At 41.2% G+C, this 288,358-nt stretch overlaps 3 protein-coding genes and 2 long non-coding RNA genes across 7 annotated transcripts; 2 read left to right on the top strand and 3 right to left on the bottom strand.

Annotated features, from left to right (window-relative positions):
* Positions 1-12,236: 12,236 nt before the first annotated feature.
* On the bottom strand, positions 12,237-25,565 carry LOC128772955 (uncharacterized). Of its 2 annotated transcripts, none has more exons than XR_008417087.1 (4): positions 25,430-25,565; positions 23,977-24,093; positions 18,320-18,395; positions 12,237-12,817 (listed from the first exon to the last, which is right to left on the bottom strand). It is a non-coding gene; the product is annotated as an uncharacterized LOC128772955 (long non-coding RNA). The 2 variants fall into 2 exon arrangements; XR_008417088.1 differs by having other exon boundaries at positions 12,237-12,504; positions 25,430-25,564.
* An 82-nt stretch (positions 25,566-25,647) lies between these two features.
* AP4E1 (adaptor related protein complex 4 subunit epsilon 1) lies at positions 25,648-85,632 on the top strand. Of its 2 annotated transcripts, XM_053889069.1 has the most exons (21): positions 25,648-25,885; positions 28,478-28,549; positions 31,310-31,433; positions 35,879-35,952; positions 37,202-37,323; positions 40,956-41,115; positions 43,772-43,938; positions 47,253-47,326; positions 53,328-53,450; positions 53,554-53,663; positions 56,154-56,282; positions 58,045-58,168; positions 58,277-58,395; positions 62,977-63,279; positions 65,682-65,796; positions 68,950-69,073; positions 73,985-74,243; positions 77,335-77,889; positions 79,538-79,728; positions 81,252-81,409; positions 82,460-85,632. In XM_053889069.1, exons 1-21 carry the CDS (start codon positions 25,736-25,738, stop codon positions 82,618-82,620), a joined length of 3,414 nt encoding a protein of 1,137 aa, XP_053745044.1. In that variant the 5' UTR covers positions 25,648-25,735; the 3' UTR covers positions 82,621-85,632. The 2 variants fall into 2 exon arrangements, with proteins under 2 accessions (XP_053745044.1, XP_053745045.1); XM_053889070.1 differs by lacking the exons at positions 25,648-25,885; positions 28,478-28,549; positions 35,879-35,952 and having other exon boundaries at positions 31,331-31,433.
* Positions 85,633-106,831: 21,199 nt separating this feature from the next.
* TNFAIP8L3 (TNF alpha induced protein 8 like 3) lies at positions 106,832-120,148 on the bottom strand. Its single transcript, XM_019442128.2, has 2 exons — positions 120,015-120,148; positions 106,832-108,330 (listed from the first exon to the last, which is right to left on the bottom strand). The coding sequence occupies exons 1-2, from the start codon at positions 120,061-120,063 to the stop codon at positions 107,768-107,770; spliced, it is 612 nt and encodes a 203-aa protein (XP_019297673.1). The 5' UTR covers positions 120,064-120,148; the 3' UTR covers positions 106,832-107,767.
* Positions 120,149-153,562: 33,414 nt separating this feature from the next.
* LOC109262993 (uncharacterized) lies at positions 153,563-269,802 on the top strand. Its single transcript, XR_002078041.2, has 3 exons — positions 153,563-153,750; positions 182,796-182,917; positions 269,579-269,802. It is a non-coding gene; the product is annotated as an uncharacterized LOC109262993 (long non-coding RNA).
* CYP19A1 (cytochrome P450 family 19 subfamily A member 1) lies at positions 244,536-283,180 on the bottom strand. The gene is made up of 9 exons (XM_053889068.1): positions 282,990-283,180; positions 276,867-277,017; positions 264,764-264,918; positions 257,817-257,993; positions 254,782-254,896; positions 250,634-250,748; positions 250,032-250,194; positions 246,701-246,942; positions 244,536-245,500 (listed from the first exon to the last, which is right to left on the bottom strand). Exons 1-9 carry the CDS (start codon positions 283,132-283,134, stop codon positions 245,252-245,254), a joined length of 1,512 nt encoding a protein of 503 aa, XP_053745043.1. The 5' UTR covers positions 283,135-283,180; the 3' UTR covers positions 244,536-245,251.
* Positions 283,181-288,358: the final 5,178 nt, after the last annotated feature.

Raw genomic sequence — 288,358 nt, 5'->3', positions numbered from 1 at the left:
CCCTCCCTACCCAGGTTCCATTCACAGATCTTGTGTACATCCCCAATGTCTTTACCCCTCTCTCCTTTCATATATTTATCTGGCAAAACCCTAACTAATTATAATTAGTTCTACCGACTTCACACCTCAGAACATTGAGGAGAAACACATAACCATGGTGACTGGACTCTGTTGAAATTCGAAATCATAGGCATCCTGTAGCCCCCTCCCCCCCCCATGCTTCTTGGCTATTCCGTTGGATTGCCCTCTCCCCTAGACAGCTAGTCTACACCTGTTCCCCCTTTTTACTCTGCGGGTCACCTTGCTCACTATTGCTTTATATGAGTAATCAGAAGAAACTTCCATGTGCTCTCATCACCCCAACTGCCCCACAACTCAGATTCATTAAACTGTTGGAAGATGGCACTCAGCAGTGTCTTCATGCCCCTGCCCTAGCTGTCATTTACTTAAAGGACAGAATATTTTCTGGACTTGAAAACAATCAGAGAGCATCAAGATAGCGCTGTCCTGGGTATGCTCCCTGACAGCAGTGTCCCTTTGTCTTGTGTTGCTGCATCTCTTCCATTTGAAGCTTCAGTTTAGTGGATGCAAGCTTATCTAAACTGGGGACCAAACATTTGTCCCCTGCCTACATTTCTGGTGAACTACAAGCAGGTCACATGTCTCCCTGGGCCAGCTCTGGGAGCTTGAGAGGTATACAGTCTGCTTTTGCCCTCACTGCTGTGAATCCTGTCCAGCTGCCACCCAGAGCCCTGCCCAAGGTTTGCAGGTACGTGTCCCAGGGATAGGGTTTGACCATACAGGCCAGCACCTGCACAGGGCTGCCCACCCAGTGCTGCTTTGCTTTCTGCCACCTCCCCTGATGTCTGCCAGAAGAAGAGGCCATAGTAGGACTTAGGAACTCAATATTGGGCATACTCATAATAGCTACCATTTAACAAGTATCTTATGTGCCAAAAGGCTTACACCCATTAGCTTGTTAATTCCCACAGCCACATTCCAAAGTAAGTTTCACTGTCCTCGCTTTCTAGATGTGAACACCCTTGCCTCGACTTCAGGTTTGTGAAAAGCACCCTCTCTGGCAAGAATGCACATTTCCCCAGGCACCAGGAGCAACAGGGCTTCCCCAAGCCATTGAGATTTGTATGGAAAGAAAGGAGACATTGCCTCCACCTCAAAAGTGACAAAGCTGGCAGAGATAATCACAGGCTTAGAAGCTAACAGTTGTGTTCTCATTAAGAATACATAGCTAAGTTCTCCTCTGAGAACATTTGTGTTTAGATTTCCTCAAAGTGCTCTCCACCATCCATGATTTTTACTTTTTGTAAAGGGCGCAGTTAGGTCATCTCACCAGGACAAAAGTGACAATGAGTAGTCAAGTTTTACCACTTTCTAGACTGAAAAGCTCTCTAGCTTTGAAATAACAGCTTTTCTAGATTCTTCAGTTGTCTGCCAACCCTGCCCCCCATCTTTTTTGTTGTTGTTGTTTTATTTTTTGTTTAAAAAAATATTTTTTAATATTTATTTTTGAGAGAGAGGGAGAGTATGTGTAAGGTGGGGGAGGGGCAGAGAGAGAGGGAGACAGGATCACAAGCCAGGGCTGCACTGACAGCATAGAACCCAATGCAGGGCTTGAACTCACAAACTGTGAGATCATGACCCAAGCTGAAGTTGGTTGCTTAACTGACTGAGACACCCAGGCACACCCCTGCCCCAATCTTTTAAAAATCTTATAAGTTCTGGGCATACGTTGAAACAGCCACATTTAAAAGTTTAGAAAACTGAGATTTAGAGAGGCTTAATATCTTACTCAAAATCAGCCAGGACCTGGGCCCAGATCTTGAGATACAAATTCTACACATCCTCCATCATAGAACACTGTAAAATTAAGCTTCTGTAAACTCACAAAAACTTTGAGAGACATTCCTTAATAAGGCTCCAAGGTTGGACATGCTTGTATTTATTTTTTCTGTGGAAAAGAAACTAGCTCCATGCAACTATAGCTGGAAAAATAAATACGGATCTAGTTTGTTCCTATAATTCTGAATTCTAGATCTTAGAAGCTTAGAGTCATAAATTTTAGACATTATTTAGTTTAATTTCATCATCAATTTTAAGTATAAGGGAAAACTTGGAATAGCCTTATTTAAAACAAAAATGTGCCTTTAGATGTAATGTTATTTTTGCATTCACGTTATTGACAAATGAACCTATTGGGACAAAAATAATATTAGAGTAAGATATATTTGAGGCTACAACTGGTCCTCTTTATGTTAAAATTATGGGTTTAAAATATATATTAGGGTGCAGGTGAGAACAGCACAGCTATTTTATGAAGACTATGAAAGTACAATGGAAGTTCTGGCTTTCATACAACATTTGAGTCTGTTTTGTAGATTCTTCCTCATAATTAGATTTAGAGTTTAGATGATCTCATGTGACTCTCTTAGAAAAACAGAAGTTTTAGCCAAGCACTGACATGCAAAATAAAAACAAAAATCTTTTCCCTTCAGGGTCTAGCCTAGCTATAGTTTTAGCTGGAAGTCAGGCAATGCATCTACACATGCACAGTAATTAAATCTAACTTCTAACAAACTTGAAGTTAAATTTTAATGACCTTTTATAGCTGGCTAATAAATGGTATGTAAATGAGTCATGGATGGAGACTTTACTTTATATAAAATGCCACAAAACAGTACTGATTGATACACTGCAAAGAAAAGAGGCCTTGGAAATCTGTGTTCTGCCACCATAGATCCTTAGCCAAATCATTTAGCTTCTCTGAGCCTCAGTTTCCTCATTGGTACAATATGATGGTTGCATTCGGTCATTGTAACTAATGCACGTAGAGTTCTTAAGTCCCCAGAGCTCTTATCCATGCGTAGTCTGACTTAATTCTTACAATTCCATGAAAGAAAGAAAGTCAGGTACTGTTACCTACATTACACAAGCTCATGAAGGCTAAAATACATGACCAAAGTTACGCAGTTTGTAAATGGTGGAGCTAGGATTCAGATGCAATTTAGACACAATTCTACACAATAGGCATAGGTAGACACCATGTCTATCACCTCTAAAAGTCCGATATAATAAAGTGGTGTTTAGTCATTACTCAATTATAACCAGACGTTTAAAGTGCCTTAAACACTATTCAACAGGTACAACACGTTCTCTAGCCTGCAGGACTGAATGATCTTATGATTCCTCTGTAGGAGGATCCAATTAAGTGCTAAGTTAATAGCCAACTTTATAGCCAAGCTAATAGAAAAGCCACATTACACTGGCTCTGTTTTGCCAGACCAGCCACTTTGAAGACTTTGAGCTGATTTATGTCCCATGATATTTGTTAGAATCTCAAGGCTACTGTAAAAAAAAAAAAAAATTCTCCCATTGCTGTTACTAAAATGTGCTAAGTAAGTCACAATAGTAGCCAGAATATTTGTGAGTAAACAATGTAGAATATTCAACTAGTTTAAGAAATGATGCTAGCTATGTGTCTCCAAGCTCTTTCCTCAGATATTTGACCCCAGGCATTTGGTAAATCCTAAAAAGCCATTATTTCAGCAGGTGTTGGTTTCCACTTGAAGGCAAGCCAAATATTACATGTGCATGGCATACATTTCTATTTTTCAAAGGGTTTTCACTTTGGCTATTTCATTTTATCCTTATACAATGCTAATGTGTAGGTTGAAGTTGTTCTCTGTGATCTCCAAAACAGCTATTTATTTATTTAGTCTCTAGTTTTTTTTTGTCTGTTTTTAACCCACTGGGGCATTACTAATGTTAACGCATACAATAATATAATAGAGCACTATGTTTCAAAAGTTGTAAATCAACCTAGGTTCAGTAATCAACTTTGCAAATTTGAAAGGATAACAAAAAATTGATAGGAATTGGCAAAAATACCTTTGTAGCAGATATGCCCAAAACACTTAAGGATTCAGAAGGAGGCAAGAATAAATTAATACTATTTTTAAAACATAAAATAGGAAATAATTGAACACAACTTTACCAAAACCTATGGATGTTCAATGGAAGAGAAGAGAATGTGGAGTAAGGTTAACGGGTGTCATGATTTAATCAATGGTCCTTATAATAAACTTTAAAAGGTTATTTGAAAGTGTTAGCTTTCCTTTTTATAAAGAAGAAACATGCTAGTATGTACTTTGGAAAAAAATACCTGGAGACACGCACACCATGTTATTAGCAGCAATTATCAAGGAGAGACTATTTATTTGTATCGATTTTGATCTGATCAAAAGTTTCCAAATATTCTTGAAATATGTGCGAGAGTGTTCTCTTTAGTTAGACAGTAAGCTCAGTCTCCTTTAAAAAATTCCAGCTGGAGGGGTGCCTGGCGGGCTCAGTTGGTGGAGCATGTAACTCTTGATCTTGGGGTTGTGAGTTTGAGCCCCATGGTGGGTGTTGAGATCATTTAAAAATAAAATCTTAAAAAAAAAAAAATCAATGGAGCTATTGATCCATCTGCAAACTTAGTTTTGCTGGAGACATTTTAAATCAGTGTGTTTCAACCATAGGCCCATCAAAATTCGACTTTGTGTCTTTCTCAAAAATTCTAATTGATGAGGGAGAAGGAGGAGAGGAGAGAATGAGATCCAGAAGTCACAAGATGGAGGTTAAGGTATTATGGTCAGATTTTAATTTGTCCAGGAACAGAGTGAGTAGCATTGTAAGTCTAATGCAAGTCATAGTATATATCAGAATATTCAGGGCCTCCTAACCCTTTTATATCTGGAAAGGCTCCAAGAAAAAAGCCTAATTCGGTTTACTGACGCTTTGGGACCATCCTGGCGCTGGGGCTGGAGTGTTTTTCTTCATCTGTTCCCTCTGGGTGCAGTTAAGGGGCCACCTAGTGACTGGGCTGGGAATTGTAGCTACCCTACAGTGCCCTCCCCCCACCTCGCTCCACCACAATGCACACACTCCAGGAAGCTTCTCAGTTCACGTGTGGAATGAAAGAAATTAGGTTGGCAAACTTCTCTCTAATAGAAACCGCCTTAACAACCCACTTTGCAAGTCTGTCTCCTTGTCCAGAATCATCATCTTTCACAGAGCCTTAAATTCTCACATTACCTAACAGGATTACCGAGAGGATACACTGAAATTACATAAACTAAAACACAAAAATGCAGTTTTAAAAGTTACAGTTATTGTTTGTGTTAGCCAAATCTTGGGAATAGGTCACAGAAGAGTTTTGTTAAGTGCCAGTCTGTTATAAAATCAGAGATGTTAAGGTAGGCAAAACTTGGGAAGTCCATAGTTTTAAAACCTTCATTCTAAGAAGGAAGAAACTGAGGTTTAGAGATGTAAAGAGGAGGGACTTCATGGGGCTGTTCTACTTCCATTCATTTGTTTATTAACAGATATTGTTCACTGAATTTCTTTTTTCCTTTTTTTTTTTAATGTTTGTTTATTTTGAGAGAGAGAGAGAGAGCACAAGTGAGCAGAGGAAGGAAAGAGAGGAAGAGAGAGAATCCCAAGCAGGCTCCGTACGTCAGTGCCGAGCCTGATGTTGGGCTCAGTCTCACAAACCGTGAGATCATGACTTGAGCTGAAACCAGGAGTCAGACGCTTAATCCACTGAATCACTGAGGCGCCCTGTTCACTTAATTTTTACTAAGAGCTAGGTGCTGGGGAAGCAAAGATGGATAAGGCACAAGGAGCACTCTGTCCAGAGGAGAGCCAGATTCAGAAGCAAGTAAAAATGAGTGTGGGAGTGAAGTGGTACAGCTATACAAAGGACCTGCTTGTGTTAGACCCACCAGAGCGTGTACCCTATAAGACAACATGCTTTAAAAAGCACACAGAATAAACAAAATGTGGTATATCAATACAAAGGAATATTATTTAGTTTTAAAAAGGAAGGAAATTCTGACACATGCTACAATATGGATTAAACTTGAGGACATTATGCTAAATGAAATAAGCCAGTCACATAGGGTCAAATACTGTATGATTCCACGTATATGAGATACCTAGTCAGATTCACAGAGACAGTAAGTAGAATGGTGGTTGCCAGGGGCTGAGGGAGGGGGAGAGGGGGAGTCATTGTTTAATGGGGACTGAGTTCCAATTCAGAAAGATGAGAAAGTTCTGGAGATGGATGGTGGTGATGGTTGCACAACATTGTGAATGTCCTTAATACTGCTGAACTGTACACTTAAAACTGGTTAAGATGGTAAATTTTATGTTATATATATTTTTTACCACATTAAAACAATTACACAGAAAGCATCACCTCCCATAGTCAGAATAGCTGGTATCAAAAAGATAGAAGTGTTGGCGAGCTTGTGGAGAAAAGAGAACGCTTGTGCTCTATTGGTGGGAATGTAAATTGGTGCAGCCACTATGGGAAACAGTAGGGAGGTTCTTCAAAAAATTAAAAATAGAAATGCCAAATGAGTTGGTAATTCCACTGCTGAGTATTTACCCAAAGAAAATAAAAACACTAATTTGAAAAGATATGTGCGCCCCTATGTTTATTGCAGCATTACTTATAATAGTCAAGATATGGAAGCAACCTAAGTGTCCACTGATACCTGAATGGATAAAGGAGTTGTGGTATACATATACAATGAAATATTACTCAGCCACAAAAAAGAATGAAATCTTGCCATTTGCAACAGTATGGATGGACCTACAGGGTATTATGCTAAATGAAATAAGTCAGACAGAGAAAGACAAATACCATACAATTTCACTTATATGTGGAATTAAAACAAGCAAACAAATAAATAATAGAAGCAGACTCATAAATACAGAGACCAAACTGGTGGCTGCCAGAGTGGGGTGGAGGGATGGACAAAATAGGTGAAGGAGGTTAAGAAGTACAAACTTCCATTTATAAAATAAATAAATCATAAGGATGAAAAGTACAGCATAGGGATAGTCAATAATATTGTACTAATTTTGTATTGTGACAGATAGTAACTGTACTTATCGTGGTGAGCATTTGAGTAATGTATGGGGTTGTCAAATCACTAACGTTGTACACCCAAAACTGATATAACAGTGTAAAAAATAAAATAATAAAAAAGTTGCATCACACACAGAAAAGAACACAGAAAGCAATGAGAATGAAGCAACTATAGCTCCACACGATATGACAGGGAACGCATACTATGTTGAGCAAAGGAAGCCAGACACAAAAGGATGCAAACTGTCTGCTTTCTATATCATGTATGTGTTAAAATTCAGGGTAGTGGTCATCTCTGGGGGAGGCAGCGACGGGACAGCATGGGCTTCCAGGGATCTGGTAATGCTTCTGTTTCTCCATCCAGGAAGGAACGCTTACTTTGTAAAGATCAATTGCACTTTATACCTATAATTTGTGCAGTTTTCTGTATATATATTAAAACTCAGCTTATTGTTGTTGATTATGGGACATAGGCCAACTGAAGAGGAATCAGTAGGATAGTAAAGGGACTTCCTTCATAGGAAAGGTTGACTAGTTTCAGGATGGTCAGAGTAGTTTAGAATCTTCAAATATCTGAAAAAGTGGCATATGGAAGAAGAAGCCAGTTTCGCTTATTATACCCAGAAGGGTAGAACTTGGGGATGATGGGTGGGAGGTAGAGGAAGACAGAATTTAGCTCATTATAAAGGATGCTTCAATTGCAGGGTTAGAATGGGATCTCTCAGGAGATCATATAGTCAGATGGAATGAGCACTGACTTCCGAGCCACCGGGAAAGTGGCTTTGTCACTTTCTTGGAACTATCTATGTCACTCTATTGAGTCTCAGTTCCACAACTGTAAACTGGGGCTAGTGCTAAGTAGCTTGCTGGGTTAGTTATAGGGCTTGTGACAATGTATACAACATGCCTCAAAGAGGCCTTGGCCCATAAGAGGCACTCTATAAGTGGTAGAAACTATTTTCAGTAGAAAATTAAATAGGTAGATAATACCTTGGTAATGTGTTAGAATGTGTATTGAAGTATTGGTCTCTTTCAACCCCAAGAATCTATGGCTCTTTGTATCTTTCTTTGTAATTTTCTCAAGGTCACACAACTATTGTTGCAAGGCCTTCTGTCCCTGAGGTGGTTTTCTCTAGTGGGCTGCCTTGGGCAGGAGAGTTACTAGTAGTAAGCTATTACCCACCAGAGCTAATTAGGTATTTACATCAGCAATAGGCCCTGAGGTACAGGACCCTGTTCCTTTAAATTCTCAGTGTGCTCTGGGAAAGTTCAAAGAGGGGAAAACCTGGGAAGGTTGTTGAAGTGGTGGGCTATAAATGGGACAGTTTACAGCTTGAAGATACCATAGATCTCATGGTATCAAATTAAGCATATGACTTTGGCTCAGGTCATGATCTCATGGTTCTTGAGTTTGAGCCCTGCATTGGGCTCTGTGCTGACAGCTTAGAGCCTGGAGCCTGCTTCAGATTCTGTGTCTTCCTCTTTCTCTGCCCCTTCCCTGCTCACTCTCTCGAAAATACATAAAAACATTTAAAAAAACTTTTTTAAGTGTATTAAAGAAAAAAATGAAGACAAAATTAGCTTGTCTCATCATTTTTCAGGGTCCAGTTCTTATTGGTGGGTAAATTAATAAATCATAAGGCATAAAAAAGAGATGCCATTTTGAAAAACAGTTTCTTCATTTGTAGTCAAAAGCAGTATACTCAGTCCACAAAGACGAGAAGAACCTGGGTTAGTTAGCACTTTGGGCTGAGTTTTCCCACAGCCTCTTTCTTCCCCTGACTGTGGGCTTCTTCCAGAAGGAAATGACTTGCTGGAGTGGGACTTCTGAGATTTACTCTAGGCTCCCCGCTGATCTCTGTTGACTATTACTGCCTCAGATTTACACCCTGGAAACAAGGAGAGTCCCTGCGACAAGAGACCTGAGGAAACAAACACCTAGAAAAAGTCTCTTTTTGTCTTAGGCATTACACACTCTAGACTGACCCTTTGAACTTGCTTATTTTCTATAGCTGCTCGAATATTATATATCTTGGCCCATTCAACTTCGTGTGAAATGAAAAATAATAGGAATTTAGCTCACTATAGCTTTGGCCTTAGCCAAAGGAAAGAAATACCAGCAGCTTCCTTTTGCAAGTAGCGACTTATTTTAGCATTTGCCCTCTCCAGACTAAAGCCCTTGGTAGAAACCAACATTACAGCCCAAGCCCACACAAAAACCTCAGATTTTAGTCATAAGTCTCACAAGGATGTTGCATCAGTTCTTAGTTTACCAAACGGAAACAATGCCATGCTCAAAATGAGTAACTTGACGGGAGTATAACGAAAGGACTACTTACTAAAGTAAACAGGGTATGGGGGCGGGTGGGGAGAAGCAAAAGGGATTTGGATAGTATCCCAAGGTTAGCAGCTGCATGCAAAGGAAAGGGAGTACGGTAGTTACAGTGATGGTTCTGTATGCATCGGAATCTCCTGCAGGGCTTGTGAAAACATAGATTGCTGGGCCTTCCCTGGGAGTTTCCGCTTTGGTAGGTTTGGGGTAGGACTAGAGTATTTGTATTTTTCACACATTCCCTGGTGCTGCTGGTCTGGGGGAAAACCTCTGAAAAGGCAGTTTGGCTTGAGCTGTGCCCTCCAACCTGAAGAGACCCAGCAGAGAAGACACCAGGGAGTCTAATCCAGGCAGCCTCATGCCCTCCTGCCCTCTCTCTGTAGCTCCCCCTCCATGAAACTCAACCAGCAGCCAGCAGGCGAGGGAGCCCAATGATGCTCAGAAAGTTCAACCTCCAGAATGTGGATCAGATTGGAGAGTGGATCTGGAGGAGTAAACAGAAAATGTCCAGCTCTTCCACCCCAAAATATCTTCCAAGTACCTTCTCCTCACCATTTTTTTTCACACTATCTTATATTTCTATTTTACTTTCCAGTGTACATGTAACATTCATATGCATGATGTAATGTGATTCTCACAGCAACCCTACAGGATAGGCGGGGATGATATTTATGCTCATTTACAAGTAAGGCAACAAATGAGGCTCAAAATTGATAAAGGCTGCACATTTGGTAAGAGCTGGGATTTCACCCCAAGTTTTCTAGGTCCTAATGTGGGGTTCTTGCCACCACTTCACACTTTAGACATGAGTGAATCCGGCAGTGATGCTGGTCTCCCAACAACAGGCTCTTGGGAAGCTATGTGTTCATCCCTCACTGCCCCATATGCAAGGCCCTCAAGCTACACTCTTTTCTGGGAGAGGTGGCCTCCCTTTTTGACTGGGGAGTTCACCCCTTTCTTCAGGGCCTATGCTGAATTTAGAAATGCCAGAGCCATTTCTTTGCGTTATTCACTGTTTTTCAAATTTTTCAGTGGCAGGGCGACTCAAAGTCTTGATTTCGAGGTTCTCGCCCCCTCTGGGTTCAGAACCTTTTGAGAAACAGACACATGAATCAGACATATTGAGAGAAAAGAGTTAGCTTTGATGGTGGTGAGGCCAAAGTGGAGGAGTCACATGTCAGGGTGTACAACCGCACTTCCCAATACTCTACTCTAGACCTTCTGATGAGGCAGGGGTGGGTGCACTGAGCATGCTCAGTTCCTTCCCCAGGGCCCCAGTCAGGTAAGTCACTCCCTCTTTGGGGAGAACTGGGAGGGGACAAGCAGAAAGGCAAATGGTCTCCGCAATTTTGAAGAAGTGAAAGTTTCTATTTTATGGACCTGGGAGAGGGAGAAAATGGCTTCCCCTAGTAATAATGTCCTTTGAGGACATCTTGCTCTTAGCACTATGGAAGAAGAATTGATGTAATTAATTCTGTCATATGATCTAGGTATTGTATTTTTTAAAGATTTGACTTTCATTAGATTACTATGGCCTCAGGCCTCAATATACTCTCATTTCTTTGATATGCTACTTTGTTTCCTTTAACTAGATTCATTTCTGATCCCTTGATCATTTTTGACAATGCTCTGGACCAAGGCCCACTTGAATTTGAGAAAGTTCCCATGGTTTCCTTTTGAGAAGATCCCTGCTTATCGAATCTAGAGCCTATCTCTCTTTCTTGTCCAGGATCGGGTAGACTATTGGGAAAAGTCTTTATGAAGATTTCCTGGGAACTGGAGTTTTAAAATAAGTGTCTGTGGGAAAATACTCTCTAACTACAGAAGGGGCTCTGTTTTTGCCTCTACTTACTTCTCAAGTTCTTTGGGGAAAAGAAAGTATCATAGGTCAAATCTTTTTACAAGTAAGCTCCACTGGACTGTCCAAATACACGGTATGGATTAGAATTTTGTTTCATTGACTACGATTTGAAATAGGTTAGATATAAGCTGCGCTGTGGAGGACTCTCTTAAATAGAGATTTTCATTGCAAAGGTACTTGTAGAGGAGTTTACCTGTAAACAACAGATCTCTTCCAGCTAAGTTTTTAGCAGGCTGATTCAGACTGGGGAGCAGGAGTGGGAAAATACTGTGGACACAGTCTGCTGGCTAGCAGTCAAGGCAGAGGAAAGAAAACACAGGCAAAGGTCTGTGTGAAATGTGAATCTGAGTCACGGAGGGAGAGGAAGAAAATAGCATGTGTCATTCTGAAAAAGCTCCTCTTAGGGCAGTTTCTTTTGGCTGTAACTGCTGCCTCTCCCCTGGAGAGAGTCACAGGGCCTCTCTTGGCTCTTCCTGCCACATTTTCAGACTTAAAAGGAAGCCACCTTCAGGCAAATTCCCTCTTCCTCCCAAGAAAGAAAATAAAAGGAAATTGAGAGTCCTGCTCTCTGAAGAACCTGGGTCCGGTTTTGAAACGAACTCAGGAAAGTGCCCTGCCTTCAGGGGTTGGGAGTATCTGCAGTCACAACTGGGGCTTGCTCCTCTGGTGCCCTCTTGCGTATGAGTGTGGAACTGTTTTCTTTAAAGTGGCCTAAATCCCCACCATTGCAGTCCCCAGAACTCTACCCAGCATGTCTCCTTTTCTAGGCCTTGCCTCTCAGCCTGGAGAATTTCCTGAACAACTTCTGGTCACTCCTAAGCCTTCTCTCTTGAAATTTTTCTCTGGTAACCCTCTATAGACCCTCATCAATGTATTAAGTTTTCTAAACAAATTCTTTCTCTTTCTACTTTTGCATGCATCTCTGGTCACTAAGTCCCAGAAAGATCCTGTAGAAACTGTCAATCAATAACAGACAAGCATTTCTAAAATTCACTTAACAATTTTATAGTTTTATTGAAATATAATTTACATATCATATTCACCCATTGTAAGTGTACAGCCAATGATTTAATAAAAATCAGATTTAATAAAATCAGATTTAATAAAAATTTACAGTGCTATGCAATCACTGTTACAGTTTAGGTTTAGAACACTTCCAAAACCCCATGAAGTTCCCTCACAAGTATTTGCAGCCAATCCTCAATTTCACCTCCAATCTTGGGCGGCTACTGATCTGATTTCTGTCTGAAGATTTCCCTTTTCTGGTCATAGCATATAAATGTACACTTTATAACAAGCTTCTTTCAGTTGGCATAATGTTATCAAGGTTCATCCATGTTGTAGCATGTATCAGTGCTTCATTCCATTTTACAGCTGAAAAATTGTCCATTATATGGACATACTAGTTTTGTTTATCCATTCATCAGTTGATGGACATCTGCGTTGTTTCCAGCTTTTGGTTATTATGAATAAACAAACTGCTATGGGGGCATGTAGGTGGCTCAGTTGGTTAAGGGTCCAACTTCAGGTCAGGTCATGATCTACAGTTCGTGAGTTCAAGCTCTGCATCGGGCTCTGTGCTGACAGCTCAAAGCCTGGAGCCTGCTTTGGATTCGGTGTCTCCCTTTCTCTCTGTCCCTCCCCTGCTCATGCTCTGTCTTTCTCTGTCTCTCAAAAATGAAAAGACCTTAAAAAAACAAACAAAAAAACCAAACTTCTGTGAACATTTATGTACAAGTCTTTGTGTGAACATATAGTTTCATTTCTCTTGGGTAAATACCTAGTAGAGTTTCTAGGTCATATGGCAAATTTGTTTACCTTTTTAAAAAACTACCAAGTTGTTTTATAATGTGGCTTTTCCATTTTACATTCCCACCAGCAATATATAAAGAGTTTCCCACATCTTCTTCAACACTTGGTATTGTCTATACTTTGATTATGGCCCTAGTGGGTGTGTAATGGTATCTTCTTGTGGTTTTAATTTGAATTCTCCTAGTCACTAATAATGTTGAGTGTTTTTTCAAGTACTTGTTACCCGTTCATATATTCTCTTTGGTGAAATGTGCATTTCCTCATTTTTAAATTAGATTGTTAGTCTTCTGATTACTAAGTTATAAGAGTTCTCTGTGTATTTTGGATACAACTCCTTTACCAGATATATAGCTTATAAGTATTTTCTTTCAGTCTATGTCTTATCTTTTGAACTTATTAAGAGTTTTCTTTGAAGCCCAAAAGTTGTCACTTTGATGAAGTCCAGTTTATCAATTTTTTGTGGATTGCACTTTTGAGATCATATTTAAGAACTCTGCCTAGCCTAAGGTCATGAAGAATTTATCCTATATTTTATTCTAGAACTTTTAGTTTTACATTTACATTTAGAAGGCAGCTATGCTCACCACTATACCACCAAGGCTACACTACATTTACATTTAGGTCTAAGAGCCCTTTTGAGTTAATTTTTGGGGGGTGGTGTGATGTAAAAGTCTACGTTAACTTTTTTCCCATATGGATATCAAACTGTACCAGCATCATTTGTTGAAAAGATTGTCCTTTCTCCATTGAACTATCTTGGATACTTCACTGAAAATCAACTGACCATAGGGGTACTTGGGTGGCTCAGTCAGTTAAACGCCAACTCTTAGTTTTAGCTCAGGTCATGATTTCACAGTTTGTGGGATCAAGCCCCAGGTTGGGCTCTGAGCTGATAGCAAGGAGCCTGCTTGGGATTCTCTCTTTCCTTCTCTCTTTGACCCTCCCCTGCTTGTGTGCTCTCTCTCTCTCTCTCTCTCTCTCTCTCAAAATAAATAAACATTAAAAAAAGAAAGAAAGAAAATTGGGTGCCGGGGTGGCTTAGTCCATTAAGTGTCTGACTTTGGCTCAGGTCATAATCTCTTGGTTCAGGTCCTGAGTTCGAGTCCCGTGTCGGGCTCTGTGCTGACAGCTCAGAGCCTGGAGCCTGCTTCGAATTCTGTGTCTCCCTTTCTCTCTGTCCCTCCCCTGCTCATTCTGTCTCTGTCTCTAATGTCTCTAATGTCTCTGTCTCTAATGTCTTTAATGTTAATAAATAAACATTAAAAAATTTACATTTGGTTCTCTTTTTAAAAACAGATAATGTCTTTTTATTGAATTATATATTTGTTAAGTCACTGTTGTCATATATTGTTTTAATTATTTAAACATGATTTCCTTGGGTTCTTTGAACATATTTATAATAACTGCTTTGAAATCTTTGCTAAATCCAACATGGAGGCCCACTCAGAGACAGTTTCTACTAACTCTTTTTTCCCCTGAATATAAGTCATCTTTCCTGCTTCTTTGAAACTTCATAATTTTGTTGTTGAAAGCTGGACATTTAATTTTTTTTAAGTTTTAATTTAAACTCCAGTTAGTTAACATACAATATAATATTAGTTTCAGGTATACAATTTAGTGATTCAACACTTCTATACAACACCTGGTGCTCATCATAAGTGCACTCCTTAATACTCATCACCTATTTCAGCCATCCCCCCACCCACCTCCCCTGTGGTAGCCATCATTTTATTCTCTATAGTTAAGAGTCTGTTTCTTGGTTTGCCTCTCTCTCTTTTTTCTCTTTGCTCATTTGTTTTATTTCTTTTTTTTTTAACTTATTAAACAAATATTTTAAAATGTTTATTTACTTTTGAGAGCGAGAGCTAGTGAACATGAGTAGGAGATGGGCAGAGAGAGAAGGGGACAGAGGATCTGAAGCAGGCTCCAGGCTCCAAGCTGTCAGCACAGAGCCTGACACGGGGCTTGAATTCACAAACTGCCAGATCATGACCTGAGCCAAAGCTGGACACCTAACCAGTCACCCAGGTGCCCCTCGTTTGTTCTGTTTCTTAAATTCCCCCTATGATTGAAATCATATAGTATTTGTTTCTCTCTGACTGACTTATTTTGCTTGGCATAATACTAATACTCTTTAGCTCCATTCAGGTCATTGCAAATGGCAAGATTTCATTCTTTTTATGGCTCAGTAATATTCCACTGTATATAAGTACCACATCTTCTTTATCTATTCATGAGTTGATGGACACTTGGGCTGTTTCCATATTTTGGCTATTGTAGATATGCTGCTGTAAACATTGGGGTGCATGTATCTCTTTGTATTAGTATTTTTGTATTCTTTGGGTAAATACCTAGTAGTGCAATTGCTGGATCATAGGGTGATTCTATTTGCAACTTTTGGAGGAACCTCCATACTGTTTTCCGGAGTGGCTGCACCAGTTTGCATTTCTACCAGCAGTGCAGGAGGGTTCCCCTTTCTTTACATCCTTGCCAACACCTGTTTTTTCTTGTGTTGCTGATTTTAGGCATTTTTTTTTAAGTTTATCTATTTATTTTTGAGAGAGAGAAAGAGAGAGCACAAGTGAGGGAGAGTCAGAGAGAGAAGGAGACACAGAATCTGAAGCAGGCCCCAGGTTCTGATCTGTCAGTCCAGAGCCAGACACGAGGCTCAAACCCATGAACTGTGATATCTTGACCTGAGCTGAAGTCGGACGTTTAACCAATGAGGCACTCAGGCACCCTGATTTTGGCCATTCTGACAGATGTTAGGTGATATCTCATTGTAGTTTTGGTTTGTATTTCCCTGTTGATGAGTGATGTTGAGCATCTTTTCATGTGTCTATTGGCCATCTGTATGTCTTATTTGGAAAAATGTTTATTCAGGTCTCCTGTCCATTTTTAAATTGGATTATTCATTTTTTGGGTATTGAGTTTTAGAAGTTCTTTATATATTTCGGACACTAACCCTTTATCAGATATGTCGTTTGCAAATATCTTCTCCCGTTCCATAGGTTGCCTTTCAGTTTTATTGATGTTTTGTTTTCTTTGCTGTGCAGAAGGTTTTTATTTTGATGAAGTAAGAAGTTGCTAGTAAGAAGTTGCTACTATTGATGTAAAAAATGTTGCTGCCTGTGTTCTCCTCTATGATTTTAATGGTTTCAGGTCTCATATTTAGGTATTTAATCCATTTTGAGCTTATTTTTGTGTATGATGTAAGAAAGTGATCCAGTTTCATTCTTTTGCATGTTGCTGTCCAGTTTTTCCCAACACCATTTGTTGAAGAGACTGTCTTTTTCCCATTGGATGTTCTTTTCCACTTTGTTGAAGATTAACTGACCATGTAGTTGTAGGTTCATTTCTGGGTTTTCTATTCGGTTCCATTGACCTATGTGCCTATTTTTGTGTCAGTACCCTACTGTTTTGATCACTACGGCTTTGTAATATAACTTGAAGTTGGGATTTGAGGCCTCCAGGAAAGCTGGACATATTAGATAAAATTCTGTAGGAAATCTTGTTTCTGATTTCTACCCCTAGTGATAGTTGTTGCTGTTTTTTTCTTTGTTTGTTTAGTGCCTTGCCTGGACTAAACCTATGGATGTCTCCCTCACCTTGTGTGCTCATGATATCTCTGGATTTTTAGGGGTCATCCTGGATCTGCACAGCTTGGTGGTCAGGCAAGGATTGATCAGAGGTTGTGCTCAAACCACAGAGTCAGTAAGACTTCCATTCCTTGCTATTCGATACGTGTGTGGTTTGGAGGGAACTTTCACATTTTAGGCAGTTTTCACATCTGCCTGACTTTTACTTTCCAACAGGCCTTGTGTCTACTTGGTGCGTACACACAGCCTCGGGTTGGCCAGTGATGGATGGAGAGCCACTATCTAGGACTGTCTATTTCCTGATCTCTTTTTTAAATTATTGGCTAGTCTTTGATCCATTGGTTACCCTAGTCAGGACTGTAGCCTCAGGTTGGCAGATGCCACTGGATTTTTCACATTTGTCTCCAAATTAAATGAGTTCCCTCCATCAAGGAATGTGTAAGTTTTCATGACTTGCTCCACCCGGATAGATCACAGTACCGATCAAACTTACTGGGCAGAGGGGCCTGGAGGAGTAGCCTCAGGGAAAAACAACCTAGAACCCTCCATTCTTATCTGATGTGTGGTACTTTTTAATGAATTGATACTTTTCAATTTGTTGTGTGCTTCTGAGTGATTTCTAAAACACTGGAATGGATATTTTTGATAATTTTGCTGTATACTTGTTTTCCATAGAGAGGATTTGCTTATCTCCTTTCTTCATCATGTGAGAAGTCCTGCCCTGAAATCCATTTTTATGTTACATAAAATTGTGTTTATCAAGCAGTTATCTATAAGATGCTAGATTGTTGTTTGCTAAAAAATCTGTTTCATATTTTACAAATGTTTGGGAAATGTTGAGTTAAATAAAATTAAATAGGATTCTTTATTATAGGACTTCACAGGGTCATGAATATGCCAAGATACCTTGCACATCTCTAAGAGCAGGGCTGTGGAGTAGAGTACAAGTATGCAGCATTTTCCAATTAATTTAGCCACAGAATATCTTTTACGATGAGTATCTATTAATAAGTTAAGAAACAATGGTAAATTCTGGGACAAATGAACTGTTTAGACTTTAAGAGATGGTCATCAATGGGTACTTCTTTATATTCCCACAGATCATTGTCAGTAGTGGGGAACAAATAACCAGATGTTCTCCCAGCACCCTTTTTTCCTAATAAATCTTTCTCTGGTCCTGCTTTAATCCCTGACACTTTCAGCTTCCATTAGTTCTATCTCTGAGGCAAACCCACTTATTTTATTTAATTTTTAAAAAATTTTTTATGTTTATTTTTTTATGTTGAAAGAGAGAGACAGACAGCAAGCAGGGGAAGGGCAGAGAGAGAGGGGGAGAGAGATAATTCCAAGCAGGCTCTGCACTGCTAGCATAGAGCCCTATGTGGAACTCAAGCCCACGAACAGTGAGATCATGACCTGAGCCGAAACCAACAGTTGGATGCCTAACCAACTGAGCTACTCAGGCAGCCCCAAACCCACTTAATCTACCCTGGCAGAGAAGGTTCAGTTGGGACCTGAATGGACCTCTGAGTTCCTAGTACCTTGCTTCTTTCCTAAAATGGTTTTAATTTTCCTTATGATTATAAAATTAATGTTATCATTTTAAAAAATTCAGTAAATAGCACAAAGTATAAAGAAAAACATACAGAGTAATCATAATTTGACCATCCTAGGCAATCACCTTTAACATTTAGGTATTTATGTGTCCAGATATTTTTCTATGCTTACCCTTCCCTCCCACACACTCTTCATTTATGAAATGTAAAATGAGTGCTTACTAAGTGTCAGGCATTGTGCCAGGTGCTGGGCAAATGGCAGTGAACACTTGATCCTTGGTCTCAAGAAGCATTCAGTCTAGTGAGGGAGAAAGACACTAAGTAAATCTGGTAAATAATTTCATATTTACAAATTGTGATAAATGTGAGATTGATATGTATTTTGGCAAAGACAGACTCAAGCCACATACGCATGTTTTATAACCTGTTTTCTTCACTCATATCAATCTTTCCATGACAACAAATATAGATTCTGTGCTAGAATCAAGAATAAGAAAAACATGCTCCTATTCCTGAGGGTTTGGTTCTAACAGAGGAGAGAGACATATAAATAGATCATTTCAATTCAATTTTAGTAGAGGTTGTATAAACATGGAGCAGGGAAGGCTTCATGGGGAAGGTGACTGCATGAGTTCTGTTTTAAAGGAAAAATAGAAATTTTCTAGTTAAGAGCAGAAGGATATTCTAGGCAGTCAGCATGTGCAAAAACAAAGGGGTTAAAAGTGTGGCATATTCAGGGAACTGTTGGCTTCTTGATATCGCTAAAACAAAAAACGCTAACCTGAGCCTAGTAGGAGAAAAGGCTAGAGAGGTGGGCAATGAGAAAGCTATCAAGGCCTACATCCCCCTGGTAAGGAGTTTGCATTTTATCCATCAGACTAGTCTGAACTGAGAAAAACATGATCAGATTTCTGAGATAGAAAGCTCTCTCTAAAGGGTTGGCTGAAAGGAAAGGAAATCGGTGATAGTGGGTGATTAATTAGAAGAGTTTTATAATAATCCAGGACAGAAATGGTGGCAGGGGAAATGGAGCAAATGGGGGTGAATTAACCATGTTATTAGGGGTAAATGGAGGCAATTTAGCTAGAGTGGGAAATCAGAATTATTGGGAGGGCTGACAAGGGCTTTTCAGGGAAAACAATGCCAAATGTTAAACTCAAGAGCAAAGGGATGAAGAAAGCTAAATGGAGTTTAGAAGTTGGGGTTGGGAATAGGGTACATGCCTGGGAACCTAGGGGAGAGTCTCGTACAGGTGAGATCCTTGGAGGCAAGGATATTTGTGTGTCCTTGTAACTCCCCTTTCATGTGGTTCCCAGGCTCATTCCCAGGACAGCATGACAACCTTGCAGTAAGTGAGCATGAACAACTGTTGTTTGTCTTGAATAGTGTCATCAAATGAAGGCAGAAATTTTTGGGAAAATGTTACCCGAAAGAATGATTCCCTAGAGATACATCTTGAGAAGAAGTGGGTTGAATTCTCTGTGGGTATGGGGTGGAATCTAAGGCTTTTAAAGTGAAAGCTAATATTTATATATCAAATATTTCTGAAGAAATAGATGGTATCAGTTGTTTCTAGGGAAGGGAAGGGGGCAGCTGGGGGATGGGAGGGGCAAAAGATTTTGCTCAGCATAACGTTTTGTACATTTTGAGCTTTGAATGGAGGGAATTTAATGTCTATTCAAAATGAAAGTTTTTAAAAATTTTTTTTTAACGTTTATTTATTTTTGAGACAGAGAGAGACAGAGCATGAACGGGGGCGGGGTGGGGGGCAGAGAGAGAGGGAGACACAGAATCGGAAGCAGGCTCCAGGCTCCGAGCCATCAGCCCAGAGCCTGACGTGGGGCTTGAACTCACGGACCGCGAGACCGTGACCTGAGTCGAAGTCCGACGCTTAACCGACTGAGCCACCCAGGCGCCCCCTTTTTTTTTTTTTTTTGAATTTTTTTTTTCAAAATAAAAGTTTTTAAAAAGGAAGCTGAAGAAATGCAGAAGAAAAAATTTTATTACCCCTTCAAAAAACAAAAAACCACCACATTTATTACCCTTTCACACATCTCCATATATTTCCAGGTGAGATAGTCCTGCTTGGAAAGTTTGTGGTGGGGCTGCTGATATTCTTGTGAGGCATAAGCTAGTTTGCCCCACTGCAGTCTTAGGACCACTGTACCTCCTTAAAATGTACTGAGTCACCTCCCGGCCCTATTTTCAGCTCAATGACAGCCACCTTCCTCCCTGACTAAAAGGAGAGACAGAGGAAATCCAGTTCTAGAGGGTTTAATTTAATAGGTTCGGTCCCTGTCATTCTGAGTGAAATTACCTGGGACAGAGGTAGAGATAGGAAAAGGAGAAAGAGCCCATATTTACAGAAAAAATGGACAGTCTAAAATTACATGTTTAAAAGAGAACATCCATACCCCTTTCATTTCATGGCAGGACTTGGAGCCAGGGTCTCAGAGTAGGAAGCCACAGGCGACCTCTTCACTGTGAATGCCATGAAAGTATGGGGAACATGCTCCAAGCTCAAAGTCTGTATTTAGGGCTGCAATTTCAGTTCTACCTCTAGGGTTGTGTGACTTTGGCCAAGTGGCTTCCACAGCCTAAGTATCAGTATCCTTTTCTGTAATATTAGGTGATTGGATGTGTGGATGACATCCAAAGTTTCTTCCAATTCCCACATCATATAATTCTAAATCTTAAGTCCTGCTATATACTTCTACAGCTTTTCCTAACAGGAATTTCACTTCCAGGCTTTTGATGTTTGTTTCTCACCTCTGTTGTAAATTTTTAGCTTTGCAAGGTGGAACCTAGAGAAGGAATGGTAGGAATTGGTGGGGATTCAATGATCTTTGTGCCTGGGTCACACACTGGATAGAAAGCTCTGGAAGTTGCTCCAGCAACTTTTCCTTCAGAATCTGGTCAGTAGGAGATAATTTTGTCTTTTTATCAAATTTTCTCTTTTCTAAGGATTCTTCTGTCTTCTTCTCTTACAACCATTCATCCTACCCCTAAACTCGTTTGCTGTTCATTGGCCTACACTCCTATATCAATTGATGCGACTGAATAATAAATATAATAATTACTTCAGAAATAATTGAGTACCTACCGTGTACTAGGGAGTTTTCAAAATTTTTTATCTTAGGACCTCTTAACATGCTTGCAAGTTGTCAAGGACCTCCAAAAGCTTTTGTTTATATGGGTTATATCTATAGATATTTACTAAATTAAAAGGTAAAACAAAATTTTAAGCTATTAGTTTTAGCAAAAAATGGACCCATTATATGTTAAAAACATTTTTTTAAGAATGACAAACATCTATATATTCAAAACAACAACAACAACAAAAATTAGTGACAGGAGTGGCACTGTTTCACAATTTTGCAAATCTCTTTACTGTCAGGCTTAACATAAAACAGCTGGATTCTCATGCCGGGTTCTTTATTTAATCTGTTGTTTCAGGGTTTGTATTCATTTCCTGGGGCTGTTCTAATAAATTACCACAAATCCAGTTGCTCAAAACAACAGAAATGTAATTCTTTTACAGTTCTGGAGCCAGAAATTCAACATCAGTTTCACTGGACAGAAATTAAGGTGTGGGCAGGGAAGTGCTCCCTCTGGAGGCTCTAGAGGAAAATTCTCTCCTTGCCTCTGGCAGATGCTGGTGGTTGCTAGCATTCCTTAATTTATGGCTGCTTCTTTCCAATCTCTTCCCCTATCTTTGCTTCAACTGCACTTTTGTATGTGCTGGAATTATAATCTCCCTGTGCTTCTCTCTGATAAGACATTTGTGAAGGCATTTAGGCCTCACTGGGATAATCCAGGGTAATCTCTTTATCTCAAGATCTTTAACCTAATCATGCCTGCACACGTTTCACTATATAACATTTACCAGTTCTGAGGATTAAGATGTGGATGTATTCTTGGGAGCGACTGTCAGCCTACAACAGGTTGTTATTTTGTTTGATGTTTATGAAGAAAATCTGGTCTCACACAAATATGCGGCTTGGGGAAAAAAGAGTATTAAATTTGTTTTTTAATTTTAATTTTATTTTAGACAGAGTACATGAGAGGGGGAGAGAAACAAAAGGGGGGAGAGAGAGAGAGAGGGAGAGAGAGGGAGAGAGAGAGAGGGAGGGAGGGAGGGAGGGAGAGAGAGAGAGAGAGAGAGAGAGAGAGACCCTCAAGTAGGCTCCACGCTCAGTGTAGAGCCCAACACAGGGCTTGATCCTACAACTCTGGCATTGTGACCTGAGCCGAAATCAAGAGCCAGATGCTCAACCGACTGAGCCACCCACGTGCCCCAAAAGAGAGTTTTTTAATAGCCTTTTCAAATAATTGTGGATATTATTCTTTAGCACAACACCAAAACTCAACAAGAAGTAGTTTCTTAAAGGTTTGTTACAATTGTGGAATTTGAAAACATATCAGTGAACTTTTCTCACTGGGCTACATTAAAATCATTGGGATATATGCACTTTAAATGGGTTCATAATTTTATAACATCACGCATTGATCATTTGGAAGATATTGGTTGAGTTAAACAGATCTTCCAAATCTTAACACATTTAATTATACATGATCAAAAAATAACATTCATTAATATCACCACCAATCTTATCAGAACAGTTCTTGCATATTGGGAAATTAACAAACTCCTGGTACAGAAACACAGTTTTCAAAATTCTAATTTTCAGGTGAAAGCTTGAATTTTATCAGTGGCAAAAAATTCCGTTATTTTCTTTGAACTTACAGACTTGCTGTTCATTTGCAAGAAAACCATTGTTTGTCAGTACGTGAGGAAAAGTGGCTGGTTCAGCTTTCAAGTCAAATAAGTGCGCAAGTGCTTTTCCTTGAGAAACTGTGGCTGTGCATCAGAACTGTTTTATGTGCACTTCTAATTTTGTCACACACAATACACACACACACACACACACACACACACACACACACACACACATATTTTAGAGAGAGAGAGAGAGGATGCAAGTGAGTGAGGGGCAGAGAGGGAAGGAGAGAGAGAATTGGGACTCACCCGAGGCTCCTGTTTTTACCCGAAGCGGGGCTGGAGCTCACGAGAAGTGGAGCATGAGCTCACCCAAATGTCACATACAATATTTAAAAGAAATGTACTGAAAGGTTGAGCTTTAATAAAATTAAGAACTCTTACTGCTTCATTAAAGATAGTCTGAGGTAAACTGGCTGCCCCTCGTCCCCCATTGTGAGCATGTGGTGGTGAAGAGGACAATTTGGAGCCTCTGCCTTGATTTGCACCAAGGCGCCAGCAATTTTGCCCAGTACTATTTTTATACTATTAGTGCAAATATCAGCACAGTTGTTCCAGGATAAACTATGAGATTTTAAAAATGAGTCAATGCTCTATTTTAGCACCACTTCTGTTTGCTGCTAAGCATTCATATAAAAGATCTTCAAGTGTTAGTTGGTGCTGACACTGGATATATACATGCAAAGCAGTAAGTCTAGCTACATCTATAATTCTATCATTTTTGCCCATCTGAAAGGCACTGCCGTTCTGCAGATGAGATGTTACCTCAGTCTTGATGTCTGCAGCTCAAGTTCTAATTTGGTGAGCTACTGCATTTTTGGAAAGTAGCTTGGCCATGATTTCTTTGACTGATTTTTCACCTAGCAGGCATTTCCTCAGTAATGTACAGGCTTTCTTAGTTTCTCAGTTACTACATGCACCTTTTCAGCCAATGCAATACGATAATTTAACCTGTAAGATGCGTCAGGGGGTTTTTCATTTCTGGTTTGAAAAGTGGTAACAAAAACTCCTGGGCTTTTAAAGAGCCTACCATGTTTGAAATATTCAATTTTGCCTTTTCTTTTCTTATTTACAGTTTCACCCAGATTCTTCCCTTTACCTGAGTCAGAGAATGCTTTGATATTGATGTCAGTATCATCCTTTTCAGCATCTTTAGATGTGGGAAGGTTGAAAAAGCAAGTCTTCTAATCTCCCTTTTGTAAGCCAATGAGAGAACCTAAAGTAAAAAAAGGGTATAAACAAAATTTTAATTTAGAATATTAAATTTTCAAAGAATAAGTTTTAAATAAAATTTAAACATTTAGAGTATTTTTCAATAAATTAAAAACTATTGCAAAAAAAGTCTCCAAAATGAACTTTTTTTTTTTTTTTTTTTTTTTGAGATAGAGAGCAGGGAGGAGGGGCAGAGGGAGAGAATCTTAATTAGGCGCCCCACTCAGAGCAGAGCCTGACATGGGGTTTCAACCCACTACCCTGGGATCATGACCTGAGCCAAAAATCAAGAGTCTGGTGCTCAACCAACTGAGCCACCTAGGTTCCCTGACAAAATAAACTTTTTTTGTGTGTTTCCACATAGGTACAAGGACAATTTAGGGTTTTCAAAAAGCCATTTATAGGACGATTGATGAGGTTACAGAAATTAAGTATAAAGGACGATAGCTTGTAAGAACACACTGGATGCTCTAAGGACAAACTGAGTTAATCTCTGAAAACGCACATATTTATACCCTACACCTTAGAAGATTCTAGAAAACAGAGGAGTACTCAAGCACACATTTCACCAGTCAACAGAGCTTTTAAGTCAACTATCCTCTTAAAAACTTCTCTGTATACTCCCTAGAGGATGAGAGCTAAAACATAAAACAACTTTTAAATAATATTGGGCATATAGTTTGACTTCGTGGATCTCTTGTAAGGGGGTCAGAGACCCTCAGAAGACACCAGAGCACATTTTGAGAACCACCGTACTAGATTGTGCTCTAGGTAGAAACTGGGGTAACGTCAATAGCTAAAATACCCGCTCCATGCGGAGATATTTATGTAGTAAGAACCGTGATGAGTTGTCAAATGAAAATGAACGGAAGGTTGTGACAGGGTAGGGCAGGAACACTCATCCTTGTCTGTCCGGCCAGGGGAGACCGCTCCAGGAGAGAGACCTTCCAGCTGGGACTGCGGAGTCGGACTCGGTCGGAGGCGGGGGTGGCCGCCTGACCACTTGCCCTCCCTGGCTGTCTCCCCACATCCGCGGTGAAGAGGGGTGAAAGGGAAGCGGCAGTGACCGCGAGACCCCGGCGGAAGCAATGCGCAGGACAGTGGCCCGTCATTCGACACCACCAGCACTGTCAGGGCCGGGGCCCGCGCCGTCCCGCCGCTCGGGCTGCGGTGCAGGGAGATGGGCCTACTGCCCGCGGTCCCGCAGAGGGGGAGCGCAGGCCGAATGGGGGAAAGGAATGTGCACCTCCCGACGCGGTCTCGCGCGGCGGGGAGGCAGCTAAAGGGAAAAGGGAGACCTTGCAGGATGAAGCTTGAGGGGGACCAGCCCCAGCGGCTACCTCAAGAGGACCCAGGGGTGAGACCCCGGGGTTGCCATCGAAACCGGACCATCCGGTCCTTCAATTCCTCCCCTGGACGTCACCCTCCTCGCGCAAGTTGGGAGAGCCGCTTCTCCCAGCGGACTGTCGCGCCCTCTGGCGGCCTCAGTCGGGAACGACACTGTACTTGTCCATTCTGGACGCGAATAAAGATTTCTTTTTCAAACAAACAGGAAGTGTCTACGGAGGCCGGGCCGGAGGCTGGGCAGGGGCCGGGCATGAAGCCGGGCGGCAACCAGATCGCGGCTGGTGGCGGCGGCGGCGGCGATGAGCGACATAGTGGAGAAGACGCTGACGGCGCTGCCGGGACTCTTCTTGCAGAACCAGTCGGTTGGCGGGCCAGCGGGAGTCAAGGCGTCCTTCTCCTCGCGGCTGGGCAACCTCGTCCGCGGCATCACCGCGCTAACCTCCAAGCACGTACGTACTTGCCGGGCCGGGAGGTCGGGGGAGCCGGGGGAGGCCCCGGCACTGGGAGGCCCTAGTCGAGCGGGAGCCCTCAGGGCTGGCCCTGCGGCCGGGCTTATGGACTGCTGTGTCAGTCCGTCCCTGCGTCTGTCTAGAAGCGTGGTTTTCCTTCCGGGACTGACAGCGGGGAGGCCGAGTTTCCACAGTGGATCCTCACACTGAGTCATTATTACCTGGAGCAGATCTCTTTAATCTTTGAGACTCCATGTGTTTCCCGAACGTTGAAGTGGAAAAGTACCGATACGTATTTCATAGGTTGTTTCGAGAATTAAATGAGACATCAAGCGAGTGAAAATACCAAGTACGATGGAAGTGTCAACATTATTTACCTTCTACAAAGTTTCTTTACAGGTTCTTTCCTCCAGTTATTTCAACTGCTGGACGTCACACTCCGGAACAGCCCCTGCCATCTGAACCGGTCGTTGAATATTTTTGGGGAGCTTGAGGTTCTTAGATTAGACCTACGGGGTGGGCAGAGAAAAAGCATAATTCTCTCTCAGTGTCAAATTTATTGTCTCAGCCTCAGTTGGGCTTTGAAAATGAGCAGTTATAATAGAAGGTATTAAGTTTCCACAGACTTTTGGTAGTCAAACGGATTGTGTTAGATACGGATTGCAAGTTTCAAGGAATTTATATATTTAAAAAAGATTGTGTATTATGCCGTAATTTGTTCAAAAGATATTTGTGGGAGAGGTTACGTGTTAGACATTGAGGAAAAAGAGTGAAACAGATTTTCTTTTCCCCAAGGAATTGATCATTCATTTGGGGCTTAAGATAAATAGAAATAAGGGGTGCCTGGGTGGCTCAGTTGGTTAAGCATCGGACAGCCTGGAGCCTGCTTGGGATTCTCTCTCTCCCTCTCTCTCTGCCCCTCCCTCACTCTTGCGCACGCTTGTGTGCTTGCACGTGCGTGCTCTATCTCTCTCAAAATAAATTTAAAAAATTAAAAAAAAGACAAGTATAAGCAATATACAATGACGTGTAAGTGCTGGGGGAGAGGAAATGACGAAGACAGAAAGATTTTCTTCAAAGCGCTCTGAGGATTTAAAACATTCTGTTTAAACCGAACTAGATGATACTCTACTGGATGCTGTATTTCTGCTTCACATTCAGAAATCATTATTTATGGACTTATTATTGTTTTAACATGTTGTCTTTTACTAATTTCTGTGAGATTCTGAGTGAAATCTAAAAAAATATTTTTGCTCTTTTAAAAAATATTTTATTTTTTAAAGTTTTTATTTATTTTGAAAGAGAGAGAGCACATGAGTGGGAGAGGGGAGAGAGAGAGAGGGAGAAAGAGAATCCCAAACAGGCTCTGTGCTTTGCACGGAGCCTGACGTGGGGCTCGATTTCATGAACTAACTGAGATCATGACCTGAGGCAAAATCAAGAGTTGGACGCTTAACCAGCTGAGCCACCCAAGCACCCCTATTTTTGGTCTTAAATTGCAGTTTGAAACTGTTCATAAGCACTAAGGGCAAACTGAGTTAATCTCAAGCTTAAGTTAATCTCTTCATGTGGCAGTACTTCACTAGTAGTTCTTGATTAACCACCTAATGGATATCTACTAATTCATTGTGTGATTTAAAGATAGTGGTATATTAGCCAAAAATGGGGCTGATACTCAAGTGTGCTAAGGAGATGAAATACAGTGCAGACAGTAGAAATGATCACATTGGTGCATTTATTGTGTGTGTGAGAGACAGAGATGGGAAGTGAGGGAAAGGATGTGAGGAATAAGGAGAAAAGAATAGGGAAGGATATTTTAGGGGAAAAAAACCGATTTCTGTTTCTGCATTCTTGCCCTATTTCTCGATTCTATGAAGACTGAGTTTTATTTACTAAGATTATTTATTTATTTATTTATTTATTTTAAACATATATTTTTTTCTTATTTTAGACAGAGAGTGAGTGAGCAGGGGAAGGGGGTAGAGGGAGAGAGAGAGAATCTTAAGCAGGCTCCAAGCTCAGCATGGAGCCTGACATGGGGCTTGATCCCATGACCCTGGACCATGACCTGAGCTGAAATCAAGAGTGGACACTCAACTGACTGAGTCACCCAGGTGCCCCAAGATTTTTAATTTTTAAGTTATCTCAACACTCAGCGTGGGGCTCGAACTCAGAACTCCAAGATCAAGAGTCGCATGCTCCACTGACTGAGCCACCCAGGCACCCCAAGACTTTTTACTTTTAAAGGGAAGGCGTGAGAACCTTATCCTGGGCCAGTACATGAACATTTTCTTTTATTCTTTCTCTCTAACTTTAATTCAAACCAAACCAAACCAAACTTTTTTTGCTAAACTGTCCTTAAGGAGATAGTAATTAAGTGAAGGAAAGAGAGATGGTGGATTATTCTTTCTAGGAATGATTCCAAGGTTTGGAGAAATGCCTGTAGGCAAATTTTAAGCACATGTAATTGTACTTTAACATAATGTTTATTTTTTATTGCAAGTATTATAAATTATATTTTTCCTTTAAAAAAATATTGTTACAGTTTAAAAAGCCAGTTATTCATGCATTTAAATACTTTCACTTTTTCAGGAGGAAGAGAAACTAATCCAGCAGGAACTGAGTAATCTGAAAGCAACTGTTTCTGCTCCTACTACAACACTGGTAAGTTTGCATAGTCGGTACCAGCACATTTTATATTTGAAACCTGGTCCACTGTGGACCCTATCGTGGCATCTCATTGGTAAGTTGCTAAAATGTAATTTATCATAGTCACAATCGGTTATGGGATGGTAGCAAGTCAGACATTAGCTTGAACTTTTTATTATTGACTGTCTGCACCTGAGTAAGACTTGCTTGACGGATGCCAGTTCAATGCCAACATGATGGTAATTACATAAATGTGGCAATACTCATGGACCCCAGTACTGATCTTAATGTGTTAATGTTGTACACTGAGAAAAGGTTACCATATATCATTTAAAGTAATATTTTCAGTCCTTAGTTGGTATATTATAGATCTCTTATTTTACTATTATACATCTTGGAATATAGGTGAACAAAGTAGAAAAATGGCTTTCTTGCTATGAAACAGTATATTGCATGACAGCTAAATCAGATTCCAGTCTTTTTTAAAACTTCAGTTCCATATGCTTTGATTTTTCAAACAGCATTCATTCAGCAGCTAGTAATGAGTAGCCCCTATATTCAGGTCTCTGTCCCTACATAGATTAAGACCTAATAGGTTTTTTTTTGTTTTGTTTTGTTTTCTTTTAATTTTCATGTGGTTTCATATAATGAGATTTTTTCCAGGTAACATTATTCAGCAAATATTTAGTGAGTGCTTTCTGTGTGTAAGTCACTGTGGGAGTATCCTTCTCTTCTAATAAAAATATTGTGGTGATATTTTGCATGAACACATGATCACGTACATGAATAACACTTTAAAGTCTAAGAGAATGTATGTATTTCCTTTTATGATCATGGTAATATGTGGACAAATGAAACTCAAAGCACATTAATCTGATGTATTTATGTGTGTAAATGTATATATGTGGGTGTATAGATCTTTATGTGTGTATGTAAGAAGTCATTGTGATTTTTATTCATGATACTTGTTAGTAAACGTTAAGCAGGAACGGTTTCTCTCCTTTTACTTAGTTTGATTTCCATTTTCTGTAATTGGCACACCTGGTATGCACAAAAATAAGATAAATAGGTAGAAGTTAGGGAGCCAGACTTTTGAAGGAAGACTTTATAATAATTATGGCCGTCCAGCTCTGGGCATGTTTTGTAGTCTGTCTCTGAGATGCTCTGTGTAGAGAAATTGTGAAAAAAAAAAAAAAAATTCTTTATTGAGGAATGGATTTTCTTCTCCAAAACTAAGAGAATAATAAGGTATGCAATATAATTTTAATTAAATAGAGCTCATGATGACCTTTGAAAGACTGTGAAATAAAATGATGATGAACACTTCCGCTCCTAATTGATGTGGAAGCCTTTGAAAGGAACTTACAGTATCTTTTAAGCTTATTTTTTCAGTGTTTAGTAGTCTTAATACACTAATAAATTTGACTTTTATTACTTAAACACAAGTGACCTGAATTAAATCTTATTCTCCAAGGATTTTCCCATGGTTTCTTTTAAAACTCTTCATTAAAAATAAAATAAAATAAAATAAAATAAAATAAAATAAAATAATAAAGCTCTTCATATTTAAATATATAAATATGATATTCATATATAAAATATGAATGAAATATTGAATATTAATGTCCTTACCTTAAAATATGTTACTGTTTTCTAAGTATTTTGTGATTTAATAACCTTGTAATATACCAACCCTAATAAGATAAATGGGTATTTACCTAATAAGATTTTTAGGTATTAAAATAGTCTGTGAGCTTATTTTGAAACACATTTTATTTCTATTTTTTATTTATGATTAAAATTTGCTATAAATATTGAGAATGCAAAAATTATTATATTATAAAACACATTTATAGAATCTCCTAAAACAGCTTTTTAGCTTGTGTTGTAAATATTGAAAGACCCAGTTAAAAAATTAAATAATTAGAAATGCTATACCATTAATGATACCATACCCTTCAGTTCCTAATTGAGAATTGTTTAGAAAGAATGCCTTTACGGGTGCCTGGGTGACTCAGTCGATTGAGCGGCTGACTTCAGCTCAGGTCATGATCTCATGGTCCATGGGTTCGAGCCCCACATCAGACTCTGCTGACAGCTGGGAATCTGGAGCCTGCTTCGGATTCTGTGTCTCCCTCTCTGTGCTTACCCTGCTTGCTCGCTCTCTCTCTCTCTCTCTCTCTCTCTCTCTCCTTCTCTCAAAAAGTAAACAAACATTAAAAAAAGAAGAAGAAAACAATGCCTATAAAACAAACTGTTGCATATTATGTACAGCAAAATAATTCTGAAAAAAGTTCAGGTGCAATTTGGTTTTCAAATATGAAAATTATTTTCTTTACAAATTATTACCAACTTATGGGAATTTTATGGATGTCTTCATTTGACAAAGTGTATTAAAATGATGTGCTCTGTTCTAGAAGCCAAGTCATATTACTATGGGTGAAATTTTGTCTGAGGACCAGGTGTCTCCCATTGTAACTAAATTTTTCACAGGTACACCTAGAATTAGAAATAGATACAGTTGATTTATTTTTTGATGTTGCCACTAACAAAATGTTGAAATAATTTTACTAAAATCAGTACTGTTGGTAAGCTAAGTTTTGGAGCAACTTCTATTTATAAAGTTTGACTTCAGGTTATTAATTTATTATATATGTGTATGTTATTTCTTCAGTGCTAGGATTAAAGGATTCCTCTGTGAAATGGTTGCAACATAATGAAAAAAACCCAAAACATTCTATTTGTTTATGCAGTTACTGGATATTTGCTTTTCAGAGAATGATGAAGGAGTGTATGGTGAGACTTATATATTGTGAAATGCTTGGATATGATGCTTCCTTTGGCTACATACATGCGATCAAGTTGGCACAACAAGGAAACCTTTTAGAAAAAAGAGTAGGTATGTATGTGTTTAAGATTTTAATACTAAATGTTCTTAAAGTACCAGCTACTATGTAAAATGAGTAATGGCGGGTATATAGTGTGTTTTTAGAACATTGCCTTGTAATTTCCAAAACTTTAAAAGGGAACACTTCAAAAACTTAAAGCCTATAAGTGAAATCAGTCTTACTGATTCTATCCTGTTTTTGTGATAGATGAGCATCTATACTTGTCAAAGTTCATTAAACTGTACACTTAAAATGGGCGAATTTTCTTCAGTGTAAATTATACCTCCACAAAGCTGATTTTAAAGTCTAACATCATCAGTTTAATGATCAGAAATGTTTCTTTATAGAATAAAAACTGAAATTGACTTGAATAATTTAAAATATCCTGTTCTCGGGGCGCCTGGGTGGCTTGGTCGGTTAAGCGTCTGACTTCGGCTCAGGTCATGATCTCACGGTCCGTGAGTTCGAGCCCCGCATCGGGCTCTGTGCTGACAGCTCAGAGCCTGGAGCCTGCTTCCGATTCTGTGTCTCCCTCTCTCTCTGACCCTCCCCCATTCATGCTCTGTCTCTCTCTGTCTCAAAAATAAATAAACGTTAAAAAAAAAAAAAAAAAAAATTGAAAAAAAAAAAAAATATCCTGTTCTCAGTTTCACAAATGTTAGCTGTGAGGATTAGAGGTATCTTTTAAAAATGTTTGTCTCCTTAATCAACCTTTAGGGCTCTTAGGAAATATCCTTTAAATCTTTTATTCATGTAGGTTCAACTGTGTATCAAAATCCAAGAAGGAAGCACTTTAGAGTCATATAGGAGTATAACATGTTCTGTCTTCAAAGGAGTTGATGGTGTCATGTTGTCAAGGACCAGCATTCTTCACAAATATCTGTGCTGTCAGATAATGGGATAGGAAAGGGAGATAGTTTGCTAAAGATTCTGAGACTAGCTGTACCCATTATTCTACTTACTGAAACTCACTTCACTCTTCTAGATTTATTGTATTCTTCCCTCCAAGGGAATGTCCTCTGTTGTCTCTCCCTTCTCATATCCAAATCAAGTTTTAACTCTTCTTTTATCACTCTGGTGGCTTTTACCATCATCTTTGGGTGGTATCTTTTCATATATTAATGTCTTAGCTCTTGAACTAATTCTAAGATCCCCAAGGACAGGGAAATTTTGAAAACAATAGTCAATATTAGGTGGTTGGTGCTGTAATTTTGTACGACTGTTGCTATATTGTGCTTCTTAGACTGGCATACCATTTTTTTCATTTTCAATTTAATTTTATTATTAAAAATATATAAAGTTCAAAAGTTAAGACCTTATAAAAAGGTATAATCAAACAAGTCTCACTTTTAATTTCTAGTCCCTCTTACCCAGTTTGCTCCTTACTGCCATAAGTAACCATTTTCATTAGTTTGTAATTAATCTTTCCATTGTTTCTTCTTGCAAAACAAGCAAATGCATGGGAACACACTCATAAACTCTCTCTTACACAAATGATAACATGCTGTATAGATTATTATACACCTTGTTTTGACATCTTCATACTCTTACACAGTTGCATAGTTTTCATTGGATGGATGGATAGGCCATCATTTTTTTCAATCAGGTCCCTATTGGTGGACATGTGGGTTATTATTTTTTTTTCTCTTGTAAATAATGTTGCAGTGAATAACCTTGTACCTGTGTTATTCATAGTTCCGGAGGCTTATTTTAATAGAGACCTCAGAGTCATTTTTATTGAGATTCATGATCTTAGGGAAATATTTTATTGCCAAGTAGAGGAACTTATTCCTGCAGGTATCAGACATTTTTCATGTGTGCTAGTGAGTATAAGTTTTTTTTAAGATATCATTTAAACCTTCTGTATGTCTTCATTGTGTTATTATTGCCTTTTCAACTCTCCTGAGACTTCTAAGGTTAGCTTTGGTGCTTTCTCTGATGGAGATGCCTTCTTCTTTTTATTTACTTACTATTTTTTAATTTTTTTAATGTTTCTTTTTGAGAGAGAGGGAGAGAGAGAGAGAGAGAGACAGAACGTGAGTGGGGGAGGGGCAGAGAGCGAGGGAGACATAGAATCCAAAGCAGACTCCAGACTCTGAGCTGTCAGCACAGAGCCTGATGCAGGATTCAAACCCACAGACCACGAGATCATGACCTGAGCCGAAGTCAGATGCTTTAGCTGATTGAGCCACCCAGGTGCCCCTATTATTATTTTTTTAAGGTTTGTTTGTTTGTTTATTTATTTTATTTACTTTTAAATTTTATTTTATTTTTTAATTTACATCCAAGTTAGTTAGCATATAGTGCAACAATGGTTTCAGGAGTAGATTCTTTAATGCCCCTTACCCATTTAGCTCATCCCCCCTCCCACAACCCCACCAGTAACCCTCTGTTTGTTCTCCATAAGAGTCTCTTATGTTTTGTCCCCCTCCCTGTTTTTATATTATTTTTGCTTCCCTTCCCTTCTGTTCATCTGTTTTTTATCTTAAAGTCCTCATATGAGTGAAGTCATATGATATTTGTCTTTCTCTGACTAATTTCACTTAGCATAATACCCTCTAGTTCCATCCACGTAGTTGTGAAATGTTTACTTATTTTTGAGGGAAAGAGAAAGGGAGGGGCAGAGAGAGAGAGGGAGAGAATCCTAAGCAGGCTCCACGCTGTCATTGCAGAGCCTGACTCTGAGCTCGGACTCACAAACCATGAGAACATGACCTGAGCCAGAATCAAATGTCGGATGCTTAACTGAGAGAACCACTCAGGTGCCCCCACCTTATTATTTTTATATGTTGTTGAATATATAAATTTCAGCACCCATTAAGTTAGGCATTATGTTGGGTGCTTTATCTTATGAGATAGGTGAAAACTGAAGCTCAGAAAGGTTAAGTCACTTGTCCAAGGTCATATAGCTAGTAGATAGTGGAGCCAGAATGTAAACCCCAAGTTTCTATGAATCAAAGCCTGTATTCTTACCCTATATGTCACTCTTTCATATCAAGCATGCTCCATAATCTAGTCATTATTCTTTGCTTTCTGGAACCTTTTCATTTTTTGAGTTCACTGAATATTTTTTTCCCTGTTTCCTGACTGTCACAATAGTTAGGATATTCTTTGTAACAGAGTTAAGGTTTCCTTGATATGGTCTTTGAAATTATTCATCTTCTTATACCTTGATATTGGTGACTTGGGTGTGGGTGATACCTTAGCTGATCATGAGTTTTCAGCAATCAGATAAGAAGTTTTTTCTTTAAATGCTTTCTAGGGTTTTCTCCTTTCTTGCCCCTGCTTAGTTGTTTTTTCTCTCTTGCCCTGCTCCTCTGACCTTTAGTGAAGATGTTGCCGTGGGTCATACCCTTTCTTCTTGGTTGTGAGAATAGGTAATTTCTTACAGTTTCCCATGATTCCCAGTAGACACAGACATGATGGGGACAGTTAGCATTAGAATCCCTAATGAAAGAGCCGAAAGAATTGAGAAGAATGAAACACAGTGAGGATAGGTGTCAGGGAATAGGGCCTCGGGATAGACCATGGAGAGACAGGACAGCATAGGGATTAAAACATGAACTAACTCCTGGCTGGGTTTGAGTGCTGGCTTCACCATGTAATAGCTATAGACTGTAGTCATTTACCCTTTTTCGTCCTTATTATTCTTTTTGGGATAATTATACCTACTTCATACAGTTGTGAGGATTGAATGAGGTAAGGCTTGTAATATACTGATCCACAGTAACTGTCTAACAAATGTTCTCAATCTGAAGAGTGACAAGAAAATGACATGGAGTAGCTAGATTCCATATACATGGCATTTGCCATAGTATTAATGTATTTCTTCAACCCTAAGATGTACTTTTTTATGTTTTAATATTATTGAAATAAAAATGCTTATTTAAATCAAGTACACGTATTGTGGTAGATAGTGTTTCTTTCCTCAACAACTGTTATTCCTTCAATAGTGTATCTCCAAATGAGAAAATAGATATTGTGTATGGCTTAATATGTGATTTACATCATACAGGTTGGTATTAGGTAGCTCATTCAATAATAAGAAATAGCCAGTAACTCACTAGTAACTATAGTAACTATTTTTATATAGTTATCTTTGGCTGTAAGATAGAAAATGTAATGTTTTAATTGATTGTGTAGAGATATGCACAGAAGATAGAAGGCATATATTTCTAATGTCATTTATAAGACTTTAAGTTGGTACATATAGCCTCTTTTCCATTTTGGTGACAATCCTGTGAAATACAGAATTCTGAAAGATTTCAAGATAAAGAACATCTGAAATCTTCCTGAAGTTTTTGAACTTCATATTTTCCAATCTGTTTTTATAGTTACCTGTAGTTGTTATCTTTGACACTTAAATTTTGGAATATATTATTGCTTTGTTTAACTTTTCCTGGGAAAAGTCATTTTAGGCAGGTAATAATGAGACTTTCCCCCTCAAATTTTATAGGTTATTTGGCTGTTTCTTTATTTCTACATGAAAGTCATGAGCTGTTGCTTCTCCTTGTGAATACAGTTGTAAAGGTACTGTACTATATGTTGGTTAGTATGAAGTCTTAAGTTAGTCCTGCGGGCTTCTGACATTTCACCTCTATCATATTGAGTTAGATATTTTTGGAAGAAGCCAGGCTTACAGAATGGGCTTAGGAAGATCTTTTAGATCCGTTTCTGAGTTTGTAAAATGAAGTTAATAATAGAACTTAGCCAAGTTGTAAGGGTTAAATGGAACACTATGTTAAAGTAGGAAGTAGTTGCTCCTGCCGCTCGCTCTTATTATTGTTTCATTTAAAAGCAGATCTCCAGGGGCACCTGGGTGGCTCAGTGGATTAAGCATCTGACTCTTGATCTCAACTCAGGTCTTGATCTCAGGATTGTGAGTTGAAGCCCTGTGTTGGGCTCCACACTAGGCGTGGCGCCTAGTTAAAAAAAAAGCAAGACAGCAATCATGCAGCTCTGCAGACCTTTAGTCAGATCCACTTTTCTGACTGTCTTTTTCTTCAGGATCTCTTCTAAAAGGGTATAGATATAAACTGAATAATTGAAGTCTTTCAAATTCTAAAAGTCATTTTTAAGGAGAATAGAGTATAATTGGGTAACTGAAATTTATAGATAATAAAAATACAGTGTAATCCACACAGTGTTTTTTCCTGTTAAACTTTGGATCAAAATTAGTAATGAAGCGTAATCAAACTGTTGAGCTCTTCCATGTTTTTCTGGATGTATGACTCTGTGTATGTGAATGTGTATAGGGTACTTTCTGAATTTTAAGTTACATACTCTTTTAAGGTTACTAGTAGCTTAAATTTTTCAGGATTTTCCAAAATAAATTTATGTTTCCAAAATAAAGCTGTTCGAATGATTTATAAACTTTGTGCATGTAGAAGTATATAAACACACGCATTGTATACAATCTAGAATTACTTCCTTTTAAACATCTACTCAATTAACAAGAAAAAAATTCAAAGATTGGTTTTGTTATTAGTTTAGAAAAGTTTTAAACGCTGTAGTAAAGGAGACTACTATGGGTCAGTGTCAGAACAGAAATACAGTTTCCTTTTGGATCAGTTGCTTTTTGGCTATATGTATCTTAATTGACTCTATTAAGGGAAATGAAACAGTAGGATATTCCTACACAATATGAGGTAAACCTGAATGTACAAATTGATTATAGAGTTAGTAGAAAACCATAAAGTATGTAGGGCCATTGCAGTATTGAACTCAACCTAGTTTCAAAATGTGCACTGAATATTTGTTTGCTCACTGATTATGTCAGGACTTGCAGAGCACTAACCTGGTAGAAGTATGCATGGCACTTACTGTCGTCAGCCAGATATTCCCTCGAGAAATGATTCCAGCTGTTCTCCCATTAATTGAAGATAAACTTCAACATTCTAAGTAAGTAAATTCTTTTTGGGTATGTGTCTATACTATATATTTCAAAATAAAAATTTATACTAAAAAACTTATTGTAACTTTAACTTAATGCTGCCAGGGTAGAGGATAGACTTAGACTGCCTGATACAATGCAGAAATCTCTGATAGCATTGTCCCTTATTTTATGTGGTTTTGAGACAATGTTAGGCAGCTTTCTAAAGTTAAGCCAAGAGGCATTGAGGTTTGGTGTCAGGAATCTGTGGCTTTCCTCCCAGTTCTACCACTAACCAGTAGTGGTCCTGTTTTTCCTTTGACTATGTGGGATTGGTTGAAACATGTTAGTTTTCACAAAGTTGTTTTGAGGATAAAGTGGAATAATGGAAAAAACTTGGCAGTGAGTGGTTCAAGTGCTGTGAATGCAGGGCTTCAGTGTACGGGGGATGCTTTGATGGCAAAACTGTAACATTCAGATTCTGTTTTATAGCAAAATATATCCAAATAAACCTTAACTTGTAGTATTTTGCTAATCTTACCTTGTAAGATTCCTTAACTCTTTCCTTATCAGCTTGAATTTTTTTTTCCTTCAAAGATTTTATTTTAATTCAAGTTAGTTAACATATAGTGTAGTATTGGTTTCAGAAGTAGAACTCCGTGATTAATCACTTACGTATAACACCTGGTGCTCATCACAAGTGCCCTCCTTAGTACCTGTTACCCATTTAATGCCCAGCACCCTTTAGCCCATCTCCCTACCCACCTTCCTTCCAGCATCCCTCAGTTTGAGCTTGACTTACCTTTTCACTAATTATTTTGTTTTATTGTGTTATTTTGGGTTTTTTTTGTTTTGTTTTTGACAAGCCCCTTAACTTTATAACCTTTAGAACTAGGAACAGTTTGCAATCATTTTCTTTTTTCTTTTCTTTTTTCTTTCTTTTCTTTTCTTTTGTTTTCTTCTTTCTTCTATTTCTTTCTGTTTTTTTTGTATTACAATATTTTAGTTATATTCTTTTTTTTTTTAATTAAAATTTTTTTAGTGTTTATTTTTGAGAGGGTGGGGTGGAGCTGAGAGAGAGGGAGACAGAATCCAAAGCAGTCTCTGCACTGTCAGCACAAAGCCTGACATGGGGCTCAAACCCATGAACCGTGAGATCATGACCTGTGCCAAAGTTGGATGCTCAACCAACTGAGCTACCCAGGTACCCCAATATACATACATTCTTAATAAAAATATTTTGTTGCTCATAACAACATTTCTTTATTTTATATGTTTTTTTAAGCTAGTATTTTTAGTGTTCTAAGATTAAAAAATGTTGTCTTATGGTTTGTATTCTTTAAGAAATTTTGGACCATGAAACTTCTGGCTAAAATGATAGCTTTTACTAAGAATTATGGAATAACTTCATAAGTTTTTCATACTTGTTTTAATGCTTTGTTTATGTCAAATCTGTCTTCAGAACAAATGATGGATGTAAACGATTAATTACTGGAAATAAAATACTAGTTTTTCTTAGATAATTACAGGTTGATCTGATGATAGCAGAGCATTATTTTTGTGTAATTTTTCCATACCCACACTGTTTTGTGATAATGGTACTTACTGATCCTTTGTTTGAAATCCTTCTGAGAACTGAATTTTTTCCTTATTGCTTCCCATGTGCTCTAATTTCAAATATTGGTATCTCCTGTCTTCTACCAGTTAGACTTTTTGAAATTCTGCTTCTGTAGTTATGGCCATAACTAACTCCATGCAGAAAAATATGGGTCAGAGCTATAGGTATGCTAGTGGATGTCACAAAGAAGATGTGGCTTGCACTTGACTTTTGAGTTTCACCGTGCCAGACCTAGAGCCCCAATCTAGGTCTCTTGATGTCTTTTGTTAGTACCACCACATAGGGCCAGGCCTAGGGATTCCTGAGCCTGTTAAGTATTTGTATTCTTTTATCTCACCTCATTTACCTACTCTCTCAGAACTGATATTGGTTAACACTCAATAGCAATATATTGAGATATAGTTTACAGTCACCATAGTATTAATACTACTGGCAAATCTGTTGTTAACCTACTTTTTCTTTCCATATCAAAATAATTTTCCATCATGGCATAGTTTGCCTAGGAAAGTAGTGAGTTGCTTGTTAATGGAATTTAGCAGAAGCTGGAGGACATTTTTTAGGAATCTTATAAAAGATACTCTTTTTTTTTTTTTTTTAAAGTTTATTTATTTATTTTGAGAAAGCCAGAGAGAACACAAGTCAGGGAGGGGCAGAGAGAGAGGGAGACAGAGTCCCAAGCAGTCTCTGTATTGTCAGCATGGAGCCTGATGCGGGGCTCAAATTCACAAAACCATATCATGACCTGAGCCAAAACCAAGAGTCGGATGCTTAACCGACTAAGCCACCCAGGCGTCCCATAGAAAGTATTTTTGATTGGAACACAGAAGATTGCATTGAGTAATCTCAGTTTGGAGATTCTGTGATTTTAGGTAACAGAAATATATATTAAGGAACCCTAATAGTAAATACTTTAGTTTTGTGACATTTGCTGCTGTTATGAACACTGCCATCATAGCCTGCCTGCAAATATATTTAGAAATAGGCGTGAGTGAGAATTAACAAGGAAATGTACTAACTTGGAAATTACATTATGAACATAAGATAGTGACTTGTTATTTTGCTTCTTGTGTGCTAGACATTATCTGTTAAAAATTAAGTGTAAGGGACACCTGGGTGGCTCAGTCGGTTGAGAGCCCGACTTCGGCTCAGGTCATGATCTTACAGTTTGTGGGTTCAAGCCCCGCATAGGGCTCTGTGCTGACAGCTCGGAGCCTGGAGCCTGCTTCGGATTCTGTGTCTACCTCTCTCTCTCTCTGCCCCTCCCCTGCTCATGCTCTGTCTCTCTCTCTCTCTCAAAAATAAATAAACATGAAAAAAATTAAAAAAAAAAATTAAGTGTAAGACTAGCATATACTTTCCTCTTTGTTGTAATGACATTTCTGAAACGTGAGCTGGAAAAGGGAGGAGTGACATTTTTAATGTGAGTCTTCCTATTGCCCTGGCTCCCTAAAGTATTTCAAGTATGCTTGCCCATGGTACAAAAGAAGAAATCTTTAAAGGTATAATGTTAATGAGATTTTATTAATTTTTAAATAAAATAATAAATATTAATAAAATAATAAAATAAAATAATGTTATAATAAAATATAATAATACATATTAATTTATTGATATCAACATTGATAAATATACTGTATAATATTACTAGCCAGAGTTACTTCTTACAGATTTGAACTGTTGATTCTTTTCCCAATTTCTAGAGAGATGGCTTTCAAAAATGGAATTAGGGAATTAAGGAATTTATTTATCTTTCTTGTTTGTTCTGGTTTCAAAACTAATATGTGCTTGTTACCAAAAATTCTGTACCTAAAGAAATATATAATATGAGCAGTTAAAATCTTTTGAGGTCTTACCTCCGAGAGATAACTACTTTTTATAGTTTGATGGATTGGAATATAGAAATTAACAATAAGTGTGTAATTCTTTCTTTCTTTTTGTTTTAAGGTAATAGCTGATATTGTGAAATCATCTTGTGTACAATATTTTCAAACTAAATGCCTGTGGATTCAGACAGTTTGTTTAGATTTTATTTTTTCTCTTTAGGGAGATTATACGAAGAAAAGCTGTTCTGGCATTATATAAATTCCATCTCATTGCTCCTAATCAAGTACAGCATATCCATATTAAGTTTCGGAAAGCACTTTGTGACAGAGATGTTGGCGTCATGGCTGCTTCTTTGCACATATACTTTAGGATGATTAAGGTAAGTTGGAGATTTCAGGAAGTACTGAGTAATTGCCATTAGAAAAATGTAATTATGGAATAAAAAGAACTCACATTTTTCAGTAAAATTCTTAATGAACATGTCAAGTTTTTATTATTGACTTTTTAATAGTAATTTTTATAAGTTGTTGATAGCATGAGTTGTAGGCACATTACAGAATTAGTCTTTTTTTTAAATGCCTAAGTTTTTTGTGTTACTAAAGATGCATGGAAAAATGGTAGCTATGGAAGGTGATTGAAATTTGCAGATTTGTGGTTTTTAAAAAAAATTTTTTTTAATTAGTTTTCTTTATTTTTGAGAGGCAGAGTGAGACAGAGCACGCGTGAGGGAGGGGCAGAGAGAGAGGAAGACACAGAATTGGAGGCAGGCTCCAGGCTCTGAGCGGTCAGCATAGAGCCCGATGTGGGGCCTGAACTCATGAACCGTGAGATCATGACTTGAGCCGAAGTCGGACGCTCAACCGACTGAGCCACCCAGGCGCCCCCAGATTTGTGGTTTTTTAAGCGGTGACTTTTATACGACTTCATAAAATGCATAAGAGCTTATTGAAATGAGGAGAGCTGGTGGAGGGTGTGTAAACTATAGATTATGGTGCTGACTCCTTAAATTGATACTGTGTCAGATGAAGAAGGAAGGTTGAATGGTATGGTAACATTTTCTAAATGGTGATATGAGTTTATACTAATTCAGCCCCATTGCATTGCCTGAAACCCTTTGTATTCCACGTGAGATATTCCATGATGAGTACTGTAAAACAAAATGGAATATGTCACTGAATTAAATTTACAGTTACAGAACTGAAAGTTGTGTTCATTTTTATTCATTATGCTCCAAAATAGATTTGGTATAAATAGATACTTGATATTAAATCTTGTTTTTCCTCTAACGTTTACTAAACTTTGAAAGAGCTATTATTTCCCTTCCAAAAATGTGTCGTTGATAGTGAAATAAAAATTACGATGAGGAATCTAATGTTTATTCTGAGGAATATGTATTTAAATTCCCCAGTCCAAGAGATTAGTCAGATAATCAAAACACACTCATTCGGAACACAGTTATGTTTAAATACAATAGGGTTAATTAATTTTTAAAAGGCAGATGCACTGATTTTGGGAGGTTTGAGTAGACTTGACTGTGCCCTGTGCTCTTCCACCCAGAACACATTTATTTATTATTGTTATATTTAATGTTTATTTATTTGAGAGAGACAGAGAGAGTGCATGTGGGAGAGGGGCAGAGAGAGAGAGAGGGAGAGAAAGAATCCCTCTGCACTGACAGTGCAGCGTGACACAGGACTCGATCTCACAAACCATGAGATCATGACCTGAACCAAAATCAGGAGTCCCACACTTAACCAACGGCGCCACCCAGGCACCCCTATTTTTGGTCTTAAATTGCAGTTTGAAACTGTTCATAAACACTAAGGGCAAACTGAGTTAATCTCAAACTTAAATTAATCTCTTAATGTGGCAGTACTTCACTAGTAGTTCTTGATTAACCACCTAATGGACATCTGCTAATTCAATGTGCGACTTAAAGATAGTGTTATATTAGCCAAAAATGGGGTCAATGTTCAAGTGTGCTAAGGAGATGAAATACAGTGGAGACAGTATAAATGATCACATTGATGTATTTATTGTGTGTATGAGAGAGAGAGAGAGAGAGAGAGATGGGAAGTGAGGGAAAGGATGTGAGAAATAAGGAGAATAGAATAGGAAAGAATATAGCTTAAGGGAAAAAAACTGATTTCTGTTTTTGCCTTCTTACCCTATTTCTCTATATTATGAAGACTTTTTAAAAACTATTTTATTTATTAATTTATTAAGACTTTTATCTATTTTTAAAAAAAGATATGTATTTTTTCTTTTAGAGAGAGAGAGAGTGAGTGAGCAGGGAAGAGGGGCAGAGGGAGAGAGAGAGAATCCCCAGCAGGCTCCATCCCCAGCAGTCCATCCCCAGGCTGACATGGGGCTTGATCCCACGACCCTGAGATCATGACCTGAGCTGAAATCAAGAGTTGGATGCTTAACTGACTGAGCCACCCAGGCGCCCTTTTTTTCACTTTTTGATTTAATTGCTGGTATTGGCTAACAAAAGTTCAATATAAGATATAATTATAAGAACTTATGAAATGTGATTAAGACTCTGTGTGGAGACAAGTAGTGAATGGTGGAAGCCTTTTGGGGGATGATTCAGCTTTGGATCAGGTAGTCAGAGTAGTTTCATCATGGAAGACATTAAACACATTAGAGTATGGTTTTATTTTTATTAAAAGAATTTTTTTAATGTTTTTATTTATTTTGAGAGAGAGAGACTGAGCGCGAGCTGGGGCGGGGCAGAGAGAGTGGGAGACACAGAATCCAAAGCAGGTCCCAGGCTCTGAGCTGTCAGCACATAGCCAGACGTGGGACTTGAACTCGTGAACCACGAGATCATGACCTGAGCTGAAGTTGGATGCTTAACCATTGAGCCACCCAGGTGCCCCTAGAGTACTGTTTTATTAAATGTGAACATGCAGCTTCTAAGTTAACATGCCCTAAGTTAGATTTTGTATGGCATTTAAACCAGGTCTATTTTATATTTGATAAGAGATTATTATTAATAGAAAGTTTTTTGTTTTGTTTTTTGGGTATAGGAGAATTCATCTGGATATAAAGACTTGACGGGGAGTTTTGTAACAATTTTGAAGCAAGTAGTTGGAGGAAAGCTCCCAGTAGATTTCAATTACCATAGTGTACCAGCACCATGGTTACAAATCCAGCTCTTGAGAATACTAGGACTTCTAGGAAAAGACGATCAAAGGTAAACTATTCTAAGCAAACTTGATACCCTGATAGCCTGTCACCTAGAAGTTTCATAAGTCAGATTCTCCCAATGTTTAATTGGCTTAATAATGATAAATAAATCACTGTAAGAAGTATATAATAGGTTTCTGGGATAATCCTGGCTCTCTGCTTATCTAATCCTGCTCATAGGGAAAGGTACCTCTGAAGCTCCATATCTTTCCTGAAGCCTTCTTAAACATTCTAGTTCAGGGATTTGGAAACTTTCTTTATTGTAAAGGGCCAGATAATAAATATTTGATGCTTTGTGGGCTGTATGTTGTCTGTTGAAGCCCGCTGTTGTATAACTTAAAAGCAATCATAGATAATACGTAATGAATGAGCACTACTGTATTCCAGAAAAACTTTTTATGGACATTAAAACTTGAATTTCGTATAATCTTTATGTATCATGAGATATTATTCTTTTTATTTTTTTCCCCATTTAAAAATGTAAGAACCATTCTTAGCCTGTAGCCATACAAATAGAAACATCCAGCCAGGATAGTCCTGGAGACAGTAGTTTGCTGACTCTTCCTCTGGTTGGATGTAAGTGTTTCATTTAATTCATTTGTCTGAATTACTCTTTTAGCCAATACTTTATATTAAAATTTTTATGGTGTCTTTTCAATTATGCATATTGTTTGTAACTTTTTATTTTCTCATAGTTTTTCTTTTTTTTTTTTAATGTTTATTTTTTGAAAGAGAGAGAGAGTACGAGTGGGGGAGAGGCAGAGAGAGAGAGGGAGACACAGAACCCAAAGAAGGCTCCAGGCTCTGAGCTGTCAGCACAGAACCTGACACAGGGCTTGAACTCATGAACGATGAGATCATGACCTGAGCTGAAGTCAGACGCTTAACTGACTGAGTCACCCAGGTGCCCTTATTTTGTCATAGTTTTTCAGACTTACCAGAAAGTTCCAACAACAGATCAAGAAGCTTCCTTATACCTTTTACCTAGAGTCATCAATTATTTTCATATGTCTTATCATTCTTTCTCTGTCTATATATATGTGCATGTGTGCACACATATTAAAATTTTTTTTTCCTGAACCATTCAAGGACAAGTCTTTTAGTTCCCTTGAGAGCAACTACCATGGCTGGAGTCCTTGATGTGTTTCTGTCTTAAGAAAATATTTGCTAGTCAGTGTTCTGACTTTATAAGATCTGGTTTTCCTTTATGCAGTACAGTACCTTCTAATTCTTTAGCCTAGCTTTACAAAGGGATTGTATTCTAGGCTGTTGCTCCTAGTAATGCCTTGTCAGTGTCATGCCAGTGTCCATCTGCCTATGAGCTCCTGGTGAGAGCTAGCTGGACTGTATCACTCTTGATATTGCTATGTCATTTTTTCTGTGTTTCTGACTCTAAATTCCTAGGTCAAAAAACTGGAGGTGATGGGAGTAGATACACATGTTAGAAATGTTTGCTGTAATTTTATTTTATGTAATCCAGCCTATCCTATGGCATAGCTCTAGTTGGGAGTCCACTGTAATTCTGTTTTAAAATCACGAATTTCATAGTAGTGCATTCAGACTTCACTAGTCTAAAAAGGTCTGTTGACAATATATTGTCATGAAGTAACTATGGAGGCTTTTAGTGAATTTACTAAATTCATTAACTCATTATCTTCCTTCTTTCCTTTATAAATGAATTTGGGGAATACATACAAAGTTACAAAGAACGTACAAAGAGAGAGCTTACCTCCAGAGAGCTCAGTTGAATAGAATTAGGCTCAAGAAAATGAACAAAGAGTTAAACTCTTTTATGATGTTATGGAACATTAGAATATTTTTTCCTTTGTTGTCCCAACTCTGAGATTTTATGTTAACACAAATCTTGTAGTTCTTAAGACATGGTTAGTCCAGTGTGGCAAAGTAAAAATGGTATTTTATAGTAGGATTCTAATGTATTTAATTGAAAGAATTAATTTAGTGGAAAAGTCTTCTTATATTTATGTTCTTTTATATCGCTTGTTTAGATATTTTCTTGTGTTTTATAGCAGTCTTCTTCTTAGGTTATTCCTGTTTGGCTTGATCATGTCTGCACATGTTTCTATATTTTTATGTGGTTAATTATGACTCTTATGCCAGACATCAGCTTTTAAAATTGAGAAACTAGACTGTAATCTAGCTGTCGTATTACCAAATTTGAGGGGTGAATTGTAATGTCTGCTATGTGGTATTGTCTGGAAAAAGTGCTTACACATTAAAATGAGGGATTTTAGAATATGGTTCTGGATTTCACAGAATAGTTACACTTCAGTCAAGACAGAATAAAAGTCCATCCACTTCAAATTAAATTTTTATAGCTGCATATTTAGAAAAACATTTTCTGAAAAAGATGTAACATACATCATATGTCATTTGTATGGCCCCAGGTTATTTTGATCTTTTTGTTTATTTTACAGTGTAGTTTCTCTGCAAGACTACTGTGTGTATTCTGTGTTGATGGTAGTTTTTTTTCTATTGGTGCTTTTTGAATTTGTAAAACAGAGACAAATGCCGGTTGAGAAGTCATCGTTTCACACTAGCCTCTTGCAGAGAACTTTCCTAGGTTTTGAGATAGAGTGCTCTACAAAGCACTATATTTTCATTTTCTTTTTCTTTCTTTCTTTCTTTCTTTTTCTTTCTTTCTTTCTTTCTTTCTTTCTTTCTTTCTTTCTTTCTTTCTTTCTTTCTTTCTTTCTCTTTCTTTTTTCACTGCGTTTTCTTACAGTATCTACCTCAACCCAGTTACCAGAACTGTAATCAGTGACCATAAAGACATAGGAGTGGTATAAGCCTGTTTCACAAAATACAATTTCTTTATAGTTAACATAAATGAAAGTTAAACTTTTCCCCCAGAAAACCTAGTGCTGCTCAAAGAAAGACTAGTATTTGAATACTTTAAAAAAACTATTTGGTTAAAATACTGTCTGGAATAATCTGGATGTGGGAGATATTACTATCATAACTTGAAACAGGCAGAAATATTTTATTGCAAATAAAATTATGAAAGGTAGTATGTTCAAAAAAACCCTGATTTGTACAGTAGGTACAGGTAAAGAGCTGGTTGACTTATGTATATCTCTCCATGACATGACTAGTCAGTCATCTTTGATAAAACAGGAAATTAAACTCATGAAAAAGAGCAAATGGAACCTTGAAGAAGTGAAATTTCCATAACTTCATAAAATAAATTTTTTTCACTTCTTTTCTGTAGATCCTCAGTTTTAAAGAGAGAGAAGTTTGAAAAACTGTTTTATTGAGTTATAATACTATAATTCTACTGCAAATAAAATATCTTTTAAACAGGACAAGTGAATTAATGTATGATGTTCTTGATGAATCCTTACGAAGAGCCGAGTTAAATCACAATGTCACATATGGTAGGTAACATATATAAATGCTATTCTAAAAAATTACAGTGTTTTTCAGCATCATAGCAAAATGTGTGTTAGAATCTATAAATTCCAATAGAATCTTATATGTTAAATTTTAAGGTGGTTCTCTGGGTTATTCTTTTTCAGTGCAGGCATTAGATAACTAATAGAAATAATGGCAGTATTTTAAATGTTGATCTAAATTCATTATTAAAATTATCTCTCTTTTTAAAATATTCTTTAAGAGAAATTATATTGAAAATATTCATTAAGCATCTAATTGACTGTGAAGATAACCTGTTTAAGTAATACAGCTGTGAATAAAATAGTTATAATTGATTATATTATCATTGATCTCACAGATAGATAGATCATACATGGAAAGGGACAGGTGGAGTAAATGTTACAAAGGAGAGTTATTCCTTTGTATGGGAAAATATAGCAGCTAGTCTTAGATGAGAGGGAGAACAAGGAAGGTTTTATTGACATTTAAGAAGAGAACTGAAGGAAGGATAAGATATAGACAAAAACATATAGGATATATATATGGAATAACAGTATACTGTTCTGTGAGGAGACAGTAGTCATATGTTACATAAATTTTAAAAAGTAATTTAGTGATAGGAGATGAGTAATTTGGGGGAGAGGGTAGAGGACTGAGAAAAGTAACCAAAAAACTTTCAATCTTAATAGAGGGAGGAACTATTGGTTCTTTATTGATTAGTTTGAAAAAGCTCAGTAAAGAAACTGAGGTATTTGGAAATGTTCAGAAGCAAAGTAAAACAGTTTGAATTTTGCATGCTATAGAGAAAAATAGAAGAAGCATTGAGAGATTAACTCAAATGAGAAGTCATTTCTTTTTCTGGTAAAATACTGTGAAGTAGGGTTTGAAGACCATCCTGTTTTTTCAGACAGTGGTAAATGGTGAATCTTTAAGAACAATGATTGTAGAAATGTGGGATGGACTAGAGGGCAGAAATTATACTAGTTTAACTGTAAGAAAAGTGTTTGACAAAGATGGAGTTAGGAATAAGGAGAAAGAATTGCATGTATGAGACTAATACAGGATTGATAATGCACATGACAGTGAATTGAGATGGTAAATTTTGGAAGATAGATTTATGTTTTGCATGGAAAAATGGTAATTAAGACATTGAAAGTGGTTTATTCATTTGTTCAACCAGTATTTATTGAAGGGTTACAAAACAAAAACTTGATTTGTAAACTAGGTACAGATTGAGGGAAGAGTTGATTGATTTATGTATTTCTCCGTGATAAGTACAGGAGATTAAAGGGAGAATAAGATAGACACAGTCCCTGCCCTTATGAGGGTATAGTGTAATGAACGGTTGATATTATGTAGGATCTTGCTGTGTAATGAGAAGAGTCAGGCCAGTGATAAGGATCATCCTTATTGACATGGGTGGTTTGTTTTAGGAGCTGTCAGAAGATCCAGACAAGTGTCAGAATCTTTGCAGGCAGCGAAGCTAAAAAGTTTTGCTTGAGATATAAGTGTGTAGGATAAGAGTTTGAAAGACTCTCAAGGAAGTCTGTTTAGAATCAGTTAAGGATCTGATTTTCTTTTTCTTGCACAATTTTTTTTTTTTTTTTTGGTAATTGACATTTCAGCTTTAATTTTTTTATTTTTTTGAATAGGTAATATATGCACATGGTTCAAAATTCAAAAGGTACAAAAAGGTATACAGTGAACAGTAAGTGTCCCTTTGACCCTTACCACCCACCACCCAGTTCCCCTTCTTGGAGATAACCACTGTTATCTGTTCCTTTTGATTTGGAGAGTACTGTATACCTGAGGAAATACTTTTTAATGTTCTCCCCTAGGGCACCTTTCCCTTATTAACATTTCTGGGACCAACACCAATAATTCATTTCTTTGTAGGCTGTCAGTGCAATGTTTTACCTTGCCATGGAAACCTTATAGTTTCTGTTGTTTTATTTATTTCTTTTATTAATCTTTCCATCGTTAGGCTTCCCCTCCATATTTGTATTGATACAGTTTATAACTTTGAGTGATTTTATCAATGATAGAATGTTCTCTAGTAATGCTGACACGAATATTTTATTGCTTAAGAATGTGAATTTTAAATCATGAACTTCATAAGGGAAGAGACTGTGTCTATCCCACTGTCTGGCACTAGGTTAATCAATGAGTAACACGTTTTAATTGAATTAAAGGAAGAGAAAAACTACTTTACTTTTATCAGTTATCTATATATAACTGATAACTTTTATCAGTTACCTGATTGGGTTTTAGCTTTTATACTTGCTAAATCATATTTTTTTGAAAATTCCATTATTTTAACTTACCTAAGTGTTAAGTCAAGACATAAATCCCATCAGAGATGTTTATTGAGTACTGTTATGTGCCAGGCATTGTGCAAAGTGATATAGAGGATGTGAAGGAGTGTAAAATGTAATCTTTGCCTTAAAGAAATTTACGATATAATGGTAGAACTAGCTTATTTATGAAAGAATAATATCAGTATAAGGCAGAATGCTAAGGGGTGATACAGAGAATAAATATTACAGGAGTCCAGTGGTAGAGATCACTGTGGGCCTGAGGACACACATAAGAGTTCATTGATATAATGGGGCCCTGACAGATAGTAAGGATACAGATAGCCAGAAGAGAGATCAGGGGGGTCTAGGTGAAGGGAACATGAGAAAAGGTACAGAAGTGGGGATATTTAAAACAGTTTCAGAGAATATCAACTTACCAGTCTACATGGACAGTTCATATTGGGAGCAGTGGAAAGGCCTTGGTGCAGAGGTTCTCTTGTGGCAGTCAAATGAGTTTGGGCTTTATACCATATAAATCCAGAGATATGGAAGACTTCTGGGCAAGGTACTGATAAGATGAGAGTAACATTTTTTAGTAAATTGGGAGAATTATAGAAAAGGAAGTACAAGGCACAGAACCATCAAAAGTAGATAGAAGTGCATTTCCCTGTTTTTCCCACTTAATAGACATTATATATAAAATTAACATAAGACTGTAAGGTAGAGAAATGAAGGTGGACTGGTTAGGAACCTTGGGATGCAAGGAACAATATCACGGTGAGTGCCGTGGGTTTTCTTTTTGCCTCATATTTCTCAGACTGGGTACTGGAGAGCCAGCAACGTGGAAACACCAACTGTTCCAAACAAAAATGCCTTAAGAAAAGCCTGCTGTCTAGCCAAAGGACCAACAAGAAAAGGGCAAACTAGCAAGGTAGAAAACTTTCAGATGGTAGCCTCTTTTCCAGCCAAGCATCACACAGAATAAATTATGGACCCACCCATGTCAGAAAAGACTGAGTGGAGAGCCAAGATTTCCACCCTCACCAGGTGTAAGCAGATTCCCAATGCTTCTACTGGGCTCATTGTGGAGAAGCCCAAGAGGAGAGCCAGAATTTCATCCCTGCCAGGTGTCGGGAGTGGGGCATATCTCGCTTGCACTGTCAGTGGAGATGATGTGGGAAGCCTGGATTTCACATATCTAGGAATAGGGAGTTAATGAAGCACCTCTCCCCTCTTTGCTGTGGTGGTGTTAGGGGAAGCCTAGAAAGAGTTGGAGCTTTCACCACTGGTCAGGGATACTCAGGCCATCCCATCAATGTCAGTGGAGTCCATTGGAGTGGTAATGAGGTGCCCCTTCCTTTCTGAGGCAGCATAGTATCAGCAGACACTCCCATCCCCCACCCAGAAGGAATAAGGGTCCCCTCCTTCTCCAGGTGTCAAAGGAGGCAGAGTGGAGAACCTGGACTTTCATCCCCATAGGGTGGTACCTGCGTCTCCCTGTCAGAGTAGTATCAATAGATACTTTCCTTATTTAATATGAAAGTAAAGTCTAGTCTGAAGGATAAGGTGTCAGTGGAATGTCTTCAAATTTTGTGCATAATCCAACCCCAAAAACCTATGATAAAACCACAGTATCACAAATGTTAGGATATTACTAATTTTTTATTTGCTAATTTTTACTTGATATTTTGGTTAGGACCTGGCTTGCTCTTGAGGAGAAAACAAAACTTCACATTGTGTTTTTACGTTTAGAATCCTCAGAAGCACTTTTTTTTTTTTTTTTTTTTTTTAAACCGCTGCAGAGGGGAGACAGCAGAGCAGGGTGGCTGCTGTTTCATTTATGGACTTATACTCAGATTTTTGTAGAGTTGGGGAATAAAGGGATTTAGCTATAGTGGAAAAGTGATTTAGAAATCTATTAAATTCATTTTTAGCTCATTTGTGCACTAAGTTCATAAGTATAATTTTTGAACTATTAATTTTACCTATACTAGCTTTCCAGAAATCTTATGAGCATCTGAATAAAAGTTTGGATTTTGGATGGGTAATGAGAAGCTTTTGTAGTAACACAGTTTGATAGCAGGAGAGTTCTGAATGGCAGGTATCTGTAAAGGAAACCGTGTCAGTTATAACAGAAAATGGGTCATCATTATTTTTAATATTACTTAGGACTGGCCTATTAGTTCAGGGTTTGGCAAACTTTTTCTGAAAAGGGGGCCAGGTAGTAAATATTTTAAGCTTTGTAGGTAACATAGGTTTCTGTCATAAATTCTCCTGTGTTTATTTTGTTTTTCTACGACCTTTGAAAAATGTAATTGTACACCTGAGACTCATATAATGTTATATGTCAATTGTATCTCAAAAAGTATGTAAAAATTGTTCTTAGTTTACAGGCTTGCAAAAGTAGGCCAAGGGCTAGATTTAGTGGTAGTTCATCCATTCCTGCCTTAGTTGGTCACTCACTTGACCAAGCCTCTCTTTGTTTAGTTCATAAAGTCATAAAGTTTACTTTTTCCATGGCACAGAATGAGGACATTTTACAGCACAACATCTGAATATACAGAGGAGTATCTTTTTACGTTCAGTTAACTCACTTTGTAGATTTTCCTTTAAAGTCAGTCCCCTTCTTAAAGAGAAATTTGTATTTCTGATTTATTTTCTCTTTATCCTTCTATAGAAAGGGTTTGTATAAAGCTTTTTATACAAAGTTTATGTGTGAATCAGTTGATAGGCAACCTAACAGTGGAAAATATAGCTGGTTGAATACTCAAGTTTTATGTTGTATACAACACAGTATCAGATTGTTTTGTTTAAAGCTTTTAGAAATAGAGAAGAAAGGATTCTATCAAGGACACTTGGTATGCTTCAACTTGTGGTAGAACTGTTAAGTCGACTGAGTCTGGGTCTCACTTACACTGTGATTCCATAGCACATGCAGGACTTGATACCACGCTGGTTCTTCTTTATTTACAATGACAAAGCTCAGGCTCCTTGACTTAGGCTCTTCAAAAGAGTTTGAAAAAGATTTTAGTGTACACTTTGATCATTATCGTAGTTATCCAATCTTTGACTGTATTAGAAAATCAAATTTGAACACTATCAAGATGTTCAATAGATAGTTCTATGTTCTTTGAGGTTTGTTTTAAAGAACTGACTTGAGGATTTTTATGAAATGGCCCTACTTTGAAATGAATGCTAGAGTATCCTAAAATGATTACATTGAGATAAACTACATGTATAGTTTCTGTGTATAAATGGTAGAAACTGCCAGAGAACAAATTATTTTAAAGCATGCAAGCAGTGTTGGAAATACCTGTTTATATAGGAACAATGAATATATTACTTATGTGCCCTTTAGAATGTGAGCTCCTTATAAGGGCAGGGGTTTTTGTCTTTTTTGTTCACTGCTGTATCCATGCTATTAGAACAATGCCTGGCACATAGGAGGTGTTCAGTAAATACTTGTTGCATGTGTGAATGCATCATTTCTATCTATTAATATACATAATATATTATATTGTGGTAATATAATCCTAATAGTTGTGTAAGCCTGAAAACAGCAAAGTTCCTATCTTTGAAAATTTTCCATAAATAAGTTTTTACTAAAACTGACCTTCTGATTAGTTTGTTTTGTTCTGAGTTCTACACATGTTCTTTTATTATGCCTTAACATGATCCCTGACATTTTTATATTTTCTTTCTCTAGCTATTCTGTTTGAATGTGTACATACAGTTTATTCTATTTATCCTAAATCAGAATTACTTGAGAAGGCTGCCAAGTGCATTGGAAGATTTGTTCTGTCACCTAAAATAAATCTCAAGTATTTAGGTAAGATGATTAGATAATTTTGACAGAAATTACAAAGACAGCTCTTGAAATTTGCTGGATATTTGTTTCCAGTCACTTTGTATAACGTAATCTCTGTTTCTAGGGCTGAAGGCTCTTACCTATGTTATCCAGCAGGATCCCACTCTGGCTCTTCAGCACCAGATGACAATAATTGAATGCTTAGACCATCCTGATCCCATTATTAAAAGAGAGGTAAACTGGTACTTTGAATAGTGTACGTGAAGTGTTATAACTTTTAAACTTCTTTTTTGGTATTATGGAGAGAGGAAAGTAGTAGACAGTGTGTGTGTGTGTGTGTGTGTGTGTGTGTGTACACACGTGTATTTTAACTTCTGAGTGTATTTTATTCTTTCTAGTAAAGTTTAAGGAACTTTTCTAAAAAGTCCTTGTGTTAGTATCTTCACAAATGTTTTTAAACTATGAGTTAGAGGAGTTAGGTTCAATTACCTGTACGGATTCATTAATATCTTTTTTGGTCTAAGAAGAGACCTGAATTCTATTTCAAGTTCTTTCTGTTAATGTAATTTAAGATGTAATTTATGATGATTAATATTTTTTTCATATTCTTAACATCTGTGAAGTGGGCTAATGCATTCCTTATTAAATATGTAGGAATATTGAAAGAATTAATAAAGATAACCCCTAAACGATTTGAACTTCTTGGAAGGAATTGCTTCAGTGTCCATTTGGGTGCCTATATAAGTGTTTCTGTTAATTTTCATGTAAACAAATCACTCTGTGCCCTCATATTAAAATGGTATATGGGACCTAGTTAAGAAGAATGGATATTTTTATTTTTTATTTTAAAAATAAAGATAATTTAGTGAACATCTAAATTACTTAATAGCAATGAGTTAAAAGTAGTTTATGCAAAGAATACTATTTCATTAAACAATTGTAATTTTAAAAGATAAGATTATAAATTTTCAATTTTAAAAGGTACTGTTTTTGAAATAAAAGTGTTTTTGAGAAATTGTCATCTACATATATATTTTTTCTTTTTGCATTTATATTTTTAATCTTCTGAAAATTGTTACTTGCCTCAAATCTGGGAAGTTTGTAGATGGACTAATTTTTCTGTGTAGGCATGATAGAAGAGTGAGAAGGCACCAAAGGACAATAACAATAATTATTTGGCTCTTCCACTTTGAACAAATACAGAGCATGTGTTTTCTTTGTGTGGTTGGCTACTAAATTGAACAGAGTTGACTTAGGTACAGTTTTCTTAGTGCTATATTTAATTGTTGGGCCCTTATTTAAAAATGAGAGTCAAAGGGAAAATAAATGTCTTTTAAAATTATCAAGTCTGATCTGTTTTGTCTGTTACCTGCTGTGAGAAAAGTAGTTTGAATTCTTTTAGTATCAATAGTGCTCCAAGAAGGCACCTCAGTACTATCTGTTCGAATGCCACTATCATGTATAACCTCTGTAAGTAATTACATAGAAGAACTTTGGTCCTTGGGAATGGAGTGACGTGTTGTTTAAGACTGGGATTCTCATTTGTCTGGTTTTATTACCTTTCTTTCTCATAGGGAGAAAGAAGGCAAGAAGGAACAAACATAAAAGACCTCTCTTGAGCCATGCAATTCCTAATGCCCTGTCTCATGCAATCCTGGAAATGCTAAATTGCATAGTCTTAGAGTAGGAAATAAATTTGGTATAATTATCTAAAAATATGTAATATGTAGTTTAAAATCTACAGGGAGCACGTCTGAGACAGCTATATAAGTTGAACGCTATTAATGGAGGACCTGTGTATTTATGGATTTTAAAATGGAGTTAAGAATTAACTTAAACAGTTATCTTTTGTACTTGATATCCTGGCAATGAAGATTGAAAAATTACAAAGAACCCTTAAGATATTTTGAACAAGTTTGACAAGTAGAATATATGGAAATCTCTTGCAGCTAATGTTGTTGATCCTAAAATACCAGTAAATGATACTTTCTCAGTACTGCCCTTGGTCTCATATTGATTTCTGGGAGTTAACGATATTTTTAGAACCTTAATGTAGGGCCTCAGAAAGTGTAGCCAAATGGGAGCTTACTCTCATACTGGTCTTCCTTTAAGAGGAAGCAAGAGGTATATTCCTGAGCATTGAGAAAGCAACTATAACATGGTTTTTCCTTGCCTGAGATTCTGAACAGAGGCCTTGCTAAGGCTTTAAAGCACTTGAGCCCCCAGCCTTTGTCCATCCGTTGGAGGCCATTTGCTCTCAGCTGATGAACCCACTCAAGGGCTATTTTCTATTGTTTACGTAGTGTGGAAAATATGGTTTGTAAGACTGGATTTTCATGTGTGTATATATACATGCACAGACAGGCATAAATGATATAGGTTTAAGAAGCTGTTATATTTTTAGAAAACAGATTATAAACCTTTTAAGTTTTTAGACTTCATGGCCTCCCATTTAGAAGTAGTCAGATTATAATTTTTATTGGTATCAAAAAGCTTTTAGACTTTGGAATTGATCATAATTCATTTTTTTTGACAGTAGATTCTACCTTTCTTAATTAAGTTCTGTTTTAGCTAAAATGTGCATTTCTTCAGCACCTATTAACTGCCCAGTTGGTCTATGTAAAAGTGGCAGAATCAACTGTATTATAAACCTATATATTGCTGTATTTACTGGAATTACCATGTATAGTTTTATAATGCTGTTTTTATTTCTTTCTTAAATAGACTCTGGAACTTCTTTACAGAATTACTAATGCACAGAATATAACAGTGATTGTCCAGAAAATGCTTGAATATTTACAACAGAGCAAAGAAGAGTATATTATCGTCAATTTGGTTGGCAAAATAGCTGAACTCGCTGAGAAATATCCTTTGTTTGGACCATAAGTCATAAAATACCTGTAGTTACATAGTGACTCAAAAAAATTTTTTTTAATGTTTATTCATTTTTGAGAGACAGAGTGCAAGTGGGGAAAGTTCAGAGAGAGGGAGACACAGAATCTGAAGTAGGTTCCAGGCTCTGATCTGTCAGCACAGAGCCCGGTGCAGGGCTCGAACTCATGAGCTGTGAGATCATGACCTGAGCCAAAGTTGGGCACTTAACCTAAGACTGAGCCACCCAAGCACCCCAGTTACATAGTGACTTTAGAATGATTGGTTTAGTTGTGGTCACTTGCAAATTGAGTTCAGAGACACACAATAACTTTTCCCATACCTGATATACAGGCCTTTCTTGTCAAAGACAGGAATATTTGTAGGCTTCTTAGTGGATGGCTTTTTTTCCCCTGGTTCTTTCATTCAGTTGGTCAGTATTATGAGCAGAAAGATACAGGAACCTCTGCCTGATTCCTCTTTAATTGCCTTCTTATCTTTGACTTTATTTCATAATTAGTTTCTTTTCTGGTAAATGTTCTTGTTGTTTTGCAGGGGGTCCTTGGGAGTAGGGATCAGCATGCTAAAATTTATCCTTTACGCTATTGTTTATACTGGAAATTGTCCCAGTAAGGTAGTTGGGGATGCCATTCACATGTCACTTTTCTTCACATTTGATTTTTTAATTTTTTTTAATTTTTTTTTTAACATTTATTTAGTTTTGAGAGAGAGAAAGAGAGCACACAAGCAGGGGAGACACAGAGAGAGGGAGACGCAGAATCCCAAGCAGGCTCCAGGCTCTGAGCTGGCAGCACAGAGCCTGATGTGGGGCTCAAACTCACAAATCACAAGATCGTGACCTGAGCTGAAGTTGGACACTCAACCGACCAAGCCACCCAGGTGCCCCCACATTTGCTTTTTAAAAGTCAGAGAAACTTTACAGGTCACAAAGATATTCCATTCTTTTTAAGATGTCTGTTATTTAAATCAAAGGAGGAATAAATGTACAATGTTACTCCAGTCAGTCATCTTAGAAATTGCTTAAATATAGTTGTCTGTGCCACGTATCTAGTGCCATACGTAACTCCAGGCAGCAGAATGATGGAATTTTAGAACTGAAGAAGAACAGGTTAGAAAAGAGATTAAATAGCTTGAGTAGACATACCGCATTTAGTCTCTTTGAAGTGTATGTCATTTTCCATTATTTGTCCTTAGGCACCTGGAATATCTCTTTAAATTTTTTTCACACTTGGGGCGCCTGGGTAGCTCAGTAGGTTAAGTGACCGACTTCAGCTCAGGTCATGATCTCATGGTTTGTGGGTTCGAGCCCTGTGTCGGGCTCTGTGCTGAATGCTTGCTTGGAGCCTGGAGCTTGCTTCAGATTCTGTGTCTCCTTCTCTCTCTGCCCCTCCCCAGCTTGTGATCTGTCTCACTCTGTCACTCAAAAATAAATAAATGTAAAAACAAAAGTTTAAAAAAAATTTTTTTTACGCTTATTTATTGGATGCTTAGTATGTACAAGGCATGGTGCTAGATGAAGCAACAAGAGTTTAGTTTATTAAGTTTATTAAATAAGCTTTTACTGAGCACTTATTTCACATAAATCTGGAGTATAGAACAATTTATTGGCAGAGGTTAAAAGTAAAAATACCTAAGTAGGATAGGTTGGGGGTTATTCTTTAAAAGGTTGATACAGAGAAGGTAATTTTAATAAGTGGTATTTGGAAGTGTACTTGGTCTTAACACTGTGGACACATATGCCCCAGATAATGCATGGTTTATTCAGACAATGAATGCTGTGTTTTCAGTGGGAGGAGATGTTATGCATCCTGATATTCCCAATAACTTTCTGAGACTGCTAGCAGAAGGTTAGTAAATTACTGCATTCTGGAAAGATTTCAAAATTAAATGTTTTTATTACAGAGTCATTAAGGGTTTTTAGTGAAAGTTAAAATGATGTATCAATTTCTTTGTAGGTTTTGATGATGAAACAGAAAATCAACAATTAAGGCTTTATGCAGTTCAGTCTTATCTCACTTTACTAGATGCGGAAAATGTGTTCTATCCACAGAAATTTCTTCAAGTTATGAGTTGGGTGAGCAAAGTACATTAGAGCATAAGTGTTTATAACATTGTTTTTTATAAAGCCCAATACTAGCAATATATTTCCTTCAGAAATCATTTAATTCTACCCTGCTAACTCCTTTAGCTATCCATTTTCTTTCCCATTGGCTAGTTTGTCACTTAACTATCTACTTGTCTATTCATTCTGCCTTTCATCTCACTTGTCTACTGTGTGTATTATAGATAGTTGGTTAGGTATCTGTGTCTACAATACATTTGCTGTATTTTCTCTGTGAATCTGTGTTAGAATATGTGAATACTCATGCATCTGTGTTATGTTAGTTTTTCATTGCTGTATGTTACCACAAACTTAGTGCTTCAAACAACATAAATTTATTGTTTCACAGTTTCTGTGGATCAGGAGTTGAGACCTGGTTTAGCCATGTCCTCTGCTTAGGGTCTCTGAGGGTTGCTGTCAGCTGGGGCTGCTGTCTCATCTGAAACTTGACTGGTGAAGGATCCATTTCCAAACTCGTGTGGTTGTTAGAAGAAACCTGTTTCTTGTGGTTGTAGGACTGAGGGTTTGAAGTTCAGACTGTTGACCGTAGGCTACCCTTAGTTCCTGGAGCTGCCCTCAGTTTCTTGCATGTGGGCCTCCCAGCATTCCTCCTTGCTTCATCAAAGCCAGCAAAAGAGATTATCTCTTGCAAGATGAAGGCCAAATTTTATGTCATGTAATCATATGTAATTGCATACATACCATCACCTCTGTGTATCTTTGTTGTGCATGTGGGTGAGTGTTTCCTTAGGGGAAGCTTTGGTGGAGTACAACTGCAGGATCATAGCGTATGCCTCTTTTAATATTTTATAGTTTTGCCAAATGTTAGCATGTTAACTTGAATTTTACCCAGACTTTTATTTAAGAATTTTTTTTCTCATACACAGGAAAGTTGAAAGACTAGTATAATAAATATCTCTATACTTTTCATTTAGATTCCCTGTTAATATTTTTAACCACCTTTGCTTTACTATATCTACATCTAGATCTACATATAAGTTGCAGACATCATGACCCTCCAAAAAAATTCAACATGAGTCTTCTAAGAATGACATTGTTCTGTCATAGAACCATTATTAGACTTAAGAAATGTAACATTAATTCATTAATATCATTTAATATACAGTCCATGTTCACATTTATCCAGTTGTCCAAAAAATGTTTCTTATGGCTATTTTTCTACTACTACTAATCCTGGATCCCATCAGGGATCACAAATTGCATTTAGTTGTCTGTTTAGCCTCTTTTATTTTATATTGTTCCTCACTTTCTTTTTGTTTTCATGATATTGATTTTTTTGGATGAATACTGTTGATGTGCAGAAGGTCCAACTTTCTGAATTTGTCTTATTATTTCTGGTTTGGTTAAACATTTTTAGGAAGAATACTATATCAACAATGTTATATACTTCCCACTGTATCATCAGGACACATACCATATCAGTTCCCCAGTTACTAGTGATTTTAAGTTTCTTTGTTTGGTTAAGATAACCTTCAGATCTCTCCATTGTAAAGATGCATTTTCTCCTTAGTAATTTGTAGCTAATCTGTGAGGTGATTCTAAGGGGCTATGTGTCAACATCTTTTCCTTAACTATATTTCACCAGTGGTTTTAGTATTGGTAATCCTTGCCTAAATGGGTTATTGAATTTGGCAGCTGTTCATTTTTTTCCCTCCAAGAACATGGCATGTTACTCCATATATTTATAGTGCTTTTATTTCTTTCTGCAACATACAGATTCTGTGCAGGTTTTGTTAGATTTATGCTTAAGCATTTCAGTTTCTTTAGAACAGTAGTAGATATATTTTGTTTTTAATTTTGGTTCCCACATGTTTGTTGCTAGTTTATTCAAATACAATAGATTTTTTGTAGTTTGATCTTACATGCTGCCATCTTGCTGAACTCACTAATCTAGGATTTTTTCAATAGATTTCTTGAGACCTTGTTAAGAATTTTTTGCATCTCTGTTCATGAGATTTTTTTTCTAACCTGTTGTTTTGGTTTTGGTATCAAACTAATACTAGTGTCATAAAATGAGATAGGAGTAGTCTTTCCTCTTCTGTTTTCTGGAAAAGTTGTGTTGAAGAGTATTGTTTAGTTTTTAAGTGTTTGGAAAATTTTCTGTTATCTTTCCTGTTACTGATTTATAGTTTGCCATTGTCACCAGAGGAAATACTCTGTGAATTCAGTTTTGGTAAGTTTTTTGATGTTTGTTTTATGGCCTAAGATACGTCTTATTATATGTTCTGTGAGCGCTTGAAAGGAGTGGGTATTCTGTTATTGTTGGATGGTGTGTTTGGTAAATGTTGATTAGAGTCTTTTGGTAATGGCATTGTGACACAGGTGTTGAGATCTCTGTGTGGCCTCCACTGACATTGTGGATGGGTGGCCTTGTAATGACTGAGCAGTGGTGAAAGCCCTGACTCTCCACGGGGCTTCTGACACCATCCCAGTGAAGGGGCGGAGGAATCCCTCTTTATACCTGGGTAGAGGGTATAAAATGCAGGCTTCCATATGTGATCTTCATGGACACTGCAGAGGAGTGGGCCTCTTGACAACTTGGTGGAGATGAAAGTCCTAGCTCCCTACTGAGTCTTCTCCCTTTTGAGGGAATTGGAGCGCCTCTTACAGCCTGGGTAGGGGTGGAAGTCTTGGCTCTCCACTCAGCCTTTGGTGGTGTGGGTGGGTCTGTGGGCTTTTTTCTGTGGTACTTGGCTAGAGTAGAGGGTTATTGTCTAAAAGTTTTCTGTCTTCCTGGGGTGCCTGGGTGGCCCAGTCAGTTAAGTGTCTGATTCTTGATTTTGGCTCTGGTGATGATCCCAGGGTCATGGGATTGAGCCCTGCATCAGGCTCTGTGCTAAGCTCTCTCTCTCTCTCTCTCTTTCTCTCTGTCCCTTCCCTGCTTGCACTCTCTCTTCCCCAAAATAAATACATAAACATTTAAAAAATAAAAATAAATAAGTTTTCAGTCCTGGCTCTTTGGCTAGAGGGCACGCTTTTCTTGGGGTCATTTTGTCTGTGCCCATTGCTGTTTCCAGGTTGCTGGCTCTCTAATACCCAGTCTGGGGTGTATGAGGCAGCAGATAACCCACTGTACTATCACAAAGTCCTTAGCAATTGGCCTTCTTTTCTCCACCTATCTGTGTCTTTTTATGTGTGTTTTATATATAACACCAAGGATTTTAGATGTACTTAATGGGAGGAATAGGGGAAAATGCATCTACTCTGTCTTCCCATTGTTATTATTTTTATTTTTATTTTAGAAAGAAAGAGAGAGAATGGGGGAGGGGCAGAGGGAGAGAGAGAATCCTAGACAGGCTCCACATTAGCACAGAGCCTGACACAGGCCTTGATCTCCTGACCCTGTGATCATGACCTGAACTGAGGTCAAGAATCTGATGCTCAACCAACTGAACCACCCAGGCATCAGCCTCCCGCCACCCAGTAATTTTTGAACTGGCTTTTAGATTACCAGCTTTTCTAGAGATACCTTTCATCTTCTTAAACCACTCAAAAAATTATCTTGCTACTTTAAGGATTGGATTTATTTATTTCTATTAATTTTTCCTCCTTTTTTTTAAAAATTTTTTTTAACATTTATTTATTTTTGAGACAGAGAGAGACAGAGCATGAACAGGGGAGGGGCAGAGAGAGAGGGAGACACAGAATCTGAAGCAGGCTCCAGGCTCTGAGCCATCAGCCCAGAGCCCGACGCGGGGCTCGAGCTCACGGTCCGCGAGATCATGACCTGAGCTGAAGTCGGACTCTTAACCGACTGAGCCACCCAGGCACCCCATTTTTTCCTCCTTTTCTTGTTACTAGCTATAAATTTTCCCTTGCCTATCACTTCACCTCCCCTCCCGTTTTTTCCTGCTGGTGCCAGTGTTACACTAAAGACATGAAAATATTCCATAAATAGCACTTAGGAAAGATCTCACACTACATGAATTATCAGTTTATTAATAATTTTCAGACCAGTAGGATTATGTATCACCTAAATAAGTTAGATGTAAGAAAAAGGATATGTAACATAGGTCAGCCTTCCTCAGAGTTTCTTCTGTGGATCATATACATCAGAATCAGCTGATGCTGGTTCCAAATGTGCACTGTGGATCCGGACCACAGACATACTCACTCAGAATATCTGGGGGTAGAACCTAGAAATGAAACACCTTAGGTGACTCTCATGCACACTAGCATGTGAGAACCACTGGTTTCAATGCTAATTGCAGAATAAGTAACAGAATGTGGAGGTGTTGATAAAAGGCAACAACTGAACTGGAAGTTCAGAAGAAAGCTCACTTGTAAAGTATGCTGCTTTATATTTTGTGAATGACAAAGATGTGGAAAATCTTTTGGTATTGAGTTCTAATTCTTGGTATAATTTCGACCCTAAAATATACAATTTTATCTTTAAGAATTTCTTCACCATGAGAATATATTTACTCTAGATTAAATTCACTCCAGCAGCAGTTACTTTGTTTGGATTTCCCAGTACAATTTGCTGTGTAACTTGTTATTTCTATATGAACAGTCTCTTTGTTTTACTCATAGGTGTTAGGGGAGTATTCCTATCTCTTAGATGAGGAAACGCCAGAGGAAGTTATAACCAAACTCTACAAGTTACTTATGAATGACTCGGTTTCTTCAGAAACAAAAGCCTGGTTACTTGCTGCTGTTACCAAGTTGACACCCCAAGCACACTCTTCTAACATAGTTGAGAGATTAATCCAGGAATTCACTGTATCTTTGGATACTTGTATGAGACAGCATGCGTTTGAATTAAAACACTTACGTGAGAATGTGGAACTTATGAAGAGCTTGCTTCCAGTTGATAAGAGCTGTGAAGACATGGTGGTAAGGCATCTGTACTTTATCTTTGTAAAAATTGCATCGTCTCCAAACAGAATAATTCTTACCTTTGTGATGTATCTGGAATATATCAAAATATACTTTCTGTAACACTTCAGATAAAGGTTGGAGTTTTTCTCACATCATATGAGAGAATTTGAGAGCTTCAATTCAGTAGAGCTCCTAAAGAGTTGGGAATAGATCAGTATCTCTTCCGGAGAACTGCACTGAAGCTGTTTATATCCAGTGGCAGTCTCTTTTAATATATGGTAGTTCAAGAACTAAATTTTGGGGGGAGCCTGGGTGACTCAGTTGGTTGAGCATCTGACTCTTGGTTTCGGTTCAGGTCATGATCTTGCAGTTTCGTGGGTTCAAGCCCCGCGTCAGGCTCTGTGCTGGCAGTGTGGAGCCTGCATGGGATATTCTCAATGTCTCTCTCTCTCTCTCTCTCTCTCTCTCCCCCCCCCCAACCCCTGCACTGTCTCTGTCTCTAAATAAACGTAAAAAAAATTAAATTTTTAAAATCTCCTTTGAACTTCTCTAATATGCAATTTTATTATTACTTTGGTATCTTTGAGAATGTAAAAAATAGTTCTCTGTTGCATTTTGTCCACCTAGTGTCTAACTTCTTTACCACTTTGGAACCTGATCAACCACCTTCCTTCTCCTACCTAACTTTAAGCCACTACTCTTTCTAACCTAATGGGCTCAGTTACTACTCACCCTCTGAATATGTACTGATCTCTTCTCCAGACTGGTGTAAATTAGGAAATTGCCAAAAGGAAGCCAGATTTGTACAAATTTTTATTTGTTAGATGTCATATAGTTGAGAAAGAGGAGAGGAGGGGCAGCATTCCTACTAATTCTGACTCAGATTTTCATGACTTATATTCATTTTGAACCTCTTTGTTCATTAGTTCTTGCAAAAGCTCCTCAGGGGTAGACGCCTTTCTTTCACCTTTGGTAGGAGGTCCAAAGACATTCATTGAAAAGGTGAATAAATATGCTATACATAATATTTTTTTTAAGTTTATTTATTTATTTTGAGAGAGAGAGAAGGAAAGAGAGAGAGTGGTGGAGGGGCAGAGAAAGAGGGAGAGATAATCCCAAGCCGCCCCTGGGCTGTCAGTGCTGTGCCCGATGCAGGGCTCAGACTCACAAACTGAGATCATGACCTGACCTAAACCAAGAGTCGGACACTTAACCAACTGAGCCACTCAGGCCTCCCTAAATATGCTATACATAGTATGAAACTAGGAAGTAACTCTTTTTCCTCTTTCCTCCAATGAAAGATTGAAATGATGACATGTCTTCATTTTGTAAGAACCTTTCCAGATTCAGAGTGTGTCATGCCACTTAAATATTTGAGATCTGTCTGTTCTTCTAATTATTGGAGCTGTTTGCATACAGTTGGCTAAACCAGGAGAGGCAGATCTGTGGCTTCTGAGGCCACCACTGCTATATCCTTTTGTGTATATCTCATTCTTCTTTCCTCACTTTTTCTTTTATCCTTTCCCCTCACTCTTTCTTCATCTCTTATTTATTTTCACTTATTCATTCTTTTGTACCTTTTTATTCCTGCTGAAATTAGGTAATTTTCCATAGATTTGTGAAAAGGTATTTTTTAGGTAGAAAAGAATAGGATAGTTAAAGGCACTGCCAGGGTCTGAATAGTAGCCTTCCCCAAGATGTGCATACTTCGTTCTCTGCAGCCTGTGTATTTGTTATCTTACATGGTAATAAGGACTTTGTAGTTACGCTTAAATTAAGGAATTTTTGAGGGGGAGATTATTTTGGATTGTCCAAGAAGGCATGATCACAAGAGTTCTTATAAAAGTAAGCAAAGAGTCAGTAGAAAGCCAACTAACAATAGAAGTAGAGATCAGAGTGATGGGGCCACAAGCCAGGGAATGGTGGCGCCTTTAGAAGCTAGAAGGGAGAAGGAACTTATTCTCCCTTGGAGCCTCCCAGAGAAACTAGCCTTGCCAACACTTTGTTTTTAGTCCCTAGCATCAAACTAATACAGACACTAGCTCAGAGTGTAGATGTCTTCTCTAGTAGGTTAAAGTCTCATGAGGGCAGGAGATGTCTTTCTTTGTCTTCATCATAGCACCTGACATGATGCTGTAACATACTGGATGCTCAAAAGTGTATTCTGCAGTACAATGAAATTAATAATAACTGCAGATGACTTTCATTGTTACATACTTAGCTGAGTGATTTGAATATAGGTGTTTTAGAGAGCTAGAGAGTTGGGTAACACTAGTAGCATTTTTAGAACTGAAGTTCTTTTTTTTCACTTAAAAATTATTTTTAGGACATATGGATTGAAATTAGTTATGTGAATGTACAGTCTAGGTTTAGGGTAAAGTTTTGTAATTTCTGATTTTTGCTTCACTTTAATACAGGTAGATGCTTCCTTATCTTTTCTGGATGGTTTTGTGGCTGAAGAACTCAGTCAGGGGGCAGCACCTTACAAACCTCACCACCAACGTCAGGAGGAGAAGCTTTCTCAGGAAAAAGGTAATTTTCTATGGGTCTGTAAGGGACATCATTTTTTTTTTTTAATGCAATTCATATTATAGTCATGTAATGTAGATAACTGAGGATATTTATTTTTGTTATCTCTCTTTAAATCTGCTTGTGACTTATTTACTCTGCCTAGGTCTTTGGATACCCAGAAAAAAAAAGTTAGCCTAGAGGTATTCCCAAAGTCATAGGCTCCATATATATAAATGCCTAAGATAGTCACTCTGGAACTTTGAAAGAACTTGAAGGTGGAATTATCATGTTGGGTCACTGTGCTAGATGGAGGGCTGATAGATATTCACATGAGCATATCTACAGAGAAATTTGAGAAAAGAAGTCTGGTTCCTGTGGACTAGTGAGTTTCATTTTCATTCTGAGCAATGTTATATATCTTAAGTGTGTTTGAATGCTTCCTGTAACAAAATATCTGATCAGTGAAGTGAGAAACAGCTAAGAAAGGAAAGATTAACTTCAGATTTTAGAAATGTAGTCTGTCAGGGGAAGATGCCTGTCCTGATTTTGGTAAAGAGGAAATCATTGAGGTGTTTGGATGGTGGATGGGAAGTATTTATATGAATAAAGGGAGACCATTGAGTATTATCTTTGTAGGAGTTCAGAATGTTAATACTGAAAAGTTCAATGCTGAAAGCTCTTTTTCTCCCCATTCATCATCTAATGATTTTGTTAAGTACTTTCCAGGTTCTGTGGTAGGTACAACTAAATGATTGATCTTAAAATGATACCAGAAAAGTCTAAGTTGCAATTCATCCATCTACTTCCTTCTCCTGACTCTTCCTGCATGCTGTGATTCTCCTCCTGATTCCCATATGCACATGAGCTCTTGTACATCTAGTTAACTTTTAAAAATCTTTGGCCCTTCTTGTTATTCACCTCTATAAAGACTTGGGAAATTTTCACTAAAGAATGAAAAGAATGTGGCTTGAAGTTCATTCTCAACCTCGATCCTTTCCAGGCCTTCCTTAGATGACAGTGTTTAATTTTGTTGTCTCAGGTTTGGAATTTTATCTCTTTTCCATATGCTGTCCCCTTCTATGTCTAGTTTTTTTCTCTTTACTCTTAAACTATACCTCTGCTTTTGAATTCTTTCTGCTCTTTTGTTTAAACTCTATCTTTACTTGATCTTTGGCTTAAACTCTTTGTTTTTACTTGTGCATAGGAAACATTGCTTGAGTTCTTCACTTACTTTGTTAATGCAGAGGCTGGGTAACTGGCTGTCACAGATGCTATTAAAGAGTTAAAAGTGGGACAGAAAGTTAAACTCGGTGATTGAAAAGCTTAGATTTTTTTTAAGTTTATTTGTTTTGAGAGAGACAGAGAGAGTCACTGGGGGAGGGACAGAGAGAGAGAGGGAGAGAGAGAATCCCAAGCAGGCTCTGCACTGTTAGCACAGAGCCTGATGTGGGGCTTGAACTCACAAAACGTGAGATCATGACCTGAGCTGAAACCAAGAGTTGGATACTTAACCAGCTGAGCCACCTAGGTGCCCCTGAAAAGCTTAGGATGAGAGGATTTTCTAGCTGAAAATGACCTCGGAATGTTTAGACAAGTAGTTTCCAAACATGGTTATGAATCAGAATCACAAAGAGTTTTAAAAAACGATACAGATTTTTGCGCCGTACTCCTGTATCTTTTGTATCTGAATCTGTAAAAGCTTGGCTGTATGTACAAAAAGGTCTGTGGGAGATTCTACACAGTCAGCTTGATCCTGGTTATCAAATCAGCATTTGGAAACTGCTGATCAAGCCTGAACCCTTCACTTTACAGACAAAGAAATTAAGGTCAAGTTCATGCACCCATTTAATACCCGATGCATGTCAAGAACTCAGTTCTTCTGATTACTAATTAGCCCATTATTTTTTTCTATTGCACATTGATTTCTCTTCTATATCATTCATTTGGGTAACAACAAAAATTTATGTAGTTCTCTTTGGAATAAATGCTGTTTCCTTTGCAGGAGACAGTGGAGAGTGAGCTCTAGAACCAGAGTATCCGATTTCTTATCTGGCTCTATCATTTTTCCTGTTTTTGTAATCTTGGTTAAGTTCATGGCAAACTTTGCTTCAGTTTCTGTATTTGTAAAATGAAAATAATAATTACAGAAGCTCACATTTATTTTTTATACGGCACTTTTTATGATTTAAGGAGGTCCTTTATGTTATAATCCAGACAGTCCATAAAGATAAATAATGCCAGTTAGGATTAGGTATAGCTGCATAGCATATTAGAAAACAAAAGAACAATATAGGGTCTTATACAAGATAGAAGATTACTGCTCTTTCCCTTAAAGGAATTCCAGAAGTAGGCAGCCTGGGATTGATAATGGCTTCATGAATGTAAAGGAGGAAAGGGAGAGAAGAAAGATTTTTTTTTTTTTTCCCAGGAAGATTCCTCCCAGAAGTTGTGCTCAGAATGTGTGCATAATTTCATTGGCCAGAACTCAAATTCATGGCAAAGGAGTCTGGAAATGTCATTTCTTTCTGGGTTGCCATGAATCCAGGGTTCTATTACTTAGAATCCAGGGTTCTATTACTTAGAAAGAAGAGGAGAATGGATATTGGCATCTGCTCTACCACAATATCAGTATGAATTTTTATGGCTCTGATTGAATTCATTTGGGTATACAGAGTCAAAGGAGTCTGAATCTGAATAAACCTTGTTCTTTGTCAGTAAGGGAGATTTCACTTTGAAGAGTCCATTAGTCTATTTGGCATAGGAATGTGCTTAAGAACATTTTGTTAAGGAAAAACACTATCTCTTCATTCATAGCTCATTAAACATTTTTGTCTGGGAGCAGCAATTTTCAGTAGACCTGGTTTATCAGTTGTCTTTCCTAATTGGATCCTAGTTTAGCTTCTCAGGGAGGTAAAAAGATAAAAATGAAGTACTGTTTGTCTTTTCTCAACTAATAGCTTGAAGACTGTAGACCTTCAATAAATCATAGCTACTTTATTATTATTTGATTAAATCATCTTCAGTGCCCCTTCCAATTTAAAAATTGTCATTGGATTCTAGTCTTCCACTATTTTATTTCAGTAGTGACTGGTAATTTTGATAACATCTACTTTTTCCCCCCTAACTTTTGCTTTGTTTTAAATATGAACTTCTGTTATTGTTTTAAAATTCTAGTTCTCAATTTTGAACCATATGGACTTTCATTTTCTTCATCTGGCTTCACTGGACGACAGTCTCCTGCTGGCATTTCTCTTGGTTCAGATATATCTGGGAATAGTGCAGAGACTGGGCTGAAAGAGTAAGTTCTTTCTTGATAAAACTGAGAACATAGAGGAGTATTTAAATATTTTTAAATGTAGAAGGATTCCTGAAAGCTAAATTCTGCATAGCCTCTTGTTTCAGTTTTTCCTATTTATTGCTTTCAAGGTGTTGATGTTGTACAAGAGAACTTTTATTTTATTTATTTATTTTTTAATGTTTTTTATTTATTTTTGAGAGAGCACAAGCGGGGTAGGGGCAGAGAGTGAGGGAGACACAAAATCTGAAGCAGGCGCTGTCAGCACAGAGCCTGATACAGGGCTCAAACTCTTGAACCGTGAGATTGTGACCTGAGCCAGAGTCAGACTCTCAACCGACTGAGCCACCCAAGTGCCCCTGTACAAGAGAACTTTTAAGAGAGTTTGCTTACCTTCAACACAGAATAGTGTACATAGGCTTTATACACAGTAATGATGTGTGTGTTATTACTGCATATTGTATGTGTATGTATGTATGTTTGTATGTGTATTATACACACATTTATATATATATATATGCACACATATGTATACACATACATTTGTTAAAGAAATATGTGAGAACTTACATACACAGGTGAATATGAGCATATTATTCTACATTCCTCATAATCTTCTTATAAACTGTTTTATTGGAAGATTGACAGAGAGATGAACATAAAATAAGATGACTGACTTCATTTAAGTATGTGTATACTTTTGCTCAAAATGCTTTCAGAGCTTCTTACCAGCCACCTGGAGAATTGGTGAAGACATTTATCTAAATGTCTTATGTGGAGCCAAATCTTCAACCATTTTAAGTAGATTTTGGTTTTCGAAATATAATAAATTACTTTTAGAAATATGACTAAGTTAAAAAAGTGAGATAATATATATAAGGTGCCTCATAAAATGTAGTGCATGGTAAACGATAACTGCTATTATTAATAGTGATTGTCATTGCCATAATTGTCATCCAAAAGTTGAGTTAACCAAATGAAATTAGTGATCTATCTGGATAACTAGTCAATATATTGATGTGACATAAAGTAATGAAAATGGATTCCTTCTTTGTGAAGGAGCTTCTAAAAGATATAAAAAATTTTTTTTTAAATTTTATTCCACTGTAGTTAATATACAGTGTTGTATTTGTTTCTGATGTACAGTATAGTGATTCAACACTCCATATACTATTCTGTGCTTATTAAAAAATGTTTTGAGTAATGGCCGCTTTGTTGGAATAAATGCAATAAAATTTCAAAAGTGACAACTTTAAAAGATGAAATTTGAATTTTGAGTCCTCATATGTTCATTATGGAGTCAGTCAGCTTATTATATGTCCATTTTTGCATTTGTCAGTCTTCCAGCATGATGGTTATGAGAAGTACTTATCAAAAAAATGACACATAGATTATGAGGAATGTAGGGTGATATGCTGAATGAAATTCTCTTTCTTAGCCTCTTTTTCATTCTCTGTTGACACCCTTTTCTTTCCCAGACATTTAATTTTGGTATTCCAAGCATGGGGAGCAGATATGATTTGTGAGCATTTGATGGTAGTGGTGACAGCAGTTAAGTGCCCTGAACAGAGAATTGCGGGATAAGGGAAGGAGAGGATAGAAACCCTCCAAACCCAGGGAGGAAACAGTCTCTTTTACTTGCACAACAGGTGACAGCATCTGTTTGTTTAGTACTGAACTAAGATCTGGGAGACTTGACAAGGCCTTGTAAATCCTGTATATTTACATGTACTTCTTAGAGAAATGACATTTGGCAGAGCTGCTAAGGAATTATACACTTGCTGTTTTATCATGAAATGGGACATGAGGGATGAATTTTAAATCTTTCCCAGGAGGACTACAGCTCACACATCATTTCAGATTGGGAACCTGTATGGTAATTGACAAGGCTTTGGGAGGAGACAGTCACTCTTGTCCAATCTCTGGCAAGCTGAGAATAAAGTAGTAGAAAGCCCAGTTTATAATTTCTTACCTTAAGCCCTATTTGGGACTATCTCAAATGGGGATTTCTAGAGCTGAGTTAAAGTGTATCCCTAATCTTTTGAAGGTTGCTTGGCCAGAATTTACATCTTTGTTTGAACGATCTGATTAAAAACAATACAAAAGTATATATGCCACATAATATCATGAATTATATTATTGTTGTTAAAATCCAGGCAAAGATGATGCATGTTTAAAACAATTCTTTTTCAGTAGGTTTCATATAAAGAAGCATATTTTGTGCTTTTATTCATTTTTCCTACTTTTTAGACTTTCGATATGTAATGCATGACAAAATTTATGTTGATAATAGGCATGTATGCAGATGAAATATGCAAGAAAATCTTTAAAGTAGTTTGAGGCTCCTTTTAGGCTTATTTTTCCTCCTCTATTTTGTCTGTTGTTGTGGATTGGATTCCCTGGCAAGTGCATTCCATGATGGAGTTTCGCATGCAGAATATTAAGGCAGTGCCCTTGTGATCAACACCTATGGAAAGAAGGAGAAAGAAGCAGGTTTGAGCAGAGGAGGAAGTTAAGATGCAATGCGGTGCCAACAGCAGCCTCTGATGATCCCATGAGGAGCTCTGAAGTTAGAGTGGCCCTTCTTCAGAGTTGACCTGAGTTGGACCCAAATGGGTGGCCAGGACTGTGGCCAGGACTTCTGTCCAACAGTCACTGGGTTTGGGCTTCCCTGGGAAGGGGTGTGATCTCAGGCGAGGTGACTCTTTGCATCCGAGGCAATCCTAGAGAGGACTGTACTCCCAACAGTTGGGGCAACAAGTCCTTTATTGAAGGATGATCTGTAGGGAGCATCCCAGGGTCTACCATACTTGCTTTTTGTTGTTGTTGTTGTTAAACTGATATTTAAATCATTTATTAGTAAAACTTGGAGAGTTGCCCTTTTTCCTTATTAATTAAAGGATATTTTTTGATAAATAGGGTTACAGAAACACTGGGAATTTATGAATCCCTTTGAGTTCCTGTTGTTGAGCATCCTAGAGATGGTTCCCATGACCACTTTTGGATCCGCTCTTGCAAAGACAGCCAGTTTTCTTCTAAGAGGTCTGGTGGATAAATAATAGCTTTATTTTTAAAAAAACTTTTTAGAAGGCTTTTTTGGTACATGAAAGAAAGGGAGAAATGAAGGTATTCATAAAAGGAAAATTTAGCAGTAAAATTCATTGTGGAGGATTGGACTAATTCCCCATAGGGCATTCTTTATTAACACTCAAATTTTCTTTCAGCCAATTACTATTTAATAGTATTAGTTCTTCACTCAGTATGAAGTGTGACCACCTGTCTATGTTTTTGGCATATATAGAAAATCAAATTGATCACGAGTCCAACAAATTAGAAAGGAATAATAACTTGTACAGATAATTCTGAGTTTTTCTTTTAGATTCATTTTATGATCTGTTTTGTAGTACAAATGTTAAAATGCTATTTTGGGCCATGACAGGCACGCTTAAATGATCCAAGAGCAAAGGAGACATAGTTCTTAAACAAAAACAATAAAGGTTAACTTTGGCTGTTTCAGCCTGTACTTGGTGATTATCTTAGTCAGTACAGAGTCACAGATGTAATAACTTTTGGGACAGCAGTAGGTGAGTCCAAACTCTAATCACGACTTTCAGTTCTTCCATCTCCAGTAAAACGGCTCATAATCTTCATGCTTTTTCAAAAAAACCTTTTTTCTCTTACAGATCAAACCTCATTTCATTAAAAAAATTTTTTGGGGGGGTGCCTGGGTGGCTCAGTCAGTTGGGCGTCCGACTTTGGCTCAGCTCATGATCTCACACTCCATGAGTTCAAGCCCCGCATTGGGCTCTATACTGACACCTCAGAGCCTGGAGCCTGCTTTGGATTCTGTGTCTCTCTCCCTCTCTGCCCCTCCCCTGCTCATGCTCTCTCTCTGTCTCAAAAATAAAAAAACTAAAAAAAAATTTTTTTTAAATGTTTATTTATTTTTGAGACAGAGCGCGCAAGCAGGGGAGGGGCAGAGAGAGAAGGAGACACAGAATCCGAAGCAGGCTCCAGGCTCTGAGCTGTTAGCACAGAGTCCAGTGCCGGGCTCAAACCCACGAACCCGTGAGGTCATGACCTGAGCTGAAGTCGGACGCTTAACCAACTAAGCCACCCAGGGCGCCCCAAACCTCATTCATTTTAATAAAATTACATTTATAATAGTTGACTATGTAGCTAGAGTTCACATTAAGAAAACTTTTTGGATTAAATCAAAGGAGTGGATTTGAATGATTTGTTGGGTTTTTTTTTTGCTTTCAACAGGATTTTATTTAATGAATTTATTGGGTGGTTATAGCCAAGAAACTTATTAAGAGTCATTTCTGATCTTTAACTCATCAGAATTAAAGGTATTTTTGAAAAGTCAGTGGAGGAAAGGAGCTAATTTATAGTAGTTTTGATTTGGACAACTTATTCAAGCAATTAAGTGATCTGAAATTTTTAACTAAGTCTAGGGTTCTAGTGCCTTAAATCCTTTAGCTGGAGGGTGTGGGGACATTGGATGAAACTAAAATAACATCATGGGATCTAGGTTTTACTTCCTGACATAGAGAATATAATACGAAAGCTGTTTTTAAGAGGTCATGGCGGGGCGCCTGGGTGGCTCAGTCGGTTGGGCGTCCGACTTCAGCTCAGGTCACGATCTCATGGTCCGTGAGTTCGAGCCCCGCGTCGGGCTCTGGGCTGATGGCTCAGAGCCCGGAGCCTGTTTCCGATTCTGTGTCTCCCTCTCTCTGCCCCTCCCCCGTTCATGCTCTGTCTCTCTCTGTCTCAAAAATAAAATAAACGTTAAAAAAAAAAAAAAATTTAAGAGGTCATGGCAATGATGTGTTTTTAAAAATGCCTCAAAAAAGTAAGTTATTTAAGCAGCAGTTATTTAAGTTGACTTGATTTCATTATTAATCTCCTTAGGACAAATAGCTTGAAGCTGGAAGGTATAAAGAAATTATGGGGGAAAGAGGGCTATCTTCCCAAGAAAGAAGGCAAAACTGGGGATGAAACTGAAGTTCCGCCTGTTCCTCAAGAGAGTATAATAATGGAGAATGTAGACCAAACTATAATTAAAAAGGATCAGTCTCAAGTCCTTACCCAATCTAAAGAGGAGAAAGAAAAGCAGCTGCTGGCATCATCATTATTTGTTGGGCTAGGAACGGAAAGTACAATCAATTTGGTAAGTAGTCTGTTATAGTCCTCTGAGAATCTTTGTCCCTGTCTTGTACAAAAAAACCGGGCTCTACGAAAGCTCTTGGCTGTCATCTATACTCACAGTGGAAAATGGCTTCCCTAGCTCCAGAGCCACCAGTGATACACTTTTCATATTTCTGAAAGAGAAATTCTAATTGGCTTAGCTTGAGTCAGGTGTTCTCTGTAGTCCAGTCAGCTGGGGCAAGGGTCAGGGTCCAAATAAAGTTACAAATATGACCATAGGTATTACTCCCATGGGTGGATAGGACAGTTCTCAGTGGGAAGTATTTTCGGTAATAATAGTTCAATAATACTGATATGTATTTGGGAAAAGTACTTCTCAAAATGGTATTTTTAATAGTAAAAGATAGGAATCAATTTAGATGTCTAACAGTAGGAGAGTGGGTACATAAATTATATTAGCTCAGAATATTACTCAGCCATTAAAAATGATAAATACTTCATTATAAAATAAAGAATACATGTGACATATTAAGCAAAAAACCAGAATATAAAGTTTTATTTATACTTTGTTTATAATTGTTAAGGAGATAAAAATGTATTGAGACTGAAAGGAATTACCCCAAAATGAAAATAATACTCAGGCATTATGATTATGATGATTTTCAAAACTTTTTATGCTGATATATTACTATCATAGGAAAAGAATGAAAACTCAGAGTGAAGGACAGGTGCTATTTTTGAGCATCTGAGAATTCCATATAATTGCCAATTTGGTGGACTGATGGACCTACCTGGTACAAAATAGTGATTAGAGCTACCTTTTCTTCAGTTTTACATCATTACAGTGCTTTCATCCTCCCTCTCTCCTGGTGGAATTTTCCTTCCATCCCTGTAATACTCTTTGCTTGTTTTCTCTCTCTTTTTAGACCCCATTTCTATCAGACTTGAGATCCCCTCCTAAGGAAAAAAAAATTCAATCTAAAAGTTATAAATAAGTAATGTATCTTAATGCTGTCTCAGTCAGCATTTGCAGTTCAGCAAAGTGACTTATCTTGGGTCTCTAAGATGTTTCAGCTGGCTGTGGGTATCAGTGAATGCCTGGCACTGAAGGGGCAAGTTCTCTGTGGTCACAGTGCGCCCAGGCTTATGGAACCCTGATTTGTGAACCCCGTAGCTGATGTCGAAGGATTTCTGCCCTTTCAACAACATGCAAAGCTTTCAGCTAAACAGTCTTTCTCAAGAGAACATTCATTGTGACAAATTCATTATTAGGCTTTTTTTTTGTGGTGCGCTTGAAATCAGAAATGTAAGGAGGGTGTTTTCCTTTTAAGGTATGCTAAATCCTTTCTGGGTTAATTTTTTTACATAATCCACTCTGAGTATCAAGGCTTTTTGTTTTTCCTCATCTTTGCCTTTTATTTTGTATTCATTTTTGTTACTTTTTTAAGTTTTTATTTAAATTCTAGTTAGTTAACATAGTGTAATATTAGTTTCAGGTGTAGAATTTAGTGACTCGACATTTGCTCAACACCTGGTGCTCATCACAACAAGAGCCCTCCTTAATGCCCATCACCTATTTAACCCATTCCCCCCCTCCACCTCCCCTCAGCAACCCTCAGTTTGTTCTCTATAGCCAAGAGTCTGTTTCTTGATTTTATTCTTTTACCTTCATTTTTTAAATGTTTATTTATTTTTGAGAGAGAGGGGAGGGACAGAGAGAGAGAGAAAGAGAATCCCAAGCAGGCCCCGAGCTGCCAGCGCAGAGCCTGATGTGGGGCTTGAACCGACAAGTTGTGAGGTCATGATCTGAGCTGAAACCAGGAGTTGGACACTTAACCAACTGAGCCACCCAGGCGCCCCTCTTTTACCTTCATTTTTAAAAGTCATTTTCTCTGGGGTAACAAATTCTAGGTTAACTTTGTTTTCTTTAAATGTTAACATTAACCAAGATGTCACTCTAGTGTACTGTGGCTTGTGTAGCTTCTGATTAACAGCAGGATATATAGAAAAAAAAAATAAGCATGCAGACAAAGTAGTAGAAACAACCCAAAATGCACAGAAAAGAGAAAAAACAAATGTAAAAACTCAGAACATGAGTGACCTGAGTAACAATATTGAACAGTGTAATACACATCTAATTCGAGTCCCATGGTTACTTGGAAATGGAAGTCCTTCACCCACCCACTTGTTTTCATTTTTGTGTTAGTAGAATTTTAGTTCTTGTTTGATGACTTCTGAATTGAACTATAGGAGACATCTGCTGAAAGCTGGAAGAGGTGTTGGGACTTGAGGGAGTGAGAGGGTATGGAAGAGGAACTAGAATTCTGCTTAGCTGGAATCATGCGAAGGGTGGCCACACCGTGTTAAAGCCCCTAGGAGGATGGAGATGTGGATTTAGAGTAGTGCCAGACTGCTGCCCTGATTCTAGACAACTTTGGGAGGCAAGGGGAATTGTGAGCTACCACTCCACTCTTCTTACATAGATTTGCAGACCACTCCCCAGGAGTGTTGGCTCAAGGATGGCAGATTTGCCATTCCCGTCACCGGAGTCAGTAGCAGACATCACTAGTCAATTATAAAATTCTTGCCTGCTGTATGTGTGTCAGTCATTGCCAGTTGGTTCTTGAGGTAAAATCAGTTTTTCTTCTCTGTTTATTGACTTGTGGGCCATGAAATCACGATTGTCATAGACAACTGAACCAGAGTTTGAGCCATCCATGTATTTGAGGGTATCTTCTCTTCTACAGGACAACTCTGGAAACTCAAATAACGGCTGGGTTTCTCACTGTTCTTAATTTGTGCAATTCTGTACTCTAACATTCTGAAATCGATCAAGTTTTTAGAATTGTTCACCAATGACTTTTTGACTTTCTTTTTTTGATGTTATGTATATTTAATGAGAAATAAGATTTAGCTAATAGTTCAAAGTGAGGTAACTGTCATTATTTTAGGGTTTAACATTTTATTCATCTCTGATTCTTTTGTTAATCTATGCTTTATACATAGACTCTTAACAAATTAGTAAATTGTTCATTTGAAATTATAGAAAGATGTTTAAAACTCATGACTGGTAGAATGGGTTTTTTAGATATTGATATATTTTATTTTTGCAGCTAGGAAAAGCAGATACCGTATCTCACAAGTTCAGAAGGAAATCAAAAGTCAAGGAAACCAAAAGTGGAGAAACAACCAGTGCTCAGAATATGCCCTGTTCTTACTTTAGTTCTTCGTCAGATGTGACTTACGAAGATGATTATTATTTGGATACTTTGCAGGATAGAGGAGACAAAGAATTAAATAAGTTTTCTCTCAACTCAGAACTTTTGGATTCTGAGTCACTCACAGAACTGCCCTCCGTTGAGAAACTCTCCAGTTGCACACTGTCTACACCTTCTTTGTTCACTGATGATATGGAAGGTCTTCACTCTCCTTTGTCCACTGCAGCCTCAGTTGCTAATGAAATCTCTTTAGCTTCTTCTCTGTTGGAAGAAACTTCTGAACACATGCATTCAGATCTTGTGGAGGTCTGTAATAATGAAACCATATCAGTGTCTTCTTACAAAATTTGGAAAGATGACTGTTTACTGGTGGTCTGGTCAGTTTCTAATAAGAGTGGTTTGGAATTGAAAAGTGCTGACTTAGAAATTTCTTCTGCAGAAAATTTTAAGGTAAGACAATGAATGGTTCCTTATTTCTTTCTTAAAGGGGTAATGCTTACTTAGTGTTTCTGTTCTTCACTCTTCTGATGATTTATAAATTTCATCCACATCCTTTTCTCTTTAGCAAAAAGACCCAAAGGTGTGACAGGTTTTTTATTATTTTGAGTAAGGACGAATTATTCAAAAGAGACAAGGAAACATAATAAAGATTTTCCAGCTATATTGGGGAAGGCCATAAATATAAATATATAAGTGAGTTTGGACAGAGCACAGTAGTTAAGAATGTAGGCTCTTGGGACACCTGGGTGGCTCAGTCGGTTGGGCATCTGACTTTGGCTCAGGTCATGTTCTCAGGGTTCATGGTTTGAGCCTCGCGTCGGGCTCTGTGCTGACAGCTCAGAGCCTGGAGCCTGCTTCCTATTCTGTGTCTCCCTCTCTCTGGCCCTCCCCTGCTCACGCTCTGTCTTACTCTCTCTCTTTCAAAAATAAATAAACATTACAAAAAAAAGAATTAAAAAAAAGAATGTAGACTCTTGACTCTGAATGCTTGGCTTTGAATCTTTCTTTTGTTACTTACTAGCTGTGTTACATGGTCAGGTTATGTAACTGCTTTGTGGCTTTCAGTTTCCTCACATTTAAAATGAAGATATTAATAGTGTCTGCCTTTACTGTGAGGAGTAAATGAGTTAATATCTGTAAAATGCTTACAGCAGTACCTAGCACTTTATAGGTGTTAGTGTGTTATTATTTTCAGTATGAATTTTGTGGTTTTTTGCTCCCTTTAAATGTCTCACAGAACTGCCATATTCATTCATTCTTCATTCTTGCCATAAACACTGAAGCAGAGTTCTCAATTTAGCAAAGCAGAACATCAAGGATTAAGAATATTGAAGGATAATATTGTATACTGTCTGCTCTCTTTTTCTTTCATTGATTTTTGTTGAGTGCTTGGGCATCAATTCTATTTCTTCCCTAGAGAATTGCCATTTTGATATTACGTTATTGTATGGATGTCCTTGCTGGAGTTATGAGACTTGACCAGTAGATAGTTATTTCACAAGACTGACCAATTTCTTCTGTGAGCTAAAATGTGTTGAATGGGATATTACCTGAGCCACTGACCAGGGCAGAAGTTCTGACTGTAGGTGTTCATTAGGACCACCTATGGAACTTAAAGCAACAAAACAAAACAAAACAAAATCTAATTCAGTTGCTTGGGCTCGACTCCCCATAGATTGAGTAAGGGTGTACTGTAGCTTGAGAAAAGATGTGTGTGTGTGTGTGTGTGTGTGTGTGTGTGTGTGTGTGTGTGGGTTGTGGTGTTTTTGGGTTTGGTTTTGTTTTGTTTTTTAACTCTCCTAGTTTTAAACATCTGGTGCTAGTCAGGATTGAGAACCAAATAATCTTTTTGTTGTTGTTACTAAATTATACAGAGGTTTTCACTGCAATTTGTCACATAACTTTTACCTGTATACTATATTAATTATCTGTGCTAGTGAATTTTTCTCAAGTGAAGTTGTTAGTCATTTTTATACTGTAGTTTGTTATTAACATCTCACAATAGTATGCTTTTAAATTCAATTAAATAGAAAATTGGCATTCATATAATAGTCTGTATTGATCCTTTCTTCAATACTTTTATTACTTTTGTTTACAGATCACTGAGCAACCTGGATGCTGCTTGCCCGTAATAGAAACAGAAAGCATCAAAACCTTTCAATATAGTGTGCAGATGGAGAAACCTTTTACAGAAGGGAATCTTTTTGGTTTTATAAATTATCAGATGATGGATACTCATTCTCTTCAGCTTGAATTTTCTGTAAACTTATCACTATTAGATTTCATTAGGTAAATATTTTCTGGAATGTTAATTCAAGTTACTCATTCAGCAAATATTTATTAGGCCTTTTCTCTGGACAGAAGCACTGCACTAGGCGCTGCAGAGTAAAATAATTCAAAGCTAGATACAGTCCCTACCTTTAGGGAGAGTCCAGTCTAGGGAAGAGACATTGAACAATCACATAAATGCATAAATAATTTTGAATTGTGCTTTGAACAGAAAGTAAATGGTACAATGAGTGATTATAATATGGGACCTGATTTACATTGGGGTTGATTAGTAATTTTGGAAAACTTCTGAGAGAAAGTAATATTAAAGTAATGTTTAAATTGAAATAACTTCAAAGATTCCAGGTGGCTTCTTTTTAAAGCTTTTAAAGTTTCTCTCATTTATATTTCATTTATTTGATTAATTCTTTCATAAAATCTGTTTATTAAGCTTTAGAGATCTGCAAGAAAATTACTGAAGGTTATTAAACTTTAATTAGAGATATAGTATTTAGCATTATACAAGGCACTAAGCCGTGTTACCAAAATAATTGAAAACAAATTCTTCTTTTTTCTGTTCTCATTTGGTTTTATAGATATATTGTACTGTATTCAAATATTTTTTTTAAATGAAGGCTGCCTGAACCAAAAATGCAGAATGCCAATAAATACCTGTAAAAAATTTTTAACCTTCACACATTCACTTGTGTTACACTGCTGTAATTTTTGCCTACTCTTTACAAGCTTTTAGTAAGAACGTGTCTCTCAGTCTGTCAAAGAGTTTTCATGGCCTTGGTGATGTAGGAGATAGAATCCAGCCTTCCAAAAACTTATACTCTCTGACTAAAAAGGTATATCCCATGGTGAGCATTAGTAACCTGAAGCAGCACAGTATGTATAATTAACAGTTCTTCTGTGTGTATTAATAAAATCCTATGTATGTTTTAAAAATATTTTCCCCATTATAAAATCAGTGCATAATTATTACAAAAATTCAAATGCTATGGAAAAGTATAAGTAAAATATAAAAGTTCCTTGTAATTCTACCCCCAGAGACCCAGTGTTAACTATTTGATCTTCAGTCTCATGAACCATTTTCAAAAATACATTTGTTAAAATCCTTTCCTTAGTCTGAGTTATGTAAGGTGCTAGATCTTCATATTTATACTCTGTACATGATGTTAATAGTGTCTTATTGTCCCCAAATTCAAAGTATATTTATATTTGAATGATTCATCAAATTACTTGGTAAAAATTTTTTTAACTTGGTAAAATTTTGCCGAAATGACTAATGCTCAGAAAAAGAACTGAGTGATTTATTGGAAAGACATTGACACTTTAATAAAATCTTCTTTTAGTATTTCCTAAGTTTGGAGGTTGATGGTAAGCATTCTAATTCTAATCATAGTTAGTTTAAAAACATAAATTTTGTGGGGCCCAGATTTACAATGATTATGTTTTATTCCCATAAGTCATTTGAAATGTATTTGTTTAGAATTAATTTCATTCTTTTGGACATATCTAATTTTAAAAATTATTTTCAGACCATTGAAAATCTCAACTGAAAACTTTGGCAAACTCTGGTTATCCTTCGCAAATGATGTGAAGCAAAATGTAAAAATGTCAGAATCTCAAGCTGCTCTGCCTTCTGCCCTGAAGACCCTGCAACAGAAACTAAGACTTCATGTTGTTGAAATTATAGGTTCGTAGAGTTATGAAAAGGCAATTTTGTGTTTATGGAGGCTTTCTCACAGAACACAAATCAACTTTTACAAGTATCAGATTTCTTAGAGCTATTATTTCCTGTTACGAATACCTTTCAAATGAGTGTGTTGTTCAGACTTTATTAAAGAATTTTTTGTGTGGTAAAGTATAACAGGATTTACCATTTTAACCCAGTTTTAACTGTATAGTTTATTGGCATTAAGTGCATTCATGTTGTGCAACCATTGCCACCATCACTTCCATAACTCTTTCCTCTTGCCTGACTAAAACTCTGTGCCCTTTAAACACTAACTCCTCATTCCCCCTTCCTCTCCAGCTCCTGACCACCACCATTCTTATTTCTGTCTCTCTGAATTCAACTACTGTAGGGATCTCATATAAGCAGAATCATGCAATATTTGTCCTTTTGTGACTAGCTTATTTCACTTAGCATAATGTCTTCAAGGTTCATTCGTGTGTAGCATATGTCAAAATTTCCTTCCTTTTTAAGCCTGAATACTATTCCTTATATGAATATACCACATTTTGTTCATCTATTCATCTGTCGATGGACACTTGGGTTGCTTCCACCTTTTGGCTATTATGAAAAATGATGCTCTGAGTGTGGGTGTACACATACCTGTGTTTGAGTCCCTGCTTTCAGTTCTTCTGGTTATATATGCAGAAGTAGAATTTCTGGATTATATGGTAATTTTTGTTCAATTTTTGGGGAAACTGCCGTATTATTTTCTACAGCATCTGTACCATTTATATTCCTACCAGCAGTGCAGAAAGGTTCCAGTTTCTCCACATCCTCACCAACAGTTGTTATATGTATATGAGTGTGTGTGTGTGTATGTGTGTGTGTGTGTGTGTGTGTGTGTGTGTGTCTTACGGGATTAGTAGCTCCTTGTGATTTTAATTTGCAGTTCCTTACTGATCAGTGATGTTGAATATCTTTTCACGTGCTTCTTGGTCATTTGTGTATCTTGGAGAAATGTCTGAGTCCTTTTGTCTTAAAGAATTTTCAATTTATGTTTTCTTGTAGGCAATGAAGGGCTTTTGGCCTGTCAGCTACTCCCATCCATCCCCTGCTTGCTGCATTTTCGAGTTCATGGTGACGTATTAGCCCTGTGGTTCAGATCCTCCTGCTCTACTCTTCCTGACTATTTACTGTATCAGTGTCAAAAGGTAGTGGAGGGATCCTAGCAGAAGCTCTGCTTTTATTTTACTCCATCAAAATAAATGGTTTACATAGATAAACTTATTTACCAAAGTAAAAAGAACTCCTGGTACTTCTAATGAAAACGGGGATTATTACAAGCTGTGGTTTTATGTGTTTTCTTTATGAATCCTGATATCCTGATCAAGAAAGATCCCTAAGAAACTGTATCCTTAACCTTTTACTCAGGATTGTACAGTATGTTTGGGTCTCACAAAAGTGACCTGAACTAATGTTATAAACTGCTAATGATTTATATGTCACTTAGTGTAGAGGGACTGAAAATATTTATTTTGTTATAAATAATTTTATAGCAAATTTACTCTAGTGCTAGCTGATTTGTAGTAAAGCCAAGTCTCCGTTCTCTGCATTAATGGTGGGGGAGTCGGGGGGAGACATGGCATTGATCATCCCAAACCTAATTTGTATTTGGCTTTGGAATGCAGTGTAAGCTTTTCGATAGGGAAGTCATTACTTTCAATTATGTTTTGCTTGGATCAGTGTTGAAATAAATTGGCACAGCACACACTAACAGTTTAGGAGATCCATGAGCATGCTGGATATCGGGGGGATTCAATCTGTGATATAGTTTTTATTGTAGATAACTTGTTACACATAATTGCAGATAATTCAGCTACAGAATTTGTCCATTTTCCACTTGAACTTATTTTTAAAATTCAAAATGAATCCTTATTTTAAATGTATTCTTATTTTAAAAACCCAGAGCCATTTACAAAATATTGTCATATAAAAACATAACCCATAAGAGGACAGAATACTAAAACAGATATAAAAGGACTTTGTAGTTATGGCAACTATCTTAGTTACCATTTAGGTCCATTTAGGTCCTTTTGACAAACTAAATTTTGTGAGTATAAATGGAAAAACCATCTTTCCTGGCTTTTGAATCTGCTAATACTCAATGGATACAACCACAACAGTGACTGCTTAAGTATACTGTACAGATTCTTCAGTAAGATACATCATTTTCATGTTGCAATTGTGCCTTTATGGCCTATGTCAGAATTCTTGTCAGTGAAAGAAGAAGTTAGGCCTACTATGACCAATGGACCACAATCTTGAGATTGTACATTAAAGTTAAAAACTGAAATAGTAAGTATTTTATAAAATCTTATGGTGCTGTGGAAAATATTTATTATTTCACTTTTTCTGGCACTTCACCATGGAGACTGTTCAGGTAATACAGTTTTAAGTCATTGCAGTTAATACTCTGGTTAATTGGTACTGTTTATCACCTACGTGTGGAATTCTGGTTTAAATTATCTCATTAATCATAACCGATAAAGATACTAAAGGGATTCCCTAGAGCTGTTTTATTACTTTTTTGTGTCTAGCATTTTTCTCCCTAAAAACAAAAGCACTGTTTTTAAAAACTAATTTTAAAGTTACCCATTTTTAAAAATGTCACTTCTTGTTAATTTCATGTTTTTAAAAACATACAGTAAAACCTTGCTATGAAAGCAATGATAAATGACTAGAATTTCCTGAGTAGGTTTCACTTTTGAATAGAAGGTCAGATTCATCTTTATGCTCCCAGCAGCGTCATGTGAAGAGAATGCGCTCTCTTGGATGTGGTGGACACTGGTAGCTAGACTTACCAGCTTCCTCTTTATTTCTGCCTCTGTCAACAGCACCCCTCTTCCCCAACCCCCGATTCTGCTGTTACTCTGACAAAAAATTAGGAAGTACCCTCTCACTTTGTAGAGGAATACAGTATGTGGCAAAGGAGGTGCTCCATTTTTTTGTGTGTCCTTACTTCTGTGTGTGTGCATGATCACCAAGGCTAGGCTGAGTGTAGCGCAGTGTGTGTAAGGTGCCCAGCAAGCAGATGGATGACTATCTAGGAGAGATTACAATGGGCTACTCTGTTGCTTTGTTAAAAGGTTGGTCGTGAATGGCAACAGCAGTTGTCATTAACATGGCTTGGCCAACAGAGCTGTCTGATGGTGGGAGATGTGTAATGGTAGGTTAGGGCCAGGAGCATCATTTTAGCTTGTCAAAGGGAACATAGTGTCACTTTTGTTCTTTCTGAATCCACTAAATAAAAAGTAGAGTAATGGAGTTTCCACTGAAACATTTAGTAGAATGTTTACAATGTTTATATTTTTATGGCTTTAAAACAACAGTAGGAAAGAGTAAATTTTAAAGAACTTCGGAGCAGTGTGTATCTGCCTAAATTAATTCAGTGTTTTAAGTTCTAAATCAGGCATCACCAACCTTTTTTGCATTGCAGGAAGACGTGACTGTAAAGTAGGGAGCATGATTTTTGTGGGCAGATAATCCTCTTTACCTTACAGTCATGGTTTAAAGTGAAGGGGCAACATCTGGAGTAGAGCTGTGGTGGGGATGCTCAGCGTGTGAGTTCTGTGCCAGGCACCTTCACTGAGAGTGCAGGTGGCGGCAGGTGTGACTCTGGGGGAGAATAAAGGGCAGACGGCAAAACCTTAAGAGCAGGTGAATGAAGAAGGATCAGGCTCCCGCCAGAGTAGTCCCTGTGGAGGCGGGCGGATCAGGCTCAAGGGAAAGTGGGGCCCTGAGTAAGGGTACTTCTGAAGAGGGGGCAGATGGAAGGTGAGCAGTTACCAAGTGCTAATGTGCCAAGTGTGTCCGCATGTTCTTTGCAGAGGGGCACTATTTAAATAGTAACCTGCTATCCTCTACCAAAAAACAGTTGTGCTGAAAATGCAGTATTGTATTTTTTCCCTTATTTTGTTTCATGTCAGTAATATTGTAAAATATTGAGTTCTTTGTCTTCTTTTTTATGGATGAATGTGATCTTTGTCTCATGATTGTGAGCCACTGCAAGTGCACTGAACCTATTCACAAGTCTTTAAGGTGTTTTGCTGTGTTAAAATTTTAGAGGGAAAAATGCAAGTGAGAATAACAACCTAATAGGCATTAATGACTTTATTTTGGAGTTGAATTCTGTAATTTGAAAAACAATTCGGCTAAATATGTAATAAATACAAAGTGATCTATATTGTTCTTTGGTCTGTATATTTTTTATTATCTAAATAGCTAATAAGTAATCCTATTCAGTAATTTGATAGGGTTGGTGAAAAGGAGCAGAAGCAACTGGAATGAGATGAAAAGAGTGATTTACTCATTTCAGTCCCTCAAAGAATCTGGCCTAATTGGTTAAAAGTAAAGATACTGCTGTTTCTGTGTGATGTTCAAAGAGAACTTTGTGGGCTTCAGGCATGGATTCGTTCTCAGGTGTGTGTCCATATCCCCTAGGTCAGCTTATCCTAGCCTGACCAGAGCATTCAGAGCAGTGCTTTCTTTCCACGATGCCCTCTCCGTACAGCCGCCTTAAGATGCAAGAAACACAGTAAGTCGAAAGGTGATTTAGTGAGTCTCTGTCTCTACGTGTGTATCCTAAAACACAAAGCTAGATCAGAAATGGCATTTAAATCTCACTGACTTATGCCTACTATTGGCTATAATGTGTGGCAGGCAAGAAGTTCTGAGACTTGAAGCCCCATCTTTGGGACACTGAAGGTAAAGGAGGTTTAAATGCACCACACCCACTGCAGTAATTGACAAGAAGGGACTCTTAAAGGGAGGGATGGCCTGCTGCCAAACCTGGTAGTCAAAGTTAATGATTGTATGAAAGTTACTTGTTTATGTGTGTGCATAATGAAAGACTATGAGCTTTTTATGGTTAAGAACCATGCATATATTCTATTCTGTGTTCCTTTGCCTGATGCACAATATAGGCATTCAGTAATAGGGACTCAGCCTACTGAATGAATGACTAAAAAGACTTGTCCCATCAAAGTAAATAATCTGAGACCAGGTAATATCTAGGGATTGACTTTAGCAATCCTGTGGCTCTCCTAGAAGTAAAGAAAAGTGATCAGATGTAGTTTATAGATATAAGTTAGCAGAAAGGGGTTTTGGTGAAAATAGCTTGTGCCAATTTCTACCTAGTGGAAGAGAGGAAGCATGACTGCTTGAAGAGACCTTTACCAGCCTGAAGGTTAAGTCCTGTGAGAAGTTGCCATGCCATTTAAGAGATCTCTCTGCAGATACAGTGTGATTACAGATAGATACTATGACTTGGAGGAGGAGGACGTTTCTGCGTTATGGCAGATGTTCATGAAGTTTTAGTGATCTAAAAGAACTGGTTTTAGGACAGAAAGCAGTGGACATTTGATCAGTGAAGTTAATGATAGCTAATGAATGTGATAAGGCAGATTTACTAGCTAAGCTAGCATTACATGTTTCTTCAGAAGAGTGAGCACTGTGATAGTGGGAGGGACAGCTATAAATTAATAAGGCCGACAGCATCAGTAAAGTTGGGAAAGAACAGTTCTGAATAAAGTAGCAGGAAGCAGAATTACTTAAAAGGAAATGTGTTTCCTATGCATCATGTGGGAAACTTTATGGTAGGTGCATGGATCCAAGACAGGATGGTACCCAAAAGATGGGTCCAGAGAACCCTGAGAACTTAAAGATTGTGAGTTAGATACAGGGAGAATGGGCTTGGGCATGGGGGAGAGACAGATGATGTCAAACACCGTGAGTTTTCTGGAGCATCTGTAATGCTGCAAATGTAGTGAGTTCTTCTAAGTGGTTGCAACTAGATTGCGGGCTTCTTTCCAAGAGAAGAGTCAATTTTCTTTAGTTATTTTAAACTATTTTTATAAGTGGATGAGTACTTTCCTTCCCCAAAACATATTGCAGATACCACTAAATAGGTGGCCTTAGGAAGTTTTTCCCTAATGAGGTCTGGCAGGACATGTGCTAAATGGATGGAGACTAGAGCCCAGAGATGATTTTTTGTATTTCAGTGAGAGAAAAGTACTTGGAAATCTGTTTAATTGTACAACTCCATCCTTTATGTTGTGTGACAAGTAGGAAGTAACAGAAGCAAGGTGTGATATATTCTTAGGGAGAGGTGTTTGGTCTGAATTGCTACTGTATAATTTAATGAAGTTGAGGGCAAAACCGGTGACTGGAACAAGCTGGTCTCCAATGATGATCAAGGTATAAGACCTGATAGATCAAGGTTAAGAATTTATTTTTTCATCTTAGTTGACTGATTAATAGTTGCTGGGGTTAAACAGAAGAGTTACAGTGACCTGTAGGAAAAACGAAATGATTTGGACCCAAATATTGGACCAGTCTTCATCCACAGAAGTGATAAGTGTCTTTTGTTATTCATAAAAAGCCTTTTTAAGCACATCCGAGTTCATGCTCATCAAGTGACTTACAGTGGCGTCGCTACAGAGCCCCAGGACGGGGTTGGTCACCAGGAAGACCCAAGTTGGAACTTTCAGCCCCACTCACCTACCTCTGGGAAGGGGAAAGGGAGGGGTAGGGTGGCTGGAGATTAAGTTCTAGAAAAACTCTTGAGTAGGATTCATGAACTTCCATGTGGGTGAGGCATCCCATTTCCATGGGGACAGAAGTTCCTGTGCTCAGGACCCTTTCAGACTTTGCCTGATGTACCTCTTCATCTGGATGTTCTTGAAGTGTGGCCAGTCAGAATTGAGATGTGTTTTCAGTATAAAATTGAAATGTGTTTTAAGTATAAATATTGGATTTCAAAGACTTCATGCAAAAGTAAAATACTACTATATATTAAGAATATTGAAATTGCATTTTAGATATATTAAACCAAATAAAGTGGATTATCAAAATTAATTTTACCTGTTTCTTTTTAATATGGCTACTAGAAAATTTAAACTTCATACATGATTACATTATGTTTCTATTGGATAGTGCTGTCATAGATCTAACTTTCAACTAAGATCTCAATTTATAGTCCTATAAAGGCCAAATCTAGAAAAAACAATCCATGATTATTCTATCCCTTGCTTGCTGCTAATTCTGATATTAAATCCATTATTCTTAAACTTTAATGGCAATTCAGAGAGAATTATATCTTCTTAAAATGGAGAATTTTCCTCTACTTCTGGAAGAATTTGATTATTCTTGTCTTTGTCTCCTTCCTATGTCTAATTCATCTTTGTCTAAACTGCTATTAATGTGTTCAATTCATACATAATATTTTTTAATCTCCAGAAGTTCCATTGGATCTTTTTTTATATCTTTAATTTCTTTCTTCACCATGGTCATGGTTTTTTTTTTGTTTTTTTTTTTTTCCAACACGGAATATATATTTTAATAGCTGTTGTCATGTCCTTGGTGGCTTATTCTGGCATCTTTGTTATTTCTCTCTTTCTTTAAAATAAAAAAGATAGAGTGTGAACGGAGGTGTGGGGAAATAGGTTCTACTTACATAAATGGGTTAGAAAAAAGCTTAGGGCAGAAAGCTGCCACCATGGGGCAAAAGTGCCTGAGGTTAGCTATCGAGATGTTGTAATGAGATCAGGAGTAACTTGTTACATCACCTGTAGGAAATTACTTCCCATCTGACGCCAATATCACAAAGTCCACTTGCCCCCCCCCCCACCCCGACCTTTTGCTTCTTACACACACAAGTTAATGATTAATATCTGATTGTTTTCTTTATGTTCAGCATGTGTGTAAGATCTTGTTTTCTTCACGTTCACCAGGTGGGTAATATCTCATGAGCTCAATAAATACAGAGACAAAGAGCCTGTTTGGGGCTCTTGTCTTCTCCCGGACATCAGCATCTCTTGTATTCAATTCTGTGTCTGCTGTCTTGCTGGACAAGAGAGAACTCCAGGTTCATAGTCTGCGACACAAGGTAGAGGAGCAGAGGGGGCTAGAGCCAGAATCTTAAGCAGCCTCCATGCTTGGCGTGGAGCCTGACATAGGGCTCAATCCCACAATCCTGGGATCATGACCTGAGCTGAAATAAGAGTCAGATGCTCAGCTGACTGAGCCACCCAGGCTCCCCTCTTTGTTTGTTTCTACTGATTGCATTTTCTCTGGTTATTGGTCATATTTTGCTGCCTTTTTGTGTGCTTGGTAATGTTTTACTAGAGTTTTACCTTATTGGGTGCCAGATTTTACTTTATTTTCTAAATAGTGTTGGAGTTTCTTCTGGTGCATAGTAAAGTTGCTTGGTATCAGATTGATCCTTTCAACACTGTGTTTAAGATTTCTTTTTCAATTTTTACTTTAGAAGGGGAGAGAAGGGCAGAGGGAAAGAGAATCTTAAGCAGGGTCCATGCTCAGCATGGAGCCCCATGTGGGGCTTTATCCCAGGACCGTGGAATCATGACGTGAGCTGAAATAAAGAATCGATCACTCAATCGACTGAGTCATCCAGCCACCCCTTCACTTGCCTTTAAGTTATATTAGGCTGAGTACAGAGCAGTGTCTTTAGGGTTATTTATCCCGATTAAGGCAACACCCTTCCAAGGATACTACCTCTATCTCATGAGGGCACTTTGGTAAAAACAAACTATTTCCATCTCTAATTCTAGCCATGTTGGCCTTCTTGATCTCTTAGGGCTTCTTCTTCCTTATCCTGTGCCCTGGAAACTGCCTTCAGGCAGTAAGCTGGGACAGTCCCAGGGCTTGCCTTATTCTTTTCCCTTCTCTTGGGGAAATCAGTCTTGTGCTGGTTGTTTTTCTGTTTCTAAAAATCATGATTTCATATATTCTCCCCAGTTTCCTAGTTATTTAAGGCAGGAGGCTAAATCTCGTCCTTGTTGCTTTTGGTCAGAAGAGGTAGTACCTTAATTAGGTTTTAATTTCATGAAGGACATGTTCCTACCCTATTCTAAGAATTCCTGAGGCATTTGATCAAATTTAGTATAGAATTTGGAAGGAAGAAGCATGTTTCATTCTGTGTAGATATTCTAAGAATTCCTGAGGCATTTGATCAAATTTAGTATAGAATTTGGAAGGAAGAAGCATGTTTCATTCTGTGTAGACACGGAACCAGAACACTCCTCTGTATGTTTTAGGTTTGGCCAGGTTATTAAAGATAGTGTACCTACAATTAGGGGATGTGATTAGCATTAAGAGGAAGAGCCCCTTATTGTGGCCACTAAGTGTTGGTCAAGAAGGTAGAGTGGAGTAGAAGAGGATCTTAAATCTTGCCATCATTGTGAAGCCTCTGAAGACTTGTCAACAGACCTAGCCAGACAGGTCAGGAGGGCACCAGCCTTGACCTCTGCCTGGAGCAGCCCCAGGCAGAGAGCTCAGTGGTAGGCCAGCCTGAGCTGAACTCGCCCCATCCCTGGGAGTGGTATTTGGGAATGTTCTTTGTGGGAGAATACTGTAGACTTGGAACTGCTAGTTTGTGCATAATAGTAGGGTTTTTGGGGGGAGGGTGGGTAGAGGAGATGGTTGTTTCTGTGGACATTGAACTTATAAATGAAAATGTCAGTTCATGGGCTCTCCAACAGAGTCGCCTTTCCCAATCTCTTCCTTGGATTTCAGGGGCCTCAGTCAGTGAAGTAGGACATCCCTCAAGAGTTGTCCCTGTAATGCCATGTATCTTATCAGTACTGGCATTTTTCTTTGTTAGACATACATTTTTTTTTTTTTAATGAAGTGATTCTCAACTAAATTATTTCTTGGTTTAAGAAGTACTATTACTTGTCTGAGTGTCTTTTGTTGAAGTTAGCTACAGAGTCGTTGAAAGTGGGTCCTTTGTGCACAGAAGATCAGGAATGGTACTTGCCATCACTTTTCTAAGATCAGGACAGATGTTGCAATGTGTCACATCACTCCTGCCTCTGGACTCAAGATTTAGCTTCAGAATCCTTCCTACACAGCACTTCAGGCATCTACTACTAGTAAATCTGAGTTGCTACTCAAAATTAAGTCTATTTGTCCTCTCTATCTTAAGTAGTATGTAGTTTACAATAACCTCCTTTACATTAGGGGATTCCTAGCTTGTAGACTACAAGTACCTCTCAGCTTTATCTCATCATATGATTTATCTCCTATCCATAGTGACTGTCTACTCCCAATTTAAATCCAAAAGGCCTCCAAGGAAAAGTAATTTGCCATCACAACAGCAAGGCCACCTTTATTGAGCACCACTGGGTCAGATTCCAAACAATATTATAGTCTCCCAAACCCCTGTTTGTATTTTCCTATTTTCTGATGATGAAACTGAGGCTCAGAGAGCTGAAGTGACTTGCCTGAGGTCCCAAAGATACCTAGCAGTAGATCTAGGACTTGAGGGATTTTATGATTGCCCTTGAATGTCCTCTGCCTATTTTATTTCCTTTTTCCTTTTTTTCTTCCACACCTTGTGGCTTTGGTGAGGAGCAGCTGGCCCCTTGGGAGTTCTGCCAATTAGAGGATGCCAGAACTTCTGTGAGCAGATTGACAAGCCTTCACAGGGTGGGATTTTATCTTACTGGGGAGAGAGACATATTTTGCTTTTTCTTTTCTTGATTACTTATAGATTTGAAGCCATTCTGAATGTTGGAAGTCCACCTAGTCGAAAGAAAATGGAGAAATTACAGTAATTTTTTTTTTTTTTTGTAATTTGACAATTAGGTCGGTAAATTAAATAATGTTGTGATTATCTTCTTTAATTGAAGCAGGTAACTATAAAGCCAAAGGAAAACGATTTTCAACAAGTCAACCATTGATGACTGGTACTGTTTTTATAGTTTTGTATTGGAAAACACTCATCACAGAAGATAAGTGATAAGCAGATTAATCCAGCATACACATACAGATACAGAGGTACATATATCATTATTTAATTAAATAAACATGTTTGAAATTAACAATTTTATTTATATATGAAAGATCTTTTTCAAAATTATTTCAGCTACACTAACTTTTGAGGAGGACCCCCTGAGTATAGTTTCTCAGCCGATGTGCCCTGGTTACTCCCAGCACGGCATGGTGTAGAATCATGAGACCGCCAGCTCCTGTCTGCAGTGCTGGGAGCCAGCCTAGGGTTGCAGGACCAGAGTTCAGGCGGTGCGAGTCTAGGGACACAGGGGATGGACCAGCTGACTGAAGCCTAATGTGAGGCTTTACTAGCTGGTCCAGGAGGGTGCAGCTGCCAGTCCTGAAGCACAGAGAGGAGAGGGGGCAAGCCCGATCATCATGCGAGGCTTCCCACGGTTCTCCCCACACCCCACATTCTCTAGCAACACTATCCCTGAAGGACCGGGGCTGCAGAACAGAGAACAGTGTTGACCAAAAGTGGTGCTCTTTCCTCCTTTGCTTTTTTTCCTTCCTTTCTTTTATAGGTCAGTCATGGTGCTAGGTCCTGGAAAATGAGATCGGGTCCTTGCCCTTGGGGAGTTCTCGATTTGGGGAACGATCTGGAAGGCAGAGTGCAGTGAGGGTGTGGACACGGGTATCTTCAGGAGCCTGCAAGGTGTTCAGAAGGGACCTTCTCCCAGTTAAGAGTGTGTAGTGTCTTGGTCCTCAGGGTACCAAGGAGCTATTGCCTGTTAATCTGGATTATTATTGTTTTAGTTTATTTTTGAGAGAGAGAGAGAGAGAGAGAGAGAAAGAGAACACAAACAGAGGAGGGGCAGAGAGAATGGAGAGAGAGAATCCCAAGCAGGTTCCACGCTGTCAGCACAGAGCCAGATGCAGGGTTCGGAATTGCTGGGTCATGTGGTGACTCCATGTTGAGCTTTTTGAGAAACTACCACACTGTTTCCCACAGTGGTCTCACCATTTTACATTCCCACCAGCAATGTGTGAGAGTCAAGGCAGCCCAGGATGGGACATGTGACAACCTAAGAAACCACTGTTTACCCGGGCAAGTGACAGTGACTGCACCCCCTTATATATGTAGCCCTGGCGGCCTCCGTCCAGGGTCAGCCTCCTCTTAAACAGCCATCCAGAAATTCCCCAGAGGGAAGAATAATGTTAAACAAAATGACTACAGTGAGGGACTCTTTTAAAGCCCTAAAAGCTGCCATTACCCAAAATAGGCATCCAACACGTTCTTTTATGACTGCCATAAATACCAGCACTAGCGATATTATCTTCATATGAGTTGATTTCATAGCACTTTAGAAAGTTACACCATCATAAATAATCTATGAATATGTTATTTCATCTGCTCTCAGAATTTGCTCCAACAGAGCTCTGGCCAATTTTAGAAGTTTCCATGTAAATATATAAATATAACGGTAAGAAGAACATGAAAATTGAACAAAACGAGGCCAAGTATCACATTTAATCCACAAATATTATGAAAGAATATGAAATTGTTTTATGGGTGGCTGAAGTAAGCCTGTTTGGTGGGGAGGAGATGATGTATGTTGCCACCAGTCCAAAAAGGAAGGATGCCTACTAGGGAAGCAAGCCTCTTTCTTTAGAGCCTCTTTTTCTCTGGTTAATGCTGTACCTCATCATAAATGATTTGGTGCTGTCCTGAAATACTAGACGCAGCACACTTATGTATGTATAAACTTATACTGACACTTTAAGAATAACAAAGGGGCCCCTGGGTGGCTCAGTTGGTTAAGCGTCTGACTCTTGATTTTGGCTCAGGTCATGATCTCACGGTTCATGGGTTTGAGCCCTGCATCAGGCTATGCGCTGGCAGTGTGGACTCTGCTTGGGTTCTCTCTCTCCCTGTCTCTCTGCCCCTCCATCTCTTAAATAAATAAACAGAAAAAATAGTTCTTAAAGTAACAGAAAACACTATTTTACAACACTTAATGCCCTGTGACACATCTGGAAGTGTGCCTTAAGAGAAAATTAATTCTAAAATGGAGTTGATTTCCATCAATTGTCACTAAAAGTTATTCAGGTGAAAATTAACAGTTTGGGCCTGACTCAATGAAGGTGTTAATTAAGAGCACCTTAATTATATGGATTATGGAAATGGGTTAACAATTACTGATCACTCCAATTTTCTGAAAACATATGATCTGTGTATTTTTCCTTCCTTGAGTCTGGAATTCTCTCCTGCTCTCCTTTCCCAGCTACTTGAGATGCTCTGGGGGAACTTGAAACTGTTGATTCCCGGATATTCTACAGGTTTGGTGCAGGCAGATTTCAGGCTGAGGAGGTTCAAGCCTAGTTCAGGACACACTAGGGAGCGTTTGGCTGCTGTTTGAATGTCCATGTTGTTTAGGTAGATTGGGGATAGAAGTTAAAACATCACTGCTTAGTGGTTTGCTGGCAGCTCCTTTCTTCCAGACTTCCTGTCAAAGGCTCCAAGTGGACTCCATTTTATTTCCAGGAAGGTATGGAAGTGGATGTAGTAAGGGTATTGATTTGGAGAACACATGGGCTAAGAGGAATGCCTAGGTCTGGAAAACTTGGTTCTCCCTCCTCCTGTGGCTTCTGTTTATAAGGGCAGGAGATTTGGCTTTGGAGGGCGGGTATCTGCCATATTATCTGCTGCAGAAGTAAGCAGCAACTAGGGGGGTTGAAAAAACAATCTAATATACACTTTGGCATAAAAGAAACACAGTGCATTGCATATCTCACCAATTCTTTAAATTTCTTTATTTTTTTTTGGTAATAGTGTAGTTCCAGGACCACTTTGGATAGTGAATACCAGGTGGCCAATCAATACCGTTTATTTTTTTATTTTTTATTTATTTTTTTCAATCAATACCGTTTAAATGCCTCCAGCTACCGTTTAAATGCCTCCTGCTGGAGAGTTTTTCTCTTGTCTGGGTTTCAGTGGAAATTCAGCAATGTCTGGGCCCTTTTACAAAGCACAACTGGAGGTTACACAGAAAGAGGATGGAATTAGGAATAGTCACAAGTAAACACACCCAACAGGTAAGGGGTAGAGGGAAACACACCAAATACTCAGGAAGGTTTGAAGAAAAGTGAGGCACAGTGAGCTTTCTACAGAACCTGGTGGAACTCAAGGAACCATCTCTGAGATAAACACCCTTATTCAAATGCCACAGACACACTGTTTCCCTAAACAGAGAGACTTGAGGCCTAGCAGTTTTTATGTTGCAGCAAAAGATTTGGGTCAGAACCAAAGTTTTAAAGACTTTATTGAAGAAGTTCAAAGATTCATTGGCCAGCAGTCAAGTGTGGTCTGATTTGTTTGCATTTCCTCTGGGAACTTGCAGGCAAGTGAGGAATTGGCCAGCCACGACCGTGAGGGTCACCCACTCCCCTGTGGGTCTTTTCTTCCTGGCATTTATGATGTGGGGGAGGGGAGTTAGGAGGAAGCCATTCCCTACAAAGGCCCAGTTTCAGCAGCCCAGTCAAACTGCAGTCTCCCCTCACATCAATCTGGCAATAATTAGTCCACCAATGAGACCCGTATCGTTCAGGGCAAGAGGCAACGGGATGAAGGGTGGGAAGTGAAATGTCACCATTCTTCTCCCAACTGGTAATGGGCAGAAGACCTGCTTCAGCCTCAGAAGCACCAAGCACGTGTGTTCATGGGTGGTTTTCCTTGTTCAGGCTCTTGGAAAGCTCAGCATCTACCAAGAATCTTTCAAATGTTCTTGTTGTTTGTGGCTTAGAGAGTTTTGGGACATTTGTCAACTGGACTGGACTTTGAAGAAAAAATGTTTTTTTCTGTGGTTTTGGGAATTTGAAAAGAAGGTGCTTGTGTCCCCCACATGGGTATACATATACGTACAGCATGAAGATCCCTCTCCTTTTCTTGGGATTTTGATCACATTGATAGAAAGTTGTGCAAAAATGTGAAAATGTGGGGCACCTGGGTGGCTGAGTTGGTTGAGTGACTGACTCTTGATTTCAGGTCGGGTCATGATCTCATGGTGGTGAGACAGAGCCCTGTGTTGGGCTCTGTACTGAGCATGGAGCCTGCTTAAGATTCTCTCTCCCTCTGACCCTCCTCCACGCTCTCTCTATCTCTCTTAAAAAAAAAAAAAAAAAAAAAAAAAAAGAGTGAAAAGATTCCTGATTGCAAAAAGGTGAGGAGGAAGAGAAGTTAGTTTGGAAGAGCAGGGTCTTTGGTTGTCCTGGACTGATTTATCCAGGAGATTCATTGCTCAGCAGAATTCACAGCCTCATCAGTGGTCTTAACATCTATGCAGGTGGCGAAGCCTGAGAGCTGGAGGTCATACATATATAGGCATGATAGGGCACAGGGTGAATAAGCAGGGGACCCAAGAGTGAATGTGCCATTGAGGATGCTGGGAAGGTGGTGGAGCAGGAAGCACCAGCAAACTATCTCCCCAGCTAGACAACAATTGAGCTGGAAGAATCTGTCTGATCTAATTTAGAATCCTGGAGTCTATTGAATAAGCCCAGCTTGCAATTCCAAGGGAAGGTTTGGATGGTTAATTTTTGTTAATTTCAGCTCTTAGTAGAATAGCAGCTACTCTAAAGATTCTACAAAACACATACAAACAAAAAACAAAACAAAACACCTGTTAGAACTTATAGATGAATTCAGCAAAGTAGCTGGATACAAAGTCAACACACAAAAGTCAGTTGCCTTTTCTTCTTCCTTTTTCTTTTCTTTTCTTTTCTTTTCTTTTCTTTTCTTTTCTTTTCTTTTTTCTCTTTTCTCTTCTCTTTTCTTTTCTTTTCCTTTTGATTTCAAGTTTTTAGTTTAAATTCTAGTTAGTTAATATATATGGCCAAAATTGGTTTCAGGTAGAATCAGGTAGATTCATCGCTTACATATAACACCCAGTGCTCGTCATAACAAGTGCCCTCTTTAATACCCATCACCTATTTAACCCATCCCCACCCACCTCCCCTCCAGCAACCTCGTCAAACTCAGTTTGCTCTCTATACTTAAGAGTATCTTGGGGAACCTGAGTGGCTCAGTCAGTTAAGCATCCCTTCGTTTCTGCTTAGGTCATGATCTCATGGTTCATGAATTTGAGCACCACACTCGGCTCTGTGCTGACAGGGCGGAACCTGCTTGGGATTCTCTCTCTTTCTCCCCCTCTGTCTTTGCCCTTCTCTCTCTCTCAATAAACAAACAAACAAACAAACAGAAAAAAAGTATCTTTATGGTTTGTCTCACTCTTTTTTTTTTCCTTCCCCTATGTTCATCTGTTTGTTTCTTAAATTCTACATGTGGGTGAAATCATAGTTGCATTTCTGTACTCTAACAATGAACAATCTGAAAAGGAAGTTATGGAAACAACTCTGTTTACAGTAGCATCAAAAAAGAATAGGAATTAACGAGGTGAAAGACTGAACAAAGACTACAATAAAGTGCTAATAAAATGAACTCAAAATGGTTAAAAGACCTAAATGTAAGACCTAAAACTATAAAATTCTTAGAAGAAACATAGGGCAAAAACTTCCAAGACATTGGATTTGGCAATGATGCATGGTATATGACATCAAAGGCATAGGCAACAAAAGAAGAAATAGACAACTAGATTTCATGAAAATTACAAAAAAAATTGTGCATCAGAAACACTGTCAACAGGGTAAAAAGGCAACCCACAGACTGGGAGAAAAATAATCGCAAATCATTTGATAAGAGATTAATACCCAGAATATGGAGAGAATTCCTAAAAACAATAGCAAAGTCAACCCAGTTCAAAAATGTGCAAAGGGCTTGAATAGACATTTCTTCAAAGATAAACAAATGGCCAATAAGCACATGAAAGATGCTCATCACTAATCACTAAGAAAATGCAGGCAAGGGGCACCTGGGTGGCTCAGTTGGTTGAGTTTCCAACTTCAGGTCATGATCTCACAGTTCATGAGTTCGAGCCCTGCATCGGGGTCTGTGCTGACAGCTCAGAGCCTGGAGCCTGCTTCAGATTCTGTGTCTCTCTCTCTCTCTGTTCCTCCCCTGCCCATGCTCTGTCTCTCTTTCAAAAATAAATAAACATTTAAAAAAATTAAAGAAAATGCAAGTCAAAACCATCTCACACCCATTAAAATGGCTACTGTCAATACCTGCGCCCCCCACCCCCTGAAAATAACAAATGTTAGTGAGGATATGGAGAAACTGTAACCCTTGTGCACTGTTGGTGGGCATGTAAAATGGTACAGCGGCTGTGGAAAACAGAATAGTAGTTCTTCAAAAAATAAAAAATAGAATTACCATAAGATCCAGCAATTCCACTTTTGGGTGTAAATCCGAAATAATTGAAAGCAGGTCTCAAAGAGGTATTTGTACCCATGTTCACAATATTATTCACAATAGCTAAAATGTGGAAGCAACCAAGTGTCCATGGATGAATGAACAGATAAGCAAAATGTGGTATATAGATATACGATGGAATATTATTCAGCCTTAAAAGGGGAGAAAATTCTAATACATGCTACAACATGGATACATCTTGAGGACACTATGCTAACTGAAAGAAGTCACAAAAAAACAAATACTATGTGATTCCATTTATTTGAGATACTTAGTCAACATCAAAGAGACAGAAAGTAGAATGGTGCTTGCCAAGGACCGGGGGAGGGGGAATGGGGAGCTATTGTTTAATGGGTATAAAGTTTCAGCTTTACAAGGTGAAAAGTGTTCTGTAGATGGATTGGGGTGATGGTTGTACAACAATGTGAATATACTTAATATCACTGAGCTGTACACTTAAAAATGGTAAAGATGGTAAATTTTATGTGTATTTTATAACAGTAAAAACATTGAGGGAAAAAAGTGAATTTGGCTGCCATGGTGTGGAGAAGCAAGAGGGAAACATACTTTGAATTCTCTGCCCCTGACAGATAATGATGAGGGAAGGGGTCTCCATCTATGTAAGATGGAGGGAAGCAGCCCATTGATTTCAATGAAATCAGTTTCATTAATTGAATTTGGGGAATAATCAGGGTATGGCCTCATAATCTGAACCAACATCTGGTTTGGTCTCTCCAAAAATGAGTTGCCATTGTCAGATCAGAGGCAAGAAGTCTGGGTGAGCCCTCGCTTTTGTAGGGCCTTACTCAACCCCAGCTAGGAAGTGCCTGGTACACCAGCACCTTAGTCCTGCCCTGTGCTAGTGGCCCCAGAGTGTGGGGTATGTGGATCTTTGGGGAGGCCTGTCAGTGCCACCCCCACAACACAGCTGGAGACCCTTCATTCCTTTTTTGTTTCATTGGCTGTAGGCTCCATCTTTCTTCCTCTGGCAAAAAGCCAGCTCCCCTTTGGTGCAAGAGAACCTGGATAGAGAACACTGAAGGGGTTGGGTAGCCCTGATCAGCTTGTAATCACGTGGGACCAAACCCCCATGTGGCTGGGAGCCTCTTCCCTGTGTCTCTGTGTGCCCTGGCTCCTTTATTCCTTCCTCGGGGAGTCCCACGCATGGCTGGTCTGAGCCCATGTTTGACTTTAAGATCATTTATTTCTCCACTAGCTGAAAGAAAGGCAGGTCTTCTTTAGGTCCTGGTTCCAGGAGTAGTCCTGCCCCTCAATGGTGTTTCCAGGCCATCCTACATTGCTGGAGAGGGGGCCTCAGAAAGAAAAGAGGCTGAAGAGGGGCCTAGCAGAGGATGCATCTTTAACATGCCCCTGAGGGACTCTTATTCTTCCTGAAGCAACTGGACCAAATATAATTCTGGAAATTCTATTTCCAGACTAGCATCCCAGGTCATTTTCCTTAGGAGGAAATTTTCAGACAGCCACCTTAGAAGGTACTTCATTAATTGAGAGATGAGGAGTAGAAAAAACATGGCAAATGTGAAACTCACGGCATGGCCAGGACAGCATGGCCATCTCATGCCACCTTCCCCATGGTTCCCATGGCTCTCAGCACTGGAGATAACGGACGGTGTCCGCTGCAGTGAAGACAGCTGTCCTTCGGGCAGCTGGTGAGGACAGGCCTTGTGATAGCCCCAGGGTGATGGAATATGTGAGAAGAACAGCAAGTATCAGGGGGGACTCACGGACACAAAGGGAGAATGTGATGGACTCAGTTTCAAAGCCAGAAGAGGCGGGAGGTAAAAACAATTACATCCTCTGAGAAGCATAGAGATGGAATGGATTTCAAGTCGAGCTCTTTACACTGGGGTCAGCAAACTTTATGTGTCTAAAAATCACCAGGGAGTTTGTTCATCATGCAGATTCCCAAGTCCCATCTCCAGAGATCTGGCTCCGGTAGTTTGGGGGAGGTGGTGGGGTGGATCCCAGGACTGTGCATTTTTAAAGGAACCATTTCCTGTCCTTGGGAATTCTGATGCAGATAGTTCATGGTCTACACTTCAAGGCCCTCTGTCCCACATGATACCTGAGCTCCTTCTGTGGCACCCCAGCACATGGCCACTGCCTCTGTGTCCAGTGATGGAGCAGCAAAATGATGAGGGAGCTGCCAACTTCAAGTGTCTCTTACAGTCTGCCTGCCATCCTCACGCTTAGCCAGACCCACCTCCCCACAGAGGCCACCCGTCAAAAGGCTGCTGAGGCTTGTTCTAACGGGAGCAACACCCATGATGATTGAGGAACAACCTGGTTCAGCATGAGTCTTAGTCATGATGCCATTGGGATGTGCTTGCTCTGACTCTATGACTGTAGTGCAATTGAGAAATCGTTATTGTGATATTTGGGCAGGGGAAGTGCAACTTTTATATTGCTAGTAAGGCCTGAGTAGGAGAGGGAGGTAATAGCTAAAGAGCACCAGGTTTCTTTCTGAGGGGGTGAAAATGTTCTAAGACTGAGTGTGGGTATGGTTGTACATATCTGTGAATATGCCCCAATCCACAAATTGTGCACTCTGAATGGGTGAATAGTATGTTTTATGAAATATATCTCAATGAAGCTGTCTAAAGAAGAAGTTTGTTACACTGTGGTGCATGAAATATACTCTCTAAAGCCACATGTTCAAGATGTTTCAAAGAATGCTATTTGTATATACAAATAAAGATAGTGTTATTTCAGTGACACAATGTGTTTCCCACATAAATGGAGGGAAAAAAGGTCTGAGAACTCCAGAGTCTCATTTGTTGGGGAATGGCTTTACTGATATACTTTAAAATTAAAATACTGATTTTAATCTTAATTTAATATACTGATAATTTCCTATGATATTTGACTCAAATCAGTAATGCCTTATTCACAACTTTGCTTGTTACCCTGTTATCTCTACAGAGATACATTGCTGAGTCTGACACATCTCAATTTGCAATGTGTGTCTCAGAAGAGGGTTGGTCCTGACATTGCATCCCAGTGGGCTTTAGCTAAGCTGGTGACTGACTGGCTTTCTACCCGGGCCCACATGGTTCTGTTCTCTGTTCCTTACAGAGTCTTCCTTTTACCCTGCATTTTCTAGCCTAAAACTTTTCCCTCTGAAATCATGAACTTAGATGTATGATCAAAAGTCCTGAAGGGGATCATCAAGGAGTTATTTCTCAGTCATTTAACTAGTGAATAGTCTCCCTTCTAAGAACCCTACAAGGATAAAATACCCAGTTTCTCTCCTGTGATGCTCAGAACACAGAACTATGGCACTAGAAGGATTCTTGGAGATTTTATTTTATTTTATTTTTTTAACGTTTATTTATTTTTGAGACAGAGAGCATGAACGGGGGACGGTCAGAGAGAGGGAGACACAGAATCCAAAACAGGCTCCAGACTCTGAGCTGTCAGCACAGAGCCCAACACGGGGCTCGAACCCACGAACCGTGAGATCATGACCCGAGCTGAAGTCGGACGCTTAACCAACTGAGTCACCCGGGTGCCCCTTGATTCTTGGAGATCTCGTGCAACTCTGTCTGCATTTACGGCCCGAGAGAAGTGAAGTGCAAGGAAGTTACCAAGTAAGCTTGTGAACTGAGACTAAGCCTTCTGACTCATGGCTTATCCCATATTCTGCGCTTTGCACTATGAAAGCCACAGAAAACCCCCAAAATACCTGTCTCCCCAAAACCAAACCCACCATCTAGTTCTAAAATCGAGTTGTAGTTGTTTCTGAACCACAAAGTGGGGGCAGCCCCATCCCACCACTTCCTTCAGTAAGACCCTCTCCTCAGGGAAACGCAGCTCCAGGAGGTGGAAGGATCCCAGTCACACAGAGGGGACCAGCCCACAGGCTCCTCCCAAAAGAGCCTGGAAGATGCTTTTCTCCCTCCACAACATAACGAATTGCCGCTCCCCGGCAAGCGTCCAGCATTTGCTCTGTGCCAACCTCTGGCGTCCATCCAGCCTCTTCTTGGGAGCCAAACCCCAGACTCTCTTGTCCTAGGAACTGGTCCAGAAGGGCTTTGGCAGTCGGCAAGGAGGAGCTTTATACCACGGCCTGGGGGGCCCGGCTGCCCAAACTCTGGCTGCCTGGGTGGGTGGCCGGGACCTTGCTCTGTAGAGACCTGCCCCAGCTCTGCAAAGGAAGGACAAGGAAGGCAAATGATAGCACCGAGGGGCTTGCTGGGGTGGAGTGTGAGAGAATGCTTACTCTGGCTGGTTCTTCCTTCTTCTGGGTGGGGAGGCATTCGATGCCACCAGTACCTGAGTGCCATGTGCCTTGTTCTTAAGCTCAGCCAAGGAATTAGCTCCTGGGATCCCAGAACCACAGATACTCTTGATGCCTGGGATTCTGCACTCTAGTAATCTGGAACTGAGATAGCGTGTGAGTGGGCACAAGTGACTTCTCTTCTCTGCAAGGCTTTCCCTCTGTTCCCTTCCTTGGAAGGAGCAGTGCCTGGTGTGTCTAGTGATGGCCTCTCTTGTACCTCTGAGTTTCATTATTAGGATTGCCAGGATGGGCTGGTCAATTCTTTGGTTTATGTGTGGTAGACTGTGCTGGCCAGTTCCAAAGGGCAGGCAGGGCATGTGGGAGTCCGCCTCTTTCTGCAGCAGGCCTGTGTGTCCCCCAGACACTGGCTCATCCCGCACCTGTTGTGAGTCACCATCAAGGGCAATGGGACATTCGTTCTCTGCAAGCCTACACTCTCACATGTTGTCTAACAATTCTCAAAATTGAGAACCCATGGACCCTGAAGACTTACAGATCCACCTAGTTGCAGAAATATATTCAGTTAGGGGCGCCAGGGTGGCTCAGTCAGTTAAGCGTCCGATTTTGGCTCAGATCATGATCTCGCAGTTTGTGAGTTTGAGCCCCGCGTCGGGCTCTCTGCTGTCAACACAGAGCCTGCTTTAGATCCTCTGCCCCCCTCTCTCTGTTCCTCCCCCACTCGTGCTCTCTCTCTCAAAAATAAATAAATATTTAAAAAAATAAAAAAGAAATACATTCAGTTAGATTATTTCACTTGAGTTGATCATTCAGCATGAAAGTGTAAATACAGGAAATCTCAGACCCTGAGGTTAGGTGGCGTCACCCACAAGATTCAGAAGGTACTTAGATCGATTTTGATTTTTTTTTTTTTTTTTTTAAAGTCGTCAGAATGAAGGGGCACCTGAGTGGCTCAGTCGGTTAAGCATCTGACTTCGGCTCAGGTCATGATATCGCAGTTTGTGAGTTCGAGCCCCGCCTGGGGCTCTGTGCTGACAGCTCAGAGCCTGGAACCTGCTCTGGATTCTGTCTCCCTTTCTCTCTGCCCTCCCCTGCTCACATTCTGTCTCTGTCTCTCTCAAAAATAAAGTCATCAGAATGAAACAGAAATCCCAAACTCCCTTTAGAACTCATGGGAGAGTTCTTCTCTCTCCCTGGCTACCAATCCTCCTTCCCGCCCCCCCCCCCCCCCCCCCGAAACCAGAACTCTCAGTGATTCCTAGATGCCATTTTGGGGAACAGGGTTGTAGAAGAGTCTTCCCCCTAACAAAAAAAACCTCCCTCTAAGAATGAGCAGGGAGTGGGCCTGGTTGGTGGCCCCCACAGTACAGTCAGACTAAACAAGGGAAAGTGGCCACACAATTCTGAGTTGGGAGGGTCTTGGGGACCCTCTCCTTCAAGGCCATCTGATTTATGACTCTGCTGTCAACATCCCAGTCCATTGACGGACAGCTCCTGCTAATGCAATGTCTTCACAGCCAAAGCTGGCTGATCTAGAATTTTCACCGATCAGTTTTGCTGTTGACACCTGAGACCATGTTGAATTAAAAAAAAAAAAAAAAACAAAAACCCCAAAGATAATGGGCAGAGGGCATGCAGGCCTGATTTGTGCTCTCTCTTTTTAAAATGTAAATGGATGTAAGAAGTTCATTGAGTAGCCAGCAAATGTACTGATCTGCTTCTGAAAAATGTACAGATGGGGGAGATGGGAGTTCGGAGGAGAAGCACAGATGGAGAAGTCTTTTCATTTTGATTTGTCACTGAGCAGAGACCTGGAGTTGCTGAGGGTGTCAAGACTCACAGATGCAAACACAGGGAGGAAGGGCAACACAGACACACGGCAGGCGCAGCCGGCAGGAAATGTGTTTCTGCAGGGCTCAGGGCTCAGATGCATGAGGAGGGACACGTAACCAGGCGCGGGCTGGGGATTTCAGCGTAAGTCTGCTGTCCTCCCAGGGGACAGAGCTGAGTGCTCACAGATGGCTGAAGACCTAGGGATGTTTCCAGATAACTGAGACAGGCTGCTCCTGCGCCCCTCCCCTCTTAAAGAATGAGTGCTGTCTCTGCCCTTCATTTGCTGAGCCAGGCTTTGCTCTCTGAACTTCGTGTGGGGCTTGATCAATTGAGTGATTTTATATTATTGCTTCTCTTGAAATCCTTTTTCTTTTCGTTGCCACCTAAATGTAGATATCCTCACTTTGCCTTTGTGGGTTCTCATTATTGCAAATTTTATAGAGTTCTGAGCACAAATGCACATGTGCAGGGTCCTGTTTTTGAAAGCATCTAGCATCTGCTGGTCTCTTTCGTATTTTCTTTTCAGCCAAAACAGCCTTTCAGGGCCACAGAGTGATGTGAGTAGAGTCCTCAGGATAAACTAATAATGCGATTCTTTTTTTGGTCACTAGATTGTTATGTAAAGTATCTGAAATTTGTAAGCCTTCAGCTGGTTGATGAAACTCGAGAATCACTTGAGTTTATATACCAGTGGTATATTTAAAATGTACACATGGGATTGGTTTTGGCTATTTTTAGAGGCCTGTGGGTTACTTTTGCCTGGGTAGCCCAGCCCCCTGCCCCCCTGCTGTGCTACTGTTGATAACTTTGAGATACACCCAGCTGGTCATGCAGTAGAGAGCCCCTTGGCTGCCTCAGTGGGGAGGTTTAGGTCAGTAGAACATGTTTTGGTCTACACTCTGCTTTTGCACCTTGCTGAGACGTGCTGGTGGAAGTGCTGATCCTTCTGTGATGAGAACAAGGAGGACCCGGTTTCCTTAGGGACTCGTGGACTGTCAGAAACTAATGTGTGCTAATGACTGGCCAAGTGAGGAGAACCTGATCCTGCCTTCTTTCCTGCTGTGTCTCAGATGAACAGAAGATAGTTCCATGCATTCCTTGTGGGTCTGAATTCTCTGGGCGGGTCCACCTACTTAGTGAAAAAAGAACTTGCTTCTGGAGCCATCCCTCAAACTAGAAAGCAGTCCTTAATCAGACTAGTGCACCAAGGCAGGCATTGAAGACTCTGCATGTGAAAATTCAGCTATCGCTGGGCTGCTTGCTGCCTAGTGGGTAGGTGGGAAGGAAGGAGCCTGCCACTGGTGGCTTCCATTGCCAGAATGGCCAACAACCTCCCCAGCCCGCATGTGCACAGGGCATCATCGTTCAGTCCTCAGGTCTGTGAGGAGGGGCTGGGGGCTGGCTTAACTGTTCCCTTTTCCCTACTAAACACCCTTCCTATGAGCTAATTTTGAGTAGCTGAAGAACTTAACTGATGGTTTGCACTGATGTTGACACAGGAGCCAGTTGAGGCTGAATGGCCACTGTAGGTTCACAGGATGCCATTTCACATCCTCAAACCATCTCTGGATGGGATGAGCCATGGGCTGAGCTAATGTCTTTTTATAATATCATCAGGTATAAGAAGCAGAGCAGCATGGGAGGTGATGCAGGAAGACCAAGTCTCCTAAAGTGGTGTCCTGCAGACAACATGAGAAGGCAGTAAATACACTGTCCTGAGATTTGTTAAGAATTGATGAAAATGTCAGAAGCCACAGTGTGAAAGTGAGGCTGGGAGGCGCTCAGAGAAGGTGGTTGGTCACATGTCCATGAGCGGCTGCCTGCACCCTCACCCTTCCTGCCTCCTACACTGCCCCTTAGGGTCTGAATGCAGAGTTCTTGCTCTTCGTTGTCTGCCTTTAAATCCTATTCTTCTTCTTTTTAAAGAGAGAGAGGGAGGGAATGTGTGCAAGTATGTGAGTGAGTGCACACAGGGGAGGGGCAGAGAGAGAATCTTAAGCAGGCTGCACGCCAGCATGGAGCCCAACGTGGAGCACGATCCCAGCACCCTGGGATCATGACCTGAGCCAAAATCAAGAGTCCGACACAACTGACTGAGCCACCCAGGTGCCCCTCAATCGCATTATTCTTAACACTGCATCTAATTCCAAGGTATTGTATTTTTGAATCACAACTCCAAAACCTCTTGTTTGAAGGGTTTCAATTTATTAACGAACCAAAGAAAATAGCACAATGTGTCTGTGAAAGGCCAAGAGAGATGGATAGGGGTTCGTGCTGCCCACCTCTCCTGTGCTGCTGGGATAAACCCTCCCACACCTCATGGTGGCCCCTGGGAGGGAGAGGCCTCTCCCACAGGGAGCACACTTCCCTCCTCCTGCATTATGAGTGAGAAACTCTCCATACCCCCACCCTGCTGGAAAGATTCCCTCTGCAGGATCATAAACCTACATCTAAGACCTAAAAAACACAACTCTTGGAAAACATTTTTCCAATTTGCAGCTACACTTCTTCACACCTGTGTATTCATCTGTGTTTGAAACAGCACATCTAGAGACAGACTGTAAACCCGGCCCACTAGATACCATTATTCTTTTCTTCTCTTCTGCTTAGTAGTCTAGATCCAGGTTGATCCCTCTCACACTCCAGAGAGAAAATAATAAGAGCTTACGTTAGAGTTTTTAAAAGCGGGAACATATATTGTCTCATTTGAACCTCACAGCAGTCCTGGGAGGTAGGCAGGAGGGCATTGTGGTTCCAGGATCCCAAGGATGGTTGTACTGGTGAAGCTGGGAACCAAATCCACGTCCTCCAACTCCTGGTCCAGGGCTCCTTCCACTCCACCAAGATGCACTGAGCTCACCTTGAGGAGCATAGCAGCCTTCTGCCTAGAACAAATGAAATGTCCTTTGGGCTGGCGAACCAAGGTGATTTGAAGAACAGACCTCGTCAGTGAGCTCAGGGGATAAACACACCTGAGTGCAATCTGGCATCAATATCAGATGGGCGAATAGGACAGAAAATGGGCGTCTTCGACAAGGGTTTCCGGGTTTCTTTTTTCTAACCTGGACCACATTGGGTACTAGAACTGGAACTCAGCAAAGTCCAGGAGGAGAGAAGGCATTCAGAGGACTTTCTCATCTAGCAATTTATTGATTCCTTCACAAATTCTCTTGAGGTTGGGCCTACAGTCTCCATCCAGACTATAAAGGGTAGAGAGGAACTCCACGTCAGCAAAGTGGTTGAAGACGTGGTTGATGCGCCCATGGGTCCTGGGTGTCAGGTGTCGCTGCACCAGTTCATGCACCAGGTCCTTGCACTCATGCAGAAGCTTGGAGAGCACGTTCCTATCAAAGGTGTACTCCACCTCATAGAAGCTGACGATCGTCATGGCCGTCTGGTTCAGCTTCTTCCTGAGCTTCTCCACGATAACAACCTCCTCCTGGCTGAACTGGTTGTGCCGGTAGAGGATTCCAATTTTGATTGCCACCTTGATCAAGTCTTTCATGATCTTGTGGGCTTCCTTCTTGCTGTGGGTGTGCTCTTTAGTGACTTTGTAGAGCTCATCAAAGATCTCACTGCTGGTGTCATCGATCAACATGTTTGCCATAGTTTTGCTGGCTATTTTGCTCAGGATCTTCTTCTGAGCTTGAAGGGCAAGGCTCTTTGAACTAAAAACATCAGGACCTATAGTAAGGAAAGAAAGAAAAGTTATAGAAATATGAGAACCATTAGTGTCTTCTACAAGTGAAACACACGAATATGTTCCTAGGGCAAAGACTCATTCCTTTTATACCCCACAACTCCCTAACCAAACCCCACCAAAGCCTGGGATCCCTCCACCGTCCTCTCCACATGACATGCTTATTTTCCCTCTTGAGCCTTCTGTCTTGCACTCTTCCCTCTCTGGAAGTGGTTTCCTTTTGTCCAGGCCAAATAGCACATTAAAAAAATTTTTTTTTAAATATTCATTTTTGAGAGTGAGAGAAACAGAGTGTGAGTGGGGGAGGGGCAGAGAGCAAGGGAGACCCAGAATCTGAAGCAGGCTCCAGGCTCTGAGTTGTCAGCACAGAGCCCGACGCGGGGCTTGAACTCATGGACCATGAGATCAGGACCTGAGCTGAAGTTGGACTCTTAACTGACTGAGCCACCCAGGCACCCGAAATCGCACCTTTTTAGACCTACTTCATGCATAACGCCTTCCTGACCCATTAGCTCACAGAGAACTAACCAGTTGTGCAAATTACTGTTTAATGACAAGAATGTAGCACCGATGCCAACACCATTCCCAGGGAAGACATGGGCAGTTGATCATGGCGGTCTTTTTGACTGAGTCTCAGAATCTATCTTTTGAGTCTATGGTGTATTTTTTTCATGTTCGGTATCTTGGAAATTGGTATGTGTCTTACAGTCACTGTTGCCAGGTGGCACTTGTGCTGTGGTTGTCATTATATGCACATCAATTTGCACAGTAGGAGCCAGAGATTTGGGAGAAGTCAAGAGTACTCGAAGGAATATTGCCTCTCCAACGCTCTCCGTTGGCATAGGGAACAGAAGGGCGCTGTGTGAGAAACACATGCACTGACCACAGCAGGTCAAAGATACTTCAGGTGAGCAGTACCCTGAATGTGAAGCAGCTTAGAAAAACCAAAGCCAATTTATTTCTCTCTTATGTTCTACTTCATGAGTGAACAAGAGTAATATATGTTAAAAATAACACTATGTCTAAGCAAGTCCAAAAAGAATCTTTCAAGAAGTATAAAATTGCTGAATAAAAAGAAAGCAGTCATTCACAATTTAATTGGCAGCATATTTTTCTTTCTTAAGGGCACATAAAACAACATCTTACAATTGACAGTGTCTTAGACTTGATAAAATACTCCATGAAGTCACCTATTAGCTAGAGCTGATGTTTGAAACCCGCTGGCATTACTCTACAGTATGTATGCCTGTCTTCCCAAGGAGATTCAAGTTGCCTAAGGACTGAGACAGTGTCTCCCACAGCACCTAGTTCAGTTCTGGGCACAGGGATGAAATGGTGTCTGCTAAGTAAAATACAGAGAAACACTGCAGAAGAATAAGGAAGCAGTAAAATACAGTGCAAATTTATAGTTAAAAAAACAGTTTTCCTTTGAGAATTGAGGACCCTTATAGGATCCAGAGAGATTTTATCCAGCACTCTGTGGCCACATGTAAGTGACAGATACGATAGGCAGAGCGGACAGACAGATGGCCACACATGCCATGTTCTGAAATCTTTGCCTGTCCGCCCCATCTCATATTCTACACCCTCTGCCCACCCTGGACTCGTTTTCTCAGTGGACAGTGATTAATACCTGTGATTAATGCTCAGGTCTCACAGACACTCAATAAACACTCCAACACAATTCAGACAAGGCTTGTGTGCACTTCCTGCACCCACATGGCCCCCTCACAACTGGCCCGGCCTTGCTCCCTCGGTCCTGGGTCCTTCCAAGACAGCTACGTCTGCTCTCAGGCTTCTAGATGCGGGCCCCGAGGGCCATGGCCTGGAGTGGGGTTGCTGTGGCAGGATCATCATCAGTAAGGTAGTAGGTACCATGGGCTTCCTACAACTCAGGAAGCTCTCTCCCTAAAGTTTGAAACTGTAGAGTCTTCAAGCAACTTCACAGTCAAGTGACCCTGATGTGGGTGGGCTTTTGCCTTCAGTCTAGGTACAAAGAGAACAAATAGCATCTCTTGACTATTCTTTACCATGAGAAAGCCCAGACTGCCTGATTTATGCCCTCCTAGAGTTTGTCATAAAAAATATTCCTACCCAGTCTGACCACCTACTAGGGTCACCAGACCCTTTGTGTGAATAACCTGTTCCCCAAAACACCAATATGTATTCCAAGGACAAATATATGTTTTTAAAATTTATTTACTTTGTGAGGGTGGGAAGAGCAGAGGGAGAGAGAGAGAATACCAAGCAGGCTCTACACTCAGCATGGAGCCCGACTCGGGGCTCAATCCCACGACCATGAGATCATGACCCGAGCTGAAACCAAGAGTCAAGGCACTCAACCGACTAAGCCACCCAGGCGCTCCCCCAAAGACAAACATTTACAAGTATTAAGAATGTTCAGAAGATTGTGCTGTATGCTTTGAAGTCAATCCCACAGCAGAGGCTTAAAGACTTTTGAGTAGTGGCCCTGTCACTAAAATAAGCGTATGCCTCCTCAGGTGATTATTCTGAAGGGAACAATGGAATTTAGAAGGACCTCTTCTAGAATATAAAAAAATGAGTCATTTCTTTATAGATACAGCTCCTAAAAGCTGCCTGAGAATAAGAGTAGTAAGAGACTCTTTAGAAATGCAGCAAGCTTGGGCGCTTGGGTGGCTCACTTGGTTCAGTGTCTGACTCTTGATTTCGGCTCAGGTTATGATCTCATGGGTGTGGGACTGAGCCCTGAGTCGGGCTCTGCGCTTGCAGCCTGGAGCCTGCTTGGGATTCTCTCTCTCTCTCTCTCTCTCTCTCTCTGCCCCTCCTCTCCTCTCAAAATAAATAAACATTAAAAATAAGAAAAGAAAAGAAATGCAGCAAGCATGTACCCACACAGAAGCGGCAGATCAAATACATGCATGTCCACCAGAATGTGAGCTCTGTGCGAGCAGGGACGGGTGTCGAAGCCCTACTGTATGCCCAGTGCCTCACACACTGATGGCACTTGGCAGGTCCTGGTGGCAGGAAGGGAGCACTGGCTGGCTCTGTGCCAGACGCTTCATGGTTTTAACTCTGTTGGGTGAAGCTAGCATTTTAACCAAGGCTCCTCTGCGAGCCTGATTCCAAACACTGCTCTTTCCCCTGCCAGCATTCCCAACATTTTTCTCTAGACCAGTAGCTGTCACCGTTTTTGCTCATATATTCCCTTAAGGGTTTTGAAAAACTACATACCTCCTTGCATATTTAACTTGGCAGCCATATTTTTCACCTTAAGTTTAAATAGTTATAATTTGTTAATAGACATGATTTCTATATAAGAGTGATATTTAAAATTAGCCTGCTATATCATTCTTTTAAATATGTCCAACATAACATAAACACTGGCAGTGATAGGACATTATTGTACATTTTAGAGTGACAGGAGCAAGCTCTTCTTTAGAAATGTTACATTGTTCTTTTTTTCCCTTTGAAACTATCTCTTTTCCATGACACCCAGAGAACTTTAACTTAATATGTTTTTATGCTTGAAAGTGTTTTATTTGATCAATTCATCATAATTCTCTACAGTCAAAGGATGCATACAAATTGAAATTTTAAATTAAAAGATGATTCTGGTAACCATAAATCTCCAAGCCTCAAAGCATTTCCTCTGGAGTGAGTTATTTCATTTTAGCACACAATATGAAATATTAAAATGTTGACAAATACTAAATGTAAAAGGAAAATTTTTATTGGAAATGCAGCTTCAAATGAGATGGGTAGGGGGCAGGTTATGGCGTCTTGCTTCAAAGAGGCATCGCCAACCCCAGAGTTTCACATCATCCCTGTGTCTGACCAGGGAGGTTTTGCACCCAGGGTAATATACTGTCCTGATACGATTCTTAATGGCTGTGGCCTCTGATGAAAACAGCAGAAAGAAGACAGGTCCACCCTGCCTTGACCTCATGTTGTTTGTCAGGCAGGTAAGTGTAGAAAAGAGTATGTACTGAAATGAGGAAGAGGAATTGGATCTATAAATCAATTTCCTCAAAACTGTCCTCATCTGCATATCACATGGAAAGTCTCTGGACTCTCGGCGGTACGCACAACCAGATTGAATTCTCCCCTTCTGTGACAGCAGCTGCATTCCATGAGATGATAAGTGCTCTTTGGGGGTAAAGAGCTTCTTTCTTGATCAAGTAAGTGTGGACAGGACTGGGTCAGGCAATGCTAAAAGGTTCTTTTCCTGTGAGACTTAACAATATTCCTTTAACACATGAAGGTGTTTTCAACTCTCTGAGAACACTGGGTGTGGTAGGCAGAACAATGACCCTCCAGCTGCCAAAGGTGTCCACATCTCAGTCCCTGGAACCTGAGAATATGTTACCTTACCCAGCAAGAGAGACTGTGCAGATGTGATGAAGTTAAAGATTTGGGGATGGAGAAATTACACTGGATCATCCAGTGAGCCTGATATAATCACAAGGGTCTTTTCTTTGTAAAAAGTGTTTGTTTATTTTTGAGAGAGAGAGACAGACAGAGCACAAGTGGGGGAGGGGCAGAGAAAGAGAGGGAGACACAGAATCTGAAGCAGGCTCCAGGCTCTGAGCTGTCAGCACAGAGCCCAATGTGGGGCTTGAACCCACGAGCCATTAGATCATGACCTGAGCTGAAGTCGGACGATTAACTGATTGAGCCACCCAGGCGCCCATAATCACAAGGGTCTTTCAAAGTGAAAGAGGGAGGCAGGACAGAGTGGGCCAGAGAACGGGATTTGACGATGGAAGTAGAGGGTCAGAGTGACGTGATGGCTTGCTTTTAAGATGAAGGAGGGAGCCACCAGCCGAGGAATGTGGCTGGCTTCTAGAGGCTGGAAAAGGAAAGGGAACAGAATCTCCCCTCGAGCCTCTAGGAAAAAAAAAATGCAGCTCTGCTGATACACTGATTTTTAGTCCTATAAAACCTATTTAGAGATTTCTGATCTCTAGATGTGGAAGATGATAAATTTGTGTTGCTTTAAGCCACTGTTTGTGGTAGTTTGTTTTGTTACTGCGGCAGTGACTCAGGTGGATAAAAGTGATGTAGCAATTCCCAGTTTTATTTGATCAGGGAATTCTTTCTGTCTTTTGAGTAGAGGGACCAACTGCTCTGACTTGTCAGGATTGAGGGGTTTCCCTTACAGCTGATTTTCAGTGCTAGAACGAGAAAAGTGCCAGGCACATTGGGACAAGTTGGTCACCCTATTCCGTTTTTTGTTTTTGTTTTTTAATTTTTAAATGTTTATTTATGAGAGAGAGAGAGAGCACGAGCGGGGAAGGGGCAGAGAGAGAGAGAGGGAGACACAGAATCTGAAGCAGACTCCAGGCTCTGAGCTGTCAGCACAGAGCTTGACACGGGGCTCAAACTCACAGACTGCGAGATCATGATCTGAGCTGGAGTTGGACACTCAACCAACTGAGCCACCCAGGCGCCTTAGTCACCCTAGTCCTAAACCACTAGTGATGCATATATCATGGAGTTAAAAATTGAACAAAGAAGTAACAAAGAAAAACTGCAGAGGGTGGCGGAATATGAGACCTACCTACCATTTAAAATGCTATAAATTTTGTGTACAGGTAAATTGTACACATTCATGTTGCCACATTGACCGATTTACTGTGCCTCTCTACTTGCTTTTTAATTCTGTAGTCAACCTTAACCCTTTTTTGTTCATTCTGGGCAAAGTCCCTTTTGTCCTCTGGTTTCTCTGCAGTTATTGAGTGCTTACTCTTAGTTCGTCTGTATATGAAATCCCCCCAAAATATGGTCCTGCAGGGATGTGAGATGTAGACAAATGAAACAAAATATGAAAACATGTGAAATAGCCCAAAATGGCATGAGTGAGAACAGCTGGAGAAAGCTAAAGGTGGACTTGAATGTGGCTGGATGGGGATGGCTACAATGTTACAAAGTGGTTTCTAAAGTCATAGATACAGGCCAGCAATTTCCCCCAAATCATAAAGGCTTTGGGTGTTTTTCCTGGTAAGTTTTCAGCCATCTCTATTGTATAAGAATGTGTTATTTACCTACAAGGGGATTTAGTGTAGAAGCTTCCATGGGGAGGGCTCAGGAGGGTCAGAGGTAGAGCATCTCTGAAGCCTTAAATATCAAGAGTCTACAGCAGGGGAACCCAAGGGCTATGGATCATCAATATAACCAGGAAAGCTTTAAGAAAAAACAATAAGTAGATTCTCACACTCTAGCCCAGACTGTCAGTATGAAGATCTTTAGGAGACGGCTGGTAATCACAAACTCCTTAAGTGACTCTGACATGCTGCCTCTAAGACCCACAGAACACAACATGCCCCAGCATGTATCCTACAGAACACTAGTCCTGAGAGGTGCTCTGGTAAGGAAGGGTCTGTGGCCAGTTACAATGAGTTCGCAGATGACCATATATTATGGTTGGCTCTTAAAGATTTGCCATACCAAGTAGCTTATTAAAGGCTTCGAGAAGTCCCACAGTAAAGACTGTGTAGTTTTATTTAGTCCACCACTTCTCAAACTTACCGAACCTTACGAAATTTGTGTACACACACACACACACACACACACACACACACACACACACACTATCTTGTGGCATATATTATGAGAAATGCTGGGGTAGTATTGAGAGAAAAAAAAATTAGACACTCTGGTCAACTTTTACATCTCCCAGGGGATCTGCCTGGCAGGGGTGAGGAGACCCCACTGTTTCCATCATGTGTGCCTGATTAAAGGGAGGGTGTGTGCACTAGGGAAACCTGGGGGAGGCGGTCTTATTCAGAAAACTTCTGCACATAGAAATGTTGGGCTTGCTTCCTTCCATCCATCCTTCTGTCTCAACCTTCAGCAGGCGGACTGTGTTGGCGATGTATCAGGGAGGAACGCTGTAGGCTGAGAGGAAGCGTGTGAGTTTTGGAAGTCAAGGTCAGGAAGGCACTTGGATATCTGGGGAAACAGTCCTGATCAGTGGACACATATTTACTTTGGGGAAACACTAAGAGATCTAGATTAGGTCTTGGTGAAAACCGTCCTTTTATTGCTATGTACAAGCCTTTGGAAGGCTCTTTTGGCCAGGGGTAATTCTCTTAAAAATGTTTGTAAAAACGTTCCCATTCCCCAGTCATGAAAGGTAATGACTTGTTTACAACACCTCAGGATCTCTGAGAATGGAGACAAAAATGTGATTATGCAGCTACTATATAGCTTACTTGACTGGCACAATGAGACAAGACTGAGGAAGCTGCAAAATTGATCCCTGTAGAATAGACAGGGGCTTCCTTCCCCTGATGGGGAAGCTCAGGTAAAAGCAATGTGAAGTCAGTGCTCTGAGAGTAAGCACCCTTAGAATATTTACAAGGAAAGGAAAAGTATCAGAACTATGTGGGGAGAGTGGTGTGACAATGGTAGTTAGTGAACAGTTTGGAGAGAGTAAGCAAAAGATAATTTAAGTGGGTCCTTCACTAAATGGAAAAGTGCTGGGGCTGGTGTCCATTGGTGCTTCTATAAATGATGTTCTGCCATAGTACAAGTGGTGTTTCCACATTTCTAGACAATGCTAAGCTCTCCCAGATGGTGAAATGCCGAACTGGTGGTGATAAACAGCAGGAAGATCTTACCAAGTTGGGTGAGTGGGCAGAAAGGAGGCAGATGAACTTCAGCATAGGAAGAGCAGGTAGTACATTTTGGGAAAAATAAAATAAATGATGGTTATGAGGGATGAAGTGCTCTGAGCATCCTCAACCCAGCATGCGGTGAGGTACAGAGGGGCTGGGAGCAGACTCATCTCTTCTCTCCTTACTCTCGGGACTCTGACTCCTCTACTTCCACTTAAGGAGTGTGTGGAAAACTTGGATTCAAGTATGGATAGTTGTATCAACTTTGTAAGATTAGAAATTCTCTGCCATAGCCAGTGCTCACAGTATCACTTCACTTCTGTAAACAGCCTAAGATGATGGCCAGTAGAACAGGTAGCTAGAGTAGAAGAGTGGAGATGGTGCCCAGAGCAAAACAATCTGTGGTGCTTAATAAGTACCATCTGTCAAGGCAGGAGACCCAGAGTACAAGGAAAGTGGGAGGGGTCTTCAGGGTATGTGGAAGGGTAAGCAGAGGGTGAAGAGTGGTAATCCAAATTCCTGGCAATCACTTATACTTAACTGTTGGGAAAGAAGTTCAAGCAAGCCTCCTTGAGATGGAGCTGCCTTGCAAACTACTTGAACTTTTGTGATGAGCACCTGTCTTTCTGCTCACCTGCATACGCGCCCAGAAAGGCTGATTGGACTGGTCGTGTCCTTCACTATTGATAAAGGGCCAGGAGCCAGGGGGGGAAGTAACACCCTCGCCTCTCCCTGCTTGCTTCTTTGTCTGTTCTCTGTGTGAATGATGAGGAGGGGGCTGGCTGTGGGGGTGAGGTGGTCTGAAGGATGGGATATCCATGACGATGACAAAACACCTACTAGAGAAGACGCTGCCTCTGCTTTAGTTCTTGCTTGTCCCTATGTTGCTATGGGGACAAAACTATTAAGCAACCTTAAGTAGAGTTTTGAAATGTGAACCTAACAGAGTTACAGTTTCCAGGAAGATTAATTGAGTTGTTGCATCTCCAGTGGAGTCAACCTAGAAAACATTTTCCTTCCCTTGTATAAAACTGTGACTTGTATACTGCTGGAATATTAAAAACATGACACTGGAGAAGTTACAATGAAATGCGATTATTGAATGATGGTGGGGCCTTTGAGTTAGAGACAAGCAAAAACCACGATCCTCCCATCTCTCCACAGAGAAATGATCAAAGCTTAGAAGCTCGTGAAAAAATGCCTTTGTTGGTCTGATCCCTTTCATACTTCAATGAGGTAGCATTCTTGAGGCTTAAAGAAGATATTTTGGGATATTTTAAAAGGCATCACAGTAAAACTTGGATGGCCTGGGAGGGTCAGGAATGCAGTTTTTCTGACTGCAGTTCAGTCTAGCACACTCTTGAGTCTTCTTCAGGACTGGGTCTCCCCAACCCCCAAGAGAGCCACCACGCCTTGAGCACATATCTCCTGGGCTCACCTCTGTGGCTGAGACCTGAGGTTCCCAAATTTCCACCACCTGCAGTAAGAAGCAAGCAGCTCGTGGGTCCTACAGGGGGGTCACCATGACACAGACGGCAGCAGGGTCAGCCAGGCAACACTCCAGGGTGTGCAAAATGAAGCCATTAGAAGCTCTATTTCTGTCTCCTTTTTTTTAAAGTTTATTTATTTATTTTGAGAGAGAGAGAGAGAGAGTGAGAGCGCAAATGTGGGAGGGGCAGAGAGAGAGGAGAGAAAGAGAATCCTAACCAGGTTCTGCACTGCCAGCCCAGGGCCTGATGCAGGGCTCAAACCCTTCAACTGCGAGATCGTGACCTGAGCTGAAGTTGGATGCTGAGCTGACTGAGCCACCCAGGCGTCCCTGTCTCCTTGTTTCCTTAGAAGTTAAGCTTTACTAAAACTTAACATATAGGCTGACTGTGCGACCCACCAGTGTGTGGCATTCTAAGGGAAGTGGGGAAGGTCCCCCATCCAGGGTTTGGGGGTATTTAGTGCATCTCTCACTTGTTTATTCCCTTTCAAAAGTTTTGATTTATTTCAGCATTTGTTTATGTGTGCTTTAAACAGACTCAGTGATTATATTATTTAGTTCTAACTGAACCCTCACAAAATGGGCCAGTGATTTTAAAAGATTCCTATGAGAAACAAAACTGAGGACTGAAGACAATACGCTAATCATTGCCAGCATAAGTGAATGGCAAGGAAATGGCGGGGCTGACGATTATCCTCATCGTAAGAGCTTTTCCATAGCCAAATTAAGGTAAAAGTAATGATCTAATCACATCTGAAAAGAAATGAGCCATAGAAATTTCACAAATTTTAATAAGACGATTTGAAATATGGATTTCAAACACTTTTACTTGTGTTGAGATATTCCCCAAGGTAGTAGGAAGCCATGGCAATTAGCAAGACAGTTAAATGCACTGTAATTTTGATTTTAGCTTGTCCTTTGTGATGGCAGGGGGGGCAATAAGGAACAGCATGGATGACTGCTGGGGGGCAGGGATGAGTCAAGGATGACGCTGAGTGCTTCTTCTAGCTTGGGAAACCAGGTGGGGGAGGTGGCATTAAGGCACCACCAACTGCAACAGGCATCTAGGAGCTGGTGGGGAGGATGAATTCAGCATGCTGTTCCAGGTGCCCAAGGGGCCTCTGTCTGGGTGGAGATGGTCACAGGAGCCTACCCAGTGGGCACCTCACACCCACCTGTCCTACCCTGAACTTCCCATCTTCCCACCCAAACTTTACCCCTTTCCATAGAGCAAGAGGTGGTGATAAGACCCATCTTCCCTAAAGAATTTGCCAATTAGAGATCCTGAGAGATAAACAGGTTCTTCCTCGAAAATGCAGGTACCTCGAATTAGCTGGCTAAAGCATAGTCTCTATTCACAGCTTGCTGGGAATCACTTTAGTCAGAGCCACACTGCCTCCCTCCTAGGGATTCTCTCTCTCCTCTTTGGGCCCACTACCACATTGCCCCTCCTCTTAAATGAAAAATGAGGGTAGGAAGTGAGGGGCAGGTTTGGGCATTGCAGGACTGGGATGGAGGGTGGAAGGGAGAAGGATGGAGTTGCCAGAGAAGGGCGTGCAGAGGAGGGGGTATTGCTTTAGCCAGGTGTTCTGCCTCCGGCTCAGGCTTGGTGGCCTCGGAAATCTTGCCTTTGGCTCAGGCCTGGGAGCGGGCACAGAATTTTGGCTTTGCCCTTAGTGGCTGGTCATTCCTAGAAATTCATTCCTCCAGTGGTTAGAAATGACTTGAGTATTTTGGGGGGACCAGGCATGATGAATCTTCCCAACTGGACTGGATATTCCAGGATGCTGTGCAAGGACATGAGAAAGCAGTGGCAGTCAGAACAGGACACTCCTTATAGGAAAGCCGATCCTGATTGCTGCAATACCTTGCATTGAATAATTACTCTTTAAAAGCAGCATTTGATCATCTTTAAGAAGACCAGGTTTTCTTCATTTTGAAAAATTCCTGGGCTTTGAAATAAGTTACTGTTCCAAGTAAGGTGAAGAGCGATTGGCAGGGTCAGCTGTAAGTGAGGCTCAACGGCTCGTGATCTCATTTTGTCTTAGACCCTTACGATCCCCCATTCATCAGCACCGAGCACGTACTAGGTCCTCACAAGAGTTCTGCAATAGAAGAACTGTGAGTCCCATCTTGTAGATGAGAATCTGAGCCACAGCAGGTTTAAGTAATTCACTCAAGGCTATGGGGTTAGTAAGTAGCAGAATTGCAGCTGGACCCAAGTTCAAGTCAACTCCAGACAAAGCCTGCAATCTTTCCCTTCTGGTATCTGCTTTCAGAAAATCATCCTTGACTCCCTAACATCTGTGATTTCTTCTCACTTAGTTGAGACATTAAATAGGCTTCAATTTAAATCCCCATCTAGTGAGGAGATTTACATTTCATCATTGTTTTTAAATACAAAAAAGCCATTCTTATTCCATGATACAATACCACATATCCATCAAAACTTGAAGATAGATGTAGCTTTCATTTTTAGAGGGGATTCTATATATTTCAACAGTTACATATTGATTTTGTTTTTCATATTGATTTTTCAGCCAGCTCTGAAAAGTGAATGAGTGATGATTTTACTTACCAGAGCTAACTGAAGCAGATACGTGTGAAGTCACTGGGGGCTGAATCATCTCCAACTCCACAGGTTAATTTTGGAGATCTGAGAGATATTTTTGTCTTACTGCAGTTAGAAGAGCAACCATCACTGAAAACATCTACTTACACGGTTTCTTTCAACAAAGCTTATTCATCCCCTCCCCCACTCTCCCCTGCATATAATAAGTAACTAGTGTCTCTCCGAATGGTAGATCGTATTTGGGCACAATAATAGAGTCCACTTCTGTAGTGCTTTATGCACACTAACTCATCATATCCTCGTGACAACTCTATGAGCACGCACTAATCATCATCATCACCGTCATCATCATCATCATCATCATCATCATCATCATCATCATCGGTGGCAGCATTTTACATCCAAGGAATCCACAGCAGAGAGAAATTAAACAGCTTCCTAAATACCATTTAGGAAGAAGCAAAGCAGGATTCAGACCTGGAAGGCTGCCCCAGAGTCCTGTGCTTCAACCCACCACACTAAACTGCCAGTCACGAGTGACAAATACCAATTAGTTTAAATGTTTTTTGAATTATTGCCCACTTGAAAATGGAAATTAAGGGTTTTTTTCCCCTCAGAATTTTTTTAAAAAGCCATGACACATTTCAAGTATATAGACAAAATAGAATATAACAAACTCTACTCATGTGGCCACTACCCAGATGGAACAAATCTCAGTATTTTGTCCTAGGAGACAGAGCAAGGTAAAAAGCCCTCTTTGTTTTCAGCTCCCTCTTTCCCACTTCTATCTCCACAGACCTAATTGCACTTGAGAAGCTGATGTGTCTTTGTCTCAACCACATTTTTATAGTTTTGCCTCACGAGTATGCACGTATCACTGGGATATTGTTTAGAGTGTTATTTATTTATTTTTTTAATGTTTATTTTAAGAGAGAGACAGTGTGCATGGGGGGAGCAGAGGGAGAGAGAGAGAAAGAGGGAGGGAGAGAGAATCCCAACCAGGCTCCTTGCTGTCAGCACAGAGCCTGACGTGGGGCTCGAACTCACCAACTGTGAGATCATGACCAGAGCCCAAATCAAGGGTCAGAGGCTGAACTGCTTAACTGACTGAGCCACCCAGTGCCCCTGTTTAGAATGTTTTTAAACTTCAGGTAAAGGTGTCATACCACACGCATTTTTCTGCAATTCTTCCTTTAACAACATGCTTTCAAAATCATTTGAATTTAGTTATTTAGTTGCTTATTATGTAAATATACTATGCATCCACGTTTCCTGATCATGAACATTTAAGTTCTTTCCACTTTCTGCAAAGCAAGAAAGGTCCACAGACCTGTCTCTGCACACAGACAATAGTCTCCTGGGTCCTACATCTAGAACATGGCTGCCAGCTCCTGTGCCAGAGGCCGCGGGCGCTACCCAGCAAGACTGCACTAATTTTCACTCTCAGCAGCAGCGTCTGATTTCCTGTGGTTCCATTTCCTCATCAACACTTCAAATAGCCCACCTTTTAATTTTCTGCCAACCTGATAGGTTCAAAATAGTATCTTGTTTTAACATATATTTCTCTGAGTGCCAGTGAAATTCAATATATTTTTTTGTGTGTGTACTGAGCATTCAGATCTTTCCTCTGTAATTGCTTATTCATAGAATTTGCTAACTTTGCCCCCTCCCCCAGTTGGATTGTATGGTTTTTTTCTAGCTAATCTGTAGGAGCTTTTACTGTGCTACACATTCTAATCCTCTGCTGATCGCATGAGTTGCAGCTATCTCCTTCCAGTCTGTAGTATTATGTTTTAACTTTATTTGTGGTGTCTTTAGTCATACAGAAGTTAAAATTTTTAACATAGTCAAATCTACGAATGTCTTCCTTTATTGTTAGTGGTTTTCAAATCTCATTTTAAGAAATCCTTTCCTGCCATGAGGTGGGAAGTGAGTCTCGTATATTTTCCAGGAGTTTTAAGGTTTTGCTTTCCACATTTAGATCTTTCATCCATTTAGAATTTATTGTGCATACTGCATGAGGTACTTTTTCTCCTCACAATTTATTTAATTTATTGAATAGTTTATCCTTGTCCTACTGATCTGTTAGGCCACCTCTTCCTTATCAACTTTGCATGGGTCTGTGTCTTTTACTCTGTTCTACTGATCTATTTCAGTACTGGCACCACACCACATTAATTATTGTAACTCATAATAAGCCTTTTAAAAAATGTTTATTTATTTTGAGAGTGGTGGGGAGGGGAGGAGAGAGAGAGAGAGAATCCCCAAGCAGGCTCTGCACTGTCAGCACAGAGCCCACACAAGGGCTTGATATCACAAATTGTGAGATCTCATTTTATTCTTCTTGGAAATTGTCTTGACTGTTCTTGGGATCATTTGACCAAATGCCATGAACACCCTGTATTAATCTAGGGCAAATTGGTATCTTTATGGTATCAAACCTCCCATCCATTAACATGATATATAACATGATATATCTCACCATTCAGTCAGATCTTCTGTGTCCTTCAATAATGGTTTAGAGTCATTTCCATAAGGCTCTTGCATATAGTTTTGGTTGCTACTGTAAGTATAATTTTTTTTCTATTATAGTTTCTAAACGGTTATTAGTGATATATAGGAACCCAACTGATTCCTGTATATTTATCTCCAAAATGAGAAATTTTGCTGAGTTCTATAATTAGTTCTAATAGATTTTGTAGCAGATCAGCTTTTTTTCTATGAACAACTACATTGCCTGCACGAAATGATCATTTTCTTCTACTTCCCATTTCTTTTTCTTGCCTTGTTGCACTGGTGGGAGCCTCCAGGGCAACGCTATGTGGCATCCCTTGCTTGTTCCTGACTAACACAACTGACTCTAAAATTTTCCCACCACATAATATCTCTGCTGTGGGTTTTTGATGGATACCACTTACGGAATTAAGGAATCTTTCTTCTGTTCCTGTTTTGCTAAGGCTTTGTCTGAAGGTAGAAACATGCATCTAATTTAATCAAACACTTTCTTTGTCCCTGTTGTGAAGGGGTGGCTCACTCCTTCACATGTATGGCTCTGCCTTAGCCCAACTGGCTGAAGACAGGCAGGTGAGAGCCAAACAGTACCAAAAATTAAGTTGGCTCTCCCTGGGGTGGTGCCCTGACCCCAGCTGCCCTGGTCCTCTGTGCCCACAGCTGAGGCCAATGGATCTGTGCCCAGGTGGAAGAGGCACAGCGACAGTTTGTTCCTGCTGAAGGTCTCCTCTCTGGGACCCAGAGTCCCAGGCCAACACTCACATCCTTCCAGGAAGGGGGGTCCTTGTACCCAATTCCAGTGTCATCTTTTCCCAGGGCTGCATTAGGATTGGCACCGTGTGATTCCACAAGTGATGCTCGGAGGACCTGGATATCCTTACAACCAGGGCAGCATCTGTCATGTAGAAATTGCTCAATAAGTCTGTAGATGAATAGCTGAATGCATGATTCAGTGTGCTCTTTCTCATCCTTTGAGGCCCAGATTCTATCTGTTCAGGATACATACAAGGTGCAGATTCAGGAAGTACATGCTGAACTGAATGCACTCAAGCACCTCCCGAACTCAGCACGAGGTCAATGCCTTGCATTTCACATGGGGTTGCTGCCTGGCCCCCTGGGTTCTGCCTGTCTGCACTCCTCCATGCAGCAGTATCTCCTGGAGTCCCAGATGTGCCACCACCACCACCCCCACGCCCTTAGTGTTCAATTCCAGCAGGAACCCTCTCTCCACAGCAGCAGCACCCATCCCTGCCACCACCCCCGGAGCCTCCCCATTCATGTCCCTTCACGCTCACCAGCTATTTTAATGCTTTGGGAGCTGTTGGGGATCAGAATAGCATAGGCCACGTCTGTCTCTCTGGGTGATCCTCTCTCTCTCTGCTGGCAGCTCCCAAAGTGTTCACCGCAGCAGGCGCTTAAAACCCAGGCTCAGGCCAGCACACTGCCAACAAGGACACCGGCAGGGTGCCGCATTCAGAGCCCTGGGAGGATGCCAACTTGGTAATATGTGAAATTAGTAAACAGACTGATGCAATAAAAATGTCTGCCTTTGGAATTCTTCAATTTTTGGAGTGCAGATACAAAACCTAAAACGTCAAAAAAAAATATCAGGCAATAAAATGGAACAAACTCCAGCCGATACTGGAAAAAAATAAACAAAATATGTCCTGAGACAGTGGGCATGTAAGCCTAAAGGGAAGAGACTCTTCGAAGGTGCTATAATTAGATTAATACAGCAACACATGAACCCTCAGCTTAGTGAGTTTACAGTAAGTAAGTAAATAAATAAATAGATGGTTAGCTGTATTAGAGAGGTTGGAACGTATGAGAGAGAAGAAACCAGAAGGTACTTCTGGATGGGAGATGATTTGGTAGATAGCACTATGCCTTGCTCAGTGTTCTACTTAATTTTTTTTTTTAGTGAAATATAAATTTTGTACAATGACATTTTTGGATTTCAGTCAATTTGGAAGTGGAACAATAGGAAAGGGGCACATATAGCACTTATAGTACCCCTTACACATACTCTGTAGTAACTGTGGTTTTTATTTTGTTGTTGTTGTTGTTGTTCATGGATTTGAGATCTGACACCTGAGTCAGGCCACATTTTGGATATCCACTGGTGCCATGGCCATCTCTGGCCCAGGGGAATGACAGTGTTGGGGAATGTAGTTGGGAGATGGGAGGGGAAATGGCAGGTGTCTCACTCACCCGCAAGGACCCTGAGGTTGGACTCCCGAGCTCCGCTGGGACCCCTACTCAGATGGAATCACTGTGAGCTGAGAGAGTCCCACTCACATCACTCAAGAATAGAACTAGCTGTGGAGACTGTGTTCCTGGAAGTTACACAGTCTTTCTCTGTCTTTCTCTGAGACTTCCTGTTTTTATTTTTAAAGATTTTTAAAAATGTTTTTTATTTATTTTGAGAGAAAAAGGGAGACAGAGTAGGGGAGGAGCAGAGAGAGGGGGAGAGAGAGAATCCCAAGCAGGCTGTGTGCCAGTCAGCGCAGAGCCTGATGTAGGGGCTCCATCTCACAAACCATGAGATCATAACATGAGCCAAAATCAAAAGCTGGACGCTTAACTGATTAGGTACCCAGGCTGAGACTTCCTTTCTAAATTACACTTTCCCTGTACTTGTCTCAAAGGCAGTAAATGTCTCCAAATTTCATGACAACAGAAGACAGCACCACCAAAAGGTGTAAACCTTTTCAAATCAAGTCACCTGGTGCAGGAACTCCAAGATGCTGACAACGGCTGACCCGTGGAGTCAGGTTGCCAGAGCTGTGGCCATGGGGTCCCTCCCCAAATACAGGGAAAACTTCCTGTCCCCAGCCACTGTGAGGGCAGCAGGGTGTGGAGGAGACAGCCAGGCTCCCAGACTGCCTGCTGTCCCTAATGTACTCTCTGTGTCCATGGGCTCAAGTGTTTACCCTCCTGGTTTCTTGGTGTGTTAAGTGGGGGAGCTGGACTAGATGATTCTGCTAATTTGTTTTATATTCTCAATTTAATAGTATCTTCTTCAGAATCAGAAACTGAGTTTTTAAATCCATAAAAGAACAGCACTGGGCGTATATGAGATACCCATAGGATGGATTATCAGCCTTCCTTCTCTCACACTGATTCCCCTCCACCCACAGAGCTCTCTTCCAGCTCTGTAACTGTCTGCTTCAGCAGTGGAACACCTCCTGCTCTTCCCTCCTTGAAAAAACCTGGGGCACTGACTTTCAGAGCCTCCAGTTTCCTTTTTGGTGGCTTCCCTCCAAAATGCCCCCTCCACCAGTTTCCTGGGGCCCTTGCCTCCTCTGTCAGAACCTCAGCCTGAGCTCACCACAGAGCAGGCGGTCAGCAGACTCGCCCCAGGGCCTCTCCCCATGCTGGCCTCAGCGCCCACAAACCGAGCTGCAGACTGCCAGCCCCAGCAGGCCGCCCTGTGCTGACACAGCTGTATGTGGGAGCTGTGCCCAAAACCCCAGGGCCAGTTTTTCCCGTGAGGCCTCACATCCCTGTCATCCACCTCTCTGTCCCAAAGAGAAAGTGGCTCATCCTTGCCCCAGTCCCACACATGCTCTCTGCTTCTTCTACTCAGATGCAAACACAGCCTGCTGCTCTCCCTATTACCACGGCCCCCCCGCCCCCCGCCACACACACACCCTGAACATCCCTTCTATCCAGAACAACCCCGCCCCCCTGCCCCGCAAACAGGGCCTATTCAAGGGCCTCCCACCTGCTTCACTTGTCTGTTCACTGCAAATCCCAGGACAGGGGACCTGGACTCCTGTGTACATGGTGGTGTCCCTGGCACATAGTAGGAGCTCAATGATAAATTTAAACCTCAAAAAACCCATAGAGACCAGTCAGTCCAGGAAGTGATGTCACGGGGGAAGGCAAAGGACGGACTCTTTATCACGGCATGCCCGCTTGCTTAGCGGAGGGTCTATCTTCTATTCACCTCTCCAGCTTCTTCCTCTAAAAACTCTGAGTTCCTGACTCCAGGCCACACACAGGTCTCAGCTGTAACAAGCTCTATCATTCCTGGGTCCTCTCTGTGCCTCTGCACGTTTCGTTCCCTGGTGCTTGGACATCTGCTCCTGCCTCACCCCATCTCCCCTGATTCCTAGTCAACCTCCCGGGCTCCCCGAAGGACTTCTTTTTTTAATTTAATTTATTTTTTTAAATTTATATTCAAGTTATTTAGCATATGGTGCAACAATGATTTCAGGAGTAGATTCCTTAATGCCCCTTAGCCATTTAGACCATCCCCCCTCCCACAACCCCTCCAGTAACCCTCTGCTTGTTCTCCATATTTAAGAGTCTCATGTTCCCCGAAGGACTTCTGACCTCTGAGCACCTGTCCCTGCAATCATGTATCCTTCTAGTATATTATCGCTGTGTAGAGCCATCATACACCAGCTGGATGAATGACTTTATTTATCACCAGTGTGTGAACTGCTGAGGGCAGGAATCATGATGTATTCATCCCAACAGCTCCAGCCAGGGATTGAAATGCAGAGAGTGTTCATTGCATGAATCAATGGCTATCAGTCTTGACATTTTATTGAAATGTACTCACACTAATGTCAGGAACAATAATGATAATCAGAACTAGCATGGCCCCAGGACACTGAAGCCTACTTCCTCCAGCCAGGGGCTTGAGGTTACCCCCACTGTGCCTTTTTCCCACCTGGGCATGGTTGCCAGGACATCACTCCTTGGGCTGAACAAGTCACTTTTTCTTTTTATTATTTTAAAAATCTATTTTCAAAGTGATTATGGGTACATTATTTTATTTTTTTAAGTTTATTTATTTGAGAGAGAGAGTACACTCAAACAGGGGAAGGGCAGAGAAAGAGGGAGGGGGAGAGAGGGAAAGAAGGACAGAGGGAGGGAGAGAGAATCCCAAGCAGGCTCTGCACTATCAGTGCAATACCTGACATGGGGCTCCATCTCATGAACTGTGAGATCATGACCTGAGCCAAAATCAAGAGCCAGATGCTCAACCGACTGAGTCACCCAGGCACCCCTTGGGTACACTACTTTATTTCATATTTTTTTAATTTTTTTAATGCTTTATTTTTTAAGGAGAGAGAGAGAGAGAGAGACAGAGCATGAGTGGGGGAGGAGCAGAGAGAGAGGAGACACAGAATTCGTAGCAGGCTCCAGGCTCTAAGCTGTCAGCACAGAGCCCAACGCGGGGCTCAAACTCACGAACTGCGAGATCATGACCTGAGCCGAAGTTGGACACTTAACTGACTGAGCCACCCAGGTACCCCTGGGTACACTATTTTAAAAGCCAGGTCATTCTACGGCTTCTACAAAATGCAGCATCCTCTGGCCCACCTCTGATGCTGGCTCTTTAGACCCCAAATACTTCAAACTATTTTAGCTGTTCCAACTAATAATTACCTCTTTATATTTAAATTATATGCTTATCCTGTTAGCCCTTAACTTTATTTGCTTTTAACTTCCTATTTTGGAAAGTGATAAATTAACTCTCTTCTCCATTCATTTCTCCTTCCACTTTCCCATTTAGTTCTATTATAATATTTGGCTAACTCTAACTTCAGTGATTTACATTACCATGATTTGGATACCATTCATAGCTGAGTCATGTATGTTCTATCACTTCCATGACTGTATTTCCTTTCTTATTCATCTTGTTTTCTCAGAAGTTAAAAACTGCCTTGTTCTTCTTTGGTTAGTTTTCTATCTGCCTAGCCCTAATTCACTCCCAAAGTTCCTAACAGAATACAGAGTTCTCAGTAGGTTCTGACACATCAACCAATCTTTCACTTTAATTTTCCTTCTTGGAGACTCTTCTGGGAGCTTTCTGTGCCCTGGATCAACTCTGGGCACATTTCCCTCTAAGCCTGCTCCAGGCTGTCACCCGGTTCTCCCTCCAATCCTTCATTCCTTCTCTCCTGTGTCCATCTCCTGTTTTTGGATCTCATGGCTTCTTCTTTCTTACTCCCATTTCACTGGAATACTTTGTCAAATACAGGCACTAGCAAACTACCTGAAAGGGCCAGGGAATAAAGGGCCAAAAGGCAAAACAGATCTGGACACTTATATAACCATTTAAATGCAACCATTAAAAAAGATTAAAATGCTCATGGGCCACTCAAAATCAGATGGCAGGTGGACTTGGGCTGGGGGCCTCAGTGGGCTGACTCCTGATCCAGCAGCAACCTAAAGAAGGGAACACAGTAAGGTAATTGTCTGGAAACATGTCTTATGGTGACTTTATTCCACCCAACACACTTGACTGATGGTTGCAGTTCAGAACTCTACCTGGAAAGTCATTTGCCTTGAGAATTCAAAGTCACTGTACTGCTGTTGTTCAGCTCTTCGTGTTACTACTCAGGAACGTAGTCCATTGGCAAAAGCCTGGCTTTTCTCTCTGGAAGCTGTTAAGATCTGGAAGCTGCTTTATGACCAGTCATGGCCACAGGTCTCAGAGTTTCCACTGCCTTAGTCCCTCCAATGCCCAGGACGACTTGTGAGGTGAGTGGGAGAGAAGCACCTGGGTGGGAGAGGCTTCAGGGAAGGGAAGCATCAAGGATGAGGCAGAAATCTGGGGCCGGGGAGAGGTCAGGAGGAGGACTTGCTTCTGGGTAGGAGGTAAGAGGTCAGGATGCCTCTGCTAGGGAGCCAGCTTTTCTCAAAGTTTTGGACTCTTTAAGTGGGGCTCCCCTCCAGGTGAAGAGGCCCAAGCAGGCTGGGGCGGCCATGACTGGTAGACTTGTTGCAGGCCAAGTGACTCAAGAGAAAGGCCCTTTTTGTGGCCCCTGCCACATGTCCTGACTTCCTGATGACCTGACCAGCTGCTCTTAGTCCTTGCCAGCCTCCATCCTGCCTTAAGACAGTCTTGGCCCAATTATCACCAACCTTTATCCCCTTCAGACTTTGCTCAGACTCCAGTCACTCTCGTTGGGTTATGACAACTTGGCAGAGCTATTTTTATGTGAAAAAAACCTTTTTTTTTTTAACAAAAATGAAACACACAAAAGCAAGGATGGCTGGAACTAGACATCTTCATCCCACCATGACCTTCAGCCCATCACTGACCTCCCTCTGGGGGTGAATGGAAAGCCCAGTGTGAGGCTGTTTTCTCTAAAATGCCTGTTTTCTCATAAATGCCTGTTTTTTTCTAAGAATTCACTTCCTATCTTGATTATTCTGCCTTTATTCAAGATTTTTTAAATTTATTTTTGAGAGAGAAATTGAGCATGTGCACATGTGCACACACACACATACACACAAGGGGGAGGGGCAGAGAGAGAGAGGACAGAGGATCCCAAGAGAGCTCTGCTGACAGGCTGACAGCAGCCAGCCCCATGCAGGGCTTGAACTCATGAGCCATGAGATCACGACCTGAGCTGAAGTCTGACGATCAACTGACTGAGCCACCCAGGCGCCCTATTATTCTGCCTTTCATATTCTCTGATCTCTCTTTCAAAAATCATGGTGGTCATATTCATTCACTTGCAAATGATAAGAAGGAGGTATGGTTGCACACACTGCTGGTCCGCAAGCAATGGCGAGGCCATGTTTAGGAGCCAAAATGGCTGAGTGAGCAAGCTCATCCAGCATGTCCATTTGGTCTGAGAGGCTCTGGTGCTCTGGGGCAGACTGCAGGCCTCAAATCTATGAGCTCATTACCCACTCTGGTGGTCTACATTTCCTCTTCATGGCATGAGGGCTCACAAGGCCCAGGCTGGGTGGGCTCAGAGGGGACAGTGTGATGTGGGACAGGTACCAGGGAGAGGGGAAAGCCAAAGACGGGGCAATAGGTGAGCAGGAAGAGGGCTGAGGAAAGAAGCCTAGAACGTACCCCCACCAGGAGGAGCCATGAGAAGGACTCATGGAGGACTGGTCTGAGGAAGAAAGAGGATCACAGGAAGGAAGAGAAGGAAGAAGATGGAAGGACCTGAGACAAAACTGCAAGAAAGCCCAAAGGATGAGCAGTGGACTGGCCACTGGATCTCACTTAAAAGCAACAATCAAGTGAGATCAAACTTCCCTCTGAAAGTTATGCATATTCACTGCAGAAATATCTGGAAGAAGAGTACAAAGAAGGAAATTATAATTACCTAGAAACTCATTATATAGAATTGTTAATTCTGTTCCAGCCTTAAAACGTTAAAATAAAATTTATGTGTATGACTGAATGTAAGGGAGTCCCCTCCCCTTCTCTCTATACAAAAGGGTGTGTGTGTGTATGCATATGTATTTATAGGGGTGTGTGTGTATAAATATACATACATTTTTATATGTGTGTGTATACATGTATGTAGCACAATTGAGATAATAGATTACCAAGCTTTCTTTATACATTATAATGCAAACTATTTATTATATGCTCTCCAAATTAATTTTTAACAGCTGAATAATATCCCACTGTGTGGAAATGTGATCATGTATTTAATCGTTCAATAGCTATTTGAATAGTTTGTTTAGGTTGGATATGTAGGTTTGTTGCTGCCCCTTTTTGGGGGGTTGGTAGTTTGCAATAGTGAAAATTCACCACTTTCTTTATGATTTGGGGTAATCGCTCTGAATCTGTTTCTTCATGTATAATCTGAGAACAATAATACCTGCTTTATCCATCTCCTGGTTTTGCCATGGGATCATGTGTACGGGATATTTAATTGTTCTTATGACTTTACAGTTGTTTTACTCTGATCGACTTGGTGGCTGAGGAGGCCACAGAAGAGCTGGGAAAAGCTGAGGCGGGTAAAGTACTGGTCTGGGTGTGGAGGCGCTGAGTCGAAAGGTCTCCTGGCCTCTCCAGAGGCCCTGAAAGGTGGGATTCTTGCTTGGGAGAGAGGACTGGGCTAGAATGCAGCTTTGGGAATATCTGGCTTTGTGCTGAAAGAGTGGGTGTTCTCTCTCATATGAAAGTGTATTGTCAGGAGAGACCAGGCCAAGGCCTCAGCCTGAGGGGACACAGGTAGGAAAAGAGCATTAATGAGGGAAGCAGGAGGACCAGTGGAGGAAGGGTGCAGGAAACAGGTTTATATACAGTCAGAGAAGTCAAAAGGAAAGAGAAAGTCAAGAAATTGTTGTTGAATTCCCATTGGACACTCCTCTGGGCTCTCTAAAAGTTGACTCTGTGTTGACTGAGCTCTGCCCACCTTGTTTCACTGAGACTAAATTATGAAGTTAAATCCTAACGGTAGAGAAGCTAACACAGATGAACTAATTTCCATTTCCTTACAAAAACAATCAATATAAACAAAGATGAAAAACAATTGGAGAACTAGAGGTCAATAAATCTATCCCTGAAGCTGATAGCTGTTAAACTCAGGGTAAATTAACCTTTGCAATTATCACTGGGCATCTATAAAACCTGCTAAATATCTTTTGGGTATTAAGGAATATAAAAATCTTCTGAGGGCTCTGTGGAGGGCTCTCTGGATGCGGGGCAGGGGTGGGCCAGAAAGAAGGGCAGGGCCTGGTATGGGCCTGTGGTGGCCGGTGGGCAGATGTGCTTCTTGGGGAGAAGTCTCCGAAGAGGGAAAGGAGGGGAGAGGGTGGCAAGAACACGGTGGAAGGTGTCAGAAGGAAATAGAGAAGGGATCCTTTGATATCCCACCATCCAGAGTAACTCTGGTCCTATTTTAAACTTACGTATGTTTTTGGGGAAGGACAGAGAAGCCAGAGGATCTGGCTTCCAGTTCTGGTTCTGACAGTTTTTAGCCAGATGTTTTTAGTATTCCTGAGTAAACACTGCAGAAGGGGGACTTTTATTCTCTTATAAAGCCCCCTCTTTCTCCAAATAAAGCTCCCTTGCATCTCTTCAGGATTGCTTTCTGGCTCTGGAAAAGCACATCTATTCTTAGGGCTCAATCTAATTTTCTTCTTTGTACCGTTTTCACATATTCTGCCATGAGCTATGGCTTGCCTTTGATCAGAAACCAATGTTACTAAAAGGCGGTAAGAGACAGTGCTGGACACCCATACCCCAGTCATCTAGCTCTGAATCTCAACTTCTCTTCACTGTGGGGCAGGCTCATCCTTGAGTTTTCTCTCATCCTCAAATCCAACTGGTTACCATTCTTGATCTGAAATGACTCAATGCTGGAGTGAAAAAAAATTTCTTAGGACTCAGCTTAAGCACTCTGATGAAGGGGATGTCTGTCTGTCTTCAACACCTCCCTTGGCTCTGCTTTCTACTCCTTCCTCCAATCCTTTCCAATCCCAGCCAATCCTTGCCCATGTGTCATTGGGCTGATGCAGGCAATGTCTGCTGCTTAAAACAGGGCCTTTTTTTTTTTTTTAATTTTTTTTAATGTTTTTTATTTATTTTTGAGACAGAGAGAGACAGAGCATGAATGGGGGAGGGGCAGAGAGAGAGGGAGACACAGAATCAGAAGCAGGCCCCAGGCTCCAAGCCATCAGCCCAGAGCCCAACGCAGGGCTCGAACTCACGGACGGCGAGATCGTGACCTGAGCTGAAGTCGGACGCTTAACCGACTGAGCCACCCAGGCACCCCTAAAACAGGGCCTTCTGAAGATACAATGTCCTAACAGAAGGAGCCTCATGAAGGAACCTAATGGTCAGTGTTCTAGGCCCCGTGGGAGGTGGTGGGGGATACAAAGGAACCTGGTGCCATCTGCCAACTTAACTTACCTAATCTACCTGGTACAAGAGTACTATTATTGTTGTTAGACTGTCTTCATATACCCTGACAAGCTGCATATCCCTGAGCAAGTTACTTAACCTCCTTCTGTGCCTCAGTTTTCTGGTCTATAAAATGGGGCTATTTATAGTATCTATCCCAGAAGGCTGGTCTAAGGGTTAAATATCATATAAACAATCAGTTCAGTCTCAAGTGCCTTGTATGTGCTTAATTAACATGGAATAAATAAGTAAAATTCAAAACATCACTATTATTTTGCATTCAGTACTAGCCCTCTGGGGCTGGACTCTGGCTGACACATCCCCACAGCTTCTCATGTTGTTTGAGATTTGCCACACCTTCTTAAACCCTACTTCCTCTCCTATAACCCCAACCCCAGTCTTCTCTCCCTGTCTCAGCGTTATCCTGAGGAAACCAAGGAACCAGACTTGAATGTGGTAGGACAGAGCTGCTCCAGAGGCTTGCCCTGCAGACGGCCCCATTACCTCCCTCCCATATTCTACGCCAACATCTGTGTATCTTCCCAGCATAACCCACAGGCCCCAAATCAGGCATGCTGGACGTGCTCACCAGAACAGCCCTTGACAGAAATTCCCTCCCAGGCATGAAATTGGACGCCTGTACCATAAAAATATCAACTGGGAACCTCCATAAAGCTACATGTCACCAAAATGTTTCTTTTCAGGGTTAGAACGGTTTCACAGAAAGCATATTTTGCTTTTGAGAGGAGAACCTAGAAGCTAGTGGCTGCTCCTGTGGTTTTTCAATAGTTTAAACCAATATTTGGACCCCACCAAAATGTCTCTCTCTTTTTTTATTTCTGGAGAACTGAGTTATAAAATACTGGTTTCTATTAGGGTGTGTCTAGCACTTTCTGTGCCGCCAAGCCTTCCATTTTTATAGTCTGCACACTAGTAGATTTTCCATGAACAGACTCAAGTTTATTCGCAGGCAATGATGTTTAGAAAACCCAATATGAACATGAAGACTGTTCTAAAGCAGCATCAGAATTTGGACCATGCAACTGCCTAAAAAAAAATTTCTGATGTATAAAAAGGTAATATATTTTTTGGCATGCCTTAATATATGTGAAGGACACAGATACTCATCCTCCTTATATGTTTTCTTGGATTAGGTTGGTACAGGAAACTTGTTTTTTAAATGGTTCTCTATCCTTTATTTCTATACTTGCACAGAATACAGCCCAAACACCCACCTACACAGACATTTTACATAAAGAGTTGGAAGCCAAGTGACCGAAAAAAACAAAATCAAATTATGTATACAGTGACTTTATAGAGATTTGCATGTGAATTCAAGTGAGAGCCAATGATAACTCTGGAGGAAAAACAACCAGTTAGAGGATGGTGCTAATGGAAAGTGTGACTATAATTTGATTTTGTTGACAAATAAAAAAGCAGGTACCATATTTTTAAAAAGAAAAATAATGTAGGAAATAAGGCTTTCTATTTGCACACTCACACACATTCTTGTCCCATCTCTAGAAACTTACATGTTGGATACAACCACCATCATGACACCCAATTTTACTTTCTAAGTATGACAACCCTCTTCCCACGAGTCCTCCAAGGGGATCCCCATTGAGTCAGGCCAGGCTCCTCACAGGTTCCTTTCTTCCCTTCCCTCTCTCCTCCCCCCATCTAAATCCTTCACTCTTTCAAGGCTACCCTCAAGGCCCATCTCCTCCATGAAGCCTCCCCATCGGAACTCCAAACCACAATGCTCTGTGCTCCAAACTCTATACCATTTATTGTTGATGCCACCCAGTCATGCAGATTCAGTTATGGATGGCTGCAAATTTCTAGAGGGTAGGGTTACTTCTAATTCCATTTATGTATGCTACCATAGCACCCTGCACCACTCAACATAACACAGATGATCAGTCAATATCTATTGGATTGAGTGGATTGAATAACTGGGTGCAGAGCTATGAGGTCTAGAATGGCTAATTTTGTCTGGCAATCTAAATTGTCCTAATGAGGTCTAGATAAAATTTACAGCTCGGGGCGCCTGGGTGGCTCAGTCGGTTAAGCGTCCGACTTCAGTTCAGATCACAATCTTGCGGTCTGTGATTTCGAGCCCCGCGTCGGACTCTGCGCTGATGGCTCAGAGCCTGGAGCCTGCTTCCCATTCTGTGTCTCCCTCTCTCTCTGCCCCTCCCCTGTTCATGCTCTGTCTCTGTCTCAAAAATAAATAAACATTAAAAAAAATTTTAAAAAAATTTATAGCTCAATGACTATCTCCTGAGCTTTGCTGGTAGACAGGGCTGCCATCCCTAATGAAACATTCTTGAAGAATTTGGGGGACCACCCGTGGTGGATGCTGCAACATACTGCCCAGGTTCCTCCTCAAGAATGGAGAACCAAGAACTTCACAAGCTGCTGGGGGCATGGCCTGCAGACAGCCCTCAGTTGATGGGAACAGCTTCACCCCAGGTCACACCCTGTTCCTTGGGATGGCCTGCATCTAATGACTCATCACTGTATAAGGGGATATGAAGTCCTGGCCCCTCACCCCAACTCAGAATGGTTCTGAAGGGCTACTGCAGCTCCAGAGCTGGAGGCTATTGTTGGGCGTGCATTGAAGCTCAGTTTCTCACTCTGCCTAGTCCAGTGTTCCTCCCTTCCCCTCTTCTCCCCCAAATAAACTCACTGCATGCTTCGTGGGGAACCAACCTACAACATCATCCATCCATCTGTCTATCCATATACAGGCACACCTCATTTTGTTGCACTTTGCTTAATTCACCTTGCAGATTTTTAAAAATATTTATTTATTTTTGAGAGACAGAGAGCAAGTGGGGGAGGGGCAGAGAGAGAGAGGGAGACACAGAATTCAAAGCAGGCTCCAGGCTCTGAGTTATTAGCACAGAGTCTGACATGGGGCTTGAACCCACAAACTGGGAGATCATTACCTGAGCTGAAGTCGGATGCTCAACTGACTGAGCCACTCAGGCATCCCCTTTGCAGATTTTTTTTTTTTTTTTTTTTTTTACAAACTGAAGGTCTGTGCCAACCTTGGTGGAGCAAGTCTATCAGTACCACTTTCCCAACAGCATTTACTCACTTCATGTCTCTGTATTACATTTTGGTAATTTTTGAAGTATTTCAAACTTTTCATTTTTTATTATATTTGTTATGGTGATCTGTGATCAGTGATTACAGCTCACTGAAAGCTCAGATGATGGTTAGCATTTTTTTTATCAATAAAGTATTTTTATTTTTGTTAAAGTTTATTTTGAGAGAGCGCACGCACACACATGCACGATGAGTGGGGGAGGGCCAGAGAGAAACAATCCCATGTGGGGCTCAAACTCATGAACCGTGAGATCATGACCTGAGCCGAAGTCAAGAGACGAATACTTAACCGACTGAACCACCCAGGCACCCCTACCAAAGTATTTTTGCTACCCTAAATTGATTTTTAAGTTAAGGTATGTACATTTTTTTTAAAGATATGATGCAATCGCACACTTCAGAGACTACAATATAGTGTAAACATGACTTTTATATGCATTGGGAAACCTAAAAATTCATTTGACTATTGCAGTATTTGCTTTACTGCCAGGATCTAGAACCGAACCTGCACTATCTCTGAGTTATGCCTCTATCCATCTATCGATGTATGCATGCATTCAGCCAGCCAGCAACCTACCAGTCTGTTTAGGGTCCCTGGGTGGTGCTGGTAGGAAGTGATACAGGTGAAAAAGACCCAATCCTTGCCATTAGGGAGTTAACAATCCAGTACAAGAGATGAGAGATGTACAAGAATAACCATAAAGCAGACAATGGAAAGTGGCTGTTACCAAGACAGAACGTATAAACAAAAATTTGGCTGGCGTGTTATCCTAGGGCAAGGGTCAAGAGTCTTCATGTACTGGTGTAGGCTGTGGCCATCACTATAGATGTCCTGTCTCCCCATCAGATCTCAAACCCTGGAAGACAGGATGGACCCTGCCATTATCTCTCTGCATCTCCCATACTTCCCAACACAGGGTCCCAGATAGTGCAAGAAATCTTAAAACACAGAAGGAAAACAAAGCACTGGAGGAAAGCTTTGGCAGTTCCACCTTATAGGAAAGGTTTCTGGCTGTCTGGCCTTTCAGTGCAGACTTCCCAGGAGGCTCCTCTAGATGCTCTTCCACTTATTTTGTCCATAAAATCTCAGGAACATGAAGGCACAATACAGGGTCCCGACCCTTAAAGCAGTTACAGCCCAGAGTGTAGATGAGGCAGAGGCTCCTGAAAAGGTCCACAAACAGGAACAAGATGTGGGACTATGACTAACAGGCAAGCGATACCTCATCCTCAGGTGGTCCCTGTGCCAGGTCGGCCAGCCCATCAATGGTCAATCTGTCAGTCAACAAAGGTTACTCAACAGTCTCCTTGAGGAACCTAACACTGAGAATCAACAAACTGCAGAACCTCAAGATCCCCTGAAACCAGGCATGATTTACTGTCTGCAGGGGAAAAGTGCCTTTAAGGAAAGCACCACTGCTATGTGCCTGATTGAAGGACAGGGGCTTGGAAGCCTGGGCTGGGGAGTCCGTCTCCTGGATTTCCCTGCCTCACCCAAGTTGACACGCTAGTCTCCTTTCACTCTCCCTCTCCTTTCACTGCTTTTGTACAATCTGTAGGCAGTGTCTGTTGTTTGTTTCTCTGATGTGGCACTGGCCTCCTTCCTCTTCTGCCTTGCCTTAGAGCCACAACCTCCTCCAATACTGTGGCCACCCCTGCTAGCTGACGCTTCAAGCCTAGGCAGTCCTTATACTTCAGGTCTATCAAATGTGGCTCCCGAAAACCCAACTTTCAGTCAGTCATATCTCTGCACAACAATCAGCTCAATGGGGGCTCCTCTGGCACCATCAGGACCAAGTTATTAAGACCCTCTTCCATGAGGCCCTCCCCTCACTCATATAACTTTATTTCCCAGTACTCCCTAGTATATGCCCTTCACTCCAGTTACCTCCCTGTTTGTGCCTTTGCTCAAGTGGTGTGTGACTTCTGGAATGCCTTTCCTCCTTTTGGCCACCTATTGAAGCCTACCCACTCCTTGCCACTTTATTCACAAAGACCAAGCTTAGGACCTAGGCAATGAGAAGGATGGCAAATACAAAGTTGGGGGCCTGTTTTCCCATTTCTTTTACTGTCTTGATGCTCTCCTACCACATCCTGACTCCACTGCATGGACATGTTTTTTGTAGCACCTACCCAGCTGCGAAGAATCCCCATAAGCTTGATTGCCCTGGACCATCTAGCTGCAGGTAGAAGGAGCTGGTCTGTCCTCAGCTGGGTAGACTATCTTGGTCTTACAAGCCAGAAAGGGAAAAAGCTGACACCACTAATGTTTACTCACTTGTTGCTTCTTAGGAAAGACTCTTAATCACTGCTGAGTTAATATACCAAGTGCTAGAATTTCTGAGAGATGGATGGTGGGTTTGCCAAACCACAGACTGCCAAGTTGGGTCTCTGGAATGAATCCAGTGTTCCATAAACCCTGCCTCTTTTCCAATCATAGAAAGAACCCAAAATCAAAGAAAAGTGGGGTAGAGTTTCAGGCATAGAAGTATCATCCTGTGCTTCCTGAAAAACAGAAAATGCAGTTGGAGACAAATTTCATCTCCCCCCTTCACCCTCTTATGTAGGGCACTGCATTGCTCGATGAGAAATCTGCACAGCAGGCCCCGGGGAGAGCTTTAGACAAGTCTCTGGAAAGGGGTGCAGTAAAGAGTAGGTGGTCCTCAGAGATTTTCTCACTCTTCTGCCAATTTGTATCTTGGAAGGTGACTTTCCAGAAATGGAAAGGAGAATGGCAAGGACCTCCTGTGCCTCTCGCTACCCTGAAGGAAAAAGGTTCACTGGTTGGAAGGGTTATCTCTTCTTCTATTTGAAGTGGCATGAAAGTGGCTAATTTCCACATTAACCAGTGGATTGGGTAAAGCGTTTTCTGCTTTGTACAACTTTACCTAGAGCTGGAGGAAAAGGGGTGTGAAAGTAGTATTTTGAATGTCCCCATCTTCATTCCTTGAGCTGGAAGATGAAGAGGATAAGAAGAGGTAAATCAAAGATAACCTCCCCCCAAAACCAATAAGCGCGCGCGCCACACACACACACACACACACACACACCAGAGAGAATGAGAGTGTGAAAAGGAGAAAATTCAAAACAAATCTGCTCAATTATATTAATGTAATAATAATGCCAATAATACTAATTGTTTTACACATGCCTACTGATTTACATTTTACAAAGCACCAAGGTACATTATTTAGCAGTATTCTTACAACAAATAATCCAATCAAATGATAATCAAAATAGTAGTTACCATTTACTGAATGATTACCAGGAACACTTTTCATGTGGTATTTTTAAAAATTTATTTATTTAAAAAAAAAAATTTATTTATTTATTTTGAGAGAGTGTGTGTGCGCAGAGCCCTACATGAGGATCTATCTCACACACCAAACCATGAGATCATGACCTGAGCCAAAATCAATAGTCGGACGCTTAAGTGACTGAGCCACCCAGGTGCCCCTTCGTGTGATATTTTATTTAATCCTCCTTGTGGTACTAAATGTCATCCCCATTTTGCAGAGGGGGAAACAGGCTTGGAGAGGTTAAATAACTTGCCCAAAGGTAGAGAACGGAACCTAGGTCTTTCTCATCCCAGAGTCCAGGCTCTTGACTTTAATAAGGTACCTCTCACAGGGATTTTTCACAAGTTCGAGAAGGGAAGGCCACTGAGGAGGAAGCAGCCCTTATCATCTCAACACAAGAAGACACACACATGAATACTCCAAGAAGTCCCACTTCCTCTGCTGTCCTCTGTTACAAACTCATCCAGCTTGTAGAGATACAGGTCCACAGATGAACGCCTCATTCCTTGTAGAGACAAAGGTCAACCCCTGTGGATAACATACCTATCATTTAACCTGTATCTGAAGCTGCAGCAAGGGTTTCTATTTGACAGGATGCAGCGACAGCAAGGCAATGAATTAGCATCTAGTTTTGAAGCTTGTTCACGAAGAATACTTTAAGACTGGGGCGCCTGGGTGGCTCAGTCGGTTAAGCGTCCGACTTCAGCTCAGGTCACGATCTCACGGTCCGTGAGTTCGAGCCCCGCGTCCGGCTCTGGGCTGATGGCTCAGAGCCTGGAGCCTGCTTCCAATTCTGTGTCTCCCTCTCTCTCTGCCCCTCCCCCGTTCATGCTCTGTCTCTCTCTGTCTCAAAAAATGAATAAACGTTAAAAAAAAATTAAAAAAAAAAAAAAGACTGGGGTGCCTGGGTGGCTCAGTCGGTTGAGCGGCCAACTTCGGCTCAGGTCACGATCTCGCTGTCCGTGAGTTTGAGCCCCGTGTCAGGCTCTGGGCTGATGGCTCAGAGCCTGGAGCCTGCTTCCGATTCTGTGTCTCCCTCTCTCTCTGCCCCTCCCCCGTTCATGCTCTGTCTCTCTCTGTCTCAAAAATAAATAAACGTTAAAAAAAAAAAAAGTTAAGACTGAGAATAATGAGACGGAATGCCATTTAGCAGAATGGCTTGGGATATTCAAATAAATGTTCAACTTGGGAGATTCAAGCACACACAAAAAAAGAAAAAGTGACTGTAGAAAACAGCAAGGTGCAAATGAATGGTGACAGCTCAGAGTTGGCTGTCCTCTTATTCATGGGACCCATCTGACCTCCATGGTAGGGTTTGCTGTTAGCAGTGCAGAGACCTGACACAATGCATACATCTGGGATACTCTGTGCTGGGTAGGCTTGGGGAAGAAGCAACAGGACCCTTAAGAATTTCTTCCCTCCCCTTACACTCAAGCACCAACTCTTCTGGAGTGTCTCCTCCCTCCTCTTCTCCCTCTTCTTTCTCTAAGCTTCCTTCTCCTTCCCTTCAACATCAACGTGCACAAGAGATCTGAGGGTGGGGTGGGGAGAGCATGTTAATTCCTGGGATTTTGAGACAGTAAAGTGTCAAGGTCAGCACCCCCTACCCCTCAGCTTTCCAGATATACTTAGATACATACAAACACACTGAAACTTTAAAATGATGTAAGGAGATCCACAAGCCCCCCTGTGAAACAAAATCGTGGTGCTTCATTGCCACAGAAGCATAGAGGCAGCAGAAGGCTCATGTTTATTGGTTATATCCACATATGCCTACACAAAGGAGGTGGCCCTTGCACGCACACACGTGCGCGCGTACACACACACACACACACACACACACAGGAATCCTCATACATAGGCATCTTGGTAACGCAGCCTTTCCTCTTTGCCTGCCTCATCTCTTCCCCACCCAAAGGTGTTGACCACAGCTGCCCTGTGAAAGGCTGAGGGGTACCACGCAGTGGGAAGGGAATCACTCTGCCCTTGGCTACTGCCTGCTGAGGCGTGGGCAAGGCACTTAGCCTCTCTGGACTTCTGTAAAATGGAGATAATAACCACCTGGCTAGATGCTGTGAGGATGAAGGGGAATAATATATGTAGGGCTTTTGGCACAGCGCCTGGCCCTGTGCTGCCTGATTCCTGAGCCTGCCTTTCCTACACCCACGCCTGGGCTCATAGTGCCTCCTGGCACTTGGTCCCCACTCTCAGGATGCTGGTCTGATACAGGGAAGAGTGGGGACTAGTCTAGGACTTCGGGTGTGTAACAGGAGAGTCTCAGCTCACAGGTCGGCCGGTCAGGGTGGCTTTCAGGGCTCCACGGGTGCCGCGAGCCACGGACAGGTGGGGAGGGTGATCAGGTCTCCGGTGCGCGGACCCGTGGGCGGCGGGGCGGAGCCGGCGGTGGAGGTGGGCAGAGCCCAGCGGTAAGTCGACCCAAGGCTGTGGGTGGCTTCCTCCTGTTGCTCAGTATCAGGGAGAGGCGGGGGAGGACATTCATTTTTTCCAAAGTAAGCATCCACCCATTGCTTCGATAACTATCGATTGTGAAAAGCCGGCGGCGCCTCTTAATGGCGAAGCCCTGCTCCCGCGCGCCCCCGCGGCTGTGTTCCCGGACCCCCTCCGCCGGAACCCACTCTGCCGGTGCGGGACAGCGATGGGCGAACCCTTCTGCACCGCTAGTGCAGGCTCGGGAACTGCAGCCACTAGCTGTGGTCTGACTCCTGCCAGTCCACCCGCGGGTCCTTTCCTTTCCGGAGTCCCCTGTCGCGCCCTCGGACCGTGTCACCTGTTCCGCAGCGTCCCTGGCGCCCCGGGTTCGAGGACGGGGTGGGCGCTCGGAAAGTTCTTTCAAAGGGCAGATGTGTTGCGACCCTCGCTGCAGCAAACTACGGGACGCAGATTTCCCGAACCTTTCCCCACCCCCACGCAGCCCGGGCGACCCGAGCCCGCAGCGGGACGCAGCTGCGCGGAGAGCCACCCGCAGAAGCACCTCTTCTTCCTCCCGCGCGCCCAAGTGCAGTGAGGGAGAAAGCCTCACAGCAAACTCATAGCGCGGAGCAATCCCCAGTCCTGGCCTGGAAGAGATCGGCCTCCCGTCCGGCAGCTCGGTGACATGCTCGCGATTTCCTGCCCTGGCCTCCCCTCCTCCCGGTCCCGGCCCTCCGGGCTGGGCTGCCGCGTCCCCTCGGTACCTGCGGCGGTCACGGGCTCGCCCTCGCTCTGCTCGCCGGAATCCGAATCCATGCTGCGAGCTGCCGGCCGGGCGTCCGCAGCCGCCCGCCCTCCCGTCTGCGGGACGCTCGGGGTCGGCGTCCGAGCTCCGGCTGCCGCGGCGCACTCGGTGCAGCCGGGCGGCGGCAGCCCTGGCGGCGCTGGCTGGGCAATGCGCGGCGGCCACGGCCGGGGGTCGACTCCCCAGAGGCGAGCGCCGCCCGCGTCCCGTTCCCCGCGGCCGCCGGCCGGTGCCTGCGCGCGAAGCAAGCGCGGGGCGGAGGGTGGGAGCGCGCGGGGAAGAGAGCGGGAGGGGGAGGGGAGGCGCGAGCAGGGAGGAACGGGAGCGTCCGGCCCCGCGGGTTCCAGACCGGGCTTAAATACCCCGGGGGCGGCGCCGCTCCTCCTACCCGCGCCCCGCGCCCTGGACCTAAGGAGCGCGGCGAGGTCGTGCAGGTCGGCGAGGCCGAGCGGTCTCTTGCTGGGGGCCAACTTGGGACGATTTTGAGGCGAGAAAGCGCCTCTACCGAGTAAGGAGAAGGAGAGGTTCCGTGTGGGAGTCCTGGGGTTGCCCGGGTTCGAGTCCTCCAGCTCGGAGACCTTAGAAGAGAGACTCAACCTCTCTGAGCTGTTTCCTCACTTGGCAAATGGGGAAATGACAGTTGCTTTTTGTCGGGAATGTTGTGGGGGCGTAAATAAGATCATGCACGTGAGGAGCCGAGAACGGGGCCTGGCGCTTGGCGAGGAAGCGAACAGCACCCGGCAGGTACGCTCGCTCCGGCGGCGCGTCTCCCCCGCGTGGGCGGGGCGGGCGGGGCGGTCGCGGCGCGAGGCCGGCGCTGGGAGCCGCGCGCGTGGACACGCCCTGCCGGCTCCGGCCCGCCGCTTCGCGCCGCGAACTCGTGCCAAGACCGGGTTTGAAACCTTGTCTTTCTCCTTAACACGGAGTGCTCCACATCCTCAATATCCCCTGCCCTTTCACTTTCTAAAGAGGTATTTGCGCATTTACTTCGTCATTAAGAGAGGAAACTACCATACTAGGGAAAACGCCCAGAGCAGGAGCAGTAAGGCCTCAGGAGATCCTTGGTTGTTAATTCTCAACCATCCGTGCAGTCTTCCTGTCTCCCTGAATTATCGGCTCCAACACTTATGTAACCTCAGGCCAGCTTCCCTGTATATTAAGTTCCACAGAGAATGAAAACTAACTTTATTGACCTGAGCAAAATGAGATGAGGAAGAGAAAGTCTACTAAAGCCATTTAATTGTTTTCTATGTGCATTTGTTTAATCTGCACAGTGACCCAGTGGAGAGTTGAACTATCTGCAAATGCTTTTCTGGAGATTCAAATATAGTCGAAAGTTGGCCATTTCGTAGAATTCGACCTATATTATTATCCTCATTTTATAGATATGGAAACCGAATTTCAGGAAGAGTAGATAACTTTCTTGTGGTCTCAGGTCCAGTAAGCGGGTGGGCTGGGACTTGAAATCAGGCTTATCTGATGTCCAGATAGGCTCCTAACTGGTAGGGTATAGGGTCACAGGTGAGTTTGGCCTGTTGGCTACCTGAGGGCTTCCTCCTTTAGTGAAGGTATGGGCTTCACAGAGTACAAATAACAGTTCTTCTACTTTGTCCTCAGAAAACATTTTCTAGATGGCCAAACTCAGGACTTTAGTTGACAAAAGTTGGATGGGTTTCCATAGAACAGTCATAAGAGTCTCATACTAGATGTGTGATCTTGGGCAAATGGCTTAACCTTCAGTTTTCTCATGTGCTGGCATCTCCTTCATAGGGTGGTTGTAAGGGAGTAAATGAAATAATGTGTGTGGAGGCTATTACTCAATGCCTGGCACACAGCTAATGTTTGGTAAATGGAAAGTACATTACTTCTTAGATCTAATGGATCCCATTTAGAAAAAACAATATTTTAAAATCACATTTTTAAGTGAAAAGAAAAAAGTACCAGCAACGTTTGGGTAAAAGTTGATATTCAAAAATAAATAGCTGGGATCATTTAAAAAGTTTGCTATCATAGCTTTGCATTCTTAAGGAAAAACAATGATGGTAGCATCAGAGAATAGAGCATATTGGATTGGAAAGACCTCCAGCTTCCTCTGAAAGCCAAACCTTGATCCAACAATAGGAAATGTGAAACTTTCTTCCCTTAGACCTTCTTTCCTGGCATTTGGTAGAGGATTGTTTGGTTTTTGTTTGTTTGTTTTAGTGGACAGGTGGTCTGGGTTGAAGGGTGAGATAGACAGAATCCCACTCAGGTAATAAAGGAAATAGGGAAGCTCACCACTGGAACTTGATTAACAGTAAACCAAGTATGGGGAGCACACATTTATGACACATAGAGGCCCACCAGCCATTGGATCTTTACTGAATAATAAGTACATTTCTACTCAGAGGTAAATTGCTGGGGGTGGGGGATGCTGGTCAAAGTGCTTTTGGAAAGTCTATGATGTGAGTCTTCAGAAAAACAACACCTATTCATTTATCTGTTCCTATGTTCAGTCATAGTATATTTCTGCAAAAAAAAAAAAAAAAAAAAAAGGCAGACATAGGATGAAAAATTGAAAGTGGAATTAAACAATGGAGAAGAGAGATCCAAACTAAATAAGGTTTCCATTCCAATTTCCTATGATATACAGGCTGTTGTCATGGGATAGCAAGACAAAGGGAAATGACTGCTGGCATGCATATGTGTTTAATGAGGAACATTAGTGGAACATACCTTATCTGTCCTCCCAGTGTGGAAAAATCTGTATAAGAGAAGGAAGTCCTTAAAATAGCATCTCATGGCCATCACCCCCACAAAAACAGTGAAATCTGAGGTGCTGAATCTCCTTTACAAACCAATCCTAGTATATTTCTTTAAAAAAAAAAAAAAGAAGGAAAGAAAAAGCTCTTAGAAAAGAGGAAAGGATTTCCGTAGTTCCTCTGTGTATTTTTAGACGAATGGCATCACTTTGCAGACTTGAATCTAGAGTCTGAGGGTTATAAACCACTTTCCTCAGTGTTTCCACTACATCTTTGCAGTCTGGCTGCTTTTCAGACACACAAGTTTCTAACTCTTAGTGGTCATTCCTTAGCTTCAGCTAACGAAGTCTTTTGGCTTTTTAAGGAACTTGCCTGTCTGGTGGGAAAAGCCTATCTACTTGTAAGGTGTCAAGAAACAGATAATAAAATAGATCCATTTCTGCTAACACAATAATACTCTTTAATCTAAGCCAGTGCTGTGACTCATCTGCCTGTCTCCTTTTGTGGGATGGAAAGGGAGCTGTCTGTAAACCTTCGGGCAAGCAGCCTGGAGAGGGGAGGAGGTTCCTCTCACACGCTAGGGCTGCTGTTCTGCTTCAAAACCCTACAGAGCTCTGGAACTGCCTTTTTTCCTAGGCTGAAGCAGCCCTTGGTATTTCAGGATGAGAGGTTGGCCAGGACAGCCCCATTTTAAATAACTTGTCTCAAAGTGGATGCTGGCACCAAGGAAGCTTCTGCCCAGAGCAAGGGGGCTTTCATGGCTCTCTCGGCAAGCTGTACAGTGAGGTCTGAACTGTCTTTATATCCATCTGGTAGAATGAGGTGCCAGAAGACAGCCTTGAAAGAAGGGGCTTTTCCTTTTCCTTTATTTATTTTTTTTTTTTTGGCTAGCAAAAATAAAGTTTTATTGTTCTGCATTCCTTATTTCAAAAGTATCACTGTAGAAAAATTAAAAATTAAAAAAATAATATTTCTACCAGTTGCATAACTGTTAACACATCTTTTGAGTAATTTCTCTCCTTGTGTATGGCATTCTCCTTTTTTAACTTGCTTTTTCCTTTTAATAATATGTTGTGAACATCATTCCATCTACTTTTTGAAAACACGATTTGCACAGTATTCTGTTGTATGAGTGTATCATAATGTAGTGAAATAGTGCTCTAGGATTGGGCATTTAAGTTGTTTCCAAATTTCTGCTATAATTGACAGCTCAGTAAACATCTTCATCTCTAAATCTTTGCATACATCTTTAATCAATGTCTGTAAACCTTCAGCAGCCTCATTTGTTCTTCTTGGGAGAGAGAAACAAGACAGAAAATTGTAGCTAACAAAATAATTGCTGTATGTATCTCAAGACTTTATGATTATCAAGAATTTTTGTGGGCATGATCCCCTCTCAGCACCCTGGGTGAGTTATTTGAGTTCATTCTTGTATTTATCAAGCATTGATTGAGCCTAGAGGGGATCCCTATCGGTTGAGGACAGGAGTGGAGATTTCCCTTTCACGTTGTCTTTGTGGGCAGTGTGTCCTCTGCACAGCTCTATCCAAGTCTGTACACCTCGTGGGAGGCAGACTGTTGGGCATCAGGCCGTTCTACGTTCTTAGCTTTTGCCCTCATGAGCTGCCTACAGGATAGCTTCTGGAGCAGCTAATGCAGTTATAGTGACTCTAAAGCACTGATTCAGAGGAAGAAGGTAATTGAGAAAGAGGGGAAGAGGAAGAGAAAGAAAGAAGAAAGCCCTATGGGCCCAATCTCTGTTGTGCTCCGGCCCAGCTTTCTATGGGCTTATTTGCAAGTCTTTTAAACAGCAAGACCAGGATCATAGGGGTCAGCCCTTCTGGGACTCTCCCTGATCACATATGGTGTCTGGCCCCACTTGTGGCATTCACAGTGGGGGCTGCAGGATGTGACTGTGCTGTACTGGAGCTGTTCTTACAAGGATCCACAGGGCTCCTATGTGGGCACCCTAAGTGACCACTTCACCTGTGCCCAGTGCCTTCCCATCATCATGTGGCATGGAAAGGGTCAAAATTGTTCCCACTGAGGGGAAGACAGTTAAGACCCACACGGCTTAAGCAGTGACAGAGTCCTTACAGTTTTCAGGAAGATAGAAGAGAACTCAGAGACTGCAAAGGGGCAGTATTGCCCAGTTTTCAAAAGGAAAAAGGAATAGGTTCCAGGAATAACAGATTGGTGACATTTTTGGTGCCCTCTAGCAAAAGTCTGGAACAAATAGGGTTATACACACTTAAGAAAATGATGATCACCAGTAGCCAACATGGGTACATTATCCGTCTCATCAAAATAACCTTGTTAACTTTCTTTAAACAGGGTCACTAGATGTCTAGTGACATCAAGATAATTTTATTCAACTTCAAAGTAGCAAATATTAGTTGAGTACCCTTTTTGTGCTTCAGGTGCAAAGTGAAGGGAACTGGCTGCCACACATACCATATATTGTTATTTAAGTAAAGACTTTGATGAAATCTTGCATAATTCCCTTATTGTTAGGTGGATCTAGAGCTGGTTGAATGATCCTACCCAGTGAGTCTTGATTCATGATCCTGAGTTAATTTGGACAGAAGTCTCCAGTGTAAATGACACAGTGCTCTGTCCTTGGCTCTGGTCTATTCTACTTTGTTATTTTATTTTTTATTTTTTTATTTTTTAAATGTTTATTTTGAGAGAGAGAGACAGAGAGAGAGAGAGGGAGAGAGAGAGAGATTATGAGCAGGGGAGGAGCAGAGAGAGAGAGGGAGAGAGAGAATCCCAAGCAGGTTCTGCATTGTCAGTGCAGAGCCCGACACAGGGCTTGAACTCACAAACCACGAGATCAGGACCTGAGCTGAAATCAAGAGATGCTTAATTGACTGAGCCACCCGGGTATCCCTGCTTTTGTTCTTTTTTTAAATCAGTGATTTAGAAGATGAATTAGGTTCTGCTTATCAAATATGTACCCTTCTAGGACAAGTCAGGGAAGACATGGAATCACATGGAAAAGATAAGTGGGTCTTGGTGGTCCATGAACTCAATGTGAGTCAACCGTGGGATAACAGCTATGTTGCTAAAACAAGGGTGGGCATAATCCTGTGTTTGAGCTGATGTTATGGATACCTGGGGTCTTATGAGCATTTGGTACCACATTTTCAGGAGACATACCAGGGAGCTCCCAGAGAAGGGGAATTAGGACAATGATAGAATGGTTTCCAAACCATTCTTTGTGAGGAAGTTTGAATATCATTCCAGGGAAGAAAGAAAACAGGGATGGGTGTCCTCAAATGTGGAAGAGACCTGGACTCTAGGCTGATGCAGGATCAATAGATGGATGTTATAAGAAAGTAGAATTTGGATTTTGTGCCAGTCCTGGCCTGCCTGTTCTCAGATCCATTCCTTGCCATTTCCCTGCTCTGTATGGAAGAAGTGCTGATCCCTGCAGTCTGTGTGTGCCAGGGATATTCTCTCCAATTGTCTGTCCCTCAGATATTGGCACCTCTTCCATGGCTGCATCTCCTCCGTGGCTCTTCCAGCTCCTACCAGACGGACTCACTGTGGTTCCAGCTTCCATCAGGTGACCACAGCCTCTGGGCTCCACAACGGCACCTCCTCCCCTTTGTCCCTCTAGGCCATGGCAGTGGCTTCCTGCTGTTGCTAATATCTAGCTTCCTTCACTGTCCTCTGTTTGGCTTCTCAGCTCTTCAGTCACCTCTGTGGCCAATTCCCAGCATTACTCCTGGAAACGTAAAATAGTTTCCACTTTCCTAGTTGGGCCTTATGAGTATAGACACACAGAAAGCAGAAAGACTATTCTAATGATTACAGGTGGATGACCACATTGTGGGAACCTGGAGTCCATGATCTTTAGGGTTCCTTTAGAAGTTGGAGCACAGAGGGGAAATGACATGCTCAGATCCCAGAAGGGTCAGAGTTGGGACTGGAACTCGAGGCTCCTGACCCTAGACTAGCACTCTTTTTTTGATGTTAGCTCTCACCTCCTCTGCAAATATCTTTATTAACCGTCCACCCATAGTTTCTGTTAATCACTCTTCTGATATATGGGAGGGAAAATTGAGTCTCCTAAAGTCCTTTTTTTCCTTTTAATTCTCTTGTAATTATGGGACAACCCAGTTCAATAATGCTTACTCGCTAATTATTTTACAGAACAAATACTGCTTGCCAAGTGTTGAGTGGAACCTTTTTTTCCCCTCCATTCGAAGCATTTTTACTTAGAAAAGCTAAATACATGTTCCAATATAAGAGGTTCCATTTATGCAAGTTTCTGATTTCGAGGGCTATAGAAGAGGGAGGGGATGTTAAAGGTCATAAATCCCATTACTTTAGATATAAAGAGACATGTCCAGGAAGATGGAGTGACTTGCCCAAAGTTAGCGGCAGAAGTGGGACTAGAACCCAGGTCTCCGGCCCTAGTTCAGGGCACTCATCATAGTACTATGCTCCTTTATGGGCTGTTTACTATTCCTTACTACATCTGGTTTTCAATCTGCTTCTAACTTCTGCAAATCTCTCTCCTCAATACTGATATTTCCCCTTTTATCATCTCTTGCACACTAGTGTTCTAGTAGCCCATATCCACCTGGAATGGAATTATTAAAAGCAGGACTTGACCAACCCCTCTTTAATTTCTTCATCTCATCAATGACTCTTTCCCCTTTCCCTTCCCTTTCTTTCCCTCCCTTCCCTTTCCTCCCACTTCCCTTCCCTCCCCTCTTCCTCTCTACTTTGTCCCCTCCCCTTCTTCCCCTCCTATTCCCCTTCTTCTTGCCCCTCTCCTCCCCTTCTTCCCTCCTTCTTCCCCCTCCCATCCATCTCATCCCCTTCCTCCTCCCTCCCCTCTGTTCCCTTCCCCCCTCCCCTCCCCTCTCCTCTTCTGGATTTTTAAATTTTCCAGTTCTCTTTCCTCTCTAGCCAACATTTTCTTTCCCACCAAGTCTTCTCTTAGCATTGTTCTTTAATTGATTCCTCCCTTCTGTGTTCAAAGCCCATCTGCCTGGTTGAAGCCATCAACACTTTTAAGGGAGAAATCTTTCAAGCACTGGATCTGATTCCTGGTTGCCATAAACCTTTGATCATTCTCTGAGGAAAGCCATAAATTAATGTCATCCCTTGGAAGGACCCCTGGGCCTACCTCTATTACTTCCCTGGCCTCTTGCCTGTGGATGTGATCATCTTAACATCTCAGACAGTATGGTATAGGTGGGAAATCCTCCCATAGCCAAAAACATCAAATTTATTTTAGTTCAAACCATTACCACACATCATCCCATGGTAGTTTTCAGTGTTTCAACAACTTTCTTTTTTGGCTGTCAGTTTTAGCTGGATTTTAGATCTTTCCAAATTTGTATTATCTAGACATTAACAAGCGGTTAGCTTTATTGAAGCTCTTTCAGGATAACATCATTACAATATTTGAGTCACAGTGACCTTGTTCAAAAGCACTAATCCTCCCCCCAAACAGACACATTGATACCATATTTCCAGTTGGCTTAATGGTATTCCAAATTCTGTGTTACTTTTTTCCAGTGTGGATTGTCAAGTCAGATCATTGTCAAGAATCCAGGAACTCAGTTCACCCTTCACATTCGTATAATTCATACTTTCATTTCTTTTGATGAAGTTGATGAGTCCAAGGATCAAGTATTAGGTTTCTGTCCCGGGAAACAAGTGAAGGGGATACCTATCACCTTCCGTAGTGCAGGACATTGCTGCAAGAGTTAATAGGAATGGGGAGTGGCACACAGGGGCGAGGTCAGCTCTGGACGCTGGATCCTAGCCCCATCATTCTCTCCCTTCCCAGATACAGAGTGGAGGGTGGGGTCAGTGCAACGTGGACTCTCAGTTCCAAATAATCACATCTTTCCAAAGTCTCCATCAGCACCCAAGGTGCCAACAGCTCCCGGTTCCTCAGGCTCAGAGTCTTCAAATTAGTTCTCTGATTTTTGTTTTTCTTTAACTTTGGCACCCATAGTCCTGTCAAATTCTAATGCTATTTCTCCATAGGTCTCTCTCTCCTTTTTTAAAAGTTTATTTATTTATTTTGAGAGAGAGAGAGAGCGCGCGCATGAGCGAGAGGGACAGAGAGAGAGAGAGAGGGAAAGAGAATTATAAGCAGGCTCTGTGCTGTAAGTTTTTAAAAAAATTTTCAATATTTATTTATTTTTGAGAGAGAGAGACAGAGCATGAGCAGGGGAGGGGCAGAGAGAGGGAGACACATATTCCGAAGCAGGCTCCAGGCTCTGAGCCATCAGCACAGAGCCCGACACAGGGCTCAAACCCACGAACTGTGAGATCATGACCTGAGCTGAAATCAAGAGTCCCGTGCTTAACCATCTGAGCCACCCAGGCGCCCCTCTCCACAGGTCTCTTGATTTTATCTTTTCCTTTCCAAATCTGCAGTTTCCCTCCTCCCAGCTCTTCACCTGTGTCTTTGGTTGCTGCAACAACATTTTCCCCAGCCTTGCCCAAATCCCACTACACCCAAGCCAGAGCTCAAGCTCTGTCTTTTTCATCTGAGAGCTGTGTCTTTACTATCTTACTCTGCTCCCCATGCACAGAAGAGCCCTGAATACATGTCAAAACAAAGAACTAGCCAGAGACTATGCAGTGATGGGTTTGTTCCATGCCCACCCCATTTCAGCCTCTCTCTGCTTCTTTCTTGCCCCACACTTAATTTCTCTGGCTCTGTTTGCTGCAGCCCCATCCCTGTCATGTGGGTTCCTTGCTCCTCTTCTCCCCAGCATAAAGCCTGTCCCCTTCCTGTCAGCCAGGGTGCTTTGCTGTGATGGCTGGAGGTTTTGACTCTCTGGCTTGGCCTGGGTTCCTTCTCCCTGGAATTATCCTCACAGGAACTTGAGGCCAGCATGCCCTGGTTTTCTTGGAACCCACTTCTTCTTCTTGGCTTTTCCCCTGGACCACTAACTGTTGGGTAATTTCTGCCGTGGTGGAGTGAAGACACCTGGATTTTTGTCCTGGCTGTTCATGACCTTGATATGTGACTTTAAATAAGGGATGTTTGTCCCAGCCCTCTTCACAGGCCAGTTCTGAGGACCTTCAGCTTGCCATCTCACGTGTCTTGAACATGCCCCTCACTTTCCTGTCATGCCTGTGCCTGTCCTGACCAAGTCCCTTCCACTGCCAAGATGAGGGAGGGGGTGAGTCTTGTTTGTAACCTGGCGTCCAGCGTACCCTGGACCCTGCATGTCCAGTGACCCACAGTTTCTCTTTGGCTTTGCCCCACAGTTCATGTAAACTTGAACCCATGTGCTTGGTTTTACCTCAGTTTCTCCACTTGCACTTATGTGTCCTTCTTCAGACTGTAACCCCACCCTGGACACTGACTCTTTTGGAGGTCTGGCTGTATCCTATCATTTGAGTTAATACAAACAAGTCAGTTTTCCTTTCCAGAGAGTTTGCCTAATACACACTGCAATTTGTGGACTCTTACTTTACTTCAAAAATTAGTTTGATTGGATATTTTTGAGTGGTTTAAAAAATTTCTTTTAAACAACCAGTTGTCTTACAGTGCATTTTAAGAATATAACCAAGAACGAGGGAAGTTAGACAGTAAAGGCTCCTGGGCTATCACAGAAGTTATCTATTACTCGAAGGAGGGTCCCTTAGGCTCTCAGTCATAGTCTAGTTTTCCTTCTTTACCCTGAATTTCTGTCAGGGGCGAGGATGAGAGGGAAGGGTGGAGGCCCCCTCTGTGCAGCTCCAGAGCCACAGAGGAGGAGTTTCTGTCCTGCACACTCACCTCCCCTACGTCCTGGCAGCTTCCTACTGCCAACACCCTCAGGCTTCTGGAAGTGCCAGGGAGCTAAGGGGAGCAGCCTTTAAAGAATGACAGACAGGATTTGGGGATAAAATCTAGGTTCCTGCCCCCTATGTGGGACAGCTTTGCACTCTGTTGTGGAAGTCTCAGTGTCTTGAGCCCCAGCTGCTCCTGGAGGTAAGTAAATTGCACCTGTAAGTAATGCACCTACCCGTCTGGGCTGCCTCCCCTTTCCTTTGTCACTCCCAGCCCCCTACTGGTGCTTCCTGGGATCACCTCCCAAACAAACAACTTGCCCTCCAATCCTTATCTCAGGGTCTGCATCTAAGGGAACCTGTCTTCATCATGCCACAAGAACAGAAAGCTGAGAAATGATGGAAAGAGAAAGCAGAAGACCTCTGAGAAAGCAGACCCAGGAACTAAGGTATTTTGGAGACCGGGGGTCATTCAGCAGGGATCACTAGGACTTGAGGTTATGTGGCATAATGACTATACACATAGTGGTGATCTAGAGATAGTGTGTTCTCTTGAGGAGGCTGGGGAAGAAGTGCATTTTAGAAAGGTTTCTGCCTGAAGAGTGAAAATAGGTTGTGATTCCTTGACTATCCAGAAGTTTGAGTTTCTTAGACACCCCTTTCCCCAATAGCCAGGATTTATTGGGTTTTCAGTTGGGCTAAAATAATGGCCTTCAAGCTTCAAAGCTCCTGGTTCCAGAAGTTTGATTCTTTAAGATTTTTATTCTTTATGTTTTTCATGGTCCTTGATTTCATCCCTTCCCATATCCCCTGTTTGCATAATGGAGTTCTTTTTTTAAAGTCTGCCTTCCCATGGAAGCCCCTTTTGCCCCTTGGCCATTTCAATGGCTCTTCTTGTGCATGATTATCTCCTTCTTGGGGTAAAGGGATCAGTTCTGCATTTGGTATTCCAAGGACCAATGCACTGAGATTTGTACTTCTGTTTTGTTTCCAGTCCAAATTGATTATTTTTTTCAGTTTTCATCCAGATGTTTGATATCATGTAAACACAGCTTGAAAGTGTGCCTGAACTGCTTACAGATGTACACCCGTGAAATCCTTTCCAAATTATATATAATGATGCTCTGGGTCTATTTATATCTATGTCATAGTCTCTGGCTTGAGTTTTAGCTGTAAGACTAAGTTGGAAAGAAAGTGAAAAATTCATGTGTGGGGGTGATGTGTCTACTTGATTAAAGACTCCAGATATTGGGAAATATTCAGGAATTGATGTCATTTTCTACTGAATGCTGGCATGTCTGTAATTGTGGTGTTATGGACTGAATGTGTTCAATTCATACATTGAAGCCCTAACCCCAATGTGATGGTATTTGGAGATGGAGCCTTTGGGAGTTAATTAGGATTATATGAGGTCATGAGGGTGGAGCCCTTATGACAGAATTAGTGCCCTTATAAGAAGAGATATAAGAGAGGTCCTCCCCATCTCCCTGTCCCCCATATTCATGCTCACACAAAGAAAAGGTCATGTGAGCACACAGTGAGAAGGTAGCCATCTGCAACCAGTGAGGGGAAAGCTCTCACCAGAATCTGACTGTTCTGGTATCCTGATCTCAGACTTCCAGCCTTTAGAACTGTGAGAAGCACCAGTCTATGGTACTTTGTTAAGGCAGCCTGAGTAGAATGATGCACATGGAGACCCAGATCTGTTGATACATTTAGCATATTGTCACTGTGACTGTCAAACCTGCAATATACCCCTTAGACTAAGCCAAGACCTCCTCACCTGGTGTTTGGCACCAGAAAGTTACCTTTAAGCCTTTTATATCTACTTTACATCTACTCAATTCTTACCAAAAGCTTGGTTGCAGGATATAGTGCTTATGGGTGATGATATAGCAGATTGTATTTTCCAAAGATGGCAGCAACAGTGTTTCCCATACATATGCTTTTCTACAGCATAACCTTGATAGGCCTCCCATTAAGAAGTTGTTCCCTGCCCTGTTTGTTGTTGTTGTTCCCTGCCCAACTTCCTGGCCCACAAAATTATAAACAAGATAAAATGGTAGTTGTGAGCTTCTAAGTTTTGGGGCAGTATGTTATGCATACCTAGTAAATGGGACAGATGTACATTTTATTGATTACTGTGAATAAAATCCTACCCCTGGATCTTTTGAGCAGCCCTCAGGTGTGGTGCCCTGTTTTGTACCAACAGACAGGATCAGAGACAGCTATTCTTTGGAGATAGTGTTGAGGATGGGACAGAGTTCACTTAGAGCTTAGTGCAGGAATAATTATACCACCTGGGAGCAGCTTTTATGTAACAAACACTGTGAATCTTATCATTGCTCAGCATTCCCTCTTTGCTTTGGCTTCTAGGAAGCTCAGGTCAACCTTGTGACCAACTTATAACAACTACTCTTCCCTCTTTGTATCCTCCTATATTTATTTTTGTAAGCCTCCTCAAAATACTTTTGGATCAAGGTGGGGTATAAATAAATTAATGGGAGAACAAATGTCCCTCAAATCACTCTAGTATTTGAGAGTGTTCTTAGACTGAGTTGGTTCCAACATTGCTTTACTATAGCTAAAAACCAAAATATTCTACATTCTCTAAAATAAAATACAAGAAACTAAAAGGGGCAGTCTAGACCAGAATTTATTTTGAGAAAGGAAGAGAGAGTACAAGCAGGTGAGGGGCAGAAAGAAAGGGAGAGAGAATCCCAAGCAGACTCTGCACTGTCAGTGCAGAGCCTGACATGGGGCTCAATCTCACAAACCCATGAGATCATGACCTGAGCCAAAATCAAGAGTCAGATGCTTAACCAACTGAGCCACCCAGACATCCCTAGACCAGAATTTAAAAGGAATAATTATTCACTGCAAAGTAATATTATTTAGTAAGCAAAATAATGAGGGGTTTAGGGAAGATAATGTTTATTGAGCACTCCCAGGCATGTTATAGATCCTTTATGTACCCAATTTTACTTAATCATATTTAATCCTGATGAAACAACCACGTGGGCATAAAGTTGTCTTATTTTACAAATGAAGAAGCTGAGGCTCAGAGAGGTTAATAAGTTGTCCAGGGTCACTCAGCTAACTGGGAGACGTGAGATTCAAACTCCATTCACTTTCCAGTTATGGTGGGTACTGATGACAACTTTGAGGCCCACATAGGTTAGAATACTTCTCCAGGCATAGATCAAAACCTATCCAAGTGAACACTGTGCAGGTACATCTCTTTCCTGGGAGTGGGATTTTGTTGTAACTGGTCCTGGCTGAGGAGGGATTCGGTGCCCTGGGATGCAGCAGGCATGGAAAGTGAGCTGCAGGAGTGAGAGGAGTGACCCATCTACAAGGGACAAGCCTCTTACACAATCATCACTTTCTGAACTCACACTTTCAGAATGGGGTGTTTTGTTTTCTTTTGCCTGTTCCATATTATCATCACCATGCCCCACCCTCCCCTGGAAAATATCATTGCTTCTTCAAGAAGGCTCTTGGGAAAACCTCTCAGATGTCGGCCATGGCTGTGGGTGAGTTTTCTGTCACACTCACCAATGTGACAGTCTCAGTCTGCTTATTTCTGGGCACTGTCACAGAGAGACATTTGCCACTTCTTCCCACATATGGACAGGAACTAGAGAAATGTGTTTTTGGTATTGAAATAATTCTTCAGCCATGAGCAGATTGGGCAAGCATAATGACCATGGGCTTCTGAGTGGGGCTTGAACATTCTTGCACTTTGGGTCATGAATTGTTCACAGTAATGATACCCTGCTCACTGTGTCCTCTGCCAGACACTGATTTTAAGCACCACAGAGAAAAAGCCCTGACCTGTGGGCAAGAATGCTATCCAAGCTCTAGCCACAAGCCATCATTCATCTGGCTAATGCCACTGAAACTAGGACTTAAATTCTCAAACTTCTGTAATTACTTGTCTGCATAGATGACCTTTTGGTTGCTATTGGAATTAGCCTTACAAGTAGGCATGAAGTGACGCAAGGGGTCCGATTTGGGTGAGGCAAACAGCTCAACACCTCTCCCCTGCTGGCCAGAGTGCCTGAAGTTTCACCATCAAGTGGTTCATACTATTGAATCAAAAGCAAGTTTTCAGAGTACAAGAGTCCCGTAATAAAAAATATCCTCGGATGGATAGTAAAAGTAGGTATCTGGGAGCCCCAGGGTGAGCTTCTGCCTTCTCTGCACTCAGCCCCTCCTCCCCATTCCCAACCACTGGCAACTGGTACATGTGAGCTTCAAGAGGTCCTGGCTCAGTCCTGGCCTGCTCTGGAGCCAGCCCAGAATGCTGGTATCCTTCACCTACCAGTAGGTAGGGTTTGGCAGTTCACTCACTCACTCGTTCACTGATTCATTCATCAAATATTGATTGAGCTACATGCTCAGGTGCCAGGCATTTGGCTAGACTCTGGAAATACTGGAGTGAACACATTCCTGCCCTCATGGAGCATACATTATGTAGGAGATAGGCAGTAAATTCACCAATAGGTGTATCATGGGTTAGATGGTGATAAGTGCTGTGAAGAAAGTAAGGGGGCTGGAGAGTGGTGGGGATGGGGGAAGGTGTGTGTGATATTTCACATGGGCAGGCAGGGAAGTTCTCTTGGGTGAGGTGACAGCCAGGCAGAAGCTGTATGCGGTGAGCAAGCCAGTGAACAACATAGGGAAGGCACCCCAAGCAGAGGGAGCAGTGGGGGCAAAGATCTGAGCGGGAGAACAGGTGGTGTATTGGAGGACCAGCGAGGGGTTCTGGGAGCTCAGGGGAAGCACGGTGAGGGTGGTCCATGAGGAAGTCAGAGAGGGTGGTGGGTAGGAGCAGTTACTCCTGATTCATAGTCTACATGCCTGGAAAGCTTGGAGTAAACTATGGATGATAGCCCCCCTCCCAGAGGGCCCAGGAGTTCAGTCTGGAGCCCCAGATTGCCTGGATGAGGCCCTGGAAACTGCCTGCCAGTTTCCTTGAGGACATAACCCCCATCCCTCCCCCTGCATCCCTCTGCAACCTCCTATGGGGGCCTCCCTGGGCCTCTATAACCTTTATCTGGCCACCCCCGGCCCTCCACCCCTGACACCAGGGTTGGAGCAGGCTACCTTGCAGGTTGGTTCCCCTTAACCCCAGCCCTGCCCGGTCCTGTATCAGTGCCACCCCTTATGCTCCCAGCTAGTCCTCCCACCCCATTCCTGAGGTTGAGCCTGTTTGCATGCAATCACTGCAGGGGAGAGGAGCTATGAGAGGGCTTATTGGACAGACATGTGCCACCTCACACTTTTGGTCAGGGCCCACCCTGGGTAGGTCTCTCTTACCCTCTGGAAATTCACTGAGTGCTTGATATGTGCTAAGCACTGTGCTTTACATGTGTTGATATTTCCCAATAAATCAGCCTTACTAAATTTTATCTCTATTTTACAGATGGGAAAATGGAGGCTCTGAAAGGCTAAGTCATTTGCCTGTGGTCACATAACTGTGGTCATTGGTGAGGTTTGGGCTGAAACCCAAATCTGTCTTTCCCCAGAGCTCCTCCTGGAAAAATGTTAACAGTTGAATGTATTCAGAAGGAAGTTCTGAATGGAGATTATGAGGCTCTGTGCTTGTAGCTCCAGGCATTAGGAACTGATTTGTGCATCTTGCCTACGTTGTTTACCCACCAGAAATGAAGATCCTGGAAACTTTCCTGCCATTCTTCACCAGTGATGGCTCTGTTATGCCAGCAGCTCCTCCAGCCCACAGTTCCCTGATGGCAGGAGGGAGAAAGGCCTGGATTTGTAGTACTTCCCTTGATATATAGATGTTCTTTTTCCTGGCCCTCATGCCTGCTCTTTTCCATCAAACATTTGGTAAGTACTTTCTGGGTATGGAGGACTGGGGATACAAAACTAATTATGGCCTGGCTGCTGCTATCTTGGAACACTCAGAACAGAAGACCAAGTGCCCTTTGAGATGGCTGCCCTGTGACTTTTTTTTCCCTCCTGAGGAAAAGGCCATGCTGCTGCTTCCCACACAATTTCCTTCAGATTTTCAGGTTCTTACTGAGCACCTATTATTTGTGAGGTGTGATCTCGGGCATGCTGAAGATACAGTGAGAAACAGGACCCTTTTAGTCTTAAGGAGTCAATTAACTATATTGGAGGGTGGGGAGGTGGGTACATGCAGCACAAGTACCCAAAAAACTCTATTAGCAGGCGGAACATAGGCCTCTTCTTGCGTAGCTATGTGCTTCAAAACAAAACAAAACAAAAATTGAACAAAGACAATGCTATTTCAACAAGATGAGCCTGAAATGAAAATGTACATGATGTAAAAAATGTTTTCAGATAACATTCAAACTGCAAATTATTTTTCAGAAAAGTCTTTTTTTTTCTTTAATTTCCATATTTACCTCTGTGTTCCAAGAGATTTCCAGGAGATTATGAAGCTTCTGTGCAACTGTTTAAGTCTGTTTTCATTCAGCCCCCAGATGTAAAACTCATAAGGAAAGTTGGCCCCTCATTTCCAGGAATAATGGCAAAAACACAGAATTGTACACAATTCCCCTAGGTTCATTGAGAGGCATCTCAATGAACAAAGTTGTTTTCTGTTGCTATTTCATTTGGGTCTCACCACTTCTTCAGGGATTGCTGGTAAGACCCCTGACCAGCAGAGAGAGGGTCAGCCCTCCCCAGGCCTCCCCAGATCACTTCTTCAGGGGGTACCCTGGGGCACAAAGGAGTCAGCTGCTCTCAGGGAGTGTGATTTGGAAGGTGCCAAAACTCCCCCTCTGCTACCAAGTGTGGCTCTAATAACACAGTAACGTACCATTCCATCATTGGAGGTTTATCTCCGCCCCCCCCCTGCTTTTTTTAGTTTTTATTTAAATGCCAGTTAGTTAACATACAGTGCTATATTAGTTTCAGGTGTACAATATGGTGATTCAACAATTCCATAGGACACCTAGTGCTCATCACAAGTGCACTCCTTAATCCCCATCACTAAGTTCACCCATCCCCCCACCGACCTCCCTTCTGGTAACCATCAGTTTGTTCTCTATAGTTAAGAGTCTGTTTCTTAGTTTGCCTCTCTCTCTTTTTTCTCTTTGTTCATTTGTTTTGTTTCTTACCTTCCACATATGAGTGATATCATACGGTATTTTTCTTTCTCTCACTGACTTATTTCACTTGCTATAATACTCTCTGGGTTCGTCCGTGTCATTGCAAATATCAAGATTTCATTATTTTTTATGGCTGAGTAATATTCCCTTTTGATGCTGTTGTTTTCAAACTTTTTTTGAGGGGTACTGGTACTGCAATGGAGCTCTTTCTGCAAATTAAGTCTTGTACCAAAGGCCCAGATATATATAATTCAGATGTGGGTTAGGGATTCCCACTTTCCTTGAATTTTAGATAGAATTCCCTAGACATCCCTCCTCCGTGCTATCCTACATGTTTACATGGCCTGATGAAGCCCTGGGTATGGCAGTCTTGGGGTCCCCTTAGCTTCTGTTTCCTGCGTCCTGTTTTCTCTCACATCCACCCAGATGCAGAGCTCAGCCACACTTGTTTCCATGGAACAACCATCGTGGCAAGCATTTTGAGAGTTTTACAGACATTCCTGAATATTTCATGGAGATCAAAGGGCTGTTCACTCTGCTGTCAGGCTCATCCTTTTGTCCTCTGTCTTCTTTTGCACCCTGATTCTCCTGGGGCTCCCAATCCTTCTCCTTGCACTTGGACTACCCACAGGTGCCCCCTGCTCTGTTCTATATGGCTCCTCCCCACTAAACATGCTCTTTCTCCAGGCTTCTGAAAGACTCCATCATCTTCTTGCTGCTTAAGCCAGGGATTGGGGGCATCCTTACTTCCTCTCCCTCTCTGTGTCCCATGTCCAAATACCAATTCTTGTCTACCCTTAGGGTAGACAAGGGTAAAATTCACTATAGGGAGGCTTCTGGTGGAAGAGAGGCAGAATATGGGGCCTTTTTTTAGCTACAGGTGCATAGCCAACATCCTGCTTTAAATTTGAGGATCTGTTTAGTTAGGGTGACTTTGTAGATGAATTGATGGAGATTATGGGCAATGGCTAAGCTCTTCCAACCTCTCCACCACCATAGTTATACCTCTCAATCCCCACTATCAACAACCCTTCCCTACCCCACCACAGGACACAGGACAACTACAGGGCCTCCCAGCTAGAGTTCCTGGCCCCTCTGCAACTTTTGACCCATTTTCCACACAGCTTTCAAGACTGGCTTTCTTAAAGTTGAATCAGTTCTGTTGCTCTCAGCTTCGTTGGTCCTGGTGTCCTTTGGCTAAAGACCCAGATCCTTCACATGACCTGAAGGGCTCACCACAGTCTGGGCCCATGCTCTGCATCACTCTTGCTTCTCCCATATCCTTACTCTTCATTCTAGCCACATGGACCTGTTTTCAGTGCCTTGAGTGCATTCCTGGTATTCACGCAGGCCACTCCCTCTGCCTGGAATGATTCCCTGTCTCCAGCACCTGGTGAAGCCCTCTGTATCTGACCTTTACCTTCCAGTTAGACATCACTTTCTCTGAGATGAATCCTTGATGTGGTAGGCCAGCGAGTAGGGTTTTAGCCTGCAGATTTTTTGGTGCAAACAATAATGGCCCCCAAACTGAGGGCTTCTCTTGCCAACAGTATGGGTGGTCCTGCTGTCCTTAGATGCCAACCTACCAACAGTTGTATCGCCAATATCTGGCACAAGCCTGGAATATCATAGGCGCTCAGTAAATATGTGCTGAATTCATTCATTCATTCATTCATTCATTCATTAACAGGATGTCAAAGGGATGTTTCTATGTGAAAATAGATGTTTCATTGAGAGAAGAGACAATAGGCATTGGCAGGAGGCTGTGCATGATCACTAACCTGAGTCTGCTGAGAACTGAGGAGTGGAAGGATTAGAAGGATTGTTGGAGGAATAAAAATAATACACATACAGTGCCAAGTACACTGCCTGGGACCAGTAAGCTTTCACCAAAGGACACTTTCCATCCCTTTTTCTTTGTGCCTATTTTACCTCCCTCACCAACTTCTGACATTGGACTGAATTAGAGTTCAGAGAAGATAGTTTCTGCCCTTGGGAAGGAGAACTTTCTACAGAATATTCTGGAAATGGAACAGGATCCTTGTGATGGTGACATCCCCACCCTGCAATCATATGATGTTGAAACAGCAGCACCATACATCAGAGGTGTGGGCAGGGAATGGACCAGGTGTCTTTTAGGGTTCCCTCCTTCTCCAGGAAGTTCTGATTCTGTTATGTCATCTTTTTTTTTTTTTTAATTTCTTTTGTTGCCTTGATTTAAAATAGGTATAGGGATATTGCAAATTCAAATATAAGAGAAATCTCAGGAAAATCATGTTACTAGGAAACCAAAAAGGTTTGGCATTCTTTCAAGAGAATTTCTATTCTGCCACCATATATTGTTCCTGAGATTTTGCCAAACCACATTCTTTATCCGTGGCCAGTCTTCTTTGGGCTGGACTCCCTCCCACGATGGCCAAGGCTCAACATCTCTGAGCACCAAAAGCCACTTGTTGGTTACTGCTTTCACTACTTTTTTAGGTATTAAGACAGAAAGCAGACTTTTCAAGCGTGCTTTTTATTCCAACCAAGAGTGTATATTTATTCTGGACACATTGGGCTGTCAGGAAAATATACAAGTTGTGTAGGTCAGAGTTCTTAATCTTGGCACTATGATATTTTGGACCAGATACTTCTTTGTTGTGTATGTGGGGCTGTCCTTTGCACTGTACAATGTTTTAGCAGATCCTTGGCTACAGAGGTACTATTCCAGTAGCACTTCCCCAGCTGTGACAATCAAAAATGTCTCCAGATATAGTCAAAATCACCTCTGGTTGAGAAGCACTCACCTAAATAAAAAGACTGAAAGTCTGTCAGTCATTTTTATGTTCTGTTGGTCTAGGTAATTAACACATGGCACCTGAAACCCAGGTTTTCTGACCTCATAACCCGGGCTTACCTGGCAGGTCCTCAGTGTGATTAAGAGCAAGGATACAGAAGCCAGTTGCCCTGAATTCATATTCTGGACTTCTATTTCCAAGTTATTAACCTCTGTGAGCTTTAGTTTCTTCATCTGTGAAATGATGCAGTGATAGTATTTACCTTAGTAGGTGGTCAAGAGGATTAAATAAGATAATGTTTGCAAAGTGCTTATCACAATGCCCTGTACTTAATAAGGCTGCAATCCTTGTGGCTTATTGTTTGTGACTGTTTGTGACAAAAGCTCTCCAGACTGAAAAAGATAATCTGTTCTTTGGCAGATAACTTAAAAACCTGCATGCATTTGGCATTAGGCAGCATAATCTAACTGCTATTACAAACAATCCTGCGGTTAAGTGGCTGAATGTAATAAAAGTGTCTTTCCCACCCACCCAATAGCCTATCACTTGTTCTGGTAGGGCTGCTCTCTTGGGAAGCTCCAAGCAGTGACTCAGGAACCTACATTTCTTCTATCTTATGGCTCCTTCACATGGATCATTCCTGAGCATAGATGTTCTTTGAATAAAAAAAAAAAAAAGAATTTTGGGGCCAAAAGTAATGTACTTATAACTTCTTTCTTGGAGATTCAAAGTGTCCATTTGAATATGAAGGACTTCGATGAGTTCTGTATTAAGAAAACTGTTGAACTTTGTTTAACCTAATGTTTCTCTTTTTTTCCTTTGCTTGTTTGTTTTGTTTCTTAGATTCCACATATGAGTGAAATCATATGGGATTTATCTTTCTCTGACTTCTTTCGCTTAACATTATACTTTCTACCTCCATCTATGTTATTGTAAATGGCACGATTTTATTCTTTTTTATGACTGAGTAATATTCCATATATGTATATATATATATATATATATATATATATATATATATATCACATCTTCTTTATCCATCCATCAGTCATTTGGCTATTGTAGATAATGCTGCTATAAACATCCAGATGCATGTATCCCTTGCATTAGTATTTTTGTATTCTTTGGGTAAATATCCAATAGTGTGATTGCTGGGTTGTAGGGTAGTTCTATTTTTTTTTTCTTACTTTTTGAGGAAACTCCATACTATTTTCCACACTGGCTGCATCAGTTCACATTCCCAACAACGGTGCAAAAGGGTTCCTCTTTCTCTACATCCTCACCAACACCTGCTGTTTCTTGGGTTGTTGATTTTAGCCATTCTGCCAGGTGTAAAGAGATATCTCATTGTAGTTTTGATATGTATTTCCCTGATGATGAGTGATGTTGAGTATGTTTTCATGAGTTTGTTTGCCATCTGTATATCTTCTTTGGAAACATGTCTATTCATGTCTTTTGCCCATTAGGCCAATATTAGCCCATTTGCCCATAGACAGCCTACTGAGTGAGAGAAGATATTTGCAAATGACATATCCAGTAAAGAGTTTGGATTTTTTTGGGGGGAGGGGGTGTTGAGTTTTGTAAGTTATTTATATATTTTGGATACAAACCCTTTATTGGATATGTCATTTGCAAATATCTTCTCTCATTCAGTAGCTATCTTTTGGTTTTGTTGATGGTTTCCTTCACCACTTCTTTGTACCCTTTTTAAAAAACCTATTCTGGGGGTGCCTGGCTGGCTCCATTGGTGAAGCATGCAACTCTTGATCTCAGGGTTGTTAATTTGAGCCCCATGTTGGGCGTAGAGCCTACTTAAAAAAAACTACCCTGGACATATTTTCATGTCTGTTCATACAATTCCCACCTTCTCACCATTTTAATGACTGTAGAGCATTCTATTTTATGGATATATCCTAAAGGTCTGTTTATATTTTAATTATTTTATTTTTTTATTTTTAAATTTTTAAAAATTTTTTATTTTACATCCAGGTTAGTTAGCATGTAATGCAATAAATGATTTTAAGAGTAGAATCCAGTAATTCATCCCCTACATATATCACCCATTGTTCATCTCAAATAAAGAGTTGTTTTTTAAATTTAATGATTAAAAAAGCTTTAAAGGCCAAATGGGCTTATATTGACTCAGGACTAGACAGACAGAAAAATTTCCGTAGTCATAAAGAAAACAACTCCAGGCCTTGGTGTCATCTTGGAAAACAACTTCATTGTTTGTGATTGTTCCTACTGTGGTTCTGCTAGAAGCTGTTTGTTCTCATTGTTATAGTAAACATAATCACTGCACAATCATTTTCAGAACAATCTCTCCATATTATGTTATATTTTATTTTCAAATGAAAATACACTGCTTCCCGATATGGGGCATGAGAAGGGCTCAGCACCACTTATGTGGCATTCCTACCAAAAGGGCATAATCTGAACCCAATGATGACAAAGTATCAGACGAACCCAAATTGAGGACATTTTACAAAATAACTAGCTGTTCTTGTAAATTTTCTGCAAGTCTGGAGTTCTGTCTAAAATAAAGTAAAAGTGAATGAAAATACAAATGTATTCCTTTATTTTTAACTATTGCCCAAAGACCTAGATATGCAGCTTGGACTGTTTACTTGGAAATGGTTGACTCATAACTCATTAACTTTCAGAAAAATCACAAAAATTTAGCTTTCTTTGTCAGTGTTGTTTATCACTCACCACCTTTCATGCCTGGCTCTGATGACACATAATCAATCAGCTCACCACTATCCCCTATGCTTGAATTTGTCCATCTAGCCACTTGTTCCCAAACATCAAAACACTGTGTGGTATCCTACCTATCTTATGATGGTTTTGTGTGTATCTATGTCATGTTTTCTCTGTGTGGATCATAATAGCTAGGACCTTTTGGAATAGTCAGCATTTTAGAGTAAGATCAATAACTGTAGACATTTTCCTACAACTCCACTTTTTCCTATTTACCCTATCTCCCAAAAGATACTTAGACTTGAATACTCCCTCCTCTCCTATTGACTAGGTGGATGCTGTCTTTATGCAGTAACTTTTTATCCCTATGCCCCTTCCTACCCCTTTTCTCCCGACTTCCCATGATTAGAAAGTTTCCATTTGTCAGAAGGGTTCCAGGACTTTCATGCTGTAGCAAAGAGGCTGAAGGGGAATGGGAAGAGCTTAGCCAGAAAACTGAAGTTGATTTTTTTTTAATCAAGTGCAGGGAGAGAGGAGGAAAAGAAAGACATGTGGGGGCAAATGGACATATGGCAAATAAGAGGTTCTGGAGAATGTTTGGAGGAAGAGAGGGGATTAAAAAGGGATATAAGAAATGTTGCTGGGAGTTAGGAACTAGAGAGGTAGAAGTAAAAGGTCTGTGGGTGGGGGAGTGTGGTATATTAAAAGAACCCCCCAAAGATCAAAAAGCAGCTGATCTCAGAGGGAGACAGAAGGCGGCACCCACTGTGCTGGAGGAGAAAGTTTTGTCTTCCTCCTAGGGAGCAGTGGGAAATCAGGAAGTGTTTTAAGCAGGCATGGGGACCCATGATCAGAATTCTTTTTCAATGACCTTGTGGCTGTGGTGTGGAAAAATATGGGGGGCACAAGAATGGGTGTGGGGAGGCCAGTAGTCCAGTGAGAGGTGATTAACAAGGTTGGTACAGTGGAGCTGGAGAGAAGGGAGCAGTTTCCAGAGATATTTAGCATATAAAATCAACAAGACTCTGATGAATTGGAAATGGGGATATGAGGGCGAGGAAGTTGGCTATACTGCTTGTGGATTTCTGGCTAATGTAACAGGTTTAGGTGTGCTAAAAGTGATCAAAGAGGCCAGTTTGGAAACACAGTTATGAAATCATATTTGGCCCTTGTAGAGGAGAGAATCTTTCTCCCTCTACCCATCTTAGGGTCACTGGCTAGGACTCTGTAAATTGCACTGACAAAAGACAGATTAACAAGAGAAAAATAAACAGAAGTTTATTGACATTGCATTACACATACACATGGGAGTACCCAGAGATGAGTAACTCAAAGGAGTGGCTAGAACTTGGGCTTATACAACATCTTAAAAACAAACAAAGAAACGAAAAACCAATATATTTTTAGAGAAGTGACATGACAATGGAAAAGGACTTTGAGTTTCTAGGGCAACAAGTTGTAGGAGGGCAAATATATGGTGTAACTAGTAGAAGAGAAGGGACAGTTAATAGTTTGTAATGTAGGTTCCTTGGTGCCATCTCTGAGTGGATGAGGGCCTTGAGTTGTCTCTAGTGATGAACTTCTGTCCATCCTGGTGGAGAGGGGAGCGGGAACACCTTTACAAATTTATGTCCCGAATTTAGACAAATAGAGGAAAGCTTGTATCTGCTTCTTAATTGCTTTCAGCTCAAAATAATCCTTATGTCAAAGTGGCATTATTTTGAGGTGGCATATTCTGCTAGCCTTCACCTTGATGTAGGTATATGGTGTTTCTATGAGTTTACTAGGGCTGCTGTAACAAACTACCACAAACTGGAGGGGCTTAAAGCAATGGAAATTTATTCTTTCATGATTCTGGAGGATAGAAGTTTGAAATAAAGATATCAGCAGGGCCACGCTCTCTGTGAAAGCTCTAGAGAAGGATCCTTCTTTGCGGCTTCCAGCTTCTGGTGGTTGCTGGTAGTCTCTGGGGTTCCCTGGCTATAGCTGCATCATTCCAGTCTCTGCCTCCATCATCACATGCTATTCTCGTTGTGTATCTCTTGTCCCTGTGTCTTCTCATTTTGCAAGAGCACCAGTCAAATTGAAGGCAGGTCCACTTGAGTCAGTATGACCTCATCTTTTTTTAAAATTATTTATTTATTTTTCAATTTACATCCAAGTTAGTTAGCATACAGTGCAACAATGATTTCAGGAGTAGGTTCCTTAAAGCCCCTTACCCATTTAGCCCTTCATCCCTCCCACAATTCCTCCAGTAACTTTCTGTTTGTTCTCCCTATTTAAAAGTTTCTTATGTTTTGTCCCCCTCCCTGTTTCTGTATTATTTTTACTTCCCTTACTTTATGTTCATCTGTTCTGTCTCTTAAAGTCCTCATGTGAGTGAAGTCATATGATGTTTGTCTTTCTCTGACTGACTAATTTCACTTAGCATAATACCCTCCGGTTCCACCCATGTAGTTGCAAATGGCAAGATTTCATTCTTTTTGATTGCTGAGTAATACTCCATTGTATATATATACCACATCTTCTTCATTCATTCATCAATGGACATTTGGGATCTTTCCATACTTTGGCTATTGTTGATAGTGCTGCTATAAACATGGGGGTGCATGTGTCCCTTCGAAACAGCACACCTGTATCCCTTGGGTAAATGCCTAGTAGTGCAATTGCTGGGTCATAGGGTAATTCTATTTTTAATTTTTAGAGGAACCTCCATGCTGTTTTCCAGAGTGGCTGCACCAGCTTGCATTCCCACCGACAATGCAAAAGAGATCCTTTTTCTCCACATCCTCACCAACATCTGTTGTTGCCTGAGTTGTTAATGTTAGCCATTCTGACAGGTGTGAGGTGGTATCTCATTGTGGTTTTGATTTGTATTTCCCTGAAGATGAGTGATGTTCACCATTTTTTCATGTGTTGGTTAGCCATCTGGATGGCTTCTTTGGAGAAGTGTCTATTCAATTATGTCTTTTGCCCATTTCTTCACTGGATTGTTTGTTTTTTGGGTGTAGAGTTTGATAAGTTCTTTATAGATTTTGGATACTAACCTTTTATCTGATATGTCATTTGCAAATATCTTCTCCCTTTCCAAGTATGACCTCATCTTAACTAATTACATCTGTAGAGGCCCTATTCTAGGTAAGATCATACTCACAGAGACCTGGGGTTGGTCAGCACTTCAACATGTCTTTTTGGAGGACACAATTCAGCCCAAAACAGTCCCTGTGCCTCTTCTAAGTGGAGAGGTGAAGTGGGCAGCTGGCTTTGTGGATCTGTAGTGATAGGGCTGCAGAGAGAGGGGGAAGATGGCAAGACACAAATGGTGACAATGTCATGTGAAAAATGCAAAAATAAGGACCTGAAGGAAGTGTAAGTGGAGAGCTAGGAGGTGGGGGCCCTGGGCGAGAGAGAGGGCAGAGGAGGACAACACAGAAAATGTTAAAATGGAATCTGAAGCTGAGTAGGATCCTTCACAGGAGCAAGATGAGGAACAGTGTAAGGGGGCAGAAGCATGAGGACTTGAGTACCCACTTGCAGTTGGGGGACTGACTGTGCAGTCTTGGAGTGGCTAGAGAGCAGGGGGTCATGTGGCCTTGGGTCTTAAGGGATTTGGGTTTTGTGATAAAGGCTTCATGTTTAACTCTAAATGCAAAGCTGTGGAGCTGTGGAGGGTTTTTGGTGGGATCCACAAGATCCAATTTGAGGTTGTTTTTTTTAATTAAAAAAATTTTTTTAATGTTTATTTATTTTTGAAAGAGAGAACACAATCGGGGGAGGGTCAGGGAGAGAGAGGGAGACACAGAATCTGAAGCAGGCTCCACGCTCTGAGCTGTCCGCACAGAGCCCAATGTGGGGCTCAAACCCACAAACTGTGAGATCATGACCTGAGCTGAAGTTGGACACTTAACTGACTGAGCCACCCAGGCCCCACCTCCCCAGATTTGAGTTTTAAGCTAAGCCTAGCCAGCCCACATTGTAAATGGACTATAGAGGATTTGTGACATTTTGGTGAGTGTGGAAGGGCACCATCTGCCCTGGCTGCCCGCTCTCCCACACACCCCACTCTGATTCCTGACTTCGACACCCACCCCTGGCCTCTCTGTGGTTTTGCTGATCATCTGGCCTGAGAGGCCACACAAGAGTTTTGGCTTTGTTTATTTATCCTTTCCCTCCCGCAGGCCTGTGGGGTTCAACAGCTACTTTGTGGTGTTGGGAGAAGAAGGGGCAGTTTGGACATCAACAAAGTGATGCACATTAAAAACAGGTTTTTTTAAACCAGAAAACATTTTACACAAATCTAGTTTTGGAGTCAGGCAGACCTGGGTGCACTTTTTTTTTTTAATAGCTCTACTGAGATATAATTTACATATCATAAAATTCACCATTTTGAAGTGTATAACAGCAATATATTCAGAGTTGTGCACGCATCACCACGATCTAATTTTAGAAAAATTTCATCATCCCCAAAAGAAACCTTGCATTTGGGGGCACACTCTGACTCTATCCTTTCATAGCCGTGTGACTACTTAAGCCTCTATAAGCTCCAGTTTCCTCATCTTGTAAGTGGGAATAGTAACATACAATTTCATGGGCTTATTCATGGGTGAATAGAGAGCAAATAACACCCTTATTACCACATGGTCTGGCACAGGGTCACCCCCCAATAGATTTGAGTTATATATATCTATATATCATCAGTTTCTGTTGATTTAGTCAGAAACCACCCTAAACAGTTATTCATGCATTGTTGTCACAGCATCTACATTTTTTTGAAGAGTTTGTAGTCCTTACACTTAAATGTAATGCTTTTCACACACATGCGTTAACACACACACACAAATACATAAACATACCACACCTCACAAACTCACACACACATGCACAAATATTCCAATACAACACACATAGAATTAAGCAAACTTTGAGAGATTCAGAGAATTTCTGGAATCGTTCTATGCTTGTAAAGCTAAACCGTTCTGTGTGTGTGTGTGTGTGTGTGTGTGTGTGTGTATTATAATGTGTATATATAGGCAAGGTATTTAGTGTCTCTCTAATATAGAGTTAACAGTAACAATTTTGGGGGGCTTCTCCCATGTACCAATTTTAGGATTAAGTATTTTATATGTATCTTTGCCTTGACCCTTAAAGTTAAAGTCACAACGTAGGAACCCTCATTTTGTAGGGAAGGAGAAAGGAGGCCCAGAGAAGTTAAGTTTCTTGCCCAAGGGCACATACTAACAAATGGAAGAGTCAAGATTTGAACTTAGGACCTCCCCACAATGATGGGCTAATACCTAGCTTCAGGTTAGGCTCTCTCCAAATGCTTCTAGGAATCTACTTTTAGATGACAGGTAAGCTGATTCTCAGAGGCATCAGTGGGTGATAGGGCTGGTCGTTACCCCCAGAGTTACTTCCACTGTGGAAGGGGCTGCCACCTTACTGGCCTAAGCAACACTCTCAATCCTGGGAAAGGAGCAGAATCCTCCAGGGAGCTTTAAAAATATCTAGATTTCCTGGCTCCACTCCACTTTGCTTATAGCAGAAATTTCTAGGATGGATTTTAGAATCAGTACTTCTGAAAAGCTTCCAAGAGACCATTTTAGACAGAAAATATAGAAGCTATAAAATGCAACAGTACAAGAAAATATAGGCATCTTAAAATTTACATTTTACTACAAGCAAAGTGGATACACAAATGATAGTTTGGGGAAAAGAGTTATAACACACATGGCAGGTGGTGGGTGTATTAGTTAGGGCACCACTAACTGCTGTACATATAAACCCGTCATTCTTTATGGCTTAACACAGTAGCTATGAGGTTCTCACTCATAAGTGGTCCACAATGGGTGGTCTTGTTTGGCCAGCATCTCTTTTCTAGGCAGAGATTCAGGAACCCGGGCTCCCTCCATTTTGTGTGCCTCTGTCTTTAACACATGGCTTCAAAAGCTGTTGGGGGAAAGACAGGGAGGCTCACCAGGGGGCAGTTTTGTGGGAGTAGAACACAGTGCTTCTCCCCACACTTGACCAGCTACACTTCAGTCTGTAGATATGTCTAAGCAGGAGGGAGGCTGGTGCATGTAGTCTGGCTGCTACTGGGAGGATGGAGAAAGAGGTTAGGCAAACTGTTAGCTTCTATCCCAGTGGATTCATATCTTATAAATTGATAACAAAAAGGCAAACAATCCAATGAAAAATAGGCAGAGGATAAGGACAGACTGTTCATAGAAGTGCAAACCCAAATGACCAGTGAGCAGTAAAAGATGTTCAAGCTCTCTGGTAGGCAGGGAAATGCACAAACAGATAACAATGGGATATCAGTTTCTACCTACTGGATTATGAGAAGTTAAAGCCTGATAACACTACCAGTGGGAAGCAGTAGAGAATATAGTTCCACACTCTTGGTAGAAATGCAGATTGCTACAACATTTTGGAATGAGTGAAGAAAATAAAAAACACACATCATTTCAACCTAACAGTGCCATTCCAGAGTCTCTCTTTCATAGAATAGAAGAGAGTATGGATAGATATGTCTTGGGATGTTTACTGCATTGGTATTCATAGTGACAAAAATAAGACATAAAGTTCCCATCAATGGGGGACTGGTTTAATGGATTATAATTATCAACATAATGGAGTGTTTTGTAGTTTTAGAAAAGATGACTAAGAGGTATTCCTATGAGGTATTATTAAATGAGAATCAAGACTCAGAGAAATGTATATGATTCCTTTTTATAAAAGGATAAATCAGGGGCACCTGGGTGGCTCAATTGGTTAAGTGTCCCACTTCAGATCAGGTCATGATCTCATGGTTCATGAATTTGAGCTCTGTATTAGGCTCACTGTTGTCAGCAAGGAACCTGCTTGGGATTCTCTTTCTCCCCCCCTCTCTCTCTGCCCCTCCCCTAACTTATGCGTACTTGCCTGCTCTCTCTTTCTCTCTCAAAAATAAATAACATTTAAAAATATATTAAAAATAAAAATAAAAGGCTAAATCAAGGATAATCCACATCTCACTTTTAAACTTCTCATTATTGTCACCATCATCATCATCATCATCATCATCCTATGCCTGTCTGCATATCTACTTATGATTGATGAACATAGAGAAAGGTTGTTAACATTGGTGACTTGGACCAAGGACTGTGGGCAAAAGGGGTCAGAGGTAGAATAAAACGGTAATCCCCCTGCCACCCCCTGCCCCGGGTACTACATTTAAAGAGGTAGCAATAAAAAAACAGCATGGGTGATAAGACCACATAAAAGTTACATGTATCTATAACATGCATTCCTAACAAAATGCATGAATTTATGGTCATAGATGTATCTGTGATGGTTATTGCAGGGTGGCATTTCAGGTGAGTTTTAGTCTCTTCCTTATATCTTTATATATTATTCAAAATTTGATAATAAATATTTGTTACTTTTATAAACAGGAGGGAAACCAATGAGCTCTTTCAACAAATTAAAAAAAAAGACTTCCTGAATGATTCTGATGATTAGCCAAGCTTCATTATCAGGGATTGACTTAGGAAGCTAAAAAAATGGAAGTTGCAGCATCAGAAAGCAGGGTGTTAAGAAACCACTTCTGTGGGAGGCGGTCTTGCTGGGACCCCAGAAGCTAGTCACCATGCCATGGATCACTACCTACGTGCAGCTGGCTCTGAGGGGAAATGATGATCAGCTGGGGCATGAGGTGTCTTCCTTTGGAAGGGGCAGAATCTGGAGAAGGTGAGGAGCCAAGTTTGGAGTTCAGGTGCTGACTCTTACCATCTGAAAGTTCTAGGTTGGGGACAGGACACCTGGTGGATAGGGTGAGTGGCAAGAAAGCAGTCAGGCTCAAGGGGTGGAGCAGGGGCATTGTTGCCAAGCAGACTGGGTTTAGATCTGGGCCCTGCCATTTACAAGCCATGAGACCTTGGCCTATTACTCCACCTGCCTGGACCCAAGTTTTCTCATTAGAAAAGTAAAGATAATGCTGTCTCCCTGGCAGGTTTGTGGTAAGGAAGGCAGATGATGCATGTGTATGCTGGCGGTGGCCTAGCCAGTTCTCCATGTGCATTGGCCTGTCAGAAAGCCGAGGGTCGTGGTCCTGGGAGAGCCCATCGTTCAGCTAAGTGGGTAAGAGCAGAAGAGTGAGGAGCATCAGCAAGGTGAGGAGTGAGGGTTGTTTTCAGTAGCAGCCTTGGTGCAAGGAAGTGCTGGCCACTAGGAAGGGGCAGAGGCACAGACAAGCTTGGCAGAGGGCCTCTGCATCTCCTGGCACCATTGCCCTCTGGCCTCAGTTTCTTGTCTTTTCCCTCCCCAGCCCTTCAATAAATTCTTGTGGATTGGAATTAGGTGAGTGTTACAGACTGAATGTTTGTATCCTTCACCCCAGTTCATACATGGAAGCCCTAACCTTCAGTGTATATTTGGAGATGGGGACTCTAAGGAAGTAGGGTTCAATGTGGTCATAAGGGTAGGGCCCTGATCCAGTAGGGTTAATGTCCCTATAAGAAGGGACTCTGAAGAGCTCGCTTCTTCTCTTAGCTCTTGCACTGAGGAAGGGCCATGTGAGGACATAGCAAGAGGGTGGCTGTCTGAAAGCCATGAAGAGAGGCCTCCCCCAAAACTAAACCCTGATAGAACCTTGATCTTGGACCTTCCAGCCTCCAGAATTGAGAGGAAAAAAAAAAGATTGTAATGTTTAAGCCATACAATCTGTGGTAATTTGTGAGGCTTCAGTTGTATATAATAAGAACACTTTATTCCATTTACTATTGACTGTAAATATTTACTATTACTCAAGACTGACATAGAACTCATGACTCTCAAAATGGTCTGAGCTCAGCAAGGAGACAGATGAATACATAGGATGGATGGTCTGCTCGAAAGAGGAAGTCCAGAGCACTCTGGGAGCAAAGAGAAGGGCATGGAGATCTAGCACATGTAACCTGGGATTTGCTAACTGGGTCCCAGTAGTGTTTTAAAAATTGAGAAATCTCATAAAAATCTAGACTTCCATCTTCTATTGAAAAATAAAACTGTGGTCACCCTAGGCCTGCATTTTCATAGCTTATACCTTCAGAGACACTGTTCACCACTGTCCACACCACTCCCTATCATCTACTTGCGCAGCCAGGTGCCCTCACTTATGTTGTCTGTCATGTGAGATCCCTGACATGAATGTTGCCTTTTTTATGCTCATAAATGTGCACAGCTAATTGTGGATTACCCCCTCTATGTTAGCCAGTCAGCCAGGTAAACTCAAACTAGGCCCAAAACCACAATGCTGACACTGTGAAGGTCTCTTGGCACCATATTGTATCACTCAGGACATTTCAGAGCTGGGAGAGTCTTTGGGGTCAGGGTAGTCTAAAAATCTCATTTCCCATTTTGGAAACAGACACTCAGAGAGGTGAGTCACCTACCCCAGGTCACACAGCTAGAAAGCAGGTAGCCAGAATGAGAACCCAAGTTCCCTCATGCCTAGCCTGCTGTTTTTCCTATTAAATAATTCCCCCTCCCTTCCCCTTATCTTGGTAGAAAAAGGAAAGTATCAGTTTGCCACATAGAATTGGGAAAGTATTGTCATGTGATGTTTAATCCATGTTTGGGCCTTTTTTTTTTCAACACTGTCAGAGAAATTATCAAAAGAAAATTATTGGAAAGTGTTAGCTGTGTATTATGGCTTCCAAGTCCATGAGCACAGATGTCCACTGGCAAAGTTGAAATAAAATTGGAAGAAATTAAAACTCATTTTGTTTTCCAGTCTCTGGTAATAAAAAATTCTTGCTGCAGATGAGTGCTCAGGCTCAGTCTCATCCCCCTTATTATCAGACAAAAGCAGAACCCAACAAAAATAGAAACTAATGCAGAAATCTGCTCTGGTTTCTTCTTTTGTGTACCAATGTTTTTGTTGGTCAAATCACATTATGGAGCAATCATTAAGCAATGGCTTATCTTTCTAGGCCCCAAAGTACCTATTAAGGATGTGAAGGGATGGTCCATTAAAAAACAGGATGGTATGAGAGCCCTATCTCTTTGGGTCTCTGTGCCCCAGACTGGTGGTAGAGAGAATAATTAAGCATGAAATCTATCAAAGAATGGATGAGATGAGAAGTCGTGTCAGCTGGCTATGGGCTTTGGAGCCAGATTTTCTGGGTTCCAATCCCAGTTCTGTCATTGACTAGCAGTCTGACTTTGGGCAAGATACTTAACCTGTTGGTGCCTTCATTTCCTTATCAGTGAAACAGGGATGATGATTCTCGTCCCTGCCTTCCAAGATTATTTTGAAGATTCAGAACACTAAGTCTTAGTGTCTCACTTGATAACTGTTAGCTGGACCATCACGGCAGGTGACCAAGATCCTCCCCTTGACCAAACGGTAGTTAGGCTTCTTTGACCCCTGTTTTTGGTTAAGCCTTGACTGTGGGCTTCTGTGTCTGTACTTGCTAAGCCCAGTTTTTGAATCCTAAATCCTGCTAAGTCAGTTTGAAGAAATCCCCCATCTGTGATATGTGATCACCCTTGATGTATGATCAAATTCTTCATTCCACACACCCTTGGTATCTGATCACCCTGACCTGCCTTCAGCAAGAATCCTGTTAAGTCGGTTTAGCAAAAATCTCCTACCTGTGATGTCTCCTCTTAGTAGTTTTCCATCCACTGACTCCTTACTCTGGTCAGTGGCTGTAAATCCTGATTTGTCCTTGTTGTTTTGGGAGTTGAGCCCAATCTCTCCTACTGCAATACCCCCATTGCAGCATGCAGGGCACTTTATGTTCACTCTCTCATTTACTTTTTGCAAAAAGCCTGTGGGTAGGCATTATTACCCAATTTCACAGATGAGGAACTGAGTCAGAATGGGTAAATGGCTGCCCAAAGTCAACCAGCCATAAGTGTTGGGGAGGGAGTATGAGGCTGGAGCCTGCGCCCATGCCCCTCTGGCACTGTGGAAGGCTTGATGAGTGGTGGGCACGGATAAAGGATAGGATGCCTGAGGAAAAGCTGGGAAATGGATCTCATATTCGATGTAACACAGGGCCGCATAGATGGGAGTCTTTGAGGGATTGTTGGGGGCTTGGGATTAGGCATTCCTGAGTTGGCACGCCATGCTGAAACCTTTACCAGGCTGGTAAGGGTGATCTCGGAGATGAGAAGGAGTGGGGTGCATGTGTGTGTGTGGGGGGGGGGGGGGGATGAGAAATATTAGATAATTTTTTTGCATTGTTTCCTGTAATGCTTTAGAGAAGATTCTTGGCCTCTGGGCTGGTGTCCAGACTCCATGTCCTATTGTGTCAACCCCACTCTCCTTCATGAGAAGGTACACCGTGGGGCCGTAGAGCACTTGAGCTGGAGGTTGTCTGGTCCAGTCTCTACTGTAGAGACCCAGAGAAGCTAAATTGATTAGTTTAGATTCATGGAGAAGCAGAGTTGGGTCAGAAACTAGATATCCTGATTTATTAATTCATTCTGTAAATAGATATTGAACATGTACTTTGTGCCAAAGACATTAGCCTTTTAGGAACCTCTTAGAACCCTACCTTCTCCAATTGAGCACAGGATTCCATCTCCTTTTTGCTCTTTTCCTAACTCATCACTGAATACCTCCTAGGCCCCAGGCCCTGCCAGGGGCAGTAATGGATCAGATGAGGATTTAGCAACATAGAGATTATAATGAGCACCCTCCCCTGATCCCAGGCCTCCCAGGTAGACAGGTGTGGCCATCAGCCCTCACCCCCCTTTCCAGGCATCTGCTGGTTTCCCTCTGCTCTTCTGCATCCATGCATCCACATTCCCAGAATTAGTCATTCGTGCAGCAGCCTCCAATTTCCTTCTTCTGCTGGCTCATTTCTGGGTTGTCTCCAGTATGCCTCTTTCCAAAGGATTAAGTGGCTTGTCCAAGGTTGTATGCCAGTTCCATCATGGGCTCCAGTATTTAGACTTAGATTGGGGATGGTTTCCCTGGGGGAAGGAGGGAAATCTATTATTTTTTGATAACTTATCAGAAATGTCACATATCCCATATGCATATTCCTTTCTTTTAGGAATTCAAGATTTAAAAAATAAACTCAAATGCCTAGTGACTTGCTTTTCTACCCAGCTCTGCCCTTTCCACATACTCTTTCTTTGCTGCATCACCACCTTGGCCTCTAGGCCTTTGTGTTCTGCTCATAAAGAGACCCCCACCCCTCAGTAGTGCTATGACTTTGGGCAAGTTGCATAATTAGCATTTGAGGCCTCAGTTTCCCTTTCTGTAGAACTGAAACGATGGACAAAACCATAGTTGAAATGCATGGTGAGCATGTAGTAAATGTTAATTTCCCTCCCCCTTGGCTGTCCCAAAAGGATTTCTTTTCTTAGAGGAGGGCATCCATCTTTTTTCCATTTCAGAATGTTGTCATTTCCCCTTTATGTAGGGAGTGGGGTTTGGCACCAAGAAGCCAGGTTTGGCGCATCTTGTCAGGGTGGGAAGTAATATTGAGGGACTACACAGGGACTGGAGGGAACTGAGAAGGAGCTGGTCATTTCTTCCTGCCTGTGTGGATTGGCTGCTGGTCTCTGGGGGACTCTCTGCCCCACCCTGCAGGACGGGATTTTTGTGGTCCTACCCTGGATCCTCAAGGCCATCCATGTGCTCTCCATCCAGGCCTCAGGGAAGCCAAACAGGAAGTGAGCACTATCACGTGGGCAGCGCCCAGACCACCAGCCATGGGTCAGGGCTCAACTCTGCATTTGTGTGTGTAGGTACACGTGCGTGGGCCTACTTGCTTCAGTTTGCATGTGTGTGTCCGTGCATGTATTTCTCACAGCTCCACGGGAACCTGCTAGATGGCAGACAGGAAAGGAGTAGAGGAAGGACTTTTTCCAGGTCTGGGGAGTCAGGAGACCTCTGCCCCTGTCTCCTCACCCAGCCATGGGGGATTGGCCAAATGACCTCTTCTACTTTGATTCTGCAATGAACCATGGAACTGGCTCCCATTTGGCTGCCAGTCACCTCATCTGAGCATCCAGGCTGCAGATCAGCTTTGTGGTCCTGAGGGTGGCCTGGCTCCAGAGCTAAGGAGGTCAGCCTGATGATAATCTGTGCAGACTCCAGTCTCTGAGTGCAGAGCCACAGGTGGATCAGGAGCTGGGGGGCAGAGGTATGGGAGGCAGCCCCTTGCTGCCTACCTAGCCATCTGGACTCCATTGTGCCCTCTCCCCATGCCAGTCCCTATAGCCATCACTCCAAGCACCAGTCTCCTCCTCATTCTCCCACAGGAACACATTGCTCATTTTGTCCATCTGTGAAAATGTAAGTACAGTGCTGCCTAAGAATGACATGTGAGCCATCATCAGGCCTCAGCACAGCCCGTGGCACCAGGAGACTCTGTTACAGTGCCAATAATATGAATCCGTGGGTCTTAGTGACTTGGCCTATTGTTACTAAGTGCACATGGCCCATATCCATATGTCTTCTTTGAGGGGCCTCCAGAAATGTCTGCGTCTTGTAATTTAGGATTCAGAGGCCCTAGTGCTAGGAGCAGTGCTGGGGGAAGGCCACTCTTTGATTTTTACTGTGGAGCTGTAAGACCTGATCTTCCCCTAAACTCCAGGATTGGTCATAGCCCAGATTCTGATTTCAGAAAGATGCTAGACTATTGGAATAGTCCCAGTGTATACCCTTGAAAAGACTTTCTCTAACACTTTAAAGCTTAATTCTCTTAGTTACAAATTCATATGATTTTTCTTGTGTTTCTTTTTTTCTTTTCTTTTTCTTTTTGTAGCTCTAGTGTCTAGCAGAGTACCTGGCAGGTAGTAGGAGCTTAATAGATGTATGTTGAATGAATGAAGTATAGATTCCTGTTAGATCTTATCAGTCATGTTTACCCTAGTATAAAGGAGTGTTCAATCTTTCCCAGTAAATAAGCACATGGCAAGGCTGGACAGGTGACTGAATAGAGCTCTTGTCAGTTTGGGAGCTGTTCTACACCAGCCCTACTGACTCCTCCAATCAGGGCATGCCAATTTTATTTGACTTGCTTCCAGCCACCTTCAGGAGCCCATACAAAGTGGGCACAAGTGGCCTGGCTCTGAGAGTTCAGAAAATAAAGATGTCCCTAAGCTGTTGGTCTCTTGGTCCCTTTGGGTTCTGTCCTAGGAGTCTATACATAGTCGAAATACACTGTCCCTCCTGTGAGCAGCCTCAGAAATGGGGCAGCTGCTGTCACTGGGCTCCTCACAGGAATCTGGAAGGTCTGTGGAAGTTTCTCTGGTGATGTGACATAGTGCCCACATTGGGAAAAATGGTTATTGGTTGCTGGAATGTTTCCTACAGAACCCTGGGAGACAGAGGGAGGAAGAAGAGCAAGTAGGAGCTTGTCCCACTCTGCCCAGGGAATTTCTCTCCCTGTCTCTTCAAAAGAATGAACAAAGGCTGACAATCCCGTTAGCCCCTAAAGACATGAGGAAAATTGCCATATGGCCTGCCCTGCTCAGTATGAAGCGGAAACTTGGCAAATGAGGTGCTCAGACTTAGAGACCCTTAGACCTTGAAGGGACCCCTGAGAGCATCTGTTCTAGCCTCCTCATTTTAGAAGCATGTCACTTAATTTTCAAGCAGCTGGGGATTTTCTTGTTATCTTTTTGTTATTGATTTTAGCTTAATTCTACTGTGGTCAGAGAACATACTCTGTATGGTTTCACTTCTTTGGATTGTGTCAAGACTTGCTTTATGGCCCCATGGACGATCAATTTTGGTACATGTAAAACTTTGGTAAACTTAGAGAAATGTGTGTCTTACTGTTGTTGGGTGCAACATTCATTGTAAGCTAATTAGATCAAGTTACATATTATAGTGTTCAAATCTGGGATATTTTTGTGATTTTTCCTGTTTGTTCTATCAGTTACTGAGAGGCATATTAAACCTTCCATCATGACTCTAGAGTGCATACATATTTTTAAATTCTGCCAAGTTTTGCTTCATATTTTTGAAGTCGTGCTATGAAATGCAATTGAATTTAGAATTGCTATGGCCTGGTGGACTGAATTTTTATCATATTAGTTGTTCCTCTTTATCTCTAGTAATGCTTCTTGCCTCAAAGTTTACTTTGGTATTAGTTCAGCTCCCCTGTTTTCCTTAGGTTTAGGCTTATATGGCATATCTTTTTTTCCTTCCTTCATTTGACCTACTTGTACCCTGATATTTAAGGTGTGTCTTTTAAAAGCAGTATATTGTTGGGTTTCTGATAATTTCTGTCTTTTGATTGACCTATTAGGCCATTTACATTTCATATAATTATTGATTCAGTGGGTTTAATTTTACCGTCTTACTTTTCTTATTTTCTTTTGTCCCATCTGTTCTGTAGTCCTTTTTCTTTTTTTTCCTGCCTTCTGTCAGTTAAATCAACTATTTTGAACATTTTTGTATTTTAAAATTTTTATTGAAGTGAAATTAATGTAACATAAAATTAACCACTTTAAAGTTAACTTAGTACATTCACAATGTTGTGCAACCACCATTCCTCTATCTCTAGTTCCAAAACATTCTCATCACCTCCAGAGGAAACCCCATGCCCCCTAAGCAGTCACTGCCCATTTTCCCCTCCCCTCTTCCCTAGTTAAGACAAGTGTGCATTCTGTCTCCATAGATTATGGATAAATCAAATACTTTTTTTTTTATCATTCCATTTCCTCTTCTATTAGCTTGTTATTATGCATTCTCTTAGTGGTTACCTCAGGTTATAACGCACATCTATGACTTATTAGATTTTACTTCAAATTAGAACTTTTATAGCTTCCAGGGCAAGGGAACTGTTTTAGACATGCTCCAATTTTTGTCTCCTCAACCTTGTGCAGCTGCTGAGAGCCAAGGTTAGCTCACTAAACTCTTAGGTTCCTCTTTCTGCTTGGCTTCGTATCTACTTGCCTTAAACTATGAATCAGCAAGAACGTTATGGGACAAAGTGCTGGCAGAGCATTCAACTCAATCACTTCACTTGGTTTTCTTCTCTCTGAGATTCTGTTTCCTCAAGTCCTGCCTGCCAAGGTCTCTCTCCAACACCTTTTACTTTCTCCCTCCCTCCCTCCCTCCCTCCCTCCCTCCCTCCCTCCCTTCTTCCTTCCTTCCTTCCTTCCTTCCTCTCATTCTTTCTTTGTTTCTTTCTTTGTTTCTTTCTTCCTTTCTTTCTTTTCCTTCCTTCCTTCCTTCCTTGCCTTTTGTATCTCATCTAGCTTTTTGAGATGTTCTCAGTGGGAGGGCTGGTCACAAGTTACTCCGCCTTTCTCAGGAACAGAAATCTGGCTCCCTCACTTTATAGCAAGGAAGCAGAGGTCTGGAGGGGAAGTGGTTGTCTAGTTTCATCCTGATAATTAAGGCAGAGCTGGAATTAGAAATCAGGTCTCCTGATACCCATTCCAGTGCTGTTTCCACTAGAGCATGTTGGGCAACAAGATGATCTTAATCTATCAAACACCCACCCAAGCCATAATTCATTTATTAAACAAATATTTTTGAAGGTCTTGCTCTGTGCCAAGCATTGGGCAAATAAATGTGTCTTTTTTTTTTCCTGACTGCTTTTGAGATATTCTCTTTGTCTTGTTTTTCAGAAGTTTTATTATGATATATGTAGGTGTGGTCTTCTTTGTATTTACTTTATTTAGAGATGATATACCTTCTTAAACCTATAGCTTGAGGTTTTTCACCCATTTTGGAAACATCTCAACAATTACGTCTCAAATATCTTATCTGCTTCATGCTTTTCTCCCTCTTGTTTGGAGACTCCAGTTACATGTATGCAATACTTACAGGAATTATATACAACCTTGGCAGGGGGTGTGGATCAGGCAGGTCTATTATTTAAGAAATAGGTTTAGCTCCCTGTTGCAGAGACATAGAATAACAGTGGCTTAAATAAAATCATTTGTTTCTCTTTTATTTAATAGGCTGGAGGTAGGCATTCTAGTTTTCCAGCAGTGGCTCTGCTCCTCAGTTGTTGACCTCATCTGCCTGAACCAGTATGGCTTTCACTACATCTTTGCTCCAGTCAGATGGATGGAAGACGTGGGTAAGAAGTTTCTCCTCAGAGTTTCTCCCTGGAGGTTGTCTACCTCACTGTATTTCACTGACTGAAATTTGGTCATTTGCCACAACTAACTGCAAGGAGCGGGGGCAGGGAAATGTAATCTTTATTCTGGGAGGTCATTTCTTATGCTAAGATTTAGAGAGTCTATTGCTTTGAGACAAAAGGAGATACTAAGTACTGGGGGACAATTAGCATCCTCTTCCACAGAAATGAATCATAATACAAGGCAACAGGTTCCAAACTAAGGCCTCAGAGGAAGAAGTTGGAAAAAGTGTCATAAAAGAAGTAACATCTGACTCGGCATTGAAGGGTGAATAGGAGTTTACTGAGGGAAAAAATGATCAAATGACACTCCAGGCAGGAATACTGGCAGAAGCACTTGATTCTTGAGAGCAGAGCTCACATATCTTTTTTCGTCTTTCTAACCCCAGTGACTGGTACATAACGTCTTACTATGTTGATATTGTCAAATGGAATCAACTGTGAGGGCAGAAGGAGAGGGAGTGTTTCACTCTGGAGACTGGAGGCCTTGTGGAGCTGGAAAGGCAGTCATTAGCATCATCATGGATATGGGAGAGGATTCATGCCACTCTACATACATTGAGATCTAAGGTGGAAACAAGCATGCTAAGTTGAAATTGCCCTGGGAGACAGCTTGGGCAGCAGTGGGGACTGGAGATGTGGTGTGGGGGTTGTCCTTGGGAGAGTGACAACTGAGGCTATTTTGAGAGGCTACTGTCTTCTAAGGAGAAAATGTATTGAGAATAAAAAGGCTAGGCAAGGACTGAACCTCTGTAATGAAGCAAAAGAAAGAGGAAGCAGAAAGGCCGGCTGTGCAGGGCAGGCTGCACTCGAGAGCTTTCAGAGGCCTCTTTCCTCTCTGAGGGGCTCCCCGACTCTTCCAGACTGTCTACTTCCCTGGACCTGGCCCACCTCCTTTCTGTGACTTGTTCTTCCCTTGATGCCTGCTAGCTTTCAATTAATGACTAATTCAATTTCATGTTCATTAAACTTTCATCAGATAATTATATTTCATCCATAAAAGGATTTGAGGCAGCATTCTAGCTTAATTTTTATCATACAAGTAATCCATATTCACTGTTAAAAGTATCAGAAAATATAATTAAACAAAAGAAAGGATATTAAAATTACCCATGATCCCTCCACCTAGATTGTTAGCATTTGGTACATATGTGTTCAGATTTATCTATGCTCTCTCCTTCACTAATAGTATTAGTATCAATTAGTGCTAATCTTAAAAAATTTTTTTTCTATCTCAGAAGAGAGTGAGCACACACAAACCAGTGGGGGAGAGGGGTAGAAGGGGAGGGGGGAAAGAGGCAGAGAGAGAGAGAGAGAGAGAGAGAGAGAGAGAGAGAAAGGGAGAGAATCATAAGCAGGCTCCACACTCAGCACAGAGCCCAACATGGGGCTCGATCCCACAACCCTGGGATCATGACCTGAACTGAAATCCAGAGTCCAACTCAACCAACTGAGCCACCCAGGTGCCACAACAATTGGTTATATTTTGAGCCGTATGTTCCAGCCACCGTTATGTTTGATATCTGTATTACATTGTTTAAACCTCATAGCGGCCTATGACATAGTTATTACTACTATCCTAATATTATATAGATAAGGAAACTGAAGCACAGAGGTTTGAAATTTACCCAGAGTGTGTTATTATTTTTTTAAATATAGTTGACACAGAATATTAAATTAGTTTCATGTGTGCAATTTAGTGATTTGACAAGTTTGTGTATTAGATTATGTTCACCATAAGTGTAGCGACCGTCTATCTTATTACATCACTATTACAGTATCATTAACTGTATTCCTTATGCTCTGCTTTTTATTCCTGTGACTTACTCATTCCATAGGTGGAGGCCTGTATCTCCCACTGCCCTTCACCCATTTTGCCCATCTCTGTACCACTATCTCTTCTGGCAACCATCAGTTTGTTCTCTGTATTTATAGTTCTGATTCTGCTTTTTGTTTGTGTATTCATTTTTAGATTCCATTTATGAGTGAAATCACATGATCTTTGTCTTTCTCAATCTGACTTATTTCACTTAGCGTTATACCTTCTGGGTCCATCCATCTTGTCTCAAATGGCACGATCTCATCCTTTTTTATGGCTGTGTAATATTCCATTGCGCGCACGCGCGTGCGCGCGTGTGTACATTTTCCTTATCCATTCGCCTGTTGATGTCTTTCATGTCTTGGCTATTGTAAATAATCCTGTAATAAATGTAAAGATGCATGTATCTTTTCAAGTGTTTTTGGTTTCCCTGGGTTAATACTCAGTAGTTGAATTATTGGATCACATAGTATTTTTTTAATGTTTATTTATTTATTTTGAGAGAGAGAGAGCATGCAAACAGGGGGAGGGGCAGACAGAGGAGAGAGAGAATCTCAAGCAGGCTCCACACTAATACTCCAGAGCCTGACATGGGGCTTGACCCCACAAACCATGAGATCATGGTTTGAGCTGAAATCAAGAATCAGTCGCTCAACTGACTGAGCCACATGGTATTTCTAATTTTTTAAGTTTATTTATTTATTTTGATTGAGAGAGAGAGAGAGAGAGCAGGGAAGGGGCAGAGAGAGAGAGAGAGAGAGAGAGAGAGAGAGAGAGAGAGAATATCCCAAGCAGGCTACATACTGTCAGCTGAGAGGCCAGTGCAGGGCTTGATCTCATGAACCGTGAGATCATGATGTGAACCAAAATCAATAGTTGGATGCTTAACCGACTGAGACACCCAAGCGCCCCCATGGTATTTCTATTTTTAATTTTTTTTTAATTTTTTTTTATTTAAAAAAAAATTTTTTTTTCAACGTTTTTTATTTATTTTTGGGACAGAGAGAGACAGAGCATGAACGGGGGAGGGGCAGAGAGAGAGGGAGACACAGAATCGGAAACAGGCTCCAGGCTCCGAGCCATCAGCCCAGAGCCTGACGCGGGGCTCGAACTCACGGACCGAGAGATCGTGACCTGGCTGAAGTCGGACGCTTAACCGACTGCGCCACCCAGGCGCCCCTCTATTTTTAATTTTTTGAGAAACCTCCATAATGTTTTCCATAGTGGCTGTACCAATTTATATTCCCACCAACAGTGATGAGCATTCCTTTTTCTCCACATCCTTGCTAACATTGGTATTTCTTGTCTTCCTGATTTTAGTTATTCTAACAGGCATGAGGTAATATCTCATTGTCATTTTGAGTTGCATTTCCCTGATGATTAGTGATCATCATGTGCCTGTTGGTCATCTGTATATCTTCTTTGGAAAAATGTCTATTCAGGTCCTTAGCCCATTTTTTAATTGGATTGTTTGTTTTTTTGGTGTTGAGTTGTATGAATTATTTATGTATTTTGGATATTAACCTCTTGTCAGATATATCATTTGCAAATATCTTCTGCCAGTCAGTAGGTTGCCTTTTTGTTTGGTTGATGGTTTCCTTTGCTGTGCAGAAGCTTTTTACTTTAATGTTGTTTTAGGAGACGTATCTAGAAAAATGTTGCTATGGCTAATGTCAGATAAATTACTGCCTGTGTTCTCTTCTAACACTTTTATGGCTTCAGGTCTCAGGTTTAGGTCTTTAGGCCATTTTGAGTTTATTTTTGTATGTGGGGTTAGAAAGTAGTTCACTTTCATTCTTTTGCATGTAGCTGTCCATTTTTCCCAGCACCATTTATTAAAAAGACTGTCTTTCTCCCCATTATATATTCTTGCCTCCTTTGCCATAGGATTAGTTGGACATATAAATGTAGGTTTATTTCTGGGATCTCTATCCTATTCTGTTGATCTATATGTCTGTAACTAGTATATTATTCTAACCTATGGTAATACCAGTTTGTTTTTTGACTTCTGATTATGAAAAATTTTCAAATTTATAGGTAAGCAGAGGGAATAGAATGATGAAGTCCTGTGCAGCCAACACCCAGCTTCAACAGCCATCAATTCATTAATTTGGTTTTACCCATTCTCCTAGCCAGCTCCACCCCAATTATTCTAAAGTGAATCCCATCCATCACACTATTTCATCCACAATGCATAGCTCCATAAACAAGGGCCCTTTTAAAATGTAACCACAGTCCTGTTAGCACTACCTGTCCAAGTGAGCAACTCCCTAACATCATCACTTTCTAATAGTGATGATCTAATCTCCCCAGTTTTCTCATAAATATTTCCTCACTGTTTATTTAAATCAGGACCACACATGCTCCTTCATAGTGTTGGGGCTGGAATTCACACCCAGATTGGTCTAGCCCCAAACCCATGCTCTTTCCAAACACCAAATTCACATTATGAATTGAAAAATCTGTGTGGTTTATACTACATTTAACTTAGACATATGTATATATACAACAATTTGTTGAGTTTTAGGTATTAATTAAGGCAGTAAAGCTAAGGTATTAATTTGTAATTTCCTCTTTACTAAGGAATTGGTGGAAAACCTCTATAATCTGCCAAGTTTCTCTTCTTATGTCCTGCAGGTATTTTGATCTCTAAGGAGTTTTCTACTCTATTTTTGTCTCACAATTTATTGTTCTGAGATTGTTATTTCCATATACAAAGATCTTTGTTGTTATTTTCATTCATCTATCCATTCATCCAACAAATTAATTGAGTATCTATTATTTGCCAGAGACTGTGACTGACAGATATGGGCCCAATTCCTGTGGACCTATATTCATTCGTATGCGGGAGAGAGACAAACCAAAAGCAAATGGACAAATTATTACAACAATTTTAAATTGCGATGAATACCATGTAAAAGCAGCAAGGAGTGAATGTAGAGAAGGATGGTAGAAATTACTATCAGAAATGATTTGCTTTTACTTGCTCAAAGTTCTTTTTTAGTGCATCCTCCATTATTGGTATTTACAAGAGATTGCATCTTTAAATATGCTTTTTGCTAACTGCTTGTGGCTTGATATCTGTTAATCTCCAGTAGCTTCCTTTTCTTTATTTGTGACGTTGACATTTTGCTCCTCCACCTCTTTAATGTGTACCATGTTCTGCTGACGATGTGACGATGCTGACGGTGGAACTTGGCACTTGGTTTGTTTGGTGAAAAGAGGAACTTCCATTCTGAGTTTAAGCAGAAGAGATCTCCCATTAGGCAGAAACATGGTTATCATAATGCTAGTTAGATCACTCTTCTGGGTGCTGTTGTTCTGTCCATGAAAATGTTTTTTAAATGGAGTTGGTAGATATTTATTGAAAATAAGTGATATAAAAGTTTATACATGAACTAAAGTCTCTATCAACCCACTCTCCTTCCATTCTCATTCCTCAAGTATAAGCCCTAGTGGCATATCTGGATGACCCCCTCTATCTTTTCCCATGTGTTTGAGGTGAGGAAGAATAGATTGGAGAATGGGACCAGCTCACACAGATGTGTGGGATGGAGAGCCTGTGGGCGATGCTTATTATGAGAACCCTCCCTTGTGGGCAGTCAGAGTCTTCAGTGGTTATGACACCTCAGGGCCCTGTGAGCTATTTTGTTTTGGCCTAGGTGGTTACTGTTCTTTGGGAAGTTTACCTTTTGAGCTGGATACAGCTTAGCATATCACTTACCACTTCGCAATTTTTGGAGATAAAAATATAACAAATAGTGTTTATGACCCTCTTGTCATTGTAGGGCTGCTAGTTATTCTCCAGATTGAACAAATGTGAAAGGAGATGATTTGGCACCATCAAAATCATCAAATTTAACATAATAGGCCATTTGAAGGCAAATTCAAAAGGGATGTTCAATTAATGTTTCAACGGACACTACAACTGCTGAAACAGCGTGAATATGCAAAAGTAGATAAGTGGAAGAATATTAACCATGTAAACACTGATTATTTTTTTAAGTTTATTTATTTATGTTGGGGGGGGGTGCAGAGAAAGAGAGGGAGAGAGAATCCCAAGCAGACTCCATGCACTCAGTGCAGAGAGAGATGTAAGACTCCGTCTTAACAAACTGTGAGATCATGACCTGAGCCAAAATCAAGAGTCAGATGCTCAGCTGACTGAGCCACTCAGGTGCCCTAGCACTGGTTAGTAAATAAAATACATTTCGTTCACTATTTTTTAAAAATATTTATTTTAGAGGGAGGGAGAGAGACAGAGCATGAGCGGGGGAGGGACAGAGAGAGAGGGAGACACAGAATCTGAAGCAGGCTCCAGACTCTGAGTTGTCAGCACAGAGCCCGACTGGGGCTCAAACTCATGAACCACAAGATTATGAGCTTAAGTCGGATGCTTAACTGACTGAGCCACCCAGGCGCCCCTAGTTCACTATTCTTTAAGGGAAATACTTTGATCTCATTTTGGGTATATGTATGAATTTATATACAATTTTCTGAAACTTGCTGTTTTCACTCAACAGTATCTATACTACATACAGTTCTACCTCATTCTTTTGGTAGAATGCATAGTATTCCATAGCATGGATATTCTGTACTGTATATAACCACTTTTCTATTGGTAGATATTAAGGATGCCTATAACTGTGTACTATTGTCAATAACATTGAAGCAAGTAGCTTTGTACAGATATCCTTGAATGTGTGTGTATTTCCATAGGATAGATTTCTAAAAGTGAATCTGAGTCAAAGGGTATATATATACCTATATATATATGTATATATAGGTATATATATACATATATATATATTTGAAATGTTGATAGACTTATAAGATTATCTTCTAAAGATGTTAAAACAAAGCACAGTGTATGAAAGAGCTCTATTCTTTAAACCCTACCCCCACTTGATATTATCAGGTCTTTACATGTTCCCAATATGATAGGTTTCATATCAATTGCTCTGATAACTAGGGAGGCTGATCATTTTTTTTTCGTTACATGTATTAGCCATTTGCATTTCTTACTCTGAAAGTGTCTTGTCTATTTCTTTAGTTCATTTTTCTGTTGAGCTATTTATTTTCTTTTTTAAAAAAATGTTTGTTTTGAGAGAGAGAAGGTGAGAGTGAGTGCTCGTGAGCAGGGGGAGGGGCAGAGAGAGAGAGAGAGAGGGAGAGAGAATCCTAAGCAGGCTCCTTGCTGTCAGCACAGAGCCAGGCATGAGGGCTCTGTCTCAACAAACTGTGATATCATGGCCTGAACCAAAATCAAGTCAGATGCTTAACTGACTGATCCACCCAGGCACCCCTACTTATTTATTTTCATGTTGATTTCTAGGAGCTCTATTTTATATCATAGGGATATTAACTTCTGGATTGTTACCTACATTGTACATATTTTCCAGTTGTTTTTTGTTGTCAAATGTTATCATAATTGTAATCATATTTTTTGCTACACGGAAAGAAATGTTTTCATTTTAAGGAGCCAAGATTTCAGGCTATTTTTTTCTGGCTTCTAGGTTCTACTTTCCCCAATATTAACCATTAACCATCTTCTTTGACTGTACTTGCTGAAGTGCTTCCTATTTAGCTACTTCATGCACAGTAGTAGGTAGGCTATAATCAGTGGGAAGGAGAATGAAGCAAGAGAGAGAAAGAAAGATGAGAGGAAAAAAGGAAGAGGGAAGAAGAGCGAAGAGGGAGGAGAGAACTGAAGCCAAGAATTCTTAGCAGAATCTGCCAGCTCTTGTTCTTGTCTCTAACCTTCAAATGGCTCTTGCTTTCCCCACAGACCCTTCTAGGAAAGCTAATCATGGGAATGGGAGATACTTGTGTTTCTCAAGCTCCAGTCCCTGCTGCCCCTAATGGCTTTCCATGCTGTTACCTTCCTAGAAATGCTCCAGATTCCTTTTTCAGCCACAACCCCCATTTCTCATGGCTTTTCTGGGGTGGGGCTTTAGGCTCTTTCCTCAAAACAAGACAAAACCTGATGCTCTACCTAAGAATGTCTTTTAGGACACATTCCATTGGAGGTGTGGGAGGTAATTTTAGGTGGTACATAAAATAACTTTGAATCAAAGTTGAGATAGTTATTTCCTTTCTAATTGCTTCCTAATCTTTCTGATTGTATCAAGGAGAAATTTAGCATGATGGTAATGTTTTCCACACCTCTCTAACTCATGCTAATCTCACTCCTTAACCAAAAATAGGCCCCAGGATGGGATCCTTTAGTAGACAACTATTTAGTTAGAATTTCACAACATGTTATTGTTTTCATTGTATTTATTTTCTATAGCTACATTCTATTTGTGGGAAATGATTATAGTAGGGATTTAGAGTAGAGATATAAAGTTTCCTTTTAAAGTGTATTTATTTTTAGAAAAACAGAGTCAACAATAGTACAGATGGTACTGGCATAAAATAAAACTCATGCCAGTGATACCCCATAAGTGGGAGTTTGGGAAGCAGGGAGCCACCTCAGTCATAGCCCCCCATCAGCTCTATTTCCCTTCATTCCACCCCTTGCCTAGGGGCATCTACTACCCCAGTCCCGCCTGTCCCCAAATTCTAGCTCCCTCTCTGCTCTTCCAATCATGTCAATACTGACCAGCTCTTGGAGCTCCCTTTTCTAAAGGAATTTACATTGGTATGTTAATGGGTGTTACCTGTTCAATTTAATCATGTCATTTTAATAATCACAGATCTCTTAGCTCATAAGAGAAAATGAAAAGAGCCTGTAAGTTCTGTGGTCATATAGGTGTCGGTCTAATTCTTGCCTTAAGCAAATATTAACTGTGACTTTGGCACGTCAATTAACCCAAAGAGCAAGTTTATCATACTGGGACTTTAGGGAAGGGAGGAAGACAGCCTTATAGGGATACAGGCAAAGCCTTTAAAAAGATCTCTCTACTCCTAGCTAGAACAATTAGACCAGAAAAAAAAAATGCATCCAATCTGGAAAGGAAGAAGTAAAATAATCTCTGTTCATAGATGACATGATCTTATATGTAAAAAACCCTAAAGATTCCACATACAAAAAAAAACCCCATTAGAACTAATAAATGAATTCAGCACAGTTGCAGGATACAAAATCAACACTCAAAAATCAACATTTCTATACACTAACAATGAACAGTTTGGAAGGGAAATTAATAAAACAATTCCATTTATATAAAAAGGATAAAATACTTAGTAATAAACTTAACCAAGTAGGCAGTAGACTTATACATTGAAAACTACAAAATGTTGCTGAAAGAAATTAAAGAAGATAAGAAATTAATTGGAAGAAGAGAAATAAATCGAAAGTCATCCTGTGTTAATGGATTGGGAGACTTAATAGTGTTGATGTTCATATTCACCCCAAGTAATCTTCAGATTCAGTGAAATTCCTATCAAAATAACAATGGAATTTTTTTGGTAGCAATAGAAAAATAATCCTAAATTTCATATGGCATTTCAAATGATCCTGAATAGCCAAAACAATCAATCTTCAGAAAGAACAAAGCTAAAGGCCTCATGCTTCCTGATTTCAAAATATATTACAAAACTATAGTGATCAAAACAATATGGTATTGGCAGAAAGACTAACACTGAGACCAATGGAAAAGGAAAGAGAGCCCAGAAATAAACTGTTGCAGATATGGCCAAATGGTCTTCAACAAGGGTGCTGAGACTGCATCATGGGGCAAGGATAGTGTCTTCAACAAATGGTGATGGGCAAACTGGAGAACCACATGCAAAATAATGAAAATGGACTCTTCTTTTACATCATATACAGAAATTAGCAAAGTGGATTAAAGACCTAAATGTAAGACCTGAGACTAAATATAGTAGAAGAAAGCACAGGGAAAGCTTCATGAAATGGAATTGGCAATTATTCCTTGGATATGAAACCAAAAGCACAGATAACCAAAACAAAAATAGAAAAATGAGATAACATCAAACTTAAAATCTTCTGCATGGCAAAGGAAACAATCAACAAAGTGAAAAGGCAACCTACAGAATTGGAGAAAATATTTGCAAACCATATACCTGATAAGGTGTTAATGTCTAAAATATATAAGGAACTCCTCCAACTTAAAAACAACAATAACAAACAAAACATGGGCAAAGGACTTGAATAGACATTTCTTCAAAAAAGATAGATGAAAGGCCAACAAACACGAAAAGAAGCTCAACATCACTAATCATCAGGGAAAAGTAAATCAAAACCTTAGTGAGATATCTCCTTGATGGCCACTATAAAAACAAAACCCAGAAAGTAACAAGTGTTGGTGAGGATGTAGAGAAATTGGAATGCTTGTATGCTGTTAGTGGGAATATACAATGATGCTGCAATTAAAAACATAATGAAGATTTCTCAAAAAACTAAAAATAGAACTTTCCTGTGATTCAGCAATCCTACCTCTGTGCCCATATCCAAAAGAATAGAAAACAGAATTGTGAAGAGATATTTGCACACCTATGTTCACTGTAACATTATTCACAATAGTGAAGATGTGGAAGCAGCCTAAATACCCAGCAGTGGATGAGTGGATAAAGAAGATGTAGTATGAACATACACACACACTCACTCACTCACTCACTCACTCACTGGAGTATTTACTCAGCCTGAAGAAGGAAATCCTGTCATATGCTACAAAGTGTACGAACCTGGAGGACATTGTGCTAAGTGAAATCAGCCAATCACAAAAAAGACAAATACTGCCAGATTCTGCTTATATGAGGTGTCAAAAGTAGTCAAACTCTTAAAAAGTAAAACGGAGGTTGCCAGGGGCTGAGGGGAGGAGGAAATGAGGATTGTTGTTCAATAGATATCTAGTTTCATCATGCAAAATGAATAAGTTCCAGGGGCACTTGGGTGGTGCAGCCAGTTCAGCATCCAACTCTTGATTTCTGCTCAAGTCATGATCTCATGGTTCCTGAATTCAAGCCCTGCATCAGGCTTTACACTGAGGGCGCAGAGCCTACCAAGGATTCTCTTTCTCTCCCTCTCTCTCTACCCTTCCCCTCTCACTGTCTCTCACTCAAATAAATAAACTTAAAAAAAATTAAGAAGAAAAAGAAAAGCCCTAGGGATCTCTTCTACAACAGTATGCATACAGTTATCAATACTGTACTGTACACTTAAAAATTGTTAAGGGGTTAAATTGATATTATATTAATTTATTTATTTATAATTATTTATAATGATATAAAAGCCCCTCCTTGCCAAATAGCATTATTCATAATAGCCCAAACTGAAATTACCTAAATGCCTGTCAGCAGGAGGGTAGATAAATAAAATTTACCTGAGTTTCTCAATGGAATACTACACAACAATGAGAATAAAGAACCACAACTACAAGAAATAGTATGGGTGAAACTCATAAGCATAATGTCGAGCAAAAGAAGCCAGACACAAGCGAGTTCATACTGTGTGATTCCACTTCCAAAAAGTACAAAACAGGCACAACTCGTGTGCTGTTAGAAGTCAGCATGGGGCTCCCCCTGGGGTGGAGGGTAGTGCCTGGAAGAGGTCATGGGCAGGGCTCCTGGGGCATGCTTGTGCTTCTTGACCTATGTGTTTGTTTCACAAGTGTGTTCACTTTGGAAAAACTCATTGGGCTGAGCACACGTGATATAGACACTTTTCTCTATGCCAATTATTCTTCATTGCAAAAAAATTTTAAACTATTAAAAAAAAAGCCCTTCCCACCATTTTGTGTATTATGTAGCCAAAGCTCCTTTTGGTGTCAGCAAAATGGGGAAGGATTGTTATCTACTTTATAGAAAGAGGAAGAGGAATCAGGAGAACCAAGGGGATCGGAAGAGCAAGTCCCAGAAACACCTCTGGTTTGGGACCTGCTCCGAGGAGGGGCTTCCTTCACCAGGACACAGATAATGAGCTCCAGTAGGTCCCCATGAGAAGTGGTCCTGACTGGCGCTGGTGGAGCTGGTGCCCACCATGGCTCCTCCTCACCTTCCTCCTCATCCTTCCAGCTGCACTTTCCCGAGTGAGGCTGCGAACCAGGTATGCCAGCCCAGGAATTAAAAAGGCCGGCACGGTACATTCCCAAACCAGTGCACAAGTGAAGGGCACAGCTGGCCCACACTATGTTCCAGGGAGCCTAGGGTGGTTCTTCCTATGAGATTTGAAGGACTGTTTACAGCTTCTGTAGGTGTTCCCTTTGTTAGTTATTTTCACTATGTGTTCCTGTGGCTTGGCAGTGATAAGCAGCCTGAGGGCCACTAGGAGGGAAGGCAAAGGTGTGCTGATTGGGGGAAGAAGTTGGGGGCTGATTGGGCCAGGTGTGTTCTTGGAAGGAGAGAATTTTGGGATCCAGGAGGCAAGAAGTGGATGGGGCATAGCCCAGAGGGGAGCAGAAGCAGGGATCCCAGGGTGGGCTGAGGAAGAGCAGGGGTGGGGAGCCCTTTGAAGGGCTGATATGGGGCAACTGGCTGAGGCCAGAATGATCCCCACCCCTAAGAATGATCAGAGGGCTCATTGGCTTATGTTCCTAAAGTGTGTTGTACTTATATCCCCAAGTGCCTTTGTCTTTAAACATTTTTTTTGAATTATGAAATACACACATACAAGTAATATTATAGCCATCCATGGAGACTCTTCCTATTTGCCACATTGGATTTAGAGCTCCCCCTCTCTCCAAGGGAAACACAAGCAAAAATGAACTATTGGGACCTCATCAAGATAAAAAGCTTCTGCACAGTGAAGGAAACAATCAACAAACCTAAAAGGCAACTGAGGGAATGGGAGAAGATATTTGAAAATGACATATCTGATAAAGGGTTAGTATTCAAAATGTATAAATAACTGACCAAACTCAACACCCAGAAAACAAATAATCCAGTGAAGAAATGGGTAGAAGACATGAATAGACACTTTTCAAAGAAGACATCCAGATGGCTAACAGACACATGAAAAGATGCTCAACATCACTCATCATCAGGGAAATAAAAATCAAAACCACAGAGAGATACCACCTCACACCTGTCAAAATGGCTAAAATTAACAACTCAGGTAACAACAGATGTTGGCAAGGTTGCAGAGAAAGGGAACCCTTTTGCACTGCTGGTGGGAATGCAAACTGGTGCAACCACCCTGAAAAACAGTATGGAGGTTCCTCAAAAAATTAAAAATAGAACTACCCTATGACCCGGCAACTGCTCTACTAGGTATTTATCTAAAGGATACAAAAATGCTGATACAAAGGGGCATATGCACCCCAATTTTTATAGCAGTGCTATCAACAATAGCCAAAGTATGAAAAGAGCCCTAATGTTAATTGACTGATGAATTGATAAAAGAGATGTGGTATGTGTACCTACACACACACACACACACACACACACACACACATACTGGAATATTCCTCGGTGATCAAAAAGAATAAAACCTTGCCATTTGCAACAATGTGGATGAAACTAGAGTGTAGTATGGTAGCTGAAATGAGTCAGTCAGAGAAAGACAAATATCATATGATTTCACTCATGTGGAAGAAAACAGATGAATGTGGGGAAGGGAAGGAAAAATAAAATAAGATAAAAATAGAGAGGGAGACAAATCATAAGAGACTCTTAAATACAGAGAACAAACTGAGGTTTGCTACAGGGGAGGTGGGTGGGGGATGGGCTAAATGGGTGATGGGCATTAAGGAGGGCACTTGTGATGAGCACTGGATATTATATGTAAGTGATGAATCACTTAACTTTACTCCTGAAACAAATACTGCACTACATGTTAACTAACTTGAATGAAAAAAAAAAAAAAAAAGAACTTGACTCTCACTTTAGAGAAATGAAAGAGTATGGCTAAGTCAAAGCCCTACTACCCTTTCTATCTCCCCCTAGGAATGCCCATTCTCTAGAACTCAGTGCTCATCCTTGTTGTACATGGTTTCAAACATTCCCTGCATTGTTTGCTGGGACTCCAGGGGGGATGTCTATAATCAGAATCCTTGGCCCTACAGAGAGAGTGATGGTTTGGATTCACAGGGACAGAGGCAAGAACTTCTGGGAAGGAGAGGTTGCTCAGGACAAGAAAGCCATGGGGACCTCCAAGTGCCTGGGGAAATGAGGAGGAAGCCAAAGGGGCCTGAGGGCTGGTGCTGGGTTGGGTGAGGGCTGCAGAAGAGCTGTAGGTGGTGGGTCTGCGAGCGCAGATTTTCCCAGGGAAGCGCTGGAAGCAGCGTGTGACCACTTCTTGTGACCCCATAGCCATCAGAAAAACTGCAAAGGTGGTGAAATGCTGTGTGTGATTAATTTCTCATGGAACTCGGTGGAGGCTCTGCAGTGTGCTTATGCTGGCCAGTGTGGGTGGTGCAGGGGGATGTGGAGGGGCATGGCTGGCTCTGGTTAGTCCAAAAATGCTGGTTGGAGCACAGGAATGTGTGCATCTGGCCTCTCTCCCTCCATTTCTGTTTTTCAAAAATGCTGGGTCTGAAATGTAGAGGACAGAGACTTGCACATGTCTGGAATAATTAGACAAATACCTAATTATTCCATTTCCTCAAGCCAACAACACCCACCCAACTGTGATTCGGCACAGGGGAGTGTGCAGAGATTACCTGGGCCATGTTTCTTGCTCTGAGGGACTCACAGGCCTGTGTCACAGCCCCAGTGAGAGTCTGCTATGGGAAAAGGATCCAGGCTAGTGCTGAAGGACCACCGGGGCATGATAGGTTCCTGCTGATGGGGCAGGAAGATCTTCGCAAAGGAGAGGCACTGAGAGTGAACAGGACATCTCTGGGGTTCAACAGGAGTGGGGGTAGGAGGGGTGAAATGCCTATGGAGGAGGGCACAGGGAAAGGTGAGCTGGACAGGGAGTGAGGCCATATTGCACACACAAGGCATGAAGAAGAACATGATAAGGCCTGTGGCTGTTCCCTGTGGGTGATGGAGACACAGGATTTCTGAAGTTGTGTGATTCAGCCGAGTTCAAGAGGATAATCAAGACTGGATGGAGTTGAGTGAAGAAGGTCGACTGCCATGAGCGTCTGGATGAGACCATTGGCAGTTATCCAGAGCAGCAGCCACCACTTCTCATGTTTAATGAGGACTCCCTGTGTACCAGGTGTGGTGCTGAGTCTTTTACTCACACCCTCTCACTTTCTCCTCCATAGAAGGGGCTAATCTAGCCATGTTGTAGATGAAGAGACTGAGGCTCAGAGAGGTGCAGTAACCTGCCTGAGAAACCGGATGGTAAGTGGAAGAACCAGAATTCCAGTCAGGGCTGTCTGACCTCACATCCTGCTCTAAACCTCTCTGCTACTCTGATCAGACCTGCTGAGAGTCCAGCTACCACTTGAGCATTCCCCAGTCTCCTGGAGGGTCGGCAAGGTCATAAATGCCCACCATTTGGGGTTTGTGTAGAGTAGATGTTCCATCAGGTCACAAGGCCCACTGTCACCATTACAGGAAATGCTATCCGTGTGTCCGGGACAAGATGGAGGCTGAGGCTGGGCTGAGAATGGCTGGATGAGGGGCAGGAGGGTGGGAATTCTGGGGATACTGCTCTCTGGGGGTTTCTTGCTGCCTCAGAAGGGGAGAGCCTGTGCATGGGAACTACCGACAGGTGTCCCTTGTCATTGAAAGGCACCGTGAGCAGGTGAGGGAACAAGCATGGGGTGGGGGAGTCTACCTGGTGTCAGAGCCAAGAGGGAGCAGCTTTGGTGGCAGTGATGGTGGACTGCCTCTCCTCTGAGGTCCCCACTTGTAGGGGCCTCTACAGGCTTTCCCATGGCAGCATTGTGGTGGGCAATTTGCAGGCCTCAGCAGCCTGAGAAATCCATGAGGGCCCATGAATGGGAATGTCTGGATATTACCACCTTATTAGGTGTCCCCAGCTAGCCCACAGGGTCATAGCCACTCTGACATGGTTTCCTCTTCCCCCAAGGATTTCTGGGAATTTGTCTGATGTGACTCCAGGCCTCTGCTGCTCCAAAATGAGGATCCTTCTGCTATTTCCCTTCCCTCCCACTGATCTCCAGTTTGCCCTATGAGCTGGAACCCCAGTTGTGTATGTGGTCAAAGTATTTTCTCATAAAGCTCTTCAGTGCCATATATAGTGGGGTTAAAGTAGATGCTCAGACACTTCACCTGACACCACACATGAGAGGAGCTGAAATCTGGAATTCAGGATTCAGAGGAAGGAAGGGAAGGACGGTGGGCAGGACGCTACATTTGTTTAACATCTGCTATAATGGCAGGACTCTCTTAGGTATCTTAGGCATTTCACCTCATTTCATTCCACCCTGGAGGTAGATGTTATTTTCCTCACTTTTTAGATGGGGGAAACTAAGGCTCAAAGAGTTCTATGAGGCAGCAAAGTTTGCATAACTGGCCAGGTCTATCTGGCCTAGAAACTCCTTCCATCACACCTCATCTTTCTTTTCCACCCTCCTCTGCGTGTTGTAGAGAAGAAAGTATTGCCAGGAATATGGGCATGTACAGTTTCTGAGGCAAGACAGGAATTTGGGGAACTCTACCAGGAGACCTCAGTTGTCCCAACTCTACACATCCCTTCTCTGGGCCTCAGATCTCTCCTTTGTCAAGTGGGAGGGTTGTTGTGCTCAACTCTGAGGTTCTTCCAGTGGTGACAACATGACATCTGGGATCCACAGCGGGTGCAAGGACAAAGCAGCTTGACCTGTTCCTCCTTGGGACTATGAGACCTGATTTGTGGACTTGCACTCCTTTGCCCTCATCAAGGATGGTCAGGAGGCCCCAGAAAGATGCCATCACACATGGCAGTGCCGTGTGCCTTGCATGAGCAGCAGGGCTCTGGAGAGGCTTCCCAGGTGGACCTGGGCTGCTTCCCTAGAAAGAGGAAGTGGCAGTGGTGGCTGGAGAGTTTGGTATTATTTTATGTTTGAAGAAATCATGCTTTCTTCTCTTCATTTTGTATATAGCTAGCTTTACAGTGAGAAGTACAAGTGGATAGCAAAGAGACAAATATGTAGGATATAATTCTGATTGGCAAAAGCAAGGCATAGCTGTTTCCTAAGGAGACCTGGTTGCCACTGACCAGCTGTGAGACTGCACAAGTCACATGCCCATGAAGCTGGCCCTGCTGCTAACTCAACATTACATTTCATTCACAAAGCCAAGGAATGCCAAATCTCCCACTACCTAATCCAGACCCCTCCTGAACAAACAAGGAAGCTGAGGCCCAGAGAGATGAAATAACTTGTGCATAGACTCACAGCTGCTGTCTCTATCTTGAAATTCTGAATATTAAAAAAAATTTTTTTAATGTTTATTTTAGAGAGAGAGCATGAGTGGGGGAAGGGCAGAGAGAGGGAGGGAGACACAGAATCGGAAGAAGGCTCCAGGGTCTGAGCTGTTAGCACAGAGCCTGACACAGGGCTCAAATTCACGAACAGTGAGATCATGACCTGAGCTGAAGTCAGACAATCAAGTGAGCCACCCAGGTTCCCTGAAAGTCCTAATATTTTTAAGCACAGCCTTCACATTTGAATTTGCACCAGGTCCTGCAGATTATATAGCCAGTCCTAGTTGGCAGTGCTGTCCTCTGCTCTTAGAACTAGAGGCTGAGTGAATGCCAGCCCTTGCCAAGCTGTGAGGTTGGGGACATTTGCCCTTGACCCCTTCAGCCTGTCTGAGTCCTCTTCTGCTGTGCCGGAACTATAGTTTCCTGTAGACACTGGGTGCATCTTTGTGGCTCACCATCATGTCTTCCTGTGTATGCCTGTGGCTCCACCCAATATTTGTTCCACATCCTTTCAGCGAACCCAGCTCTGGGCTTGCCAATGGTAGGGCCTTATTGAATGTCTTTTGACTAAGTGGTTGACTAAATATGTGATTAACTAGTGCCTGAGTGAGAGCAGCTTAGCAGAATGTCCCAGTAGGAGGGACACTGGTCTAGAATTAGGTCTGGGCTCTGCTTACTTTGTTTCCTGAGCCTCCTTTTTCTAAGGAGTAGGAGATGAGCATGGGGAGATAATTGGATCTCTCTCCTCACACTGCCACCCTGAGACAAGTCTTGCTAGCACCTCTGAAGTAATGTCACTAGGTCCAGGTGGCTCATAGACCTGTTCTGGAGGAGTTGTCCCCTCAACTGACCAAGTAACCAGTGGCTACACATGTTCTCCTTTTGTAGACCTCTGGGGACCCACACTTCAGAGGAGGAGCAGGGAGATAATGTAGAGCTTGAGGAGGGGAGGGTGATAAAGATGGTGTAGATGTGAGAGAAAGTTCCTAAACTCCATTTTGAAGTCAATTTGCAAAAGCAGAGACTTGGAGAATACCCATCATTCTCCCAAAGAAACACCTAGCTTGTGAAAGACAGGAAATATGTATCTAGAAAAACATTTTGCAAAGATGGGACCTGGAGGCTAACAGCCTGGCCTCCTGGCCTCTACTCTTAGGGACTGGAAGCTAAGTGGATGTTCCTCAAAAGCACCAAGCAGGCTGGGCAGATTGGCTCTTTACTTATAATACCAATCACTTTACTGTTGAGGTTTTAAAGTGAAGTCAGAAGCAGTTACTAGCAAAACCATCTCCTTTATTCTGAAGGGATTCATTATGGAAATTCTTCCTTTTAAGTATATTGACAATATCTCCTCATGAGAGGACCTTAGCCATGGCTTACCCCTGGGGGAGCTATCAATTCTCTTAGTTTCCTTTGCTTGTGAAAAAGCTCTTCTAAACTCCCAAATAGTCATCTCTCCTGACCTCTGGGGGAAAAGAAGTTTCTTTCCTAGAGAGTTTGGACTGAGAAGGGGCTATACTGGGGGAAGCGGAACTGTTTCCGGGTTCCCTTTGGGTTAAGTCTGTAGACACTTGAAAGTCAAGGAAGAGATATTATAAGAAGCAGTGGACTGGTTCAGTGGTTCAGTTGGTGGTTCAGTTGGTCGAGCATTTAACTCCTGATATCAGCTCAGGTCATGATCTCAGTTTGTGAGATCCAGCACTGTGTCAGGCTCTGTGCTGACAGTAAAGAGCCTGCTTGGGATTCTCTCTCTCTTTCCCTCTCTCTCTCTCTGCCCCTCCCCTGTTCTCTCTCTCTCTTAAAATAAATAAATAGACACTTTAAAAAATTTAATAAAAAAGAAAATAAGCAGTGGACTGTCTGTCTACCACAAGATCCCTAGAAGGGGGATTGCAATGGTGAATTGACCATCATCCAAGTTTTGATCTCTGCCTTGTGGGCTTGGACATATGTCCTTGTCACTGTCTCACTACTGATCAGTTCACTTGGGCTAACAAGGTTTGCAAGAGACCGACTCCAAGCCTGAATGTCAATGTGCTGATTGAAAATAAGAAATTGTAGGGGTGCCTGGGGTGCTCAGTCAGTTAAGCCACGATTTTGGCTCAGATCATGATCTCACGGTTGGTGGGTTCGACCCTGCATCAGGCTCTGTGTGGACAGCTCAGAGCTGGGAGCCTACTTGGGATTCTGTATCTCCCTCTTTCTCTGACTCTCCCCTGCTTATGCTCTGCCTCTCTCTCTCAAAAATATTAAAATAAACATTTAAAAAATTAAAAAAATGTAAGAAATTGTAATTGCCAGATAGATTGCACATTCAGGCATTTTCTTTCTGCAGTCTGAGGCACACAGGCAAATAGGAATCAAAATGTCTCTTGATGAGCATGAGCAAGGAGAAAGAGAAGTTAGTTATAGAATGTGAGTTTCATTTACTGGCACCAGATTCAAACAGCCTTACACACTGATCTCCCGGAGGGTAGAGTCCTGCCAGGTGAAAGGGCTTGTGAGGCTCTGAGAGGCTCCTTCCCTCCACAGAGTGGGTGAGCACTGCCAGCGATGACCTCTATGAGGCTTCCATGGCTGGTCAGCTTCCTTCTGAGTGACAAGGTCTTTCTTAAACTATGCTGATGACATCAGATCTTGTTTTAATGAGAACCAGTTTTCCTAAGCTATCTGTTGCAGATAAGGTTCTCTGGAAAATAGACTATGAGACAGATTTGTGTGCTAGGGAGTGCTCTTGGGATGGACCCTATAGTGGAGTGAAGGAAGAGGAAGAAGAAAGTAGAAAGAGGAAGAAGTTGAGTTGTGATGCAGATGTGACAAAGGTCTCAGCCAATCCTGTTGGGGGCTCTGGAGTGGGGATCATCCTTCAAAGCTGTTGTGTATAAGGGTAAGGGGCCCAGACTTCGTTCCCTGCCTCCATCTTTGGGAAGAGGTTATGACTTTGGATGAGGCAGCTCTCTTCAACTGGGAGCAAGTCATGAAGGAAAACTCATCTGAGCCATCAACTGCCAGCACTCCTGTAGCCACCAATGAGCAATTGATGCCTCATTCCTACAACTTTAGTCCACACTGTGACTTGTGAATATGAGCCTTGCTCTCACAGCCTGATTAGCAATGACTGCTATTCCCCATACAGCCCTAGTCATAGAAGTGCAGCGGTATGTGAAATGAGAGTTAGAAGTGGCTGCATGGGATTTCATTCATTTGAAATCTTATTATTAGTTTTATTGCCTTAGGAAACCTTAGGGATGATAAATCCATGAGGTGAGGGTGAACATATGGCCATTACATCCACTGATGCTTTTAGAATCTGGGTCATTGTCATGCTAGCCATGTACTTTCTCTCTGGCCATGCAGAAGGACTGCTGCCCCTGACCCTTATACTCTTCCATTCCTCTGTGCCTTTCCACCTAGAGCTCCCTCAGCCCAGGATACTGTCTGCCTCACCTCCCCCCACCTCTAGTTGATAAACTGGGTCTTTCAGGGACCAATGTGAATGTAACCTTCCCTTGGAAACCTCCCCAGCTCACTCTCCCCACTACCTAGCAGAATTGTTCACACCCTCTCTGGACCCAGAGTGCTTATTAACCCAGCCTCTGGGAAACTCTCTGCACACTTGTGGGTCTGCTAGTCTATCTTCCTCCTGCTGAGATCCTTAAGGCCAGGACTGGAATTCTCTCTACCTGTGTCTCCAAGTGCAGAGCTACACAGACTCTGTGGATGAGCTGATGGGTGAAGGGGGGAACTCTGAAGGCTTTTGAGTCAGGAATGTAGGTGAGAAGTCAGACTGAAGAGGTGTGGTGGGTCTAACTGGAAACAGTTGATGTCAGGAACCCAAGCAAGGAAGCTACTCATCCTTCTCAACCTGAACTACCCAGTTTTTACTTGAAACCTTCTGTAAATATGTCTTCTCCTGGGTCCACAGGTGGAAGTGCCCACATCTCTCTACCCCATGCCCAGGGCCAGAGCTACATGGACCAGCATTTGGTGCCCAGTCAAAATGTGCTGAATAAATAAAGGAATCCAGAATTCGGGGATAAAGGCCATGATTGGGACATAGCAATAGGAAGAAAGGATTAATGTTTTTAAATTTTTTTAATTTAAAAAAAATTAAAAAAAAATTTAATTAAAATCTGGGTCAGTTAACATATAGGGAGGTAAGGATTAATTTAAAAATATTTTGAAAGCAGAAATAATAGGCCTGAATGACGAGCTGTCATCGCTGGAGAAGGAGCACAATATTTAGGTGAAAACAAGGTTTGAAGGCCAGAAGAATCAAGTAATTCAAGTTTGGACATAGAGTATAGTCAGCTCAAATGGCCCATATACTGGATACGAATATTTAAGTCAATAAAGCAGCACTGTGGTTAAGAGAAAATGTGAAAATAATACTAGAAAACACAAGAGGAGTATGGCACACAGATCAGGGGAAGGCATGTGATGCTTCATTCCAAATACTACAAGCAAAATTTTAAGATCTTTTAAATATGATGTGTTTCTAATCGGAAATGACAATTGTGGGTCAGTCTGCCAAGACTGCTCTGGCCTCTTAGTGGCTGTCAGATGACATCATTTGTGCAATATGGTTGGGGGCTCTGTGCACCATCTTCTAGTCTTCTCTGCAGTTTCCCGTTTAACAATGTCCACCAGATTTACCCAAGGGATACAGGTGTGCAGTTTCAAAGGGGCACATGCACCCCAATGGTTATAGCAGCACTGTCAACAATAGCCAAAGTATGGAAAGAGCCCAAATGCCCATAGATGGGTGAATGGATAAAGAAAATGTATACACACACACACACACACACACACACACACACACACAATGTGGTGTATATAAATCACACACACACACACACTATACACAATATATACACAATTTATGTATATATATACACAAACAATGTATACACAATATACACAATATATACACAATATATACTCTCTATACACACACACACAATGTGGTGTATATAAATCACACACACACTATACACAATATATACACAATTTATCTATATATATACACACACAATGTATACACAATATACACAATATATACACAATATATACTCTCTATACACACACACATACACACACACAATGGAGTATTACTCAGCAATCAAAAAGAATGAAATCTTGCCATTTGCAACTACGTGGATGGAACTGGAGGGTATTATGCTAAGCGAAATTAGTCAGAGAAAGACAAATGTCATATGACTTCATGCATATGAGGAATTTAAGATAAAAAACAGATGAACATAAGGGAAGGGAAGCAAAAATAATACAAAAACAGGGAGGGGGACAAAACATAAGAGACTTTTAAATATGGAGAACAAACAGGTACTGGAGGGGTTGTGGGAGGGGGGATAGGCTAAATGGGTAAGGGGCATTAGGGAATCTACTCCTGAAATCATTGTTGCACTATATAGTACTTAACATGGGTGTAAATTAAACAATAAATAAATAAATGTCCACCAGGTGGCGACAGAGACTCACTTGCCTCCTTCCTGAGAGCCTGCTTTTTGAGATGCAAAACTAACCTCACTTATATTCCAACTCTGAAACGGATTACTCTTTGTAAAAGAAAACAAAACAAAACTTCATTATATGCAACGGTGGAAATTTTGCCAAAGATATATCTAAAGATTGGAAAAACCACTGAGAAAAAATATACAAACTAATAATTTTTTTTTCTCTAACCAGGCAGTATCCAGTCTGACTTCCTTTAAGAATTCATGACTCAGGGGTGCCTGAATGACTCAGTTGGTTAAGCATCTAACTCTCAGTTTCGGTTCAGGTCATGATCTTATGGTTCATGTGGTCGAGCCCAGCATGGGGAGCTGCTCTCATAGCATGGAGCCTGCTTGAGATTCTCACCCCTCCTCCCTTTGTCTCAAAATAAACAAATACACATTAAAAAAAAAAAGTTCATGGCTTAAGAGGTTTTAGTAGACACTCTTTCAGAGTTCTGTCTGTATCATCTTCTCTTCTATGATTTTGTGGAGTTTATTTCTGCTTTTTCCTGATGTTTGAAAGAAACTGCACTGTCTGCTTCCTCCTACATAGATTGTTACAAATAACAGGGGCAAAGACTTGCTCTGCAGGTTACTTGATCAACCACTTAAAAATGGACAGAGAAGGCTTTTTCAGCTGCATGACCAGAAGCACTTACTCTGTGGAGTTTGAGTAAACCATCAAACCTCTCTGATCTCAGCTTTCTAACCTAAAATGAGGGTTATCATAAAAGCTCCTCTTTGGGGCTGCATTAATATTGGATAGAAAGAGGACATGAGACACTCTGAAAATTGCAAATCATTGTATCAGTGTTGTAGATCAACAGATCTCTTTTTAAAATATGCTGCTCTTGACAAGGAACCATTTAGTTAATTTTGTTTTATTATTAAAAAAATTTTTTAATGTTTATTCATTTTTGAGAGACAGAGAGAGAGAGAGACAGAGATTAAGCAGGGGAGGGCAGAGAGAGAGGGAGACACAGAATCCGAAGCAGGCTCCAGGCTCTGAACTGTCAGCACAGAGCCCGACACGGGGCTTGAACCCACAAACCACAAGATCATGACCTGAGCCGAAGTAGGATGCTTAACTGACTGAGCCACCCAGGCGCCCCGTAGTTAATTTTAAAAAGCATTTGGAGGATTCTTTCGGTAAAGTTGACAGCTGTGGGACTGAAGCATGGAGGGTACCCTCTACCACTTCTCTGGGGACTAGAACCTGGACTCAGCTGCCATTCCGTTAGCAGTCAGTGCTGTGCCCCACGTGCAGTTAGCCCAAATAATGTGACCAATGTCTGCCTCACTGGGAGGAGGCCATTAGGAAACCAGTGGTTTCCTGGAGCTGGCCATCACCATAATTAAAGATCATTCAAGTTCAGAAGTAAATTTCCACTTCTGTCTCTGGTGCAAAGCAGGTTATTAATCATCCCATCAAAGTGGGGTGGTAACACTCAGTCTAGAGTCCAGAGCTGGCCGAGGCAGAATTCTTTTTCACTGTGTTTGCCACTGAGCATGGAGGTGCAGGAGTAAGGGTCAGAGCAGGAAGGAACTCGTGCTGGTTGGCCTGAGGACCTGGGTTACATCTGGCCTGCATCCTTGTGTTTTGTTTTTAAAAATTTGAGAAAGCATTTAACAAGTGGGAACTTTCATATGTTAAGTATGGACTTCTGGCTTCTCTTAACAATTGGAAGATACAGCAACATGGATTATACTTACTACATGGAAGCCACTGCTTGGTGCTAAGACACAGCTGTCTCTTTGGTGGGACAGGAGGTAGGCAGTTTGCCTCAGTCGCCACCTTTCCCTATTTCATTATCCTCAGGTCTCCTTCACTCATTTATGTCACCTGTTTTGGCATGAGTTTGCAGCCTCTGAATTAGATGATGAAATGTTCTGGGAATTATGCATACTCATGGTAAAAAAAATTTTTTCGGGGGGCGCCTGGGTGGCTCAGTCCATTGAGCATCCAATTCTTTTTTTTGTTTTAATTTCTTTTAATGTTTTTTTCTTTAAATTTTGAGACAGAGAGAGACAGAGCATGAGCAGGGGAGGGGCAGAGAGAGGGGGAAACACAGAATCGAAAGCAGGCTCCAGGCTCTGAGCCATCAGCCCAGAGCCCGACGCGGGGCTCAAACTCACAGAGCGTGAGATCATGACCTGAGCTGAAGTCAGATGCTCAACCGACTGAGCCACCCAGGCGCCCCAAATGTTTATTTATTTTTTGAGAGAGAGACCAAGCAGGAGTGGGGGAGGAGCAGAAAGAGGAGACACAGAATCCAAAGCAGGCTCCAGGCTCTGAACTGTCAGCATAGAGCCTGACATGAGGCCTGAACTCAGGAACCATGAGATCATGACCTGAGCCGAAGTCGGACACTTAACCAACTGAGCCACCCAGGCACCCCAAGCATCTGGTTCTTGATTTAGGCTCAGGTCATGATCTCATGGTTCGTGAGTTTGAGCCCTGAGTGGAGCTTCTTGGCTTGGGATTCTCTCTCTCTCTCTCTCTCCCCCCCCCCACCCCCTCTCCTGCTCGTGTCTCTCTCTTTCTCTCAAAATAAATAAAATAAATAAATAAACTTAAAAATTTTTTTTCCCTGCAAGGGCAGTGTGGTGACTGCAAAACCCACATTCTAAGTGGATGTGTGGTTATGATTTTTGATAAACACTGCAAATCTTCTGTATCTCACCCCTCAGTCTCCTTTCTCACCATCTCTTCACGTGTATTAACCAGCTCTGCTGTAGTTAAGATAACTTGAAAGAGCCTTTTTTTTATATTAAAGGATTTATTTATTGAATGAGTTATCTATCTACACACATTCAATTTATATAAAGTATATATAAATTCCATAAAATAAACGGGCAGTCCAAAAGCCAGTATGCTGAATGTTTCTATCAAGACAAAAAGAGAGAACTGCATGAAGTTGCTTTGGTAGATAGCCCTAGTCTCATTTGCTACCATTGTGGGTTGGTGATTGATATAGAAAGGAATAAAATCCTCTTCCTCCTATTACGTTATATAAATTTTCAGAACTTGTGAACTACTTAACTATTTGTAAACATTAAACTATTTGTAAGCAGCAATCAGAAGACATGATGGGAGAAAAGAATCCATTTGCAATAATGACAAAATAGATAAGATACCCCCCAAATAAATTTAACCATACAGATTTATATGAAAAACACTTTCATTTATTTATTATTTTTTTTCTTCTCAAATTTTTATTTAACTTCTAGTTAGTTAACATACAGTACAATAATGGTTTCAGGAGGAGAATTCAATGATTCATCACTTACCTACAACACCTAGTGTTCATCATAACAAGTGTCCTCCTTATACCCATCACCCATCTAGCCCATCCCCCAGCTATTAACGCTTAGTTTGTTCTCCATCTTTAAGAGTCTCTCTTGGTTTGTTTCCCTCTCTCTTTTTTCTCCTTGCTCCCATATGTTTATCTGTTTTGTTTCTTAAATTCCTCACATGAGTGAAGTCATGTGGTGTTTGTCTTTCTCTGATGACTTATTTCACTTAGCATAATACCCTCTAGCTCCATCCATGTCATTGCAAATGGCAAGATTTCATTCTTTCTGATGGCTGCATAAAATTCTATTGTATGTACATACATCTTCTTTACCCATTCATCAGTTGATGGACATTAGAGCTCTCTCCATAACTTGGCTATTGTTGATAGCACTGCTATAAACATAGGGGTGTATGTACCCCTTCAAATCTGTATTTTTGTATCCTTTGGATAAATTCCAGTAGTACAATTGCTGGATCATAGGGTAGCTCTATTTTAAACTGAAAAACACTTTTAAAATTCTATTTTAAAATGCCACACAAAAAAGGGGGACACAAAGAAAGCTTAACCAAGTTCTGCTATGTTTGAGCTTCCATGCTCGTGAAGAGTCGGTACCATAAGATATCAGGTCTCCCTAACTGAGAAATATATTACTTTCCTGAGAAAAATGGAACCAAATGTAATGTTCACATTCATATAAACCATATGAATTCATATAAACCAAATGTAATGTTCACATGAAAAATAAGTAAGCATATTCTTGGAGAGAAAAGTTGTGGGGAAAATAAAAGAGTAATGATGAGGTACTAGTTCTCCTAGATGTTAAAACATTATAAATTTATAATAATTACAACAACAAGGTAAAAACACATAACTAAATCAGTAATACAAACTGGAAAGTCAGATGAAATAAATACGGGAATTTAGTATATGATAAAAGGTGCTTTGGTCAGTAAAAGGTAAATTGTTCTTTTAATGGTGTTGAGACAACCAGATCATTATATGAGAAAAAAGTTGGATCTCTAACTCATTTCTTACACCAAATTAAATTCCAGATTGATCAAATATAAAAAATTAAATCACAAAGTAGTATGTAAAAATATGAGAGATTGAACTAATAATACCAGGATGGGGAAGACTCTTCTAAGAAACACACACATACACACACAAACACACACACACACACAATTGGTAAATTCCATAATATATAAAGAATAAAAAGTTATGCACAAAAAAGAATACTCAAAAAATTTTAAAAACACAAAACTGGGAAAAAAGCCTACAACTTGTATAACTATAAAGGGCTGTCTTCCGTAACATTTTTTTCCTCATAATTATTTCATAGTATATAAAAAAACTACAAGTATATATGAAATGGACAAATAATAAGAACAGTTATCAAAAAAGGAAATAGAAATGGTTCAAACATGAAAAGTTGCTCAACTTCAGTCTATACTAATAGGAATTAAAGGTATGATGAGTTATCTTTTTTTCCTAACCTATCAGATTAGCAAAGATGATTACTTTAGAAAACAAGGTGCAATTTCAAAGGAAAATGCTTGTGAACCAAACGAGTGGATTCTACACTTCCAAGAATTACTCTGTTTGGGCTTTGGACTTTTTTGAAGAAATGTAGATGTCTGTGAAGTCAATTGACATTTTAAAAAAGAGTTTGCAATGATACCACAATAGTGATTGTTGCAGGCAAAAAAAAAAAAAAAATCATCAGTGGGTGCTAAAAGTAGTGGACAAAAGAAAGCATGATTGAGAGATAGGATATTTATATAGTCTCAAAGTGTGTTCCTGTAAGTTACTTATTAAGTACAAAGCGAGAAGTAGTAACTTCACAGTGGTGAGTTGGGGAAGCCACCATCCAGTGAGGAAGCCCAAACTAGCCACGTGGAGAGGATTTGAGGCTCCCAGAGATGGATCATCAGCTGCATGTGCGTGAGTGAAGGAGCCTTCGGATGATTCCAGCCTTTAGCCTTCATGTTTCCCAGCTGAGGCCCCTAAAACCATGGAACACAGACAAGCTGTCCCCAATGTTCCATGTCCAAATTCCTAACCCCCAGAATCCATGAGCATAACATATGATGGTTTAATAGTGCTGAGTTTGGGGGTGGTTTGTTCGGTAGCCGTAGTAACTGGAATAGGTGGTGTCTGCCAAATTTCTCCACCATAAAGTTATCATTTTGCCTTGGTAAGTAATAAAGCTACCATTTCCCCCTTTGTGGGGAAATAACTTTGAGGATATGTGAATATTCTGTTCCTTATCAAACTTTCACCCTTGTCAAACTTATCTTATAGTCCATTGATGGTTTTCTGATTTTACCATTCCTTCTATATTTATTAGGTAGCATTTTTCCATAAGGAAGAGCTTTATCTTTCCCCCTGCTTGTATGTACTTCTGTATGTATTTATAACAGTGTGGTCTCATGGGTTTTTATTTTATTTAGTGGAATATAATACATGATGCTCAAGTTTTTCCAGATTTGGCCAGTGGAAGTTCTTTCAAGTTGATCCTGGGTACTTTTGGATTTTCCAACTACTGATTGAATATCTCCTTAGTTTTTGCTGTAATAGGATGTCCCAGATTCATCTTGTGTTTTTCATGCTTCAGTCCTGGCATACAAGACTTTTCTGCAGAGAGACCTGGTTTATATGAGTGGAGAATGAGAGAATTATTTAGAACCTAAGATGTGCTCACTGCTATAGGGGTGTCATTGCTTCTAGGTGCTCTCAATGGACAGAGCTAGGAAGTATATTTATCTATTTTTCTATGTACTGAAATCCATATGAGTTCATACAGATACTTCAAATTCCAATCCATAACCTCAGAGAATATCTAATCTTCCCCTTTTCCATAATTGTAATTCTTCTCTGACAGTAGAAACCTGGCTCCTATTCCCCTAAATATATTTACTCATTTTCTCAAGTCTGGGATACACAGAAAGTAGTTTCAAAATTGCTAACTTGTGCTACTGAAAAAAGCAAGCTTACTAATTAGAGTTCAGCATTTGTTTTTAGATATTTTTAAAGTAAAATTTCTAGAGTGAAATGTACAAATCATAAGTGTACAATTTGACATGTTTTGACAAACGAACACATACATACACACACACACATATTTTTATGACAACATAGAATACTTCCATCACCCCCAGAAAGTTCCCTCATGTCTCTTCTTAGGCCATCCTCCCAGAGCCAACCCACTTCTGATTTTTTTCGCTGTAATTCTGTCTTTTGGAGAACTTCACATAAATTCATACCATATGTATCTTTCATTACTGGCTTCCTTTGCTTAGCATAATGCCTATGACATTCATCCATCATGTGTCAATAGTTTGTTCCTATTTATTGCTGTGTAGCATTCCATCTTATAAATATACCACAGTTCATTTATCCATTTTCTGGGAGTAGAAATGTGGGTTGTGTTCTGTTTTTAACCAATATGAATAAAACTGCTATGAATATTCTTGTACAAGTCTTCTAGTGGATATAAATGTGCAGGAAGCACGTGTTCAACTGTATAAGAAACTAACCTTCCCCGAGTTGCACCATTATACACTGCCACCAGCAATGTATAGGGGTTCCAGTTGCTTCACATCTTCCTCAACATCTTTTTAGTCTTTTTAACTTAAGCCATTCTAGGAGTTTTTATTATTTGTGTCTTTGATTACCAATGACCTTAAGCACTCTTCCTCCACTTTTTAAGCATGGGCATCCCCAGGGCTTGAGTTTGGGCTCGTTCTTCGCTCCTCTCTTGAATTGGATTTAGTTCAGGGAGTGGAAATAGTTGTATGGTTCTTAAGATTTTTGCAATTAAGCTTGAAGAAATGGATCAAAAAGTTCAAGGATGCTCTTTACATTCTTAATTCAGATTTACATAAGCTTTTGTTAATGAGACAAAAATTTTGTAATTAATCACGTGCATATAATTTACTTGGGTTTGTTCTGTTTTGTAAAGCTGATTTCAATTATAGATATTTATAAAGAAAATGAGTATCTGGCATTGTTTACATGCTAACACTTCCAGGGTTTTTATGAAAATTACACAAGTAGAAAGATGAATTCTCATAAAATTTTCTTAGCAGCCTTTTTTATTTTTAGAAAGTAATACAAACTGCTCAAGGCTAGCATCAACATATTGCCAGACTGATAATTGCACTGGGTGTTTTCATAATACTTTTCTTTGTGCATGCATTCAATATGCCCACCACATCCCCATATGTATTATCTGCAGTTTACAGGTGAAGAAATGGGGGCTTCAGAGAGGTTAAGCAACTTGCCTAAGGTCTCACAGTTGGTAACAGATCAGGAGGTAAAGCGAATAAGCCTGTGTTGTGGCCCAGGTTGATTCCATTAGGAGATGCTAGGCCTCCCAGTGAGCACAATGTGTTCCTTGGCCCTAAAGCAACTTAATCGTTTGCCTGAAACAGCACCACGGGACAGCGTAGGGAGCCAGATTCAGCCACGGACAGGGAAGTCTGTATTCAGTGGCGGGAAGAGTATGGTGGACCCCAGAACTTTCAGGACAGGTTGTATGTCTCCTCTGGTTTCCCCTGCAGAGGAACATGTCTTCAGCTGAGCCTTGGTTGGAAACAGGGCCTCTCTGGCCCTCCTTGCAAAATACAGTTGCAGAATCGGGGCCTGAAGGAGGTCCTGTTGTATTCCCATGTCTTGGGAATCTGTAAGGATGGCCAGAGTCTGGGCTGGAATGTCCAAGTGTCTAAGCCCACCCTCTGCTCCTGGATATGACATCAACAATGTCTTGACCTTCTGCTTCCTGGCTTTCTGGTCAGAGAGTTTCAGTTCATATCAAGGCAGCCTCTATCCCTATTTCTGGGCCCCTTGCCTGGGTCCACATTCTAGTGCCAACACCCTTATCTAACATTTTCATTCCTTGTTCTTAATTAAGAGGGATTTTTAATTAAGGGTTAGGGGCATGACAACTTGGGAAACATCCTTCAATAGCGTCTGCAAGATGTTTACCCAAAGGAAAGTCTCAACCTAAATTTTGACGTGTTTAATAATATACTTGTCGAGTGTAGAAGTTTCTCAGACTATGGAAAAACTTTGACATGAGTTATAGCCCAAGTATACAAAAATAATTTGTGAGGAAGAAATCGAGAAAGTATTTCAAAGAGATGTGCCTGAATACTAAGTCTTATGCCATTTTTTATTATAGATTTTCATAAAATAAAAACATTTAGAGTTAGATCTAAAGGTAGGCTACTTGCGTGTCCATTAAAATGTATCATTTGATGATCCAAATTATTCTGTTAATAATAGAATCTTTGCACAGTCAAATCCCAATTGTATGACAGATGTATCCCTGAAAAACACAATACTTGAAAACATAGTGCCAGACACATGAAGTCTGTGGAAAATCAGGAAATGGAAATATGGCTTGATAACTTTCTTTTATGTGTTACAACTCTGAGTAGTGTGATGGAGCCAACAGTCTTCCTAACATCTTTGGTAAGTGAGAGAGGGAGTCTCAGGCAGTGGGAGGTAATGGTCTTAGAGACTAGATAGAAATAAGGGCCAAGGAATGAGGTTTGAACCTGAGAAGTCTAGGGGGACAGTGTGTGGCAGAGTCTCAGGCCTGGGGTTTTGCTGGGGAGAGGTAAGGAATAGAGCTATGTGGATGGTGGCACTCTGGGGCAGACAGGCATAGGGACAGCATCACAGCACACCACGGGGGCGCTGGGGTTCAGGGGCCAGAAAAGGATGCTAGGAGTCAGGAACTGATACAAGAAGCAGAAAGGGTGTCTGAGGCCCCTTCCTTCCCACCCCTTGTTTACTTGCTCCTCCGGTGCCAGGTATTTAAGCATCTCAGGGAATTTTGCACAGCCTGGTGAGTTCTCTCTGCAAGGGCTACAATTTCCAGAAACTGCTCCATCACATGGAGCCTATTTTTTTTTTTTTTTTTTTTTTTTTTTTTACAGAACATGGCTTTGTACAATGGCAACTATGATTTAAAGGGGAAGAGCTTTAAAAGGAAACTTATCAGAGGGTTTGTCCTCTCCTGGGAAGTGTCTGTCTGGGTCAGATTCATTTCTATGACCCCAGGGTAGGTACTGGGGACTGTGTCATCCAAAATGAATTGATCTGACCTACCTAGCAGGATTCTAGTGAATCCACTTGGGGGTTGTTTCCCTCTTCTCTCCATGATAATGTGCTGAGGGTTCAGGAGGATAGAATAACCAGAGGGTGAGAACCATGGTGGGCAGAACCAATGACTGCTGTGGTGGACAACTCTTATCCTGGTCTAGTCAGAACACCCCTACTCCCGTCCATGGCTGTCACTCCAATCATGTAGTTACTCATGGGGCATCAACATAGGGCCTGTCTCTCCCCTGTACCCCAGGCCAAGAGATCTAGTTTAGAGTACAGATAAAGTCTTTGCTAAAGCCAGAGGAGACTAGCCTTGCAACAGGCATCTTCTCAAATATGGCCCTAGACATTTGGTTTGGGTAAGGTCTAGTAGATTACATTGGTAGTCAGAGATCTAATGGGGTTTACAAATTTTAATGTTCTTTTTTGTCCTAGTTTCTCAGTCAGGACTGATACCCAGAGGAAGTCAAATTCTGCTAAAATAAAATAGGTGGCAGAAAGGAAATTTTAAATTACCGTAGAGTAGTAAAGATTAGCAAAGTCCAGGAATTAAACAGCTGAGAGAAGGCCAGGTTTGGCATACAGTGAGAGTTGTCATCCTCACCTGGCCTCTCAAGGCATAGGATTGGAGAGTGTTGGTGGAGGCAGCTGGTAAAGGCTAAGACAGGTTTAAGGAAAATATGTGCAACATGGTTGACCTCCCTCAAACTCTCTCCCTCCTTTCCTCCCCTCCTTCCTTTGGGGAAAGGGATTGAAAGTTGGCAGCAAGGCTGTATACATTTCTGTACTCAATGAGTACTTTATCATACACACATGCTGGTTTTCTTTTTTATTATTATTGAATTGTAATTGATGTACAACACTATATGTGCTGGTTTTTTGTAAATAAAAAGTAATGCTGTAGTGTAGCAGTAAGACTTCATGTGCTGATAACCTTTCTTAAATACTGGCCAACAATGCTGGAAAGTAATTTGGCAGCATGTTTCAAGAGCCTTACAACATGTGTGCTCCTTTAGTTTAGTCTACTTTTAGGAATTTTTCCTTAAGGAAATAATATTTGCAGATTTTTTTAAATAGGGGAAATTGAAAACATCTTCCTAAATATCCAATAACAGGTGGATTTTAAAAATTAGATTAGATACCAAAATGTTAACATCGGTATTATCTGGGTGTGGTACACGACCACAATTCCTAATTTAAAAATCTTTAGGATCAGATTGTGTTATGGACTGAGTTTTTGTGTCTCCCTTAAAAATTCCTAGCATTTGGAACTAGAGCCTTCAGGAGGTAATTAGGTTTCTGTGAGGTGATAAGGGTGGAGCTCCATGATAGGATCAGTGCTCTTATGGGAGGAGGAAGAGACCCCAGAGCCTCCTCTCTCCACCATGTGAGGACATAGTGAGAAGGCAGTCACCTACAAGCCAGAAAGAAGGCCCACACCAAGAACCAAATCCACTGGCACCTTGATCTGGGACTTCCCAGCCTCCAGACCTGTGAGAAAATGTCTGTTGTTTAAGCCACTCAGTTCAGTTCACTTCCCATTAGTTCAGGTCAAGTTTTGTCACCAAATTTTTGGTTTCCAGGGTTCTCGCATTTCTTATATGTGGAAAGTGCATGCAGGCAAGGCTTGTGTCTTCAAGAGGCAGGGCGTCTGAGCTCCCCACTGGCTTCTGGCCCCCATGAGCTGGTATAAGGGTGCTCTAAGTCTGTGCTACGGTCCCTGCCTTTTAGGTTTTCGGGAAATGGTGTGGGGGAGAAGGAGGAGAAAGCTTTATTTTATATCACACTTAGAATTTTCTCTTATGTAGATGCTTCTCCTAGCAGAGAATCCCAGAGGGGAGGATCTGGGACACATCCTAAACTCCCAACAAACCCCAGTTAATACTTCATCAAGTCACATTTTCAGTACTTGCCCAATATCATTTGTTAGTCTTTTCATCAGATCACTCTCTGAAAACCCCAGGTCTTTTGTTTCTTCTCTTTTTTGCTTACATACTGGCACCAGCATCCTTGTTATAATCTCTCTTTATTGTCCGTTATTCACCAGGTCACAATGCCTTGGACTGCTTCCCTGCCACGTATACACATTATGTCTAAAGCTAATTTAGTCTACCCATGACATCATGGGCCCCTTCTGCTGCTCTCCTCCCCACCCTTGGGGCCCAGTATACCAATTCAACTCCCTAAATTCAATTAGCTGACTCTGGTTTGATTGTGACTTGGTGAGGAGATCACCTTTTAGAACCTTCCATGGCTTGACTGCTCAACTGTAGAACCTGTGGGCCAGAGGTTACGTCACTTAAACATCATGACATCCCTATGTGGTAGGTATAATTATCCTTATTCTTAAATAAGGAAAGACACCCACATCCCAGTGAGCATGAGCCAGGGCTTGAACCTGGTCCTTTCCTGCTCCAGAAAAAGTGTTCATTCCATGACAGCATGTCTATGGATTGGGAAGTTCGTTTTAGGTGGGGTACATGGCAGTAACGACACAATCATTAAGCAGTTTGTAAAGGGTATGGTTTGTTTGGCTGCAATGGAATGGAAGTGTTAAGTAGACTTCAGATAGTTTATTCTCCCAGGGTATAATAGATTTATAAAGATTTTCTCTTGTGCTTTTTTTTTTTTTAAGGAAATCTGCTAGTCAGAACGATTGTGCCACAAATTCATAGAACAAGGCAGAGGCTTATGAAATGTACAGAAAACTCTCCATGGTGACAAGGTCATGATCAATGTGGTTAACAGATTCAGGATGCAGCCTTACTCCTGTCCGACAGTGGCTTCTGGGCAGGAGTCAGCATTATGTTGTGTAAAAAGATGTGGTATTTGCTGTGTGTGTTGTGTGCATGAGGGATGGAGGAAAAGGTGTCAGGGTGGGGAGGAATGAAGTTACATCTCTGGGAGGAATGAATGCAAAATTATTTTTTAATTTTTTTATTTAACTAAGATAAGTGAACTATATGTGGATTGGAAATATCTCCTCGCCTCCAGGCATTCATGGTGGCATCCTTCCCACTCCTGTAGTTCTCTCTGGTAGCCTAGGCACTTCTCTGGGCACTTCGCAGCTCCTGGAGGGGGTGTACATCAAAATATACTTGGGTGGGGATTTTTCAAAAATTTTTTCCAGAGAGAGGTTTCTGGGAAGATGGTGGCGTAGGAGGACGCTGGGCTCACCGCATCCTGCGGATCACTTAGATTCCACCCACACCTGCCTAAAAAACCCAGAAAATCGCCAGAAGACTAGCAGAACGGATTCTCTGGAGCCAAGCGCAGACGAGAGGTCCACGAAAGAGAGTGAAGAGAGTAGGAAGGGTGGCGAGGCGGTGCGCGCTATACGGACTGCTGGGAGGGAGCCGGGGCGGTGGGGGGGCAGCCTGCTGGCAAAGCAGAGCCCCTGAGTCTGGCTTGCAAAAATGGAGGGGCCGGACGGAGTGTGTTCTGACAGCAAGCGGGACATAACATCTGGAAGGTTATAAGTTAACAGATCTGCTCAGAGAATGGGAGGGCTGGAGGACAACGGGAAGGAGAGTTGTTGAGCCCCGGACAACAGAGCACAGCTTGGCGGGGAACAAAGGCGCTCGCCAGTGCCATCTCCCTCGCCCATCCCCCAGCCAAAATCCCAAAGGGAACCAGTTCCTGTCAGGGAACTGTCTTGCACCGCGCAAACACCCAATGCTGTGCTTCTGCGGATCCATCCCTCCGGCGGCAGGTTGTACTCCCTCCCGGTGCCGTAGGGCCCCTCCTGAAGTGGATCACCAAAGGAAAAGCGAGCTGAGCCTGCCCCTCCCACCCCTGTGCACCTTGCCGATCCACCCCAGCTAATACGCCAGATCCCCAGCACCACAAGCCGGGCAGTGTGCAAGTAGCCCAAACAGGCCACACCACCCCACAGTGAATCCCGTCTCTAGGAGAGGGGAAGAGAAGGTACACACCAGTCTGACTGTGGCCCCAGTGTTGGGCTGGGGGCAGACATCAGGTCTGACTGCGGCCCCGCCCACCAACCCAAGGTATTCAAGACAGCACAGGGGAAGTGCCCTGCAGTTCCGCACCACTCCAGGGACTATCCAAAATGACAAAACGGAAGAATTCCCCTCAAAAAAACCTCCAGGAAATAACGACAGCTAACGAACTGATCAAAAACGATTTAAACAATATAACAGAAAGTGAATTTAGAATAATAGTCATAAAATTAATCGCTGGGCTTGAAAACAGTATAAAGGACAGCAGAGAATCTATTGCTACAGAGATCAAGGGACTAAGGAACAGCCAGGAGGAGCTTAAAAATGCTATTAATGAGCTGCAAAATAAAATGAAGATGACCACAGCTCGGATTGAAAAGGCATAGGAGAAAATAGGTGAACTAGAAGATAAAATTATGGAAAAACAAGAAGCTGAGAAAAAGAGACATAAAAAAATCCAGGAGTATGAGGGGAAAATTAGAGAACTGAGTGATGCACTAAAGAGAAATCATCTATGCATAATTGGTATTCCAGAGGAGGAAGAGAGAGGGAAAGGTGCTGAAGGTGTACTTGAAGAAATAATAGCTGAGAACTTCCCTGATCTGGGGAAGGAAAAAGGCATTGAAATCCAAGAGGCACAGAGAACTCCCTTCAGACGTAACTTGAATCAATCTTCTGCCCGACATATCATAGTGAAACTGGCAAAATACAAGGATAAACAGAAAATTCTGAAAGCAGCTAGGGATAAACGTGCTCTAACATATAAAGGGAGACCGAAGACTCATGACGGATCTCTCTACTGAAACTTGGCAGGCCAGAAAGGAATGGCAGGAAATCTTCAATGTGATGAACAGAAAAAAAAATATGCAGCCAAGAATCCTTTATCCAGCAAGTCTGTCATTTAGAATAGAAGGAGAGATAAAGGTCTTCCCAAACAAACAAAAACTGAAGGAATTCATCACCACTAAACCAGCCCGACAAGAGATCCTAAGGGGGATCCTGTGAGACAAAGTACCAGAGACATTGCTACGAGCATGAAACCTACAGACATCACAATGACTCTAAACCCGTATCTTTCTATAATAACACTGAATGTAAATGGACTCAATGCTCCAACCAAAAGACATAGGGTATCAGAATGGATAAAAGAACAAGACCCATCTATTTGCTGTCTACAAGAGACTCATTTTAGACCTGAGGACACTTTCAGATTGAAAGTGAGGGGATGGAGAGCTATTTATCATGCTACTGGAAGTCAAAAGAAAGCTGGAGTAGCCATACTTATATCAGACAAACTAGACTTTAAATTAAAGGCTGTAACAAGAGATAAAGAAGGGCATTATATAATAATGACAGGGTCTATCCATCAAGAAGAACTAATAATTATAAATGTCTATGTGCCAAATACGGGAACCCCCAAATATATAAAACAATTACTCACAAACATAAGCAACCTTATTGATAAGAATGTGGTAATTGCAGGGGACTTTAATACCCCACTTACAACAATGGATAGATCATCTAGACACACGGTCAATAAAGAAACAAGGGCCCTGAATGACACATTGGATCAGATGGACTTGACAGATATATTTAGAACTCTGCATCCCAAAGCAACAAAATACACCTTCTTCTCGAGTGCACATGGAACATTCTCCAAGATAGATCACATACTGGGTCACAAAACAGCCCTTCATAAGTATACAAGAATTGAGATCATACCATGCATACTTTCGGACCACAATGCTATGAAGCTTGAAATCAACCACAGGAAAAAGTCTGGAAAACTTCCAAAAGCATGGAGGTTAAAGAACACGCTACTACAGAATGAATGGGTCAACCAGGCAATTAGAGAAGAAATTTAAAAATATATGGAAACAAACAAAAATGAAAATACAACAATCCAAATGCTTTGGGATGCAGAGAAGGCAGTCCTGAGAGGAAAATACATTGCAATCCAGGCCTATCTCAAGAAACAAGAAAAATCCCAAATACAAAATCTAACAGTACACTTAAAGGAAATGGAAGCTGAGCAGCAAAGACACCCCAAACCCAGCAGAAGAAGAGAAATAATAAAGATCAGAGCAGAAATAAACAATATAGAATCTAAAAAAACTGTAAAGCAGATCAATGAAACCAAGAGTTGGTTTTTTGAAAAAGTAAACAAAATTGATAAACCTCTTGCCAGGCTTCTCAAAAAGAAAAGGGAGATGGCCCAAATAGATAAAATCATGAATGAAAATGGAATGATTACAACCAATCCCTCAGAGATACAACCAATTATCAGGGAATACTATGAAAAATTATATGCCAACAAACTGGACAACCTGGAAGAAATGGACAAATTCCTAAACACCCACACACTTCCAAAACTCAATCAGGAGGAAATAGAAAGCTTGAACAGACTCATCACCAGCAAAGAAATTGAATCAGTCATCAAAAATCCCCCAACAAATAAGAGTCCAGGACCAGATGGCTTCCCAGGGGAACTCTACCAGACATTTAAAGCAGAGATAATACCTATCCTTCTCAAGCTATTCCAAAAACTAGAAAGGGAAGGAAAACTTCCAGACTCATTCTATGAAGCCAGTATTACTTTGATTCCTAAACCAGACAGAGACCCAGTAAAAACAGAGAACTACAGGCCAATATCCCTGATGAATATGGATGCAAAAATTCTTAATAAGATACTAGCAAATCGAATTCAACAGTATATAAAAAGAATTATTCACCATGATCAAGTGGGATTCATTCCTGGGATGCAGGGCTGGTTCAACATTCACAAATCAATCAACGTGATACATCACATTAATAAAAGAAAAGATAAGAACCATATGATCCTGTCAATCGATGCAGAAAAAGCATTTGACAAAATTCAGCATGCTTTCTTAATAAAAACCCTCAAGAAAGTCGGGATAGAAGGAATATACTTAAACATCATAAAAGCCATTTATGAAAAGCCCACAGCTAACATCATCCTCAATGGGGAAAAACTGAGAGCTTTCCCCCTGAGATCAGGAACACGACAGGGATGTCCACTCTCACCGCTGTTGTTTAACATAGCGTTGGAAGTTCTAGCATCAGCAATGAGACAACAAAAGGAAATCAAAGGCATCCAAATTGGCAAAGATGAAGTCAAGCTTTCACTTTTTGCAGATGACATGATATTATACATGGAAAATCCGATAGACTCCACCAAAAGTCTGCTAGAACTGATGCATGAATTCAGCCAAGTCGCAGGATACAAAATCAATGTACAGAAATCAGTTGCATTCTTATACACTAATAATGAAACAAAAGAAAGACAAATAAAGAAACTGATCCCATTCACAATTGCACCAAGAAGCATAAAATACCTAGGAATAAATCTAACCAAAGATGTAAAAGATCTGTATGCTGAAAACTATAGAAAGTTTATGAAGGAAATTGAAGAAGATATAAAGAAATGGAAAAACATTCCATGCTCATGGGTTGGAAGAATAAATATTGTCAAAATGTCAATACTACCCAAAGCTATCTACACATTCAATGCAATCCCAATCAAAATTGCACCAGCATTCTTCTCAAAGCTAGAACAAGCAATCCTAAAATTCATATGGAACCACAAAAGGCCCCGAATAGCCAAAGTAATTTTGAAGAAGAAGACCAAAGCAGGAGGTATCACAATCCCAGACTTTAGCCTCTATTACAAAGCTGTCATCATCAAGACAGCATGGTATTGACACAAAAACAGACACATAGACCAATGGAATAGAATAGAAACCCCAGAACTAGACCCACAAACATATGGCCAACTCATCTTTGACAAAGCAGGAAAGAATATCCAATGGAAAAAAAGACAGTCTCTTTAACAAATGGTGCTGGGAGAACTGGACAGCAACATGCAGAAGGTTGAAACTAGACCACTTTCTCACACCATTCACAAAAATAAACTCAAAATGGATAAAGGACGTGAATGTGAGACAGGAAACCATCAAAACCCTAGAGGAGAAAGCAGGAAAAGACCTCTCTGACCTCAGCCACAGCAATTTCTTACTTGGCGCATACCCAAAGGCAAGGGAATTAAAAGCAAAAATGAACTCTTGGGACCTCATGAAGATAAGAAGCTTGTGCACAGCAAAGGAAACAATCAACAAAACTAAAAGGCAACAAACGGAATGGGAAAAGATATTTGCAAATGACATATCGGACAAAGGGCTAGTATCCAAAATCTATACAGAGCTCACCAAACTCCACACCCGAAAAACAAATAATCCAGTGAAGAAATGGGCAGAAAACATGAATAGACACTTCTCTAAAGAAGACATCCGGATGGCCAACAGGCACATGAAAAGATGCTCAACGTCGCTCCTCATCAGGGAAATACAAATCAAAACCGCACTCAGATATCACCTCACACCAGTCAGAGTGGCTAAAATGAAGAAATCAGGAGACTATAAATGCTGGCGAGGATGTGGAGAAATGGGAATCCTCTTGCACTGTTGGTGGGAATGCAAACTGGCACAGCCACTCTGGAAAACAGTGTGGAGGTTCCTCAAAAAATTAAAAATAGATCTACCCTATGACCCAGCAGTATCACTGCTAGGAATTTACCCAAGGAATAAAGGAGTACTGATGCATAGGGGCACTTGTACCCCCAATGTTTATAGCAGCACTCTCAACAGTAGCCAAATTGTGGAAAAAACCTAAATGTCCATCAACTGATAAATGGACAAAGAAATTGTGGTTTATATACACAATGGAGTACTATGTGGCAATGAGAAGGAATGAAATATGGCCCTTTGTAGCAACGTGGATGGAACTGGAGAGTGTGATGCTAAGTGAAATAAGCCATACAGAGAAGGACAGATACCATATGTTTTCACTCTTATGTGGATCCTAAGAAACTTAACAGAAACCCATGGGGGGAGGGGAAGGAAAGGAAAAAAAAGAGGTTAGAGTGGGAGAGAGAGCCAAAGCATAAGAGACTCTTAAAAACTGAGAACAAACTGAGGGCTGATGGGGGGTGGGACGGAGGGGAGGGTGGGTGATGGGTATTGAGGAGGGCACCTTTTGGGATGAGCACTGGGTGTTGTATGGAAACCAATTTGACAATAAATTTCTTATGTTAAAAAAAATGAGCAACTTAGCTAAAAGATAGCTTTTGTATATGTTACATATTACAGGAATAATTTATGTACTAAATGTAACAAACATTATTTTCCTCACAAAGAATAGACAATATTTTCCGTAGAAAGTAAAACCCAAGTTCAAAGTATATGTGGAGAAATTCATTTTCAAAAAATAAATTCCATGTTGTTTACTCTAGTTTTTAGGATCACTGATGAAAGTGTTTCATTAGCTCTAGGTTTTTTTGATAATCTTATTTTATAAAAATAATTTAAAATTTTCTACTTTTGATTTTAGTATTTGTTTTATTCCCAAATCATACATCTTTTGGTCTTGATACCATGGTCTTATTTACATGGAAATGATTGATGCTATTTGTTGGGGCAAATGTGGATGTTTAAAAAAATGTTGTTGGATGTTTCAGAGTATTTTATATATCTCATCTTTCTATTGGATCAGAATAAAACATACTTCTAAATGAAAAAAAATATTTTTTCCAGTCTGATACTCTTTGGAGGTCACCGCCATTCATCGTGTTATGAAAAGTTACCTAAGTAAAATTCTGACACCTGGCAATTCTCTGACACCAGCTGGGTGTCCTACAATGTAATTCAATTCTGACACTGTCCACCTGGAGATAAATCAGATTCCACAGGTTAAGGGCTCATTCCTACAAGGATGCTCCCGGCCCCAGCAAGGCCAGATTGTCACCTGTGCTTCTGACCACCTGTCTATCAAGAAACACTATAGTTGCTGGATTACTGGTTTTCTATAAAGGGATGTAATTCAGGGACAGCCAGATGAAAGACATGCATAGGGTATGGTATAGGAAAAAGGCATGGAGCTTCCACACCCTCTTCAAGAGTGCCATTTCCCCCAAATTTCCATGTGTTCACCAACCAAGCAGCTCTCTGAACCTTGCCCTTTTGGTTTTTATGGAAGCTTCATTACATAGGCATGACTGACTAAATCATTGGCCATCGGCACTCAATCTCCAGCCCTTTGCCCCTCCCGTGAGGTCAGGGTCGGGGGGGACTGAAAGCTCCAATCTACTATCCCTGTGGGGATACTATCCAAAAGTCAGCCCATTAACATAAATTCAGGTGTGGTTGAAAGGGGTTTGTTATAAATATCAAGACACTTTTATCCCTCTTATCACTTAGGAAATTCCAAGGGTTTTAAGAGCTCTGTGCGAGAAATGGGATAATTAAAATATGTTTCTCATTATAAATCACAATATCATACCAGGGTATTCTGCTATTCATCTCTTCACACATCACATATAGTCCCACCAAAATCTCTATTTTACAGACAGTCTATCCATCCCATTTCTAGAATTTTCTCACTAAGGCACTGTTGGTATTTCCAAGCCATGCATGGCCAATCTATGTGTCTGGAAAGAATGGAAAGGAAAGTGCTTGGTATTCCTGAGTAAGATTTCAGATTCATGCTTTAGAAACAAGAGCTGTGATGGAGGAGGGCTGACCAGTCTTCAGGGGGTACGCTACATGGCTGAGCTCAGGGAGACCTGGCCTGGCAGCGCACAAATATGAGAAACAGATGACTTTGCCTGTGGTCTTCAACTTCTTTTCTCCTCAGATTGCCTGGGCGTCTCTAAAATCTCTGTCTCGTGACTCTGTGGTTAATGAAACCTGCATGTGCTGGTTCTGTTCCAGAGCTCACAGAGTTCTATCTGTCCAAGACTGCCTTTTCCTCTGGCTCCTCTGTCCTTGTCAGGCCGAATGAGCTCTACCCCTCGGAGGCCCTCTTGATGGCAGCTGGACCTTCTGGTAGCTTTCCACATACTCTCCAGCTGTTCTAACCATCCACCCAGAGCCCACCATGCCATTCTTTACATAATGGGATTGCTTTCTTAATGTGAAATCCCAGTTGGGTTCTCCAGTAAGCATCACTGCTTCTGCTTGAAGACCCACAGTTGCAATCACATTAACTGCCCCTAAAAATGACAATTGTGGAAACAGCTCTTATTAGCCCATACTTGCTTACAGTGTTAGAAACCACAGCCAGATTCCCACAGTAGTAGTAGGAGCTGCCATTTATAGAGAGCTCATGATGCGTTAGGCATCAGTGTTTTATATTATTTTAATCTTCAAATTAACTATCAGGTAGGACCCACTGTTTACAGCTAGAGAAATTGAAGGTCAGAGAGGTTAAATAAATTACTGAGTGTCACACAGTTGATAAATGGTGGGGCAGGACTGTCTAACTACAAAGCCAATATATTTCCCTCCCACTGCCAGAGCCACCATGCTATATAATGTCCCACTGCTGCTATCTGTGATTGGATTCCTCTTCTGGGCAGATGGAGGGATGCCCCCGACACATGGGATTCAGCATGGCTATGCACGGGAGGATGAGAGTCCAGTTAAGATCAGTCCAGGGAAAATTAATGTTAAGAATCCTCACAGGATCTAGAACACCAGGCCTGACTGGTGGACCTATTCACACCGCCATCTTTCCTCTCCCTGTGTTGGCCATTGGGACAACGAAATGCAAGGAAGAAGCAATGGCCAGGGTCTACTTGTGAATGAAAGTTGGCCTTTCTGCCACCCTTGGCATATTGGTACAGTTTTTCAACCCCTAGTGTAGGCAAAATTGTGTTGCGTTTGGCAGTGGGGTGTGAGGGGGATTTCTCAAAGAGGCAGAAAGTAATGTGAGCCTTATCTTCAGAAGCAGCCACCATCTCTTGCTTTCCTATCAGCCTGGCTTTGCAGCCAGCCTGTGGCTAAAGGTGTTGCTCAGGCTCTTGAAAATAAGGCTTGTCCAAATAAGATATGGGCTGGCTGGAAGGCATATTTCAAGAAAGAATTGCCTATACTTTATAATTCAATATATACGGTAATCCTAGTAACTGTTCTGTCTTTACTAGAGGGAGGAAGAAGGAAGGTTTGTTAAACTTTCTCAAGAAGTGAACTGCAGCATGGAAATCTATTGACCTGTGTCCCATTCTCTCTTGAAAATTCTATGCTGTCAAAGGCAGATAGCTTTTCCAACACAGCTGCATTATCCACAACAGCAGCACAATAACTCCCGCTGCCCTGCCTATATTGCTTGGGGGATTTTTTGTATGTGCATGTTTTTTATTCTATTTTTCCATCTGGTGACTTTTGTTTTCTTCTAAATGGTGCTGTTTAAATGCTTTCCACAAACGCAATCTTGAAAATAAACACATTGAATAGATAAGAACAAAAGAGGATCCATTCTCGATGCTGCTCACTGCTGAGAGGTTCCCTCAGCTGCAGGGAGATGAGGGCCAAATGGATGAGTGGATTGTCAGTGTAAAATGCTACCCAAGGGTGCTGCCAGGATTAGAATCTAATCAGAACCACATTAACAGTGTCATGACACACACACACAGATAGAGAGAGATAGAGAGAGAGAGATAGAGATAGATAGAGATAGAGATAGAGATAAGAGATAGAGATAGAGATAGAGCCTTACCAACTGAGCACTCATAATCAACCAGTGGGCCTTGAAAACTTAGGAGGCTCATCTCCCAATTGGCAATTCTCAAAAGCCTTGGTTTTATGCCTCCAGCGCTTCCCAATAGAGAGAAGACTGTGGCTAGGTTGCTACTTTATCCCTCAGGGACTTCCCCTCCACTTCCTTCCCCACATTCCCTGACCACTCCCCTGTGATCATTGCCTTAGTTTGGGCTCCCCCAGAACAGATGCTGAGACAAAGATTTGGGCACAGGTAATTGGGAAGGACTAAGAACTCCGGTAGGAAAGTGATTCAGGGAAGGAAGGCAGTCAACAAAGGTTGTGTTGCCACACTAGCCATCACAGAGCTCAGTCCTGTGAAAAACAGTGTCAAACACGCACCTCAGAATGCTTGTGCCCAGGGCAAGAGAGCCAGGGCATTTGTACATAAACTTCCAGACCATATGCTGAGGGCTGCTCCTTGGGGTGTTAATTCTGGGCACTAATGAAACTTGCTTGCATGTGAGCTGAAGGGCTTTCCACAGTTCTGAAAAAGAGCTCCAGGCACAGGTGTATAGACTGGCAGTTTGAGGTTGGCTGGAGTGCACTGGACGGTGCAAAGGGATGTGTCTCGGGCACTTGTAGCATCTCTTGTCATCACACATACAGCTTAAGACAAGCAAGTCCCTTGGAGTCAGTGGCAGAGCCACATCTGAAGGATTTTTAGGGTGTTTTTTGTTTGATCCCATAAAGTTACCCACATCAGAACTATCCTGCTTTCCCCCTCCTGCCCCTGAGTGTAAGTTCTTGATAATTGCAAGAATTGATTCCTTGCCTTTACGGATGAAAGTGCCAAGCACCTGAACATGGCTCAGAGACTCATGGCATAAATGGACAGAGGGCCCCAGGCTCCAGCTGGGCTGGGAGGCAGCAGCTATTTGCTGGAAGCAGAACTTCGGTTGTCCTTGGTGGTGACTCCAGCTCCCGCTCTCTTTCCGGGAGTGTGCAGCCCACCAGAGGAGTGGCAGATATGGAGACCTGATTCAATGATGCTGCCTTTAGCAGCAACAGCAGAAAATCTCAGTTCAAACTGGTTTAAGCAATATGGAAAATCCATTTTATTTCGCTGAATAGGATGTTTGAGGTAGAGTGCTCTAGATCAATTCAGTGCTTCAGGTTCTTTCCAGCTCTGTTTTGCCATCTTCAGTGTGCAGAACTTGTTTTGGGGTATCTCCCTTCCTTACAAAGTGGCTGCTGCAGGTCTAGGTCTCATGCATGTATACACACACCACTGTAACCCACCGCCATGATGTGGAAGCCCAAACCATGCCACACAGATATACCGCAGGGAGAGGCCATGTGGAGATGTTCTAGCTGAGGTCTCAACCAACATCCAGGCAGAATGTGAGGCAGATACTGTGGTATTATCCACATTTTAAGTAGGAAGAAATGAAACTTGGGGAATTTAAATAATTTGTCAAGGTTACAGATCTAGGAAATGGGCAGAGAAAGACTTAAACCCCTAAGGGTTCAGAATTCAGTGGTTTTGCCTCCCAGTCAGACCCATTTGTTTCTTTTTTGCAGTCCCCTGAGCTACTAGGCAGCTTGGGAGGGTGCCTTGGCTTTGCCAGAATCCATCCCCTCTCAGCCTTCATTGCCAGAGTTTATTCCAAGGTACAGCGAGGCTTCCATTCTCCTTGCCAACCTTGGCCAGGGAGCAGAGCACAGGGCCAAACCTGGGGCCCTGGCTTCAAACCTACCCCCTGAGGGTGATCTAGTCTCCTGCTGGCAGATTTCAGTAGAGCAAAGAGTGGATCTTCCTCAGGAAATCCTGGGGCCACAAATCTGAACCTGTTTTCCATGTGTTAGAGAACTAAAAAAAAAAAAAAAAAAAAAAAAGGAAAGTCATGATTCTCATGCAAACATAAAGTGAACACATGTCAAAGATTTTATTTAAGTCACTAATGGAGGGAATTGGTTAGATGTAACTGGTTCAAAGGCGAAGTCAAAAGAACCACAGATTTGCAAGGGATAAAGGAATGTTGAAGTAACTTTATATATGGACTTGAAACTTGATTTATTATGTTTTGTGGGGAAGTGGCAGAGTTTATTTCCATGTCTTCAGACAAGAATTCTTTGCATTGCTATCCCTTGTATGCAATTTTCAGAGTTGTAAAGTAACTTGAGAGCAACGAAAGGCACAGAACTCCCATAGAATCAGATATGCAAAGGCTCCAACATCCCATTGGAAGGTTTTCCAGTAATCTCCTTTGCTTATTCCAAAGTCTTACATTTTCCTTGCATTTGAATGATTTTCCTTGGGCCATCTTCCCTATTTGTGGTTTCTGGGTGAGAGCTGTCCCTCTTTTTCTTGGGAAGCCTTACACTGTGGGCTTTGGAACCAGGCAGACCTTGGGTTCAGATCTCCATTTGCATTTACTAGGCGTGGAGCTCCACTGAAATCACTTAATCCTAGAGTCTACTTCATATGGCAGGTGTGAGGATTAAAGTGCTTGGCACTGTTGCAAATTTAATGTATTCATCCTATCATCCCCTCTGTTTTATACATATGGAAACTGAGACACTGGGTTTTTAAGGCACTGACCTAAGGTCATACTACTGGGTCATATGGTGGAGCTGGAATTCAAACCTGGGCAGTTTGGTTCTGCTGCCACACTCAAGCAGTCATGAAATGGCAGGTGCCAGGTGCTTCTTAGCCTCTCTAGTGTGACCAAGTTGTGATGTCTGCTTGAGTTGGCTGACTACCCTAAGAAGCCAGCTACTGGGTTGGTGGTCACTCCTCACTGCCTGTTCACCTTCTACTCCTGTTTGGCACCATAGTGGGGTACCATAGGGTCCACTGCTCTCCTTGGGACCTGCTGTGCTCATGACCCCAGGTTCTTCTTGTGTGGTTGTTTGTTCTGATATTTCATTGAAATCTAATATAGAAAAATGCACAGCTCAATGAATTTTCAGAGTGAACACATATGCATATAAACATGTAAGAACATGGCCAGCACCCCAGAAACCAACTTGTGCCCCTTTCCAGTCAATGCCCTCAAGGACAGCTACTGCCTTGACTTCTGTCACCACAATTTTGCCTGTCTTTGTTCTTTATGTGAAGGCAGCCACAAAGTCAGCCACAAAGTCTGCATTCTTTTGTGTCTGGCTTCTTCCGTTCAACATTTTGCTTATGAGGTTCACCCATTTTGTTGTAAGTACTTGTAAGTTTATTCATTCTTGTTGCTGTATGAAAATGCAGTTCATTTCTCTATTCTATACTTGATAGGCATTTTGATAGTTTCCAATTTATGGTTTCAGCCCATACCTTTTGGCCCACGGAGACACATGTTTTTTGTGGGCTGTGCTTAGTTTATAAAAGTAACGTTGTGAGTTGGATGGTCCTGACATTTTCTTAACAGATGGGTCAGTCTGCTTCTTCTTTGCCACAATCAGCAACTTGGCTTTTGTTCCTTTTCTTCCTTCAGGTCAAGTGTGCCGGCCCATCTGCGGGCCTGTTCAACACGTGCTGAGCAAGGCCAATGGCAGCCCTGCTGTATTTCTAACATATGTGGTAACTAGCTCCTTCTGTGCATCCTGGTTCATGGAAGGAGGGGAGGGTGGGAGAGCCTGGAGGATCAGTGATCTGAGGCCATCTCGCAATCACTGGGGAGTCTGGAGACTCAGCTGTGGGAGGAGCTGAGCCCTTCAGGTCTTTGTTCTTCAGGGACAGTGATTTCTGCTCCCCACTCTTCTTTATCTCTTGATGAGAAACTTATTGCTTCTTGTCTACCCCTTTCGCCTCCCCGCTGAAATGCATACAAAGGAACTTTTCCCCAAACTTGTGCTTGTTAGTGTGCACCTCGGGTGGCCTTCCCTTCCCCCTGTTTTCTGCCACACTAGGAGGTGGCCCTGGGTGGTGTGCATTTTGTATTGTTACCCACTTTTTTCCCCTCCTATAAGGAGACCAGACCCTGTCTTTCTCAGAGGTGTTTTGACTGTTGCTGTTTCTGCTTCATCCCCCTTTCTCTCAGGCCTCATTAGCCACTTCCTTACCTGTAAATAAGGATTTTTTTTTTTTCCAGGCTGGCACCCTCCTTTCCCCAGAGTGCTCCATTCTCTGACCAGAGCTTCCTGTCAGCAAAGCAGCAAGCCCACACCCTTAAACGGAACAGGCCAGGTCAAAGATTTATATGGTGACTTAGTAAAATAAGAATATAAATAGAATGTGAGAACCAACCAAAAAGAAAAATGCACATCTGCTGGCCAGTGGGGACAAAACGGCAGGTTGGTCTTCAGATCTGGTACTGAGCTTCCTTACAACAAGGACAATAAAAGAAATCAAAGAGATTATAGAGTTACTGTGAAGATAATAGAAAAAAGATAAAATAGATAAGAGATAATAATTGTGATATTTTTGAAGAAATGTCTTATTCATTATTCTATCTCCTAAACACCTGGCTTAGGGCCTCATGCATAGTAAGTGCTTAATAAGTATTTAAGGGCTAAGTTGATAAAGTTACATCACTATTAGCTGCTGGCTAATACACCTGAGTGCTTGACTATGTGGCAGGTAAATTCTAATCTGTGCCCATCAACAACTCCAAAGGTGGGCACTGTGGTTCCCTTATTTTTCTTTGTTAAATTATTTTTAAAAATCTTTTTTGTCCTCCCTTCATTTTCAAATGTGGAAGTCAAGTGTAGAGAGTAACTCCCCCAGGTCACAGCTCTTCTGTGGTCTGGTGATGATTTAAAATCAAGTGCCCTGTCTGGAGCCAGCCAGCTTAGGCACTAAGGAATCTGAAATGATAGAGCAAATGAACATTTATGAATATTTTCATTTTACTAGACAGTAAAACCAATCATACTGGCCTTTTTACTACTGGATCCTGTCTGGGAGCCCCATTTGGTGAGAGGCCCTGCTGGAAACCAAGGGAGGCCGCCCTCCCGTCTAGGGGAAGCTGCCAAACTCCAAAGCTGACAAACCTTTTCCGTGTCTGCCCCCTGCTGGCAGACATGAGGATAACAGGGCAATCCCTGCAGCTGGCTATAGGAGGTCTTTGATCAGAGTGAGGCCCTGCGAGCGCTCTTCTGCTGGTGTTGGGGAGAGGGGGTATGTTACCCAAACCTCACACTGGGACCTGTGCTCTGAAAAATTGAAATGTCTTAGGATAGGCTGTTTAAAATTGGTTGCTGTGTTGGCAAGTCTAGTCCACCTTGTCTCTTGATCTAGGGTGGAGGCAGCATGGAGGAGGTAAATGTCAGTTTTAGAAAGCGTTGGAACAAGAGTCAGGAGACCTGGGTTCTAGTCTCAGGAGGGCCATTTACCCAGAGTGGCAGGTGTCCTCTCCGGGGCTGTTCCCTCATTTGCAAAACAAGGCATTGTATTACTTGGCTCTAGTGGGCCTTTAGTCGTAGATCTCCACCTCCAAGTCCTTTGAAGATCTCCCTCAGTTGGGTCTTCTTGGACCTCACCTCCTAACCCTAAACTTCCTCCACAAACCCTATTCCCGCTCTCTGGCCTGCATCCCTCTGTGGCCAGATAACTTGCATTCTTCCCTACCCTGAGCCAAACCTTAGCACCTTTGTATGAGGTCTCCAGGCTCACACTAACTGAAAATGGGAATCTTATGGTTCGGAAAGTAAACTGGGCTGTACTTCTTGGCATTCAGTCTAGCTTGTCTTCCTCCTACTGGCAAGACCAAATTCAGGATGGAGAAAGAGAGAAGTAGCCGAAACCAACAACTTATATGGGATTTCTTTGGGCACTAAAGATGGCGTCTGATGTAATAACCAATCTTTGCACAATGTGATAATTTGCAAAGCATTCTGAGTCATAGAACAACTCTGTGAGGAAAGTATTTCTATCACCCACATGCGTGTGAGGGAATTGAGCCCAGAGATCTACAAGGTCCACGGTCACTTAGCCAGCATGTGGCTGGGCTGGAACCCAGGGTCAGTCAGGTCCACCCCAGGCTCAGGATTTACCCCATCAGAAATGTGCAAGGCCTGAGAGTTCAGACAGTGGTCATTAATTCCAGAAGAAGGCAGTGTCAGGCAAGACAAGCCCTCTCACCCCTTCTTTCTGATGGAAACATTTCTTCTCCTTCTGGAATAGTTCTGTACTGGATTTCTTACATATGGCTACATGTCCCTTACTCAAGCCTCTTGGTGCAGATCCTAGTCTAAGCTGGCACTGGCTTGTTCTACACTAACTGGTCTGTACCTGTGTGTATGTGTGTGGCATATTTGGACAAATCTTATCGTCCCTGAACCTTATCTTCCCTGAACCCACTGAGGTGGGGATGGTAATAGTGAAGAATAAAAGCAGGATGTGTGGGAAAAGCTTTTTATAATGTGCAGAACCACAAAGCATTAGAACTTGCTGGGGAGGGAGGTAGAGGAATTTACCTGCCAGCTCCCTTCTGTCTCCTGTTTTACCCTTGTACTTCCAGGTTGGGTCAATGATCTTCTCCAGCAGCTTCTGGGGAAGCCAGACCCCCATACCTAAGCACAGTGCTTCAAAGGATCCAGAAGCAGTGAAAGGGGCCAGAGCCCCATGGGTCAGGTTGGATGACCCGGCATCTGGGTGCAGGGCTGCTGAGGCTCTGGCTGTGGGCAGGAATGATGGGGAGTGAGCTAGGACCAAGCCCTCAATCCAGGGGAAGCTGAGACAGCCAGCAGTATTAGGAAATGAGGAGATGGAAGCTTCTGGCACTTTCCATTTGAGCAAATGGCTGACGTTCTGGGGAAAGCTGGTGTCAAGGAAATCTGGAGAGACACATAAAAGTTGATGTGGTCCAGTGGTGGATACCTAAGGAGCCCTGAAAGAAATGTGGGGGCTGGAGTTCCTGTAGGGCAGGAGTGAGAGTTAGAACTACTGGATGTGGATATTGCTATGAACATGACCTCATGTTCAACCCTGGTAGTGTCTGGGGTAATAAGAGCTTCCAAAGGATTTTTGTATTTCCTTTGGAGCACACAAAGTATACACATTGATTCAGCCCCACATAGGGTCTAAAGCAGAGCTTTTGTGGTGAAGGGCAAATTATTTTTCTTAATTTTCAACCCATCATGAACTGACACCTAAAAAAATGTGATAAGATAAAATACTAGAAAATGAAATTAGAAATGCCTAAACCAGTTCCTACAATATTCATTGAGATGAATCCTCTGATCGTGTATTTGGATAACGTGGTGCTATAAAATTTTTAAATGCTGACTCTCCCTATCCATGTTTATCTCATCATGAGCGCCACTTTGTAAATTCTGATTTCTGGATTCCTTGAAGATGAAATCAGTCTTTATAATTACAATAGAGATAGTACTTTTTAACAAATGGACAGTTTATACAGGGAACAAAAAGGAAAATTCATAGCACTTAGTTTGTCAACACCACATTTACCAAAAGAACAGTCACAGTCACATTAAAGATACATTTGCGTGTGCTGATGGCCATGTACATTGAGGAATGGTATTGAGTACCTCAGTATCAACAAAAATATTGCTTTCCTACTTTAAACTGGAACATATTTATGATACCAGATAATAAAAAGTAGAGGAAAAATAGCACACTACTACATCTTAATGAAACTCTGCCATACTTAGTGTAAAACTCAGAATCCACATGTGGTATTCAGAAAAACATGTCCAGAAATGGGAACAAACAGGAGCTGGCTCTCCTGGGAGAGGGCAGGACTGGACATTGGCCAACTCTGGGACTATCTTTTCTGGTTTTCTGGTTATTTTCAACTTTGGATCTTAGTAACTGAATTTAATCTGTTTCTATCTTGATTTCAACTACAAAGCTAATGACACTTGACTCAGTTGAAAAATAAAAATTGGCACACTAGTCATCTGGTGTCAAAATTATCCTCTTGTTAGGAAATATCCTGAAAATATTTTAAAAAATAGACAGTACTAAGCCCCTGAAGAAGATGTAATTTATAGGAATGAGACTGTTTTTCAGTAGACATCCGAAACATCTATATTCAGCTTGAGGATCATACTAATGATGATCTAATGATGCTGTCACTGCTCAGAACATTTTTGGAAAGCTTTCTTTAGAATTGTGTTCAGAGGACAATACTCTTGGTATTGGCATACATTAATAAACTTTTTCATTACAGTGTCTAATAACTTGAAATTTAGGGAAATAATTCAAATGGAATCTTCTAGAAACATCAACTAACAATATAATTTTAGGGTCTCCCTCAGATTATGTCAATTCAAGCATAGATAAGGGAACCCCTGGAAAATTGTGTGGAACAAATAATTGGAAAAACATATAATTTTTCAAAATCTATCCAAGACCTCTTAGGATAACTGGGATTTAAAATAATGTCATTTTTACTGTTTTATGCTTGGGAAGCACTATAGTGAGGGTGTAGCTTCCATATACTTGTCTGTGTCACGTAGACAGCCTGGATGTCTAGAAGTCCCAGCTCACGTGTCAAATCTGAGGGTCCCAGGGGGCTAATCTGTGTTAGCCAGCACTTTTTTTTTTATCCCTTCTTGTGTCATCACACAACCTACTGCCATCCTCTCATCTGCTTTCCTGTATGCAGAGTGCCTTCTAAGTTCTTCATTCCTTGCCCTCCAGCTTCACTGAGCTAATTTCCCCACCATGGTCATTCCACATCTGCTGCCGCGAGGTAAATGTTCAAATCAGATAGGTAAACCTTTTTCTATTGAACAAAAAGCTGATGTTTGTGTTTGTTTAACTTGAACTCCATAGACTAGATACCAACATCCATCAATAGATGAATAGATAAACAAAATGTGATATATCCATGCAGTGGAATATTATTCAGCCTTAAAAAGGAAGGAAAGTCTGACATATCCTACAACGTGGATGAACATTGAGGACATTATACTAAGTGAAAGCATCCAGTCACAAAAAGACAGACACTGTAGGATTCTATTTATGCGAGGTACCTAGAATAGTCAAATTCATAGAGATGCAAAGTAGAATGATGGTCATCAGGGTCTGTGGGGCAGAGAGAATGGGAAGTTATCATTAAGTGGATATAGAGTTTCAGTTTTACAAAATGAAAGAGTTCTGGAGATGGATGTTGGTGATAGTTGCACAACAGTGTGAATATACCTAATACTACTGAACTGTACAATTAAAGATGATTAAGTTGGTAAATTTTATGTTATGTGTATTTTATGATGATAGTAATTTTTTTTATAAAGAAGAAAAGAAAAAGTTTTCAACTCATGTCTCCCCCATCTGTGCATCTCATGACTGTGTTTTTACTGCAAGCTTGATGCCAGACCCTTAGAAATGCAGGATGACTTGAAAACCTCATGTGCCAATACATTTTCCTCAATTTCCCCCATAATGAATAGAACCATAATTCATGGTGAAAAAGCAATTTGAATATGGGCCAAGTAGACTAAGGCTGGCCCACATCCAGACCTTGGTGGAATGAAGCATTGAAGCAGTCAGCTGCATTCATTAAGGGGAAAGAGGTCTTTTTCCATTTCTGCCATTGCTGTGCACAGCTAGTCTGAGGCATAGTCTTGCTTTATGCATTAGGAAGGCAGGGCCGGGGCCAGGCTGGGAGCAGAGGTCAGGCAGTACCCTGCACTGGGAGGTGGCCTCTAAGGCTGAATGAAATTTAGACCTCATCCTTGGGTACCACCACAGAGGCAATGAACAGCCCTCCATGCTAGGCAGAGAGTACCCTGAGCCTTCTGGAAAGGAAAACGAGAGTTTAGTAAGCGTGCACTGGACTGAAAACCAGGAGTCTGAGCATCTTCCTCATCTTGCTGCCTAGGAGCTGTGAGGCCTTACTTAGGTAAAGTTTGTAAACCTCTAAGCCTTCAAGGTTTATAGGTGGTGGATTGTGTCTGCTCCACATTCCATGAAATCTTTGAAAATAGTGAAAATCATATAATGAATTTCTCTTGAAACCTTGAGATATGATTAATTCCTAACAAGAAGAGATGTAAATGTTTCATCCAAATGAACTTAAGTCACTTTTATTTCCATAATCTATCATTGCAAGAGCTTTTGAAAGAGGTGGTAGATTAACTTATTTTCTTTCTTTTTGTGTGTGTATGATTAAAAGAGGGAAGCTTCTTTGATTGCCTTTATGGCCACTTTTAAATTATCTGAATTTGTGTCATAAATAACTAGGAGCTTTGAGAAGGTATCAGCATTGAGGGTACATCTTCCTAAAGCTGAGTGAAAAGCAGGTTATTCCAAGAGCTTTTTCTTGATCTGCTCTTGTTAAATGCTCCTAAACCAAGTGGTCTTACAGGGAACATGCTCATAAAGGCTTCAGAGGGTGCCTAGCAGGAAGTGTGTCATCTGAAAACATAGTTCATGCTGTGTGCCAGGCACTAAGATGAAGAAAATATGGATGGCTAGAGAAAATGTATCGATCAATTTACTTTGATTCCTTAATAGAGCCAAATTAATATAACTGGTTTGACTCACTATTGACTGGTGGTTGGAGAGACAGGACAAGTCCCCCCTCATTGTTTTTGGAATTATCCCCATGGTAACATGGCTGGCCAGGGCTCAGATAGGGGCAAAAATTCATCAGTATTCTCAAGACCTCATTTTCTGCCACCCCATCCCCCAATGTTAATACTTATATCAATGAAAACTTACTATATTTGATTTTAAAAAGGATAAAATCCCACTTTTAGTAGATGTAGCACACAGGAAACAATCATAGATTTTGGGATAAGTCAGAGGGTTCAAATTTCTAGGTAAGAGAGTGTGGGCAAGTTACTCTTCGAGAATCAGCTTTATCATTTGCAAAATGGGGAATAATCTCTTGCATGATTGTTGTGAGGTTTAAATGATATAAGCTGGACATGGTCAGCACTTGGAAGAAGCACTTGTTAGTTGTGGCATCTTAATGATTTATAACATCTCTTTGCTCTTCACACTTGCCTGAAGGACCACACACAAAGATGTGTCAGGCACTCCTGCATTATCGCAGGCAGAGATTTTTCCAAAGTGAGAGTTCATTTCTCTTGCATGTTTTTGGTTTTTCCTAGAGCTATACAAGCAGTAAAAGCAGCAAGCTGCCTTTGGGAAGGGTGGTAGGGATGCCAGAGAGAGCATTAATTTCAGGAGGGAAGGGAGGGACTGTTGATCTTAGTGATCCGTTAGTTTGAGTATGAAACCAAGGCCACTCAGGAAAAAACTATTTGTTTCAGTAAATGTATTGGTTTGCCTGTGAGTTCCAGTAGGGCATAAAGTGTGAGTGAAATGTGTTCCATGAATATCCCATGGCCTGGCAGCAGTAAGTTAGGGCAGCATTCAGACTTATTAGTGTTTTGGGGCTTGTACTCTGCAGTTGATGTGCAGTGGATGCCCAGATCATCCCTTCAGTGACCAATATGCTCAGTTTATTAGAGCTTAGACATAAAGGCAAAATGGTGTTGTTTATGAAGCAAAGAAACAACTTAGAAGGAAAGCATTGGAAATGACTATAGACTTCCTCTGGTGTAATCCGTGTTTACAGATGGTCCACCAAGGTTCAGATCAGCGAGAGGACACTGAGATAATCTTTAGGAGATGCCCAGCTATGAAGGGGCATTGGGCTGGGTGACTTCAAACAGCTCGTAGACTTGAAGCTGGGATCCCTGGCGGGGATCCTAGATGTGACCCTTACTGTGTGACATTGGACAAACCACATGAACTCCCTGTGCTTCAGTTTCCTGATCAATGAATGAAGTGGAGACTTCTTGTCTTCCTCATTGGATGGCTGGGTGGGTAGGGAGTGCTAATAAAATGATGGATGTGAAAAGGATTGATGTTTCACGCCTTAAACAATGGGCCTGATCCAGCTCAAGGATGACTGGTTTGGCTGGCACTGTGTTTTAAGAACTTTGAACTTGAATACCTTTAGGGGACCCATTCCCCTTTTCTTACACAAGCTCTACTTAAAGCTAGCCCAATCATCTGATTTATGTTACCTGCCTGGCTCCTCTAGACATTCTGATTCAGGACCCCTTACAACCTAGATATCACTGTTTAGGTGAGACCAGCTTCATGTGTGGGTGAAGTAGGTGCTATCATTTTTAAGGGGTTCTTGAAGGTGCTACCTTCTTTTCCCTCCTCTCCTTCCATAAGCCCATCTTGCTGATGTCTGTAATTCTTTTGGGAAATCCTGTGGACAAAAATCTATGTTGGAATGGAGGATAATATTTCAAGCCTTAGCTTTGCTTTACCATTTATAACTTAGGTAGATTTAAAAAGCAGATTAGAGGGGTGCCTGGTTGGCTCAGGTGGTAGAGTATGTGACTCTTGATCTCGGGGTTGTGAGTTCAAGTCTTATATTGGGTGTGGTGATTACTTAAAAATAAAATCTTTTTAAAAAGCAGATTAGATAAAAGCAGACATAAAAAATTTTTTTGAGAGCAGGTTTTGACAAGAGAATCTAAGACACTGACCATGTGTGTTGAGGTATGTGTGGGTGTGAGTGAGAAATTCTGGCAAGCAGGTAGCAAGGGAATATAAATGGATAGATGGGGGAATTTATCTGAAAATGGGAGTAATACCTGCCTCATAATATTGTTGGGAGAATTAAGTGGAATGATAAAGGGCTTAATAGAATAAGAAAGTAAATGCAGTCATTATTGTTTTCTTGGTCTGAAAAATCAACACACTTTCACAATTAACTGGAGTGGGAAGGAGGCAAAAGGGCGATGTGCTCAGCTACTTATCCATCCAAGCTTAAGGCTTGGAAGAGGCTGGAAGAGGCTGCCTCTGTGCCCTGTGTCTGATTGTATCTCCTCCATGCCAACCTCTGGCTACTTGGAAATAATGAGAGAGTGGCTGAATATTTCACTCATACCAGGAATCTTTGCCAAATGAAGAAATTGCTTAACAGCTGTTCATCATAATGGGTTTCTTAGCATTTTTGAATTTGGCCAAAATAGAGGTGATTTTATGGCCATTATAAGGTCTGGTTTGCCCATGGTGTATTTATAGTAAGTTACTATTTTGTCCTCCACTCTCTTATTTTTTCCTATAGTACCACATCTGAAATGAATTGAAATTGTGCAACACTAGAAGTGTTCCTAGTGGTTAGGGACTAGTCTAGGGACTGATAATTTTCTGTTGAGGCAGATGTTGGCATCCACATGTTAGATCCCGCACCTTATACTAAGTGAATTTTTATAGCATTACTTTTTTGAGAAAGATCCTCCAAACATACCTATGTGGGGGGTGGGTAAGGCAGAATCATCCGATTTTATGGATGAAGAAGCTGAGATATTTCCTGCTTCAAATTCTGTGGGTAAGGAGGCAAGAATTGAGCAAGTCTTGAAAGGGGTTTACCTGTCATCACAAGGTGGAAGAGCTGAGAAGCCAGGACTGGCCTCTTCAGCCTTCCAGCGATGAGTCCCGTTGCAAAGAAGCAGCTTGATGAAGCGGCCAAGGCTTTGGAAGGAGTGGTGGACTTGAGAGCAAGTCTCCCATACTCCCTGACTCTGTTTTCATGGATACAATGTGGGGCTTACTGGGGCAATCATACTAATGTGAGAGTTGTCATGAAGCTTACAATGAGATAATGGATGTGGAAGCATCTGGCACATCTTCTGCCATCTCTACTGCATGAGAAAAGGTTTGAGAATGTCATGAGTCAGCCTAACTACTGAGCATCATCATTATTATTCCTATGCATAGTGAGAGGTTGCCCTGTACCAGACACTATGCCAAGAGCTTCACATGAATCTTCCCTTGTAATCCTCATGGCAACCTTATGAAGTAATTATTATCCCCATTGGATTGATGAGAAAACTGAGGTATGGTGAGATTGAACAGCTTGCTCCAACTATACATTTACAAAAAGGGTGAGTCAAGATTCCTTGTAAAGACTCCTTATAAATAAGTCACAGAGCTGAAAGGAACCTAAAAAAATCACCTGGGTCATAGGCTCAATTTCCATGTCTTGTAACTTAAGATCTTCATTGCAGGAAATATTTTACTAATACAGTAGTCCACCTCATTCATGAGGAATATGTTCTAAGACCCACAGGGGATACCTGAAACGATGGATTGTACCAAAACCCTATACATACTGTTTTCTTCCTGTACAGGCATTCCTATGATAAAGTTTAATTTATAAATTAAACACAGTAAGAGATTAAAACAATAGCTAATAATAAAATATAACAATTATAACAATAGACTGTAATAGAAGGTTTGTGAATGTGGTCTCTTCCTGTCTCCCTCAAAATATCTTCTTGTACTGCACTCACCCTGCACTCACCCTGTACTGCACTCACAACTGCACTGTGTTGATGTGAGATGATAAAATGCCTACATGGTGAGATGGATTGAGGTGAATTGATGCAGGCATTGTGACCTAGTACTAGGCTACTATTGACTTTCTGACAGTAAGTCAGGAGCATCATCTTCTTCCTGACCGCCATTGACCGTGGGTCACTGAAACTGCAGAAGTGAAGCTATGGATAAAGGGGGGCTACTGTAAATAAAAATACTGAAGTTTGTGAAACATTTGCTTTTGGTTATGATTAGAGTAGATTCAAGCTTATTTTTTTTTAAAGTATTTTTTTATTTTATTTTAGAGAGAGAGAGAGAGTGTGAGCAGGGGAAGGGCAGAGAGAGAGAGAGAGAGAGAGAGAGAGAGAGAGAGAGAGAGAGAGAGAGAGAGAGAATCCCAAGTTGGGTCCATGCTGTCAGTGCAGAGCCCAACATGGGGCTTGATTCCACAAACTGGGAGATCATTGACCTAAGCTGAAATCAATAATTGGATATTTCACCAACTGAGCTACCCAGGCGTCCCTCAAGGTTATTCTTATAATATTTTTTATAATTATAGTCTTGTGATAATTCCCATTTGTTTTATGCTTTAAAATAATTTCTTGGGAGAAGAGAAAGGGGCAGAGTATCCCTAATGGGCTGGACTTGTTGACCAGGTTGACTTGTGTAAATGCATTCTGCTTGTTTGATTGGCCTGATGGAAATAGGGTATGGCCGTTGGCTCTCCAGACATGGGCCGACATCTGTTAAAAGCTGCAGAAAGCAAATGAGGGAGTTCACTCAGCTACGCCCTATCTGTTGAGCCCTGGAGAGTTCAGCCCTGACTTTGCTTTTTTTGAGCTAAGTCCAACTGAAAGTACCACAAATTCCATTCCACTTATTACTTTGACAAAATTTAACTTAGCAAATCCTTCTGCAAATATGGGTGAGAGATTCAGTCACAAAGCCCAGCTGATACAGGAGATTGAGGAGGTTCCAGCTAGTATTCTTTTTAGTGGGCAAAGGCCACACACTTACTAGAATATTAGCACCACGACAGGCAAAAGGTGATGTTTAGAAATAAAAGTGACAACTTCCAACTGACATTTCTTGATATGTGGGGCTTTCTGTATGTGATTGTTTTCCACTTGGAGTAGGAAAAAGTGGGAGGTCAATAAAGGCAGAGGGGGATGTCCAGTACACCTGAGGATGGGAGGGCACAATTGTCCTCACAATTTTACAATAATAGAGCCCTTATAATGCATGCATTTCACTGACAATTTATATACTCCAGTTCTTTGAAAACTGGTAAAAACAGAATCCACGGCACATTCAAGAGTAACAAGTACAGGACAATGAGGCAAAATTCTGAAGAGAAAACAGGATTTTCAAATATATGTTGATAAGCCTAATGAAAAATCAACAGTATTCCAAATACTTTAGGCCAAACCTGTACAAACATATGGGATTTGTCGGTACAGGCTAAGCAGAGAGAAAATTTGAATGATTACCCAGATAATTTGATTCTGGAAGAGTTTGCTTGGATCATTCGAACCAGCATTTGCCCTCTTCCTATTCTTCCCCTGCCCCCACCCCCACCCCTAGTTTTTCCCCAGAATATTTTTGTATCCACAATATTGGTATACAACTATATAAACCCTCTGTTTGACTTTGATCATGTAAACGTAGGCCTTGGATACATATATACATACAAAATACAATAGATGTTCCAAGGGAACTGGATGGGTGAAGTACACTAATCTGAAGTCTTTTCCTCTACTGTGAAGCTCCAGCCAGAGGCAAAGTGTGTTAACAGTCATCAAGAGAATTAACTTAGATACATTAAAATCTAAAATCCTGGCCGTTATTTCAGGGGGCTGAACTATTTGGATGATTGTCCAGACCCAACTATGGATATAGTCAAGTACATAGGCATATTTATGTGTATGTTTAGGCCATATGGATGATCCAAATAATTCCAAGTTCAAATATTTTCCTCTTTACTGTTACCTATCCTTGAAATCTTAGAATACCTGACTTCTCTTTAGTTGAATTCTGGGGTCAGTTAGGGGTTCTATGAGCAAGAGTGTCTATTCAGTGCTATCCTTCCTTCTGGGGAGTCAGAATGGGGGATTGAGATGGATTGTAAGAGAAAGAAAAGAGCTGCTGTCAAGGAGCTTACACTCTCATTTTATACTCAGTTGTTATTTTATTGCCAAACAGGAGGATGAGGAGAATATTCAAATGTGGAGTTGGTGGTTGACTCAACGGTAATGAGCTTAATTTTTGCAAATGATGTTTAATTTTTAAATGGCATTCAGCAGATAGAATCATATTGGCTATATAACACAAGTAAAGTGGTATTTGGAAAATTAACTCATCTACTTGATTCTCTTTAAAGAGCTAATTATAAGGTGTGCATTTTATCCATGGCTATGTGTAATGATTCAATAAACTCAATAGCTGTTAAATCTCTAAGATAACTATTAAATCCGAGGTAGGATAAAAGATGATTGCAGGGGTTCTACCCTGACCATATTCTCCACTGATCTGTTGCTATTGACTTTGGGATAAGGGAAAGAAAGAGAAGGGAAGACTGTTGAGGGAGAAAGAAGATGGAATGGGTTTGAGCCCACTGGGTTGGAGAATTAGATATAGATATAGAGGACTTTTCCTGCCTCAAATCACTGGGGGCTGTTATAAGAATTAACAGATGCCATTATTTAAAGTTATCTCTTGGTTAGCACTAATGGAGCTAAGCAAGGATGCAAACATGAAGAAAATAATTTTTATTTGAATTTGAAATGCATTGTGTGATTTTTTCCCCCCTATAACAGATGGGTGGTCCTAATTATATTTTACTTAGGCTATTATTAAATTACTTTGTATCACCCAAATTGATATCTATTGTAGTGGAGGTAATTGGCTGAGGCATGAATTGAGAGACTGGGAAAGGAGAGTCTCCTATTTAACTTTTGCCACAGACAAGTCACCTGTGGATAATCAAGAGTTTATTTAATAATTCATAGGAAAAGTCAAATGCTGAATTTGTAAGCATTTCTCCAAAGAATATGAATGTTGTAGACCCTACCACTAAAAACTAAATAAAAACACTTTTATTCACATTAGCAGGTATGTTTGGCCCTAAATACCCAGACACCAGCCTGGTCTTTCTAATGGACTTGAGTGCTTCCGCCCCAGACATTAAAATGTTCTTGGGGCAGGGCAGTGGGGATTTTGTGGGAAGGCGGACATAAGTTTTGCTCATGGCCTATCTTTTCCAAAGCCTGTTTTGTGGAATTGACCATTTCCCCTGCAAACTGTTGGCCTCTATTTTCTTTGGAAGTCTGTTTCTCTGGTTTGGACAAGAACAGACAACCAATGTTTCCTGGCTTGCTGACAGCCCATATGAGGTATGCCTATAAAATGGCACAGGCCACCAAATGTCCACTGTGAGGATGATACTACCTGGTAAAGACGGGCGATTTCCATGTGAACTACTGATGAGAAATGCTCCAGAGTAGGTACTGATCAACCTTCTTTAGTGTTTGAGGCACTTTTCTGAATGTCTTGGGGTAAAAACCATTTCCAGCAAGTTGCCAGTCTCATCTGGGTGTAAGGACAAGCCATGTTTTTTCTGCATATTTTCAATACACTCTCCTTGCAAAGTCTGCACGTGGAATCGTCTCAGAAGTGTAACCAGGATGACTTTCAGCATCACCATGGCGATGTATTTTCCTGCACAGCTACGGGGCCCAAAACCAAATGGCTGAAAATACCTGTAAGGAACCTATGAAAATGATCAGACAGTTAGCCAGAGTATTAAAGGCTAGAGTTATGCAGTCTCTGATTCACCCTGAAAACACTAATCAGTCAGAATGCTATTTCAGGGTCTAAACGATGAGTGACTGTAACTCAAGTAAGCTCTTTTCTCCATCCAATGTGATTCACCCTCTGTGACATACACCCAGCCTTGGACAGTCCCCACTTTTGCTCTTTATGTTAATGTCCTGGGGTAAAGCAATTACGCACAATCTTATTACAGCCAGTGTTAGCATACTCAACTATCTCTGAGGGATGGTCACAGCTTTACTACTCTTCTGCATGTCACCAAGACAAAGACTGTTTTTGTGCAAAGATGTTGACTCCTGGCATATTAGTGCCAAGCACCTAAATATTTATAGTTATGCAAAAAATTAATGGAGATCACATCTGTCTGTCTTGTTCACATCTGTACTTACATAGTACCTGGCATTTAGTATATGCTTAATGAGTTTTTGTTGACCAATTGTCAACATAGCATGGGTTGTTCACATAGAAACAGAATGACCTAGAGAACTGGATTAATTAAGATCACATTTCTACATCATATGCAAATGGAAAAAGAGGACAGTGAGGGAAATATCTGGATAATTTAGATTAATAAACATCATTGCCTAAAACTGGACATAATAGAAGCAGAATCTACAGTTTCCTTCAGTGAAAGGTGAAGCTCTTCTAATTACTGAGTTCTATTTAGAATGGGAACTACTGTTCATGGGGCCATTTGGTGAACCAAAGGCAGACTGCAAAAGCTAAATCTTTTAGTCTCATTCAATTTCCAACTGAGGCACAAGTGGACTTTCCTTTGCTTAGTTGGTGCCAGAGCTGAATCTATGTGATTACAAAGGGACAGGTTGAAATGGACAAGGTTGTTTGGGTTAAACAAAATTTGCTTCATTGTAGCCAAATTAAGGGCCTGGATTTTTCAAGTTTTGACCCATTGTGTGGCTACATGTGGATACTTCTCAGAGCTGGTGACCCAGCATCTTTGGCTTAAGGATGAATATGGTAGACATGTTCTAAAGTAGGGGAAACGTGTGCTTCTGGTGAGGCAATACAGGGGAACAGTAAATAGGATGAAATGTACATGGTACAAACAGAACCAGAAAGGATTTAACGATTGACATTTTTAAGAGTGGCACACTCAGTTTTAAGGAAGAGTTCTTACATTCTTTGCAAAGTTTTCAAGAGTAAATTCATTGGGCTTGGGGAAAAACTCAAGTCTATGCATTCTTCCAATATTCAGGATAATGTTAGTCCCCTTTTTCACTGGATAGCCATCTATGACATCATCCTGTAAGGCTTTGCGCATGACCAAGTTCACAACAGGCTGGTACCGCATGCTTTCATAGATAAAGTTTTCCACCACTTTTAATTTTTGCATATCATCAATCCTTATTTCTCTTTCACCTGTGGGAGCAGATAAACAGGACAAGGAGTTAATGATAGTTTCAATATGTGTTGGGCATTTAAACTCCCATAGTTTCCACAGAATAGTTTGCTCCTGGTTGAAAAAAATTTCTTTCTATAATTCTTTTTTAAATAATTTTTTAAATGTTTATTTATTTTTGAAAGAGATAAATAGACAGAGCATGAGCAGGGGAAGGTCAGGGAGTGAGGGAGACACAGAATCTGAAGCGGGCTCCAGGCTCCGAGCTGTCAGCCCAGAGCCCAACGTGGGGCTCGAACTCATGAACCATGAGATCATGACCTAAGCAAAAGCTGGATGCTTAACTGACTGAACCACCCACATGCCCCAAATTTCTTTCCATAATTCTAATGCAAATCAGCAAAAATGGCTTGGGCCAAATATGTCATGTTTGGTTCACAGAGTACTTTATAAAAATTCATATTTGAGGCCAATTACTGTAAAACCTAGGAGATTTCATAGAAAAGCCTGGATTTCTAGAAAAATCAGGAAACCTGATTATACTGGTCTCATATCCCCACATGGCAATGACAGAACTTGAGTGGCCAATAAACCTTTAGAGGGGTATATACCTGCAGTATTTTAAAATTTTTATTTATTTTGAGAGCACACAGTTGGGGGAGGGACAGAGAGAGAGGAGAGAGGCTCTGAGCTGTCAGCCCCAATGCAGGACTCCATTCCACAACCATGAGATCATGACCTGAGCTGATATCGAGTTGGATGCCTAACCCACTGAGCCACCCAGGTGCCCTTACCTTCAGTTTTATGTAGACCTACACAGTCTGCTTCGAACATTTGTCTGCCTGGCCTCTGAGGTCCTCAAATTTTGTCTCCTACTCTAAATTCTAGGGGACATTCACTCCTTCTCTAGTCAAAGTGAGGTGGTGAATTTAATCAGTTTCAATGACATTTTCTCCTCTGGTTACCTGTGCAGTCATCTGCCTGGAACACAAAACTGATAGTTCCTCTTCCCATCTGATCAAGAACAATCTATTGTGGTACAGAACCCTTCTCCCTGCCACAGCAAAATAGGTGCCTCAGCTGAGCTCTGGCTGTGCTGGGGATTGACAGATACTCCCACTGTTTCAGATTGGCCTGACACTGGTCAGAGAGGCTTAGATTACTCCCCAAACTGGCAAAGCTTCAGAGTGTCCTCAAATGGGTTACCACTTTTACAGAATCAAAATCAGCCCAGGATCCTGAGGCAGCTCTCTGTCTTATACAGCTACACCATTCAGGAAACGTCTCTTTTGGTCAGAGAACTCTAACTGCCCTGCCCCTTGCCTCTGGCTCTTTGTACCCTCCAGGGTCTAATGGGGTACATTTATCTGGGGTGGAGAAGTAGAAAGGAAGATGACAGAGAAGGCAACCAAAGGCATTCCCTAGGAAGTAATTACTATGTGAGTATGTCTAGAGGGAACACGAACACATGTACAAATGGTTCAGCTGTTTCCCATCTTTGCTGAGGTTTGTTGAAGCGTCAGGGAGACATCATGAGACACAAGCACTTTTCACATCTCAAGGAAGTTGAATTAAAGGCTCATGGTTTCAAGAGCAATTTGCCCCTTGTTGCCTGAACTCCATCATTCTATGGCTCTCTCTTTAGTCCACTGGGCTTGCTTGTTAAGTTCTCTTTCTCCTGCCAGCCTGTGAGCCCCATAAGTGTAGGAAAGCTGTAGCTTATTCACTGTTGTGCCACTTCACCTGACCCAGAACCCATAACCTGACAGGGGGCATGTGAGAAACCATTCTGGAATTTGGAGCTTGGATGTTATTCTGGCTTCCTGTTACCTATCTTCCCAGGCAATTTCCCACCTACTACAACGCATCTGTAGACCCCTTATTTCATAAATTTAACCCTTTATGAAATTTCCCCTTACTGTCAACTATTTCAAGCAGCACTCAAATGGCTTTAAAAAGATGGTGCCTCTCTACAACCAAATAAGTTGCTTCACAGGAATCGCTTAAGGTCAAGAGAGAAAAGTGTCATTACTGATACTTCTTTACATATGTCAGAAATGTGTTCTTTAAAAGATCATCCATGCAAAGGACATTCCAAACAAGGAATTCTGTTGTTGTTTGTTTGTTTGTCTGTTTGTTTGTTTGAGGGGGGAGGGCCGAGAGAGGGAGAGAGAGAATCCCAAGCAGGCTCTGCATTGTGGAGCTCAATTCCACAAACTGCAAGATCATAACCTGAACCACAATCAAGAGTTGGAGGCTTAACCAACTGAGCCACATAGGTGCCCCAGGAATTCTGTTTTTCCCCCGGAAAGCAATTCTGACTTCTTTCAAATGTGACACTGTTTCTGTGGAAGGGTGGTGGTGTCAGGATCAATGAGCAGAATGATGCTTAAGCAAAAGCAGATCAGGGAAGACTAGTGTAGGGAAGAGCTGAGCAGGGACCTGGTGGAGGAGGAGAGAGCAGGGAGAGGAAGGGTCCAACATCACTGGATTTTGGGGGAGAGGGAAGCTGATCAGTCTCCTGCCTTTGCTGTCATCCTTTCCTTGTCCTTCTGCCACTGATTGTAAGTTCATTTGTGGACAGACTGCTTGAAACCCAGAAACACTGCTATAGATGATAGCCGTTTCCCTGGGTGAACTCACAAAAGCCTTTTGCCACTGATAAGGTAGGCAGAACATTGTACTTGGTCTTTAAGCAGATACCATGTATCATTAAGCAGACAAATACAACCATACAAATGTGTTTATGTGCAGGTTAAGAAAGACCTTGAAGAACACACAGTAAAGTATTAACAGTGGTTTCCCTGGGGAATGCAAATGAGGCTGGGGAGGAGAGTGGGAGGGATCAGGGAATGTCACTTTCTGCTTTTATATATCTGTTATTTAAATTTTTTCAATGAGAATGCATTATTTTTATAATAAAAAAAAACACAGAAAGAACTACCTTTTCAACCTATCTGGCATAATCAAAGTGTGGCAAAATGGCTACTTTTATTGTTCTTTGGGTAGATTGTAATATTTTGTTTGAAATCTGACACTTAGGACATAAAAAGCTGACATTTAGAAAGAATTATTTTCTAAGCTCTTTTATTATTTGACCAGTTCTTACCAACGACAGTCTGTATTTCCTTCATTATTGCCTCTTCAACCTTAGGGTGCTTTGCAATGAGAAAAAGCATAAAAAACACAGAGACAGACATGGTGTCTGGTGCTGCAATCAGCATTTCCAGTATGCATTGGTTCACATTCTCTTTTGTCAGGTCACCACGTTTCTGAACAATTGGAAGAAGGGGAAAAATTGGAAAAGTGAATCAAAGCTTCAAAAAAGGAGGGGAAGATACAGTTAGGATCAAAAACCATCAACAAAATGAAGTCATAAATATTATGTCTCTGTAATTGACTATGGGCATTTTTCATAAAAATCTTCACCCAAAGGTTAAAAATTTAACCAATTATCTGTGTGTTTACTGTCTTTGGGCTCCCCCATTTTCATATTTTGTATTGTGCACACGTGTAGTTTCAGTCTTAAAGGTCAGTCTTACCAGAATGTTGAATGAGTGGATTGTTTGGGTTATCATTATAGAAGTATTAGAGCAAATACTTAAAAGCATAAGTATGCAACAATTATAAGAGGGAATCTCTACACAGCCTATACACAAACAGTCATACACATATGTTAACGTGGGAATTATGGTTAGTCTGGGTCAGTACCTCAGCAAAAATCAACTCAGTGGCAAAATCCATACAGTCTTCCAGTTTCTCTGCTGTGGAAATTCTGTGTCTTTTCTCTTCTATCAGAATTTCCATGGCATCTTTCAAATCCTTGCTAAAGAAAAAAAAAAAAAAGAAAATATAATCTATTTGTACTCGGTTAAGACATCTAGGAAAGCAGATTCATTTGCCATTTTTTTAAATAAAATTATCTGCTTAAGTTGAAGCCATTAGCGCTAATAACTGAATTTAAACTTAATTCTTCGTAAATATCCTTAAATTGCGTATTCATTATACTTCATGTTAAGGAACCAAATTTAGCTAAGATGTCTAGGTACTGGTAGCAAAATTAAGGCTGTAACCTCTAGTTAAATGTTAAAAGCTGGTACCAAAATGGTCAATCCAATCATGTTTTCTGATCCTTGACTTGGCCAATGCAGTGTTTAAATTGAAAACCAAAACTGAAAAACAGTGAATGTCTTTAGTAAGGGCATGCCCTCTCCAGTTTGGCTACAGGTACCTTCACTTCCTGTTGACTTGTATCCACCCGGCCCACTTCTATTTGCCCAGCCCTGGGAACTACCGAGTTTGAGACTTTCTGTTCTAGCAAGAAAACACAGGTGATCAAGTATTATTCTTGATATTTCTTCTGATACTTTCCAGTTTCTGTCACATAGTAAACATGAAGTAAATGCTTACTGACTGACTAGCTGCATAAGCATGTATAGTACATGCATTTTGACAGTGTGGTAGAGGGAAGAGCACTTTGGAAAGAGAGGGCCAGCTGCTAGTCTGGATTGTTCTCTTTTTATGGAACCTACTTTTAAGTCTCTTAAATCTCTTTTATTTTTTTTTTTTTTACTAAAAATTTTTTTTAATGTTTATTTTTGAGAGAGAGAGAGACAGAGTATGAGCAGGGGAGGGGCAGAGAGAGAGGGAGACACAGGATGCCAAGCAGGCTGCAGGCTCTGAGCTGTCAGCACAGAGCCCGACATGGGGCTCAAACCCACAAAGTGTGAGATCATGATCTGAGCCGAAGTCAGACAGCCAACCAACTGAGCCACCCAGGCACCCCTCTTATATCTCTTTTAAAGTGAAGAGCTCAGACTCAATGAACAATAAGTCCATCTTAAGATCTAAATGCTGTTATTCTGGCCTTTGTCTTGAAGTGTATGTGTCCATGTGTAAGTGTATTGTTCCCCAACCTCAGGGAATGGTATTCTGCCTTACATTAAATATACAATAAATCTTTCTTTCAAATTCTTGTTGACATGGTCACCTGTACACCCTGTTGATGATGCTGACATAAATAGCTGTGTGTTTACTCCAGCTCAGCAGGAAAAGTAAAGGAAGATTCTTTAAGATCCCTCCCATTTTTAAAGTTTTTTTGGGGCATCTCAAAGAAGGTGTTTAAACATTTGAAGAGGTATTCTTCAGGCTAGTAGAGTAATTGTGTCATTCTAAATGAGGATGCCATCTATTGTGTATCTCTGTAAGTGTGCCTATAGATACACACATACCTCCAGATATACACCAAGGATATATTCACATTCATTTATTCATTCATCTACTAATCCATTTATTCAGCAATATTTTTTGAGCAACTCTTACAGACTAGAGACAGATATTCACTTAGTTGGTGAGCTATAAATGCTCATAGCATTCCTACCTGAGCAATGGCCCCCAAATATTCTGGGAGTTGTTGAAATGCCCTTAGACTATGAATTCATAGAGAATTCCTTGATGGAACTGCATCCACTTCTGAACATATGCCTCCACCTGGGGCCAGAATCATGGGCCTGTGAATACTGTTTGGGATCCTTCTTATTCAGGTTAAAAGCTGACCAGCTTTTACATAAATGTAGGCATATGAATTTATATACCCTTAAAAATTAGGGGAATTGTGCTCAGTGACAGTTTTCAGGGAATAGGTAATCTCTGACTTACAAGCATATATTAAAAGAATATATCTGTGAGTCTGTGGTTTGGCACTCTGAGAATATTTTGTGCCAAAACAAGGGTGGCTAGTTTATCAGTCCAGGCCACAGCACCTACTTAAGATATTCTGTGGTTAAAAAGCCTTAAACTTGCCAGAATAAGAAGTAGAAAACAATACTTCTGTAATATTGGAGATTAAGATAAGCAGAAATATAAACTTGAATAAATAGGGATGGGAGTAGATGTCCTAGAATCCTTTCCATCAGTATATTTCTAAAAAGTATTGGCATGACAGAGAAAGACAAATATTATATAATCTAATTCATTTCTGTGGAAAAAGAGGCAAAGAAGGGGAGTGACATAAAGCATGCTAAAGGAAATAATAAGAGAATAATAAATTCATTTATATGTGGAATCTTAAAACAAAAAAAACCCATAGTTCTTAGATACAGAGAAGAAATTGGTGGCTACCAGAGGTGAGGGGTAAAGGTGGGCAAAATGGATGAAGTGGGTGAAAAGGTACAAAGTTCTAGTTATAAAATAAATAAGTCATGGAGATGTAATGTACAACATGGTGACTATAGTTAAAAATACTGTATTGCATATTTGAAAGTTGCTAAGAGAATAGATCTTAAAAGTTTTTATCACAAGAAAAAATTTTGTAACTAGATATAATGGTGATTATTTCACAACATATACAAATATTGAGTCTTTGTGTTGTATACCTGAAAGTAATATAATGTTTTATGTCAATTATACCTCAATTTAAAAAAAAAGCACTGGCATTATTGTAATGGACATGGATGGGGGAGAAGATTAAAAGATTTCTCTAGGTCTTTACTGCTCCAGGACATAGGATATATAGATGAATACACTAACCATTGGCAAATATTACATAGAGAGGGAATGTTGCTGAGCTAATTTCTGTAGAAAACTCTGAGAAACCATTGTACAATTTCATGCAATATATTTCTATGGCCTGCTGGCCAAAACCAAAGCTAAACTAATGACCAGGAACTATGAAAAGAGACTCTTCAGACCACTGGCAACTTTGACCATAGTGAAGAGGTGAATCCATTATCTCATTGATTCTAGTCACAAGAAGCTCTGGTGGAAACTAAATGAAGTGTATAAAGACCCAAGCATCTAAATCACCCACCTAATACTTATCAACCACATGAAACTATATAAAGCAACATCAAGTTGGCTTCCTCCCTAACATTGTTATTAAATGTAAATACACAAACAGGATAAAGTTGGGGCTTCAAACAAGTTTGGGAACTTTTAGAGATGGAGAATTTAGGATGGTTAGAGACATGTGGGGGAAGATCTGAACAAAAGGAAGGGGAACATATTTAGTGCCTTCTATGTGCCATCCTCTGTGTTAATTGCCCTACATATAGGATCTCATTAACCTATATCCCTACCCTGGAAGGTAGGTAATATTTTACTTTAAATAACTTCCCAAGGCCGTTTAGTTACTAAGTAGTAGAGACAGGATACAAACCAGGTGTGTCTGCCTCTAGATCCCATGGGCTTTTCACTGGTGGTGAGAGAAGGCAGTGTTTAGTGGCTGGCTACTTACACTCTAAAAACCTACTGATTGGCCTATAGGCCATTGGGCACTCGTCCAGTTTTGGGCTAGACTAGTCTATAACCAAAGCAAAGCCATTTAATGACCATTTCAGGATCCCCCAAAGATATAATATATATAACTAAAAAAAGAAAATCACACATTTCATTGAAGTTCATTATAGTCATTGTGAAAAAATTCTTTTGAGACTATGATCAATTCCTACAAGTTGAATTCTGTTAAATTTGTTCAGAAGTAACACGACTATAAAATGATCTTGTGTTTCCTTTTTCCAGATATGCAAAGGGAATTTTGACAGAGAATAATGGTAGGTTCAGCCAACCCTTCTCATCAACTCAAAATACACTGTGGTGTCCTACTTCCAGAGATGGGGCTCCCAGACCACCCACTTGGCCCCCTTGCTGAAAAGCTGCCTGGGCCAAAGGTTTCTCTTACTCTTTGGTCTGGCCATACGCAGCCAAATTGCTGTAAGAAGTGTTTCATCAGCAACTTAATCCACAGCTCCCTTGTGGGCTCTGAAGAGCAGACAGCTAGCTGAAGAGGCCAACAATAGCAAGGACACAACCCCAAATCAATCCAAACTCACTGATAAGTTTTCCAAACTTGTGTTACTTACACAGACTTTTCATATTTTCTGTATAGCCAAGAAATCTTAAAGAAGATGTCTGGTTTGAGAAGGAGAGCTTGCCACGCATCAAAATAACCCTGGATTTTAACCACAATGGCACTTTCTGGAAAAACAAAACAAAAGAGCAGAGTAGTTGAGCAAAAATGTGAGCCCAAGAAGGGTATTTTGAGAAGAGAAGATCCCTTGTATAGAGTCTTTTATCAGCCTGGGGTTCTAAGCTAGGCAAGGTCCCCACTTTCATTGGTGTTTCAGCCATGTGAATGCCACTAGTCAAATAAACGTTAATTTATTCTGGTTGGCATCTAAATTAACAAAATTAAGTAGAGATGTGCCACTTTTCAAGTTCGTGTTAGAGACCTAACCTAGAATGTCACATGCCCTTCTTTGACTGAGTGTCCAACTCCTTCCTGTGTTGTTGGACAATGGGAAATAAGAGGAGCACGAGTAGATATGGCCATCATTGGCCTCAATTCTGGCACCTGGGAGTGCAAAAAGCCATGCCACTTTCCTGTTTACATTTTGGTCCAGAGTATAGAATTCATCTTGGTATCTCTAATGTCTTGCCCTGAGCCTCATGCATAGTCAGCTTTTTTTTTAATGTTTATTTATTTTTGAGAGAGAGAGAGAGAGAGAGAGAGAGAGAGAGAGACAGTGCATGAGTGGGGGAGAGGCAGAGAGAGAGAGGGAAACACAGAATCCAAAGTAGGCTCCAGGCTCTGAGCTGTCAGCACAGAGCCTGACATGGGGCTCGAACCCACCAACCATGAGATCATGACCTGAGCCAAACTGGGATGCTCAACCGAGCCACCCAGGTGCCCCCATAGTCAGCTTTTAATGAATGTCCTTTAATTATATTGAATGCTAGGGGAAAGAAAACCTCTGCTTTTTCAAATTGTACAAAAAAGAAGGGGATAGAGATTTATTTTCAACCGCTAAATACCAGTCACCATGCAAAGTGTTTTAAAAAAGAGACCTCATTTAATCCTTACAATCTTGTTTGGGGGCGGGGGGTGTCATCACTTTTTCAGATGAAGAAACTGCAGTTCATAGAAACTAGGAAGCTTGCCTAAAACCATACATCCAGTGTGATAGGCAGGTCCTTACGCTGGAGCCCGGTTCTATCTGACCTCAGAGCAATGTTCCTTCCTCTTTGTTGTACTGGCTCCCTCAGGCAAATTGAGAGTTTAACAAGGGTGGTGTGTGGAGAAGAGGAACAAACATAACTCTGCATGGATTATGCAGGTTCCTAGCATCACAGCCCATATCCCTAGGTTAACCTATCCCTAGGTTTATAATTCCCTTTACTTCATCCTTCCTAAGAACCAAGGCTAACAGGGAACTATGAAGCAGGGACTTACAAAATATGCACTTGCCTAACCTTAGGAGAGATGCATGTAGGACAGGCCAGCTGGGATTAGAGGGGATGGATCAGGCAAGGGGTGTGACTGAAAACAGAGTGAATGGGGCTCCCATCCAAATGACAGTCAGATGAGGTGTCTATGGCTCTTGAAGGGAGTATAAAGAGCAGGGGACGTGGGCAAGCAGAGCTGGAGAAGAGAAAAGGAAGGCTTATAGCTTATCTGCTGGTCCAAATGTGGCAAATTAGGCAGCAGGTGTTATAGCTCAGCTGGTTTTGGCAAGTGTTAAAAGTAGGCCCCGGGGTCGCCTGGGTGGCTCAGTCGGTTAAGCGTCCGACTTTGGCTCAGGTCATGGTCTCACAGCTCATGAGTTCAAGCCCTGTGTTGGGCTCTCTGCTGACAGCTCAGAGCCTACAGCCTGCTTCACATTCTGTCTCTCCCTCTCTCTCTGCCCCTCCCTTGCTCACACTCTGTCTCTCTCTCTCTCAAAAATAAATTTAAAAAAACACTAAATTTTTTTTTTTTAAGTTGGCCCTGTTCTCATGCCTGTAATGTTCTTCTCTCAAATCTTGATGAGGCTCATGGTCTCACTTAACATTTAGGCTTATGTTCAGGTGTCCTCTCTGCACAGGCCTTTCTGGACAACCCTCTCTGTAATAGCCACATATGCTCCCACCATGGTACCTACGTCTTCACTTTCTAGCCCCTTGCTCTGTTTCTTCTTCAAGACTCCTATTATTTCCTGATTCATTATTAGATATTTACTTGTTTACTGTTTATATTGGCACTGAGATGTGAGCTCCTTGAAGGCGAGGACTTTATCTGTCTTGTTTACCTCTCTATCCCCGGAACCTAGAACAGTGCCTGGCAGAAAATAGGCAATTAACAAATATTTTTTGAATGAATGCATGAATCAATGAATATACTGGAAATTCGGGAAAAATTACATTAAGCTGGACAACAGCATAATGGAATTAGCCCAACTGATTAATGTTTATTTTTGATGGTGATAGAGTTACATGTATGTGTTTTAATATTTGTTTCTGTAGTACAGTGAAGAGAGTAGCTTTTTGAGTGAAACAACTTGCCAGAGTTGTTATAAATGCTAAATGATAAACTATGTGTAGAGCAACTTTTTATAGTAGATATTAAATTAATGGTAGCTATTTTCATCATTTCCAGCAGCAGCAGCTCCGGCACCATTATCATCCTATAGACAGAGTCAAAGTTTTCATGCTTAGTAGCTTCGAGGGAGGAGTGTGTATGTATATTTATGTATATATGTATGTGTATGTGTGTATTTGTGTGTGTGTGTGCGCACACGTGCACACCCAAAAGAATGGTTGGAAATGGTTAAATATACCAGTTTGATTGGTGGTAGGGTATATTAATGACCAAATGAACTGGTCACACTTGTTAAGTTTTGACTATGGATAGAATCATATTTCCCAGAGCAATGAAGAGTGATCAAAAGAGGAGATGGCCCCTACTTATAGAAACTTATCTTATAAATGAAAATGGCAGACACACTAGGAAAAAAAAATCTTGAGAAAACTTAGAGATGTTTGAATAAGAGCAATGTAAAAAACAGCATATCTTTCCTTGAGTCTGTTTTCCCCTTCATCTCCATGTTCAATAAAAGGCAGAATGTCAGTTCTCAAATACCGTCCAGTGGGATCCCCAGGAAGAGCATGTTAGAGGTGTCTAGCATGATGCGCCTCATGAGGGTCAACACGTCGATGTAACCCAGTTCGTTGGTGACCTCCTCCAACCTGTCCAGATGTGTTATGACGGATTCAACACAAATTGTCACCATGCGCACGAGTCCAGGGCCAGACAGAGCTGAGGGGAACACATCAGAGAGTTAGCCACCATGAACTCAGGGGGCATACATAATCAGGATATTTTGGCCTTTTATGTTCAGGGTTTAACTGTACATAATTTTTTTTCAGTAAGTAGGTTGAAATTTTCATGTTCTTTTTAAAAATACTTTTCTCCATTCTCCTGATTTTCTACAAGCATGCATCACCTTCATGGTTAAAAATAAATGAAAGAATGTATGGGAGAACCTGGGTGGCTCAGTCGGTTACATGTCTGACTCTTGATTTTGGCTCAGGTCATAATCTCATGATTTGTGAGATCCAGCCCCACATTGAGCTCTGTGCTGACAGCACGTGGCCTGCTTGGGACTCTCTCTCTCCCTGTCTCTCTGCCCCTTTGCCACTTGCTCTCTCTCTCTCTCAAAATAAATAAATAAACATTAAAAATTTTTTAAAATGAATGGATGCACGAAAACCTTATTTTAAACAAAATATTCAAAATTAAACTTTTCTTCACGTTATTGCAAATCATTTGTGATATTGCAATTGAAAAATTTAGTATTGTGGTCATTAATCACAAATCAGTGGTTTTCCGTATTTATTGTATATATCTCCCTCTAAGGAAGGTTTGGATTTGGCCAGGGTGATATTTATTTTATGTTTCAACAGGTGGCAGGGTACTGTTCTAGAACTACACCAATTGGACCTTAACTATTTGATCTAAAGTGCTTCCTATTAATTGTGGTTTATATGTTGACAATGCTAGTCTTATAAATTACCAAAAGTGTTCTTCTCTTAATTGTGATTTCTCTTCAAATGACTTCTAGATTTGTTTTACTCAACGAACATCATGACAGCTAAGCACCAGTCTTCCTCCCTGGCTGGAATTTCTTTAAGGGCAGTGACAGCCTTCTATTAGCACTGTCCTTCAAGTCCACACAGTACATGGTACCTTTCAAATCATATTGGTCAAATAGAGAAATGAATGAATGAATGAATAAATGAGTGAATGAAAGAGTGGGTGAATAGTTGAGTGAAGACAGGTGGTGTGAATTGGCTCTGCCTACCAGCTAGTGGATCCTGGTGGTAGGTCATCTATTCAGAGAGTTTAACACTTGAAGCCCCCCTTTGTCTCTTTGCTCTAAGTTTCTTCAAGCTTTCTTTATGAGTAGTATCTCCTATTTATGTCTTTTATTATTCAGACTTGCTGTTAAAATCAGAGCCCTTGAAATTCAATGAAAAATCCTGGGGAAATTTGTAGCCATAATTCTCTCTTAAAAAAAAAAAAAAATCAAGGGCGCCTGCGTGGCTCAGTAAGCTGAGTGTCCTACTCTTGATTTCAGCTCAGGTCATGAACCCAGGGTCATGGGATTGAGAACCGTGCTGGGCATGGAGCCTGTTTGAAATTCTTCTCCCTCCTCTCTTTCTCTCTTTCTGTCTCTCTCTGCCCCTCACCGCACTCATATACTCCCTGTCTCTAAAATAAAATTTAAAAATATTTTTAAAAAATCAGTTGCACAACAGAAGCTTCTGAAGGCAGACTTTGCAAATAAGCAAGGAAGCCTGGTAAGCAATTGTAGATTCATAAAATGTATACTTATGGATGAAAAAGAAGGTTGGGGGTGCCTGGGTGGCCCAGTTAAGCATCCAACTTCAGTTCAGGTCACAATCTTATGGTTTATGAGTTCAGGCCCTGCATTTGGCTCTGTGCTGACAGCTCAGAGCCTGAAGTCTGCTTTGCATTATGTGTCTTCGCTCCCCCAGTCACACTGTGTCTGTATGTCTCTCTCTCTCAAAAATAGACATTAAAAAAATTAAAAATAAATAAATACAAAAGAAGGTTGGGTTGGTAGCATACTTTCTGACTGTAGGAAATACTTGGCAGATATGAAAGGTCAGCATGTTGTTCTTTGGGTGATTATCACATTCACAAATGAGACAAATGATTTCTGAATGACTCAGCCCTTTGTGTGGAGCAGTTGACTTCAAATATCACTGGTGGTTTTCTCCCAGATAGATGTATGATTTGCCTCCACATCCAAGAGCTTAAAGCCACATTTCAAATATATAAGCAAAATGTAATATCATTGCTTATAGTCAGTGGTATGATGTAGACATTATTTTTATTTTTAAGTATTTTAAAATGTTTATTTATTTATTTTTGGAGAGAGAGTGCAAATGGGAGAGGGGCAGAGAGAAAGGAAGGGAGATAATCCCAAGCAGGCACCGTGCTGTCAGCACAGAGCCCGATGGAGGGCTTGATCTCACAAACTGCGAGATCATGACCCGAGCCGAAATCAAGAGTCGGATTCTCAACCAACTGAGCCACCCAGGTGCCCAAACTTTAATTTTTTAAATGTGCTAAAAAGTACTGAATCTTATACAGGTTAAACAAAAGTGAGCAAGAAATCAGCATAATTCTGTCACTATGGACAACTCTCTTGGCAGTTTCAGGAAACACAGGCTATTTTTTGCCCCTCAACCTTCATCTCTCCAGGATGGGCCATTGCCTGGGCTGCACTTCACTACTTCTCCATAGATATGTCCAGGGGGTCAATGCCTTCCTTAATGTTGCTACTTTAGATACCAAAATTACTCCCAAATTTCTGCTATATCAGGAAAACTAACAAGAAGTGTGACTCTAAAAGGAGATTCATCCTTTTAGAGCTTGGGACTCTAACACATTATTAAAAATGTCAGAAACAACAGTGAACTTTTCATAAGCAATTCAGCCTCTATTTTTGGCATTTCATCTGGGGAGTTTTGTAATGTTTTTATTAGACAATCTGATCTTTTATATACAGGGCTTATCTAAAAATATGTCACAAGGATTGTTTTGATTGCTTTCCAAGTGCTATAGATTCTACTCTTTTAACATCTCTTACACTGATGACTTCCCTTCCGCACACCCTTTATCACTACAGTAGCTCCCAACATCTTTCACTGTTCACAGTCATGCCTCCTGTCAATTAAACGTTCATTCTGCTACCAGAGGAATTTTTGTAAAACACAAATATGTTCATGTCATTCTGCTTAAAATCTTGAATGATTTACTGTAGCTTTCAGAATAAGCTCAGTTCAGTGCCTTCCCCTGGGCCTCATGCCTACATGCATCTATGGCAGGTACAAGGGCCTGCTTACAGTTCCCTGGACATACAGTGCTGATCTACCCTTCCCTTTTTTGGAGTATCCTGTTCTTTCCTTCTGTGGAATGTGTCCTTATCAAACTTTCTTAATTTTGGTAGCTTTTACCTTCTTTCAAAACTTATCATAAGCATCCATTCCTCAAAAAGCCACCCATGACCCCTCAGTGTACTTTAATGGACCAATTTTTTCTGTGCTCTGTGGTGCTGTGCACACAACTCTAGCATAACACATCACCTAGGATGATATTTGGTGATATATTGATCTGCCACTCTGCTCCTCCCCGCCCCCCCCCTTATAAATTCCTTGGGGGCAGGAACCATGTATTGACTAACATCATATTCTGGGCACCTAGTTCAATGATGAGAACACAGTAGTTTGTTAAACAAATGGATGAGTTTAGAAAATTCTGTTAATTAAAAAAAATTTTTAGGGGTGCCTGGGTGGCTCAGTTGGTTAAGCATCCGACTTCGGCTCAGGTCATGATCTCATGGTCTGTGAGTTCGAGCCCCCCATTGGGCTCTGTGCTGACAGCTCAGAGCCTGGAGCCTGCTTCAGATTCTGTCTCCCTCTCTCTGACCCTCCCCTGTTCATACTCTGTCTCTCTCTGTCTCAAAAATAAATAAACATTTAAAAAAATTAAAAAAAAATTTTTAATTCTATTAATTTTGGGGGCACCTAGGTGGCTCAGTTGGTTAAGTGTCTGACTTCAGCTCAGGTCATGATCTCACAGTCCATGAGTTCGAGAACCACGTCAGGCTCTGTGCTGACAGTTCAGAGCCTGGAACCTGCTTTGCTTTCTGTGTCTCCCTCTCTCTTTGCCCCTCCCCCACTCATGCTCTGTCTCTGTCAAAAAAATGAATAAATGTTAAAAAAATTTAAATTCTATTAATTTTTGCATGGCAAGGTAAACCATGTTGGTATGTGAGAGTTAATTGCTCCTAAACACTAGTTCACATATTCCTAATGCACCTGGGCCAAACAGCAAAGTAAAATAAAACTTACATTTCAAATCTTGTCATTTGCAACAACATGGATGGACCTAGAGGGTATTACGCTAAATGAGGTAAGTCAGAGAGAAAAAGACAAATGCCACATGATTTCACTTTATATGGAATATAAAGAACAATACAAATGAACAGACAAACAAAAAGAAACAGACCCAAATACAGAGAACAAACTGGTGGTTGCTAGAAGTGAGAGGGGGTGGGGATGGGTGAAATAGGTGAAGGGGGTGAATAGGTACAAACTTCCAGTTATAAAATAAGTAAGTCATGGAGATATAATGTACAGCATAGGGAATATAGTCAGTAATATTGTCACATCTTTGTATTGTGACTACACTTATCGGGGGGAGCATTTCATAACATATATAATTGTTGAATCACTCAGTCATATACCTAAAACTAGTATAATATTGTATGTCAACTATACTTCAACAAAACAAACAAAAACCCCCCACATTTCTATAGGGTCTTACAGCATTATTTCACTTATTCATCACAATAACTCTAGAATTAATATTCTGTGGTATCACCTTTTGTGGAGAAAGAAACGGAAGCTCAGAGAGGTTGAATGACTTGTCCAAGGTCACATAGCTAGTAAAGTGGCAGAGCTAGGACTTGGACCCACCATTTATAATCCTGAGTCCTATACTCTTTCCATTAATCCAGTCTGCAGTTTTGTAAGGTATCAGAGTATTGAACTGCCCAACACAAGTGATAGGCAGGGTAATAGCCCCCTAAAGCTTCCCAGGTGCTAATCCCTGGAACCTATTAATATGTCACCTTACATGGAAAAAGGGACTTGGTCCATATGATTCAAGTTGAGGAATCGATGGGGAGATTACTGTGGATTATCTGGGTGGGCCCAAGCTAATTACATGGGTCCTCAAAAGCAAAGAACCTTTTCTAGCAGCCTTCAGAATCAGAAAGTGATGTGATGAAAGAAGGATGGTCTAGGAGATGTGATATAAAAAGGACTCAACCTGCTGTTGCTAGCTTTGAAGACAGAGGAAGGAGCCACAGGCCAAGGGATGCAGGTGGCCTCTGAAGCTGGAAAAGACAAAGAAACAGGTTCTCCTCTGGAGCTTCCAGAAACACAGCCCAGCCAACGCCTCGATTTTAGTCCATTGAGACCTATGTCAAACTTTTTATCTATAGAACTATAAGATAACTGATATGTTGTTTTAAGTCATTAAGTTTGTGGCAATTTGTTACAGCAGCAATAGGAGACAAATACAGTGGAGTCCACAATAGAGTTGTACCGAGTCTTGGTGATGGACGACTCTGTAGAGGGAATCAATGCTCAACTGGGATAGGCATAGATTCTCCCTATCTCAGCAGCACATGGGAGGCATCCAGGTTCACTACAGAGGCTGGCTAGAGGGAAGAATATTGGTGGTGGAAGGTCAGACATAAAATCTATCTAGCCCCGTATTCTATCACTGAAAATGGTCCCAGGACATGATTATCTTCATTGATGTTGATGTCAAAGACTGGTCATGTATATTCCCCAACCTCTTCATTTCCAGCAAGATATAGTAAAGGGGAAAATCACTAGATAAGGAGACTTGGGGTGGGGTCTCTGCTTATCTATTACTTACTATGTTGCCTGGGCAAAAATCGCAACCTTTCTAGGACTGTATTTTCTCAACTATAAAATTCAGAGGCTTAACGAGATGACATATACAGTCCTTCCTAGTTCTACAATTCTCTAAGTTTTATTCACAAACTGTTTTCTGTTAAAACATCTGGAATGTTAGTCAGTGATCTAGCAAGCACATTGCTTGGCTGTGTTTAAATCAAACATGTGACTGACACACTACATTCTTACTAAATTTTTTTTTTTAATGTAAGCTCTATGCCCAGCATGGAGCCCAATGTGGGTCTTGAACTCACAACCCTGAGATCAAGGCTCCAGACACTTAACCAACTGAGCCACCTAGGTGCCTCCACACTAAATTCTTTCTTTCTTTCTTTCTTTCTTTCTTTCTTTCTTTCTTTCTTTCTTTCTTATTCTTAAAGTTTATTTATTTTTGAGAATGAGCATGTGTGCATGCCTTTGCGTGCATGATGTGCATGAGCACTCAGTGGGTGGTGTAGGGATGGTGGAGAGGGACAGAGAGAGAGAGAATCCCAAGCAGGCTTCCTGCTGTCAGGGTAGAGCCTGAGGGGAGGCTCAGCCCCACAAACTGTGAGATCATGACCTGAGCCCAAATCAAGAGTTGGACACCTAACTGACTGAGCCACCCCTTCCACACTAAATTCTTAATTGAAATGATCCTAAGTGTAGAGCTCCATCTCTTCTTCATGTCTATGAAATTGCTTTGTGCATCAACAGGAAGAACAGAATTTGTGGTGGTTAAAAATCCAGGCTCTGGGGTTGTCTCCTGGGCCACTCTTTATTAATATTGGGACCTTTGGGTAAGTTACTTCACCTATGTAAACTTCAGTTTTCCCATCTGTAAAATGTAGGTGATAAGAGTGTGTACCACATGGGGTTGCTGTGGGATTAAAATATCAAGTGCTTAGAACAGTTCCTACCATATCTTATTATTTCAAAATAAGTGAAGTGGCAAAATTTAAATTCCAAAATAGTGGGCACATTTTTAGACAAAAGAGCAGAATGTAGCCAGCACCTGATTACCTTTTGTAAAGAAAGGTCGAACAGCTTTCCAGAGGGTTGGATTGTTGTTAAATATGATGCCATTTTCATGCATGCCGATGCACTGCAACCCAAGTTTGCTGCCGAATCGGGAGCTGTAGTGACTGTGTTTCATTACATGGAACATACTTGAGGACCTGCAGAGACAGCAAACCTTAGTGTGAATTTGTAAGGGTTAAGAGAACTCATCGTGATGATTTTGATACCAGGTGACTCTCTTAGCAAATGCATGTTGATCTAAATGCAGTGCATTCTAGAATTCATATTGAATAAACACTTCTGTTAGTGGAAGAACATCCCTCTCCAGTTGAAATACTTCTACCTCCTGACACCCTGCTTGAGCACCACGAAAGATAGAACACATACACACATACACACACACCATTCTTTATTTCCCTCTTTTCTAATTCCAAGTCATTAAAATACTACCCACAACTGGGATCAGAGCTGCAAGGCTTTGAGAAGCCAAGCCCTCCACTCCACCAGAGGGTCCTGAGAGCCTCCAGCCCCACTCCAGACAGCACCACCCTCTACAGGAGTGAGTCTCGGAATCCAGAGTTCCTGGAATTGCTGATGTCATCTTCATTTGGAACCAGTAGTCTGGCCTTGTACCGTCTATCCCCAGAGTCTCTAATCAGGCCTGGACCCTCCGGTGAGTATCATTCTGGGCTTGAAGGACACCTCCTGGTCACTCCAGGCTCTGGGCTTAGCTGGCTGGGCTGGGCCTTGACAGCTATCTGTGGTGGTGACAGCAGCTATCCTGGGGCTCTGCATTCCATCCTGACTCATCAAGGCCTCCAGGGTCACAGAGTTCTCTCAGGATATAGGACATGGTGAGCCATTAGATAGCCCTTGAGGTAGCAGCACTGGGACCTTGCCAACAGGCTTCCCTGAACTTCTCAGCTCCTCCTCACTGTTTTGCCTCCATTCTGCGCCACACCACCCCCCCACACTCAGTTTTTTTTTTTTTCAGAATCAAACTATCTTTCTTTTTATTCTTTTTTTTAAATAGGAAATTTATTGTCAAATTGGTTTCCATACAACACCCAGTGCTCATCCCAACAGGTGCCCACCTCAATACCCATAACCCACTTTCTCCTCCCTCCCACCCACCATCAACCCTCAGTTTATTCTCAGTTTTTAAGAGTCTCTTATGGTTTGGCTCCCTCCCTCTCTAACTGTTTTTTTTTTTTTTTTCTTCACCTCCCCCATGGTCTTCTGTTAAGTTTCTCAGGATCCACATAAGAGTGAAAACATATGGTATCTGTCTTTCTCTGTATGACTTATTTCACTTAGCATCACACTCTCCAGTTCCATCCACGTTGCTACTAAAGGCCATATTTCATTCTTTCTCATTGCCAAGTAGTATTCTATTGTGTATATAAACCACAATTTCTTTATCCATTCATCAGTTGATGGACATTTAGGCTCTTTCCACAATTTGGCTATTGTTGAAAGTGCTGCTATGAACATTGGGATACAAGTGCCCCTATGCGTCAGTACTCCTGTATCCCTTGGGTAAATTGCTGGAAGTGCTATTGCTGGGTCATAGGGTAGATCTATTTTTAATTTTTTGAGGAAGCTCCACACTGTTTTCCAGACCTGTGCTCAGTTTTAAGGCCTAGGAGGAACTAGGCAGGAGAAAGCAGTTCCTTCTTCCTCTCCCCTCCCCACCATTTCTTCTTCTAGGAGCTGCTCCCTTCCCCCCACATCCCAGGGGTCAATTTGGGCATGATGAGGCACTTAGAGTTATGAAATGTTATAAAATTCTAGCTGAAGAAGTTCTAGAAGCCTGCACACGTGAGGAGAATATTATCTTCTTAGGATAGCAGTACAGAATTCTTCTGCAGGGAGAGACCAACTCACCTTGTTGAGATGTTTTGTTAAGACTGCTTAGAAGTTATCCTGTGGCATTGGAAGGATAAATGGATAATTTAAGTCATTTAATAATCAGCAGGATAAAGGATAAGAGGATAATTGTGCTCTTCAGTATAAATGGTAGGTGGGTTTACTGCAGGGTATACTTGCAGCTAGCAGCATGGGGAGGGAGAGGAAAGAGAGCTGAGATGAATGCTACAGAGTGCAGATTTGGGGAGGAGAGGACTCCTGGATCAGTGCTCAGAAAAAGAAGTCTGCTGGGAATTTATGAAGTTGAGAATTGTGGGGTGGATGCAATAAATTCATTTTTCATCTGCCAAGAGAGAAATTAAGAAACACTACAAGTGACTGCACTTCCTATGGCAAGGGGCTTTGGCTGGAAAAGAGGTTCATGCAGGGCCCAGAGGGAAACAGGCTAGCTGGATAAAGGCTGAGTGACAGCTGAGGCCGCGGACCACATGGGTCAGAAACTGGAACTCCAACATGGCACGTGCTCATAAGCTAGGTGGCTACCCTTCATATGCTGAGCAGAAGGGCATTACATGAAGACAGGCAGGATAGTGTTTGTTGGAGAATAGAGAAGATAATAAGCAGGACATGTGGTGGCATTTTCATAAATGCCAATATCACATTGTAGGCATAGACCGGACACAAATACCACTCATTTGGAAAAATCAAATGAGATTATCTGAAGGATATGGAAGAAAGTCTGTACAGTGAGGATAAGAGGCAGACAAAACAGTGCAGGAGGTGGGAGTGCAGGCAGCTAGACCCCGAAATTCTCACTGACAGGGGTACATGGTTGTGGTTGAGTGAGTGAGGAAAGAGAGGTCATATGTCAGCCACCTCCGTCCAAAGCCCAGCCTTTCCATACATAAGGCTGGAGCATACCGCCTCTGAGGCCTAGGGCCCTCAGACATCCCTGTGCTGCTGAGTGGACAATAAGAACACAGAGTACACAGAGGACCACAGAGGCTGTGCTTAGCCCCAAAGTCTCATTTATTGTCCTCTACCTCCCTACGCTAACAAAGCATGTTCCAAGTACATACATTACCCAGACTCCTGTGAGGGGGCATGATAACAGGCTCTTCAGATTACAAGGCCTAGGTCACAGTATTTATATGTGGACGACACGGCCAAATGCAAATTCCCCTTAGTAAATTGTCAGCATAAGCAAATTTACTTCTCTCCATATATATTTTCAGAAACTTCAAAAATTTTCCACTTAAATATACTCAAATTGATAGCCATTTTTCTTGGAGATAGGGAGAAAAGGGGAGCAGGGTTTGGGAATTAAAAAGAGGGGCCAAGTGGTTAGCAGAGAAGGAGTAGAGGTTTTCTGTGGTGCAACTATGGGAGGCAATGAAGAAAGCTGAGGCAGGGTACACTGTCATTAGTCTGACTTTCGGCCATGTTTACTATACTGGAGCCAGGCCATGTATCAATGTAGCTTACCTGTGTATGCTCTGCTGGGGATCACGGGTAGAGCTCAAGTGACATAATCCTTGACTTTGGGTCTTGGGAACTAAACTGCCCAGGTCTGCTAGGTAAGTTGAAATAGACCCCCCAGGGTTTTTTTCACTTAAGGATTATAAGATACCCCATGTCTCTGAGACCAGAGAGGAGTCCAGAGACAGAGATCATAAAATTAGGACTAAACATTTGAGCAGAGGAATCGGAAGAGAATATTATTGCAAGAAAGCAAAATATATTTATAAACATCTGTCTGATACTGCCAAGGGGGGAGAACCTGGGCATTTTCTGGTGTGGGAGAGAGAGAAAGAGAGAAGAGAAAGTAGCAGCATAGTGCCCAATTGTGCAAATTCAAGATACGTAAAATATCATCAGTGCTTTAGACGCCATTATTATTTTTGGTGAACTTAATATTTATACAAGTTTTCATGTGTTCATTGCAACTTTGGTTCTTCCTCCCCACTTCTCCACTGAAATTTTGTTTCTCAGCTGCAAATTCTCCTCCTCTGCAGTGTTTCTGAGCACATAACCCTCAAAGATGGGGAGTGGTGATTATAGTATGTGCATTGGGCTGCAGTGACCATCTTACCACTTGCTTCTCCTTCTTAAAGTTGATACTTGGCTCCTAGAAGGATGAGTGTGCCTTAATTAGGTTGTTCAATTAATGCCTGTGAAAACACATTCCTAAGAAGACATTGGGCCAAAGGCGCTGTGCTCTGGCTGAGTAGTGGGCTAAGTATTAGCCAAACCCTCACATTTGTGATGGTTCCATAGTCCTATTTAAATTTTAAAAGAAAGGCCCTGAAATGATGGAATTGTCAGGAAATTAAAACATAATTATTATATGAATAAATTGTCTACTAGATTATTTCTTTCAAGGAAAAACATCTTATTTTCAAATCAAAACACTCTCTATTAAGTCAAATATTCTCTTGATTTAATTCCAGATATTATTCATCAAATGATCCCAAGTTTTGGACAAGTATTTCTCTTCCAAACAACAAAAATAAAAACAAAAATACAGATGCTTCTCTTTGTATTCCAGGGAATTAATTTGACTGACAAACAGCTAAAATTTTTTCCTGTATATAGAAGTCATGCTTTGAGAGGGCTGAAAAGATTATTAATAGATTTTAGGACTTTAGCTTCTCTCACCTTCCCCTACCTTATTCTGTAAGTACAGCAGAAAGTAAGTAATTTGTATATTCTTTATTCACAAATTTGTATCTAAGAACTTTAAGTGCCTAGAAGTAAAGCAGAGCGCTATTCTTTCCGCTCTGACCCCTAGAGCTGTTATATACTGCTTTAACCACATTAGCATGGCCACTTACTTTGAGAAATTAGTAATCGATTTTTAAAAAAGAAACAAGAAACCCCAAACTTAAACCCAACTAAATGTGCATTACTTAATAAAGAGCTAAGTTTAAAAATAAATGTGTTCTGTAGGGGGCGCCAACATCTCAGTTATTTCGAGTCAGAGGCTCCAACTTGGCAAGGGACAAAGCTGTCAAGACAGAAGTGATACACAGTGAGAGTGAAGAGTGACCGGCTGCCGGTGAGCAATTTAAAACAAGGCCTTTTTTCAAAAGTAGGTTGGCTTTATATAACCAGAATAAATTGGGAAAGTGAAGAAATAAAGTTTGGTGAAGAACTAGGGACTCCAGCCCAGAGCACACAGGGTGGTCACGAAAATAGTAGAGACCATGCTCCAGCCTTGTGGGCCAGCCTATAACACCAGTTGAAGGAGATGTTATATTGACTGGGGGATACACTGAAGAAGAGAGACCAGGTGAGTCCCCAAGCTCAGAAGGGACACTACCCTCAGAAGGGTAGTGTAAATTGCATGGTAACTGGGGTCATTATTTCTTTTTTATTTTTTTTAACGTTTATTTATTTTTGAGAGAGAGACAGAGCATGAGCAGGGGAGGGGCAGAGAGAGAGAGGGAGACACAGAATCTGAAGCAGGCTCCAGGCTCCGAGCTGTCAGCATGGAGTCCGATCCGGGGCTTGAACTCACGTACTGCAAGATCATGACCTGAGCCAAAGTCGGTCACTTAACTGACTGAGCCACCAAGGCGCCCCTGGAGTCATTATTTATTTCCTTCCTTCCTTCCTTCCTTCCTTCCTTCCTTCCTTCCTTCCTTCCTTCCTTCCTTGAGTATAGTTGACATACAGTGTTACATTAGTTTTTAGGTGTACAACACAGTGATTCAACACATTTATACATTATGCTGTGCTTACCACAGTGTAGCTACCGTCTGTCACCATACAATGCTATTACAATACCAGTACTGTACTCCCTATACTGTACCTTTCATCCTTGTGATTTATTCGTTCCATAATTGGAAGCCTGTTTCTCCCATTCCCCTTCATTGTTCTTCTTTAAACATGACTGAAGTCAAAAGACAGCACCAAAGATGGCAAACCTATTGTCTATTCAAAATGAAAAGTGGCCAGGAAATAAGTTATTAGGTAGTGAAGAGGAAGCCACTTTTCAGTTCTGAATTTAAAGGACTCACATAGGGGATCCTGGATGGCTCAGTCGGTGGAACATGCGACTCTTGATCTCAGGGTTGTGAGTTCAAGACCCATGTTGGGTGTAGAGATTACTTAAAAACACAACCTTCAAAAAAAAAAGGACTCACACATCTGTGGCCAGGTTCAAGAGTGATGAGTACTAGAAATAAATATGGAGGAGAAAATTAATGGAATAATTGGTACCAAACATTTAAAAACACTTGCCCATATAGACCTGTTTTGTGCCCGAGACTTAGTCTCTGTTGATCCCATTACCTTACCCTTGTCCTTTGCCCCTCTAATATCCTCACATACCCAGCTAAATACTGGAGTCACTGCAAGAGGAAAACAATCTTTATAATAGAGAGATCTGACTGTAACTACCCTACCCAAGTGATCACATTTAGCATCCCTAATAGTGGGACAACTTTTCCTTGTCTCCTGATGTGATGCAATATGAAGTGCCTAGCCCTACCAAGGAAGTATTATTACAAAAATGTTTCACCTGAATGAAACTGAGACATAATTTTCAGTTTAGGGTGTCTAGGTGGCTCACTTGGTTGAGGGTCCAACTTTTGATTTCGGCTCGTATCATGATCCCAGGGTTGTGAGATTGAGCACTGTGTAAGGCTCCACGCTGGGTGTGGAGCTTTCTTGGGTCTCTCTCTCTCTCTCTCTCTCTCTCTCTCTCTCTTCTCTTTCCACCTCCCTCTCCTGCTCACACTCTATCTCTCTAAAAAAATTCATAATTTTCAGTTTATAAGAAACACAGGGAGTAGAGGACTATGTTAAGTGACATCATAATGTAAAGAGAGAAATTCAGAAATGTGAAACACATTCTATAAGACAGTTGGCCTGGTCTCTTCAAGAGGTCAATGTCATGGGGGCAAGGAATGGGAAGACTGTTCTTTCAACTTCCCTATTCATTTAAACATTTTCTTAATAGAAAGTTGGAAAAAACATTTTGTTGTCAATCATTAAAATCACTCTCTTCCATGAATCCTCAACTCCCTTGACCCTCTCCTTACTTTGTCATAGTTGCCTGGTAAAATCTTTTACCCCTGGTAAAACCTTACCCCTGGCTAAATCCAACTCTTAGCTTACTCTGTGCTTGTTCCTGGGAGCTGAATGTGGCTGGGAAAAAAAAAAACACACACATGCACACGTACACACACGCGCGCGCGCACACACACACACACACACACACACACACACACACACACTGACAAATCCCAGTTAAATTCAAGTGGGTTCTTAGCGCAGCTGGCAATTCTACTACATTTCCCCAGTCCATTCACACTTACTGTTCTAGATGACTATTAAATCCTGCCTCCTCTCTCCTCAAACATTCTACTTCCCCAGTCTTAGGTACATATGTATGTATGTATGTATTCACTGAGGAAAAAGAAGCAAGAATCTCTGCAAGCTCCAACTACTAGGATCTGTGCTCATATATTCAAACTTCTCAAACTTACTGTGGATGAACTTTCATGTCCCTATTCAACGCCAACTCCACCTGTCACCTGTACCCCCTTTCACATTTCACCTAGCACACCCCTTTCTCTTCCATCAACAATTTTGCTTTATAATCCATCATTGCCATCATAACACACATGTTGTGATTTCTCCTATCTTAACAAAAACTCCTTGGACTATATATCTCTTTATATTTCTTTGTTCCATTTCTCTGCTGCCTTTATGACAAACTCCTTGGAAGAGTTGTCTTCCTCCTGTAGCCTCTAATTCTCTCTCCTCATTCTATACTACAGTGAGACTTTTGCCCTCACCACTCCATTGAAATTGCCAAGGTCACCCATGTTGCTAAATGTTGCTCAAATCTTCTTCCATTAACCTGGCGCTATCTGGCATGTTTGACAATTCCATCCTCCCTGATATACCCTCATCACGTGGCTTTCAGACCACCATACTATCCTGGTTTTCCCTTCTCTGGCTGTCCTTCTCAGCCTCCTTTTCTAGTTTCTAACTGTGGTGGAGGGTCAAAAGACTCAGACCTTCCTTCACAACACCCTACTCAGCTGTACACTGCACATATCAAGTCAATATATCCCAAATGGAATCCCAATTTCTCCCCATCCCAAACTTACTCCACCTACCTGAGGTAATGATACCCTCATTCTTCTAGGTATTCAAGGCAAAACACTATGCTACCACCTTAATTCTCACACCCAACATCAATCTCTTAGCACCTTATTGACTTTGCCTTCAAAATATACCTAGAATTTTACTTCTTACCACCTCTACTGCTCTCACACGGACCAGACACCATCATCTCTTGTCTAACTGCCCTCTGTGCATTCATCCTTGTTCCTTTAACACCTAGTCTCAAAGAATGTGGGTAGAATGTGGGTAAAGAAGTCAGGAGTCTGCTGAAACATGAATGAGTTAGATGTGTCACTTTTCTGCTCAAACTCTTCAAAGGCTTCCCATCTCATTGCAGGGTAAAATTCAGAGTTGTTACAATGGCCAGCAAGGCCCAGTATTATTGACTGTCTTGATACCTTTCTAGTGTCATCTCCACTATTCTTCCACTAGCCACACCGGTGTCCTTGTTGTTCCTTGAACATTTCAGACAGGCTTCCACCGCAGTGGTTTGCATTTGCTGTTCCTTCTGTCTGGAATGGTTTTCCTCTACCTCTCTGCATGACTCCTTCCCTCACTTCCTTTAAGTCTTTATTCAAATGCTGTCTTCTGAATTAGGCCTGCCTCGACCACCTATTTATAATTGCACTTCCATCCCTGCAACTGGCTGTCCCCTAATTTAGTTTCCTATATAGCACATATCTACCTGAAGATAGTGTGAGCAACTATCTTGGTTTGCTTGGGACTGTCCCAGTTTTAACATTCAAAGTCCCATCCTAGAAAACCCCCTTGTTCCAGGCATACCAAGACAGTTGGTCACCCCACTGATACACTCATTTCTTGTTGGTATATTAACAATACAACAATATATTTCTCTATGATGGTAGGAATTTTTGGCTGATTTGCTCATGATACCCAGTGTACATAGTTAAGTTCTCAATAAATATTTAATGATTGAATGGGGGGGCAATAATAATTATAAGTTAGGATCATCCAGTGCTTAGTATATAGTAAATTCTCAATAAATGCATGTTAAAAGAATAAATTAATGAATTTCCTATAAATTTACATATGATTAAAACAGATACACAAATACAACCCTAATTAGTATGTTCATTACTATATGACCATAATTAGCATGTTAATTACTAACCCCCTTTATTAATGCCACCCACATTCTTTTTTTTTTTTTTGTATTCATTACAAAAATTGATACATACACACAACATATAGTATCATGGGCAACATCTGTAGACCCTCATTAATTTAGAGCTTACCTGCCTGGGGAATTGTGAGTGCTTTTTCTACGGATGCCCAGATGAACCTTCCCCCAGAGTTCAGAGTTGTTCAGGCAACATCCTGGAAGCACTCAGGCCTGACTCCCCCACCCCCCACCTGACCCCCACCCCCCACCCCGTGAAATTCTGCAGCCCCCACCACTTCAAGACTATGCTGGTAGGAAAAGTTGGGCCATAATCTCTAGTCAGCTGTAATGACTAGAGATCTCAAACTTTTCAAAAGAAAAAAACCTGGCAAACTATTCAAATAAAAATAAAAATCTTTCTGAGGTCCAATTGGGGTATTTTCAAGAGGCACAGGTAGTTCTGGAAGGGACCTGAAGAGCAGGCGAGGGAAGGAGATGGGGACAAACATGTCCTATTCCTGCAGGGAGCTCAGCCCTTAACAACAAAATTGAGCGCTCGAGGCAATTAAGGAGAACACAAAGACTCCAACCAGTGAAAAGCCGGTTAGGACAGGACAAGAAGAGAAGTGGGAGAGCTGGGGAAGGGGCGGGATGGGTTGTGTGTGCATCTTGAGCATGAATCAGCACCTGAGTTGGTCAGGGTTGCTAAAGTCACTTTCCTCATGAAGACAGCAGAGTGGTCAGATGCCACACTGCACTGTAACAAGGATCCTACTTCAGGAATGGCTTTGGGCTTCCAGGACTGTATCTGGTGAGCCAAGTATGTAGTATCTAAGAGCCATTTCTGTTTTGGTCCTCTGGGCCCTTGCCACATTCTTCACTCAGGTTCTTATCTGACACTAGCTCAGCACCTGAGCTAGACTAAAAAGTAAGATGTTAAGACAAAAGCACTCCAGCCCTGCTTATTGGCTCCCTTACCCCCAAGGAGAGACCCCTTTGTGCTGGAGGCAGCTTACCTGCTCTCCTGTCTTAGGCTCCGCAGCACACTGGAATGACTTGGGAGCTCTGAACACTACTGGTGCCTGGGTCCCACCCCCAGAGATTCTGAAAGCTGGGGTGTGGCCTGGGCCTTGGGGTTTTTATAAGCTCCCTGTGCAGCCAGGGTGAGGACCACTGCTCTAGATTCTGAGCTGTAGATGGATATCCTTTTGGATAAGTATCCTGCAGGTCCCTTTACTTGTCTGCCAAATAGCGCTGGAAGGCAACTGGCTATGCTGAGGGATGCAAGAGCAGGGCCAAATGGGCCAACGTCCCAAGCAAGCCCCCATCAGTCTCAGGACATGTTGAGACTGTATTCAGTTGCCAAAGTGATTAAAGTATTGGATTTTTTAAATAGTAATTTAAAAAAAAATTTTTTTTTAACGTTTATTTATTTTTGAGACAGAGAGAGACAGAGCATGAACGGGGAAGGGTCAGAGAGAGAGGGAGACTCAGAATCTGAAACAGGCTCCAGGCTCCAGGCTCTGAGCAGTCAGCACAGAGCCCGACGTGGGGCTCGAACTCACGGACCGCGAGATCGTGACCTGAGCCGAAGTCGACGCCCAACCGACTGAGCCACCCAGGTGCCCCAAAGTATTGGATTTTTAAAATGAGAACATATCGGGGTGCCTGGGTGACTCAGTCGGTTAAGTGTCCAACTTTGGCTCAGGTTATATCTCACGGTTCATGGGTTCGAGCCTCATGTTGGACTCTATGCTGACAGCTCGGAGCCTGGAGCCTGCCTCAGATTCTGTGCCTCCCTCTCTCTATCTGCCCCTCCCCTGCTCATGTTCTGTCTCTCTCTCCCTCTCTCAAAAATAAATAAACATTAAAAAAAATTTTTTTAAGTGAGAATGTATCAAATTCACCTAAATTTGGCTGACCAGAGCTCAGTATCCCAAGAGAAGTAAAATCTAAGGATAATTATTGGTCCCCCACTCCCTTCTTTCAGTTATTTGTTTCAAAGAATTGGGCTCAAAGATTACCGTGGTATTTATGAAATGATGTATATCAGCTTGGCTTGAAAAAAATCCATGTGGTTTCCAGAAATGCTTCACTTACCTCTGGGCAATAGTCTGTGTATCTGGACAAATAATTCTAATTCATCGGTAAAACCCTAGTTGGTCTTAGTTCTGGGTAAAGCCCTGTCAGAGAATCTAAAAACTCATTAATGAGATAGTGTTGGCATATAACATTGTTAAATATCTAGTAATAATAGATGAAAGTCTAGTGATATATGCTTTCTTTGAAATTCTCCATGTTCTATGATCAGTGAAAACGAAAACTAGTATTTCACAAAGCTAGTTCTCTATAGTCGATGCCTGTTTGGTTAACCCTGGATGAATTCAATGCTAAATTTATCCAGAGAATATAACAAACCATTTTTTTTAAATAGGCAATATTCCTGAATTTTTTTAAGATCACTCAGCTGAGATACTGGCACACAGTCGTAAATAGAATCAGAGCATATGAATAGCATTTTTTTCTACTCTTTATCCTGCTAGAGGTGCTCAGTAGCCTACTATTAGAAGCACATTAGCAAATTGGTACTGATTTCTTTCTCTCAGGTGTTTTGTTTTGTTTTAAATGCTTACTTATAGAGAAAAGAGCAAAATCTTAGGAAAGCAGAGAAGATAATGCCTCTCCCTAAAGTATGTTTTATCAAACCCAAATCATCTGGAGAGAAATTTTGAATAGTTTCCCACCTTTCCAGAGTGCTTTATCTGTGTACCTCTGGCATTAGGCAAAACCCAATTATTTCACTTGTATATAGTGATAGATTTTCACCTGGGAATTGCCCACCTCCATTTCAGTATCAAAAACATACCCTTAGAAACAAAGGATCAAGATATCAAAATAAGTTTGCTTGTTACTTAATAGGAAAAAATGCAGCTTTAGTTTTAAAAATATGTCTCCGATTCTTAACAGACTTACTTGCTAATAATGAGTGTTTCCTCTCCACATATCCAGACTCTCATGAATTCTCCATACATCTTGTTGTAATAGTTACAGGCACTGCCAATCCCCATCCACAGGAACCTGCAGTGGGAAATGAGGGGCCCAATTCCCATGCAATAGCCAGGACCTAGGAAAGGGAAAAGATCACATTCAGAATTTTAGCAACACCAGAAAGAGCAACTGCTTTATGTTACTGCTATTCTTGTTCTTTAATATCTAAATGCTCTTTTACATCTTCTGATGTGTATCTGTGAATCAGTAAAAACCCAAATAAGCTTAACATGTGAAAACAGTAGTTCAGTGCCTATACCATGCTAGTTCCATTTGATCTTAATTCAGTCTGAATGAACCAGGGTATGTGTCTACTATTTTCTCACCATGTTAAGCAGTATCAGTGAGTTTCAAATACAAGTCAGTCAGTCCATCTATTTACAAGCATGGAAGTCAGGACATGTGACAAGCTGACAGGTCTATTTGGCTGCCGAGTTTTGTCTGAAAACTTTTGGTTTGGATCCCCAGCTGACAGAATGGGAGGCTTAACATGAGTTTGTAGTTTTGGTGTAATTTTTTTTAATGCTTATTTATTTTTGAGAGAGAGATCGAGCATGGGAGGGGCAGAGAAAGAGCGAGACAGGGAATCTGAGGCAGGCTCTGCTCTGACAATGTGGGGCTTGGACTCATGAACTGTGAGATCATGACCTGAGCCAAAGTCGGACACTTAACCAGCTGAGCCAGCTGAGCCACCCAGGCACCCCTGGTGTAATCTTTTTAACTGACAGACATGGTCTGCAAAGATAATATTCAAACAGAGAATATCCATTTCTTTTTTGTTTACCTTCAAAAAGGACTCAGTTTAAGAAAAGAATCCTGAGCTAAATCTCATAGGTAATGAATCTGATCAATGTCTAGATTAGAATTTGAGTCCAGTGATGTGGTTTTACTCAAGAGCAGTAACTTCTCATGTCCTTGCTTATGTAGACAATGGCAGAACTGTAAAGAACATAAATCCAGTAAAAACTGGGGAATTTGCTGCTGCCTAGACCAGAGAACAAACTTGCTAGCTTGATTTTACTGGTGGTGGTAAAATGTTAGACAGAAATTTTTCGGAATGGTTTTTGTGAAGTAGTAGCTTTTCTAAATCTTTCTCCTTTACTTTCATTCTGTCAGTAAAATATGAAGCTGCCATGCACAACTGTATGGTGCATGTTCTCACTCCAGGGGCAAGAGTTGTGTAAATAATCTAGATAATCTAAGCTTTTGCTTGAGTCATCTAAATTGCATGTTTAGTCCCAAATTCGGCAAATAAGATTTAGTCCATAACTTTGCAATACCTGGGTTAATGGGAATAAGACTGTCAGCTTTTTTTTTTTTTTCTTTAAAGTGAAGGTCTTGGGCATTATATGTAGAACCAAAACATTTTCAAAGGGTTCTTCTTAATCTTATGATTGTTCCAATAACACTGAATTATAAGTAGATGATTGGCTTTATATTAAAATAATTTCATTAAATTCTTCAAAAGATTAAATTGAGCAAATGTGAATATGTATTTCCTTAGAATGTCATCAGATATACAGATCTCTAATCAATTAAGCTGTGCATAATAACAAACTATTTTGCTGGCTATTTATAGCTTGAAACATTGTAGATGTTTAATAAATGTTTCCTGGGTGAATTGTTTAAAATTCTTTTAAATGTTTATTTGTGAGAGAGAGAGAGAGAGAGAGAGAGAGAGAGAGAGCACAAGCAGGGGAGGGGCAGAGAGAGAGGGAGACACAGAATCTGAAGCAGGCTCCAGGCTCTGAGCTGTCAGCACAGAGCCTGATGTGGGGCTCAAACCCACCAACCATGAGATCATGACCTGAGCCAAAGTCGGATGCTTAACCCACTGAGCCATCCAGAGGCCCCTGCTGGGTGAGTTTTTAAAGTTATTTAGAGATGTGTGTATAATATGAAGGATGAAGTTTTAAACGTGATCCTCATTTAGAGTATTTTAGGTTGTATTTACATTTTGATAAAAATGGAAACATATCACTTTATCATGTACATTTAGTCCATAGGAGGTCAAACATCTGGCTATTTGGGAATAGCCTTATTTGACAAACATTTACTTACATAATATGCTAGGCCCATGAAAACCAAAGGCATACAAATGAAAGGCTGAACTCTTTACTTTTTATCTAAAAGTTTGGCGCCATATAGAAGGTCTTACTATTGGGGAACCACCATTCAAGTTTAAAATATGACAGTGCAGATCTCTATCCACTAAAAAAGGGAGATTCGATGAACTTTGCTTAGGTTGAAAACCTGGGTGTTCTAACCAGAAAAGAATCCAAGTTTGGGGTCCCTGCTGACTAATCACATGTCAGCTTAATTCATCCAACAAACACTTACTGAGACCCTACTAGGTATAGACACTAGCTACAGGTTATGGACAGGAGATGCTGTGATAAGGAGAGGAGAGTATGTGGGCGGGGTGGGGGGGAAGTACTATACCAAATAATTACAACACAATGTGAGCCTTTCATTTATACGTATATCTTATACCCTCCAGCTGAGAAAAGGATGCTTTAGGAGGGGAGAAACTTTGGTAGGATATTAGGTAAATATTCTGGTTGCATCCACATTAAGCGGCTCTCTGCTTCTTAGATTTGAGAATGCGTATCTAGGCATGCTGCAATTGTGGGAGCCTCTTTCATGCCCAAAGAGGAGCAATAAATACTGCACTGCATTTTTGTGCAGAAACAGCCTCTGGGAAGCCAACAGCTGGGATCTCTCACCCACTGTCCTGATCAAGAAGCTGTTGCATTCCATGCTGGGTATATGCCCTAGAGAAACTTGTGCACGTGAATGTTCATAGCAGCACTGTTCACGATATCCCCAAAATGGAGACACCCAAAGATCCACCAACAGTAGCATCAGTAATTAAACCATGAAATGTTTGTGTGACTGGATACCATATGCACTGTAGCTGCATGTTGCAATGTGGATGAATCTTACAAACATAATATTGAGCAAAAGAAGCAATATAGAAGTAATGTCGGACTTGATTGCTAAAACATTTAACACCAGGCAAAAATTAATCTGTATGGTTTGGGGATATGAAATTAGGTAGCAAAACATGAAAAAGCAAGAAAGTGGTTGTCACAAAATAGAAGAATGTTTACTGCTGGGGATGAGAGAGGGGGTATGAGTGAAAAGGCACAAGAGAAGTTTCTGGGATGCTGCTAACATCCTGTTTCTTGTCCTGGACTGTGATGACATAGCTATTTTACCTTTCTGTGAAGTTGTTTTTTAGTGAGAGTTAGGGGAATGTGTGGCCACGTCCTTTTTGCAGTGCCGCCTCCGGGGATGTGGTTCCTAAGTCAGAGAGAGGCTCTATGCGAGAGAAACCATGTGCAAGGTTGGGGATGGCTATGTGCCCGCGGGGAAAGGAGAGCTGCCAGGGGCCAGGTAACTGTGGGTCCTGGGCAGAGATTGGTGAACTTGGGGCAGTTTCCCAGAACTGACACTTAACAAAACCCCCAGGTAGGAATGACTCTGTCCTCCCCAGACTCCCATAGCTCTCGCAGTACTAAGTCACCTGCCTGTTGGTGCATAGTCCTGGCTCTGAACACAGCAGGGCCTCTCAGGGAACGTGGATCAAGGAACTTAGCTCTGAGTCTTATTTTCATCACTTACTAGCTGTGTACCATCTACCCTCTAATCTCAGTTTTTTCATCTGCAAAATGGGCATAAACACACCTACCTCACCACAATGCTGTGAGGAGCACAGGAGAAAATGAATATGACACTCCTTTGTAAATTGTAACTGACTTAAGGGCTTGTGTGTGGGGCAGGGGCAAGAGGGGAAGAGGAACAGAGGGGCAGAGGGAAAGGGGCAGAGGGAGAGAGAAAGAATCAAGCAGGCTCCACACTCAGTGGGGAGCCTGATGTGGGGCTCAATGCCACAACGCTGGCATCATGTCAGACACAATGGACTGAGCCACGTAGGCATTCCTGACTTGAGGGCTTTTAAATCATTTTACCTTCTTCATTCCCTTTGGCTTTCCCTGACCCTGAGCTTCTCCCAAACCTGTAAAACTAAGAGCGCAGAGAACCAGTGATTCAAGGAAACTGACAAAAGGAGTTCAGAAGTACTGGTTGGGAAGAACCACCCTGACAAAGCCAATTGTCTCCCCTTTCCTCCCCCAGCCAGGAACCAGGGACCTTAGTCTGTGCCACCAGAGCCCACATTTTCAAAGGGAGAGCATGGGACCACAAGGTCCCTGGCTAGCAAAATGATCATCAACCTGGGATTCAGGAATTCTTGGTTGCCTCCCTGCCACCCATCCCACCTCCCACTTTCTTTCAAGCCGAGATGCTGACAAATCATTTCCTTTCTCTGGGTTTTAACCCCTCACCTGTAAAACAAGGAGTTTGAACTCTATTGTTTCTTATACTTGTCATGATGGTTTGCTTGGGCAAGGCAGTTCATTTCTCTGGGGCTCAGTTTCCCCTTCTGTCAAATGAAAGGGTTCGGAGTCATAACCATGGCTCTCAATCCCGATTGCTCGTGAAAAATCACCTGGGAAGATTTTTTTTCTTAAATATCCACATGGGGATCCTGCCTCAGATGTGGCTGAGAACCATAGTACTATGCGATCTAACTATCAGTGTATGATGTCTGTCCCCAGGCCAGGAGTGGTGGACAGAGTGAGCTGCCACCTAGGCTCCTGGCCCAGAGCTTCAGGGATGCCAGTTCTTATGCTTGCCCCCCAAAGGCTGACCTCCTTCTTCAAAGGTCCAAGGGACTTCTTCCAACACTTGCAACATAAACATCTGGGGGAACTTGTTAAAAATACTCTCCACCTCACCCTCCATTCATGGATCCTGACCCAGGACCCTACTGTGGAAGAAGTCCAGTGAGGAAGGGGCAGTGTGGGGAAAGGAGTTCAGGTTAAAGACCATGGGAGAGTCTTCCCTCAGACCCCTCAGGCAGTAGAGAACAACATTAACTGAGTGCTCTATTTAATTAGACATTAAAGTAACCTAAAATATCAGTCTGAGTCAGACAGACAGTTCTCTGGAAAAATTTGAAGCATCCAGATATGAGGCACTTTGCACCAGCTTCATACTCCTACCCTAAATCATGCTATAATGAAGCCCACCACACTTGGAAGTGTGTAATGACTATGCTTTTCATATCCTTATCAGATATCTCATGGGACTGGGAATGGATGTCTGCCATGAAGAATTTTCACTGAAAACTGAATAATAGTCGGGTATTTCTGATATTCCTGAATTAATCTGATAGTGTGGAGTGGTGGGAGTTTCTACTGGAATTATCTGGATAATTATATTATACTCTACTTTTGATTAATCCATAGACCTTGCTGAAGATTCTGTCAGGGAATGATGTTCCAAGGGAATCGTAGTGGCCCCCATTTTTCTTCCACCGTCCAGGTCCCAGCCAGCCCTTATGGTGGCACCACCATCACACTCATCCCCAAGAATAAGAGAAAATGAAGAGTGGGATAAAGAGAGGGAATAAGTTCAAGAAAGGAAGAGGGCAGAGCACATGGATGAGGCAAAATGGGAGGCAGAAGAAGAGGAGTATAGAAAGCATTCCAGGGGCACCTGGCTGGCTCAGTCAGTGAAGCATGCAATTCTTGATCTCAGGGTTGTGAGTTTGAGCCCCCCACTGGGTGTAGAGATTGCTTAAGAATAAAATTAAAAAAAAAAAAAAAGAGGAGGCATTCCAGAGACATTTTTTACCTTCAGAGCAAAATTAGAATGAATTTGAATAATAAAAAAAATACCTGGCTTACTTTGCTTCACTTCATCTCAAACTTAGAGGATACTTGTGCCAGGTCTACTTTACCAAAGCAAAGTGCAGAATGGAAGGGATCATCTGAGATATTTTTGAAATTCTTTCATTTGAAATGTGCAGCTAATTGGAATAAAATTTTTCACCTGAGTTTTTATTTGCTAACATTGCCATGGGCTTCAGCCATCTCCCTGGGTTTGCTCTTTGTCCTTTTGCAAAAGTTTCTTTACCCTCATGGACCAAAAGACCAAGTACATAGTCTCCTTAGTTACAGAACTAAATGACTGACTTACCTGGTATTGAAGATGTGTCCTCATAATTCCAAACCAAAAGAAGAAAGCCAGTGAGCAGCAGGATTGGCATGGTGGCCACAGGCATGACTTCGGGCATCATGCTGGTGATGTTGTAATGCATTGGGTTCAGCATTTCCAAAACCATCTTTTGTTTCTTGAGCTCAGGAAAAACAATTTAAAGCCCTATGTAAATCAGAGCAGCAAAAAAAAAAAAAAGAAAAGAAAAGAAAAAAAAAGAAGAAGAAGAATATCTAGGACTCCTGTTGGTTCAAAGGATGCTGTACTATAGAAATCAAGCATTTTGTTTTATAATGTGATTGGACACCTAGACAAGACAAAGTTGTGGTTACAAGTCAAAACAAGCAAGCTGAAGAGAGATCTTTTGGCTTGAAGTGCAGCATTTCTGACCTTGGTAGAATCTCAGGTTCGTTTAGACGCTTGGTCTGATAGAACCTTATCATCTTGCCCTTGAGTGGGTAGAGTGGCTGAATTCCCAATTGAGAGTCAAATTTCTAACCAAAATACAAGAAAATGAAGCTCATTCCAGAGGTGGAGTCATTCTGTGACTTCATCAGCAGATATTGTTTAGGCAATCTGTTTCTTTTGAAGCCAAATCAATTTTTTAAAAAAGTAATCCCCAACTCCCTTGATCAAAATTACTTCCCCCAAAGAGTAAGCTTCTCCAGCAAGAATGAATTTCTTGGAGATTGTTGAGGCGTCCTCAGAGCTTCTTATTAGGTTGTTCAGTGAATTCAGCGTGACTCACTCAGGATAATCTTTTTCTATTGACGTTAATAAGGCTAAAATCTCTTGCACTATGGCCTGGATAAAGCAGTGCCCATGGGGGGCAATGTCAGCATTAGCAGGAAAAAAGAATGGGAGAAGAAGAATAAAGAGAAGGAATGGGGAAGGAGGAAGGAAAGAAAGGACAGAAAGAATAAAATCCCATCCACAGTAGGCTGTGGCCTCTTATGTTTTGCCCACAGCAGCTAACATCCTATGCAAGAGAGTTTTTAGTTTGATTTGCTGGTTCTGTCATGATTCTCAACAATGTAATGTTGAGTCTGTCTTTTCAGTAAGGTTTTCTAATACCAGTACTCTCAGAGGAAAGTTTCAGGGATGGAGGTTTGTTGAAGAGACCTAGATTGAATAAACTTGTATAGCCAGCAAGAGCGACCATTCAATGCACTCCTGGTACCAGATGACTGCTCCAAGGATTACCCTTCCTTGGAAAGTGACCTTAGTTTGCAGGACTTATAATGGCTCTGAAACAGATTTTGGCAGGATCTTATCCAGTAATAATAGTTCTAGATTTGTAACCAGGGCTTCTAATTGGATTTCAGGTGCTCTGTGAACTTCCTGACATGCTGCATAACATGTTGTATCTGCTCACCTGAACTTTTAGGGGGAAAGAACTTTCATCAGATTCTTAAAGAGTATGTAATTACATTTCTCCTCTGATCTATATGATATCTTAAATATCCAGTTAAAAACTCATTTCTGGCAATTACATACATTTCATAATATAGTTGAATTCATTCACTTGCTTGATTCATACTGTTGATTCATTCTATTCCACCATTTAAATAATTATCAACAGTTAAGTGCAAGGCACTGAAAATGCTTGCACATGTGTTGGGCAGTTTGTTTGTTTGTTTTAAAATATATATAAGCTGAGTCTGAAAAGTCAGCAATGTGTCATCATCTGGTTCCTTTGTTAATAAGTAGCTGCTCTGAAGAGGTTGAATTTTTAGGTATTTAATTTCCTAAGTGGAATTTTATATCATTTTGAGTAAGCTCCCTGTGACTTTATGACAGCCAGGACCTTCAAAGTTTCCGTTTATAATGATGAAACCTGAAACCAATGTTAAAAGCATAAGTGAAGAAAGTGATTGAGACAAAAAGAAGGAAGATATCCCAGAGGAAGTGATCCTGGCAGAAAATTTTACATTAAAGGAACTCTCAGGAAAAAAAAATTTAGTAAAAAAACCTTCAAGAGCTACTTCATAACATTGAAATCACAAAGGGTACAATGTTGGAAGCTGATGCAAATGTATAAAAGAGTATGACTGTTCATGAAGGCGTGGAAAAGATGCCCCTACCACATAAGTTATACAAAGAGAAGGCAGCAAGAAATGTTCAAATACTCTCAAGTTTTTTGTTTTGTTTTGTTTTTACAAAGAAAACACTTTTAAAAATTGCAGTGTTTCTAATGTTTAAATTATGGTATATTATAATTTTTGTCTTACTATTTTTTTCATTTCCATATATGCTTAAAACCTATAGAAAGAGAGTTTTTAATGTTTCAACAAAAATTTTAAAAGCCATGGAATACTTGTATTTTTTCTCTTGATTTTTAGGGTTGCTTGACAGTTTCACTTTGCATGGTCATTTTTATGGTCTTGCACTACCGTGTAAAGCAAAGACTGTATGTCTAAATGGTTAATACGGCTAAGAAGCCTCATTGCTCATCTTTCCCAAAAGTATGTCCTAAAGATGCCTCAAAGAATATGAGATTTTTTTTTAGTGCTTACAAAGCATTTACTATGTGTCAGACATTGTTCCAAGTCTTTACCAATAGTAAGCCATTTACGTTCACAGCAACCCTAAGCTAATTAAGACAATCCCCATTTTGCAGATGAGGAAACTGAGGTGTAATAAATAGGGCACCCAGGTTGTTTGTTACAGAGCTGGGATTAGAACCCATGTGGTCTCTCTCCAGAGCCCATGCTTTATTTTTTTTCAAGGTTTATTTGAATTCCAGTTAGTTAACATGCAATGTAACACTGGTTTCAGGTGTAGAATCTAGTGATTCATCACTTACATACAACACCCAATGCAGAGCCCATATTCTTAATCATGCCATTTTGATGCCTTATTGTGGGATTTATTTGGTCTCTACAATCAGGGACTTTTCAATCCTAAACTATCTATGTTCATTTCTAAGCTATTCAGACTGACTTACTTTAAAGGAGTAAGCTTTTCTGACCTCCGAATACCACAGCTGGAAAGGTCCTTTCAAATTCTTTCCTCCTTGCATGTTGGTTTTCCTGCTCAGTAGAACATTCTAATGGGCCACACAGACAGGTTAGTTGAACAGAAGACTTTGAGTGGTGGTAAAGGAAGGTAGGAAGATCCTAGAACTCCATAGGGATTCCTGGTATGTCCTCTGTGCCAGGAATACCTTCACACATACCCCCAAACATACACACACACACACACACACACACACACACACACACACACACGGCCCTCAAGTGCCATGTTCCTTCAAATGCCATCTCAAATGCCTGGATCTCCAGGCATTTGTTTGCTGAGTGGTCTTTACACTTCATTCATTGGGGCATCCCACACTGGGCCCGGCACCCAGCAGGGGCTTTGGCATCCTGATGAACCAGGCCTGTGTTCCTTTTTTGTGTGGAGCCACAGGTATCCTAATACCTTCACTTACTGCCCCACAACCTCAGGATAAGGAAATACCAGTCCTACACCAAGAGTCCCCAGTCTGAGCCAGGGCAAAGTCTTCTGGGAACACAGCAGAGCCTGAGTGTCCTGGTGCCTTGGGTTCAGGACACACTCTGGGCCCTGCAGTGCCAGAAAGGGCTCCCGATGTCCTGGTACAGCCTTGACCCTCTGCATGGTGGGGAAACAGGCCCTAGCCTTGCAGGAGTGCCCCCCTGGCCTGGCCAGACCCTACCAAACCCTACCTTGCAGCATGGGGATGACCTGTTCAGAGTACCCAGCCTCCCTGGGCCTGAGGCCAGGTGCCAAGCCTGCCCTTCCTCTCTCCATCTTCAGTACACCTGGTCCATCCTTCCTTCATGTCCCACTTGCAGAGAAACGTGACCCAGCTACCTTGGGTCTCCCTGCTGCACCTTCTGATTTTGGGTCCCCACAGGGGGCTGCTTCCTGGGACTGCCTTTGCCTAGTCATGCTTTGGTGCCAGGCCATAAGCTGACACTGAATGAATTTATAAGATCAGTTGTACACAACTCACTGTTTTATCTAAAGAGAGGTCAAGGATAATAGATACAATCATTTACATTTATCCTTATGAGTTGGATGTGTTTTTGTAAGTTTCCTCAAACCCCTTACCTAATAAAATGGGCTACTTGATCTTAAAAGTCCTCCTCCTCCTTCTGTGACCTCTCCTTCTAGGTGAGTTCTCCAAGGCCAGGGTACTATGTCTTCTCCTTCATGGCTGTATCCCACTCCTAGAAGTGTGTCCTGGAGTTTGTAGATGCTTCACTACAAACCTGTGGCCTGAATTTGCAGTTTCTACCTTTGTTCAGATTTTACTCCCCAGTGCTGCCTCCCCGCAACCCGTCTCATACCTTGCCTTTCAGTTTGTCTTACACGCTGCAGCCATGCTGTTTTTCAAGTCAGTTTTCATTACCTCAGTTCCTTGCTAAACCTTCTTTGCTTCTAGTTGATTGCAAGGCTTCCAAATTCATCCTCATTCAGACTTGTGTCTTGGTTTTCTGTACCAACATTCTGATTCCTCATTGACCCACAGACATCCTTACCTGGGAGTTCTCCCTCATGCCTCCCCCACATCTCTGCAGCTTGGCTGGTTCTGCCCCACAGGCCTCCCAGGAAAAGGTTTGCTTTCTCCCCATGCATCTCTGAGCCTTTACTTACAAGGTTTCTATAAATACCCCTCCTCCTTTCTTTGACAGGAGCCTGAGACACTCTTGCTTTTGACTGCCAAATCACTCTATAACTCAGAGTCATGGAGAGTTTCATTAAATAAACATTTATTAAAGCTCCTGTCTGGGCGAGGTGATACATTCAAACATGAGAGGCATAAGACAAGTTCTGAGGAAGGTGCTGTTAAGCTAGGCCCTGGTGTGAGGACCACAGCTCTCTGGGATGACAGGCAGAGCTGCTCCTGAACTTCTACATCAAGGAAACACAGGGGGTCAGAGCTGGAAAGAAACTTTGAGGTCTTCCAATAGCGCAGTTATCTCCCTTGAAAAATTAACCAACTACATGAGATCCAGGGAACTACTCTCACTTGTCAATTGTCCCTTAAAAGTGGGAAACGTTTACCCACATTCTGTGATCTGATTTCCATGCCCTCTTACCAGGGTCATGACATTGCGGGTTCTAGTCATTCTTCCCAGCAAGCTTTCAAGTGAGTCCCTGGCAACATTTTGTTCAGGAGCTGGAGAGATAATAGAAACCAACAAGGGAAACCTGGAGGGATAAACATTGTGTGGTTCGCCTGGACCCCCCTTTAGGGATCACTGACAAGACCTCAGCCACTAGCATTCCAACCAAGTAGGGGAGACTATTGACAGTGCATGACAGGCAAGTTTCCCTCTCTAATAAATGCACAGGCTGCCAAAATCCACATTTCACATGAG

Source organism: Panthera pardus, unplaced genomic scaffold (assembly GCF_024362965.1).
Source record: "Panthera pardus isolate Hobbes unplaced genomic scaffold, ASM2436296v1 HiC_scaffold_24, whole genome shotgun sequence".
Classification (NCBI taxonomy): domain Eukaryota; kingdom Metazoa; phylum Chordata; class Mammalia; order Carnivora; family Felidae; genus Panthera; species Panthera pardus.
The sequence above is the reverse complement of the archived record's forward strand: the minus strand, read 5'-3'. Positions and strand labels throughout refer to the sequence as shown.

What these genes read in the sequence shown, in the direction of transcription:
- AP4E1 (XM_053889069.1), top strand. Translation starts at nt 25,736, where the DNA reads ATGAGCGACATAGTGGAGAAGACGCTGACGGCGCTGCCGGGACTCTTC. An exon ending in TCTGAGACTGCTAGCAGAAG is followed by an intron (nt 58,169 to 58,276) that starts GTTAGTAAATTA and finishes ATTTCTTTGTAG; the next exon opens with GTTTTGATGATGAAACAGAA. An exon ending in AGAGCTGTGAAGACATGGTG is followed by an intron (nt 63,280 to 65,681) that starts GTAAGGCATCTG and finishes ACTTTAATACAG; the next exon opens with GTAGATGCTTCCTTATCTTT.
- TNFAIP8L3 (XM_019442128.2), bottom strand. Translation starts at nt 120,063, where the DNA reads ATGATTCAGCCCCCAGTGACTTCACACGTATCTGCTTCAGTTAGCTCT. An exon ending in ATCTGCTTCAGTTAGCTCTG is followed by an intron (nt 108,331 to 120,014) that starts GTAAGTAAAATC and finishes TCCTTACTATAG; the next exon opens with GTCCTGATGTTTTTAGTTCA.
- CYP19A1 (XM_053889068.1), bottom strand. Translation starts at nt 283,134, where the DNA reads ATGGTTTTGGAAATGCTGAACCCAATGCATTACAACATCACCAGCATG. An exon ending in GGACACATCTTCAATACCAG is followed by an intron (nt 277,018 to 282,989) that starts GTAAGTCAGTCA and finishes TCCCTTTCCTAG; the next exon opens with GTCCTGGCTATTGCATGGGA. An exon ending in TTGAAAACTTTGCAAAGAAT is followed by an intron (nt 245,501 to 246,700) that starts GTAAGAACTCTT and finishes TCATTTTCATAG; the next exon opens with GTTCCTTACAGGTATTTTCA.